We start from the raw sequence: 275,692 nt of genomic DNA on the forward strand, positions 1-275,692 counted from the left end.
TGACCCGCTTGTTCTTGAGCAGGCTCCTGGCTGCGCCGAGCAAAGCCTCTGGCGCCTGCTCCAGCGCCCCCGGCCCGGCCCGCAGCGCCCTTCGGCCGGGGAGCTGAGCATCACGCTGCGCCCCGGAAGGGAGGGGGCCTCCACCCTGCAAGGGGCGGAGCTTTGGCCAGAAGGGGCGGGGCCGGGGCAGGCAGCTCTCAGCACCCGCCCAGCCCGTGGTGCAGCTGGATGCACCGTGACAATTTAAAGGGCCCGGGGCTTCAGCCCCCCTGGGGCAATTGTCCCCCGCCCCCCCCCATCAGCAGGCCACAGGAGGAAGCTCACAGCCACGTCTTTTATTGGTCTGGGAGAAATCACAGCAGCAAACACAGGAGGCAGCTTGGAGAGACACGTCGGCTGAGCTCCAGGGCTCAACGGGAAGAGCAGCCCCGCCCCATGCTCCCAGGCGCCCGAGCCAGGCTGGGCTGGAGTAGCCCCACTGGGCTCCCAGGGGCCGAGCAGACGCTGGAGCTGAGTGGGTGACCAGGGCTGGGAGCATTGGGGGTTGGGAGCACAGAGGGGAAATACAGGCCCAAGTCGTCCCTGTCCACCCCAGCAGAGGGCAACATGTGCCAGGCAGTTCCCTCTCCCCCCAGCAGAGGGTGCGGGGGGGGGGGGGCGGGGCAGTCCCCTCTCCCCCCCAGCAGAGGGCAAGGCATGCGGGGGCGGGGCAGTTCCCTCTCCCCCCAGCAGAGGGCACGGCGTGCGGGGGCGGGGCAGTCCCCTCTCCCCCCAGCAGAGGGCAAGGCATGCGGGGGCGGGGCAGTTCCCTCTCCCCCCAGCAGAGGGCACAGCGTGTGGGGGGCAGGGCAGTTCCCTCTCCCCCCAGCAGAGGGCACGGCGTGCGGGGGCGGGGCAGTTCCCTCTCCCCCCAGCAGAGGGCAAGGCATGCGGGGGGCGGGGCAGTTCCCTCTCCCCCCAGCAGAGGGCACGGCGTGCGGGGGCGGGGCAGTCCCCTCTCCCCCCAGCAGAGGGCAAGGCATGCGGGGGCGGGGCAGTTCCCTCTCCCCCCAGCAGAGGGCACGGCGTGCGGGGCGGGGCAGTTCCCTCTCCCCCCAGCAGAGGGCACGGCGTGCGGGGCGGGGCAGTTCCCTCTCCCCCCAGCAGAGGGCACGGCGTGCGGGGGGCGGGGCAGTTCCCTCCCCCCCCAGCAGAGGGCACGGCGTGCGGGGGCGGGGCAGTTCCCTCTCCCCCCAGCAGAGGGCAACGGCGTGCGGGGGCGGGGCAGTTCCCTCTCCCCCCAGCAGAGGGCACGGCGTGCGGGGGCGGGGCAGTTCCCTCTCCCCCCAGCAGAGGGCACGGCGTGCGGGGGCGGGGCAGTTCCCTCTCCCCCCAGCAGAGGGCACGGCGTGCGGGGCGGGGCAGTTCCCTCTCCCCCCAGCAGAGGGCACGGCGTGCGGGGCGGGGCAGTTCCCTCTCCCCCCAGCAGAGGGCACGGCGTGTGGGGGCGGGGCAGTTCCCTCTCCCCCCAGCAGAGGGCACGGCGTGCGGGGCGGGGCAGTTCCCTCTCCCCCCAGCAGAGGGCACGGCGTGCGGGGGCGGGGCAGTTCCCTCTCCCCCCAGCAGAGGGCACGGCGTGCGGGGCGGGGCAGTTTCCCTCTCCCCCCAGCAGAGGGCACGGCGTGCGGGGGCGGGGCAGTTCCCTCTCCCCCCAGCAGAGGGCACGGCGTGCGGGGCGGGGCAGTTCCCTCTCCCCCCAGCAGAGGGCACGGCGTGCGGGGGCGGGGCAGTTCCCTCTCCCCCCAGCAGAGGGCACGGCGTGCGGGGCGGGGCAGTTCCCTCTCCCCCCAGCAGAGGGCACGGCGTGCGGGGGCGGGGCAGTTCCCTCTCCCCCCAGCAGAGGGCACGGCGTGTGGGGGGCGGGGCAGTTCCCTCTCCCCCCAGCAGAGGGCACGGCGTGCGGGGCGGGGCAGTTCCCTCTCCCCCCAGCAGAGGGCACGGCGTGCGGGGGCGGGGGCAGTTCCCTCTCCCCCCAGCAGGAGGGCACGGCGTGCGGGGGCGGGGCAGTTCCCTCTCCCCCCCAGCAGAGGGCACGGCGTGCGGGGCGGGGCAGTTCCTCTCCCCCCAGCAGAGGGCACGGCGTGCGGGGGCGGGGCAGTTCCCTCTCCCCCCAGCAGAGGGCACGGGCGTGCGGGGGCGGGGCAGTTCCCTCTCCCCCCAGCAGAGGGCACGGCGTGCGGGGGCGGGGCAGTTCCCTCTCCCCCCAGCAGAGGGCACGGCGTGCGGGGCGGGGCAGTTCCCTCTCCCCCCAGCAGAGGGCACGGCGTGCGGGGGCGGGGCAGTTCCCTCTCCCCCCCAGCAGAGGGCACGGCGTGCGGGGCGGGGCAGTTCCCTCTCCCCCCCAGCAGAGGGCACGGCGTGCGGGGGCGGGGCAGTTGCACACGGCCACACCCACGGCGCTGGAGCCCCCTTTGTAACGCTGCCCCCACCCCGGGTGCCAGGCTGGTGGTGCCCCCGGGGGGGCGGGGCCCTGCTGGCGGGTCGGGGGGGCAGCGGCGCCCTCAGGCCTCGTCGTCGCTGGGGGGCGCCCGCTCCTCGGCCAGGCTGCTCTCGTCGATGTTCTCCAGCGAGTCGGCGTGCTGCAGCGACAGCTCCGCCAGGCTCAGGCTGGGCAGCGAGCTCTGCTCCGGGAACACCCAGGGCTTCACGTGCGGCTCGTGCGTCCGCTTCCACTCGGGGTACCTCAGACCCGCCTTGTAGATCTTCCGCATGGCCTGGGGGCAGAGCGGCCCCGCCGTCAGCGAGCCCCCGGAGCGGGGCCACCCTCGCCAGCGGCCCAGAGCCTGCCGCAGGCCATGGCGCTGGCCCGAGCGACACCCTGGGACCCCCCCCAGCCTTCCCCGGGTCCGCATCCCCGCTGTCCCCTCCAGGGACCCCCCCCAGCCTTCCCCGGGTCCGCATCCCCGCTGTCCCCTCCAGGGACCCCCCCCAGCCTTCCCCGGGTCGGCATCCCCGCTGTCCCCTCCAGGGACCCCCCCCAGCCTTCCCCGGGTCCGCATCCCCGCTGTCCCCTCCAGGGACCCCCCCAGCCTTCCCCGGGTCCGCATCCCCGCTGTCCCCTCCAGGGACCCCCCCCCCCAGCCTTCCCCCGGTCCGCATCCCCGCTGTCCCCTCCAAGGACCCCCCCCCCCCAGCCTTCCCCCGGTCCGCATCCCCGCTGTCCCCTCCAGGGACCCCCCCCCCAGCCTTCCCCAGGTCCGCATCCCTGCTGTCCCCTCCAGGGACCCCCCCCCCAGCCTTCCCCAGGTCCGCATCCCTGCTGTCCCCTCCCAGGGACCCCCCCCCAGCCTTCCCCAGGTCCGCATCCCTGCTGTCCCCTCCAGGGGCCCCCCCAGCCTTCCCCCAGGTCCGCATCCCTGCTGTCCCCTCCAGGGGCCCCCCCCCCAGCCTTCCCCAGGTCCGCATCCCTGCTGTCCCCCTCCAGGGACCCCCCCCCCCAGCCTTCCCCAGGTCCGCATCCCTGCTTTCCCCTCCAGGGACCCCCCCCCAGCCTTCCCCAGGTCCGCATCCCATCCTAGCTGTCCCCTCCAGGGGCCCCCCCAGCCTTCCCCGGGTCTGCATCCCTGCTGTCCCCTCCAGGGGCCCCCCCCGCCTTCCCCAGGTCTGCACCAGGGCCCCCCCCAGCCTTCCCCGGGTCTGGATCCCCGCTGTCCCCTCCAGGACCCCCCCCCCCAGCCTTCCCCGGGTCTGCATCCCCGCTGTCCCCTCCAGGGACCCCCCCCCCCAGCCTTCCCGGGTCTGCATCCCCGCTGTCCCCTCCAGGGACCCCCCCCCCCCAGCCTTCCCCGGGTCTGCATCCCCGCTGTCCCCTCCAGGGACCCACCCCCCCCCAGCCTTCCCCGGGTCCGCATCCCCGCTGTCCCCTCCAGGGACCCCCCCAGCCTTCCCCGGGTCTGCATCCCCGCTATCCCCTCCAGGGACCCCCCCCCAGCCTTCCCCGGGTCTGCATCCCCGCTGTCCCCTCCAGGGCCCCCCCCCAGCCTTCCCCGGGTCTGCATCCCCGCTATCCCCTCCAGGGACCCCCCCCAGCCTTCCTGACGTGTGCGACGCGCCCTGACACCCCCTCCCAGCCTGGTCGTGAGGAGCCTCTCGACACTCGCGGGGCCCAGCCAGCTCTCGGGGGACCCAAGGTACAAACTGACCTGGGGCTGGGGGGGCCTGTTCGGAGTCAGAGAGATGGGTTAGAACCCCTCCCCTGTGTAAGGGGGGGCACAGGGAGCGCTGGGGTGTGTGTGTGGGGGTGGTTTATAACCCCTCCCCTGTGTAAGGGGGGGCACAGGGAGCGCTGGGGTGTGTGTGGGGGGGTGGTTTACAACCCCTCCCCTGTGTAAGGGGGGCACAGGGAGCGCTGGGGTGTGTGTGGGGGGGTGGGTTATAACCCCTCCCCTGTGTAAGGGGGGCACAGGGAGCGCTGGGGTGTGTGTGGGGGGGGTGGGTTATAACCCCTCCCCTGTGTAAGGGGGGGCACAGGGAGCGCTGGGGTGTGTGTGTGGGGGGGTGGGTTATAACCCCTCCCCTGTGTAAGGGGGGGCACAGGGAGCGCTGGGGTGTGTGTGGGGGGGGTTACAACCCCTCCCCTGTGTAAGGGGGGGCACAGGGAGCGCTGGGGTGTGTGTGTGTGGGGGGTTATAACCCCTCCCCTGTGTAAGGGGGCCACAGGGAGCACTGAGGTGTCTGAGGGGAGGTGGGGGATGGGTTATAACCCCTCCCCTGTTGTAAGGGGGGCACAGGGAGCACTGGGGGTGCCTGAGGGGAGGTGGGGGGTGGGTTATAACCCCTCCCCTGTGTAAGGGGGGCACAGGGAGCGCTGGGGTGTGTGTGGGGGGGTGGGTTATAACCCCTCCCCTGTGTAAGGGGGGCACAGGGAGCGCTGGGGTGCCTGAGGGGAGGTGGGGGGTGGGTTATAACCCCTCCCCTGTGTAAGGGGGGCACAGGGGAGCGCTGGGGTGCCTGAGGGGAGGTGGGGGGTGGGTTATAACCCCTCCCCTGTGTAAGGGGGGCACAGGGAGCGCTGGGGTGTGTGTGGGGGGGTGGGTTATAACCCCTCCCCTGTGTAAGGGGGGCACAGGGAGCGCTGGGGTGCCTGAGGGGAGGTGGGGGATGAGTTATAACCCCTCCCCTGTGTAAGGGGGGCACAGGGAGCGCTGGGGTGCCTGAGGGGAGGTGGGGGATGGGTTATAACCCCTCCCTGTGTAAGGGGGGCACAGGGAGCTGGGGTGCCTGAGGGGAGGTGGGGGGTGGGTTATAACCCCTCCCCTGTGTAAGGGGGGCACAGGGAGCGCTGGGGTGCCTGAGGGGAGGTGGGGGGGTGGGTTATAACCCCTCCCCTGTGTAAGGGGGGCACAGGGAGCGCTGGGGTGCCTGAGGGGAGGTGGGGGATGGGTTATAACCCCTCCCCTGTGTAAGGGGGGGCACAGGGAGCGCTGGGGTGCCTGAGGGGAGGTGGGGGATGGGTTAGAACCCCTCCCCTGTGTAAGGGGGGCACAGGGAGCGCTGGGGATTTGCTCGTGTGACTTCTGGCTGGCCCACGTAGCAAAGAGCCGTGCTCGGGGTGGCCGGGTGGCGCCTCACAGAGGCGGACCCCCCCTTAAGCAATTCACCCTGGCTTGAGCCGCTCAGGGTGCCCCAGACCACGCGGTTGGCCACGGCGCAGTCGGCAGAGGCTCCGGAGCGGGCTCCCCGGATGGGACCCGCCGGCGATTCCACGGTTCCCCATGTCAAGACACTTCTGCCAGCCCAGGGCAACGTGGCCGCCGCGCACCCCGCTCACCTTTGGAGCCACGAACTGGGACACTTTGTTCACCACCCACTTCGGTAAGGAGCCTGGAACAAAGCCGCGTTCCCGTTACTCCGGAGCTCCTCCGTCCGTCTGTCCCTCTCCGCCGTGTCTGCCGGCCCAACGGCGGGAGTACCGGAAAGGCGGCTGTGGCCCCGCACGGCGCAGCCTCCGTGAGCTCGGGCCCTCCAGACGCCTGGTGCCCGTGCCCCCTCCTGCCCCCCAGGGCTCTTGGCTCCGTGCCCTGTAAACCCTCCCGCGACAGCACGGCTCTGCGGGCTCCTAGCCTGTCGCCCAGTGCGCTGGCCACTCTCTCCGGCCCCTGGAGGCCTGGCGACCCCAAGGCGGGGGGGGAGCTGGTGGGCCGAGCGCACGGCCCCCCTCGTGCACTGTCCCCAAGGGAGCCCGGTGGAGAAGGGGGATGGGCGGGGGCAGCCCCGTCTGTCCGGCTCTCACATGGCCTGATGCCCCCGAGCCGCCCTGCCAAGGGAGGGGAAGGAACCAGGGGCAGGCCCCCCAGCAGCCGCTCCCCTTGGCGCGTGGGGTGCGGAGCCGGGCGCTCACCTCGCGGGTCCACCTGGGTGAGGTAGTACAGGGTGCAGCCGCTGGGGCCGTTGGCCTTGACCAGGTAGCCCGTCTGCAGGGACACGGCCCGCACGAAGTCCTTCCGGGGCGGGTACTTCTGTGGAGAGACGCCGCACAGCTCAGTGCCCGCCGCGCCCAGGCCTGGCTGGGCCTCTCCTGCCCGCATTGCCCAGAGCCTGCCCCAAGAGGCCAGTGACCGATGCCAGGCTGGGGAGACAAGCTGGGGGGGGACGGCAGAGGGCTGCCTCCTCGGGGCGGTGGGAGTGGGGGGGGGCAGAGGGGCCGTCTCCTCGGGGCGGCGGGAGTGGGGGGGGCAGAGGGTCGTCTCCTCGGGGCGGTGGGAGTGGGGGGGGCAGAGGGCCGTTTTCTCGGGGCGGTGGGAGCGGGGGGAGCAGAGGGTCGTCTCCTCGGGGCGGTGGGAGCGGGGGGAGCAGAGGGCCGTCTCCTCGGGGCGGTGGGAGCGGGGGGGGTCAGAGGGCCGTCTCCTCGGGGCGGCGGGAGTGGGGGGGGCAGAGGGTCGTCTCCTCGGGGCGGTGGGAGTGGGGGGGGCAGAGGGCCGTTTTCTCGGGGCGGTGGGAGCGGGGGAGCAGAGGGTCGTCTCCTCGGGGCGGTGGGAGCGGGGGGAGCAGAGGGTCGTCTCCTCGGGGCGGTGGGAGCGGGGGGAGCAGAGGGCCGTCTCCTCGGGGCGGTGGGAGCGGGGGGGTCAGAGGGCCGTCTCCTCGGGGCGGTGGGAGCGGGGGGGGCAGAGGGCCGTCTCCTCGGGGTGGCGGGGCGGGGCGGGGGAGGCAGAGGGCTGTCTCCTCGGGGCGGTGGGGGCGGGGGGAGCAGAGGGCCGTCTCCTCGGGGCGGTGGGAGCGGGGGGGTCAGAGGGCCGTCTTCTCGGGGCGGTGGGAGCGGGGGGAGCAGAGGGCCGTCTTCTCGGGGCGGTGGGAGCGGGGGGGTCAGAGGGCCGTCTTCTCGGGGCGGTGGGAGCGGGGGGAGCAGAGGGCCGTCTTCTCGGGGCGGTGGGAGCGGGGGGAGCAGAGGGCCGTCTTCTCGGGGCGGTGGGAGCGGGGGGAGCAGAGGGCCGTCTTCTCGGGGCGGTGGGGAGCAGGGGAGTCAGAGGGCCGTCTTCTCGGGGCGGTGGGAGTGGGGGGAGCAGAGGGCCGTCTTCTCGGGGCGGTGGGAGTGGGGGGAGCAGAGGGCCGTCTTCTCGGGGCGGTGGGAGTCAGAGGGCCGTCTTCTCGGGGTGGTGGGAGCGGGGGGGTCAGAGGGCCGTCTCCTCGGGGCGGTGGGAGCGGGAGGGGCAGAGGGCCGTCTCCTCGGGGTGGCGGGGCGGGGCGGGGGAGGCAGAGGGCTGTCTCCTCGGGGCGGTGGGGGTGGGGGGAGCAGAGGGCCGTCTCCTCGGGGCGGTGGGAGCGGGGGGGTCAGAGGGCCGTCTTCTCGGGGCGGTGGGAGCGGGGGGAGCAGAGGGCCATCTTCTCGGGGCGGTGGGAGCGGGGGGGTCAGAGGGCCGTCTCCTCGGGGCGGTGTCTCCTCGGGGCGGTGGGAGCGGGGGGGGCAGAGGGCCGTCTCCTCGGGGCGGTGGGAGCGGGGGGGGCAGAGGGCCGTCTCCTCGGGGTGGCGGGGCGGGGCGGGGGAGGCAGAGGGCTGTCTCCTCGGGGCGGTGGGGGCGGGGGGAGCAGAGGGCCGTCTCCTCGGGGCGGTGGGGTCAGAGGGCCGTCTTCTCGGGGTGGTGGGGGCGGGGGGGGGCAGAGGGCTGTCTCCTCGGGGCGGTGGGGGCGGGGGGGGCAGAGGGCCGTCTTCTCGGGGTGGTGGGGGCGGGGGGGGGCAGAGGGCTGTCTCCTCGGGGCGGTGGGAGCGGGGGGGTCAGAGGGCCGTCTTCTCGGGGCGGTGGGAGCGGGGGGAGCAGAGGGCCGTCTCCTCGGGGCGGTGGGGGCGGGGGGGTCAGAGGGCCGTCTCCTCGGGGCGGTGGGAGCGGGGGGGGCAGAGGGCCGTCTCCTCGGGGTGGCGGGGCGGGGCGGGGGAGGCAGAGGGCTGTCTCCTCGGGGCGGTGGGGGCGGGGGGGGCAGAGGGCCGTCTCCTCGGGGCGGTGGGGGCGGGGGGGGCAGAGGGCCGTCTCCTCGGGGTGGCGGGGCGGGGGGGCAGAAGGCCGTCTCCTCGGGGCGGTGGGGGCGGGGGGGGCAGAGGGCCGTCTCCTCGGGGTGGCGGGGCGGGGCGGGGGAGGCAGAGGGCTGTCTCCTCGGGGCGGTGGGGGCGGGGGGGGCAGAGGGCCGTCTCCTCGGGGCGGTGGGGGCGGGGGGGGCAGAGGGCCGTCTCCTCGGGGTGGCGGGGCGGGGGGGCAGAGGGCCGTCTCCTCGGGGCGGTGGGGGCGGGGGGGGCAGAGGGCCGTCTCCTCGGGGTGGCGGGGCGGGGCGGGGGAGGCAGAGGGCTGTCTCCTCGGGGCGGTGGGGGCGGGGGGGGCAGAGGGCCGTCTCCTCGGGGCGGTGGGGGCGGGGGGGGCAGAGGGCCGTCTCCTCGGGGTGGCGGGGCGGGGGGGCAGAGGGCCGTCTCCTCGGGGCGGTGGGGGCGGGGGGGGCAGAGGGCCGTCTCCTCGGGGCGGTGGGGGCGGGGGGGGCAGAGGGCCGTCTCCTCGGGGTGGCGGGGCGGGGCGGGGGAGGCAGAGGGCTGTCTCCTCGGGGCGGTGGGGGCGGGGGGGGCAGAGGGCCGTCTCCTCGGGGCGGTGGGGGCGGGGGGGGCAGAGGGCCGTCTCCTCGGGGTGGCGGGGCGGGGGGGCAGAGGGCCGTCTCCTCGGGGCGGTGGGGGCGGGGGGGGCAGAGGGCCGTCTCCTCGGGGTGGCGGGGCGGGGCGGGGGAGGCAGAGGGCTGTCTCCTCGGGGCGGTGGGGGCGGGGGGGGCAGAGGGCCGTCTCCTCGGGGCGGTGGGGGCGGGGGGGGCAGAGGGCCGTCTCCTCGGGGTGGCGGGGCGGGGGGGCAGAGGGCCGTCTCCTCGGGGCGGTGGGGGCGGGGGGGGCAGAGGGCCGTCTCCTCGGGGCGGTGGGGGCGGGGGGGGCAGAGGGCCGTCTCCTCGGGGTGGCGGGGCGGGGGGGCCCTGGCTGAGGGCTGCCCCCGGGGCGGGCGGGGGGCTCACCGGGTGCTTGACGCTGTAGTTGATGATCATGTAGTCGCTGCCGAGGGGCAGCCAGGAGCGCAGGGTGACAAAGTCCCTGTTCTTCAGGGGGCTCGGGCACTTCCCTGCAAGGGAGAGAGGCTGTTACCCCCCAGCGCCCCGGGCTGCCCCCCCGCGGTCACTCCCGCAGCCAGGGCCTCGTGCGCGCAGGCGTGGGGAGTGGGGCGTGGGGCCCCCTGGCCGGCCCCGCTCACAGGCGTAGTATCCCACGTCGGCGTTGGCCGTCAGGCGCCCGATGTCGTAGGTCTCAATGACGTTGGAGTCCCACTTCTTGCGGTAGTGGGTGTCGTGCAGCACGTCGTAGAGCGTGGCGGCCGGCACGTCCTTGCAGGCAATGCGCAGCTGCAGGGGAGCACGAGGGAGGGTGTGACGTAGTGGGGGTACCTGGCTGGTTTCTATGCTGCTGGCTCTGGGGGAACCCCCACTGGCTGCCGTGGGTACCACGACCCAGCAAAACAGGATGAGTCACTATGCAACCAGTGGCCAGACACCCCCCATGGAGAGGAACAAAGGAAGGTGGATGCTGCCCTGGCTGGGGGGCAGGGCTGGAAGTGAGGGAGTTGGTTGCTGGCTGTCGGAGGGCATGGAGGAGAGCCTAGGAGAAGGGGCTGGAGTTTAGGGGCCCAGTCTCCCCCATCTCAAGGGGGCCTGAGGCATCCTAGCCCAGTTCCTGTGACCAGATTACATCTGTGCTGTGCTGTGCTGGAGGAGCAATAAACCACCCTCAATTCCACTGGCTGGTACAGTCTGTTTGTGCCATTTCGGGGTGCAGGAGACGGGGAACCCCCAACGCGCCGTCACAGAGGGCGCTGACGGGCACCCAGCATGGCCGCGCAGGCCCCACGCTCGGGCTGGGCACGCCGGGGCATGGGCGTAGGACTGCCAATATTCTCACCCACAAAAGCCCCCTGCCCCGCCCTGCCCCTTCTGTGGCCCCGCCTGCTCCGTTCCCCAAGGCTCCGCCCCCACCCGCTCCGTTCCCTGAGGCTCTGCCCCGCCTGCTCCATTCCCCGAGGCTCTGCCCCGCCTGCTCCATTCCCCGAGGCTCCGCCCCCACCCGCTCCATTCCCTGAGGCTCCGCCCCCACCCGCTCCTTTCCCCGAGGCTCCGCCCCCACCCGCTCCATTCCCTGAGGCTCTGCCCCGCCTGCTCCGTTCCCCGAGGCTCCGCCCCCACCCGCTCCATTCCCTGAGGCTCTGCCCCGCCTGCTCCTTTCCCCGAGGCTCCGCCCCCACCCGCTCCATTCCCTGAGGCTCTGCCCCAGCCTGCGCCATTCCCCGAGGCTCCGCCTCTACCCGCTCCATTCCCTGAGGCTCTGCCCCGCCTGCTCCTTTCCCCGAGGCTCCGCCCCCACCCGCTCCGTTCCCTGAGGCTCTGCCCCGCCTGCTCCTTTCCCCGAGGCTCCGCCCCCACCCGCTCCGTTCCCTGAGGCTCCACCCCCGGCTGCTCCGTTCCCCGAGGCTCCGCCCCCACCTGCTCCGTTCCCTGAGGCTCCGCCCCCGCCTGCTCCGTTCCCCGAGACTCCGCCCGCACCTGCTTTGTTCCTACTCCCTTTCAGCAGGCTGGGCAGAAGGTTGGGATGCAGGAGAGCTCTGGCTGGGGGTGCAGGCTCTTGGGTGCTGAAAGAGGGGCTGGGGGAGGGGTGTGAGGTAGTGGGGGTACCTTGCTGCTGCTGGGCTGGGGCTGTGGGTGACCCCCACTGGCTGCTGTCAGTACCACGGCCCAGCCGAGTAGCTGATGGGACATGGAGGTGACCTGTCCGACCAGCTACCCCCCAGGGAGAGGAACAAAGTAAGGGGGATGCCGCCCCTGGCTGGGGGCAGGGCTGGAAGGGACGGTTTTTAGTTTCTGTCTGGGAGCATGGAGGAGACAGCCTAGGGAAAGGGGCTGGGATTTAGGGGCCCAGTCTCCCCCATCTCAAGGGGGGCTGAGGCATCCTAGGCCTGCCCTGGAACCAGATTCCATCTGTGCTGTGCTGTATCCTGGAGAAGCAATAAACTCCCCTGTTCTACTGGCTGGGGGAGTCTGTTCGTGCCACTACGGGGGTGCAGGAGGTGGGGGACCCCGACACGCCATCACAAGGGGTTCCGGCTGTGGGCTCCCAGCGCCTCAGCTGGGAGACGGCAGTGAAGCAGAGCAGGCAGCGTGTGGCTTGTGGGGAGACCGGGGCCCCCAGGCTGTCCTGGGCCCTGCGGATGCCGTTGGAGCGAACTCTGGCTCTGGCAATGGCCACACCCCCTCAGGCTCTGGCTCCTCCTCCCCAGCGCCAGCCCCCTAGGTGGGTTCCAGTCGACTCCAGGTCTGGCCACAAGGCCTCAGGCAGTGCTGGGCCTCTGGCCAGAGCCCCCGCATGCTCCTCAGCTGCTCACTGCACCTCGCGCCAGGGGCTCCCCTCTGCTGTGCGGCCTCCAGCCCCCTGGGGCTGCAGAGGGCTCCCGGACTGCTCTGCCCCCTGCACGGTGTCTCTGGCTGGCCCAGCCCTGCTCTCCCCTTAGCTCTGCCCCACTCTGCCCAGCCAGGCACCTCCAGCTCTCCCAGAGCAGGATGGGACCCCTTCCCCCAGCCCCTTGCAGGCCTGCCCGCCCTGTCTGTCAGCCTGGCCTCCCCCAGTGACCCTTCCCCTTCCTGTGGGCCTAGACAGTGCACTCAGCAGCCTCAGTCCGCTGGCTTCCTGCTCTGCTCTGCAGGCTGGCTCAGGCCCCTGGCCCCCCGGGGGCAGGAACATGCTGACACTTGGGTGCCAGGGCTGTGAACACGGCAGGCAGACCCCTCCCCCACCCCTCCCAAAACCTGCACCTCGGCCCTCCCCATTCATTACGCCGCACAAGTCACGGCCACGGGCAGCAGCCTCGGGCTCTCCCCGTGACGTAGTGGGGGTACCTGGCTGGTTGCTAGGCTGGGGCTGGGGGTGACCCCCAATGGCTGCTGTCTGTAGCATGGCCCAGCAGGGCAGGGGGTGAGTCACTAGGCCAGGGTCTCTCAACCTGTCCGACCAGCCACCCCCAGGGAGAGAAACAAAGGAAGGGGGATGCCGCCCCTGGCTGGGGGCAGGACTGGAAGGGAGTCAGTTAGGTTTCTGGCTGGTATCATGGAGGAAGCAGCCTAGGCAACGGGCTGGGATTTAGGGGCCCAGTCTCCCCCATCTCAAGGGGGGCTGAGGCATCCTAGGCCTGCCCTGGAACCAGATTACATCTGTGCTGGGCTGTATCCTGGAGAAGCAATAAACTCCCTCTGTTCTACTGGCTGGGGGAGTCTGTTCGTGCCACTACGGGGGTGCAGGAGACGGGAAAACCCAACGCGCCGTCACAGCCCCAGCTCCGGCGGTGCTAAGCTGGGCCTGGGAGAGCAGCCGGGAACCCGAGAGCGGGTGCATTATTGATGAGCCCCGGCCCGGCGCCGGCGCGCTCTGCCCCATTGGTGGCTGCGGTTTGATGAGGTGCCGAGCACCTGTCAGGTAACTGGAGCCGGCCCTTTGTGCAGCCGCCATTGTCCCTGCGGCTCGTCCGAGCCCCGTGGGCCCCTCGCATTGCAGAGCAGATACCCGGGCCTGCGCTGGTGACACAGGACCCTCGCCTCTCCTCCCGCGCCGGCGCTGGGCCTCGCAGCCTGACTGCCCCTGCACCGCCCCGCCTCTCCTCCCGCGCCGGCGCTGGGCCTCGCAGCCTGACTGCCCCTGCACCGCCCCGCCTCTCCTCCCGCGCCGGCGCTGGGCCTCGCAGCCTGACTGCCCCCGCACCGCCCCGCCTCTCCTCCCGCGCTGGCGCTGGGCCTCGCACCCTGCCGACTGCCCCTGCACCGCCCCGCCTCTCCTCCCGCGCCGGCGCTGGGCCTCGCACCCTGCCGACTGCCCCTGCACCGCCCCGCCTCTCCTCCCGCGCCGGCGCTGGGCCTCGCACCCTGCCGACTGCCCCTGCACCGCCCCGCCTCTCCTCCCGCGCCGGCGCTGGGCCTCGCACCCTGCCGACTGCCCCTGCACCGCCCCGCCTCTCCTCCCGCGCCGGCGCTGGGCCTCGCAGCCTGACTGCCCCTGCACCGCCCCGCCTCTCCTCCCGCGCCGGCGCTGGGCCTCGCACCCTGCCGACTGCCCCTGCACCGCCCCGCCTCTCCTCCCGCGCCGGCGCTGGGCCTCGCACCCTGCCGACTGCCCCTGCACCGCCCCGCCTCCCCTCCCGCGCCGGCGCTGGGCCTCGCAGCCTGACTGCCCCTGCACCGCCCCGCCTCTCCTCCTGCGCCGGCGCTGGGCCTCGCACCCTGCCGACTGCCCCCGCACCGCCCCGCCTCTCCTCCCGCGCCGGCGCTGGGCCTCGCAGCCTGACTGCCCCTGCACCGCCCCGCCTCTCCTCCCGCGCCGGCGCTGGGCCTCGCACCCTGCCGACTGCCCCTGCACCGCCCCGCCTCTCCTCCCGCGCCGGCGCTGGGCCTCGCACCCTGCCGACTGCCCCTGCACCGCCCCGCCTCTCCTCCCGCGCCGGCGCTGAGCCTCGCAGCCTGACTGCCCCTGCACCGCCCCGCCTCTCCTCCCGCGCCGGCGCTGGGCCTCGCACCCTGCCGACTGCCCCTGCACCGCCCCGCCTCTCCTCCCGCGCCGGCGCTGGGCCTCGCACCCTGCCGACTGCCCCTGCACCGCCCCGCCTCTCCTCCCGCGCCGGCGCTGGGCCTCGCACCCTGCCGACTGCCCCCGCACCGCCCCGCCTCTCCTCCCGCGCCGGCGCTGGGCCTCGCACCCTGCCGACTGCCCCCGCACCGCCCCGCCTCTCCTCCCGCGCCGGCGCTGGGCCTCGCACCCTGCCGACTGCCCCTGCACCGCCCCGCCTCTCCTCCCGCGCCGGCGCTGGGCCTCGCCGCCTGACTGCCCCCGCACCGCCCCGCCTCTCCTCCCGCGCCGGCGCTGGGCCTCGCACCCTGCCGACTGCCCCTGCACCGCCCCGCCTCTCCTCCCGCGCCGGCGCTGGGCCTCGCAGCCTGACTGCCCCCGCACCGCCCCGCCTCTCCTCCCGCGCCGGCGCTGGGCCTCGCAGCCTGACTGCCCCCGCACCGCCCCGCCTCTCCTCCCGCGCCGACGCTGGGCCTCGCAGCCTGACTGCCCCTGCACCGCCCCGCCTCTCCTCCCGCGCCGGCGCTGGGCCTCGCAGCCTGACTGCCCCTGCACCGCCCCGCCTCTCCTCCCGTGCCGGCGCTGGGCCTCGCAGCCTGCCGACTGCCCCTGCACCGCCCCGCCTCTCCTCCCGCGCCGGCGCTGGGCCTCGCAGCCTGCCGACTGCCCCTGCACCGCCCCGCCTCTCCTCCCGCGCCGGCGCTGGGCCTCGCAGCCTGCCGACTGCCCCTGCACCGCCCCGCCTCTCCTCCCGCACCGGCGCTGGGCCTCGCAGCCTAACTGCCCCTGCACCGCCCCGCCTCTCCTCCCGCGCCGGCGCTGGGCCTCGCAGCCTGACTGCCCCTGCACCGCCCCGCCTCTCCTCCCGCGCCGGCGCTGGGCCTCGCAGCCTGACTGCCCCTGCACCGCCCCGCCTCTCCTCCCGCGCCGGCGCTGGGCCTCGCAGCCTGCCGACTGCCCCTGCACCGCCCCGCCTCTCCTCCCGCGCCGGCGCTGGGCCTCGCAGCCTGACTGCCCCTGCACCGCCCCGCCTCTCCTCCCGCGCCGGCGCTGGGCCTCGCACCCTGCCGACTGCCCCTGCACCGCCCCGCCTCTCCTCCCGCGCCGGCGCTGGGCCTCGCAGCCTGACTGCCCCCGCACCGCCCCGCCTCTCCTCCCGCGCCGGCGCTGGGCCTCGCAGCCTGACTGCCCCTGCACCGCCCCGCCTCTCCTCCCGTGCCGGCGCTGGGCCTCGCAGCCTGCCGACTGCCCCTGCACCGCCCCGCCTCTCCTCCCGCGCCGGCGCTGGGCCTCGCAGCCTGCCGACTGCCCCTGCACCGCCCCGCCTCTCCTCCCGCGCCGGCGCTGGGCCTCGCAGCCTGCCGACTGCCCCTGCACCGCCCCGCCTCTCCTCCCGCACCGGCGCTGGGCCTCGCAGCCTGACTGCCCCTGCACCGCCCCGCCTCTCCTCCCGCGCCGGCGCTGGGCCTCGCAGCCTGACTGCCCCTGCACCGCCCCGCCTCTCCTCCCGCGCCGGCGCTGGGCCTCGCAGCCTGACTGCCCCTGCACCGCCCCGCCTCTCCTCCCGCGCCGGCGCTGGGCCTCGCACCCTGCCGACTGCCCCTGCACCGCCCCGCCTCTCCTCCCGCGCCGGCGCTGGGCCTCGCAGCCTGACTGCCCCTGCACCGCCCCGCCTCTCCTCCCGCGCCGGCGCTGGGCCTCGCAGCCTGCTGACTGCCCCTGCACCGCCCCGCCTCTCCTCCCGCGCCGGCGCTGGGCCTCGCAGCCTGCTGACTGCCCCTGCACCGCCCCGCCTCTCCTCCCGCGCCGGCGCTGGGCCTCGCAGCCTGCTGACTGCCCCTGCACCGCCCCGCCTCTCCTCCCGCGCCGGCGCTGGGCCTCGCAGCCTGCCGACTGCCCCTGCACCGCCCCGCCTCTCCTCCCGCGCCGGCGCTGGGCCTCGCAGCCTGACTGCCCCTGCACCGCCCCGCCTCTCCTCCCGCGCCGGCGCTGGGCCTCGCAGCCTGACTGCCCCTGCACCGCCCCGCCTCTCCTCCCGCGCCGGCGCTGGGCCTCGCAGCCTGACTGCCCCTGCACCGCCCCGCCTCTCCTCCCGCGCCGGCGCTGGGCCTCGCAGCCTGACTGCCCTTGCACCGCCCCGCCTCTCCTCCCGCGCCGGCGCTGGGCCTCGCAGCCTGACTGCCCCTGCACCGCCCCGCCTCTCCTCCCGCGCCGGCGCTGGGCCTCGCAGCCTGACTGCCCCTGCACCGCCCCGCCTCTCCTCCCGCGCCGGCGCTGGGCCTCGCACGCTGCCGACTGCCCCTGCACCGCCCCGCCTCTCCTCCCGCGCCGGCGCTGGGCCTCGCAGCCTGACTGCCCCTGCACCGCCCCGCCTCTCCTCCCGCGCCGGCGCTGGGCCTCGCACCCTGCCGACTGCCCCTGCACCGCCCCGCCTCTCCTCCCGCGCCGGCGCTGGGCCTCGCCGCCCGCTGACTGCCCCTGCACCGCCCCGCCTCTCCTCCCGCGCCGGCGCTGGGCCTCGCAGCCTGCTGACTGCCCCTGCACCGCCCCGCCTCTCCTCCCGCGCCGGCGCTGGGCCTCGCAGCCTCCTGACGGCCCCAGCACCGCCACCCTGGGCTCTGCTGGGCCCCCCCTCCGGCTGGCCTGCCTGCAGCAGGGGCCAGAGAGGCGCCCATGGTGCACTGGGCCACCCAAGCTGCGCTGTAGCACTGAGCAGCCAGCCCCGTTTTGCCCAGGCCCTTTGAGAACCGGCTCCCAGGCCGTGCCCTGCAGGTCCGGTGGTTCCCTTGCCCGGCCTCAGGCTGCTCAGCCAGAGTTCTAGGAGCAAGGACGTTCTGCTTTCAGCTGGTCCCCGCAGCTTCCGGGGGCGACGGGGCGGCCGAGTGCCCCTGCGGGCTCGGTGGAGCTAGCACCCCAGGCTGTCCCGTTCCGCAGGGCTCCAGTGGCAGCCCCTTTGCATCTGCGCCCAGAACTGTTTGACATCCCACAACCCCTGTCCAGACTGGGAACAGCACTGGGGGCTGGGTGAACCCCCAAGGCATCCAATTCCTCATGGGAGAAACCCACTGTGACGGCGCGTTGGGGGTCCCCCGTCTCCTGCACCCCGAAATGGCACAAACAGACTGCACCAGCCGGTGGAATTGAGGGTGGTTTATTGCTCCTCCAGCACAGCGCAGCACAGATGTAATCTGGTTACAGGAACTGGGGCTAAGAGGTCTCAGTGCCCCCTTGAGATAGGGGAGTCCCAGCCCCCTCCCCAGCTCCTTATTCCCTGCCTTCCAGACAGGAACTAACTAACCCTCTTCCAGCCCTGCCCCCCAGCCAGGGCAGCATCCACCTTCCTTTGTTCCTCTCCATGGGGGGTGTCTGGCCACTGGTTCAACAAGTTTGGCATTACCTCTGCCTAGTGAGGCTTTCCCTGCTGGGTCTTGCTCCAGACAGCAGGGGTCACCACATCCCAGCAAGTACCCCCACTACGTCACACCCACCACTTGGCCAACGATGTACCTGAGACACCAGCAGCATCTGCGTCCTCTGCATGGGTGCCCTCCACGCCCCACGGTCTCCTCCCCCATGCCAGCCACCACCAAACCTGCCAGCTCCCCAACATGCGCCTGCACCACATCCGTTCCCAGGACCCCACAACCAGCCTCAGCAAGGGAGCCCTGTGGCACCACAGATCACTGCTCGTACCTTCAGGACCGTTACCATCCTGCACGCGCCACAAAAGCAGCCACCTGCAGCCTGGCCGTTCCCGCAGACCATGTTCAGTGGCAGGAACCCTACTCTCAAGCCGCCCTCCCCGAGGGAAAGCAGGGTGTGCCACGGAACGGGCCACAGAGAACCTGCTGCAGCGTGGGAAAAAGGAAACCAGCCACGCCCATTCATCGATGGCCATCCCGCAACGGGCCCCAGGCTGGGCATCGCTGGGCAGTCGCAGCCACGCTCAGTGGCAATGCCAGGGTGGCACCTCCCGACGGGAGGGCTGCTGACTACTCCCTGCTTCTAAGAAAGGGGGGAAGCGCCATCCAGGAAGCTACAGGCCTGGTAGTTTGACCTCACCCGCATGCAAGGCCTTGGGGCACGTTTTGAAAGAGGGGCACTAAGGGCCAAACCAGGCCAGATCTCACGCCACATCCGCCGGCGCTCCTTGCCAAAGAGGATGGGTTTTAGACCTAGTCCACCTGGCCTTCAGCAGGGCCTGTGGTGCAGCTCCGCCCAGGACAGTGTAGTTACGCTGGAAGAGCTGGGGCGGATAGGAGAGGGGGCTAGAGATCTGGTGAAAGGGGAGACCTACAATGGGGCCTGCAGAGGGGGGGAGCGGCCAGGCCGGAGTCTAGTGGGGCTCCTCAGTCTTAGCACACTCGGATTGAAGTTTCACCGTGGCTGTGGCCCAAGGGGGGCGTGGGCCATGACGCTGTGGCTGACAATGTGCCGGAGATCTGGGCAGCCCCGTAAACTGGAGCTGCAGGGATGGGATGAGACCAGCCCAAGGCCCTGCAGGCAGGGACCCTCGGGGAGCCACTGGAAGGGACGGAGCAGGGCGACGGGGGCTCCTGGCGGGTCATGGGACGTCTGCGCTGCCCAAGTGACGCCACCGGGGACCGGCCAGCGCAGTCCTGGGGAGGCCCTGCCGGTTAGGACAGAGGAGCGCTAACACGAGGCTGGCGGAGCGTATCCGCACGGCTGGGTGCAGGAGCCAAAGCCGAGGCCAACGGGCAGGTGCAGAAACCGGCGGCTCGGCAATCAGAGGACTCAGGCCAGAAGGCACCGTCACGGCCATGTCATCATCACAGGCCCCAGTGACAGCTGCTGGCCGAGTTACGGGAGCCCACCGCTGACACCAGCGTGCACCCGCAAGTGGCCGCGGCGAGACCAGGCAAGCGCACTGCTCTCAAAGGGATACCCCCCCACCCAGGCTCTCCTCTCTGAGCGAGGAGGCCCCCGCGCCGGGCTCTTACCTTCATTTTCTGCACGGTCCGGCTCTCGCCCGGCACCTGGCTCCACACGGTCACCCCGCCCTTGCTGTACTGGCTGCACCAGCCCTCCTGGCTCTCACACTGGGCCCTGAAGGAGCTGAAGTCAGAGTCATCCGGGATATAAACCGTCTCCCCTCCTCTCGACATGGAGACGGGCTTTGCGGGCCCCGGGCCGTAGCCACCAGGGTCAGGACAGGACGGGTCTCGGCCTGGCTTGCGCCAAGATTGCCAGCGGCTGTCCTGGCTCTGCTCAGCTACGCTGTGCTGCCTCCCTGCCCTCCTCCCCCTGCTGCCCTGGCCCCCCGAAGCCCAGAGCCCACCTCTGCCCTGGCAGGAGCTGTGGGCTGGCCCGGCGCTGGGCAGAGGAGGTTCTGCTCAGCAGCTGTGGGGAGCTCAGATGCCGGCTCAGCTCTGCAGCCCGGTGTCCTGTTCCCCTGCTCCTCTATTATTCAGCAGGTAACTTCATCCCAGTGTCTCGGCCCCCCGCTCTGGGCTGGGCTGAGTCGCGGAAGGGCCGGGAACAGCAGCTCAGGCCAGGGCGGGGCAGGCAATGCCAGATGGGACCCAAGAGCCTTAGTCCACGAAGGCTTCAGCACCAGGTAGCAGCAGCACCCGCCGAGCCATAAGGCCAGAGCGTGGCTGTGAATGTGCACGCTGTCCGGGAGAGAACCATCAGCCGGGGCACCTGCCTGGACCGTCCCCAGCGGGGTGGGGAGAGCCAGGTCGGTGCCCCGGCCCAGGGACTGTCTCCGTCGGGCAGGGGAGAGCCAGGCTGGCGCCCCGGCCTGGGGACCGTCCCCGGCGGGCTGGGGAGAGCCAGGCCGGCGCCCCGGCCAAGGGACTGTCTCCAGTGGGCCAGGCAGAACCAGGCTGGCGCCCCAGCCTAAGGACTGTTCCCAGCGGGTAGGGGAGAGCCAGGCCAGTGTCCCAGCCCAGGAACTGTCCCCAGTGGGCTGGGGAGAACCAGGCTGGTGCCCCAGCCAAGAGGGTGGAGGGCTACCGCCCGAGCGAGGCCTGAGCACGGCCATGCCAAAGCTAACGGCTGGTTCGTTTGCACCGATGACGGATGGAGCCAGTAAACGAGCGTGTGGGGGGTGAAACTGGCCGGGGGCAGCAGCCTCAGAGCCCGGTTCCGCCTGGCCGACGGCAGAGACCTGGGGGCGGCTGCAGAGCAGCAAAGGGTCGCTTGGCGCCGGCGTGGAGCAGCATGGCGCTCTTGGCAGCCCGGTGCCGGGCTCCGCACCAGGCTGGGACACTCCAAATGGCTCCGGAATGCGAGGGCCAACATCCTATGGGCTTGCGCTGCCCGGGAGAGGGCGGGGCAGGGCTGGACTAAGGGGTCCCTGTCCTGAGTCCTTCGCGCTGTACCATGGCCACCGGAAGGCAAAGCCGAGGGTCGGTGGCTGCTGCCTACCCGATCAGGCAGCCAAGTCAGAGCCGGCTCCGCCTCGCTCACCAGCCAGAGCGTCTCCTGTGCAGCGCCGCAGCCATGACACAACGACCCAGCCTTCCCGCGCCAGCCCTGCCTTCCCAGGGGCGGGCGTTTGCTTCCAGCCAGTGCAGCGTCCTTGCCCCGGGACAGGCGCGCACCTGCCACTCTGCCGCCGCCCAGGCACCGGGCATCCCAGCCGAGCAGCCTCCACCGAGCCGGGCCTGATGCCGAGTGTCTCCGGGCCCTCCCTCCGCCGTCCCACTGCGGCCTGGGAGCGAGCGCAGGCCAAGCCCCCAGCCTGGTCCTGTCACAGGGAGCCTCCAGCTCCCCAGCTGCAAACAGCCTGGCTCTGCTCAGCCCTCCGGGAGCCTCCTTTCTACAGCCCAGCTGGAGTGTTACTGACAGGGTGCCAGGCTCCGGTTTGCTACCGCAGAGCCCGGTGTTTGCGCCCTCTGGCCGGCAGAAAAGCCCAGACAATACGGACACGTGCCACGTGCCACGTGGGTATCTTCTGAAGTCTGGCAGGGGCTGGGTGACTGGGGGGGGCCGCGATCGGTGCTGGGAGCCCTGTGGTCACGTGCAAAAGCTGGGGGGAGGAGTAGGGCGGGGGACCGGGAATCCCAGCCACTCCCCCCGCCCGACTTCTGCACCCAGCCAGAGGGTCCCAGCACCAATCACGGCCCCGCCGCCCAGCTGGGAGCCTCTGGTTGCTGCAGAAGCCGGGCGGGAGGAGTAGCTCCCAGCCCCTCACCCCTGACCCTTGCTCCAGTGCCCTCCACTCCCAGCCTGCTGCCCTGAGCCCCCTTCCTTACTCCAGAGCCCCCCAACTCCCAGCCCCCTACCCCTCACCCCCCCTTGCTCCAGTGCCCCCCCACTCCCAGCCACCTACCCCTCACCCCCCTTGCTCCAGTGCCCCCCCACTCCCAGCCACCTACCCCTCACCCCCCTTGCTCCAGTGCCCCCCCACTCCCACCCACCTACCCCTCACCCCCCTTGCTCCAGTGCCCTCCCACTCCCACCCACCTACCCCTCACCCCCCTTGCTCCAGTGCCCTCCACTCCCACCCACCTACCCCTCACCCCCCTTGCTCCAGTGCCCTCCCACTCCCAGCCCCCTACCCTTCACCCCCCTTGCTCCAGTGCCCCCCCACTCCCAGCCCCCTACCCCTCACCCCCCTTGCTCCAGTGCCCCCCCACTCCCAGCCACCTACCCCTCACCCCCCTTGCTCCAGTGCCCTCCCACTCCCAGCCACCTACCCCTCACCCCCCTTGCTCCAGTGCCCTCCACTCCCACCCACCTACCCCTCACCCCCCTTGCTCCAGTGCCCTCCCACTCCCAGCCCCCTACCCTTCACCCCCCCTTGCTCCAGTGCCCCCCCACTCCGAGCACGCTGCCCTGAGCCCCCCTCCCCCTGCGCTGAGGAAGCGGAGGGTGCAGGAAAAGCAGCCCCAGCATGTTCTGACCCCTTGTGGACACTGGTGAGCCTGCACGTGTGACTGTTCTCACCTCCTCCTCGCTGCGCACCGACGGACCCGCCTGGGGGCCCCTTTGGGCTGTCTCTGTCCAGGGCCTGGCTGGTTCTCTGGGGCGCAGATGACTTGTCCCTTGGGCTCGCCTCATAGTTGACTCCCTCCTTCGCTCAGCCAAGATCCAGTCTCTGCGCGGTTCCCTCTCTCTCCGGGACTCCCGTTCACACCCGGACTGGCTCTCCGTGAACTCATCCGCCAGCCTCCCGGCCTCCTGGGGGTTCTCTGGTCTTCTGTCCTTGAGCCACAGCCTCAGTTTGGGTGGGCACGCTTCATAGAACTGCTCCATCATGAACAGCTTGAGCAGCTCCTCTGCGGCCTGGGCTCCGACTCCAGACACCCACTTGCGGCAGTATTGCGCCAGGCGGGAGGCCAGGTCCACATAGGTCTCCCGTGGCCCTTTCTGTACCCCCCGGAACTTCTTCCTGTACATCTCGGGGGTCAGCCCGAACTTGTGCAGCAGGGCCTCCTTGACTCGGTTGTAATCCCCTGGCTGTAGGTCCTCCAGCTGACTGAGCACTCGGGCCGCCTCCTGGTTCAGTGCGGGGATGAGCTCCTGCAGCCAGTCAGCTGGGGGGACCCGTTGCAGTCCACAGGCCCTCTCAAAGGAGCTGAGGAACCCGTCAATGTCGCCCATGTCCTTCAATTGGGCCACCACGAGCCTCTCCAAGTGCCTGGCAGTCCCGGGACCCTGGGGCCCATCCACTCTTGGCACATGTAACGGCACGTTGGGGTCCTCCACCTCCTGCACCCCCGAAAGGGCATGAACAGATTCCACCAGCCGGTAGAATAGAGGGAGTTTATTGCCTCTCCAGGATACAGCACAGATGTCACCAGTTTACAGGGCAGGCCTAGGATGCCTCAGCCCCCCTTGATATGCGGGGGGGGGTCCAGCTTCTAAACCCCCCAGCCTGGTAGTGAGGCTGCTGTGACGTAGTGGGGGTACTTGCTGGGCTGTGGTGACCCCTGCTGTCTGGAGCAAGACCCAGCAGGGAAAACCTCGCTAGGCAGAGGTAATGCCAAACTTGTTGAACCAGTGGCCAGACACCCCCCATGGAGAGGAACAAAGGAAGGTGGATGCTGCCCTGACTGGGGGGCAGGGCTGCAAGGGAATTTAGTTAGTTACTGTGGAAGAGCATGGAGGAGAGCCTGGGAGAAGGGGCTGGAGTTTAGGGGCCCAGTCTCCCCCATCTCAAGGGGGCCTGAGGCATCCTAGCCCAGTTCCTGTGACCAGATTACATCTGTGCTGTGCTGTGCTGGAGGAGCAATAAACCACCCTCAATTCCACTGGCTGGTACAGTCTGTTTGTGCCATTTCGGGGTGCAGGAGACGGGGAACCCCCAACGCGCCGTCACACTGGTGTCAGAAGTGGGATGCACTGCACCCCGTGGATGGAGCTTCCAGCGGCAAGCGACAAGGCGCAGTAGAAGCAAGAGCCCTGGAGCCAGGCGTGCTGGAGACAGAGCGAAGCGGTTCCTGGGAATCGTGGGGCGCTGCAGCACTAGACTGGGGAGTCTGCACCGAGGGGCCCAGCGGGCAGATGGCCTACGCCCGACTCTTGAAGGCAGAGCTGGTGGGGCTGTGCAGAGAGAGGAGCTTGCCTGTGCAGAAAGCAACCAAGGCCCAGCGGATTACCCAGCTGGAAGATAATGACCAGCCACAGGGCCAGGATCTTGTCCCCAGGGGAAGCAGCCAGACCCCCCCTGAGAGTGTGTCAGGCTCAGAGAGGGGGAGGAGCGCTGGAACCCAACGGAGAGAGGAGACAGCGTCTCCCGGGAGGCCTGCAAGCCGTAGCCCATCTAGGGCAGGGGCCAGCCCAGCGGAGCTGCGGCGGCTGGAGATCCAGCTGCGGATCAGGGAATTGGAAGTAGAGGACCGAGAGAAGGAGCGCCAGGACCGAGAGAGGGAGCGCCAAGATCGAGAGAAGGAGCGCCAAGATCGAGAGAGGCAGCGACAGCATGAGCTGGCCATGGCAGAGCGGAGAACCGGCGGGGCACCGGCTGCGCCAAGTGCGGATGGGCCCCAGGGTCCCAGGACTGCCAGACGCTTGGAGAGGCTCGTGGTGGCCCAACTGAAGGACATGGGCGACATAGATGGGTTCCTCAGCTCCTTTGAGAGGGCCTGTGGACTGCAACGGGTCCCCCCAGCTGACTGGCTGCAGGAGCTCATCCCCGCACTGAACCAGGAGGCGGCCGGAGTGCTCAGTCAGCTGGAGGACCTACAGCCAGGGGATTACAACCGAGTCAAGGAGGCCCTGCTGCACAAGTTCGGGCTGACCCCCGAGATGTACAGGAAGAAGTTCCGGGGGGTACAGAAAGGGCCACGGGAGACCTATGTGGACCTGGCCTCCCGCCTGGCGCAATACTGCCGCAAGTGGGTGTCTGGAGTCGGAGCCCAGACCGCAAAGGAGCTGCTCAAGCTGGTCATGATGGAGCAGTTCTATGAAGCGTGCCCACCCAAACTGAGGCTGTGGCTCAAGGACCGGAGACCAGAGAACCCCCAGAAGGCCGGGAGACTGGCGGATGAGTTCACGGAGAGCTGGTCCGGGTGTGAACGGGAGTCCCGGAGAGAGAGGGAACCGCGCAGAGACCGGATCTCGGCTGAGCGACGGAGGGAGTCAACTACGGGGCGAGACCAAGGAACAGGTCGTCTGTGCCCCAGAGAACCAGCCAGGGCCTGGACAGAGACAGCCCAAAGCCTAACTTGCCATCGCTGTGGGCAAAAAGGCCACAAGAGGGCTCAGTGCACCAGGTCCCAGGACCGGGGACTTTCCAGGGTTAACTGGCTGGGGCAGGAGGAAGGGCAGGCTGCCCCAGAGGCAGGGGCTGGCTGGCAAACCTCAGCTCAGAGAGAGGGGAAGGATGCTCAGTGCACCTCCCCTGGGAGGTCTGATTCTCAGGAGGCGGATTTCTCCGTGTACCGGGTGGGGGCAGGACGGCCCCTGCGGAGCGAGTGCCTCATACCCCTGGAGGTGGATGGTAGGAAGGTGACAGGCTTCTGGGACACGGGGGCGGAGGTGACTCTGGCCCGATCCGACATAGTGGCCCCGGAGCGGATACTACCCCATGCGCAGCTGACCCTGAAGGGCATAGACGGGTCCCCGTTTAAGGTGCCTGCAGCCAGGGTTCATCTGAAATGGGGGGCCAAGGAGGGCCTCAAGGAAGTGGGGGTGCACCCGCACTTGCCCACCGAGGTGCTGATGGGGAATGACCTAGAGGAGTGGCCCCATGAATCCCAGAGGGCTCTAGTCACTACCCGGAGCCAGAGCCAGCGGGGGGCTGACAACGTGGGTCCAGGGAAGGACTCCTGGCAGCGTCCTTAGGGTCCCATCCCAGTGGACACGGGGTCCAGCCAGGCTGGGACTCCGGACCTAGGCAGAGGTGGGGAACAGGTCCCGATCCCTGCCTCAGCAGCTGAATTCCAGGCTGAGGTGCAGGCAGACCCCTCCTTGCAGAGGCTGAGGGACCAGGCTGGCCTCCATGCAGCTCAGCCCCGGGGGAGAGGTGGCCAGGAGAGATTCCTGCGGGAGCGTGGGCTCCTGTTCCGTGAGTGGCTCCCCCCCAGGAAGGCGAGGGCATGGGGGGTCCAGCGGCAGCTGGTCGTCCCCCGAAAGTATCGCCTCAAGCTGCTGTATTTGGCCCACGATGTCCCCGTTGGGGGCCACCGGGGGATCCGGAGCACCCGGCTGAGGCTGCTCCAGCACTTCTATTGGCCGGGAATCTTTACAGCCGTGCAGCGGTACTGCCGGTCCTGTGACTCCTGCCAGAGGGGCGGGCAGGCCCAAGACAGTAGGAAAGCGGCTTGGGGGTCTCTACCCCAGATAGACCCGCTGGGCTGGCTGAGAGAGTTATGGGAGGGGAAGACCTCCCTGGATGGAGCTTCGGGGGTGGAAGCCGCCCTGGTTGTCCAGAGAAGGCTCACTGGGCTCATGGCCCCGGCCCGAGAGACCCTGGCCAGAGATCAAGGCCAGCGGAAGGGTGGGTGTGACCCCCGAGGACAGGCCTGTGCCAGTCGCCCTGGAGCGGGGCGGCGAGTGGACAGAGGGAAGCCAGCTCATGTGGGGCCTTGCCACGGCCGGCCTGAGTCAAGGGGAGCACCCATGTCCCCGGGGCGGGTTCCCACGCAGAGGACCCGAACTTCCCTAGGTCACGAGCGGAGTGACCCTGCTCAGTTCGCTCTCGGAGGGGGGAGAACTGTGACGTAGTGGGGGTACTTGCTGGGCTGTGGTGACCCCTGCTGTCTGGAGCAAGACCCAGCAGGGAAAACCTCGCTAGGCAGAGGTAAGGCCAAACTTGTTGAACCAGTGGCCAGACACCCCCCATGGAGAGGAACAAAGGGAGGTGGATGCTGCCCTGACTGGGGGGCAGGGCTGCAAGGGAATTTAGTTAGTTACTGTGGGAGAGCATGGAGGAGAGCCTGGGAGAAGGGGCTGGAGTTTAGGGGCCCAGTCTCCCCCATCTCAAGGGGGCCTGAGGCATCCTAGCCCAGCTCTGTGACCAGACTACATCTGTGCTGTGCTGTATCCTGGAGAGGCAATAAACTTCCTCTATTCCACCGGTTGGTGAAGTCTGTTTGTGCCATTTCGGGGTGCAGGAGACGGGGAACCCCCAACGCGCCGTCACAGGCTGCTTCCTCCATGCTCCCAGACAGAAACTAACTCACTCTCCTCCAGCCCTGCCCCCCAGCCAGGGTAGCATCCACCTTCCTTTGTTCCTCTCCATGGGGGGTGGCTGGTCAGACAGGTTGAGACACCCTTTGCATAGTGACTCATCCTGTTTTGCTGGGTCGTGGTACCCACGGCAGCCAGTGGGGGTTACCCCAGAGCCAGCAGCATAGAAACCAGCCAGGTACCCCCACTACGTCACAGTTCTCCCCCCTCCGAGAGCGAACTGAGCAGGGTCACTCCGCTCGTGACCTAGGGAAGTTCGGGTCCTCTGCGTGGGAACCCGCCCTGGGGACATGGGTGCTCCCCTTGACTCGGGCCGGCCGTGGCGAGGCCCCACATGAGCTGGCTTCCCTCTGTCCACTCGCCGCCCCGCTCCAGGGCGACTGGCACAGGCCTGTCCTCGGGGGTCACACCCACCCTTCCGCTGGCCTTGATCTCTGGCCAGGGTCTCTCGGGCCGGGGCCATGAGCCCAGTGAGCCTTCTCTGGACAGCCAGGGCAACTTCCACCCCTGACGCTCCATCCAGGGGCGTCTTCCCCTCCCATAACTCTCAGCAAGCCCAGGGGGTCCTCTATATGGGGCAGGGGCCCCCAAGCCGCTTTCCTACTGTCTTGGGCCTGCCCGCCCCTCTGGCAGGAGTCACAGGACCGGCAGTACTGCTGCACGGCTGTAAAGGTTCCCGGCCAGTAGAAGTGTTGGAGCAGCCTCAGCCAGGTGCTCCGGATTCCCCAGTGGCCTGCAACGGGGACATCGTGGGCCAAATACAGCAGCTTGAGGCAATGCTTTTGGGGGACGACCAGCTGTCACTGGACCCCCCATGCCCTCACCTTCCTGGGGGGAAGCCATTCCCAGAACAGGAATCCCCACTCCCACAGGAATCTCTCCTGGCCACCTCTCCCCTGGGGCTGAGCTGCACGGAGGCCAGCCTGGTCCCTCAGCCTCTGCAAGGAGGGGTCTGCCTGCACCTCAGCCTGGAATTCAGCTGCTGAGGCAGGGATCGGGACCTGTTCCCCACCTTTGCCTAGGTCCGGAGTCCCAGCCTGGCTGGACCCCGTGTCCGCTGGGATGGGACCCTGAGGACTCTGCCGGGAGTCCTTCCTTGGACCCAGGTTGCCAGCCCCTCGCTGGCTCTGGTGCCGGGTGGTGACTAGAGCCCGCTGGGATTCATGGGGCCACTCCTCTAGGTCATTCCCCATCAGCACCTCGGTGGGCAAGTGCGGGTGCACCCCCACTTCCTTGAGGCCTTCCTTGGCCCCCCATTTCAGATGCACCCGGGCTACAGGCACCTTAAACGGGGACCCTACTATGCCCTTCAGGGTCAGCTGCGTGTGGGGTAGTATCCGCTCTGGGGCCAGTATGTCGGATCGGGCCAGAGTCACCTCCGCCCCCGTGTCCCAGAAGCCCATTACCTTCCTACCATCCACCTCCAGGGGCATGAGGCACTTGCTCCGCAGGGGCCGCCCTGCCCCCACCCAGTACACGGAGAAATCCGCCTCCTGAGAATCAGACCTCCCAGGGGAGGTGCACTGAGCATCCTTCCCCTCTCTCTGAGCTGAGGTTTGCCTGCCAGCCCCTGCCTCTGGGGCAGCCTGCCCTTCCCCCCGCCCCAGCCAGTTAACCCTGGAAAGTCCCCGGTCCTGGGACCTGGTGCACTGAGCCCTCTTGTGGCCTTTTTGCCCACAGTGATGGCAAGTTAGGCTTTGGGTTGTCTCTGTCCAGGGCCTGGCTGGTTCTCTGGGGCACAGACGACCTGTTCCTTGGGCTCGCCTCGTAGTTAGAATCATAGAATAATAGGACTGGAAGGGACCTCGAGAGGTCATCGAGTCCAGCCCCCCGCCCTCAAGGCAGGACCAAGCTCCGTCTACACCAACCCTGACAGATGTCTATCTAACCTGTTCTTAAATATCTCCAGAGAGGGAGATTCCACTACCTCCTTTGGCAATTTATTCCAATATTTGACCACCCTCACAGTTAGGAATTTTTTCCTAATGTCCAATCTAAACCTCCCCTGCTGCACTTTAAGCCCATTACTCCTTGTCCTGTCCTCAGAAACCAAAAGGAACAAATTTTCTCCTTCCTCCTTGTGACACCCTTTTAGATATTTGAAAACCGCTATCATGTCCCCCCTTAATCTTCTTTTTTCCAAACTAAACAAGCCCAGTTCATGAAGCCTGGCTTCATAGGTCATATTCTCTAAACCTTTAATCATTCTTGTCGCCCTTCTCTGCACCCTTTCCAATTTCTCCACATCTTTCTTGAAATGTGGCACCCAGAACTGGACACAGTACTCCAGCTGAGGCCTAACTAGTGCAGAGTAGAGCGGCAGAATGACTTCACGAGTTTTGCTTACAACACACCTGTTGATACAACCTAGAATCATATTTGCTTTTTTTGCAACAGCGTCACACTGTGGACTCATATTCAACTTGTGGTCCACTATGACCCCTAGATCCCTTTCTGCCATGCTCCTTCCTAGACAGTCGCTTCCCATCTTGTATGTATGGAACTGATTGTTCCTTCCTAAGTGGAGCACTTTGCATTTCTCTTTATTAAACCTCATCCTGTTTACCTCTGACCATTTCTCTAACTTGCTAAGGTCATTTTGAATTATGTCCCTATCCTCCAAAGAAGTCGCAACCCCACCCAGTTTGGTATCATCTGCAAACTTAATAAGCGTACTCTCTATCCCAATATCTACATCATTGATGAAGATATTGAACAGTACGGGTCCCAAAACAGACCCTTGAGGAACTCCACTTGTTATCCCTTTCCAGCAGGATTTAGAACCGTTAACAACAACTCTCTGACTACGGTTATCCAGCCAATTATGCACCCACCTTATCGTGGCCCTATCTAAGTTATATTTGCCTAGTTTATCAATAAGAATATCATGCGAGACCGTATCAAATGCCTTACTAAAGTCTAGGTATATGACATCCACCGCTTCTCCCTTATCCACAAGGCTCGTTATCTTATCAAAGAAAGCTATCAGATTAGTTTGGCATGACTTGTTCTTCACAAACCCATGCTGGCTATTCCCTATCACTTTATTACCTTCCAAGTGTTTGCATATGATTTCCTTAATTACCTGCTCCATTATCTTCCCTGGGACAGACATTAAACTGACCGGTCTGTAGTTTCCTGGGTTGTTCTTATTCCCCTTTTTATAGATGGGCACAATATTTGCCCTTTTCCAGTCTTCTGGAATCTCCCCTGTCTGCCATGATTTTTCAAAGATCATAGCTAAAGGCTCAGATACCTCCTCTATCAGCTCCTTGAGTATCCTGGGATGCATTTCATCAGGACCTGGTGACTTGCTGACATCTAACTTTCCTAAGTGATTTTTAACTTGTTCTTTGTGTATCCTATCTTCTAAACTTACCCTCTCTCTGCTTGTATTCACTACGTTAGGCTTGTATTCACTCCCTCCATCGCTCAGCCGAGATCCGGTCTCTGCGCGGTTCCCTTTCTCTCCAGGACTCCCGTTCACACCTGGACCGGCTCTCCGTGAACTCATCTGCCAGTCTCCCGGCCTCCTGGGGGTTCTCTGGTCTCCTGTCCTTGAGCCACAGCCTCAGTCTGGGTGTGCATGCTTCACAGAGCTGCTCCATCAGGACCAGCTTGAGCAGCTCCTCTGCGGCCTGGGCTCCGACTCCAGACACCCACTGGCGGCCGTATTGCGCCAGGCGGGAGGCCAGGTCCACATGGGTCTCCCGTGGTCCTTTCTGTACCCCCGGAACTTATTCCTGTACATATCGGGGGTCAGCCCGAACTTGTGCAGCAGGGCCTCCTTGACTCGGTTGTAATCCCCTGGCTGTAGGTCCTCCAGCTGACTGAGCACTCCGGCCGCCTCCTGGTTCAGTGCGGGGATGAGTTCCTGCAGCCAGTCAGCTGGGGGGACCCATTGCAGTCCACAGGCCCTCTCAAAGGAGCTGAGGAACCCGTCTATGTCGCCCACGTCCTTCAATTGGGCCACCACGAGCCTCTCCAAGCGTCTGGCAGTCCCGGGACCCTGGGGGCCATCCACTCTTGGCACATGTGACGGCACGTTGGGATCCCCCGCCTCCTGCACCCCCGAAAGGGCATGAACAGATTCCACCAGCCGGTAGAATAGAGGGAGTTTATTGCCTCTCCAGGATACAGCACAGATGTCACCAGTTTACAGGGCAGGCCTAGGATGCCTCAGCCCCCCTTGATATGCGGGGGGGGGGGTCCAGCTTCTAAACCCCCCAGCCTGGTAGTGAGGCTGCTTCCTCCATGCTCCCAGACAGAAACTAACTCACTCTCCTCCAGCCCTGCCCCCAGCCAGGGTAGCATCCACCTTCCTTTGCTCCTCTCCATGGGGGGTGGCTGGTCAGACAGGTTGAGACACCCTTTGCATAATGACTCATCCTGTTTTGCTGGGCTGTGGTACCAACTGAAGCCAGTGGGGGTTATCCCAGAGCCATCAGCATAGAAACCAGCCAGGAACCCCTGCCCACGTCACAGCACATCCGGGGCCCCGCCGGTTCTCCGCTCTGCCATGGCCAGCTCATGCTGTCGCTGCCTCTCTCGGTCCTGGCGCTCCCTCTCTCAGTCCTCTACTTCATCTGCAGCTGGATCTCCAGCCGCTGCAGCTCTGCGGGGCTGGCTCCTGCCCTAGATGGGCTACAGCTTGCAGGGCTTCCTGGGGAAGCTGTCCCACCCCTCTGGCGGGCTCCAGTGCCCCGCCCCCTCTCAGAGCCTGACACGCTCCCAGGGCAAGTCTGGCTGCTCCCCCCGGGCACAAGAGCCTGGCCCCATGACTGGTCATTCTCCTCCAGCCGGGCAATCAGCTGGGCCTTGGTTGCTTTCTGCACAGGCAAGCCCCTCTCTCTGCACAGCCCCACCAGCTCTGCCTTCAAGAGTCGGGCGTAGGCCATCTGCCCGCTGGGCCCCTCGGTGCAGACTCACCAGTCTAGTGCTGCAGCGCCCCACGATTCCCCGGAACCGCTTCGCTCTGTCTCCAGCACGCCTGGCTCCAGGGCTCTTGCTTCTACTGCACCTTGTCGCTCGCCGCTGGAAGCTCCATTCACGGGGTGCAGTGCATCCCACCCCTGACACCAGTGTGACGGCACGTTGGGGGTCCCCCGTCTCCTGAACCCCTGAAATGGCACGAATAGACTCCACCAGCCAGTAGAACAGGGGGAGTTTATTGCTTCCCGAGGATACAGCACAGCACAGATGTCATCTGGTTCCAGGGCAGGCCTAGGATGCCTCAGCCCCCCTTGAGATGGGGGAGACTGGGCCCCTAAATCCCAGCCCCTTTCCCTAGGCTGTCTCCTCCATGCTCCCAGACAGAAACTAACTAACTCTCTTCCAGTCCTGCCCCCCAGCCAGGGGCGGCATCCACCTTCCTTTGTTTCTCTCCCTGGGGGGTAGCTGGTCAGACAGGTTGAGAGACCCTTGCCTAGTGACTCACCCCCTGCCCTGCTGGGCCGTGCTACAGACAGCAGCCAGTGGGGGTCACCCCCAGCCCCAGCATAGCAAGCAGCAAGGTACCCCCACTACGTCACAAGAGGACACCCCCAGCCCTGGCAGCATCATGTCCCGCCCAGGATTTAGTGCACCCCAAAGGCAGGATCTGCGCTGGCCAACGGGGCCTCTTGCAATCCAGCATGTGACCACTAGGTGCCCCCCACACTCCACCAAGGAACCCACATGGCTCGGCTCCTGGAGTGGGGGCTGGCTCCGTGCTGCAGCCTGGCCCTGGAGCACTGGTCCGGCTCAGCGCTGCCCCCCAGGAGCAGGGGCTGTGGGCTGTGGGGGCATGAAGTGAGACAGCCCCAGGACACGGTCTAGAAGCCCCTCTCCCACACTGCGGGTGGCGGCTGAGCCTGCACTGGTTTGGCACCGGCTCTGGGCAGCCTCCGGCACAGTGCAGCCGACTCCACGGGAGTGTCTCCGTGCTACCGTCACAACGGTGCAGCATCTGTGTCCACAGCGGGGAAACTGAGGGCAGGGCAGCACCCTGACTGGCCATGCTCAGGGGCCCGGCCTGCGCCCGAGCGGGGAACAGAAGCCAATTGCGCCAGGCCCAGCCTTGCAGGGTGGCAGGGAGACTCGGCCAGCAGCGTGAGCGGACCGGCACGTCTGCAGGGACTTACCTGGGACAGCCCGGGCAGGGCGCACGGTCAGTGAGCCCACAGGCAGAGCCTTGCCCTCCAGGGGGCGCTGCTCCCTGCCCCTGCACCCCGCCACGGCCCTGGGACACGCGTGGGGGCTCTGCTCCTGTGACCTGAGGCTGCTCTGCAGGGTCTCAGGGTGGCTGCTGGGGGAGGGGGGGGGAGAGAAGGGGCCGGATGGGGGAGGAAGATGAGCTGGGCAGACTAAAGCCAGGAGGGGGTCAGGGCCCTTGAACCCCTCCCCCCAGGAGGGATAGGGCTATCCGCTCCCAGGGTATCCTGCTGCCATCGCCTGTGTCCCAGAGACCCAATAAGCCTCCCCCGCACTGGCCGGCTGACGCTCACAGCTGGCTGCGGATGGGGGTGCAGGGGTGGGGGACGCGCCGTCACAGGCCCCGCCCCCTTCCAGCCACGGCCCCACCCGTTACACACCTTCCCCCAGCTCTTGCCCCCTCCCGCGTCCCACCCGCACCCTGGGTGGGCTGTTGGGGGAGGGCAGGGGCTCGCTCCGCGGGGTCGGGGGGCCTTGCCCGATGGCACACTGCAGCCAGGACTAATCACTGCCAGGCTGGCCAGGGTGTCGCTGCCTCGCTGGGCCCGAGGGCCCCTGAGAACGGCGAGGGGCAGGCCAGGCAGGGCTCTGGAGCCAGCACAGGGCCACCACGTCCCACCCTCCCTGGGGGCAGCTGGCCACCCCCCGACTGCCCAGGGCTGGAGCAGCAGTGGGGCAGAGAGGCAGTCAGCCAAGGGCAGCACCCGCAAGGCCGGGCTGGACGCCCGCTGGCCAGTCATTGGCGGGGAGGGGCCTGGGGCGGGCTGAGGTTCTCGGGTGGGAGAGGCGGCTCCTGTCCCCACTCCCGTTGCTGCCCAGGCTCTGCCGGCTGCCACCTGCCCGGGATAGCGGGAGGGGAGACCCAGCCAGGCAGCCAGGTGCCGGCCCAGTGCCAGGTGTGCGCTGCAGGAGAGCGGGACGTGGGCGCAGCTGGGGGGCTCCCTGGCTCCCACGGGCCGGCAGAGCTGTCTGTCGCCCCAGGGCCTGAGCGGGGAGCCCTGGCGGGAGGTCTCGCGGGGCCCAGTGCCCGCCGACTTGTCTGGCTCCACAGAGCGGGGCAGCAGCTGGTGCCGGGCTGGCAAACCCTGCTCGGGGGCGGCTGCGGGGGAGAGGCTGGTGCTGGGGGGCTGCCTGGTGTCCAGCCGCACAGGGACGTGCCCACTAGCCCAGGCCTGGACTCTGCGGAAGCCTGAACCCTGGGGGGCTGGCAGGCCCCTGTCCCCGCCCCCCTCCCCCAGAGCCAGAGGGGCAGGGGCTCTGCAGCTGAGTGGCCAGAGCCAGGCCCGCGGGAGGGCTGCTTTGGGCAATCCAATGGGGATCTGCAGCCTCCCATGGTGCCCTGCCCCCCACACCCCCGGGAGCCATGCACCGGGGCAGGGAGCAGAGAGAGGCAGGCTGGCAGCCCAGCAGTCACCAGGGGGGTGGGGAACTCGCTCCCTGCCCGGGCTCCCTGGGGCTGCCCCACAGGGCAACTGGCAGGTCAGTCAGGCCCCAGCGCTGCCCCTCGGAGGGGCCCGAGACACCTGGTGGCTGTGGGCACCGCCCCAAGGGACTGTGGCAGACCGGACACCCGGATCCCCGGAACCAGGGGCAGGCCGCACACAGGGCAGGGCAGTGCTGGGGGGCAGGGTGGTGTGGGGGGAGCAGTGCTGTGTGGTGGGGGGAGGGGCAGGGCAGGGGGGCAGGGTGATATGGGGGGAGCAGTGCTGTGTGGTGGGGGGCGGGGCAGGGCACGGGGGCAGAGTGATGTGGGGGGAGCAGTGCTGTGTGGTGGGGGGGCGGGGCAGGGCACGGGGGCAGAGTGATGTGGGGGAGCAGTGCTGTGTGGTGGGGGGCGGGGCAGGGCAGGGGGGCAGGGTGATATGGGGGAGCAGTGCTGTGTGGTGGGGGCAGGGTGATATGGGGGAGCAGTGCTGTGTGGTGGGGGGCGGGGCAGGGCAGGGGGGCAGGGTGATATGGGGGAGCAGTGCTGTGTGGTGGGGGGCGGGGCAGGGCAGGGGGGCAGGGTGATATGGGGGAGCAGTGCTGTGTGGTGGGGGGCGGGGCAGGGCAGGGGGGCAGGGTGATATGGGGGAGCAGTGCTGTGTGGTGGGGGCAGGGCAGGGTGATATGGGGGAGCAGTGCTGTGTGGTGGGGGGGCGGGGCAGGGCAGGGCGGCAGGGTGATATGGGGGAGCACTGCTGTGTGGTGGGGGCAGGGCAGGGTGATATGGGGGAGCAGTGCTGTGTGGTGGGGCAGGGCAGGGTGATATGGGGGAGCAGTGCTGTGTGGTGGGGAGCGGGGCAGGGCAGGGCGGCAGGGTGATATGGGGGAGCACTGCTGTGTGGTGGGGGGCGGGGCAGGGCAGGGTGATATGGGGGAGCAGTGCTGTGTGGTGGGGGCGGGGCAGGGGGGCAGGGTGATATGGGGAACAGTGCTGTGTGGTGGGGGGCGGGGCAGGGGGGCAGGGTGATATGGGGGAGCAGTGCTGTGTGGTGGGGGGCAGGGCAGGGTGATAAGGGGGAGCAGTGCTGTGTGGTGGGTACAGGGCAGGGGGGCAGGGTGATATGGGGGAGCAGTGCTGTGTGGTGGGGGCAGGGCAGGGGGCAGGGTGATATGGGGGAGCAGTGCTGTGTGGTGGGGGGCGGGGCAGGGCAGGGGGCAGGGTGATATGGGGGAGCACTGCTGTGTGGTGGGGGCGGGGCAGGGGGGCAGGGTGATATGGGGGAGCAGTGCTGTGTGGTGGGGGGCGGGGCAGGGCAGGGTGATATGGGGGAGCAGTGCTGTGTGGTGGGGGCGGGGCAGGGGGGCAGGGTGATATGGGGGAGCAGTGCTGTGTGGTGGGGGGCGGGGCAGGGGGCAGGGTGATATGGGGGAGCAGTGCTGTGTGGTGGGGGCGGGGCTGGGCAGGTGGGCAGGGTGATTTGGGGGAGCAATGCTATGATGTGGTGGGCGGGGCAGGGTGATATGGGGGAGCAGTGTTGTGTGGTGGGGGCGGGGCAGGGGGGCAGGGTGGCGTGGGGGGAGGAGCTGTGCTGCGTGGTGGGGGGCGGGGCAGGGCAGGGGGGTGGTGGCGTGGGGGGAGGAGCAGTGCTGTGTGGTGGGGGGCGGGGCAGGGGGCAGGGTGGCGTGGGGGGAGGAGCAGTGCTGTGTGGTGGGGGGCGGGGCAGGGCAGGGGGCTGGTGGCGTGGGGGGAGGAGCAGTGCTGTGTGGTGGGGGGCGGGGCAGGGCAGGGGGTGGTGGCGTGGGGGGAGGAGCAGTGCTGTGTGGTGGGGGGCGGGGCAGGGCAGGGGGGTGGTGGCGTGGGGGGAGGAGCAGTGCTCTGTGGTGGGGGGCGGGGCAGGGTGGCAGGGTGGCGTGGGGGGAGGAACAGTGCTGTGTGGTGGGGGGCGGGGCAGGGCAGGGGGGCAGGGTGGCGTGGGGGGAGGAGCAGTGCTGTGTGGTGGGGGGCGGGGCAGGGGGGCTGGTGGCGTGGGGGGAGGAGCAGTACTTCCCTAAGCAGCAGCAGGCACCTGCCCCACCCCGGAAAGCAGCTGGCCCCACACCCCTTGCGCGGCGCTGGCCGGGCCAGTGAGCCGAGCAGAGATGACACACGGCGCCCCCCGGCCTGAGCCATGGGTGGGAGGGGCGGGGCTGTGGGCAGAAGAGGCGGAGCTTGGGACAGGGGGCGGGGCTAGCCTCCCCACAGAGGGGTGCATGCCCTGCCCGTAATCGGTGCCTGTATAAGAACCTGAAACACCGGCGCTGCACCGAGAAAACCGGGCGTCAGCTCTGGCCTCTGGCTCCCCCCCTGCTCCGCTGCTCTGGCCCGGAGGCACCGGGGCCTGGCCGGGCCAGTGCCGCCCCCCCCCGGGCAGGGGAGGGCGCCCCAAGGCTCTCGCCATGGACAGAGGGAGGGAGCCAGCAGCCAGCTCCCGGCCCTGGAACAGCACGGCGACTTGTCCGGGAGCAGAGCCGTTCAGCAGCCCGGCCGGCCGGGAGCCCCAGCGCCGAGCCAGGCTCGGTCCCCAGGAGGTTCCGTGCGGCCGGGCCAGCGAGACCGACTCCGACGAAGCAGGGTCATTCCCAGAGCCCGGCCCGAGTCAGGGCGGATACTCCAGCCCTGGCAGCGCGCAGAGAGCACGTTTGAAATGGGCACCACTGGACAGAGGGGCAGATCAGCAGGGCCCCCCCGGGCGGGTTCTGCGCCCCGATCCCAGCCCCCCCCCGGCGGGTTCTGCGCCCCGATCCCAGCCCCCCCCCGGCGGGTTCTGCGCCCCGATCCCAGGGCCCCCCCCCCGGGCGGGTTCTGCGCCCCGATCCCAGGGCCCCCCCCCCCCGGGCGGGTTCTGCGCCCCGATCCCAGGGCCCCCCCCCCCCGGGCGGGTTCTGCGCCCCGATCCCAGGGCCCCCCCCAGGCGGGATCTGCGCCCCGATCCCAGGGCCCCCCCCGGCGGGTTCTGCGCCCCGATCCCAGGGCCCCCCCCGGGCGGGTTCTGCGCCCCGATCCCAGCCCCCCCCCCCGGCGGGTTCTGCGCCCCGATCCCAGGGCCCCCCCCCCGGGCGAGTTCTGCGCCCCGATCCCAGGCCCCCCCCCCCCGGGCGAGTTCTGCGCCCCGATCCCAGGGCCCCCCCCCGGGCGAGTTCTGCGCCCCGATCCCAGGGCCCCCCGGCGGGTTCTGCGCCCCGATCCCAGGGCCCCCCCGGCGGGTTCTGCGCCCCGATCCCAGGGCCCCCCCCCCGGCGGGTTCTGCGCCCCGATCCCAGGGGCCCCTCCCCCGGGCGGGTTCTGCGCCCCGATCCCAGGGGCCCCTCCCCCGGGCGGGTTCTGCGCCCCGATCCCAGGGCCCCCCCCCCGGGCGGGTTCTGCGCCCCGATCCCAGGGCCCCGCCTCCCCGCCCTGGTTTGTTCCTTTGTCCTGGCCTGTGACCTGTCCCTGCCAACGCAGCCTCTGCCTCTGGGGTCTTACCTGTCCCGACCCGCGCGTCCGGGCCCAGGCCACCTCCCCGGTGATGCCTCCACTGGGCTCAGTGCGAGAGCGGCTGCAGGGCAGGCGGGGACGCGGCTCGGCTCGGCTCGGCTCGGCTGCAGGAAGCTTTCCATGGCCCTGCAGGCCCCGGGCCAGGGCTGCGCTGCCAGCCCCAGAGCCAGCCGCAGCTTGGTGCCCCGGCTCTGCCTGACCACAGCGCCTGCAACCAGCGCCTCCCGAATCAGCAGGGAACGCAGACTCGGGGCAGGAATGTATATCCCTCTGTGTCACACACACACACACACACACACACACACACACCGAGGTGGTTACACACACACACACACACACACACACACACACACACACACACACGAGGTGGTTACACACACACACACCCCCCCGAGGTGGTTACACACACACACACACACCCCGAGGTGGTTACACACACACACACACACACACACTCACACACAGACACCCCCCCCCCCCGAGGTGGTTACACACACGCACACACGCACACACACACCCCGAGGTGGTTACACACACACACCCACCCACCCCCTGAGGTGGTTACACACACACACCCACCCGAGGTGGTTACACACACACACACACACACACACACACACACACCCCGAGGTGGTTACACACACACACACACACACACACACCCCGAGGTGGTTACACACACACATCCACCCACCCACCCCCCGAGGTGGTTACACACACACACACCCCCCGAGGTGGTTACACACACACACACACACACTTACACACAGACACACACCCCCCGAGGTGGTTACACACCCACCCACCCACCCCCCGAGGTGGTTACACACACACACACACCCCAAGGTGGTTACACACACACCCACCCCCCCCCCCGAGGTGGTTACACACACACACCCCCCCCGAGGTGGTTACACACACACACACCCACCCCCGAAGTGGTTACACACACACGCACACACACGCACACACCCACCCCCGAGGTGGTTACACACACACACACACGCACACACCAACCCCCAAGGTGGTTACACGCACACACACACGCACACACCCACCCCCGAGGTGGTTACACACACACACACACGCACACACCCACCCCCGAGGTGGTTACACACCCCCCCGAGGTGGTTACACACACACGCACACACCCACCCCCCGAGGTGGTTACACACACACACGCACACGCACGCACACACCCACCCCTGAGGTGGTTACACACACACGCACACACGCACGCACACCCCCACCCCCGAGGTGGTTACACACACACGCGCACACGCACGCACACCCCCACCCCCGAGGTGGTTACACACACACACACACCGAGGTGGTTACACACACACGCACACACGCACGCACACCCCCACCCCCGAGGTGGTTACACACACACGCACACACGCACGCACACCCCCACCCCCGAGGTGGTTACACACACACGCACACACGCATGCACACCTCCACCCCCACCCCCGAGGTGGTTACACACACACGCACACACCCCCCCCCGAGGTGGTTACACACATGCACACACACTCACACACCCACCCCCCGAGGTGGTTACACACACGCACACCCCCCCCGAGGTGGTTACACACACGCGCACACCCCCCCCGAGGTGGTTACACACACGCGCACACACACCCCCCCCGAGGTGGTTACACACACGCGCACACCCCCCCCCCGAGGTGGTTACACACACGCGCACACCCCCCCCGAGGTGGTTACACACGCACCCCCCCGAGGTGGTTACACACACCCCCACCCCCACCCCTCCGAGGTGGTTACACACACACACACACACACACCCCCGAGGTGGTTACACACGCACCCCCCCCGAGGTGGTTACACACGCGCACACACACACACACACACACACACCCCGAGGTGGTTACACACACCCCGAGGTGGTTACACACACGCACACACCCCCCCCCCCCGAGGTGGTTACACACACACACACACACCCCCGAGGTGGTTACACACACACGCACACACGCACGCACACCTCCACCCCCACCCCCGAGGTGGTTACACACACACGCACACACCCCCCCCCCCCCCCGAGGTGGTTACACACACGCACCCCCCCCGAGGTGGTTACACACATGCACACACACTCACACACCACCCCCCGAGGTGGTTACACACACGCGCACACCCCCCCCGAGGTGGTTACACACACGCGCACACCCCCCCCCCGAGGTGGTTACACACGCATCCCCCCGAGGTGGTTACACACACCCCCACCCCCCACCCCTCCGAGGTGGTTACACGCACACACACACACACACACCCCCGAGGTGGTTACACACGCACCCCCCCCGAGGTGGTTACACACGCGCACACCCCCCCCCCCGAGGTGGTTACACACACCCCGAGGTGGTTACACACACGCACACCCCCCCCCCCGAGGTGGTTACACACACACACACACACCCCCGAGGTGGTTACACACACGCACACACACACACACACCCCCGAGGTGGTTACACACACGTACACACACGCACACACCCACCCCCCGAGGTGGTTACACACACACGCGCACCCCCCCGAGGTGGTTACGCACATGCACACACACACACACAGCCCCCCGAGGTGGTTACACACGCACCCCCCCCCGAGGTGGTTACACACACACACACACACCCCCCGAGGTGGTTACACACACACACACACCCACCCCCCGAGGTGGTTACACACCCGCTGTTTGACTGGACACAACGGTCAGAGCCAGCGACAGGGCAGCGAGCTAGAAAACCACATTTACAGTGACCGCTCCTGCCCGCACGACTGCCATGCGCCCCACGGCGCCCCCCTGCACCCGGCCGCGCCCCCCTGCCCCGCTGCGACCAGGGCCCTCCGCCCCCCCTGCCCCGCTGCGACCAGGGCCCTCCGCCCCCCTGCCCCCCCACCCTACAGCCCAGTGGCAGCGGGGGGAGTGGGGAGGACGAGTGGGGGGCGGGAGCGGCTGGGGCAGCCCTTGGCATCCCGCCCGGGGCGGGGGGGGGGGGGGTGAGGCAGCTCCCTGAAAGGGCTGTCCAGCCATAGCAACAGTTGCTAAGGCCCCTTCCCTGGGTTCTGCAGCTTCCCAGCTGGAGCCCTGTCTCCGTGCAATTAGCGCTCATTAATTAGAGCTCAGACGGGGGCCCTGGGGGCTGTGACCTCCCTGGGGGCCGTGGGGCTCGCTCAGCCCCCTCAGGGGCTCTCAAGAGCTGGGGCCAGCGGAGCAGAACCTGGGCCAGGGAGGTGGCTGCTGGGGCGTTCAGCACGAGCCAGGGTACCCCGCTTCCTTCTCCCTAGCTGGGGGGAGGCCGGGCGTGAGGGCAGCTGGGGGGGGCCGGGCCGGGCCGGGCGTGAGGGCAGGTGGGGGAGGGGGAGGGGGAGGGGCCGGGCGTGAGGGCAGGTGGGGGGGGGGCCGGGCGGGAGGGCAGGTGGGGGGGGGGACGGGCCGGGCCGGGCGGGAGAGCAGGTGGGGGGGGGGGACGGGCCGGGCCGGGCGGGAGAGCAGGTGGGGGGGGGGGGGACGGGCCAGGCCGGGCATGAGGGCAGGTGGGGTGGGGACGGGCCAGGCCGGGCATGAGGGCAGGTGGGGTGGGGACGGGTCAGGCCGGGCATGAGGGCAGGTGGGGTGGGGGACGGGCCAGGCCGGGCGTGAGGGCAGGTGGGGTGGGGGACGGGCCAGGCCGGGCGTGAGGGCAGGTGGGGGGGGGGGGGGACGGGCCAGGCCGGGCGTGAGGACGGGCCAGGCCGGGCGTGAGGGCAGGTGGGGGGGGGGGGGGGGGGACGGGCCAGGCCGGGCGTGAGGGCAGGTGGGGTGGGGGACGGGCCAGGCCGGGCGTGAGGGCAGGTGGGGGGGGGGGGGGACGGGCCAGGCCGGGCGTGAGGACGGGCCAGGCCGGGCGTGAGGGCAGGTGGGGGGGGGGGGGGATGGGCCAGGCCGGGCGTGAGGGCAGGTGGGGGGGGGGGGGACGGGCCAGGCGTGAGGGCAGGTGGGGGGGGGGGACGGGCCAGGCGTGAGGGCAGGTGGGGGGGGGGACGGGCCAGGCCGGGCGTGAGGGCAGGTGGGGGGGGGGGGACGGGCCAGGCCGGGCGTGAGGACGGGCCAGGCCGGGCGTTGAGGACGGGTGGGGGGGGGGGGGACGGGCCAGGCCGGGCGTGAGGACGGGCCAGGCCGGGCGTGAGGACGGGCCAGGCCGGGCGTGAGGGCAGGTGGGGGGGGGGGGACGGGCCAGGCGTGAGGGCAGGTGGGGGGGGGGGACGGGCCAGGCGAGAGGGCAGGTGGGGGGGGGGGACGGGCCGGGCGTGAGGGCAGGTGGGGGGGGGACGGGCCGGGCCGGGCGTGAGGGCAGGTGGGGGGGGACGGGCCGGGCCGGGCGTGAGGGCAGGTGGGGGGGGGACGGGACGGGCCGGGCGTGAGGGCAGGTGGGGGGGGGCCGGGACGGGCTGGGCGTGAGGGCAGGTGGTGGGGGACGGGCCGGGCCGGGCGTGAGGGCAGGTGGGGGGGGGGGACGGGCCAGGCGTGAGGGCAGGTGGGGGGGGCCGGGCGTGAGGGCAGTTGGGGGGGGGGGGGACGGGCCGGGCGTGAGGGCAGGTGGTGGGGGGGGGACGGGCCGGGCGTGAGGGCAGGTGGTGGGGGACGGGCCGGGCCGGGCGTGAGGGCAGGTGGTGGGGGACGGGCCGGGCCGGGCGTGAGGGCAGTTGGGGGGGGGGGGGACGGGCCGGGCGTGAGGGCAGTTGGGGGGGGGGGGCCGGGCCGGGCGTGAGGGCAGTTGGGGGGGGGGGGGACGGGCCGGGCGTGAGGGCAGGCCAGCAGGGGACAGCCTGGGGGGTGCCAAGGCAGCTGAGGCCACACAGCCGGGCTGTGCCCCATAGAGCCTCAAATCAGGCCCCCCCCAGCCGGGCCCTACTTGCCCCTCACTGTTCCCATGCTCCGGCTCAGCCAACAGCAGCTCCCGTCCCCCCTGTGAGCGGGGAGGCCTGCCCCCGCCAGGGCACCGCGGCAGCTTTGAGCTGGCTCAGGACAAGCCCAGCAGCAAGCCAGGGAGGGAAGGAGGCCCCCCCGCCGCGTCATTTCTTGGGGGAAGTCACCATGGTGCCTGCCAGGGGAAACCCGCCTCACTGACCTGCTGACTCTCTGGGGCCGGGGCTCCGGCGGGCAGAGGGCAGGGATCTCCAGAAGCCTTTGGCAGGGTCCCTCGGCGCAGGCTCCTCCGGCGAGCGCGTTGTCGTGGGCCCAGAACTGGTTAAAAGACCAGAGCCAGAGGGCAGGAGTTAACGGCCGGTTTTCCGAGTGCAGAGAGGTAACTCGCGGGGTCCCCCGGCTCTGTCCTGAGACCCGTCCTATTCAGCCTAGTTATCAATGATCTAGAGAAAGGGCTGTGGTGGTGCGTCGGGGACCCCCCGATCCTGCCCCCCGGAGCAGCCAGACCAGACTGCGCCAGTCGTAGAACGGGGGGTCATTGCTCCTCCAGGACACAGCCCCGCACAGGCGATGTGGGGCCAGGAGGCAGGGCCAGGAGCCTCAGCCCCCTTGGGGTGGGTCCATCGCCCCCCAGCACCCAGCTTAGTCTGTTCCCTTCATGTTTCCCAGCCGGAGTCGGCCCAGCTCCCAGCCCTGCCCCCAGCCAGGTGCCGTTTCTGCCCCCCCCCCCCCTTGTCTCTCCCTCTGGGAAGAGCCTTGTTCTCTGCTCAGGCTGGGCCCAGGTGTCTGGGCCAATCCCCATGTGGGTGAGTCCGTGGGAATCGCAGCCCAGCGCAGGGGACCCCGGTCACAGAGCAGACCCCCCCCCCACGGCACAAGGGGTAAACAGTGAGGTGGCAAAATTGCAGCGGATACTAAACCGCTCGGGTAGCTAAGCCCAAAGCGGACTGAAGAGCCTCAGGAAGCTCTCACCAAACTCAGCGATTGGCCAACAAAATGGCAAATGAACCGTGATGTGGCTAAATGCAAAGTGATTCCCATTGGAATGGCCCCAACTCTACGTACAGCAGGACGGGGGCTGACGTAGCTACAACTCCCGGAGAGATCTCGAGCCATTTGGAGAGTTCTCTGAAAGCATCCACGGGGCTGTGTCTACACTACAGTGTTTTCCAGGGTGCCAGAGCAATCCCGGAAAAACTCTACCGCATCCAGGGAACGCGGCCACTTCTTCGGGTCAGTTCGGACAAGGCGGGTGCGTTCTTTCAGAAGCCCTGAATTCCTCCAGACAGTGTTGCAGGGCCCGGGGTAGTGGGAGCCACACGACCCCCGCTGCGTCCCACCATGACTTTACAGAGACAAGACGATGCTGTCGGTCTGATCCGCCCTTCCCTGAGATTCCCAGCACTCGCTTTGCTTTTAGGCAGCCACCGCGCAGCAAGCGGATGTGTCCAGGGAACTTACCGGAGTGGCATCAGCTTTGTGTACGCGCAGGTGGGCGGACACGTTCCCCTGCGCATCACTCGGCATTTCTCAACCTGAGTTCCACCCGCCTTGTGCTGCCCGGCACCCAGCATGCGGGTCCCTCTGGACCGGTCAGCTGCAGCTCTGGCACCGCCGCCTGCCCCTTCTAGAGCCTTCAGCAATCAGCTGAACTGCCCCGCTCGCGAGTCCGACTCACGCCCCTGCCTTTTTGAGCAGAGGAGCCAGCAGCGTCTTCACGCCCAGCCACGGACCCTTCCTCGCCCAGCCCTGCACTGCGCTAGCTTATGAGCCAGCTCCCTGGCCCGGGCACAGTGGGGAGCAGCGCCCCCCCTTGCAGGGGAGCTGCCTCTGGGGCTGGGGCCCGCGCTTTTTGCACTCTCCAGCCTGAAATCCAGGGTTCGAACTTGGGGGCTACAGGCCCGACACGGCACCCTTGGTAACCACACGGAGCAACAGACCGAGTGCAGGCCCGGGGGCTACGGACAGAGGATCCCCAGAGCCACGCTGTGGGGTGCCAAGCACTGGGCACAGGGGCACAGGGCCAGTCCCAGGCTCACCTGGGATGCTCCTTAGCTGCAGTTTTCACACCCCTCAGGGCAGACCCAAGCCCAGTGCAGGTCCCGCTCCAGGAAACTCTGCCTGAGCCCTCTTCTGGCTCATACCCCTACTTCCGGCTACCCCTCAGGGGCTCAGAAAGGGGGAGACCAAGCACCCTCCTGCACCCACATTGCCTCAGTGACCCACGGCCAGGCCTCACCTAGCCCTGCCGCAGGGGCAGCCTGCAGTCTGCCCCGGCCACTCGGCATTGGCAGGGGGCGTGGGCCTGCTGCCTTCTCCTGCCCCGGCCACCCCCCTGCTGCCTTCTCCTGCCCCAGCCACCCCCCTGCTGCCTTCTCCTGCCCCAGCCACCCCGCTGCTGCCTTCTCCTGCCCTGGCCACCCCCCTGCTGCCTTCTCCTGCCCCGGCCACCCCGCTGCTGCCTTCTCCTGCCCCAGCCACCCCGCTGCTGCCTTCTCCTGCCCTGGCCACCCCCCTGCTGCCTTCTCCTGCCCCAGCCACCCCGCTGCTGCCTTCTCCTGCCCCGGCCACCCCGCTGCTGCCTCCGGCCTCGCTTCAGGCCCTGCAGCCCGGGCACAAGGGCCAGGCTACAGCTACCACTTCCCTGGCAGTCTGACCCCTCCTGCCCCCCAGCGCAGGGAGCCTCTATTTATATAGGCCAGCTGGGCCCTCATTGGCTGTGGCTGCCTCTGCTGTAGGCTCCACCCCTCAGCCTCCCCCCAGGGCTGGGGTTTAACCCTTAAAGGGCCAGTGCGGGACACGCCTATCACTGCTTTTACAGCTCTCCACAACCCCCCAGGCAATGTATCCCAGTGTTTAACTCCCCTGACGGGAAGGACGTTTTTCCTAACGCCAGACCTAGCCCTCCCTGGCTGCAGTCTAAGCCCATTGCTGCTTGCTCGGCCCTCAGAGGCCAAGGACAATTCTTGTCCCTCCCCTTGTAACAACCTTTTATGCACGTGAAAACTGCTCTCATGCCTGCTCTTCTCTAGAGTAAGGGAACCCTCTGTTCTTCAGCCGCCCTTCCATGCCTCCTGCTTTCTAGACCCTTCTCATGTCTGATCGTCTCTGAACTTCCTCCCATGTGTCTACATCCTTCCTGAAAGGGGGGCCCAGACCTGGAGCCTGTGATCGGCGCAGAGCACCACCCCCGCCAACGCAGCCAGAATGAGGTTTGCTATTTTGCAGCAGTGTCAGACTGTTGACTCCTGTGTAGCGTGTGGACCACTGTGACCCCAGTTCCCTTTCTGCAGGGCTCCTTCCTAGCCAGTCGCTGCCTGTTGTGTGTGTGCAAGGACAGCTCTGTCCTAGGGGAAGTACTTGGCATTGTCCTCACCGAATTTCATCCTCTTTCCCTCAGACCCTTGTTCCTGTTTGTCCAGCTCCTTTGAATTTTGACCCTTCCCTCCAAAGCACTCGCAACCCCTCCCAGCTTGGGATCTTCCGAACTCTCTGTGCTGTTATCTAAATCATTGATGAAGATATTGAAAGAACCAGACCCAGAGTTGTTCCCGCACAGCACACCGCATGACTGTGAGCCACTGATAACTGCTCTCTGGGAACGGTGTTCTGGACAGCTATGCACCCACTGGATAGTGGCTCCATCTAGGTTGTATTTCTCCGGTTTATGAGAAGATCACATGCGACTGTAGCAAAAGCCTTACTAATGCCAAGATACACCACGTTTCCCACATCTCCCCAGCACAAGGCTTGTTACCCAGTCAAAAAAGCTAGCAGGCTGGTTTGACACGATCTGGTTTTCGACAAATGCAGGTTCTTATTTATCACCTTGCCATTGTCTAGCTGCCTGCAAACTGATTGCTTAATTATTTGCTCCATTCTCTTTGCAGGTACTGAAGTTAAATGGACTAATCTTCAATTCCCTGGGTTGTCCTTATTTTAAGAGGGATAAGGGATCTTTCGGAAAAGGCTTTATTTTCCAAAAGATCCGCGTCTAGACTGGCGCTTTTCTCCGGCAAAGCTCCGTGCTGAAAAAAAGCGGCAGCCATTTTTATGCTAATGAAGTGGAGGAGATTTAAATCCCCGCTTCATTAGCAATTGAGATGTCTAATTTGCATCCCCTTTACGAAAAAGGGATGCAGTCTAGACGTAGCCTTATTGTTTCCCCCTCTCACTGAGTAACAGGCCTGTCCTTGGTTTTCCTCTTGCTTCTAATATAGTTGTAGAATGTTTTCTTGCTACTCTTTATGTCTCTAGCTAGTTTAATCTCATTTTGCATCTTGGCCTTTCTATGTAATTCTGTCCTGACACAGGAGTGTTATTTATTTACTAACCAATAGCCTGTCATAAGACGGGATTTTCAGGTCTCTCCTCTATGTTGGTCTTCTCTCCTGAGCCTCCGGTCTCTCACTCCATGTCTCGCTCTCTCTCCTCCTACTGCCTCTCCCCCCCTCAGCTCTCCTCCGTCTCCTGCCTCTCACTCTCTCTCCGCTCTCCTCTGTCTCTGTCGGGGATGCATGCTTGTCCAGGCCCCGTCCCATGGGTGTGTACGTCACTGCCTCGCCCCCCTTCGCCTCCCGCCATGGTGCTCTGACTTCTGCACCACTCAGCTGGGCCGCCACGCGGGAGCAAGCAGCACAAACAGCCTCTCTCTCTTCTCCTCCTCCTGTCTCACCCTCTCTCTCTCTCAGCTCTCGTCTGCCTCCTGCCGCTCTCTCTGTCTCTCTCTCTTTCTCTCCTCCCCCTCCTGTGTCTCACTCTGTGGGTATGTCTGCACTAGCCCCCTAGTTCGAACTAGGGAGGCTAATGTAGGCATTCAAAGTTGCAAATCAAGTCCGGGATTTAAATATCCTGTGCTTGATTTGCATCTTCCTGGCCGGTCGCCATTTTTGAAATTTACAAGCCCGGACTAACTTCCGCATCTACACGTGGCAGGGACCTGGTAGTTCGAATTAAAGCCCTAGTTCGAACTACCTGTTATTCCTCCTGCAATGAGGTTTAGCACCAGGGACCAAGGGCAGCCAGGGCAGCCCAGCCAGGGGAGAGGGGTCCCTAAGCCAGGGCCCTGTCCCCCATCTCCACACCTCAAGACACTGGAACATGCACCCAGCCAGAAGCCCACCCCAGCCCTGCCTCCCACCTTTGTCCTGTCACCTGCCTCCTCCCAGGCTCAGGTTACCTGTGTGCATGAGGGACACACTCCCACTGGAATTCCCACCACCATCTAGGCATGATGCAGAGCCCAGGGAAACTGAGGCACGCATACGTGCTACAACAGGAGCATAGAAATCACATGCAAGAGAACAGAGCGAATATAATCCCCACTTTGTCACAGCCAGGGGTCTCTTGCCTGACTGCTCTGCTTCCGTGAGCCGGGTGACCATCTGTGCTTGTCCCCTCTTGGAATAACCATAGAGCTGGGGCTCCCCAGGCCTGCCCCTCCGTGCCAAGGGAATCCCCAGGGGTCCTCCCCCTGATCCCTAGCCACAGCCTTGGGCCCCAGGGGTTTGCAGGCAGGGGCGATTGGGCCCTTCCAGGCGGCATGAGCACAGGCGCCAGGATGTGGGGCACCCCCCATTCCCCGCTCTGAGCAAGGGCAGAGAGAACGGAGCCAGCGGCTCACTGTCCCCAGGGCCGGCCCTACCAAGAGGCAAACAGGCAGCCGCCTAAGGTGCCAGATGGGGGGGGGGCGCTAGGACCCAGCTGTAGAACACTGTGTGCGCTGCCAGTGCGGATGGATTCTCTCTGCGCTGGATGCAGAGATGGGGCGGTGCTGGGGGGCGCTAGGACCCAGCTGTAGAACACTGTGTGCACTGCCAGTGCGGATGGATTCTCTCTGAGCTGGATGCAGAGATGGGGCGGTGCTGGGGGGCGCTAGGACCCAGCTGTAGAACACTGTGTGCGCTGCCAGTGCGGATGGATTCTCTCGGCGCTGGATACAGAGATGGGGCGGTGCTGGGGGGGGGTCGCTAGGACCCAGCTGTAGAACACTGTGTGCGCTGCCAGTGCGGATGGATTCTCTCTGCGCTGGATGCAGAGATGGGGCAGTGCTGGGGGGGGCGCTAGGACCCAGCTGTAGAACACTGTGTGCACTGCCAGTGCGGATGGATTCTCTCGGCGCTGGATGCAGAGATGGGGCAGTGCTGGGGGGGGCGCTAGGACCCAGCTGTAGAACACTGTGTGCACTGCCAGTGCGGATGGATTCTCTCTGAGCTGGATGCAGAGATGGGGCGGTGCTGGGGGGGGTGCTAGGACCCAGCTGTAGAACACTGTGTGCACTGCCAGTGCGGATGGATTCTCTCGGCGCAGGATGCAGAGATGGGGCAGTGCTGGGGGGGGCGCTAGGACCCAGCTGTAGAACACTGTGTGCGCTGCCAGTGCGGATGGATTCTCTCGGCGCTGGATGCAGAGATGGGGCAGTGCTGGGGGGGGCGCTAGGACCCAGCTGTAGAACACTGTGTGCACTGCCAGTGCGGATGGATTCTCTCGGCGCTGGATGCAGAGATGGGGTGGTGCTGGGGGGGGGCGCTAGGACCCAGCTGTAGAACACTGTGTGCGCTGCCAGTGCGGATGGATTCTCTCTGCGCTGGATGCAGAGATGGGGCGGTGCTGGGGGGGGGCGCTAGGACCCAGCTGTAGAACACTGTGTGCACTGCCAGTGCGGATGGATTCTCTCGGCGCTGGATGCAGAGATGGGGCGGTGCTGGGGGGGCGCTAGGACCCAGCTGTAGAACACTGTGTGCACTGCCAGTGCGGATGGATTCTCTCGGCGCTGGATGCAGAGATGGGGCGGTGCTGGGGGGGGCGCTAGGACCCAGCTGTAGAACACTGTGTGCACTGCCAGTGCGGATGGATTCTCTCTGCGCTGGATGCAGAGATGGGGCAGTGCTGGGGGGGGGGGGCGCTAGGACCCAGCTGTAGAACACTGTGTGCGCTGCCAGTGCGGATGGATTCTCTCTGAGCTGGATGCAGAGATGGGGCGGTGCTGGGGGGCGCTAGGACCCAGCTGTAGAACACTGTGTGCGCTGCCAGTGCGGATGGATTCTCTCGGCGCTGGATGCAGAGATGGGGCGGTGCTGGGGGGGCGCTAGGACCCAGCTGTAGAACACTGTGTGCACTGCCAGTGCGGATGGATTCTCTCGGCGCTGGATGCAGAGATGGGGCGGTGCTGGGGGGGGTGCTAGGACCCAGCTGTAGAACACTGTGTGCGCTGCCAGTGCGGATGGATTCTCTCTGCGCTGGATGCAGAGATGGGGCGGTGCTGGGGGGGGGCGCTAGGACCCAGCTGTAGAACACTGTGTGCACTGCCAGTGCGGATGGATTCTCTCGGCGCTGGATGCAGAGATGGGGCGGTGCTGGGGGGGGCGCTAGGACCCAGCTGTAGAACACTGTGTGCGCTGCCAGTGCGGATGGATTCTCTCGGCGCTGGATGCAGAGATGGGGCGGTGCTGGGGGGGCGCTAGGACCCAGCTGTAGAACACTGTGTGCACTGCCAGTGCGGATGGATTCTCTCGGCGCTGGATGCAGAGATGGGGCGGTGCTGGGGGGGCGCTAGGACCCAGCTGTAGAACACTGTGTGCACTGCCAGTGCGGATGGATTCTCTCGGCGCTGGATGCAGAGATGGGGCGGTGCTGGGGGGGGCGCTAGGACCCTACTGTAGAACACTGTGTGCGCTGCCAGTGCGGATGGATTCTCTCTGCGCTGGATGCAGAGATGGGGCGGTGCTGGGGGGGGGCGCTAGGACCCAGCTGTAGAACACTGTGTGCACTGCCAGTGCGGATGGATTCTCTCGGCGCTGGATGCAGAGATGGGGCGGTGCTGGGGGGGCGCTAGGACCCAGCTGTAGAACACTGTGTGCACTGCCAGTGCGGATGGATTCTCTCTGCGCTGGATGCAGAGATGGGGCGGTGCTGGGGGGGGCGCTAGGACCCAGCTGTAGAACACTGTGTGCGCTGCCAGTGCGGATGGATTCTCTGTGCGCTGGATGCAGAGATGGGGCGGTGCTGGGGGGGGCGCTAGGACCCAGGTGTAGAACACTGTGTGCGCTGCCAGTGCGGATGGATTCTCTCGGCGCTGGATGCAGAGATGGGGCGGTGCTGGGGGGGCGCTAGGACCCTGCTGTAGAACACTGTGTGCGCTGCCAGTGCGGATGGATTCTCTCGGCGCTGGATGCAGAGATGGGGCAGTGCTGGGGGGGCGCTAGGACCCAGCTGTAGAACACTGTGTGCGCTGCCAGTGCGGATGGATTCTCTCTGCGCTGGATGCAGAGATGGGGCGGTGCTGGGGGGGGCGCTAGGAACCAGCTGTAGAACACTGTGTGCGCTGCCAGTGCGGATGGATTCTCTCGGCGCTGGATGCAGAGATGGGGCGGTGCTGGGGGGGCGCTAGGACCCAGCTGTAGAACACTGTGTGCACTGCCAGTGTGGATGGATTCTCTCGGCGCTGGATGCAGAGATGGGGCGGTGCTGGGGGGGGTGCTAGGACCCAGCTGTAGAACACTGTGTGCACTGCCAGTGCTGATGGATTCTCTCTGCGCTGGATGCAGAGATGGGGCGGTGCTGGGGGGGCGCTAGGACCCAGCTGTCGAACACTGTGTGCACTGCCAGTGCGGATGGATTCTCTCGGCGCTGGATGCAGAGATGGGGCGGTGCTGGGGGGGCGCTAGGACCCAGCTGTAGAACACTGTGTGCACTGCCAGTGCGGATGGATTCTCTCTGCGCTGGATGCAGAGATGGGGCGGTGCTGGGGGGGCGCTAGGACCCAGCTGTAGAACACTGTGTGCACTGCCAGTGCGGATGGATTCTCTCTGCGCTGGATGCAGAGATGGGGCGGTGCTGGGGGGGCGCTAGGACCCAGCTGTAGAACACTGTGTGCGCTGCCAGTGCGGATGGATTCTCTCTGCGCTGGATGCACAGATGGGGCGGTGCTGGGGGGGGCGCTAGGACCCAGCTGTAGAACACTGTGTGCGCTGCCAGTGCGGATGGATTCTCTCTGCGCTGGATGCAGAGATGGGGCGGTGCTGGGGGGGCGCTAGGACCCAGCTGTAGAACACTGTGTGCGCTGCCAGTGCGGATGGATTCTCTCTGCGCTGGATGCAGAGATGGGGCAGTGCTGGGGGGGGGGGGGGCGCTAGGACCCAGCTGTAGAACACTGTGTGCACTGCCAGTGCGGATGGATTCTCTCGGCGCTGGATGCAGACATGGGGTGGTGCTGGGGGGGGGGCGCTAGGACCCAGCTGTAGAACACTGTGTGCGCTGCCAGTGCGGATGGATTCTCTCGGCGCTGGATGCAGAGATGGGGCGGTGCTGGGGGGGCGCTAGGACCCAGCTGTAGAACACTGTGTGCACTGCCAGTGCGGATGGATTCTCTGTGCGCTGGATGCAGAGATGGGGCGGTGCTGGGGGGGGCGCTAGGACCCAGCTGTAGAACACTGTGTGCACTGCCAGTGCGGATGGATTCTCTCGGCGCTGGATGCAGAGATGGGGGCGGTGCTGGGGGGGTGCTAGGACCCAGCTGTAGAACACTGTGTGCGCTGCCAGTGCGGATGGATTCTCTCGGCGCTGGATGCAGAGATGGGGGCGGTGCTGGGGGGGTGCTAGGACCCAGCTGTAGAACACTGTGTGCGCTGCCAGTGCGGATGGATTCTCTCTGCGCTGGATGCAGAGATGGGGCGGTGCTGGGGGGGCGCTAGGACCCAGCTGTAGAACACTGTGTGCACTGCCAGTGCGGATGGATTCTCTGTGCGCTGGATGCAGAGATGGGGCGGTGCTGGGGGGGGGCGCTAGGACCCAGCTGTAGAACACTGTGTGCACTGCCAGTGCGGATGGATTCTCTCTGCGCTGGATGCAGAGATGGGGCGGTGCTGGGGGGGGGGCGCTAGGACCCAGCTGTAGAACACTGTGTGCACTGCCAGTGCGGATGGATTCTCTCGGCGCTGGATGCAGAGATGGGGTGGTGCTGGGGGGGGGCGCTAGGACCCAGCTGTAGAACACTGTGTGCGCTGCCAGTGCGGATGGATTCTCTGTGCGCTGGATGCAGAGATGGGGCGGTGCTGGGGGGGGCGCTAGGACCCAGCTGTAGAACACTGTGTGCACTGCCAGTGCGGATGGATTCTCTCGGCGCTGGATGCAGAGATGGGGCGGTGCTGGGGGGGCGCTAGGACCCAGCTGTAGAACACTGTGTGCGCTGCCAGTGCGGATGGATTCTCTCTGCGCTGGATGCAGAGATGGGGCGGTGCTGGGGGGGGCGCTAGGACCCAGCTGTAGAACACTGTGTGCGCTGCCAGTGCGGATGGATTCTCTCTGTGCTGGATGCAGAGATGGGGCGGTGCTGGGGGGGGCGCTAGGACCCAGCTGTAGAACACTGTGTGCGCTGCCAGTGCGGATGGATTCTCTGGGCGCTGGATGCAGAGATGGGGCGGTGCTGGGGGGGCGCTAGGACCCAGCTGTAGAACACTGTGTGCGCTGCCAGTGCGGATGGATTCTCTCTGCGCTGGATGCAGAGATGGGGCGGTGCTGGGGGGGGGGGCGCTAGGACCCAGCTGTAGAACACTGTGTGCACTGCCAGTGCGGATGGATTCTCTCGGCGCTGGATGCAGAGATGGGGCGGTGCTGGGGGGGGGCGCTAGGACCCAGCTGTAGAACACTGTGTGCGCTGCCAGTGCGGATGGATTCTCTGGGCGCTGGATGCAGAGATGGGGCGGTGCTGGGGGGGGGGCGCTAGGACCCAGCTGTAGAACACTGTGTGCGCTGCCAGTGCGGATGGATTCTCTCGGCGCTGGATGCAGAGATGGGGCGGTGCTGGGGGGCGCTAGGACCCAGCTGTAGAACACTGTGTGCGCTGCCAGTGCGGATGGATTCTCTCTGCGCTGGATGCAGAGATGGGGCGGTGCTGGGGGGGGCGCTAGGACCCAGCTGTAGAACACTGTGTGCACTGCCAGTGCGGATGGATTCTCTCGGCGCTGGATGCAGAGATGGGGCGGTGCTGGGGGGGCGCTAGGACCCAGCTGTAGAACACTGTGTGCGCTGCCAGTGCGGATGGATTCTCTCTGCGCTGGATGCACAGATGGGGCGGTGCTGGGGGGGGCGCTAGGACCCAGCTGTAGAACACTGTGTGCACTGCCAGTGCGGATGGATTCTCTCGGCGCTGGATGCAGAGATGGGGCGGTGCTGGGGGGGGGGGCGCTAGGACCCAGCTGTAGAACACTGTGTGCGCTGCCAGTGAGGATGGATTCTCTCGGCGCTGGATGCAGAGATGGGGCGGTGCTGGGGGGGGGGCGCTAGGACCCAGCTGTAGAACACTGTGTGCGCTGCCAGTGCGGATGGATTCTCTCGGCGCTGGATGCAGAGATGGGGCGGTGCTGGGGGGGCGCTAGGACCCAGCTGTAGAACACTGTGTGCGCTGCCAGTGCGGATGGATTCTCTCGGCGCTGGATGCAGAGATGGGGCGGTGCTGGGGGGGGCGCTAGGACCCAGCTGTAGAACACTGTGTGCTCTGCCAGTGCGGATGGATTCTCTCTGCGCTGGATGCAGAGATGGGGGCGGTGCTGGGGGGGCGCTAGGACCCAGCTGTAGAACACTGTGTGCGCTGCCAGTGCGGATGGATTCTCTCGGCGCTGGATGCAGAGATGGGGCGGTGCTGGGGGGGGCGCTAGGACCCAGCTGTAGAACACTGTGTGCACTGCCAGTGCGGATGGATTCTCTCGGCGCTGGATGCAGAGATGGGGCGGTGCTGGGGGGGCGCTAGGACCCAGCTGTAGAACACTGTGTGCACTGCCAGTGCGGATGGATTCTCTCAGCGCTGGATGCAGAGATGGGGCGGTGCTGGGGGGGGCGCTAGGACCCAGCTGTAGAACACTGTGTGCGCTGCCAGTGCGGATGGATTCTCTCAGCGCTGGATGCAGAGATGGGGCGGTGCTGGGGGGGGCGCTAGGACCCAGCTGTAGAACACTGTGTGCGCTGCCAGTGCGGATGGATTCTCTCTGCGCTGGATGCAGAGATGGGGCGGTGCTGGGGGGGCGCTAGGACCCAGCTGTAGAACACTGTGTGCACTGCCAGTGCGGATGGATTCTCTCGGCGCTGGATGCAGAGATGGAGGGTGCTGGGGGGGGCGCTAGGACCCAGCTGTAGAACACTGTGTGCGCTGCCAGTGCGGATGGATTCTCTCTGCGCTGGATGCAGAGATGGGGCGGTGCTGGGGGGCGCTAGGACCCAGCTGTAGAACACTGTGTGCGCTGCCAGTGCGGATGGATTCTCTCTGCGCTGGATGCAGAGATGGGGCGGTGCTGGGGGGGCGCTAGGACCCAGCTGTAGAACACTGTGTGCACTGCCAGTGCGGATGGATTCTCTCGGCGCTGGATGCAGAGATGGGGGCGGTGCTGGGGGGGCGCTAGGACCCAGCTGTAGAACACTGTGTGCACTGCCAGTGCGGATGGATTCTCTCTGCGCTGGATGCAGAGATGGGGCGGTGCTGGGGGGGCGCTAGGACCCAGCTGTAGAACACTGTGTGCGCTGCCAGTGCGGATGGATTCTCTGGGCGCTGGATGCAGAGATGGGGCGGTGCTGGGGGGGCGCTAGGACCCAGCTGTAGAACACTGTGTGCGCTGCCAGTGCGGATGGATTCTCTCGGCGCTGGATGCAGAGATGGGGCAGTGCTGGGGGGGGGCGCTAGGACCCAGCTGTAGAACACTGTGTGCACTGCCAGTGCGGATGGATTCTCTCGGCGCTGGATGCAGAGATGGGGCAGTGCTGGGGGGGGGCGCTAGGACCCAGCTGTAGAACACTGTGTGCACTGCCAGTGCGGATGGATTCTCTCGGCGCTGGATGCAGAGATGGGGCAGTGCTGGGGGGGGGCGCTAGGACCCAGCTGTAGAACACTGTGTGCACTGCCAGTGCGGATGGATTCTCTCGGCGCTGGATGCAGAGATGGGGCGGTGCTGGGGGGCTCTAGGACCCAGCTGTAGAACACTGTGTGCACTGCCAGTGCGGATGGATTCTCTCTGCGCTGGATGCAGAGATGGGGCGGTGCTGGGGGGGGCGCTAGGACCCAGCTGTAGAACACTGTGTGCGCTGCCAGTGCGGATGGATTCTCTCGGCGCTGGATGCAGAGATGGGGCGGTGCTGGGGGGGGGGCGCTAGGACCCAGCTGTAGAACACTGTGTGCACTGCCAGTGCTGATGGATTCTCTCTGCGCTGGATGCAGAGATGGGGCGGTGCTGGGGGGGCGCTAGGACCCAGCTGTAGAACACTGTGTGCGCTGCCAGTGCGGATGGATTCTCTCTGCGCTGGATGCAGAGATGGGGCGGTGCTGGGGGGGGGGCGCTAGGACCCAGCTGTAGAACACTGTGTGCGCTGCCAGTGCGGATGGATTCTCTCTGCGCTGGATGCAGAGATGGGGCGGTGCTGGGGGGGCGCTAGGACCCAGCTGTAGAACACTGTGTGCACTGCCAGTGCGGATGGATTCTCTCGGCGCTGGATGCAGAGATGGGGCGGTGCTGGGGGGGGGTGCTAGGACCCAGCTGTAGAACACTGTGTGCGCTGCCAGTGCGGATGGATTCTCTCTGCGCTGGATGCAGAGATGGGGCGGTGCTGGGGGGGGTGCTAGGACCCAGCTGTAGAACACTGTGTGCGCTGCCAGTGCGGATGGATTCTCTCTGCGCTGGATGCAGAGATGGGGCGGTGCTGGGGGGGGCGCTAGGACCCAGCTGTAGAACACTGTGTGCGCTGCCAGTGCGGATGGATTCTCTCGGCGCTGGATGCAGAGATGGGGCGGTGCTGGGGGGGCGCTAGGACCCAGCTGTAGAACACTGTGTGCGCTGCCAGTGCGGATGGATTCTCTCGGCGCTGGATGCAGAGATGGGGCGGTGCTGGGGGGGGGCGCTAGGACCCAGCTGTAGAACACTGTGTGCACTGCCAGTGCGGATGGATTCTCTCGGCGCAGGATGCAGAGATGGGGCGGTGCTGGGGGGGTGCTAGGACCCAGCTGTAGAACACTGTGTGCGCTGCCAGTGCGGATGGATTCTCTCGGCGCTGGATGCAGAGATGGGGCGGTGCTGGGGGGGTGCTAGGACCCAGCTGTAGAACACTGTGTGCACTGCCAGTGCGGATGGATTCTCTCGGCGCTGGATGCAGAGATGGGGCGGTGCTGGGGGGGGTCGCTAGGACCCAGCTGTAGAACACTGTGTGCGCTGCCAGTGCGGATGGATTCTCTCGGCGCTGGATGCAGAGATGGGGCGGTGCTGGGGGGGCGCTAGGACCCAGCTGTAGAACACTGTGTGCGCTGCCAGTGCGGATGGATTCTCTCGGCGCTGGATGCAGAGATGGGGCGGTGCTGGGGGGGTGCTAGGACCCAGCTGTAGAACACTGTGTGCACTGCCAGTGCGGATGGATTCTCTCTGCGCTGGATGCAGAGATGGGGCGGTGCTGGGGGGCGCTAGGACCCAGCTGTAGAACACTGTGTGCGCTGCCAGTGCGGATGGATTCTCTCGGCGCTGGATGCACAGATGGGGCGTTGCTGGGGGGGGCGCTAGGACCCAGCTGTAGAACACTGTGTGCACTTCCAGTGCGGATGGATTCTCTCGGCGCTGGATGCAGAGATGGGGCGGTGCTGGGGGGGTGTTAGGACCCAGCTGTAGAACACTGTGTGCGCTGCCAGTGCGGATGGATTCTCTCTGCGCTGGATGCAGAGATGGGGCGGTGCTGGGGGGGGGTGCTAGGACCCAGCTGTAGAACACTGTGTGCACTGCCAGTGCGGATGGATTCTCTCGGCGCTGGATGCAGAGATGGGGCGGTGCTGGGGGGGGGGGTGCTAGGACCCAGCTGTAGAACACTGTGTGCGCTGCCAGTGCGGATGGATTCTCTCGGCGCTGGATGCAGAGATGGGGCGGTGCTGGGGGGGCGCTAGGACCCAGCTGTAGAACACTGTGTGCGCTGCCAGTGCGGATGGATTCTCTCGGCGCTGGATGCAGAGATGGGGCGGTGCTGGGGGGGTGCTAGGACCCAGCTGTAGAACACTGTGTGCACTGCCAGTGCGGATGGATTCTCTCGGCGCTGGATGCAGAGATGGGGCGGTGCTGGGGGGGGGGGGCGCTAGGACCCAGCTGTAGAACACTGTGTGCGCTGCCAGTGCGGATGGATTCTCTCGGCGCTGGATCCAGAGATGAGGGCGGTGCTGGGGGGGCGCTAGGACCCAGCTGTAGAACACTGTGTGCACTGCCAGTGCGGATGGATTCTCTCGGCGCTGGATGCAGAGATGGGGCGGTGCTGGGGGGGGCGCTAGGACCCAGCTGTAGAACACTGTGTGCGCTGCCAGTGCGGATGGATTCTCTCTGCGCTGGATGCAGAGATGGGGCGGTGCTGGGGGGCGCTAGGACCCAGCTGTAGAACACTGTGTGCGCTGCCAGTGAGGATGGATTCTCTCGGCGCTGGATACAGAGATGGGGCGGTGCTGGGGGGGCGCTAGGACCCAGCTGTAGAACACTGTGTGCGCTGCCAGTGCGGATGGATTCTCTCGGCGCTGGATACAGAGATGGGGCGGTGCTGGGGGGGGTGCTAGGACCCAGCTGTAGAACACTGTGTGCACTGCCAGTGCGGATGGATTCTCTCGGCGCTGGATACAGAGATGGGGCGGTGCTGGGGGGGGCGCTAGGACCCAGCTGTAGAACACTGTGTGCGCTGCCAGTGCGGATGGATTCTCTCGGCGCTGGATACAGAGATGGGGCGGTGCTGGGGGGGGCGCTAGGACCCAGCTGTAGAACACTGTGTGCGCTGCCAGTGCGGATGGATTCTCTCTGCGCTGGATACAGAGATGGGGCGGTGCTGGGGGGGGTGCTAGGACCCAGCTGTAGAACACTGTGTGCGCTGCCAGTGCGGATGGATTCTCTCTGCGCTGGATGCAGAGATGGGGCGGTGCTGGGGGGGGCGCTAGGACCCAGCTGTAGAACACTGTGTGCGCTGCCAGTGCGGATGGATTCTCTCGGCGCTGGATGCAGAGATGGGGCGGTGATGGGGGGCGCTAGGACCCAGCTGTAGAACACTGTGTGCGCTGCCAGTGCGGATGGATTCTCTCTGCGCTGGATGCAGAGATGGGGCGGTGCTGGGGGGGGGCGCTAGGACCCAGCTGTAGAACACTGTGTGCACTGCCAGTGCGGATGGATTCTCTCTGCGCTGGATGCAGAGATGGGGCGGTGCTGGGGGGGCGCTAGGACCCAGCTGTAGAACACTGTGTGCACTGCCAGTGCGGATGGATTCTCTCGGCGCTGGATGCAGAGATGGGGCGGTGCTGGGGGGGGGCGCTAGGATCCAGCTGTAGAACACTGTGTGCACTGCCAGTGCGGATGGATTCTCTCGGCGCTGGATGCAGAGATGGGGCGGTGCTGGGGGGGCGCTAGGACCCAGCTGTAGAACACTGTGTGCACTGCCAGTGCGGATGGATTCTCTCTGCGCTGGATGCAGAGATGGGGCGGTGCTGGGTGGGGGTGCTAGGACCCAGCTGTAGAACACTGTGTGCGCTGCCAGTGCGGATGGATTCTCTCTGCGCTGGATGCAGAGATGGGGCGGTGCTGGGGGGGGGGGGGCGCTAGGACCCAGCTGTAGAACACTGTGTGCGCTGCCAGTGCGGATGGATTCTCTCGGCGCTGGATGCAGAGATGGGGCGGTGCTGGGGGGGGTGCTAGGACCCAGCTGTAGAACACTGTGTGCACTGCCAGTGCGGATGGATTCTCTCGGCGCTGGATACAGAGATGGGGCGGTGCTGGGGGGGGCGCTAGGACCCAGCTGTAGAACACTGTGTGCACTGCCAGTGCGGATGGATTCTCTCGGCGCTGGATACAGAGATGGGGCGGTGCTGGGGGGGCGCTAGGACCCAGCTGTAGAACACTGTGTGCACTGCCAGTGCGGATGGATTCTCTCGGCGCTGGATACAGAGATGGGGCGGTGCTGGGGGGGGCGCTAGGACCCAGCTGTAGAACACTGTGTGCGCTGCCAGTGCGGATGGATTCTCTCGGCGCTGGATACAGAGATGGGGCGGTGCTGGGGGGCGCTAGGACCCAGCTGTAGAACACTGTGTGCACTGCCAGTGCGGATGGATTCTCTCGGCGCTGGATGCAGAGATGGGGCGGTGCTGGGGGGGGCGCTAGGACCCAGCTGTAGAACACTGTGTGCGCTGCCAGTGCGGATGGATTCTCTCTGCGCTGGATGCAGAGATGGGGCGGTGCTGGGGGGCGCTAGGACCCAGCTGTAGAACACTGTGTGCGCTGCCAGTGAGGATGGATTCTCTCGGCGCTGGATACAGAGATGGGGCGGTGCTGGGGGGGCGCTAGGACCCAGCTGTAGAACACTGTGTGCGCTGCCAGTGCGGATGGATTCTCTCGGCGCTGGATACAGAGATGGGGCGGTGCTGGGGGGGGTGCTAGGACCCAGCTGTAGAACACTGTGTGCACTGCCAGTGCGGATGGATTCTCTCGGCGCTGGATACAGAGATGGGGCGGTGCTGGGGGGGCGCTAGGACCCAGCTGTAGAACACTGTGTGCACTGCCAGTGCGGATGGATTCTCTCTGCGCTGGATGCAGAGATGGGGTGGTGCTGGGGGGGGGTGCTAGGACCCAGCTGTAGAACACTGTGTGCGCTGCCAGTGCGGATGGATTCTCTCGGCGCTGGATACAGAGATGGGGCGGTGCTGGGGGGGGCGCTAGGACCCAGCTGTAGAACACTGTGTGCGCTGCCAGTGCGGATGGATTCTCTCGGCGCTGGATACAGAGATGGGGCGGTGCTGGGGGGGCGCTAGGACCCAGCTGTAGAACACTGTGTGCACTGCCAGTGCGGATGGATTCTCTCGGCGCTGGATACAGAGATGGGGCGGTGCTGGGGGGGCGCTAGGACCCAGCTGTAGAACACTGTGTGCACTGCCAGTGAGGATGGATTCTCTCGGCGCTGGATACAGAGATGGGGCGGTGCTGGGGGGGCGCTAGGACCCAGCTGTAGAACACTGTGTGCGCTGCCAGTGCGGATGGATTCTCTCGGCGCTGGATACAGAGATGGGGCGGTGCTGGGGGGGGTGCTAGGACCCAGCTGTAGAACACTGTGTGCACTGCCAGTGCGGATGGATTCTCTCGGCGCTGGATACAGAGATGGGGCGGTGCTGGGGGGGCGCTAGGACCCAGCTGTAGAACACTGTGTGCACTGCCAGTGCGGATGGATTCTCTCTGCGCTGGATGCAGAGATGGGGTGGTGCTGGGGGGGGGTGCTAGGACCCAGCTGTAGAACGCTGTGTGCGCTGCCAGTGCGGATGGATTCTCTCGGCGCTGGATACAGAGATGGGGCGGTGCTGGGGGGGGCGCTAGGACCCAGCTGTAGAACACTGTGTGCGCTGCCAGTGCGGATGGATTCTCTCGGCGCTGGATACAGAGATGGGGCGGTGCTGGGGGGGCGCTAGGACCCAGCTGTAGAACACTGTGTGCACTGCCAGTGCGGATGGATTCTCTCGGCGCTGGATGCAGAGATGGGGCGGTGCTGGGGGGGGCACAAGACGCAAACAGGCAGGAGAAAGGGGGTCTGGGGCGTCATTCGAGCTCCCCCCGCAGGTGCCAAGGCGTTGTGGGTCTGCCCTGCCTGTCCCGCCCAGGCAGCCCCGGGCCCGGGCCCGGGCCCCCTCCCCGCGGAGCCGCAGGCAGAGGCGCCCGAGTGCTTTGTCATTGAAATGCAACCAGCCTCATTGTGCTGCAGCGAGGGGGCGGCGCCCCTCCCCCCCCCCGCCCGCGCCTCCGGGCGGCTGCCAATTGCGCTTGGCTGGGCACAGCTGGGGAGATGCTGCAGGAGGCAGGTACCTGCCCGGAGCCCGGTCCCCTCCCGCTGCAGCAGGGCCCAGGCCCCACAGCCCCGCGGGGCTCGCCCGGGCGCAGGGGGAGCAAAACCTGCCCGGCTCTGGGGGCATCGGCCGGGGTCTGGGGAGGCCTCTGCGCTGCCCGGCCCGGGGCTTCCCGGAGAGATCCCCACAGAGCCCCCCTCTGAGCCAGCAGCGCCCCTTTGGCCCGGCCGTGCGACGCGACACCCCTGGGGCCGGGCTCTGGCCCCCGCCGTGCAGCCTGCTCTGGGCAGGGGCCCGAACCCGCACCAGGCCGGGGGGAGCAGCCGCGTCCTGCCCGGCCAGTGGGAGGGAGGCAGGGCCACGGGTCGCGCCCACACTCGGCCTGTAGGACCCTGGGCGGATCCTCATTCCAGCGGCCCCGCCCCGCCCCGCCCCCCCGGCCCCTCCAGTGCCACCGCCCCGCCCCTCCCCCCGGGCCCCTCCAGCGCCACCGCCCCGCCCGGCCCCCGGGGCCCCTCCAGCGCCACCGCCCCGCCCCGCCCCCGGCCCCTCCAGTGCCATCGCCCCGCCCCTCCCCCCGGGCCTCTCCAGCGCCTCCGCCCCGCCCCGCCCCCCGGCCCCTCCAGTGCCACTGCCCCGCCCCTCCCCCGGGCCTCTCCAGTGCTACTGCCCCTCCCCCGGGGCTCCTCCGGCGCCACCGCCCCTCCCTGGGGATCTACCCCTGCACCTCTCAGGGCCTTCAGCCTGTCTCTGCTGTGAGCCGGGGGTCCCCTTCCTCTGGACCCCCTGGGCCTGCACTTGCGGGGGAGCAGCCCTGGGCCCCAGCCAGCCCCAAACAGGAGGGTCTGTGGAGCTTTGAACAGCAACGGATCCCTCCGGCCGGTCGGCCTGGGCCCCCCGCCCCCACGCCCGAGTCAGCCCTGCAGCCGGGGGGCTCCCTGCTCCCCCCGTCCCCTCCAGCAGCCCCTCCCCCGCCATTGTCTTCTGTCCAGGTATCCGGGTCACTGGGCCCCTCCCCTCCCCTCTGCCCAGGTACCCGCTGGGCAGGGCGCCCAGACCCGGCCGTGCCTCTGAGCTGGGCCTGCTGGGCACCGGGCACCAGCTGCAGGGGGCTCCAGTTCTGTGCCGGGCCCTGCCACCTCCCACTAGCAACCCCCCACAGGCCCCTCTGTGAGCCCCCCCGCCCAGCTCCTGCCAGCCCATGACTGGCACCTGCTAAATCCCCCGTCGCTGAGCATCTGCGCCAGCTACTGCCCCGGCCGTCGGCTGCCCCGCTGCCGAGCGCTCTGCTCCTAAGCAGCTTACCCGGCAGCCTGACATCACACAGGCCCTCGCAGCTCCCGCGCCAGGCTGGCCCGCGCCTGCCACAGCCCTCCCCCGTCCCGACGGGAAGCGTCTGCGCCCCCCGACGAGGCTGAGCAAGGGGAGAGCGAATGCGGGGAGCCGAGGTAACGCCCGGTGGCCCTGGCTCACGGCCCTGTGGCCCACACAGAGCAGCAGGGTCAGGACCCTCCTTCGTCCGGCACCAACTGCCCTCCCCCAGACACCACGGCTAGTCCCTGCCACGGGCATGGCCCTCGCCCAGAGACCATGGACAGTCCCTGCTACAGGCATATCCCTCGCCCAGAGACCACAGCCAGTCCCCACCACGGGCACGGCCCTCGCCCAGAGACCACAGCCAGTCCCCGCCACGGGCACGGCCCTCGCCCAGAGACCACGGCCAGTCCCCGCCACGGGCATGGCCCTCCCCCAGAGACCACAGCCAGTCCCCGCCACGGGCACGACCCTCCCCCAGAGACCACGGCCAGTCCCCGCCACGGGCACGACTCTCCCCCAGAGACCACGGCCAGTCCCCGCCACGGGCATGGCCCTCGCCCAGAGACCATGGCCAGTCCCCGCCACAGACGTGGAACAGGCTGGACAATGTGCTGTCCGGCGGGTTTCCTTGGTCCTGTCTCTGCGCCGGGGGCCGGATTTGGGGAAGGGTGGCCCTGGCAAAGTTTCTGAATGTGCTGACCTTTGGTCCCTGAGCCCTGCTGCTTGGCTGGGCCCCTCCGGGAGGCGGCGGATTGCTCCTTGCTGTGAGTTCAGTTGTTTGGGGTCCCGGGCACAGACCCCCCCGTCTCCACAGCGAGGCATGTCCCAGCCGTGAGCTCCCTGCGGCCGCAGCCCGTTGCCACGGTGGTGCCTGGGCCCGACGGAGCTGGGCAGAGCCAGGGGTTCTCGTGGGGATGGTCCTTGCTCCAGTGAGCTGGGGTGGGGGGCTACGTGGGCACCCTGCTCTCACTCGGCAGCTCCCTGTCCCCTCCAGCGCTGGGCTCTGGCTCAGGCGGCCGATGACCCTGCCAGAGCACCGTGCCAAGGCCTGGCCCCTGCCCATAGAAGAAGCCAGCTCCAATGAGGCAGCCCCTACGCCCTGCCGGCGGCCCACGGCCACAGACCCTGCGTGTCCTGGGGTGTGTCTGGATACGTATGGCAGGGCCCGCCCCATGTCTCCCGTTCCTCCTGAGGTCCTGGATCCCCAGTGCCTCTTGGGGGGCAGAGCTCACTGACTGGCCTTCTCTTGGTGCCCCCACGTCTCCCCGCTGAGCCCCCCTGCTCTAACCCGCCCGGCCCGTGGCCTCCCGGGTAGAGTTGCCTGTCGGCAGAGCGCAATGCAGGGCCCTGGGGCTCTGCCGCCCCTCAGCTCAGCTGTGTCCGTGTGCCCGGCTGCAGGGATCAAAGCTGCACTAATCCCCAGATCCCAGCCCCCAGCGCCTGTCCGGGACGGCAGCTCCAGCCCTGCCAGCCTGCAGCCCACGCGGCCACGCCCCAAGCAACGTGAGTGCGCTGGCCTGGGAGCCCCAGGGGGCTGTCCCCGCGCTGGGCATGGGGCAGATGCCACCTCCCTGGGGCGGGCCCTGGCCCTGGCTCGTGCCTGGCAGGGGGTGCCCTCCACAGGAATTTTCTCTGCTCTAATCCTCGCCTTGATCGCTGGGATTTAATCAGCCCTGCAATAAGCCGCTTTTCCTAAGGCAGAGAAGAGCTGAGGCTCAATCGGAATTAATTTGCCTAATTAGTGTCTTTGGGAAGGTCTGCTCGGGCGCGTGCCCCGCGGGAGAACTCCGTGCGCGGGACGCCGCCCACCGGGAGGCACGGCGAGAGCCCCTGCGCGGCTCAGTGCTGGGCCGTGCTGCCCTCCAGCGGGGCCCTTTCCTCGCCGTGCTCCTCCCACGCTCTGGGCAGTGACTCCCCGTGGGCCGTGGCACCAGAGCGCTTGTGCGAGGGCCGAGCGGGGGAGGGGCCCCGGTGCCGTGGCTGCTGAGGGCGGCGTGATCCAGCGGGCTCCCCAGTCCCCAGGCAGGGCCTGGCACGGAGCGGGTGGCTGACAGGGAAGATGAACGGCTTTAATCACCCTGCTTACGGGGCACCAGCTGAAGGTGCGTGTACGTTATGATAGCGCCAGTTTGCACCACAATTGTATCCCAGGCTTCATTGCCTGGCGTAATGAGAATCTGCGCGTCAGATCTTCAATTAAGAAACGAAAGAGCCGTTCAGTGCGGACAGGTGCCTCTGCGAAGGGGGGAGGGCTTGGCTTTTCTGCCACTGGGGCAGTGACTAACGCGGTTGGCACCCAAGCTGTGTTTTATGAAAAGGCATGAGATGTGGGCTGCCCTCCAGCTGGGGCACCCACAGGCGGGGCCAGCTGCCCCTGGGGGGCAAGACCCCAGGCAGCAGCCGAGCGCCAGGGGCTGGGCTGCTCCAGAGGGTCCCTGTCCCGGGGCAGAGGAGATGCTGTGGGAGCTCATCACAGTTCTGAGCAGGGACGTCCCTTTTCAGGCCGGGGGCCTGCCGTTCTGTGGCCCGGTGCTTTGTCCTGTGGGCTGTGGCTAGTGTGCCCTGTAAGCTGAGGGCCTGGGTGTCCACACAGGAGAAATTCAGGTGCACCCAGCTGATTGGCAGAGCTCCTACAGCCAGCAATATGTGTTTCTGCTGGTGGTGCACATGCCTCAGTGCACAGAACAAAATGCATTCCACACATGGCTGGAAAAGGTTAGGGAACACTGGTGCTGGCAGATACTGGCACAGATGGCTTCCAGCTTCCCTGGGGAGCCAGCAAGGCCAGTGCGCATGTTCAGAAAGCTGGGAGCTGGGCCAAGCAGGAGCAGCTGCTGGGAGACACCCCGGCCCGCTCATGATGCCCATGGCACAGCGGGCATGCCGCCTGCATCCATCCACCCGCCCACAGGGCAGACTGCTGGGGCAAAGCTGTAGCGGAGGGCGCTGCCCAGCTGGCGCCACCCATGCAGCTCACCCCGCCTGGCTCCAGACAACAGGCAGTCAGGCCTAGTGAGCGCAGCCTGGCTACACGCCCGCATGCTCAGGCCCTTCTCTGAGCTCGCCCAGCCAGGCCAGAGCCTCCCAGGAGCAGGGCCCCTGGGGCTGGAGCCGTGGAGGGGGACAGTCTCATCATGAACTTGCAGCCCCGTGGTTCGGTTCCTGCTGCCCCACCCACAGGGAGAGCACCTGGGCAGGGGAACCAGGATCTGCTGGCAGCCCTGCTGGGCCTGGGAAAGCTGCAGGCCAACTCGGCGTGTATCTGTGCAGCACAGTGGTGCTCAGCCTTTGTGCAGTCGCCACACCCCCCGCCGGGAACATTTTTGTTGAACAAAAAACTAAAAAACCAAATCTCATAACCACAGCGCACGGGGGTGTCTGTGCTTTTGTGCGGCGCACGGGGGTGTCTGTGCGTTTGTGCGGCGCACAGGGGTGTCTGTGCGTTTGTGCAGCACAGAGGGGAGCGCGCGTGTCTGTGTGTGTTTGTGCAGCGCACAGGGGAGCGCGCGTGTCTGTGTGTGTTTGTGCAGCGCACAGGGGAGCGCGCGTGTCTGTGTGTGTTTGTGCGGCACACGGGGGAGCGCGCGTGTCTGTGTGTGTTTGTGCGGCACACGGGGGAGCGCGCGTGTCTGTGTGTGTTTGTGCGGCACACGGGGGAGCACGCGTGTCTGTGTGTATTTGCGCGGCACACGGGGGAGCACGCGTGTCTGTGTATTTGCGCGGCACACGGGGAGCGCGCGTGTCTGTGTGTATTTGCGCGGCACACGGGGAGCGCACGTGTCTGTGTGTGTTTGTGCGGCACACGGGGGAGCGCGCGTGTCTGTGTGTGTTTGTGCGGCACACGGGGGAGCGCGCGTGTCTGTGTGTGTTTGTGCGGCACACGGGGGAGCGCGCGTGTCTGTGTGTGTTTGTGCGGCACACGGGGGAGCGCGCGTCTGTGTGTGTTTGTGCGGCACACGGGGGAGCGCATGTGTCTGTGTGTGTTTGTGCGGCACACGGGGGAGCGCGCGTGTCTGTGTGTGTTTGTGCGGCACACGGGGGAGCGCGCGTCTGTGTGTGTTTGTGCGGCACACGGGGGAGCGCGCGTGTCTGTGTGTGTTTGTGCGGCACACGGGGGAGCGCGCGTCTGTGTGTGTTTGTGCGGCACACGGGGGAGCGCGCGTGTCTGTGTGTGTTTGTGCGGCACACGGGGGAGCGCGCGTGTCTGTGTGTGTTTGTGCGGCACACGGGGGAGCGCGCGTCTGTGTGTGTTTGTGCGGCACACGGGGGAGCGCATGTGTCTGTGTGTGTTTGTGCGGCACACGCGGGAGCGCGCGTGTCTGTGTGTGTGTGTGCGGCACACGGGGGAGCGCGCGTGTCTGTGTGTGTGTTTGTGCGGCACACGGGGGAGCGCGCGTGTCTGTGTGTGTTTGTGCGGCACACGGGGGAGCGCGCGTGTCTGTGTATTTGTGTGGCACACACGGGAGCGCGCGTCTGTGTGTGTTTGTGCGGCACACACGGGAGCGCGCGTGTCTGTGTGTGTTTGTGCGGACACAGGGGAGCGCGCGTGTCTGTGTGTGTTTGTGCGGCACACGGGGGAGCGCGCGTGTCTGTGTGTGTGCGGCACACGGGGGAGCGCGCGTGTCTGTGTGTGTTTGCGCGGCACACACGGGAGCGCGCGTGTCGGTGTGTGTTTGCGCGGCACACAGGGGAGCACGCGTGTCTGTGTGTATTTGCGCGGCACACAGGGGAGTGCGCGTGTCTGTGTGTATTTGCGCGGCACACGGGGGAGCGCGCGTGTCTGTGTGTGTGTGTGCGGCACACACAGGAGCGCGCGTGTCTGTGTGTGTTTGTGCGGCACACACGGGAGCGCGCGTGTCTGTGTGTGTGCGGCACACACGGGAGCGCGCGTGTCTGTGTGTATTTGTGCGGACACGGGGGAGCGCGCGTGTCTGTGTGTGTTTTTGCGGACACGGGGGAGCGCGCGTGTCTGTGTGTGTGCGGCACACGGGGGAGCGCGCGTGTCTGTGTGTGTTTGCGCGGCACACGGGGGAGCGCGCGTGTCTGTGTGTATTTGCGCGGCACACGGGGGAGCACGCGTGTCTGTGTGTGTTTGCGCGGCACACGGGGGAGCGCGCGTGTCTGTGTGTGTTTGCGCGGCACACGGGGGAGCGCGCGTGTCTGTGTGTGTTTGCGCGGCACACGGGGGAGCGCGCGTGTCTGTGTGTGTTTGCGCGGCACACGGGGGAGCGCGCGTGTCTGTGTGTGTTTGTGCGGCACACGGGGGAGCGCGCGTCTGTGTGTGTTTGTGCGGCACACGGGGGAGCGCATGTGTCTGTGTGTGTTTGTGCGGCACACGCGGGAGCGCGCGTGTCTGTGTGTGTGTGTGCGGCACACGGGGGAGCGCGCGTGTCTGTGTGTGTGTTTGTGCGGCACACGGGGGAGCGCGCGTGTCTGTGTGTGTTTGTGCGGCACACGGGGGAGCGCGCGTGTCTGTGTATTTGTGTGGCACACACGGGAGCGCGCGTCTGTGTGTGTTTGTGCGGCACACACGGGAGCGCGCGTGTCTGTGTGTGTTTGTGCGGACACAGGGGAGCGCGCGTGTCTGTGTGTGTTTGTGCGGCACACGGGGGAGCGCGCGTGTCTGTGTGTGTGCGGCACACGGGGGAGCGCGCGTGTCTGTGTGTGTTTGCGCGGCACACACGGGAGCGCGCGTGTCGGTGTGTGTTTGCGCGGCACACAGGGGAGCACGCGTGTCTGTGTGTATTTGCGCGGCACACAGGGGAGCGCGCGTGTCTGTGTGTATTTGCGCGGCACACGGGGGAGCGCGCGTGTCTGTGTGTGTGTGTGCGGCACACACAGGAGCGCGCGTGTCTGTGTGTGTTTGTGCGGCACACACGGGAGCGCGCGTGTCTGTGTGTGTGCGGCACACACGGGAGCGCGCGTGTCTGTGTGTATTTGTGCGGACACGGGGGAGCGCGCGTGTCTGTGTGTGTTTTTGCGGACACGGGGGAGCGCGCGTGTCTGTGTGTGTGCGGCACACGGGGGAGCGCGCGTGTCTGTGTGTGTTTGCGCGGCACACGGGGGAGCGCGCGTGTCTGTGTGTATTTGCGCGGCACACGGGGGAGCACGCGTGTCTGTGTGTGTTTGCGCGGCACACGGGGGAGCGCGCGTGTCTGTGTGTGTTTGCGCGGCACACGGGGGAGCGCGCGTGTCTGTGTGTGTTTGCGCGGCACACGGGGGAGCGCGCGTGTCTGTGTGTGTTTGCGCGGCACACGGGGGAGCGCGCGTGTCTGTGTGTGTTTGCGCGGCACACGGGGGAGCGCGCGTGTCTGTGTGTGTTTGCGCGGCACACGGGGGAGCGCGCGTGTCTGTGTGTGTTTGTGCGGCACACGGGGGAGCGCGCGTGTCTGTGTGTGTTGTGCGGCACACGGGGGAGCGCGCGTGTCTGTGTGTGTTTGTGCGGCACACGGGGGAGCGCGCGTGTCTGTGTGTGTTTGTGCGGCACACGGGGGAGCGCGCGTGTCTGTGTGTGTTTGTGCGGCACACGGGGGAGCGCGCGTATCTGTGTGTGTTTGTGCGGCACACGGGGGAGCGCGCATGTCTGTGTGTGTTTGTGCGGCACACGGGGGAGCGCGCGTGTCTGTGTGTGTTTGTGCGGACACGGGGGAGCGCGCGTGTCTGTGTGTGTTTGTGCGGCACACAGGGGAGCGCGCGTGTCTGTGTGTGTTTGTGCGGCACACGGGAGCGCGCGTGTCTGTGTGTGTTTGTGCGGCACACGGGAGCGCGCGTGTCTGTGTGTGTTTGTGCGGCACAGAGGGGAGCGCGCGTGTCTGTGTGTGTTTGTGCGGCACAGAGGGGAGCGCGCGTGTCTGTGTGTATTTGTGCGGCACACAGGGGAGTGTGTGTATTTGTGTAGCACAGGGATACACACATGTCTCTTGGCAGGATGCTGCTCTGGACCGGGGCATGTGGGTGGGCGGGGTATTTGTGCAGTACATGGGGGTGTCGGGGTATCTGCACAGCACGCAGGATGTGCGTGTCTCTGTGTGTGTGTGCGCGGGGCACAGAGGTACACGCGTGTGCTGGCTCTCGGTGGGTGCCGCTCTGGACTACGCATGCGGGACGAGTCGACTGGTCCGTTCCCCTCCCTGCTGCCTCTATCAGACTGAGGCAGCAACGGGGGCAAGAGGGGGGACTTCAAAGCGGCAGCGCCCTGGCTCCATGGAGCACAGCCCCTTTGAAACGAGGCCGCCAGTGCCCCACAGCCCCACAGCTCCTTCCCCCGCTGATCCCCAGCCCCCCCGGCCAGCTCCCTGCCCCCCTCGATCCCTGGTGCGCCCTGCCCCCCCGGCCGGACACCCCAGCCCCCCCGCCCAGCTCCCTGCCCCCCTCGATCCCTGGTGCGCCCTTCCCCCCCGGCCGGACACCCCAGCCCCCCCGCCCAGCTCCCTGCCCCCCTCGATCCCTGGTGCGCCCTTCCCCCCGGCCGGACACCCCAGCCCCCCCGCCCAGCTCCCTGCCCCCCTCGATCCCTGGTGCGCCCTTCCCCCCCGGCCGGACACCCCAGCCCCCCCGGCCAGCTCCCTGCCCCCCCTCGATCCCTGGTGCGCCCTGCCCCCCCGGCCGGACACCCCAGCCCCCCCCGGCCAGCTCCCTGCCCCCCTCGATCCCTGGTGCGCCCTTCCCCCCCGGCCGGACACCCCTGCCCCCCTCGCTCCCTGGTGCGTCCTTCCCCCCGGCCGGACACCCCAGCCCCCCTGCCCAGCTCCCTGCCCCCCTCGATCCTGGTGCGCCTTCCCCCCGGCCGGACACCCCAGCGCCCCCGCCCAGCTCCCTGCCCCCCGCCTGGTTCCCGCGCGCCCTTCCCACAGCTCCCCCTTGACGTGCTTGCTCCCCAAGTTCATTTAAAAAGCCCATCGCCTCCAGCTGCCAGCAAGAGCCGCCTGAGCAGTTACAGGGGCAAAGGGCTCGACCCGGCCCTGCCCTGTGCACATGCAACTGGGAGACTCCAGTACAGCCCCCGCCCCTACAGCCTGTGCACACACTCGCACACGCACACCCTACAGGGGCACACACAGCGCACAGCGTGGTACACACAGCACACGCGCACACGTGCACACAGCGCACAGCGTGGTACACACAGCACACGTGCACACACAGCATGGTACACACAGCACACGCACACACACAGCACACAGCGTGGTACACACAGCACACGCACACACACAGCGCATAGCGTGGTACACACAGCACACGCACACACGCACAAACACAGCGCACAGCGTGGTACACACAGCAGACGCACACGCACACACACAGCGCACAGCATGGTACACACAGCACACGCACACACACAGCATACGCACACACAGCACATGCAAACACACAGCGCACAGCGTGGTACACACAGGACACGCACACACACAGCGCACAGCGTGGTACACACAGCACATGCTCACACACAGCGTGGTACACACAGCACACGCACACACACAGCGCACAGCATGGTACAAATTGCACACACAGCGCACAGCATGGTACACACAGCACACGCGCACACACAGCGTGGTACACACAACACGCGCACACAGCGCACAGCGTGGTACACACAGCACACGCGCACACACAGCGTGGTACACACAGCACACGCACACACACAGCATGGTACACACAGCACACGCACACACACAGTGCACAGCGTGGTACACACAGCACACGCGCACACACAGCGTGGTACACACAGCACACGCACACACACAGCATGGTACACACAGCACATGCACACACACAGTGCACAGCGTGGTACACACAGCACACGCACACATGCACACACACACAGCACACAGCGTGGTACACACAGCACATGCACACACACAGCGCACAGCGTGGTACACACAGCACACGCACACACACAGCGCACAGCGCGGTGCACACGCACACACACAGCGCACAGCGCGGTACACACAGCACACGCGCACACACAGCGTGGTACACACAGCACACGCGCACACACAGCGCACAGCGTGGTACGCACAGCACACGTGCACACACAGCGTGGTACACAGAGCACACGCGCACACACAGCGCACAGCGTGGTACACACAGCACACGTGCACACACAGCGCACAGCGTGGTACACACAGCACACGCACACACACAGCGTGGCATGTACAGCACATGCGCACACACAGCGAGGTACGCACAGCACACGCACACACAGCACACGCACACACACAGCGCACAGCGTGGTACACACAGCACACGCACACACACAGCGCACAGCGTGGTACGCACAGCACACGCATACACACAGCGCACAGCGTGGTACGCACAGCACATGCACACACAGTGCACAGCGTGGTACACACAGGACACGCACACACACAGCGCACAGCGCGGTACACACAGCACACGCACACACACAGCGCACAGCGTGGTACACACAGCACACAGCACACGCACACACACAGCGTGGTACACACAGGACACGCACACACACAGCGCACAGCGTGGTACACACAGCACACAGCACGGTACACACAGCACACAGCACACGCACACACACAGCGTGGTACACACAGGACACGCACACACACACACACAGCGTGGTACACACAGGACACGCACACACACAGCGCACAGCGTGGTACACACAGCACACGCACACACACAGCGTGGTACACACAGCACATGCACACACACAGCGCACAGCGCGGTACACACAGCACACGCACACACACAGCGCGGTACACACAGCACACACAGGATGGTGTCTCTGTCATTTATCGCTGGGAGGAACATGCCTACGGAGCCAGGCTCACAGTCTGGGACGGAGCTGAAGGCGAACGCAGCCCGTCCCCGGCGCTGCTCATGGGCACTGGCCCCCGGCAAGGGACGCAGACGCACGCGCCGATGGCATTGGCCAGCCCTGCTTCGTGCACACAGCCCAGGCTCCGCACGGTTTGCAGGCAGCTCAGGGCACTGCCCCTCCTGCAGCCCGCTCAGCTGGCCCTGGAGTGTGGAGTCAGGCGCCTGCCCCCGGCCAGCTGGGAGCCAGGTGGGACTGGGGCGTGCCCGGGGGCTGGCCCGGCCTGGCCCCGCTCGCTGCCTTCAGCTGCAGAAGCCCGTGGGCGCTGGAGCGCGGGGCGCGGGCAGCGGAGCAGGAAGCCCAAGCAACAGCACAAGCCGCAGGATCTGGAATTGCTCTTGCGGGGCCAGGAGGCCAAGGGAGGGAGACGCGGGCGCTTGTCAGCTGGGCTCCATGAGCAGGCAGCTGCCGCCCACGCACAGGCCAGGCAGGGCCCTTCTGACCCGCCGAGCTCCCTTCCCGGAGCCCCTGCTGCCGAGGGGCAGCTCAAGGGCACCTCAGCGCCTCTGCCGCCTGCGCCTGCCACGTGCCAAAGAGCCACGGGCCGGCACTCAGGCCCCTGAGCCCTGCAGCCGGCCCAGCCTGCCCTGGGCCACGCCTGGCAGCCGGCACAGGAGTAGGGCTAGCGGGGCTCCTGGGTTTCCCCCGCTGCAGGCCGAACGGGGCCCGGCGGCCTGGGGAGCCACACGGACGCCCCGGCCCTGGGGGAGCCGCTCAGAGCCGCCTCTAGAGCGCCCGGGGGGGGGGTCTCTGGGCACAAGGTGCCGGCCTGTGCAGGGAATGGCTGGGCCACCAGCCCGGCTGTGTGTGCGCCAGGCCCTGCCCCTGCGGAGCCGGGGTCCTTAGCACAGTCTGAGCACTCCCCACGGCACTGGGACCCGGCAGCGGGGACGCCGGGGAGGCAAATCACGCAGGAGATCTCGGCCTGCCCCTCCCGCCCTCCCGGCCTCGACAGGCGCCAGATTGACCCTGCTCCCCAGACACACACGCGCCAACACGCAGCCACGCAAACACACACCCTGCTGGCACACGCGCCAACACGCAGCCACGCAAACACACACCCTGCTGGCACACGCGCCAACACGCAGCCACGTAAACACACACCCTGCTGGCACACACGCGCCAACACGCAGCCACGCAAACACACACCCTGCTGGCACACACGCGCCAACACGCAGCCACGCAAACACACACCCTGCTGGCACACGCGCCAACACGCAGCCACGTAAACACACACCCTGCTGGCACACACGCGCCAACACGCAGCCACGCAAACACACACCCTGCTGGCACACACGCGCCAACACGCAGCCACGCAAACACACACCCTGCTGGCACACGCGCCAACACGCAGCCACGTAAACACACACCCTGCTGGCACACGCGCCAACACGCAAACACACACCCTGCTGGCATACGCGCCAACACGCATCCACGCAAACACACACCCTGCAGGCACACGCGCCAACACGCAGCCACGCAAACACACACCCTGCTGGCACACGCGCCAACACGCAGCCACGTAAACACACACCCTGCTGGCACACACGCGCCAACACGCAGCCACGCAAACACACACCCTGCTGGCACACACGCGCCAACACGCAGCCACGCAAACACACACCCTGCTGGCACACACGCGCCAACACGCAGCCACACAAACACATACCCTGCTGGCACACACACACATGCGCCAACACGCAGCCACGCAAACACACACCCTGCTGGCACACACACGCCAACACGCAGCCACGCAAACACACACCCTGCTGGCACACGCGCGCCAACACGCAGCCACGCAAACACACACCCTGCTGGCACACGCGCGCCAACACGCAGCCACGTAAACACACACCCTGCTGGCACACACGCGCCAACACGCAGCCACGCAAACATATACCCTGCTGGCACACACACACATGCGCCAACACGCAGCCACGCAAACACACACCCTGCTGGCACACGCGCGCCAACACGCAGCCACGCAAACACACACCCTGCTGGCACACGCGCGCCAACACGCAGCCACGCAAACACACACCCTGCTGGCACACGCGCGCCAACACGCAGCCACGCAAACACACACCCTGCTGGCACACGCACGCGCCAACACGCAGCCACGCAAACACACACCCTGCTGGCACACACGCGCCAACACGCAGCCACGCAAACACATACCCTGCTGGCACACGCACGCGCCAACACGCAGCCACGCAAACACATACCCTGCTGGCACACACACACACACACACACAGACGGGCGCGCCAACACGCAGCCACGCAAACACATACCCTGCTGGCACACACACGCGCCAACACGCAGCCACGCAAACACATACCCTGCTGGCGCACACACGCGCCAACACGCAGCCACGCAAACACATACCCTGCTGGCGCACACACGCGCCAACACGCAGCCACGCAAACACACACCCTGCTGGCGCACACACGCACGTGCCAACACGCAGCCACGCAAACACATACCCTGCTCACACGCACGCGCCAACACGCAGCCACGCAAACACATACCCCACTCCTTCCCGACACCCCTCCCCTCCCTCTTCTCTTCTCCTTTTCTCCCTTTCCTGCTTCACTCCCTGCCTCTCTTGGCAGTCTGACCCCCCCCATTTTATCTCCCTCCCCACTGCACCCCCTCCCGTTTGTCAAGGCTCGATTCCCCAGCACGCAGGGTTGCGAGGGCGGGGACACTGGCGTTGGACTCACGGCGCCCCGCTCCCAGTTTGCTCTAGGCCTCGCCCCAGGGCCGGGAGGGGCCCGTGCACTCCCCTCAGGTCCGCGGCACGGACCCCTCCGCTCCAGCCTCGCCAGTCTCTGCCCTGAGATAGAGTCCGCGCCCGTCGGACGCTCCTCCCGGCCCCCGGCCTACGTGCTCCCGCACTCCGCTCCCAGGACCCTCCCCCGAACGGCGAGTCGCAGGGTCTCGCGCTCACCACCCGCTCGGGGCTTTGCGGAGGGGCTCCCGGCCGCCCCGCCCACGTGGCCTACGCGCTCCGTCTCCGGGCTCTTCGCCCCCGGGATGGCGCAGCCGCTGCCCGAGTCTCTGTCCCGTGTCCTTCCCCGTGGGAGGGTCCCCCTGGTTGTCAGTGTTGTGAGGTCCCAGCCGGTCTGGTGGCTCGCGTCCCCCGCTGCCAGGTCCCCGTGTGCCTCCTGCCTGGGTCGCGGCTTCGGCGTCCTTTGGGGCCCTTGGCCACCCTCACGCCGGTCCTGGCGTCTGCACCCGGCTCGGAGCCCTCTGCCGCCTTCGCCGCCTCCTGCGTGCCGGTCAGGGTGTACGTTCCCTCCCCCGCACCGGCGCCGCCGTCCCCTTCCGGCCCTGCGCCGACGTCAGCGCCCCCCCGGTCCAGCTGTGCACCCCGTACGCACCCCAGCCCTCCCACACCCCAGCCCTCCCGCACCCCGTACACTCCCCAGCCCTCCCGCACCCCATACGCACCCCAGCCCTCTCCCGCACCCCGTACGCACCCCAGCCCTCTCCCGCACCCCAGCCCTCCCGCACCCCGTACACTCCCCAGCCCTCCCGCACCCCATACGCACCCCAGCCCTCTCCCGCACCCCAGCCCTCTCCCGCACCCCGTACACACCCCAGCCCTCCCGCACCCCGTACGCACCCCAGCCCTCTCCCGCACCCCAGCCCTCCCGCACCCCGTACGCACGCCAGCCCTCCCGCACCCCGTACGCATCCCAGCCCTCTCCCGCACCCCAGCCCTCCCGCACCCCGTACACACCCCAGCCCTCTCCCGCACCCCGTACACACCCCAGCCCTCTCCCGCACCCCAGCCCTCCCGCACCCCGTACGCATCCCAGCCCTCTCCCGCACCCCAGCCCTCTCCCGCACCCCGTACACACCCCAGCCCTCCCGCACCCCGTACGCACCCCAGCCCTCTCCCGCACCCCAGCCCTCCCGCACCCCGTACGCACCCCAGCCCTCCCGCACCCCGTACGCATCCCAGCCCTCTCCCGCACCCCAGCCCTCCCGCACCCCGTACACACCCCAGCCCTCTCCCGCACCCCGTACACACCCCAGCCCTCTCCCGCACCCCAGCCCTCCCGCACCCCGTACGCATCCCAGCCCTCTCCCGCACCCCAGCCCTCCCGCACCCCATACACACCCCAGCCCTCTCCCGCACCCCAGCCCTCCCGCACCCCGTACACACCCCAGCCCTCTCCCGCACCCCAGCCCTCCCGCACCCCGTACGCATCCCAGCCCTCCCGCACCCCGTACACACCCCAGCCCTCTCCCGCACCCCAGCCCTCTCCCGCACCCCGTACACACCCCAGCCCTCTCCCGCACCCCAGCCCTCCCACACCCCGTACACACCCCAGCCCTCTCCCGCACCCCGTACACACCCCAGCCCTCTCCCGCACCCCAGCCCTCTCCCGCACCCCGTACGCACCCCAGCCCTCTCCTGCACCCCAGCCCTCTCCCGCACCCCATACACACCCCAGCCCTCTCCCGCACCCCAGCCCTCTCCCGCACCCCGTACACACCCCAGCCCTCTCCCACACCCCGTACGCACCCCAGCCCTCTCCCGCACCCCAGCCCTCTCCCGCACCCCGTACGCTCCCCAGCCCTCCCGCACCCCATGAATCCTTGATCCGGACAAAGCGGGAAATGCTTCCCAGGCTCCCGGAGGCAGCAGCTCAGGGAGAGCCCCCCCCGCCGCCCACCTCTGCCCAAAGGGCCGAGCCGAGCGCTGCTGGGGGTCATGCCACCCCCCCATACTGCCACCCACTGCCCACCCCTACAACTCCACCTCCCCTGGGCATCACCAACCCCCCCAGGGCACCCCTACCCATCCCCCACAAACGTACATCGCCCCGGGTACCCCCACCCATCCCCCACAAACGTACATCCCCCCCAGGGCACCCCCTCCCACACCCCACTGGCTGGGCATGGGGGGGAGGGGCAGAGGTGTGCCCCCAACCCCCCTTATTCAGAGCCGGGCACAGAGGGTGGGCAGCTCCCGCCTGGCACCTAATCCCTGCCTACATGCCAAGGAAGCCCCGTGCCTCAGGTGCCAAGCACAGCCCGGCGGATTGGCCACCCTGCGGCTGAGCCTGAGCAGTGGCGCGACCCCTCCTGCCCGTTCCCACGGTGCTGGCGCTGCTCACCGGCCGGCGCCCAGGGCAGAGCAGCCGGCTGGCTGGGGGCTGAGGGCAGCCGCGTCTCCGGGCCATGCAAAGATGGGGCCTGGTGCCAGGAGGCGCCGAGTGGGCAGGGAGTGCAGGGTCAGACACCCAATGGGATCTGGCCCTTGCCCCCTGCTCCGGGTAGCCTAGAATCTCTCCACTTCCCTCGCCCCTGCTTTTTCCAGCTATGTGTCCTCGGCGGGAGCTCTGACTGCGCTCGGTGTGAGCTCTGACTGCGCTCGGTGTGAGCTCGGTGTGCGCTCGGCGTGAGCTCGGTGTGCGCTCGGCGTGCGCTCGGCGTGCGCTCTGATTGTGCTCGGTGTGCGCTCTGACTGCGCTCGGTGTGTCCTCGGCGTGAGCTCTGACTGTGCTCGGTGTGCACTCTGACTGCGCTCGGTGTGTCCTCGGCGTGAGCTCTCACTGCGCTCGGTGTGCACTCTGACTGCGCTCGGTGTGCGCTCGGTGTGTCCTCAGCCTGAGCTCTGACTGCGCTCGGTTTGCGCTCGGTGTGTCCTCGGTGTGAGCTCTGACTGCGCTCGGTGTGCGCTCGGTGTGTCCTCGGCGTGAGCTCTCACTGCGCTCGTGTGCGCTCGGTGTGTCCTCGGCGTGAGCTCTGACTGCGCTCGGTGTACGCTCTGACTGCGCTCGGTGTGCGCTCGGTGTGTCCTCGGCGTGAGCTCTCACTGCGCTCGGTGTGCACTCTGACTGCGCTCGGTGTGCGCTCGGTGTGTCCTCGGCGTGAGCTCTGACTGCGCTCGGTGTGCGCTCTGACTGCGCTCGGTGTGCGCTCGGTGTGTCCTCGGCGTGAGCTCTGACTGCGCTCGGTGTGCGCTCTGACTGCGCTCGGTGTGCGCTCGGTGTGTCCTCGGCGTGAGCTCTCACTGCGCTTGGTGTGCGCTCTGACTGCGCTCGGTGTGTCCTCGGCGTGAGCTGACTGTGCTCGGTGTGCGCTCGGTGTGTCCTCGGCGTGAGCTCTGACTGCGCTCGGTGTGCGCTCTGACTGCGCTCGGTGTGCGCTTGGTGTGTCCTCGGCATGAGCTCTGACTGCGCTTGGTGTGCGCTCGGTGTGTCCTCGGCGTGAGCTCTGACTGCGCTCGGTGTGCGCTCAGTGTGTCCTCGGCGTGAGCTCTGACTGCGCTCGGTGTGTCCTTGGCGGGAGCTCTGACTGCGCTCGGTGTATATTCAGTGTGCGCTCGGTGTGAGCTCTGACTGCGCTTGGTGTGCGCTCAGCGTCTGTTCGGTGTGCGCTCGGTGTGAGCTCTGACTGCGCTTGGTGTGTGCTCAGAGTCTGTTCGGTGTGCGCTCGGTGTGAGCTCTGACTGCACTCGGCGTGTGCTCGGTGTGCTCTTGGCGTGTGCTCAGGGTGTGCTCAGTGTGAGCTCTGAGTGCACTCAGCATTTACTCTGTGTGCGCTCTGTGTGTTCTTGGCGTGCGTTCAGTGGGAGCTCTGCATGAACTCAGTGTGAGCTCTGTGTGCGCTCTGACTGCACTCAGCATGAGCTCTGTGGGCGCTTAGCATGCATTTGGTGTGAGCTCTGCGTGCGCTTGGCGTGCGCTCGGCGTGTGCTCTGACTGTGCTCGGGGTGCGCTATGCGCCACAGCGAGCAGCCAGTGCCACGTCACACCCTGCGGAGACAGCCCTGCGGTTTGAAAAGGCAGGCGGTGCTGTGGCCGCTGGCAGGGCCTGGCAAGGGGGACTGGCATGCCCAGGCAGGGTGCCGCGTGGCCGACAGGGGGCAGCCGTGCCTCATTCTCTCCTGTGCGGAGGAGAAAACAACTTGGTGCCCAGAAGCTGGGAAGCCCCCGCTCCACCAGAGTGACAGTTAATAAAGAAAAGCCCGTTAGCTGGCATGGGAGCAGGCTTGCCGCACGCTAACAGCGCTGCCTGCGAGGCAGGGCTAATCACCGCGCGCTCGGCTCGCTGTGGGGGCCACATGCTCCAGCCCCCGGGGCAGCGGCGCACTAGCCCAGCGCTAACAAAGGGCCTTTGGCGCGGGAAGAGGCAGCCGAGGCAGCGTGAGCGGAGGAGCAGGCTGTGTTCTCCCGGCCGGAGTGGGGAGCCTGGCAGGCCCGCTGCTGGCATCGCTCCCCGCGCCTGGCCCTGCCTGCTCCGCCTGGTGCTATTCCAAGTGCCTCATCTTGTCTGCAGGCAGGGGCCTTGCTCCGGCTGCTCCCCTTTACCTCAGAGGCCCCGAGTTCCTCTCCAGCTGGGAGGGGGGCTGGGCCTCCATAGCGGGGCCCAGGGCAGTGGGAGGGGCTGTGTCCTGAGCCCAGAGCTCCTCCGATGCTCTCACACGTCTCCACACACAGGCCAGAGGGTGTGCATGGGTCTCTGCATCCGTGGCCGTGCATGCGAGTATCCGTGAGTATTTGCATGTGAGTATCTCTGAGTATCCACATGCGTGGTGGTACATGCAGGTATCTGTGAGTATCTGTATCCGTGGCTGTGCATGCAAGTATCCACGGGTCTCTGCATCTGTGGCCGTGCATGCGGATATCTGTGGGTCTCTTCCCCTGTGGCTGTGCATGTGGGTATTAGTGGGTCAGTGCACCCGTGACTGTGCATGTTGGTATCCATGGGTCTCTGAATCTGTGACTGTGCATGCGAGTGTCCATGGGTCTCTGTATCTGTGGCTGTGCATGCGGGAATCTGTGGGTCTCTGTATCTGTGGCTGTGCATGCGGGAATCTGTGGGTCTCTGCATCTGTGGCTGTGCATGCAGGAATCTGTGGGTCGCTGCATCCGTGGCTGTGCATGCGGGTATCTGTGGGTCTCTGCATCTGTGGCTGTGCATGTGGGTATCTGTGGGTCTCTGCATCTGTGGCTGTGCATGCGGGTATCCGTGGGTCGCTGCATCCGTGGCTGTGCATGCGGGTATCCGTGGGTCGCTGCATCCGTGGCTGTGCATGCGGGTATCCGTGGGTCGCTGCATCCGTGGCTGTGCATGCGGGTATCCGTGGGTCTCTGCATCTGTGGCTGTGCATGCGGGTATCCGTGGGTCGCTGCATCCGTGGCTGTGCATGCAGGTATCCGTGGCTCATTTTTGTGGCTGCAGATGGGGATACGGATACAAATTTTGTATCTGCGCAAGGCTGTGTGTGTTCTTTGGTTCAATGACAGTTTCATACAGCAGGCATCCGGCCCCGCTGGGTGTGGGGCAGAGTTCAGACCCTGGACGGGGAGGTTAACACATAATTCTTCAGGAGGTGAATGTCTGCTGGCCCAGGACTCGGTCCCGCGCAGATGGGGGCAATAAATGCTCTGGAAGCAGGGCCTGAAGGAGCTCTCCCGACATCCACTGCAGGGCTGGGAAGGGGACGTCAGGAGCTGATCTCGTGCGTGGACACACCCACCCTGCGTGGTGCTCGGCGTGACGGGATTGCATGCCCAGATGGTGACGTCTGGCTGGTGCAGGATCCCTGCCTCCTTGTCACTGGGGCTGGAGTAATAAAGGGCTGTTACCCTTGCTGTGTGAATCAGGGCAGCTGCGCTGTGCGTGGCCTGGCCTGGCTGCGGGACTCACCCTCCACGAAATAGCTCTTGCAGGGCAGCAGGGGACGTGGTTCCAGAGCGCGGGGGGCTCAGCCTGCTGGGGTAGGTGGGTGACGGCTGCAGAGCGGAATCATTGGGGTGTTCAGTGACCACAGGGCAGCTCATAGAGTAGCTGGGGAAGAAGTGAAGTGAGCAGCGGGTGGGTGGTTGGCAGAGAGCGGCTGCTGCTGGGTGGCACCGAGGGGTGGGGCGCCAGGCTGAGGGGGGGGAGCACAGATGGAGTCCTGCTGCTGCCTCCATGGGGGATTCTGCCCTGCACTGAGCCGGGAGAACACACCAGGGCTGTCCACACTGGCGGGTTCTTGCACAGGAACGGCCTTTCTTCCGCAGAGCGTCCGCACTGCCCGCTCTTAGGCAGGAAGATTTACAGTACGGCTGGGAAGAGAGGGCGTCTTGCCCGCGAGGGCGGCACGGACGGGCGCCAGGGCTCTCTCGCCCGCGAGGGCGGCACGGACGGGCGCCAGGGCTCTCTCGCCCGCGAGGGCGGCACGGACGGGCGCCAGGGCTCTCTCGCCCGCGAGGGCGGCGCGGACGGGCTCTCTTGCCCAGCCTGGCCGTGCCAAAGTGGATTGGAAGTGCAGCAGGGCCCAGCACATGGCGGGGGGGATGCTGGGCACTTGGACCCCCCCCTGCGGAGCTGGGCCTGGAGCACCATTCCCCTGCCCCAGGGAGAGCCCACGACCACCGGGCTGAGCCACGGACACAAGGGGGGAGGGGCAGTGTCTCCGCAGTGCCCGGCGACAGCTTGGCGAGGGCAGCATGTGCTGCGGGGGCTGGGCTGGGCTGGGCTGGTGGGCAGGGCCCTGCCGATGCCAGGCCGGCACGGGGGGCTGGTACCAGCCAGGCTGCTTGAGTGAGGACGAGAAGCAGAGGGCGTGTGGCCTGGCTCCCCTCCGGCCAGGGCTGCCCGAGTTGCGCGCAGGAACAGATGGTCTGTGGCAGACACCCAGCTCCATTACCCACCAATAGGGAACCTGCCACTGCCTCGCGCCAGCCAGTCCTGCCCTGCCCTGCCCAGCGTGGCCTCCCCTAGCCGGCCCGGAACGGCCCAGCCCGGCCCAGCGTGGCCTCCCCTAGCCGGCCCGGAACGGCCCAGCCCGGCCCAGCGTGGCCTCCCCTAGCCGGCCCGGCCCGGCCCAGCGTGGCCTCCCCTAGCCGGCCCGGAACGGCCCGGCCCGGCCCAGCGTGGCCTCCCCTAGCCGGCCCGGAACGGCCCGGCCCGGCCCAGCGTGGCCTCCCCTAGCTGGCTCGGCACGGCACGGCCCAGACTGGCCCATCGTGGCCTCCCCTAGCTGCCCTGGCCCAGCTCAGCTCAACGTGGCCTTCCCTAGCCAGCCCGGCCCACATGGGAGCCAAGCCGCCAGGGCAGGGCGGGTGGGCACATGCCTGGGGTGCGGAGGGAGAGTGGGGAGCTCATGTTGGCTGTGGGGTCCCGCAGCGGGCACCTGCCCATGCTCTTGTCATGCTGGGCCCCAGGCTCGGAGCAGCAGGGAGATGGGCGCGCGGAGCTGTGGCATGGGGCACACTCCCTGGGCCCGCCCAGGACCCTCCCAGCAGGCCAGCCCGGGGGTGGGGCTGCTGCAGAGGTAGGGCAGGGGCAGGCTCCTCCCTGGCTCCCCATCCATTCACAGGAACTGGGTCTGGGCCCTGCCGAGTCCCTGCCGAGCGTGGGCCCCGCGCAGCTCCCTGGTGTGCCGGCACAGCCCTGCCCCCACCAGCTGCCACGCTTAGCAGCCATTAAAATCATTTAACTCTTCAAATATTCAACGGGTTGCTTAAATATTTATCAGCAGTGTTATTCTGACTGTTAAACACACTCAGCCCAGGGTGGAACCCAGCCCCGCATGCACATATTGGCACCCTCGTGCCCACGTGCGGGCACACGCACCCCCTGACACGTGCACAAGCGTGTGCGCAAGCTGCCTGTGTGACGAAGGGGGTGAGTGTCCTCGTTCGCCCCGGCTGGCGGAGTCGGTAGGCAGAGAGCCCGGTGAGGGCCGTTAGCAGCCCGGGCCTGCCCTCCCTGCTCTGGAGAGGCAGCAGGAAGGACCGAGACCCCAATGGACCTGCCCCCCTCTATCGGTGGGCGGGGTTGGGCAGTCAGCTCCGCCCCTTCCCGGATGAAAATCGAGTGCTAGGCAGAGCTGAGCTGGGCAGTCAGGGGGGACCCAGGCTCCCACCCCTGGGATACTCCAGGCTGGCCTGGGGCGCCTCCGCTCTGTTAATGCAGCATCAAAAGCCAGCCCGCCCTGGTGCCTCTCTCTAGCATGTGGCTGGTGCATGGAGGAGCCAGCCCCCGCCCCTGCCTCGGGCACCCGCTGGCCCTGAGACCTCTCCATCAGACGGGGACTTGGCCACCCCACGTCCGACAGGACTGGCCTGGTGAGGCTGCAAGGGGGGAGGCCAAGCCCCTACTGTCCAGACTCTCCCTGCGGCCGGCCCTAGGGAATAGCTGCCTGGGCCAGTGTCTCCATGGTGAAGCTTTGGCCCAGAGAGGCCGAGCTGGGCGCCTGCGTCCCTCCAGCAGGCCGGGGAAGCGCCTCAGCGCAAACACGCAAAGGAGGGAGCAGCCGTCGACACCGCGGGCATGCGCCGTGCAATCGGCAGGCTGGGAGGCTGCAAGCGGGGAGCTGGGCATCCTTGCGCCGGGAGCGCGCCGGTCACTCGTGCCTGCCCACGCGACGGGCAGAATAAAGACTGATTCAGAAAAACACCATCAGCCAGCGAGCGGGCGCGAGACCGGCGCTGGCTGAGCACGCGGGCGGGGACACGCCGCTGGCAGGGGTCCTCTTGCTACAGAGCCGCCCAGCACAGCCTGGGAAACCAGCCACCTGGGCGCGAGTGCCTACCTGGTGCGCAACACGCCCGTCATGCCCAGGGCCGGTCCGAACCGATTGGTGGCCCCGGGCAGCCGCCCGGCTCGCCCGCCCCTAAGACCGGCTCTGGTCACTCCCGCTTGCCCCCTGTGGTCCGGTGACGCCGAGAGGGCGGGTCTGGCTCTGGGGCTGGGCCCCTCTCCCCGGGCTGACCAGCCTGTGCTGCGCGAACGCCAGCTCTCGCCCTGCCCTGCCCTGCCCTGCCCGGCCTGGCCGGCGGGGAGCCACCTCTGGCTGGGGGAGGGCCCGGTGACCCCGTGAGGGGGTCCACTAACCACCGTGGCACCCCCGGCAGTCCGTCCACGGAATCAGCTCCTTCCGGTGTCAGGGTACTTCCCTCCGGCAGTGCCCACAGCAGGCTCTGAGCCCCCTTCCGGGGGTGGTGGTTTCCTCAGCGGGCCGTTCTTCAGGCCCAGCAGTCTGGGGTTTTGTTTGGCCAGAGCGGCTGCGGCTCCGGCTCCGGCTCTCATTCTCATTGCCTCCCCGCACAGGAGCAGCAGCCCATCATTTTATATGGTTCCCAGCTGGGCCCCAATCATCTAACATGGCCTCAGCTGGGGCCAAACTCCCAGACCCTGCTTGGGGCCAGGGTTTGCTCTTAAAGGGCCAGTGCAGGGCGAACGCTCTGTCACCCCCCCCTTGGGGGCAGCAGATTGGCTGTTTCGGAGAGAGCTGCTCCGGGACGGTCTCTGGCCGGTGCTGTGCTGGGGGCCCAGTGGCCGGTCCCCGTGGGCCCTTCTGGCCTGGGCGGTAGAAGCGGAGCCCTGCCGGCCGCAGCCCCGGGGGCGGCCGAGGGAGGAAGGGCCAGTCGTGTCCAGGCCGTTCTCTTTAGGCAGAGCTGATGCCGAAAGCCTGGCCACAAGGCAGCTCTTGCGTTGCCTGGATCAGCCTGCCAGCCGCTGCGCTGACCAGACAAAGCACCCGGGCAGGGTCTCCAGCCGGGGGATGTTCCATTCCAGGCCTGGGGGCCCAGACGCCGAACGGGATCGAATTGGAGCCAGCCAATCCAGAGCCGAGCAGCCGGCAGAATAGGGGCCTGCCACTGGCAGCCGAGCCCGGCTGGGGCAGAGCCAGCAGCCGCGGCCACTGCAGAGCAGGCCAGGAAGCGGGGAGCCGAGCTTGGGGCCGGGGCTGGAGTCAATCCCTTGACCTGTGGGCTTCGCATCTTTCTCTGCTGGCAACTTTGGCCCAAGATCTGGAGGTGAGTGGTCACGGCTGTTTGTTTCTGAGGCAGGATCTGAGTGTGCGGGCCTGGGCCGAAGGGTTTCCACCATCTCTGGGGTGTCCAGCTTGGTCCAATGGCTCACGGCGCCTCCACTACTCAAACTGCTCCAGCGCCCAGAGTTGCTTTGTGTGGTCCGTATTGTCGCTGGGCAGGCCTAGGGTGGCCAGGGCCCGGTTTGGAACCGGACAGTCCAGTATTTGAGCTTTCTCTTCGGGAAACAAATGGGGAAAATAGAAATGAGACAATAGAAGTGTCCGGGATTTTCGAAATCGGATGGAATGTCGATTGTGGTGGAACGTCAGGTGTGTCCGGGATTTTTGTTGAAACCATCTGGCAGCCCTAGTCACACCCCACGTTCCTGTCCCCTCTCCGGATAGGTGTAGGTCACGCGTCTGCTGCGGCCTGGGTGGAGCGTGCCTTATGTTGTGTGTCTGCTCCTTTTCCCTGTGGGTGCTTGCTGGACTCAGTCACAAACCGGCAGCCTCCCTTGCCGACATGGGCACATGGCCCTGGTGCAGTTACCCGGCCGGCCAGGCACTATGCCCCCCGCTACCCCTGAAGCAGGGGAATTTCAGCCACGGGAACGCCTCCAGGGGCCCTTTGAGGGTCCCTGCCCAGCTAAGGGGTCCTGGCAGCTTGTGCCCTGCGGGCGAGAAATGGCTGCGGCCTCCCGGCGGGTCCAGTGCAACACGGCTCAAGGGCAAAGACAGGTGCTTGGGGCAGTCACTGAACCCATCCGGGCAGCACGCGGGGAAGCCAAGGGATACGGGCCCCTGGCGCTGGGGGACACTGCTGGGGCTAATCCCACGTTTCTCCCCATTTCTTCTCCAATCGGCACTGGCAGCGGAGGCAGGCTGGGCTCAGAGGCTGGGAATCAAAACAGCTGCCTGCCCCAGGGCTCTGAGTGCGAAATGCCCTTGCTCGAGAGCCACTGGTGGGGACGAGGTAGCTGGGTCTTGGGGAAGGAGCCCGGCGCCACGCTCCCTTGCTGGAGCCCGCCCCCACAGGGCCCCCCCAGCAGTGCAGCTGGAGCGCGGGCAGGCAGCGTGCCAGAGCGCCTGACTGCAGGCTTCCAAAATGCCAGTTCTTGCTCAAAATAGAGTGTTTGTTCCTGAGACACGAGCACCTGGGCGAGGGAGAACAACAGACGGGAAGAGGCAAAAGTCGAACAAAGCCAGTTGCCGAGAATAAAGGCGGCTCAGAACTGCATTGTCAGGAGCAGGGCCAGGCAGCACGTGGCGGGACATGCACCGGCGCCATGGGAGGCGCAGGCAGACGGGCTGGCCCGGAGAAGCAGAGCCCCACGAGGGCGGGCGGAGGAGGGAGAGACGTTTGTCTCGGAGGGCGTGAAAGCCTCGTCCGTGGCCTGGGCCGCTCCCAGCCACGCCGTGGAGAAGGCCGCGATGGAGGGAAGGGCTCAGGAGCTGCCCGCGTGGGTGGTGGCTCCCAACAGCCTGCGGCTTGGCTGCCTTGTGAAATGGCGAGTCGAGATCGTGCCTGGGCCTGAACCCGGACCCGGGCTGGCCAGAAAACCCCCGTTCTGTGTGGAGAACATTTTGAGGGGCCCAAGCCCTGCCTGCCTTCAGCCCCGTGACCAGGCTGCCTGCCTGCGGGGGGAGGCCTTGCGCTGCCCGATGTGGGGCAGTGGCCCCCAGGGCCTGGGCGGGGGTCTCTCCCAGGCTTGGGGCCAACGGCATCTCGATTAAAACGTCGTCCTTGAAAACGTCCCACTTTGCCCCCCCCCGAGCGGGGACGTCTCCGCTCCCTGCCGCCTGCCCCGGTCTGTGGGGTGGGGGCTTCCTGAGCCTGACGTTACAGGGACGGGGGCTCCTGAGCCGCGGCCCAGGCCTGCCGAGAGGTCGCTGGGCCTCACGCTTTCCAGGAGCCCAGGGTGGGAGCTGGCCGGGCCCAGCCCCTGGAGGAAAGGACGAAGCCCTGGGCTGCCATTCACAAGCGGAGGCGCATGCCCAAAACTCGGCTGTTCTGGGGGAGCCCTCCAGAGCCCAGCCTAGGCCTCCTGTTCCCTCCACCCCCCGAGTTCAGCCGCTGCCTGACGCTGGGAGGGAAATGCCCCATGGGAAGGGGAGCAGCCCTTTGCTGGGAGGGCCCCGGGGTGAAATGGGGGAGGCCCTGTCGCTATGGGAACTGCCCAGCGTGGGGTTGGGATTAAACACCCGGTTGCCATGAGAACTGCAGTGTGGGGATGGAATTAAACACCCTGTTGCCATGGGAACTACCTAGCTGGGGATGGGATTAAACACCCTGTCGTTATGGGAACTACCCCTAGCCTGGGGATGGTAGTAAGCCCCCTGTTGCCATGGGAACTACTCCCAGCCTGGGATAGTAGTAAGCCCCCTGTTGCCATGGCAACTGCCTAGCCTGGGGATGGTAGTAAGCCCCCTGTTGCCATGGGAACTACCCCCCAGCCTGGGGATAGGAGTAAGCCCCCTGTTGCCATGGGAATTACCCCCCAGCCTGGGGATAGGAGTACGCCCCCTGTTGCCATGGGAACTACGCCCGGCCTGGGGGTAGGAGTAAGCCCCCTGTTGCCATGGGAACTACTCCCAGCCTGGGGGTAGGAGTAAGCCCCCTGTTGCCATGGGAACTGCCCAGCGTGGGGAGGGAAAGTCCCAGGCCCGTGCCTGGGAGAGCGGCTTGGCAGTGGCAGGAAGCAGCGTGGCGAGCTGCAAGGCGCTGGGTGGCCTGGGTCCGGCCGCCCCTCGGCCCTGAGCTCCCGGCTCTGCAGATGCTTCGCTTTGCTCGGCTCTGGCAGGTTTGCTTTTGATGACTCTGCACAGGGAAGGGTGAATTGAGCTGCGTGGTCCCGCTGGCCCCTCGCAAGGCCGCCCCGCCCGCCCGCCCCAGCAGCGTTCTCTGGCCTGAGCAAGAAAGCGGTTTTGCCAGCAAAAAGCCTGATGGGCTTGTTGGGAATATCGAACAGATGGGCAGCAGAGTGCAATGCGGAGCCAGCGCCGCTCGCGTGGACTCAGCAAGATCTGTGCACGGAGAGGGGCTGCCCGACGCCCGGCCCGGCCGCCAGCGCGGCACGTGGCAGAGAACAGCTGTTGCTGATGGTTGCAGATGGGCGCGGGTTAGGCACGGCTCAGCGCCTCGGCTGCCTGCCCCGGGATTTTGCCCAGGAAAAGGCGTGTGAGGCCACAGAGGGGCCACGTGAGAGCGGCACGGCCAGAGCCGGCCTGCGAGGGGAAGCCAGCCGAGGGATGGGACGGGCTGGGAGCGGGGCTGTCGGGGGAGACGTCGTTAGATTCACACCCCGTTAGTGCCGTGGGTGGCAGCTCTAGGGAAGCGGGAGGTGACTGGGCAGGACACGGAGCCTCATGCCACAGCACCAGCTGGCCGTGGGATTCCCTGCTCCAGGTGGGCGCTCGCCCGCTCCCAGCGACCGGCACTGGAGTCTGTCCCTGATCGGAGCTAAGCTCAGCGGCTGGTGCTGGGGACCCCTCCCACCTGCTGGGTCACTGGGGAGGGGGGTTGCGGGGAGGCGATGGCTGCACGTGCCTGGGAGGCAGCTGTGGCTGCGTTCCCCCCAGGCCAGTGTGCGGCAGGGACACTGCCGGATTGAGACAGCTTCGCTGCACGACCCTGCCAGGCCGCCTGACAAGGCCACGTGCCACGTGCCACGGCAGGGGAAGGGCAGCTCCCCAGCCCGGCTGCAGGGCCCCTTCGCCGTGGGCCCTTCTCCAGCACGGCCGCCCCCACACGTCACCCCTGGACAAGGCCCTGCCCCCACAGCCTGGGCGGGCCCATTGCCTCCGTGCGGCACACCAGGCGTGGGGCGGGCTCCCCAGCACGCGCTCCCTCGCTGCACGGGAACACTCGGAATAATTAAAAGTGCTAATGAGCGAGAGGTACGGGCGGGGGAGGGGAGAGTCGCGACGTTGGAGGGAAACTTTTCTGGAGATGCCAATGTGAGAGCTCTTTGATGGGCAGCTCCTTTGATCAGCGCGCTGAATATAGCCCTCACGTTTCCCTGTGCGAGCCCGCTGCCTAATTACCAAGCAGCAGGGCTGCCTGCCGTCCTTGGCACGGTGCGGTAATAGATTTCACCGCGCTCCCAGGCCTGGAAGGACATCGATTCTCCGGCAGCCAGTGGCGCCGCGCAACATTGCGGCCCATTGATTTTTTTAAAGAAGAATTTTCTTTATTTTCATTAAATCATTAATCAGGGAGAAATCGACATCGGCCGCCTTTGCGTGGCTGGAGCGGAGGGAGGGACGTTCTATCGCCATAGAAACCAGGCGCTAGCATCCTCAGCCTGGGCTCGGTCCCTCTCTTGTCAAAAGGCCTAATTGTTGCCCCGATGGCTGCTGCTCAATTAGCAGCGATGGCTCCCTTCACGCTAATTGCTGGAGCCGGGAGGAAGTAGGACAAATGGAACCTTTGAGATGAAAGATTTTTTTCATTCCTTAGCTGGTTGTGCTCCGGCACCCTCGGCGCGTGTGGCTCTCTGCTGAGCCGGCACAGTGGGCGGGAGGGGAGTCACGGAGATGGCTCCGGGGGCATCGCTCCCCCTCCCCCGTGGGAGGGCCGGGAATCCCCTCTGGCCAGGGACCCGTCCCAGGGGCGCACACGCCCTTCCTCTCGCAGCTGCCCTGGACTGGCTCCGTAGTGCAGAGCCGGGAACTCCCCACGGCTCCGGAGTCTCGCGCCTTGTCTCCCAGATGGGCACGCCGAGAGTTCCAGAGGCACGAATGGCAGGAGGCTGCCTAATCCCATTGATTTGCAAGGCCTTGGACACCTGCCCAGCCCCTACGCCACAGCAGCTGGGAGCCAACCACGGACAAGCAGGAGCCCCCCGCCTCTGCCTCAGCCTGGCAGCCCCGCGCCCCCCCTGCCCCCCGCCTCAGCCTGGCAGCCCCGCGCCCCCCCTGCCCCCCGCCTCAGCCTGGCGGCCCCGCGCCCCCCCCTGCCCCCCGCCTCAGCCTCAGCCTGGCAGCCCCGCGCCCCCCCTGCCCCCCGCCTCAGCCTGGCGGCCCCGCGCCCCCCCTGCCCCCCGCCTCAGCCTCAGCCTGGCAGCCCCGCGCCCCCCCTGCCCCCCGCCTCAGCCTGGCGGCCCCGCGCCCCCCCCTGCCCCCCGCCTCAGCCTGGCGGCCCCGCGCCCCCCCCTGCCCTCTGCCTCAGCCTCAGCCTGGCGGCCCCGCGCCCCCCCTGCCCCCCGCCTCTGCCTCAGCCTGGCGGCCCCGCGCCCCCCCTGCCCCCCGCCTCTGCCTCAGCCTGGCAGCCCCGCGCCCCCCCTGCCCCCCGCCTCAGCCTCAGCCTGGCGGCCCCGCGCCCCCCCTGCCCTCTGCCTCAGCCTCAGCCTGGCGGCCCCGCGCCCCCCCCTGCCCCCCGCCTCAGCCTCAGCCTGGCGGCCCCGCGCCCCCCCTGCCCCCCGCCTCAGCCTCAGCCTGGCGGCCCCGCGCCCCCCCTGCCCTCTGCCTCAGCCTCAGCCTGGCGGCCCCCGCGCCCCCCCTGCCCCCCGCCTCAGCCTCAGCCTGGCGGCCCCGCGCGCCCCCTGCCCTCTGCCTCAGCCTCAGCCTGGCGGCCCCGCGCCCCCCTGCCCCCCGCCTCAGCCTCAGCCTGGCGGCCCTGCGCCCCCCCTACCCCCCCGCCTCAGCCTGGCGGCCCTGCGCCCCCCCTACCCCCCCCGCCTCAGCCTGGCGGCCCCGCGCCCCCCCTACCCCCCCCGCCTCAGCCTGGCGGCCCCGCGCCCCCCCTGCCCTCCGCCTCAGCCTGGCGGCCCCGCGCCCCCCCCACCCCCCCGCCTCAGCCTGGCGGCCCTGCGCCCCCCCTACCCCCCCGCCTCAGCCTGGCGGCCCCGCGCCCCCCCTGCCCCCCGCCTCTGCCTCAGCCTGGCGGCCCCGCGCCCCCCCTGTCCCCCGCCTCTGCCTCAGCCTGGCGGCCCCGTGCCCCCCCTGCCCCCCTGCCTCAGCCTGGCGGCCCCGCGCCCCCCCTCGCCCCCCTGCCTCAGCCTGGCGCCCCCGCGCCCCCCCTGCCCTCTGCCTCAGCCTCAGCCTGGCGGCCCCGCGCCCCCCCTGCCCCCCGCCTCTGCCTCAGCCTGGCGGCCCCGCGCCCCCCCTGCCCCCCGCCTCTGCCTCAGCCTGGCAGCCCCGCGCCCCCCCTGCCCCCCGCCTCAGCCTCAGCCTGGCGGCCCCGCGCCCCCCCTGCCCTCTGCCTCAGCCTCAGCCTGGCGGCCCCGCGCCCCCCCCTGCCCCCCGCCTCAGCCTCAGCCTGGCGGCCCCGCGCCCCCCCTGCCCCCCGCCTCAGCCTCAGCCTGGCGGCCCCGCGCCCCCCCTGCCCTCTGCCTCAGCCTCAGCCTGGCGGCCCCGCGCCCCCCCTGCCCCCCGCCTCAGCCTCAGCCTGGCGGCCCCCGCGCGCCCCCTGCCCTCTGCCTCAGCCTCAGCCTGGCGGCCCCGCGCCCCCCTGCCCCCCGCCTCAGCCTCAGCCTGGCGGCCCTGCGCCCCCCCTACCCCCCCGCCTCAGCCTGGCGGCCCTGCGCCCCCCCTACCCCCCCGCCTCAGCCTGGCGGCCCCGCGCCCCCCCTGCCCCCCGCCTCAGCCTCAGCCTGGCGGCCCTGCGCCCCCCCTACCCCCCCGCCTCAGCCTGGCGGCCCCGCGCCCCCCCTGCCCTCCGCCTCAGCCTGGCGGCCCCGCGCCCCCCCTACCCCCCCGCCTCAGCCTGGCGGCCCTGCGCCCCCCCTACCCCCCCGCCTCAGCCTGGCGGCCCCGCGCCTCCCCTGCCCCCCGCCTCTGCCTCAGCCTGGCGGCCCCGCGCCCCCCCTGTCCCCCGCCTCTGCCTCAGCCTGGCGGCCCCGTGCCCCCCCCGCCCCCCTGCCTCAGCCTGGCGGCCCCGCGCCCCCCCTCGCCCCCCTGCCTCAGCCTGGCGCCCCCGCGCCCCCCCTGCCCCCCGCCTCTGCCTCAGCCTGGCGGCCCCGCGCCCCCCCTACCCCCCTGCCTCAGCCTGGCGCCCCGCGCCCCTCCTGCCCCCCGTCTCAGATTCAACCTGGCGGCCCCGCGCCCCCCCCTGCCCCCCGCCTCTGCCTCAGCCTGGCGGCCCCGTGCCCCCCCTGCCCCTGCCTCAGCCTGGCGGCCCCGTGCCCCCCCTGCCCCTGCCTCAGCCTGGCGGCCCCGCGCCCCCCCCGCCCCCCGTCTCAGACTCAGCCTGGCGTCCCCGCGCCCCCCCTGCCCCCCGCCTCTGCCTCAGCCTGGCGGCCCCGTGCCCCCCCTGCCCCTGCCTCAGCCTGGCGGCCCCGCGCCCCCCCCTGCCCCTGCCTCAGCTTGGCGGCCCCGCACCCCCCCTGCCCCCTGCCTCTGCCTCAGCCTGGCGTCCCCACGCCCCCCCTGCCCCCCGCCTCAGCCTCAGCCTGGCGTCCCCGCGCCCCCCCTGCCCTCAGCCTCAGCCTGGTGGCCCCGCGCCCCCCTGCCCCTGCCCCTGCCTCAGCCTGGCGGCCCCGCGCCCCCCCCTGCCTCTGCCCCTGCCTCAGCCTGGCGGCCCCGCGCCCCCCCTGCCTCTGCCCCTGCCTCAGCCTGGCGGCCCCGCGCCCCCCCTGCCTCTGCCCCTGCCTCAGCCTGGCGGCCCTGCGCCCCCCTGCGCTGTTGGACACCTGCCGAGGCCGGGAAGCGCATGGCCAGCGGCGAGCGGCTGGCGGCCGAGGAGGCGCAGGCCTGTGCTGAGCAGCGAGCGCGGTCGTTACTCGTTCCGGGCCAGAGGCTGAGACCCCTGGGAACGAACGTTCGCTCTCAATGACCTGACTTGCCGGCCCTCGGCCTGCTGGCAAAGGGCTTTGCACAGCAAGAGGCTGTACTGCCTAGTGGTTACCGCTGGGGACTCCTGGGCTCCCTTGGCATGTCCCGAGCCGTGCGCCTGCCCCCGTGGAGCTGCCGGAATGCAGGCTGGCGGCCGGATGACACCAGTGCTCCGGTTGCTGCCGAGAGTTGGGGGCGCTTTCCAAGAGCCCTGGGAGAGGGCCACGGACCTGGGCCAGGCCGTGAGGCTCCCTAGCGAATGCGCCTGGCCGGGGGGGTGGTGGCATGCAGTCCTGGGCTGAGCCACGGCGGGCCTGAGGCCGTGGGAGCAGTCTGTGCCCAGCCTGCCCTGGCATAGCCCCTTGGGCCCAGCGGGGCCATCGGCAGGGTCCCCAGCATGGTGCAGAGCTTGCCACGGCCTGTGGCCCTGCCCTGGGGCTTCTGGCTCCTCCGTGACCCACTTGACTGGGCTGTGGCCGTGGAGATGGGTGGTGTAACCGCTGTCTCGTGGGTGCAGCTGGGCCGGTGAGAGGGCCGGGCCAAGCTCCGCTGGGCTCTCGGGGTGCACGCCCCGTTTTGGTATATGACAATCTGAGCCCGGGCCACATCCGTCTCCCGACGTCAGCCCCACAGACGGGGCGGCCCATGCTGCTGCGTGGACAGCGACGTGGGCCCAGTCGTTGGAGGCGCCAGCGGCAGGGAATGGCCTCTCCTGCACATGCATCCCTGGCGTCCGCTGCAGGGCCCGGGCCAGGCCTGGGCAGGGCACTGGCCGGTGGGACAGGCTCCCAGCTCCCACAGGGCCGAGGATGCCCCAAGGGCGCTGAAGGTTCCTCCCTTTGTCTTCAGTCCCGCGTCTCCCCTCTGCCTGTCCCAAGGGCGGGGGTGCTCCAGAGGCCTGCGTTACAGCTGCACTTCATTGCACCCTGGCTACAGCCTGCACCAAGGACTGTGCAGCTGGGGGTGAGGACGTGGGGTGCCGGGGGGTCGGGGAGCTGTGTGTGGGGGGGCTCAGTGCCCGGAGGTTACTGGGTAATGTGACAAGGGGGGAGCTTGGGGCTCACAGGGGGGTTGCACACAGGGGGCTCAGTGCCCAGTGGCTGTAATGTGACAAGGGGGGAGCTTGGGGCTCACGGGGGGGTTGCACACAGGGGGCTCAGTGCCCAGTGGCTGTAATGTGACAAGGGGGGAGCTTGGGGCTCACAGGGGGTTGCACGCAGGGGGCTCAGTGCCCAGTGGCTGTAATGTGACAAGGGGGGAGCTTGGGGCTCACAGGGGGGTTGCACGCAGGGGGCTCAGTGCCCAGTGGCTGTAATGTGACAAGGGGGGAGCTTGGGGCTCACAGGGGGGTTGCACGCAGGGGGCTCAGTGCCCAGTGGCTGTAATGTGACAAGGGGGGAGCTTGGGGCTCACGGGGGGGTTGCACACAGGGGGCTCAGTGCCCGCAGGTTACTGGGTAATGTGACAAGGGGGGAGCTTGGGGCTCACGGGGGGGTTGCACGCAGGGGGCTCAGTGCCCGGAGGTTACTGGGTAATGTGACAAGGGGGGAGCTTGGGGCTCACAGGGGGGTTGCACACAGGGGGCTCAGTGCCTGGAGGTTACTGGGTAATGTGACAAGGGGGGAGCTTGGGGCTCACAGGGGGTTGCACACAGGGGGCTCAGTGCCCGGAGGTTACTGGGTAATGTGACAAGGGGGGAGCTTGGGGGCTCACAGGGGGGTTGCACGCAGGGGGCTCAGTGCCCGGAGGTTACTGGGTAATGTGACAAGGGGGGAGCTTGGGGCTCACAGGGGGGTTGCACACAGGGGGCTCAGTGCCCAGTGGCTGTAATGTGACAAGGGGGGAGCTTGGGGCTCACAGGGGGGTTGCACGCAGGGGGCTCAGTGCCTGGAGGTTACTGGGTAATGTGACAAGGGGGGAGCTTGGGGCTCACAGGGGGGTTGCACGCAGGGGGCTCAGTGCCCGGAGGTTACTGGGTAATGTGACAAGGGGGGAGCTTGGGGCTCACAGGGGGTTGCACGCAGGGGGCTCAGTGCCTGGAGGTTACTGGGTAATGTGACAAGGGGGGAGCTTGGGGGCTCACAGGGGGGTTGCACACAGGGGGCTCAGTGCCCGGAGGTTACTGGGTAATGTGACAAGGGGGGAGCTTGGGGCTCACAGGGGGTTGCACACAGGGGGCTCAGTGCCCGGAGGTTACTGGGTAATGTGACAAGGGGGGAGCTTGGGGCTCACAGGGGGTTGCACGCAGGGGGCTCAGTGCCCGGAGGTTACTGGGTAATGTGACAAGGGGGGAGCTTGGGGCTCACAGGGGGTTGCACACAGGGGGCTCAGTGCCTGGAGGTTACTGGGTAATGTGACAAGGGGGGAGCTTGGGGCTCACAGGGGGGTTGCACGCAGGGGGCTCAGTGCCCAGTGGCTGTAATGTGACAAGGGGGGAGCTTGGGGCTCACAGGGGGGTTGCACACAGGGGGCTCAGTGCCCGGAGGTTACTGGGTAATGTGACAAGGGGGGAGCTTGGGGCTCACAGGGGGGTTGCACGCAGGGGGCTCAGTGCCTGGAGGTTACTGGGTAATGTGACAAGGGGGGAGCTTGGGGCTCACAGGGGGTTGCACACAGGGGGCTCAGTGCCCAGTGGCTGTAATGTGACAAGGGGGGAGCTTGGGGCTCACAGGGGGGTTGCACACAGGGGGCTCAGTGCCTGGAGGTTACTGGGTAATGTGACAAGGGGGGAGCTTGGGGCTCACAGGGGGGTTGCACACAGGGGGCTCAGTGCCTGGAGGTTACTGGGTAATGTGACAAGGGGGGAGCTTGGGGGCTCACAGGGGGGTTGCACACAGGGGGCTCAGTTCCTGGAGGTTACTGGGTAATGTGACAAGGGGGGAGCTTGGGGCTCACAGGGGGGTTGCACACAGGGGGCTCAGTGCCCGGAGGTTACTGGGTAATGTGACAAGGGGGGAGCTTGGGGCTCACAGGGGGGTTGCACACAGGGGGCTCAGTGCCCGCAGGTTACTGGGTAATGTGACAAGGGGGGAGCTTGGGGCTCACAGGGGGGGTTGCACACAGGGGGCTCAGTGCCCGGAGGTTACTGGGTAATGTGACAAGGGGGGAGCTTGGGGGCTCACAGGGGGTTGCACACAGGGGGCTCAGTGCCCAGTGGCTGTAATGTGACAAGGGGGGAGCTTGGGGCTCACAGGGGGTTGCACACAGGGGGCTCAGTGCCCAGTGGCTGTAATGTGACAAGGGGGGAGCTTGGGGCTCACAGGGGGTTGCACGCAGGGGGCTCAGTGCCCAGTGGCTGTAATGTGACAAGGGGGGAGCTTGGGGCTCACGGGGGGGGTTGCACACAGGGGGCTCAGTGCCCGGAGGTTACTGGGTAATGTGACAAGGGGGGAGCTTGGGGGCTCACAGGGGGTTGCACACAGGGGGCTCAGTGCCTGGAGGTTACTGGGTAATGTGACAAGGGGGGAGCTTGGGGCTCACAGGGGGTTGCACGCAGGGGGCTCAGTGCCCAGTGGCTGTAATGTGACAAGGGGGGAGCTTGGGGCTCACAGGGGGTTGCACGCAGGGGGCTCAGTGCCCAGTGGCTGTAATGTGACAAGGGGGGAGCTTGGGGCTCACGGGGGGGGTTGCACACAGGGGGCTCAGTGCCCGGAGGTTACTGGGTAATGTGACAAGGGGGGAGCTTGGGGGCTCACAGGGGGTTGCACACAGGGGGCTCAGTGCCTGGAGGTTACTGGGTAATGTGACAAGGGGGGAGCTTGGGGCTCACAGGGGGGTTGCACACAGGGGGCTCAGTGCCCGGAGGTTACTGGGTAATGTGACAAGGGGGGAGCTTGGGGCTCACAGGGGGTTGCACGCAGGGGGCTCAGTGCCCAGTGGCTGTAATGTGACAAGGGGGGAGCTTGGGGCTCACAGGGGGGTTGCACGCAGGGGGCTCAGTGCCCAGTGGCTGTAATGTGACAAGGGGGGAGCTTGGGGCTCACAGGGGGTTGCACACAGGGGGCTCAGTGCCCAGTGGCTGTAATGTGACAAGGGGGGAGCTTGGGGCTCACAGGGGGTTGCACACAGGGGGCTCAGTGCCCGGAGGTTACTGGGTAATGTGACAAGGGGGGAGCTTGGGGCTCACAGGGGGTTGCACGCAGGGGGCTCAGTGCCCAGTGGCTGTAATGTGACAAGGGCGGAGCTTGGGGCTCACAGGGGGGTTGCACACAGGGGGCTCAGTGCCCAGTGGCTGTAATGTGACAAGGGGGGAGCTTGGGGCTCACAGGGGGTTGCACACAGGGGGCTCAGTGCCCAGTGGCTGTAATGTGACAAGGGGGGAGCTTGGGGCTCACAGGGGGGTTGCACACAGGGGGCTCAGTGCCCAGTGGCTGTAATGTGACAAGGGGGGAGTTTGTCGGTGCAGGGAACAGCCCAGAACTGGTGCCCTGGTGCCCCCGGCCCTGCTCAGAGGACACGGCCGGCTCTGGCCAGACACAGACAAGGGGCTCAGAGGGGACCCAGCAACTGGCCCAGCTCGAGGGGGGAACATTGGACGGGGAGGGGGGAGAAGAGGGGCCCAGGCGACCCGGTTACCTGGGGAGAGACACTGGGCGGGGGAGGGGCTGTGGCTGGGGTATTGGAGGCTCTGCTGGGAGACGGGGGGACAGAGCAGGGCAGGCAGGACTCAGCCGGCTGCGGGGAGGCTGACGTGGGGCTGGGGCCCAGGCCGACTGGCCCGAGGGATCCGTTGCTGTTCAAAGCTCAACAGCCCCTCCCGTTGGGCGCTGGCTGGGAGTCGCTCTGGGCTGGGGCACAGGGGGGCGCTGTTCCCGCTGGGAGAGGAGGCCCCGGGGTCCAGAGGGAGACCCCCAAGGGGGCTCACGGCGGAGGAGAGGCGCTGTCCCGGAGGCGGAGGGGCGGACCCCCAGGGGAGAGGGGCCCCCCAGGAGAGGGTTGCCGCACTGGATTGGCCCCCTGAGGAAGGGCCGTGTCACTGCCGCTGGAGAGGAGGGGCTCCCCGAGAAGGGGCCGCCGCACGGGAGGGGGGTCCGAGTGTGGGCACCCCTGTGAGCCCTGACAGCGCGTATCTGATTCCTTCAACAATGTGACTGTAATGCAGCTCTCACCCTTCCGGCCTTCCTTTGCCGACGGGCCAGCCGGGGGCTTCCTGGGTCAGATCTGCCCTTTGGGATGGTAGAGCCTGTCCGGGTCTCGGAGCCTCTGCTCTGCGTGAGGAGCGGGGCTGGCGGCACAGGACGGGGTGACGCAGCAGGCCTCACAGAGCAGCAGCTCCAGCCGAGCTGAGCCTCCATCCCCAGAGCCTCTGCTCCTTCTGCACTGGGGGCTGCTAACTTCTCCTGGGGGGCGCCGGCAGCTCAGTCCATTAACCCCCTTGCCTGGGGGGAGGGGACGAGGAGGGGGTGTCCCGCCCGCCCTGGCCCCGCCAGCGGCGCTCGCTCACCGTGCCCAGCGCAGAACCCCACTGATGCCCGATGCGCGCCCGGGGCTGCTGAGGACACACGTCCCGGGCTCCCCTCAGGTGGCCCTGCTGGAGAGCGTGATGGTGCAGCAGGGGGGCTGAGCGCAGGGCGGACCCCAGGGTGACTGCCCCTGCCACAAGGCACAGCGGGAGGAGCCTGGTGCCGCATTGCCAGGGGCTGCCTGGCCACCGGGCGGGCGGGACGCGGCTGGATCCTGGGCACGTTGCAGGTTCCCCCCGTGATGAGTGACCTGGGGCTTGGCAGCCGTCAGCACCAGTCACGCGCCTCAGGGTGCAAAGCTCCCCCTGGCCAGGCCAGGCCAAACTCGGCCAGCCGGGAGCTGCAGCCAGGCGGCCGTGGGCCACTGGAGCAAAGGGCAGAGGTGGGGCTGGGCCGGCACACGGGCTCTGGGATGCGCTACCGAGTCCTTAGCACGTAGGGGGGCGGGCGCCTCCCAGCAGCGAGCAGGTGGCCACAGCAGGCGGGACAGGGAGTGGGGCAGAGCTCGGCTTGGAGAGGGAGCAGGGCGGGAAGCAAGAACCGAGGCACCTGCAGACAGCTCCAGCCGCACCCCCAGCCCGTCTGCCCTGCCCCCGCTCCCACGCCCGCGCCCACCCGCCGGGGGCAGCTGTCTGCACTGAAGTTTCTGGCACGTCTGCAATTAAAAGCTCCCCCCGAACGCTGCATTAATGTCAGGTTTGCATCTGCTCCAGCACGCGCCAGGTAAGGAGGGGCCGGCAGGCTGGGGGAGGGATCACACGTGGCAGCTTTTAATAGAAATGCACTCGCCTGTCAGTGGCTTCTCCTAATTTCGCTTGACGAGTTTGCTAATTGTCAGCGCTGGCGCTTGTGTTGCAGGCGAGAGGTTCCCCCTTCCAGCCTGTGACTTGGGGCGGCAGTGTCACCTAGTGGGTAGAGCAGCGGGCTGGGCTTTGTCCCCTACGCTGCCCAGACAAGCCACGCGCTACGCCCCGCCCCTGCCACGGGTACTTGCGCCGTTTCGGGGCCAGTGGGGAGAGCCCTGGAGGAAGGAGCAGTTGGGGTTTGGGTTGCTACAGCCATTCGCTCTCAGATCCCGGGGCAGTCGTCCGCCCTCGGGGGCCAGGCAAACGCCAGCCCACAGGCCCGGCTCTCGCGCCCAGCGACCAACCTTCACTCTGCCCTGGGCCTGTGGGAGCGCGAGGGGGGCTGAGCCCCTCCCTGGCAGCCGGGGGGACTAACCTGGGGCGCGCTGCGGGGTGGCCTGTGAGGCCGTCTCCCCGGGCCCCGAGCCGGCTTCCTTCCAGAGAGGAGCCGTGACAGACGCTGGCCTCCGAGGAGACGGGCTGAGACTCAAGCACTAACACCTGCAGTGGCTCGCCCGGAGCCAGACAGCATATGCTCAGCTCCCGTGGCTGCCTTGCTGCGCGGCTGCATGAGGCTGCTCTCGCCTGCAGTCCCTGGGGACAGAGGGACTTTCGCGCCTCCCCCTGCGCTCCCCGGATGGCAGGCGTCTGGGCAGGAGAGGGGCGAGAGGACGGCAGCGCTGTGCCCGCAGGGGGAGGGGGGCAGGGGGCACAAGGGGGAGTTTGGGGCTGTCACTCTTTCCCCCCGGCCAGGCATCCACGCCCGTCCCTGCTGGTTCCTGCAGCCTGGGATCCAGCTCCTGGGGAGGGGCACAGCCCTGCCATGCGGAGGGAGGGGAGAGAAGTGAGGTTTAGCTGAGCTGCCAGGACTCCATCCCAGGGACTGATGAGCAACCCGGCCCCGCCATGGTTAACCAGCCAGGCACCGCTCAAACCCGTCCGCCTGCCTGTCTGTTCTGTCTGTCTGCCTGTTCTGCCTGCCTGCCTGTTCTGTCTGTCTGCCTGTTCTGTCTGTCTGCCTGTTCTGCCTGCCTGCCTGTTCTGTCTGTCTGCCTCTTCTGCCTGCCTGTCTGCCTGTTCTGCCTGCCTGCCTGTTCTGTCTGCCTCTTCTGCCTGCCTGCCTGCCTGCCTGTTCTGTCTGCCTGCCTGTTCTGTCTGCCTGTTCTGCCTGCCTGTTCTGCCTGCCTGCCTGTTCTGTCTGCCTGCCTGTTCTGCCTGCCTGTTCTGTCTGCCTGCCTGTTCTGCCTGCCTGTTCTGTCTGTTCTGTCTGCCTCTTCTGCCTGCCTGCCTGCCTGCCTGTTCTGTCTGCCTGTTCTGCCTGCCTGCCTGTTCTGTCTGCCTGCCTGTTCTGCCTGCCTGTTCTGTCTGTCTGCCTCTTCTGCCTGCCTGTCTGCCTGTTCTGTCTGTCTGCCTGTTCTGCCTGCCTGCCTGTTCTGCCTGCCTGTTCTGTCTGTCTGCCTGTTCTGCCTGCCTGTTCTGCCTGCCTGCCTGCCTGCCTGTTCTGCCTGTCTGTTCTGCCTGCCTGTCTGCCTGTTCTGTCTGTCTGTTCTGCCTGCCTGTTCTGCCTGCCTGCCTGTTCTGCCTGTCTGTTCTGCCTGCCTGTCTGCCTGTTCTGTCTGTCTGTTCTGTCTGTCTGTTCTACCTGCCTGTCTGCCTGTTCTGTCTGTCTGCCTGTTCTGTCTGTCTGCCTGTTCTGCCTGCCTGTCTGCCTGTTCTACCTGCCTGTCTGCCTGTCTGTTCTGTCTGTCTGCCTGTTCTGCCTGCCTGTCTGTTCTGTCTGTCTGCCTGTTCTGCCTGCCTGCCTGTCTGTTTTGTCTGCCTGCCTGTTCTGCCTGCCTGCCTGCCTGCCTGTTCTGCCTGCCTGCCTGCCTGTTCTGCCTGCCTGCCTGTCTGTTCTGCCTGCCTGTCTGTTTTGTCTGTCTGCCTGTTCTGCCTGCCTGTCTGTCTGCCTGTCTTTGTCTGCCTGCCTACCCACCTGTCTGTGTGTCTGCCTGTCAGAAGCAGGCTCAGTGCATCTAGCCCCCAGGTCCAGCCCTGCTCAGGGTGCAGCTCCCTGCAGCAGGGTTTCCTAGGGCCAGTGATTATCTGCTGGGGCTGAGCCACTGGGGTGGGGTTGACCTGACCCGGCCTGTGCCCGTAGCACCCGCACAATGGCTGGGCTACAGGAATTCTCTGCTGGCCCCTGTGCCATGGGGGGGGGGGGGGCTGTCTGCCCTGTAACCCGGGCCCCCTGCACTGTGCTGTGATTCCCATGGACTTCCCCACACGGGGACAGCCCAGACCCCTGGGCCTAGCCTGAGCAGATAGCAGGGGATTCCCGGGAGAGACAAGGGAGCAGGGTGGAGACCAGCAGGCGGCTTCGGGGAAGGGTCAGTTGCTGGCTGGGAACAGGAGGGAGTGAGCCTAAAGTGGGGGCTGGAGGTCTAGGGGGGCGGTGGACCCCCCCCAAGGGGGCTGAGGCACCTGGCCCTGCCTCCTGCAGCCACGTCCTGTCTGTGCTGGGCTGTGCCCCGGAGAAGCAATAACCCCCTGTTCTCTGCTCGCAGAGACTATTCTTGCTGCTACGGGGCTGCAGGCTTTGGGGGAACCCCAACTCGGTGCCACCCCCCAGCTCCGCTGCCTCTTGCCCGGCCCTCCGCAGCCCTGCTACTCCCGAAAGCAACACGCAGCAGAGCTCTGAGTGACAGCCCCGCCGGGCCGAGCCCAGCTCCCCGGGGGACGATTTACGCTCGTCACTTGGCCCTGCCTAGCCCCACCCGGCACCAGCCCCCACAAAGCAAATCAGCCGGATATGAAAGGGAAAATTAAATTACCCCACTAAAGCGTTAGTGCTGCTTAGTGACATCACCAGGCTCAGGTGCTAATTAGCTGAGTACAAAGGAAACTAAATGTGAGAACGTGAATGCAGGCCCTGTTCTCCCCGCAGCACTGCGCTGGCGCACGGCCCGGCTCCGCTACACACACGGTTCGGCTCTGGGGCCCCTGCGTGCACACATGTGCACGTGCCCTCACACACGCGTGCATGTGCCCTCACACACGTGCACGTGCCCTCACACACACACGTGCACATGCCCTCACACACACGTGCACGTGCCCTCACGCACACGTGCACATGTCCTCACACACACATGTCCACACACACACACACACACACACACACAAAGGCTTGCATGCCCGCGCAGCGCTGTGGGTGGCAGGGCTGGCTCCCTGAGTGACTCAGCCTTTGCACTTTTCACTCAGGTGCCTGCACGTGGCAAGGAAGGTGGCTGCACAAGGGCTAGTGAAAAGCAGCATTTCAGGCTGTGAGGTAGGGGGGTTCCTGGCTGGTTTCTACGCTGCTGGCTCTGGGGTAACCCCCCCGGCTGCCGTGGGTACCGGCCCAGAAGGACAGGCCATGAGTCACTATGCAAAGAAGGTCTCAACATGTCTGACCAGCCACCCCCCGTGGAGAGGAACAAAGGGAGGTGGATGCTGCCCTGGCTGGGGGCAGGGCTGGAGGAGAGTGGGTTAGTTCCTGTCTGGAAAGCAGGGGAGAAGGAGCTGGGGAGGGGGCTGGGATCCCCCCATCTCAAGGGGGGCACTGAGGCCTCTTAGCCCCAGTTCCTGTAACCAGATTACATCTGTGCTGTGCTGTATCCTGGAGAGGCAATAAACTTCCTCTATTCCACCAGCTGGTGCAGTCTGTTCATGCCATTTCGGGGTGCAGGAGACGGGGGACCCCCAACGCGCCGTCACACAGGTGCTTGCAGTTCAGCTGGACTCTGGGAAGTGCCCCCTGCTGGCCAGGGAGGGAGCATGCAGCTGCCACCCCCACTCACTCCCTGGGGGTCCCCTCCCCCCGCGCACTCCTCTCCCTCAGCCCCACACAGGCCTGGCTCCTGCTCCACCCACCCACCCGGCTCGGGCCTCCACCTGCCCAGGAGGTGGCCGGTGCTTTGCCAGGGCTTTCAAGGACTTTGTGGGCTGCACTGCCCCTCCTGGGCGTTTCTGCTGCCCGAGCCCTGCTGCCAGCTGGGGTCTGTGCCTCTGTGACTGGGGGGTGTCTGCGCTGTGACCCGGGTCCCCTGGCTGGGCTGTGGGATTCCCACGGACTCCCCCACATGGGGATTGGCCCAGACCCCTCGTCCCAGCCTGGGCAGACAAGGCTCTTCCCCGGGGGAGAGACAAAGGGAGGGAGGCGGAGACGGCACCTGGCTGGGGGCAGGGCCTGGGGGCTGGGCAGTGTTTTGGGGAGAAAGCATGAAGAGAAGAGACCAAGCTGAGTACTGCGGGTTCGGGGCCTGTGGACCCGCCCCAAGGGCTCTGAGGCTGCCTGGCCCCTCACTCCGATGCCCACATAAGACCTGGGCTGGGCTGGACCTTGCAGAAGCAATAAACCCTCCATTCTACGGGCTGGTGGATCTCACCTTGCTGGGAACGGGGTGCAGGGTCGGGGGTACCCAATGCCCCGTCACGGTGGTGTCAGCGGTGGGATGCCCTGCACCCCATGGAGGGAGCTCCCAGCAGCGAGTGACGGGGCGCAGTAGAGGACGGGGCTCGCAAGAGCCAGGCGTGCGGGAGGCAGAGTGAAGCGATTCCTGGGAGCCGTGGGCGCTGCAGCACTCGGTCGGTGAATCTACGCCCTGGATCGGCGGGGCGACGGCCTGCGCCCGACTGCTGAGGGCAGAGCTGGGGGGGCTGTGCAGAGGGAAGGGCCTGCCCCTGGGGAAAGCAACCAAGGCCCAGCTGGTTGCCTGGCTGGAAGAGAGTGACCAGCCACGGGGCCGGGATCCTGTCTCCATGGGGAGCAGCCAGACCCCTTGGGAAACCCCAACGTGCCGCCGCAGCTTTATGCACCAGCACCCGCGGGACTGGGACAAGTACCTGCCCCTGCTGTTCGCATCCAGGGAGGTGCCCCCGGAGTCCACGGGGCTTTTCTCACTCAAAGGGATGTATGGGAGGCGGGTGAGGGGCCCCCTGGCTCCTCTGCAAATGGCGGCCCCCCTCCCACGCTCCCAGCAGTGCGCCCCGGAGCCGCGCGCTGCGCCCGAGCCCCCGGCCCCCCCAGCCGCCCCGTCGGGCCGAGCCCCCAGCGCTGCACCGCCGGCCTCGGCCGATCCTCGGGGGCTCCGCGCCTCCTGCAAGAGAGGTAGCTGGTCTCCATGGCAACCCCGTTCTGCCTTTGCCTCCGCCCAGCGCAGCGTCTGCCGGTGGTCCCTGCCGCCCCACGCGCCTGCCCTGCCCGGGGAGGGGCTGGGAGTCAGCCCCTCCCCCCGGGGCACAGTGGGGCAGGCTGCTGGCTCTGCCACGGGCTCTGGCAGCTTGTTCTCAGGCCAGCTATGCCCCTGCCCTAGGGGGCCCTCCCCTCACCCCCGAGCAGCCCCCCCGGCTGGGCTTGAGGGGGGCGGGGTGGGGGCACTCATCAGCCCAGGCAGTGTGGGGGCTGGGTGGGGCTGCTGTGGGGCAGGAGGGTGGTTGGGGTGAGCCCCACCCCACGCTGGCCTCCCCGCAGAGGAGCCTGCTGCCCCACACCAGCCCAGCGGGTCCTGCCCCTCTGCCAAAGCAGGCTGCCCGGCCCGCTCTGCAATCCCCGGAAAGCCTGGGAACCCCGGCAAAGCTCCTCACCCCGCTCCCAGCGCGGCGTGGCGGGCAGCCTGAGCCACGGAGCACGCCCATGGGCCACGCCGCGTGGGGAGCAGGGCACCAGGGGCATTATCCGCCCCCGGCCCCTCCTGGCCTGCGGGACCTGGGCCTGTCTCCCTGCCCCTGCAGGCGCCTGGAAGCCTCTCTCATTCCCGCGGGGCGGGGGATTAGACAGCTGGGGAAGGAGGATGCTGCGTCCCCGCCCTGCCTCCTGCTGCCTGCACCTCCAGCCCGGAGTGGGGGATGCTCAAGGGGGCAGGGGTCGGCCGGGAAGGAGCTTGTGTTCAGGTGCCCGTGGTGCATCCCCAGCACACCATGAGCAGGGCCAGCAAGGCTGTGTGAGCACACGCGTGTGCACTGGGAATCTGGGGAGAGGTGAGCGTGTGCGAGATCCATGAGAACGTGGCTGTGTGAGCACACACGTGTGCACGGAATCTGGGGAGAGGTGAGCGTGTGCGAGATCCATGAGAACGTGGCTGTGCACGTGTGCACGGAATCTGGGGAGAGGTGAGTGTGTGCGAGATCCATGAGAACGTGGCTGTGTGCACACACGTGTGCACTGGGAATCTGGGGAGAGGTGAGCGTGTGCGAGATCCATGAGAACGTGGCTGTGTGAGCACACGCGTGTGCACTGGGAATCTGGGGAGAGGTGAGCGTGTGCGAGATCCATGAGAACGTGGCTGTGTGCACACACGTGTGCACTGGGAATCTGGGGAGAGGTGAGCGTGTGCGAGATCCATGAGAACGTGGCTGTGTGAGCACACATGTGTGCACAGAATCTGGGGAGAGGTGAGCGTGTGCGAGATCCATGAGAACGTGGCTGTGTGAGCACACGCGTGTGCACTGGGAATCTGGGGAGAGGTGAGCGTGTGCGAGATCCATGAGAACGTGGCTGTGTGAGCACACATGTGTGCACGGAATCTGGGGAGAGGTGAGCGTGTGCGAGATCCATGAGAACGTGGCTGTGTGAGCACACGCGTGTGCACTGGGAATCTGGGGAGAGGTGAGCGTGTGCGAGATCCATGAGAACGTGGCTGTGTGCACACACGTGTGGACTGGGAATCTGGGGAGAGGTGAGCGTGTGCGAGATCCATGAGAACGTGGCTGTGTGAGTACACGCGTGTGCACTGGGAATCTGGGGAGAGGTGAGCGTGTGCGAGATCCATGAGAACGTGGCTGTGTGCACACACGTGTGCACTGGGAATCTGGGGAGAGGTGAGCGTGTGCGAGATCCATGAGAACGTGGCTGTGTGCACACGCGTGTGCACTGGGAATCTGGGGAGAGGTGAGCGTGTGCGAGATCCATGAGAACGTGGCTGTGTGCACACACGCCCGTGGACACACGCGCCCTCGGGGGCGGTGCCCCCAGTACCTGGCGCTGCCTAACGCCCCTCCCCTGGCAGCTCCGAGTGGTGCCCTGTGCGAGGCCGTGGCCGGCCCCAGTGACGGGCTCACACGGTGGCTCTGGTCTCCTCGAGCTGCCAGATTTCACGCCAGCCGGTGCCGCTGGCTCCGTTCCTGGAGCTCCCCGGGGGGTGAATTGCCTCCCCTGGAGGGCTGGCACATGCCGGGGAGGGTATTTCCAGGGCTGCCCTGCTGCTGGCAGGTTCTGCTGGTGCGTGGGCCCCTCCATGCAGCCTCCGGGTTTGGGTTTCCTGAGGCTCCTGCGTGGGAGCCGACAGCACAGCCTGGCACTCACAGGGCCAGGGGCTCCCCCAGGCCACTGGCTGAGAGGCCATCGCCCATCTGTCCGTACACGTCGTCCTGTTTGCCTCCAGCCATGCCCCAGTTTGCCAGAGCGCTCGGAGCAACGGGCTGTCGAGTGAGCCCAAGCGGGACCCTGCGGGGCCGCCAGAGAAAGAGCCGTGCTCCCCACCGCCCCAAGGGGCACAGGCTGGGGCACGATTTGAAAACCCAGGGCTGGGCTGACCCCGCCCACTTTAAAAGCCCCTCCCCCCGCCTGCGGGAGGGACGACTGGACCAGGGATCAACTGAGTCTGGGGGACAAATGATAAAGACCGGGCGGGGGCGGGTCAAAGGGCAGGACGGGGGAGCTCCGAGCAGAGAGCCCCGGGCAGCACCACGGCCCCTCGAAGCCCCCAGGAGCCGCCCCGAGGGATCTGCCGGGACACGTGACAGCAGGGGGAACGGAGGGGGCCCCAGTCGCAGGCCCCTCGTCCAGCATCCTCGGCCTGGCGCGGCACACGGGGCTGGGGCCGGGGCCAGGAGGGTGGCGAGGAGGTCCTGCGACTTTGTGGGGCACGGATGGGGTGTGACAAATAAAGAGGTGAGGGGAGAAGTGCAGCCAGAACCGCAGCAGGAGGTTCTGGAGGAGCCGGAAGAGGGGCTGCGACCTGGCACCTTCCAGACACGCGGGGCAGGCGTCGGGGAGGGGGGCTGAACCGCGCCACGTACACGCCCGAGCCGCCAACTGCTGTCCGCGATGGGCCGCGGGACGAAGGTGGAATAAACACTGGCCCGTTCCCCACCCCCCACGTCTGAAGGAGCCCAGCCACTTGGTGTCAGGGCGGGACGCGAGGGGGGGGGATGCCGCGTGTGGAGCGCGTACGGGTGGTCTGTGGGGCCCAAGGAGACGGGCTGGCGGGGGGCGGGGCGCGAGGGGGGGGGATGCCGCGTGTGGAGCGCGTACGGGTGGTCTCTGGGTCCAAGGAGACGGGCTGGTGGGGGGCGGGGCGCGAGGGGGGGGGGATGCCGCGTGTGGAGCGCGCGTACGGGTGGTCTCTGGGTCCAAGGAGACGGGCTGGTGGGGGGCGGGGCGCGAGGGGGGGGGATGCCGCGTGTGGAGCGCGCGTACGGGTGGTCTCTGGGCCCAAGGAGACGGGCTGGCGGGGGGGGGGCGCGAGGGGGGGGGATGCCGCGTGTGGAGCGCGCGTACGGGTGGTCTCTGGGTCCAAGGAGACGGGCTGGTGGGGGGCGGGGCGCGAGGGGGGGGGATGCCGCGTGTGGAGCGCGCGTACGGGTGGTCTCTGGGGCCCAAGGAGACGGGCTGGCGGGGGGCGGGGCGCGAGGGGGGGGGGATGCCGCGTGTGGAGCGCGCGTACGGGTGGTCTCTGGGTCCAAGGAGACGGGCTGGTGGGGGGCGGGGCGCGAGGGGGGGGGGATGCCGCGTGTGGAGCGCATACGGGTGGTCTCTGGGGCCCAAGGAGACGGGTTGGCGGGGGGCAGGATGCGAGGGGGGGGGATGCCGCGTGTGGAGCGCGTACGGGTGGTCTCTGGGTCCAAGGAGATGGGCTGGCGGGGGGCAGGATGCGAGGGGGGGGGATGCCGCGTGTGGAGCGCGCGTACGGGTGGTCTCTGGGGCCCAAGGAGACGGGCTGGCGGGGGGCGGGACGCGAGGGGGGGGGATGCCGCGTGTGGAGCGCGTACGGGTGGTCTCTGGGTCCAAGGAGACGGGCTGGCGGGGGGCGGGACGCGAGGGGGGGTATGCCGCGTGTGGAGCGCGCGTACGGGTGGTCTCTGGGGCCCAAGGAGACGGGCTGGCGGGGGGCGGGGCGCGAGGGGGGGGGATGCCGCGTGTGGAGCGCGTACGGGTGGTCTCTGGGTCCAAGGAGACGGGCTGGCGGGGGGCGGGGCGCGAGGGTGGGGGATGCCGCGTGTGGAGCGCGCGTACGGGTGGTCTCTGGGGCCCAAGGAGACGGGCTGGCGGGGGGCAGGATGCGAGGGGGGGGGGGATGCCGCGTGTGGAGCGCGCATACGGGTGGTCTCTGGGGCCCAAGGAGACGGGCTGGCGGGGGGGCGGGACGCGAGGGGGGGGGGATGCCGCGTGTGGAGCGCACGTACGGGTGGTCTCTGGGGCCCAAGGAGACGGGCTGGCGGGGGGCGGGACGCGAGGGGGGGGGATGCCGCGTGTGGAGCGCGTACGGGTGGTCTCTGGGTCCAAGGAGACGGGCTGGCGGGGGGCGGGGCGCGAGGGTGGGGGATGCCGCGTGTGGAGCGCGCGTACGGGTGGTCTCTGGGCCCAAGGAGACGGGCTGGCGGGGGGCGGGACGCGAGGGGGGGGGGATGCCGCGTGTGGAGCGCGTACGGGTGGTCTCTGGGGCCCGAGGAGACGGGCTGGCGGGGGGCGGGGCGCGAGGGGGGGGGATGCCGTGTGTGGAGCGCGTACGGGTGGTCTCTGGGGCCCGAGGAGACGGGCTGGCGGGGGGCGGGGCGCGAGGGGGGGGGATGCCGCGTGTGGAGCGCGTACGGGTGGTCTCTGGGCCCAAGGAGACGGGCTGGCGGGGTGTCTAGTTAGCCAGTGTGACTGTGCCTAACACCTGCGCGCCACCCCTCCCTGCCCTGGCCCTGGGAAACCGAGCGGCCGGACCTTGGCAGCTGCCGGCCCTGGTGCCGGGGAGCCTCATGCTCAGGAGCGGGGCAAGGTGCAGCCCTCGCCCAAGGGCACCGAACGCCTGGGCACGGGGCAGGGGACAGGAGGGCAGAGGCTGGGGGTGACTGGCCACGGTTGCCCTGTTCTGTGGCCTGCCAACCCCCACTGGCACTGACCACTCCTGGGCATGGGGCCCTGTTGCCACCACCACAGCCTCAGGGGGCCCCTGCAGCCACCCCCCCCCCCGGCTCTCCCACTGAGCGGCCATGTGGAAACACTGCCCGAGCACCGGCCTCTCCCCGCCCCCCCGCAGGGCACCCCGGGTTGTGGGGCAGCCATGGGGAGGCAGGACCCAATCCCTCCCCCTCGGAGGTGGGGTCCAGGGGACACAGGAGTCTGGTGAAGGGAGGCAGCCGAGGATTGGAGGGGCTTGGGCGGCAAGGGAGAGACGGAGGTACCTGGGGGAGAGTGCAAGGGGCTGGGGGGTGCAGGGGAATCCAGGGGCAGGGGATCTAGGGCTCTCGGGGTGCAGGGGCAGTGGGGGAGTGCGACATAGTGGGGGTACCGGGCTGCTTTCTATTCTGGCTCTGGGGTAACCCCACTGGCTGCCGCCGGTACCACGGCCCAGAAGGCCAGCGAGTGAGACATTATGCAAAGAGGGTCTCTCAACCTGTCCCCATGGAGAGGAACAAAGGGAGGGGGATGCTGCCCTGGCCGGGGGCAGGGCTGGAGGAGAGTTAGTTAGTTTCTGTCTGGGAGCATGGAGGAAGCAGCCTCAGCAACAGGCTGGGGGGTTTAGAAGCCGAGACCCCCCCCATCTCAAGGGGGGCTGAGGCATCCTAGGCCTGGCCTGGAACCTGGTGACATCTGTGCTGTGCTGTATCCTGGAGAAGCAATAAACTCCCCTGTTCTACCGGCTGGGGGAGTCTGTCCGTGCCCTTTCGGGGGCGCAGGAGGCGGGGGCGTAGGACGCACCGTCACAGGGAGGGGGCGTAGGACTCGCCTGCCTGGGAGCTGTGACCCTGGCACTGGCGCCCTTGCAAAGTGCTGACGGCTGCTGCGCCCGCGGCCCGGCTCCCGGGGGACTCGTGTGGTGACAGGCTCTGCGGGGCCGCCCGGCGCACGGCGGGAGTGTCTGCGCTCAGCGCGGCCGCCCATGCTGCAGGGACCCCTGTGCTGTCTGCATGCCCCCTGGGGGCCCAATGGACCCCCCAGCCGGGCCTCTCTCCCCCGGGGTCCCCTCAATCCTCCAGCCGGGCCTCTCCCCCCTGGGGCCCCCGAGACGCTCCAGCCAGGCCTCTCCCCCCCGGGGCCCGCAAGACCCCCCAGCCGGGCCTCTCCCCCCCCGGGGCCCGCAAGACCCCCAGCCGGGCCTCTCCCCCCCGGGGCCCGCAAGACCCCCCAGCCGGGCCTCTCTCCCCCGGGGCCCGCAAGACCCCCCAGCCGGGCCTCTCCCCCCCGGGGCCCGCAAGACCCCCCAGCCGGGCCTCTCTCCCCCGGGGTCCCCTCAATCCTCCAGCCGGGCCTCTCCCCCTCGGGGCCCGCAAGACCCCCAGCCGGGCCTCTCCCCCCCGGGGCCCGCGAGACCCCACCAGCTGGGCCTTCCCTGCCCCGGGGCCCACAAGACCCCCCAGCCAGGCCTCTCCCCTCCTGGGGCCTCCCCCCCCCGGGCTTCTCCTCTCCCGCCGGGGGCCTGCACTGGCCCTTTAAGGGCAAAGCCCTGAGTGAGGCAGTGGTGGCTAATGAGGGCCCAGCTGGGGGCTATATAAAGAAGGGATCCTAGCGGGCGGGGGAGAACTGATGGCTGCTGTAGACAGAGAGCAGTAGGGACCTGACTGCCAGGGAAGAGGCGGGCTGGGGAAGGCAGGAAGGGCTGGGGAGGCTCCGTCTAGCAAAGCTCCCAGGCTGCAGGGCCTGAAGCTCCTGGGATGCCCGGCCGTGGTAGGCAGGGGCTCAGGTCCACACCCCTTTGCCATTGCAGACTGCAGTTTGCCCTGAGGCAGGGGCGAGATGGAGACTGGCCGTGGGTCACTGAGGCAAGGTGGGGACAGGAACTGGGTGCCCCTGGGGAGGGGAGGACCCTGGAGTGCGCAGTGGAGTAACCCCCCCTGGAAGGGGGTGCAGAGAGACTGGCGTGGGCACTGCTGGGGGGCTGTGTCCTGAAGAGGGCGCCATGGTCAGAGAGGAACACGGGGAGACGCCAGCTAGAGGGAGGCGGCCGAGGAGCCCGACAAGCTAATTCCCAGGACTGCCAGCTGGGGGCGCCAGGGTGGGGCGTCTGCCCCGATCCCCAGGGGCCTGTGACCCCCACCCCCATGCCCCCCTCCTGTGGGCCCGGGCGCTTGGCAGCCCCAGTTACGGGGGGGAGCCTTTGCGAGCGGGGCCAGAGCGCCTAAGGGGCGCGCCGGGGGGCTGGTGGCTGCTCGGGGAACGGAATGAGCTCTCCAGGATGGAGCCCGAACCACAGGCCCATCCCCCGATGTCCCTGGTGTCCAGGCCCCAGGGACACGCGCCCGCCCATCGGACCCAGGGCGGGCAGAGCCCTCCGCAGGCACCGGGCCCAGCCCCGACTCAGTCCTCCCAGGCAGGGCTCTGTCCAGCCGGGCCTGAAACCCCTCCGGGGATGGAGACCCCTCCCCCTCCCCAGAACCCAGCCCAGCGCTTCCCACCCACCTCGGGAAATCGTTTTTCCTAATATCCAGCCTGGACCTGCCCCCCGCCACGGGAGCCCCTTGCTCCTCGTTCTGCCCCCCCCCCCCCCCGCGAACAGCCGCCAGCCTCTTCGGAGCCCCTGTAGGGCGCTGCAGGCTGCTCTCAACCCCCCTCCCTCGTCTCTTCTGCAGTGAACAGCCCCAGTCCCCCAGCCTCTCCTCGTAGGCCAGCGCTCCAGCCCCCGGGTTTCCCTCTGGACCCTCTCCAGTGCGTCCACATCCTCCCTGTAGCGGGGGCCCAGAACTGGGCGCAACACTCCAGACGTGGCCTCGCCCGGGCCGAATAAAGGGGAATAATCACTGCTCTGGATCTGCCGGCAACGCTCCTCCTAATGCCCCCCAACCTGCCGTTAGCCGGCTGGGCTACACGGGCGCCCTGGAGACATCTCCAGCGTCTCATCCCCTGCAATGCCCAGGGCTCTGCTGCCGAACTGCTACTTAGCCCGTCGGCCCCGCGGGCAGACGCTGCACGTGCCCTCGCTGGACCTCATCCGCTTTCCTTGGGCCCAGCCCTGCAGCGTGTCTAGGGCCCGTTCTCTCACCCACCCGCATGGGCCCTTCCCAGCGGAGTCTTGGGCCGGTGAGCGTTCGCCGAGCGCAGCCGCATGAGCTACAGCCCCCGAGTTGCTGTTGCCAGCGCTGAATGGGAGCGTTGGTGCCTGTGCAGCACCAGCCCTCAGCCGCTTGCCGGGGGCCAGCCGGGTACAGCAGAGTCCTGGCTCCAAGCCAGCGTGTACCCGCACCCTGGCTGCCCGGCCCATCACTGTTACCTGCGCTCCGAGGGCTCCGGCCCAACGCGCGCTCTGCGGGGACAGAGCCTCTCCCGGGACGGCAGAGCCACTCGCCTGGCTGGGCGGCCAGGCCCGCTGGGCGACTCCAGTGTCTGCGCGGTGCCGCTGGCAGGGGCAGGGGCTGGCAGCCCTGATCTCGGGGCTGTGCCCTGCAGTGCTCGCCAGCCACAGAGCTTCCTTGGGGACCCCGCTTTCTAGGGTGAAACTTGAGTCCTGCCTCGCTAGACCCGCACCAGCTGTTTTCCCAACACGTCCCTCAGCAGCCTGCCCCAGTCCGGCCCCGCCACCCGGACTGACCCCGCCCCGCAGCATTAATCCCACACCAGACAGAACCAGGCGGAAGTGGGGCCCATGAGGGCCGGACAAGACAGGAATGAGGGGTGCCCCCCCGCGATTGGAAGTAGTTTCTGGCTGGAGGAGCTGCTGTCAAACTCCCATGGGCTGGTCTGTGTCTGTGTCTGGTGCCCGCGGGGCCGTTGGCCCAGGCTCTGCCCCAGCAGCCGAGGGGCCGTGAGCGGGGCGAGGCTGCTGCTCTGCCAGGCAGGAAAGGCCTTGTCCTTACGCTGGCACAGCACCCGCCCGGAGGGGCCGGGAGCACATCCCCGGACCCCAGCACCCTTCCTGCAGGTTTCCCCGGGCTGGCCAGGATCCGGGCCCAGGTGGCCTATAGCTAGGCTGGGCTGGCAGAGCTGCACTCACGCCGGGCGAAGGGCACGGCCGGCTGGCGGACGAGCTGCTGCCCTTGCGGCAGTGCCCACGCAGCAGTTCTGGGCTGGCCGCGGGCACGGGCAGAGCAGGCTCAGGTGGCAGCAGCAGGTTCGCACTGGTCTGGGTATAAATCTCTCATTTCCCTTGTCATCACTTCTCCCCAGCAAAGCGCTGAGGAAGCAAAGGTCTGAGCCAGCAGTTCGCTCCTCATCACTCAGATCTCGGCAGCGCCTTCCCCGCAGCGAGCACGCGCCTCTGCCCCTCAGCAAGCTGCTGCGTCTTGCTAATGGCCTGCAGGTGCAAGGCGGAGAGCCAGCCCAGGACGGCCCCTGGGAGAGGCTGGGCGCCCTCTGAGGTGCCCCCGGCAGGCCGAGTGCTCAGCGCGCAGGCCACCGAGAGGCCTGACCCGACCCCCATTCCCCCGGCAGGCCGAGTGCTCAGCGTGGAGGCCACCGAGAGGCCCGACCCGACCCCCATTTCCCCGGCAGGCCGAGTGCTCGGCGTGGAGGCCACCGAGAGGCCTGACCCGACCCCCATTCCCCCGGCAGGCCAGGGTGAGTGGTCACTTCCAAGGCTGGGCCTCAGGACGTCCGAGTTCTACCTCCGGCCTTGGCCACAGGGACCGTGGACAAGCCCAGCCCCGGCGTGCCTCGGTTTCCCCTGCATGCAACGGGGCCAAAGGTTGTGACCTTCCTGCCATGCGACCACGAGGCTTAGTGCTCTGCTGCTGGCAGAGGGCTCAGGCCCCTCCCCGCTTAGTGGCTCCTCTCTGAATTACAGACGGGCAAAGCCCCTGTTTCCCCGGCATGGCCGTGCTGCTTTGCGCGTGTGGCTGCAGCACAGTGGGAAGCTGGGCCCGGCCTGCTCAGGACACCGGGTCCTCGCCGAGGGCCGGAGCCGTTCGCTGCAGGACAGCGGGTTGGCGTCCCGCCCTGTCGGATCGGCAAGGCCCAGCGGGCGTCAGAGCCAGGCAGGCTCAGGGAGAGACCCCGCACGCGCCCGGCTGCCCCTGAACTCACTCCCCTGCTCCCTTCGCCGGCCCCTTTCCTCCAGCCCCGCGCTGTTCTGCGGGACACGTCCGGAGACGTGAAATCTCCAGGGCAGATCCTGAGTGGGTGTGCACTGACCCCTCTCCCTCGCACGGAAACGCTCGCCCCTCCCCACGTGCGCACCACCACCGCACAGGGCTGCAAGCACGGCCGGCTGGGGGGCCCGGCCCATGGGACGGGGCAGGGGCAGCAAACCGGTCCCACTGTTCCGGCCCCACCTGCAGTGCAGGTCTGGCAACTAGGGCTGTCAAAACCGGCACCCTGGCCCTGCTCCCTCTGTCGCTCCATTCCACAGGGCTGGGGGTGCAGGCTCCAGGGTGGGGCCAGAAAGGGCTGCAGGGGGGCTCTGGCCGGCCGAGGGGTGGGGCTCCGTGTAGGGCAGCCGGGCGGCTCTGGCAGCAGGCGCAACCCCGGGCCAATGGAGCGCAGAGCGGCGCTCGGGCAGGGGCAGGGCGCGGACCCCCGGCCGTCCTAGGGCCCTGGCGCTGCGTGCGGGGGCCCCCAGAGCTGGGGCAGGAGCCTGGCGGCTTCGCCGACCCCGGAGTGGTGCTGCCTGAAGCCGCCAGGGCCCCGTTTCGCCGGGGTGGGGCGGCCCGGCTGCGAGGCGGGGGAGCTGGGCTGGGCGCGGGTTAGCGCTCCACTTGCAAGCGGCAGCCCGGGGCAGAGCGCGTCGCCCCGCCGGGTTTGCGTTGCCCGCGAGGGGAGCCGGGAAGGGTCCTGGGGGCCTGGCTCCAAGCCGGTGGCTCTGCAGCTCTGGGCCCCGGGAGCGGGAGGGCAGCAGGGCGGCTGATCCCTCTCGCCGCGCCGGGGCAGTTCCAGAGGCAGCATTGTGCGAGAGGCACATGGTGGAAGCGGCAGCTGCAGCGGGGGGCGGTGGGGCGGGCGGCGGGGAGGGGCTGCCAGCGGCTGTATTCTGAACAGCAGAACAGCTTGTTCTGTGACAGTGACATGACTCAGCCGCGGGGCCTGGGCGGGAGGGGGGAGCCGAGCCCCTCCCCGCCTCCCCCGGGCACCAGGAGCGCGGCTGGCAGGATCCCCCGCGGCAAAGGGGCTGCTGCCCCACAGGGCGCACGGGGGGGGCACCGTGACTGCTTCGTTCACTGGCCACTTCACTGTCACACCAGCCTTGAGGAAGGGCCGGGGACGTGGCAGCTCATTGGCGGCCCCACTTCTCAGCCCAGGGCCCCAGCGCTCCTCGGGCTGCACCCCAGCCGAGACCACAATGCAGAGGCTCCAGCAGGACCCCCCATCGCCCAGGCTTGTGGCAGAGATGGTGCCTGCAAGGGGGCGGGTGTGAGACAGAGCCTGGTTATGAGTGTGCAAAGGGGGGGTGAGACAGAGCCGGGCTATGAGCGTGCAAAGGGGGGGTCAGACAGAGCCGGGCTATGAGCGTGCAAAGGGGAGGGGTCAGACAGAGCCGGGCTATGAGCGTGCAAAGGGGGGGTCAGACAGAGCCGGGCTATGAGCGTGCAAAGGGGGGTCAGACAGACCCGGGCTATGAGCGTGCAAAGGGGGGGTCAGACAGAGCCGGGCTATGAGCGTGCAAAGGGGGGTCAGACAGAGCCGGGCTATGAGCGTGCAAAGGGGGGGTCAGACCGAGCCGGGCTATGAGCGTGCAAAGGGGAGGGGTCAGACAGCGCCGGGCTATGAGCGTGCAAAGGGGGGGTCAGAGAGAGCCGGGCTATGAGCGTGCAAAGGGGAGGGTCAGACAGACCCGGGCTATGAGCGTGCAAAGGGGGGGTCAGACAGAGCCGGGCTATGAGCGTGCAAAGGGGGGGTGAGACAGCCGGGCTATGAGTGTGCAAAGGGGGGATGAGACAGAGCCGGGCTATGAGAGTGCAAAGGGGAGGGGTGAGACAGAGCCGGGCTATGTGTGTGCAAAGGGGGGGTGAGACAGAGCCGGGCTATGAGTGTGCAAAGGGAGGGGTGAGACCGAGTCAGGCTATGAGCGTGCAAAGGGGAGGGGTCAGACAGAGCCGGGCTATGAGTGTGCAAAGGGGAGGGGTGAGACAGCCGGGCTATGAGCGTGCAAAGGGGGGGTGAGACCGAGTCAGGCTATGTGTGTGCAAAGGGGGGGTGAGACAGAGCCAGGCTATGAGCGTGCAAAGGGGGGGTGAGACAGCTGGGCTATGAGCATGCAAAGGGGAGGGGTGAGACCGAGTCGGGCTATGAGCGTGCAAAGGGGAGGGGTGAGACAGCCAGGCTATGAGCGGGCAAAGGGGGGTGAGACCGAGTCAGGCTATGAGTGTGCAAAGGGGGGGGGGAGACAGAGCCGGGCTATGAGAGTGCAAAGGGGGGGTGAGACAGAGCCGGGCTATGAGTGTGCAAAGGGGGGGTGAGACAGAGCCGGGCTATGAGAGTGCAAAGGGGAGGGGTGAGACAGAGCCGGGCTATGTGTGTGCAAAAGGGGGGTGAGACAGAGCCGGGCTATGAGTGTGCAAAGGGGAGGGGTGAGACAGCCAGGCTATGTGTGTGCAAAGGGGGGGTGAGACAGAGCCGGGCTATGAGCGTGCAAAGGGGGGGTGAGACAGAGCCGGGCTATGAGCGTGCAAAGGGGGGGTCAGACAGAGCTGGGCTATGAGCGTGCAGAGGGGAGGGGTGAGACAGAGCCGGGCTATGAGCGTGCAAGGGGGGGGTGAGACAGAGCTGGGCTATGAGCGTGCAAAGTGGGGTGAGACAGAGCTGGGCTATGAGCGTGCAAAGGAGGGGGTGAGACAGAGCCGGGCTATGAGTGTGCAAAGGGGAGGGGTGAGACAGCCAGGCTATGAGCGGGCAAAGGGGGGGTGAGACCGAGTCAGGCTATGAGTGTGCAAAGGGGGGGGGAGACAGAGCCGGGCTATGAGAGTGCAAAGGGGGGGTGAGACAGAGCCGGGCTATGTGTGTGCAAAGGGGGGGTGAGACAGAGCCGGGCTATGAGCGTGCAAAGGGGGGGTGAGACAGAGCCGGGCTATGAGCGTGCAAAGGGGGGGTCAGACAGAGCTGGGCTATGAGCGTGCAGAGGGGAGGGGTGAGACAGAGCCGGGCTATGAGCGTGCAAGGGGGGGGTGAGACAGAGCTGGGCTATGAGTGTGCAAAGTGGGGTGAGACAGAGCTGGGCTATGAGCGTGCAAAGGAGGGAGTGAGACAGAGCCGGGCTATGAGTGTGCAAAGGGAGGGGTGAGACCGAGTCAGGCTATGAGTGTGCAAAGGGGAGGGGTCAGACAGAGCCGGGCTATGAGCGTGCAAAAGGGGGGTCAGAGAGAGCCGGGCTATGAGTGTGCAAAGGGAGGGGTGAGACCGAGTCAGGCTATGAATGTGCAAAGGGGAGGGGTCAGACAGCGCCGGGCTATGAGCGTGCAAAGGGGAGGGGTGAGACAGAGCCGGGCTATCAGAGTGCAAAGGGGAGGGGTGAGACAGAGCCGGGCTATGAGTGTGCAAAGGGGGGGTGAGACAGAGCCGGGCTATGAGTGTGCAAAGGGGAGGGGTGAGACAGAGCTGGGCTATGAGTGTGCAAAGGGGGGGTGAGACAGAGCCGGGCTATGAGTGTGCAAAGGGGGGGTGAGACAGAGCCGGGCTATGAGTGTGCAAAGGGGAGGGGTGAGACAGCCAGGGTATGAGCGTGCAAAGGGGGGTGAGACCGAGTCAGGCTATGTGCGTGCAAAGGGGGGGTGAGACAGAGCCGAGCTATGAGCGTGCAAAGGGGGGTGAGACAGAGCCGAGCTATGAGCGTGCAAAGGGGGGGTTGAGACAGAGCCGGGCTATGAGTGTGCAAAGGGGAGGGGTGAGACAGAGCCGGGCTATGAGCGTGCAAAGGGGGGGTCAGACAGAGCTGGGCTATGAGTGTGCAAAGGGGAGGGGTGAGACAGCCAGGGTATGAGCGTGCAAAGGGGGGTGAGACCGAGTCAGGCTATGTGCGTGCAAAGGGGGGGTGAGACAGAGCCGAGCTATGAGCGTGCAAAGGGGGGGGTGAGACAGAGCCGGGCTATGAGTGTGCAAAGGGAGGGGTGAGACCGAGTCAGGCTATGAGTGTGCAAAGGGGAGGGGTCAGACAGAACCGGGCTATGAGCGTGCAAAGAAGGGGGTGAGACAGAGCCGGGCTATGAGTGTGCAAAGGGAGGGGTGAGACCGAGTCGGGCTATGAGTGTGCAAAGGGGAGGGGTCAGACAGAGCCGGGCTATGAGCGTGCAAAGGGGGGGTCAGACCGAGCCAGGCTATGAGTGTGCAAAGGGGAGGGGTCAGACAGAGCTGGGCTATGAGCATGCAAAGGGGGGGTCAGACAGAGCCGGGCTATGAGCGTGCAACTGGGGGGTCAGACAGAGCCGGGCTATGAGCGTGCAAAGGGGAGGGGTCAGACAGAGCCGGGCTATGAGCGTGCAAAGGGGGGGTCAGACAGAGCCGGTCTATGAGCGTGCAAAGGGGGGGTGAGACAGAGCCGGGCTATGAGCGTGCAAAGGGGAGGGGTCAGACAGACCCGGGCTATGAGCGTGCAAAGGGGGGGGTCAGACAGAGCCGGGCTATGAGCGTGCAAAGGGGGGGTGAGACAGAGCCGGGCTATGAGCGTGCAAAGGGGAGGGGTCAGACAGCGCCGGGCTATGAGCGTGCAAAGGGGGGGTCAGACAGAGCCGGGCTATGAGCGTGCAAAGGGGGGGTCAGACCGAGTCGGGCTATGAGCGTGCAAAGGGGAGGGGTCAGACAGCGCCGGGCTATGAGCGTGCAAAGGGGGGTCAGACAGAGCCGGGCTATGAGCGTGCAAAGGGGGGTCAGACAGAGCCGGGCTATGAGCGTGCAAAGGGGGGGTCAGACAGAGCCGGGCTATGAGCGTGCAAAGGGGGGTCAGACAGAGCCGGGCTATGAGCGTGCAAAGGGGGGGTCAGACAGAGCCGGGCTATGAGCGTGCAAAGGGGGGGGTCAGACAGCGCCGGGCTATGAGCGTGCAAGGGGGCCCCCCATCCCCTCAGCCAGTCCAGGCCAATCTGCTCCATTTTGGGGGATTCATTCCCCCTCCAGCCTGTGCCTCAGTCTCTCTTCTCCGGCAGGGCTCTGGGTCCTGGCTCGGGCCCCTGGGGGGTCCGTGCTGCTCGCTGCGCTCAGGGGCCAGGAGCCACAGCCGCGCGGGGAGCACCGGTGCACCACCAAGGGTCCGGTTGCCTGCCGAGACCAGGGAGCTGTTGTGCACGGGCGCCGCGGCCCCACGGAGCCTGAGTCAGGCTGGAATTCCACGGCCGGAGCTGGACGGGAGCCTCGTGCTGCAGGCTTTCAAGCAGACTCCGTGGGGGCAGGTGCCTGGCTCCCATGCGAGGCACCAGGCTGCTGTGCCCCCAAGGGCCGGGCTGGGCACGAGCCTCCCGAGGCTACGGGGAAGGGTGGAAAGGCCTGAGGGGGCAGGAGGGTCCTGAGCCCTTGGCCTGCTCGGAGGAGGCTGGAAGGGGGGCTCTCCGCTCTGCCCTGGAAGTGGGCGCAGCAGCGCGGGGGAGGGGCAGAGGACGCCGGCCGTGCGGGATTTTCCGGTTTCCTCGGCCGGCCGGGGCGAGGAGCGCAGGGATTGGAAGGCGCAGAGACTTGGGTTTGCTTTGGGGGGGTTTGCGTAACGAGTTTGGTCTCCCTCTTTTTTTTGCTCAGCCAATGTTTCCTGCCTGTTTGGGATTTCGTGTGACGGCGTCCGGCAGCCCTGGGCCCGGAGCATTTGGCCCGCGGCTTGGCAGGGCCGCGGGGAGGGACTCCTGGTGACAAAGCAGGTGCCTGTAGGTTTGGTGACACCAGACGAGGGGGTGGCCGCCCTGCCCAGTGGTTAGAGCCTGTAGGCAGCTTTCTGGTGAAAGTCCTGCTGAGCGCCCGGGCCTGGCGGCCCCAGCCAGGTTCACACCTCGCTCCTGGGGAGCTGGACATGGCCCCGGCCCTCGCTCCCTTCCCCCGGCAGCGCAGGTCCCAGTATTGAGGGGTCTGCTCTGATGCTCACAGCCATGCCCCCTGAAAAGAGCCCAGAGTTCTCACCCTTGCTCTCCCGTCCCCTTCCCCGCAGCTGGGAGCGCCCCAGAGCAGGGGCTGGGGATGGGAAGGAGGGAGGAATGGTTTGTGCTGCCCCTTGCTGGCCTGTCGCCCCACAGGCCTCCCCCGTTGCCCAGGGCACTCGCTCACTCATTGTCCCTCTCGCTCAGCCATTCACCCCCCCCCCCCCCGCGCCCCACGTTGCCCGCTGGGGAGCAACCGAGCGGCGTCTCCTCTCGCTCACGGCACGGCCGCTGCTCGCTGCCCCACCAAGCCGCCTGGGCTCCCCGGCTGGCTGGGAGCGCGGTTCCGGGGCTACAGCCTGGCAGAGGGAAGCGCCCGCTCCGCAGCCCCCGGGCACGTCCCTGCCCACTGGAGCCAGGGCCTGGGCTGGGCTGGTGTGGCTGAGCACCCTGCAGTCCCTGGACCCCAATCCCCTTCTGCACCCCAGTCCCTCCCTGTCCCCAGCCCCCTGCTGCCCCCCTGCCCCCTCTTGTACCCCACTCTTTACCCCATCCCAGACCCCCTTCTGCCCCCTGCCCCCCTCCTGCATCCGACCCCTGCCTAGTTCCATTGTGCACCCTGACCCCCTTCTGCACCCCAGCCCCCTGCCCCAGCCTGCTGCAAATGAGCGTGGGTGGGCCGAGCGAGCCACAGGAGGCTGGAGGGGCAGGGGCAGGGGAAGGTTTGGACCCCCCTAGTGTCGTGCTGACAGAGCCCGGCTGCACGGCTGATGCTAGCTCTGCTCCCGCCAGCCAGCCCCCGCTCAGTGCCCAGGCCAGGCAGGGGCAGCACCACTCCGCCCCCAAGACGCCCACAGCAGGCATGGCGGGGGTGGGGTGCGGGCGGGGCCCCCCTGCCTTACACACCGAACGCCCAGGAGCCCAGGGGCCACATGCCCTGGCAGGCCTGGCTCTGTCTGCCCCATAATCAGTGGGGCTCAGGCCAGCTCTGCCCCACCCTGCTAGCCCTGCCCACTCCTGGTCCTCGGGCCTCTTGCCCCACCTCCTGGGGCAAAGCAGCAGGGCGGGGCCAGGCGCTGTGCACCCCCTGGCTAAGGGAGAAGGGAGAGGGAGCAGTCACCATCAGTCTCATCTGAACCAGCCAATGGGAGCTGAGAGATTGTGCTGGGGGCGGGGCCAGCGCGGGAGGGGCCCTGGGCCCGCAGGGCGGATGAGCTAGATGGGGGCTGGGGGCCCTGGGAGTGGGACCAGACCTGCCTCCTGCCGCCATCTGCCTGCGAGAGCTGGGGGGGGGGGTTGGGGCCCACAGTCGGAGGCCTTGGGCCCCACTAACTCAGCTCCCCAGGTCCCTGGCTGCCCTTTCCCAGCCCGGCCGAGCGGGGCTGCCTGGGCCCTGACGCTGCTGCTGGAGCCGCGGTGACATTTCCAGAGCGCTGCAGAGGGGACATGCTCCCGGTGCGCGGCTGCCTGCACAGGCGTCCTCAGGCGCCGACAGCCGCCCCCGCCACCGGCTGAGCTCACTAGGGACCCGTCGCGTCCCGGCAGATCCCGCCTTGAGTCAGCTGCCGCTCCCCACTCACCAGGACCAAATCCCCTCTGGTTTCAGGTCTTTGTCTTCTCTTTGCTGCTGGCATTAGAGCAGCCAGACCCAGCCCAGGTCAGGGCTAAGCAACCAGAGCCTCTCTGCTCTCAGCCTCTCCCCCTGCTGCTCCATCACCAGGGTCCTCTCCCCACAGCCTCCGCCCTCCCGCTGGGTCTCCCTAGCACAGTCGCTGGGGTCTCCATTCGCCAGGCCACTTGCTTTCTCCCAGTAGCAACAAAGTCCCTCTCCCGCCTCCTTGTTAATCCAGTAACACCCAGGGAACCCGAGTCCCGCACCCTCTGCACGCAGAGCAGTGAAACAAACAAGAAAATCTCCCGGTTTGGCACCCCCAGCTATTCCAGTCCTTAGCCCCTCACCCCTCCTTTGGCTGTACACATGGCCTGCCTTGTCCCCATTGCTATCCCAGCTCTGGCGGCGCCCTGCAGTCCTGGCCTGCACGCAGGTCTCTGGCGGCAGGGAGGACACGCTAGCTGCAGCCTGCTGTTACGGAGGGAGACGTGGCTGCCCACATTCGAGTGGTGGGGTTGCAGACTGAAGTGCACCCTGGACAGCTGATGTGTGCAGGCCCCACAGCCCCTGCTCCCCCTGGTGTGTCACATGCAGGAGTGGCCTGTAAGGCTGAGCAATGATGCATCTGGCATGAGTACATTACGCAGACAAACGCTCGGGACAGGACGGAGGTGCCCAGGCTCCAAGTAGCCTTACTAGAGCAGGTGGCCTGCTTGCTGAAGCGATTGGCCCTTGCAGCCGCTTGCTCCCCTGGCCCATCAGAGGGAAGTGCCCTGTGCAGGCTCATGCTGCAGTAGTTGTGAGAGCCAGAGCAATGTCCATGTGTCAGACGTGCCAGGAGTTTCTGTGTGAGCAGGGTCAGGAAAGGGAGAGGCTGGGTAGCACCTAAAACCAGCAGCACTGCCTGACCCTGGGAGGGGCTGTGTGGAGGGACAAGCAGCAAGAAGAGAAGACGCAGCTGCCAGAAACTCAGCTGTGATCTAAAACCAGAGCAAGCAACCTGTCAGCAAGTCAAACTCTGAGACACAAGCCTCACTCAGCAGCCTATGAACACTGGCTCTGGCCCTGCATTTAATGTGCTTAGTTCTTAGCCATGCATCCTGGACCATAACACCGGCTGCAATGCTGCCTCCATCCCACAGGGGGCACAGATTGCTACAGCACTGCCATGCACACTGCAGTGCAGCCTCTGTCCTACAGGGGGCAGACATGCTATAGTGCGGCCACTCACACTGCAGTGCAGCCTCTGGCCCACAGGGGGCAGACATGCTATAGTGCGGCCACTCACACTGCAGTGCAGCCTCTGTCCTACAGGGGGCAGACATGCTATAGTGCGGCCACTCACACTGCAGTGCAGCCTCTGGCCCACAGGGGGCAGACATGCTATAGTGCGGCCACTCACACTGCAGTGCAGCCTCTGGCCCACAGGGGGAAGACATGCTATAGTGCGGCCACTCACACTGCAGTGCAGCCTCTGGCCCACAGGGGGCAGACATGCTATAGTGCGGCCACTCACACTGCAGTGCAACCTCTGTCCTACAGGGGGCAGACATGCTATAGTGCGGCCACTCACACTGCAGTGCAGCCTCTGGCCCACAGGGGGCAGACATGCTATAGTGCGGCCACTCACACTGCAGTGCAGCCTCTGTCCTACAGGGGGCAGACATGCTATAGTGCGGCCACTCACACTGCAGTGCAGCCTCTGGCCTACAGGGGGCAGACATGCTATAGTGCGGCCACTCACACTGCAGTGCAGCCTCTGTCCTACAGGGGGCAGACATGCTATAGTGCGGCCACTCACACTGCAGTGCATACGCTAGAGCTCACTCCGCCCCACAGGGGGCGTGTGGCCTCCCAGCTGTGCCACACACACTGCAATGCCGCCCCCGCCCCACAGGGGGCGTGTGGCCTCCCAGCTGTGCCACGCACACTGCAATGCCGCCCCCGCCCCACAGGGGGCGTGTGGACTCCCAGCTGTGCCACACACACTGCAATGCTGTCCTCAGTCCTGAGCACATGCTGCAATTTCTTTCCACCCTGCCTGCCCGCCCCGGGGCCCACACACCTCAGCTCTGCTGCGTTCACTGCCCTGCCCCCCAACTGCCCTGCTAGCGTGGAGCTGTAACTGCACGGTGCCCCCTTCCCTCCCCAGTGGAGCGGGGCTCGCTTTCGCGGCATGTACGCGTGGCCTGTGGGACTCCGGCGCGCGATGTCTGGAGAGATGAAACGCTGCAGGGCAGCTCAGCATTAGGTTCCTGCCTGTCAGAAGCGACTTCATTTATAAGCCTCAGACTCTGGTGCTGTCACTTTGCCATACGCCTGGTGTCCTTTCACAGCAGCATCACAGCAGGAGGATGGGCAGGCATGTCCCTGCTGCGCTTTGCCTGGCAGTGCCATTGGGGACCAGGCTGGGCATCTGAGCCGCCCCTCTGCCCAGGCCAGGGAGAGAGCAGAGACATGTATTTCCCTGCAGGGCCTGCTAGTAACAAGTGAACCGTTGCCAAGAGTTTGCACGTCCCTGGCACAGTGCCTCCCCGACCATTTCCTGTGCTAAGTGCAAAGAGATAGCTGCACCGGCTCCTGTCAGGAGCCATCATGGGCAGAAAGGGAGGCTGGGGAATGGCATCAATGGGGAGGGATGGATGTGCAGTGCTGAAGGATGGGCCATCAAGCAGTGTAGGGGAATGGCCATGCAGTGATGGGAGGGACATGTGCAAAGTGGGGTGGGCATGCGGTGAACTGGGGTGGGTGTGCAGTGCAGGGGATGGCCAGATAGTGGAGGAGGATGGGTGTACAGTGAAGGGGGATGGGTATACAGTGAAGTTGGATGTGTGTGCAGTGGTGGAGGATAAGAATACAGTGAAGGCAGAGAAGGCGGATGGGTGTGCAGTGCAGGGGGTGGGCGTGCAGTGAAGGTGGAGGGGTGTGCAGTGCAGAGGGTGGGCGTGCAGTGAAAGCGAAGGGGTGTGCAGTGCAGGGGGTGGATGTGCAGTGAAGGTGGAGGGGTGTGCAGTGCAGGGGGTGGGCGTGCAGTGAAGGCGGTGCAGGGGGTGTGCGTGCAGTGAAGAGGTGGGCGTGCAGGGGGTGGGCGTGCAGTGAAGGCGGAGGGGTGTGCAGTGCAGGGGGTGGGTGTGCAGTGCAGGGGGTGGGCGTGCAGTGAAGGTGGAGGGGTGTGCAGTGCAGGGGGTGGGCGTGCAGTGCAGGGGGTGGGCGTGCAGTGAAGGTGGAGGGGTGTGCAGTGCAGGGGGTGGGCGTGCAGTGAAGGCGGAGGGGTGTGCAGTGCAGGGGGTGGGCATGCAGTGAAGGCGGAGGGGTGTGCAGTGCAGCGGGTGGGCGTGCAGTGAAGGTGGAGGGGTGTGCAGTGCAGGGGGTGGGCGTGCAGTGCAGGGGGTGGGCGTGCAGTGAAGGCGGAGGGGTGTGCAGTGCATGGGGTGGGCATGCAGTGAAGGTGGAGGGATGTGCAGTGCAGGGGGTGGGCGTGCAGTGCAGGGGGTGGGCGTGCAGTGAAAGCGAAGGGGTGTGCAGTGCAGGGGGTGGACGTGCAGTGAAGGTGGAGGGTGTGCAGTGCAGGGGGTGGGCGTGCAGTGAAAGCGAAGGGGTGTGCAGTGCAGGGGGTGGACATGCAGTGAAGGTGGAGGGGTGTGCCGTGCAGGGGGTGGGCGTGCAGTGAAAGCGAAGGGGTGTGCAGTGCAGGGGGTGGACGTGCAGTGCAGGTGGAGGGGTGTGCAGTGCAGGGGGTGGGCGTGCAGTGAAAGCGAAGGGGTGTGCAGTGCAGGGCGTGGATGTGCAGTGAAAGTGAAGGGGCGTGCAGTGCAGGGGGTGGGCGTGCAGTGAAGGCGGAGGGGTGTGCAGTGCAGGGGGTGGACGTGCAGTGCAGGTGGAGGGGTGTGCAGTGCAGGGGGTGGGAGTGCAGTGAAGGCGGAGGGGTGTGCAGTGCAGGGGGTGGGCGTGCAGTGAAGGCGGAGGGGTGTGCAGTGCAGGGGGTGGACGTGCAGTGAAGGCGGAGGGGTGTGCAGTGCAGGGGGTGGGCGTGCAGTGAAGGTGGAGGGGTGTGCAGTGCAGGGGGTGGACGTGCAGTGAAGGCGGAGGGGTGTGCAGTGCAGGGGGTGGGCGTGCAGTGAAGGCGGAGGGGTGTGCAGTGCAGGGGGTGGACGTGCAGTGAAGGTGGAGGGGTGTGCAGTGCAGGGGGTGGGCGTGCAATGAAGGTGGAGGGGTGTGCAGTGCAGGGGGTGGGCATGCAGTGAAGGTGGATAGGTGTGTGTGACAGGGCGTTCGCCCTGCACTGGCCCTTTAAGGGCAAACCCCAGCCTGGAGCAGAGCCTGGGGAGTTTAGCCCCAGCTGAGGCTGCTTTAGGCGATTAGGGCCCAGCTGGGAGCTATATAAGAGGATGGGCTGCTACTCCCAGTGAGAGCCTGGTTGCTGGGGGAGTAGGAGGCTCCCTGGAGCTAGGGCAGGGCTGGGGGAGCTCTGGCCAAGCAAACCCCCAGACTGCAGGGCCTGAAGAACGGCCTGCTGGAGACAACGACCCCCGGAAGGGGGGGCTCAGAGACTGACGTGGGCACTGCTGGAGGGCAGTGTCCTGAAGAGAACGCTGCGGCCTGGAGGAACGAGGGGAAACACCACCTGAGGGAAGGTACCCTGCCAGCAGAAGGAGCTAATTTCTAGGACAGACAGCAGGGGGTGCTATGGTGGTGAGTGAACCCCCTCACAGTGTGCAGGGCAGAGGGGGGGGTGCAGTGTGGGTGGATGGGCGTGCAGGGCGGGGGGGGTGCAGTGTGGGTGGATGGGCGTGCAGGGCGGGGGGGGTGCAGTGTGGGTGGATGGGCGTGCAGGGCGGGGGGGGTGCAGTGTGGGTGGATGGGCGTGCAGGGCGGGGGGGGGCGTGCAGTGTGGGTGGATGGGTGTGCAGGGCGGAGGGGGGCGTGCAGTGAGGGTGGGGGGGGTGTGCAGCGCAGGGAATGGCTCTGCAGCTACAGAACAGCGCAGTGATCCGGCCAATGCCAGAGCCCGGAGCAAGGGGTGCAGGCCAGTGCTTGGAATGTGGGAATCCTGGGTAAGTTTTTCTGGTCTGCCACGCTGCCACGGAGCCAGCAAAGACCTGCGGAGGCCGTGGGCTTATGGGTTGGTGGCTCCTGCCAATGGGGATTCTGACCTCTAGGTCTGGCCAGGGCCGTGTGCCAGCTGGCGTAGCCTGGGGGACAGAGCGAGGGGACTCCCTAGGGAGCCCATGGCAGGGACAGGTGGGCCGGGGGGTTCAGAGGTGCCATCGCGGGGGCCTATGGCTTAGCCCCCATGAGGGAGTGGAGCCCCGAGAAGGGCTGTGGCCCTGGAGGGGCTCCCTCCCAGGGAGCATGCAGCTGCCAGAGAGCAAGTCCTGTGCGTCTGATAAAGGGGGCAGGCTGCAGGGGGTGGGGCGGAGGGGCTCTGCCACACGTGGCTGCTGCCCAAAAGACGAGGGAATTGAAGGGACCAGCCAGGGAATGGCCTGGAACCCGCCTGCCCAGCCAACGGGAGCTTGTGGGACTAAACACATTGGCCTAGTTCCATGCAATTCCCCTGCCAGGCGGGGCGGCCGGCTGGGGCGTCACCGGGGCGGGGCCAGGAGTCCTTCCAAGCTAGGCACCCTCTGGCCTCCGCGACCCCCTGCAAGGCCAGGAGAAGCACCGCGCTGCCTGCCCCCTGCTCTGCCAGCTGCCGTGGCTGGTGTGTGGCGGGGCAGGGAAGCCTGTAGTTACTGGAACTAACCGGCAGGGAGGATGGGGCCAGGCGGGGGGGGCCTCTCCCTGCCCTGGGTCTCACAGGCTGGTCCCAGCTGCCCAGTGCTGCTCTGAGGTCCCTGTGGGGCGCAGCTCCCCACCCTCTGCACCGGCGGGGCAGGGAGAGGCCAATAGCAGGAGCCGGCGTCTGTCCCCCTTGGCGTGGCCCAGGTGCACGTGGCCCTGGCTTGGGACACAGGAACGGCAGCGCTGTGGAAAGAGCCTCGCATCACGTCCAGGTGCGGGACACCAGGCAGGCCCTACAGGGTGACTTGAAAGCAGCTTCTCCGCTTGCCTCTGATTCTGGGGTCTCAGGGCTGCACCTGCCCCCCAAGCCCTGTGGGGGCTGTTGCCCCTTGGAGCAGGAGGCGGCTGCACTGAGTGTCTGTGGTGGGGAGGGGGGGGGGGGTACAAGCACAGCCTCCCCCCACAGGAGCTGGGATGGCTCCTTGGCAGCTCTCAGCTCACAGTCCCTGCATGTGAGTGCCTCAGGCAGGACAGCTCCCGGTGTCACAGAAATTATGCTCAACATGTGCACCGGCTGGCAGTGCCCGGCTGGCTGCCACCCGCAGACAGGGGCCCTGAGCGCTCTCCCGGGCACTGCCCGCGCAATGGGGCGGGGAGAGATGGCTGGTGTGGGAGCCACGCACTCAGCAGGTGGCAAAGCTCTGCTCCTACAAAATAAATGTGCAGGCGTGTGCATGGCTGGGTGTGACGTAGTGGGGGTACCTTGCTGGCTGCTATGCTGGGCAGTGGGTTGAGTGACCTCTGCTGGCTGCAGCACGGCCCAGCAGGGCAGGGGATGAGTCATTATGCAAGGGGGCTTCCAACCTGTCTGACCAGTGATCTCCCAGGGAGCAGAACAATGGGAAGAAGGGGAGTGGTGCCCTGGCTGGGGGCAGGCCTGGAAGTGGGTGAGTTAGGTTTCTGGCTGGTATCATGGAGGAAGCAGCCTATGCAACGGGCTGGGATTTAGGGGCCCAGTCTCCCCCATCTCAAGGGGGGCTGAGGCATCCTAGGCCTGCCCTGGAACCAGATAACATCTGTGCTGTATCCTGGAGAAGCAATAAACTTCCTCTATTCTACTGGCTGGTGGAGTCTGTCCGTGCCATTACAGGGGTGCAGGAGATGGGAAAACCCCAATGTGCCATCACAGTGTGCATGTGGGTGTGCATGTGTGTCTATATGAACATGAGTGTACGTGTGTGTGCACGCGCATGGGTATGCGTGCATATGGGTGTGCACACGAGTGTGTGCATGTCTGTTAGCTGCATACTCCACCCATCTTTACCCTTCCCTGGGTTCGAGGTGTAGCAAGATCGATTTAGGCAGCTCCTCCCACCCCCCGACCAGTTCCCAGGGCTCTGGCTTAAGGTTCTGAGGGCTTGTGGGGCCTTTGGTAATGAAGAGCCTCATGCGGCGAGATCCGTAGCCCCTCCCAGCAAACGGTACAAAGCACAATGTGCGCGCAGCGGCCAATGAAGGAGCTGTGCTGGGGGTGTCACTTGGATTCCTGGGGGGATGGGGAGGCCCCGGAGCAGGGCTGGGGGTGTCATTCAGTGCCGGGGGGATGGGGCGCAGGGCTGTGACGGACGGACGGCTGGACAGACCCCCTGCCCAGGGGCTCAGTAAAGCCCTGCTGGACTGTGGCCATGGGGCTGTTCCTGTGGCTTTTCTGCCCGTGAGTGTGCAAGCGGGTGTGGGGCTCCGGCGCTGGCTCCCCTCTGCCCGCCAGCCCCGGGGCTGAAGTCACGGAGCGGGCGCAGGAGCCGGGTGAGCTCCTGGCGAGAGTTACACGGCGCGAAAGTGCAAACAGCGCGGGGTTTTGTCTCCTCCGCTCCTGCTTTGCCATGGCAACGCTGGGCTGGCGAGCGCCTGGAAGGCCTGGCCTGGCGCTGGCGGCTCGGCAGAGCGGCGCGTTTCTCATCGCAGCCCCTCCGGCGCCCCGTGCCGCCCAGCGAGGGGCAGACGCGCCTGGGCCCGGCCCTGGGAAACACCGCCCGAGGCCCAGCTGTGCACTCCTGCCTCTGCCACCGGGGGGTGCTGTGGGGCAGGGCGCAGGCTGGGGGGAGCTCCCACCTTCTCCCACGGGGGGGGCGCGGGCTGGGGGGAGCTCCCACCTTCTCCCACGGGGGGTGGGGCACGGGCTGGGGAGAGCTCCCACCGGGGGGGGGGGGGGCGCTGTGGGGCGGGGCGCGGGCTGGGGGGAGCTCCCACGGGGGGGCGCTGTGGGGCGGGGCAGGGCGCGGGCTGGGGGGAGCTCCCACCTTCTCCCACCGGGGGGGGGGGCGCTGTGGGGCAGGGCAGGGTGCTGGTTGGGGGAGCTCCCACTTACTCCCACCCCCCTCTCCCACGGGGGGGCGCTGTGGGGTGGGGCAGGGCGTGGGCTGGGGGGAGCTCCCACCTTCTCCCACCTGGGGGGGCGCTGGCTGGGCGGAGCTCCCACCTTCTCCCACCCCCTCTCCCACGGGGGGGCGCTGTGGGGCGGGGCTGTGGGTGAGAGGCTCGGTAGCCCTCCTGCACACTGAGCCTGGCCATGGATGGGCCCTGGGCGATGTGTGGGCGTATTTTGGGAAGGGAGTGCATGGGCCCAAATGGTCCTATGGCACAGCAAGGCCCATGGGGCAGGGTGGACCGTGGATCCCTCATGGGGCAGCAGGATGGAGCCTGGGTGGAGATTAGCCCCGAGCAGGTAGCAGGGGTCTAGCCTCTGGCTGTGGGGCTGGACGGGCGCATGAGAAGCGGGAGGCCCTTGGCTGCATGGCCGGGGCTTTGTAGGGTTAATAGCTCAGCGCCCGCCCTGCGAAGCTGGGGAGCACTTCCAGCGCCGTGTTACTCACAGCCCACTTCCCTGCCCACCGCCTCCCTGCTTAATGAGTTTGCAGAATGATACATTTTTAAAGTCATTATTTCCAGACACATTCCAAGTTAGAGCATTTACTCTGCTCCAGTTCATAGGCAGCTCCCTGCAGGCTGCCTGCTCCTCTCAGCCCACTGCTTCCACCCCCCCCGTGTGTCCCTCCCAGGCGCCCTGATTCCCCCGGCCTGGTGGCTTCCCCGCACCCCCTTGCTCGCTGCCCTGCGCCAGCCTGCTCACCCCAGCTCCGTCTCCCCACTCCACGGGCACCGGGAGCTCACAGAACTGACACCACCCCCTTCCCGTGCTCCCTGGACCATCTCACCAGGCTGGGGCGGGGCAGTTCTGGGTATGAATTTTGGCTTTGGGGTGGGAATGAGGGGTGGGGAGAACATGGGGGCTCTGGGAGGAGGGTAGAGTACTGCGGAGTGTGGGGCAGGTACAGGCTGAGGCATGGGGTTCAGGGTGGAGGGGGTACAGGCTCTGGGCCAGGGTACAGGCTCTGGGGTGGAGCTAGAAATTAGTGTTGTGGGGGGGGCTCCAGGCTGAGGTAGGGGGTTGGGGTGCAAGGCAATGTGGGATGCAGGCTTTGGGGAGAGGGGAAGGGCCGGACGCGAGGCGGGGCCCTAGGAGCAGGGGGGGCCGGACGCGAGGCGGGGCCCTAGGAGCAGGGGGGGCCGGACGCGAGGCGGGGCCCTAGGAGAAGGGGGCTCACGGGGCCGTGGGGGGGGGGCCAGACGCGAGGCTGGGCCCTAGGAGCAGGGGGCGTACGGGGCCGTGGGGGGGGGCAGACGCGAGGCTGGGCCCTAGGAGCAGGGGGCGCACGGGGCCGTGGGGGGGGGCCAGACGCGAGGCTGGGCCCTAGGAGCAGGGGGCGCACGGGGCCGTGGGGGGGGGGCAGACGTGAGGCTGGGCCCTAGGAGCAGGGGGCGCACGGGGCCGTGGGGAGGGCCGGTGTGACGTAGTGGGGGTAACCTGCTAACTCTCTGGCTGCTGGCTGTAGCACCACCAAGCAGACAAGCGATGAGTCACTATAAAGAGGGGATCCCAACTGGTTTGGCCAGCTGACCCCCATGGGGAGAAACAAAGGAAGGTGGATGCTGCCCTGGCTGGGGGCAGGGCTGGAAGAGGAGAGTTAGTTCCTGGCTGGAAGGCAGGGAATAAGGAACTGGGGAGGGGGCTGGGATCCCCCCATCTCAAAGGGGGCACTGAGGCCTTGTAGCCCCAGTTCCTGTAACCAGATTCCATCTGTGCTGCGCTGTGCTGGAGGAGCAATAAACCACCCTCAATTCCACTGGCTGGTGCAGTCTGTGCCATTTCGGGGTGCAGGAGACAGGGGACCCCAATGCGCCGTCACAGCTGGTCCTGAGGCTGGGCCCTAGGAACGGGGGGCGCGGGGGGCCGGGGGGAGGGCCGGTCGTGAGGCTGGGCCCTAGGAGCGGGGGGTCGGGGGGGGCCGGTCGTGAGGCTGGGCCCTAGGAGCAGGGGGTGCAGGGGGCCGGGGGGGGCCGCGGGGGGGCCGGTCGTGAGGCTGGGCCCTAGGAGCAGGGGGCCGCGGGGGGGCCGGTCGTGAGACTGGGCCCTAGGAGCGGGGGGCGCGGGGGGTCGGGGGGGGCCGGTCGTGAGGCTGGGCCCTAGGAGCAGGGGGCCGCGGGGGGGCCGGTCGTGAGGCTGGGCCCTAGGAGCAGGGGGCCGGGGGGGGCCGCGGGGGGGCCGGTCGTGAGGCTGGGCCCTAGGAGTGGGGGGCGCGGGGGGTCGGGGGGGGCCGGTCGTGAGGCTGGGCCCTAGGAGCAGGGGGCCGGGGGGGGTCCTGAGGCTGGGCCCTAGGAGCAGGGGGCCGGGGGGGGGTCCTGAGGCTGGGCCCTAGGAGCAGGGGGCCGGGGGGGGTCCTGAGGCTGGGCCCTAGGAGCAGGGGGCCGGGGGGGGTCCTGAGGCTGGGCCCTAGGAGCAGGGGGCCGGGGGGGGGTCCTGAGGCTGGGCCCTAGGAGCGGGGGGCCGGGGGGGGTCCTGAGGCTGGGCCCTAGGAGCGGGGGGCCGGGGGGGGTCCTGAGGCTGGGCCCTAGGAGCGGGGGGTCGGGGGGGGCCGGTCGTGAGGCTGGGCCCTAGGAGTGGGGGGCGCGGGGGGTCGGGGGGGGGCCGGTCGTGAGGCTGGGCCCTAGGAGCAGGGGGCCGGGGGGGGTCCTGAGGCTGGGCCCTAGGAGCAGGGGGCCGGGGGGGGTCCTGAGGCTGGGCCCTAGGAGCGGGGGGTCGGGGGGGGCCGGTCGTGAGGCTGGGCCCTAGGAGTGGGGGGCGCGGGGGGTCGGGGGGGGCCGGTCGTGAGGCTGGGCCCTAGGAGCAGGGGGCCGGGGGGGGTCCTGAGGCTGGGCCCTAGGAGCAGGGGGCCGGGGGGGGTCCTGAGGCTGGGCCCTAGGAGCGGGGGGTCGGGGGGGGGCCGGTCGTGAGGCTGGGCCCTAGGAGCAGGGGGCCGGGGGGGGTCCTGAGGCTGGGCCCTAGGAGCAGGGGGCCGGGGGGGGTCCTGAGGCTGGGCCCTAGGAGCAGGGGGCCGGGGGGGGGTCCTGAGGCTGGGCCCTAGGAGCAGGGGGCCGGGGGGGGTCCTGAGGCTGGGCCCTAGGAGCGGGGGGCCGGGGGGGGTCCTGAGGCTGGGCCCTAGGAGCAGGGGGCCGGGGGGGGTCCTGAGGCTGGGCCCTAGGAGCAGGGGGCCGGGGGGGGTCCTGAGGCTGGGCCCTAGGAGCGGGGGGTCGGGGGGGGCCGGTCGTGAGGCTGGGCCCTAGGAGCAGGGGGCCGGGGGGGGTCCTGAGGCTGGGCCCTAGGAGCAGGGGGCCGGGGGGGGGGTCCTGAGGCTGGGCCCTAGGAGCAGGGGGCCGGGGGGGGTCCTGAGGCTGGGCCCTAGGAGCAGGGGGCCGGGGGGGGTCCTGAGGCTGGGCCCTAGCAGCGCAGCGTGTGCAGCCCACGGCCTGGCACTCTTGGGTGCTGCTCCAGAGGCAGCACCTAGCTACGGCATCCGGTGAGCCTTGGCCGTTCCGTGCACCTCCCATGGCAGAGACGCGGGACGCTCCCAGCTGTGCTGCGGCCTGGCCCCCGCCCCCCCCAAGTCCTCATGCAAGTGGCCCCCAGTCCAGCAGCATCGGGTGTTCGGGGGAGAAGCAGGTGGGGTGGGGCCGGGAGCGTTGCCGGACTCGGCGCCCCTGGCGGGAGCATGGAGCGTTGCAAAGCCACCTGCCTCTCCCCTCACCACCTTGTGTTTGGGAGGGGGAGGGGTGGACCAGGCCCTGAGGCCAGAGACGACCATAGAGAAGTCCGAGGAGGAGGCTAGAGTGGCCGTGGAGAACCCAGCCAATCAGAAGGCAGCAAGCCTATAAAAGCAGCTGCAACGCACAGCAGCAGTCAGCTGCCATGCGGCGGCCTGGGGGCTGGGGGGCTGAGCGAGCGGCAGCGCCCTGCAGACACTGGGGCCTGGCGCCAGAGCCCCGGGGCGGGGCGGGGCAAGGACGCTGGCGCTCTGTGCGAGTGGGGAATAGACCGGAGGGCACCGAGGTGGGCCGGGAGGCGTGTGCCCTGGCAGGGGCTGTGGTTCCCAGAGTGACTCGGCCAGGCAAGGCTGAAGAGGAGAGTGAGGGGGTGAGCGCCCCCCTGTTGCAGGGACAGAGGCCAGACTAGGGGCCTTTGTTTGGGGCACTCGTCCCAGGGCGCCTACGGCAGCGACTGGCTTAAAGGGTCACTCAGCGCAGTGTGGGCACCGGCCCCCGCTGTGCAGAGGACCCAGCCCACCAAGAGCCGTTGTGGCTGGCGGGCGCAAGCGTGCGATGCCGGCTGCGCCCGAGACCCTGGGGGGTAGCTGGGCAGCCAGCCGGCTCCCTGCGCTGTGGAGCGGCAGTGCCCAGGGTGGCTGGTCCGGCACGTGCGGGTTTCCCGTGGATTGAGCCCGGGCCGAGGGTCAGAGCCAGCTCATCTGGTAACTCGCAGCTGGCAAAGCCGGCCTGCCCCGGCGCCAGAGGCAGCTGCTGCAGCAGGGCCTGCTGCTGAGCTCACCCCGATGCCGAAGCCGGGGAGGGATCTGTCCCGCCCAGGGATGGGGCACGCCCTCGGCTCACTCAGCGTCCCGTGTCCGTCACCAGGGCCACTGAGAACCCCCTGAGGGCGCAGTGCGGAGCCTGAGCATGCGGCTGCAAGGAGCCACACGCAGGGCGTCCTGCCGGGGACATGGGCCCTGAGCCGAGTGGGCTTGGCGGGTGATGGGACCAGGCAGAAATACTTGAACTGAAGTCTGCAGCGGGTGGCGTTAATCCTAGGAGCCGAGGGCACGAGCTGGCAGGGCCCTCGCGAGGCCATGGGGACGAGGCTTACAGGAGCGGTCCACAAAGGCGTCCCCGTCGACCGATCCGCGTCTTGCCCGCCGCGCTGTGCGGACCAGCAGCTGGGCCGGCCCCACGTGGTGGCCATTTTTATTCTAATGAAGTGGGGGATATTTAAATCCCCGCTTCATTGACTGTCGGGTAATCTAATTTGCATGCCTCTGGCGACAGAGGCATGTAGTCTAGACATACCCAGGGAGTCAGCACCCTGGCAGCTGTGTGTCCAACCTGCTCCTACCCCCCTCGGCAGCTGATTCCAGTGTTTCAGATTAACAGCTCCTGAGTTTGTACCCTCACACGCACTGGGGAGGGGAGGGACAGCAGCTTGCCTGGCATCTTCCTGGATCCTGCTGGAGCGAGTGCCCTGCCAGGCACCAGGCGGGGACCCCAGACACTGCTCCCCCGGGCAAGGCAGGGCCATCTCCCCGCAGAGCGGCCTGGGGTGGACTCCGAGTAAAAGGCAGGCTGGCTCTGGAATCCGAATGCCCCAATTAACCATGGCCGTGTGCTCCGAGGCGGCTGGATTTCCCGTGGCTTCAGCGAAATGAGCCGGGAGACTGTACACATGCACGCGCTGTATTAATCCACCGCGATTGGAAAGATAAATGGGAAATTACCCGGCGCTGCGTGCAGATGGGTTATGGCAGAGTTTGCACAGCACAAATTAATGATTTCACAGGGGACGGGAACGCTCTTCAGGAAGTAATAGATCAAATCCAAACAAATCCGTCAGGTCCCCGCGACAAGCTGCCGTCCCGAGAGGGCTCTCCCCACCCCAGGGAGTAGTGGGGGACAGGCCCTGTTCACCCCACTGCCTGCAGACAGCCCACAGGACAGCCCGGGTTCTGCCAGGCCCCCTCCTCCGCTCTCCCCTTCTGTGATCTCGGAGCACGGGAATCGCTGGGTGCCTGGTGCTCGGGGGGGCCGTGGCAGGGCAGGCAGCTGGTGCCCCGACAACAGGCGCCAGCAGAAAGGGCAGGCACAGGCGTAACCGCTGTGCTCCAGGGCGGCTCCAGCAAACCCCAGCGGGCGAGCCCGGGGGCTGCCTCGCTTCCCTCCCACTCAGGATAAATCCCGGGGGAGGGAGAGCTCAGTGGCCTGCTAAACCCAGGGTTGTGAGTTCAATCCTTGTGGAGGCCATTTCGGGATTTGGGGCAAAAGATCATCAAGGCTGGTGCTTGGTCCTGCTGTGAAGGCAGGGGACTGGACTGGACTCGCTGACCTTCCAAGGTCTCTTCCAGTTCTAGGAGACAGGCAGCCTCCATTATGTGTCCGATGGTGCCTCAATCAACTGCTAAACCATGGGGGAGCCTGGAGCTGTGTCCAGCACGTTCCCTGCCCGCCCCTCTGCTCCTTGGGGGAGCCCAGCCAGCAGGGCGTGGGGTGTCCCTTACAGCTGCCGCCATGCGCCCGCAGTGCCAGCAGCGCCCTTCCCCGCGGGGCCCTGCACGGCCCGGTGTGCGCGCCAGCAGCGGTGGCCAGCTCAGGCTGGGCAGCGCATGCACCGCGTGCCCGGGGCACCAGAAGGGCTCGGGCTGGCCCTGCCTGCCGGCACCACTCGGTCATGCCTGCCCTGTTCTCTGGGGTGCTGGGTGGAGCTGGCGGGGGGTCCAGCCTCCTCACTCGTAACCACGTATCAACTGGCCCTTGGGCTGCAGGCAGGAGGCCCCAGGACACGCAGGTGCAGCTGCCGTCTCTGCAGGCGCGTGCCACGCGGGGTCTGTTTCCGGAGACGTCTCCAACGCCCGACACCGAGTCACCGCCTGGGTAAGAGGACAAACGCCTCTAGCAGTGCCTGGTCCTCACCAAGGCAGCCTGGTGTCAGAGCTGTGCCTGAGGGCGCCCCGTGGCCGGACAGGCAGAACTCCCCTTCCGCTCCAGGCGTCCCTGGGGGAAGAGTCACCCAGTGCTCCTCTGCGCTCCGCTGTCGTCTGCTGATGGCCACCCACTGACGGGCGCCTGTCTCCGAGGGTGCCGTGGACACAGAGCCGTTCCTGTGTCCCGTCTGACAGTCAATGAGGTGACCGGGCGTCACTGCTGTGGGGTTTGCTCCCAGGGTCTCACGTGCTGGTGTCCTGGGCCATCCTGGCTCGGCCTGAGCCCGGCTCAGCAGAGCAGCCGGGAGCCTGCACCAGGCCTCGTTGCGCCTGACTCGCTGCTGCTCCTCCCCGCGCCGCAGCAAGTCGCTCGCCTCCCAGCGCCTCCTGCACAACGTGAGCTGAGCGCAGGGGCTGCTGCGCGACTCCCCAGCCTGTCCTGGGCTGAGGCCTGGGCGGGGCTCGGCCTGTGGGCTACGACCGGGGCCCCTTGGCGTGGGTCTGCCGGGGGAGCCTCACGCCACATTGGCCTGTCGACATGTGAGCGACGTTCGCGCCCGGTCTTTGAAGTTCCCAGCTGCCTGGGCCGCCCCGCTCATTAGCTCTTATGCAAGTTCGTTAATCAGCTGCGCGGATGCAGCGCACAGACACAATCGTGACACCTTCTGCTTCCGGTCTCCTAGCAACAGCCCCCCTTTGAGGCTGATCCTGTCACTCGGGGGATGTGACTCAAGCTCCCGTCACCTTGCGAGAGCGATGCCAGAACCTTCCCACCATCGCCTCGTGGCTGGGAGCTGCTTCCCGCCCTGCTTTCCCGGCTCGTCCCCCGGGTCCTTTCCCACGCCTGGTCCAGCCGCGGCACTGGCCTGGCAGCCGTGTCTTCCCAGCACTCCCCTCTGGTGACGGCTGTGCAGGGTCAGGCTGTCGTCCACCGTAACAGCCGGGAGGATGCCTGGCTCGGTAGGGGCAGGAGAGTGCTGAGGGGACACGGGAAGGTGGCTAAGGAGGGGGCTGTCGGGGGCAGGTGTGACGACGCAGTCGGGGTTCCCCCGTCTCTGCACCCCTGTAATGGCACGAACAGACTCCCCCAGGGTCTGTCTACACTACCCCGCTAGTTCGAACTAGGAGGGTAATGTAGGCATACCGCACTTGCTAATGAAGCCCAGGATTTGAATTTCCCGGGCTTCATTTGCAATTGCGGTATGCCTATTTCGAAATAGGAGGGTAGTGTAGACATACCCCCAGCCAGTAGAACAGGGGGAGTTTATTGCTTCTCCAGGATACAGCACAGCACAGATGTCATCTGGTTCCAGGCCAGGCCTAGGATGCCTCAGCCCCCCTTGAGATGGGGGAGACTGGGCCCCTAAATCCCAGCCCCTTTCCCTACGCTGTCTCCTCCATGCTCCCAGACAGAAACTAACTAACTCACTTCCAGTCCTGCCCCCCAGCCAGGGGCGGCATCCCACCTTCCTTTGTTTCTCTCCCTGGGGGGTAGCTGGTCGGACAGGTTGAGAGACCCTTGCCTAGTGACTCATCCCCTGCCCTGCTGGGCCGTGCTACAGACAGCAGCCACCCACAGCCCACGTGCCCAGACATGCTACACCCACAGCCCACTGCCCAGCATAGCAAGCAGCAAGGTACCAACAGTACGTCACAGTGGGCTCCCCCCGAGTGCACACAGCACCCACGGGCTTGCTGGAGAGGGTAACTGCTGGGTGCTGGCGGATCGGCAGAGGTGACCCAAGCGAATGGCGCTGTGGGGGGAGGCTGTGATGGACCAGGGAGCCAGGGGAGAGGCATCACCACGGGCCCTGCCCATTCACCATTGGCCCGACCAGCTGCCCCATCCCTACCCCAGAGCATCCCTGGTGTCCCTGCAGCCGCCACTCTGGGTGGCAGAAGTGGGATGCCAGGCGGAGCCGGAGCCTCGTGACTGCCCTGTCCCCCAAGCACCAGCAGGAGGTGTCCTCGCCCTGTCCCGGCCGGCGGCCGAGCCGCTGGTGGAAGTGTGGGGTAGTATTGGCAGCAGGCGTCCCAGGGGTGGCGCTGGATACACCCTCCCCACCCACAGCGAACCGCTGCGCGCGGAGAGTGGTCTGTCGCCCCTCTGTGCACCAGCCTGCGGCCCTCTCCTCCGGGCCCGGGGCACTGCCAGCAGAGCGTGGCTAAGGCCTCCTCACGCCCAGGCATGTCCTGCTGCCAGCGAGGCCACTCCCGGGGGGGCCCACTGTCACCACTGGGGCTGAACAAACCAGTGGCAGGCCAGTGTGCGCCGGGTCCTTTCGGGGGCTGGGAGGGGCCGACTGGGTCCCTCATTTTCTCGTCTTAGAACATGAGAGCGGCCAGACGGGGTCAGCCCAACGGTCCGTCCAGCCCAGCGTCCTGTCCGCCGAGAGTGGCCAGTGCCGGGTGCCAGAGGGAGTGAACCGAACAGGGAATGATCCAGCGACCTCTCTCCTGATCCATCTCCACCCCGACACACAGAGGCCAGAGGCACCGTTCCCACCCCCTGGCTAATAGCCACTGATGGACCCAACCTCCAGGAATTATCTAGTTCTCTTTGTGTTGAAGGGCAAATCCGACCCGGGCCCTTCTCCAGGCCTTCGGGAGCTCCCAGGGAGAACCCTGGCAGCTCAGCCGGAAGGCTCCATTCCTGGCGCCTGGCGGACTCCCGGGGCACTTGAATACATCCTTCTCGCAGCGTCTGTAGCTTGTTCCGGGTCTGGCCCTTGCTCTTCCATGACTAGTTCTAACACCAGATGACAAGTTACTTTTTTTAGCAAAAGGTGAAGCAAAAAAGACATTAAATTCTTCAGCCTCCTGTGCCGTCTGCGCTTTGCTCTCCTTCCTTGCTGAGTGCTGGACCCACGCTTGCCTCCCGCAGCACGCTAGAGCCAGGAAGGGAATGGCTGGAAGGCCCCGTCAGGACAGGGCCGGGTGCCCGTCCACAGTACGAAATCCCATGGATCCCGCTGACGCGGCTCCGAGGCTGAGCTCAGCTGCTTGGCGCCATTGAAACGACCGTGGCTTTGCACAGGTGCAACTGACGTTAGAGCTTGATCCTCGTACTGTGAAACTATTCGCCAGGGCTCCTGCAGGCCTTGTCTCCTGGCCCCGGCGGCTGGGCTGGGCCGGGCCGGCAGCGCTTGGGCATGGACACTGGGTCGGACGTTCCAAGCCCGGCTCCGGTTCACGCGGCCCTACAGCCTCTGCAGTGCTGCTTCTCGGAGCAAAGGCCTCCTGTTGCAAGGTCGGTGCGTGAGCCGGGGCTTCCTGGGTCTCCCTGCCCCATGGCTCAAGGGCTCATTCCGCCCCTTTCCCGCAGGGGAGCTGGGCTGGGCCAGGCAGACCCCCCCCCCCAGTCGCACGCCCAGGCTGGGCCCACCTGCCGGGTGCCAGCACTGCCGTGGCCACAGCCTGCCCTGCCACTGAGCCGCCAGCCTGCCCATCCCCTTCCCGTTCCCCTGCACGGCAGGGCACGCCGAGGGCCAGGTGCCCTCTTCCAGGGAGCAGCTCGGGCCCCGGCTAGCTGGAGGTAAAGCCCTGGGCTCTGCCCTGCCCTGCCCGGGGGCAGCAGCAATGAGAAGAGCTGGGGGAGGCCGGCGGAGAGCGGCTGCAGCGAGTGCAGGGGAGACGCGGGAGCAGCTGGCAGTGCCAGTGTCCTGGTGCCGGGGGGAGGGACACAGCTGGCACCTCGTGGAGCAGGAGGAAGGAGGATGGAGCGTGGGCCACAGGGAAAGCTGGATGACAGCAGGAGGCAGAGCCGTTCCCACTGGCCACCTGCTGCGCATTGGGGCTGGGCACAGGGCAGCAGCCCCAGCAAGCCCCCAGGCCCGGGGGAGCCGCTGTGACCGTCACCAGCGCAGCCCCTGCGGCACCCAACAGGCTGGCTGCTTTTGCCAGGGAGCGGCCGCGTGTCTCCCCCCCCCCCCGGTCGGGGAGCGGCCGCGTGTCCTCCCCCGGTCGGGGAGCGGCTGCGTGTCCCTCCCCCCCGGTCGGGGAGCGGCCGCGTGTCCCCCCCCCCGGTCGGGGAGCGGCTGCGTGTCCCCCCCCCCGGTCGGGGAGCGGCCGCGTGTCCCCCCCCAGAGCACTGAGCTCTGAGGACCCTGCCCTGCTTCTGACCCTGCAACATGCGTCCGAGCCAGGCTGGCCCTGGGCCCAGGGCTCCTCTCCTGGCTGGGGTCCTGGGGATGCAGCACAGACTGGGGCAGGCCACGGAGGAGCCTGCTGCAGAGACTGGAGCAAGTGGCAGCCGTGCCCAGTGGCTGGGGCCGTGGCACCGAGACCCCATGCGCCTCGGAGCGCAGCTGGCCTCAGCCTGGCCAGAGACCAGTCTGTCCTCGGCACGGGCCCCAGGCCGCTGCACGACTGGCACCAGCGCCCCTGCTGAGCCGTGAGGCACTGGGGACCCGGCCCTGCCAGGGAGCCCGGGCAGTGTCCCCACCCGTCTTCTCCATCGGCGTGCGCGAGGCATGTGCCAATGTGCACCACCAGTTGAAACAAAGCCAGCTCTGAGCGCTCTGCCATCAGCCGGGCGGCACTGGGAGCTCTCCTGAGCGGCTGCCCACGCGCCCAGCTCCCAGGTCCTGGGCCAGGCAGACCCTGCCCTGCCCGAGCGTGGCCACCAGGCGCTGGGGCCGGGGGCGCTAGACACTGACCGGCCTCGCACGAGGACTCGTCAGTGTTTCATGGGCTCAGCCTCCCCAGGGGGCGTTTACAGGGCAGTAAATAAAAGCACTCAGCCAAGGGACATTTGTGTTCTGCAAATGCAATTTCTACGCATGATTAGCAGCCAAGCGCACTGGAAAAGCCACGACCAGCTCACGGGAGCCCAGCCCAGCTCCCCTGGCCCAGGCCATGCCTGCCTTGTGACCGGGCACATGCAAAGGGCCGAGACTAGGGTTACCAGGGAGACCCCCCCAAAATACCGGACCCACTTGATCGTGGGGGGGGGGACTGGCCGGGAGGGGGGTGGGGCTGGCTGGGAGGAAGGGGGACGGGAGGCAGCGGGGGCGGTGGGGTTGGGGGCCACGGGGCTGGTCAGGAGGAAGGGGGGCAGGAGGCGGCACTGGCGGGGCTGGCTGGGAGGAAGGGGGGCGGGAAGCTGAGCTTGGGGGAATCAGAGGTCGGGGGGGGCTGGATGGGTGGAGGGGGGGCTGGAGGAAGGGGGCGGGAAGCAGAGCTGGGGGGGAATCGGAGGTCGGGGGGCTGGATGGGTGGAGGGGGGGCCGGAGGAGGGGGGGCGAGAAGCAGAGCTGGGGGGAATCGGAGGTCGGGGGGCTGGATGGGTGGAGGGGGGGCCAGAGGAAGGGGGGCGGGAAGCAGAGCTGGGGGGGGAATCGGAGGTCGGGGGGCTGGATGGGTGGAGGGGGGGCCGGAGGAAGGGGGGCGGGAAGCAGAGCTGGGGGGGAATCGGAGGTCGGGGGGCTGGATGGGTGGAGGGGGGGCCAGAGGAAGGGGGGCGGGAAGCAGAGCTGGGGGGGGAATCGGAGGTTGGGGGGCTGGATGGGTGGAGGGGGGGCCGGAGGAAGGGGGGCAGGAAGCAGAGCTGGGGGGGGAATCAGAGGTCGGGGGGGGGCTGGATGGGTGGAGGGGGGGCCAGAGGAAGGGGGGCGGGAAGCAGAGCTGGGGGGGGAATCGGAGGTCGGGGGGCTGGATGGGTGGAGGGGGGGCCGGAGGAGGGGGGGCGGGAAGCAGAGCTGGGGGGGGAATCGGAGGTCGGGGGGCTGGATGGGTGGAGGGGGGGCCGGAGGAGGGGGGGCGGGAAGCAGAGCTGGGGGGGGAATCGGAGGTCGGGGGGCTGGATGGGTGGAGGGGGGGCCGGAGGAGGGGGGGCGGGAAGCAGAGCTGGGGGGAATCGGAGGTCGGGGGGCTGGATGGGTGGAGGGGGGGCCGGAGGAAGGGGGGCGGGAAGCAGAGCTGGCAGGGGGGTGCAGCCACTGGCTGCAGCCGGAGTCCAACAGGCCGCGCCCCCGGCAGGCGCTCCTTCTAGTTGCTAGTAGAAGCTGGGCGGGGGTGGGGGTGGGGGTGGGGGGGGTGAGGGGCTGGGAGTCACTCCCCCCCGCTCGGCTTCTGCAGCAGCCAGAGGCTCCCAGCTGGGGGGCGGGGCTGCGATCGGCGCTGGGACCCTCTGGCTGGGTGCAGAAGTCGGGCGGGGGGAGTGGCTGGGAGTCCTGGTCCCCCCCCGACTTTTGCACGTGACCACAAGGCTCCCAGCGCCGATCGCGGCCCCCCCCAGTCGCTCCCCCGCCCCCGCCGGGAATCCAGAAGATACCCACGTGGCACGTGGCACGTGTCCGTATTGTCTGGGCGTTTCTGCCGGCCAGAGGGTGCAAACACCGGGCTCTGCGGTAGCAAACCGGAGCCTGGCACCCTGGGCGAGACACAGCCCGGGCCCTGCTGCTGGCGGGCAGCCCCTTCTCCAGGTCCCAAGCCCTCTGCCTTCCCGGTGCCGCCCCTGCTCCTGGGCCTGGTGAGATGAGGAGCCGGGGACTCGGCCCACCGCGGCTGACCCTGCTTTCCAGCCAAACCTCCTCCTCAGCTTTAATTATTTATCTGTAACCAATGAAACGAGCGGGTGATGAATGGCCGGCTGATCCGCCGGCTCCCTCATTTCAATGTCTGCAGGATACACAGCACACGTCCTAGCTGCTTGGCCTGCTTGGCTGGGTCCCAGGGCCCCGGAGCTGGGCCGTGCGCCCGAGCCGCCTGGAGCCCACAGAGCCGCGGGGCTGGCGGGCTGGGGGCGCTGCCCACTGCCTCGGGATGCCAGCAGCGGGTTCCGCCATCCCTCGCCACGGCAGCCTCTTGCCAGCCCCCTGCGCCAGCACGGACCTGAGCGAGTGGGCCAGCGTGCAGATGGCCAGGGCCGTACGCAGGGGGACTTGGGGCCAAGGCAGCCCCCTGCTTCTGCTCTGACCCCTTACTCAGAGCCCCCTCCCCCAAGCAATGCAAGCTGGCATTACTGGGGGCCGGGCTGGGGGGGAGGCTGCAGGGGTCCCCAAGCACACACTGGGTTGGCAGGAGCTGGAGCGACCGGGCAGCCCCAGGCTACAGGGCCCTGCTCCAAGGCAGGGAGACAGGGCAGCGGCAGACTCTTCTCAGCGGTGCAAAAGCTCATTCCGACAAAGCTCCCAAACCAGATTTGGCCTGTGGAAAAGCTGGCAGGGGCTAACCAGGGCTGGGAAGGGTCAGTGGCCGTATCCGGAGGGTGTCAGTCCCTTGGGAATCCTGACACTGTTTGCCTCGGTGATGTCCTGTGGCAAGGAGTTCCGCAGGCTCATGGTCTGTGGCAGAGGCATCAGGTCTGGTGCCTCCTGGTCCATTTCCCTGGCCTGCTCGGTTTTGTGTTACACAGAGGGGGGAGTCCCCGGAACTGAGCCGGGTGAAGCTCCAGGCTGGCCAGGGTCTGCGCTTGCTGCTAACGGGTGTTCAGCTCTAGCTCAGCCCTCCCCTGCCAAGCCAAGCGGCTTGTTAGCGATGCCGAAAAGGCCACTCTGCCATGTGCCCGGCTTCCCGGCCCCCCTCGCGCCATTGGCACGCACAGGGTCTCCGGCTCGCGCTGCCCCCATCCCCCTCTGCCCCCTGCCCGCGCCGCCTGCCACTTGCTCCTGCGGGGGCTCCTAGCGCCCGCGACCTTCGCGCGCCTCCAATTAGCGGCCCTGACAGCCGCTCGGCGCCGGGAGCAGCACAGCCGGCCGGCCGCGGGGAGCAGGCGAGGGGGTGACAGCTCTGGCTCTAACGAGGCCGCCCGTCCCCCCGCAGGGCTCGCGAGTGCGGGCGGCCAGGCAGCCATCGCCCGGGACCGCGGGGCCGGCCCAACCCCGCACAGCCTGCAGCAGGGGGTGGTGTGTGTGTGTGTGTGTGTGCGTGTGTGTGTGCGCTCACCCTGCTCAGGCTGTGTGTGTGTGTGTGTGCGTGTGTGTGTGTGCGCTCACCCTGCTCAGGCTGTGTGTGTGTGTGTGTGTGCGCTCACCCTGCTCAGGCTGTGTGTGTGTGTGTGTGTGCGTGTGTGTGTGTGCGCTCACCCTGCTCAGGCTGTGTGTGTGTGTGTGTGTGTGTGCGCTCACCCTGCTCAGCCTGTGTGTGTGTGTGTGCGTGTGTGTGTGTGCGCTCACCCTGCTCAGGCTGTGTGTGTGTGTGTGTGTGCGCTCACCCTGCTCAGGCTGTGTGTGTGTGCGTGTGCGTGTGTGTGCGCTCACCCTGCTCAGGCTGTGTGTGTGTGTGTGTGTGTGTGTGTGTGCGCTCACCCTGCTCAGGCTGTGTGTGTGTGTGTGTGTGTGTGTGTGTGTGTGTGCGCTCACCCTGCTCAGGCTGTGTGTGTGTGTGTGTGTGTGTGTGTGTGTGTGTGCGCGCTCACCCTGCTCAGGCTGTGTGTGTGTGTGTGTGTGTGTGTGTGTGTGTGTGCTCACCCTGCTCAGGCTGTGTGTGTGTGTGTGTGTGTGTGTGCGCTCACCCTGCTCAGGCTGTGTGTGTGTGTGTGTGTGTGTGTGCGCTCACCCTGCTCAGGCTGTGTGTGTGTGTGTGTGTGTGTGTGTGTGCGCTCACCCTGCTCAGGCTGTGTGTGTGTGTGTGTGTGTGTGCGCGCTCACCCTGCTCAGGCTGTGTGTGTGTGTGTGTGTGTGTGTGCGCTCACCCTGCTCAGGCTGTGTGTGTGTGTGTGTGTGCGCTCACCCTGCTCAGGCTGTGTGTGTGTGTGTGTGTGTGTGTGTGCGCGTGTGTGTGCGCTCACCCTGCTCAGGCTGTGTGTGTGTGTGTGTGTGTGTGCGCTCACCCTGCTCAGGCTGTGTGTGTGTGTGTGTGTGTGTGTGTGCGCTCACCCTGCTCAGGCTGTGTGTGTGTGTGTGTGCGCGCTCACCCTGCTCAGGCTGTGTGTGTGTGTGTGTGTGTGTGTGCGCTCACCCTGCTCAGGCTGTGTGTGTGTGTGTGTGTGTGTGTGTGTGTGCGCTCACCCTGCTCAGGCTGTGTGTGTGTGTGTGTGTGTGTGTGTGTGTGCGCTCACCCTGCTCAGGCTGTGTGTGTGTGTGTGTGTGTGTGTGTGTGCGCGCTCACCCTGCTCAGGCTGTGTGTGTGTGTGTGTGTGTCTGTGCGCGCTCACCCTGCTCAGGCTGTGTGTGTGTGTGTGTGTGTGTGCGCGCTCACCCTGCTCAGGCTGTGTGTGTGTGTGTGTGTGCGCGCTCACCCTGCTCAGGCTGTGTGTGTGTGTGTGTGTGTGTGTGTGCGCTCACCCTACTCAGGCTGTGTGTGTGTGTGTGTGTGTGTGTGTGTGCGCTCACCCTGCTCAGGCTGTGTGTGTGTGTGTGTGTGTGTGTGCGCGCGTGTGTGTGCGCTCACCCTGCTCAGGCTGTGTGTGTGTGTGTGTGTGTGTGCGCTCACCCTGCTCAGGCTGTGTGTGTGTGTGTGTGTGTGCGCTCACCCTGCTCAGGCTGTGTGTGTGTGTGTGTGTGTGTGCGCTCACCCTGCTCAGGCTGTGTGTGTGTGTGTGTGTGTGCGCTCACCCTGCTCAGGCTGTGTGTGTGTGTGTGTGTGTGTGTGTGCGCTCACCCTGCTCAGGCTGTGTGTGTGTGTGTGTGTGTGTGTGCGCTCACCCTGCTCAGGCTGTGTGTGTGTGTGTGTGTGTGTGTGTGCGCGCTCACCCTGCTCAGGCTGTGTGTGTGTGTGTGTGTGTGTCTGTGCGCGCTCACCCTGCTCAGGCTGTGTGTGTGTGTGTGTGTGTGTGCGCGCTCACCCTGCTCAGGCTGTGTGTGTGTGTGTGTGCGCGCTCACCCTGCTCAGGCTGTGTGTGTGTGTGTGTGTGTGTGTGTGTGTGTGCGCTCACCCTGCTCAGGCTGTGTGTGTGTGTGTGTGTGTGTGCGCGCTCACCCTGCTCAGGCTGTGTGTGTGTGTGTGTGTGTGCGCTCACCCTGCTCAGGCTGTGTGTGTGTGTGTGTGTGTGTGTGTGTGTGTGTGTGCGCGCGCTCACCCTGCTCAGGCTGTGTGTGTGTGTGTGTGTGTGTGTGTGTGTGTGCGCTCACCCTGCTCAGGCTGTGTGTGTGTGTGTGTGTGTGTGTGTGTGTGTGTGTGCGCGCGCTCACCCTGCTCAGGCTGTGTGTGTGTGTGTGTGTGTGTGTGTGTGTGTGTGTGTGTGTGCGCTCACCCTGCTCAGGCTGTGTGTGTGTGTGTGTGTGTGTGCGCGCTCACCCTGCTCAGGCTGTGTGTGTGTGTGTGTGCGCGCTCACCCTGCTCAGGCTGTGTGTGTGTGTGTGTGTGTGTGTGTGTGTGTGTGTGTGCGCTCACCCTGCTCAGGCTGTGTGTGTGTGTGTGTGTGTGTGTGCGCTCACCCTGCTCAGGCTGTGTGTGTGTGTGTGTGTGTGCGCTCACCCTGCTCAGGCTGTGTGTGTGTGTGTGTGTGTGCGCGCTCACCCTGCTCAGGCTGTGTGTGTGTGTGTGTGTGTGTGTGTGTGCGCTCACCCTGCTCAGGCTGTGTGTGTGTGTGTGTGTGTGTGTGTGTGTGTGTGCGCGCTCACCCTGCTCAGGCTGTGTGTGTGTGTGTGTGTGTGTGCGCGCTCACCCTGCTCAGGCTGTGTGTGTGTGTGTGTGCGCGCTCACCCTGCTCAGGCTGTGTGTGTGTGTGTGTGTGTGTGTGTGTGTGTGTGCGCTCACCCTGCTCAGGCTGTGTGTGTGTGTGTGTGTGTGTGTCTGTGCGCGCTCACCCTGCTCAGGCTGTGTGTGTGTGTGTGTGTGTGCGCGCTCACCCTGCTCAGGCTGTGTGTGTGTGTGTGTGTGCGCGCTCACCCTGCTCAGGCTGTGTGTGTGTGTGTGTGTGCTCACCCTGCTCAGGCTGTGTGTGTGTGTGTGTGTGTGTGTGTGGGCTCACCCTGCTCAGGCTGTGTGTGTGTGTGTGTGTGTGTGTGTGTGGGCTCACCCTGCTCAGGCTGTGTGTGTGTGCGCGTGTGTGTGTGCTCACCCTGCTCAGGCTGTGTGTGTGTGTGTGCGCTCACCCTGCTCAGGCTGTGTGTGTGTGTGTGTGTGTGTGTGTGCTCACCCTGCTCAGGCTGTGTGTGTGTGTGTGTGTGTGTGTGCGCGCTCACCCTGCTCAGGCTGTGTGTGTGTGTGTGTGTGCTCACCCTGCTCAGGCTGTGTGTGTGTGTGTGTGTGTGTGCGCTCACCCTGCTCAGGCTGTGTGTGTGTGTGTGTGTGTGCGCTCACCCTGCTCAGGCTGTGTGTGTGTGTGTGTGTGTGTGTGTGTGTGTGTGCGCTCACCCTGCTCAGGCTGTGTGTGTGTGTGTGCGCTCACCCTGCTCAGGCTGTGTGTGTGTGTGTGTGCGCGCTCACCCTGCTCAGGCTGTGTGTGTGTGTGTGTGTGCTCACCCTGCTCAGGCTGTGTGTGTGTGTGTGTGTGTGTGTGTGTGTGGGCTCACCCTGCTCAGGCTGTGTGTGTGTGTGTGTGTGTGTGTGTGCTCACCCTGCTCAGGCTGTGTGTGTGTGCGCGTGTGTGCGCGCGCGTGTGTGTGTGTGCGCGTGTGTGTGTGCTCACCCTGCTCAGGCTGTGTGTGTGTGTGTGTGTGTGTGTGTGTGTGTGCTCACCCTGCTCAGGCTGTGTGTGTGTGTGTGTGTGTGTGTGTGCGCGCTCACCCTGCTCAGGCTGTGTGTGTGTGTGTGTGTGCTCACCCTGCTCAGGCTGTGTGTGTGTGTGTGTGTGTGTGCGCTCACCCTGCTCAGGCTGTGTGTGTGTGTGTGTGTGTGCGCTCACCCTGCTCAGGCTGTGTGTGTGTGTGTGTGTGTGTGTGTGCGCTCACCCTGCTCAGGCTGTGTGTGTGTGTGTGCGCTCACCCTGCTCAGGCTGTGTGTGTGTGTGTGTGCGCGCTCACCCTGCTCAGGCTGTGTGTGTGTGTGTGTGTGTGCTCACCCTGCTCAGGCTGTGTGTGTGTGTGTGTGTGTGTGTGGGCTCACCCTGCTCAGGCTGTGTGTGTGTGTGTGTGTGTGTGTGTGTGTGTGCTCACCCTGCTCAGGCTGTGTGTGTGTGCGCGTGTGTGCGCGCGCGTGTGTGTGTGTGCGCGTGTGTGTGTGCTCACCCTGCTCAGGCTGTGTGTGTGTGTGTGTGTGTGTGTGTGTGTGTGTGCGCTCACCCTGCTCAGGCTGTGTGTGTGTGTGTGTGTGTGTGTGTGTGTGCTCACCCTGCTCAGGCTGTGTGTGTGTGTGTGTGTGTGTGTGTGTGTGTGCGTGCGCTCACCCTGCTCAGGCTGTGTGTGTGTGTGTGCGCTCACCCTGCTCAGGCTGTGTGTGTGTGTGTGTGCTCACCCTGCTCAGGCTGTGTGTGTGTGTGTGTGTGTGTGCGTGTGTGTGTGTGCGCGCTCACCCTGCTCAGGCTGTGTGTGTGTGTGTGTGTGCTCACGCTGCTCAGGCTGTGTGTGTGTGTGTGCGCTCACCCTGCTCAGGCTGTGTGTGTGTGTGTGTGTGTGTGTGTGTGCTCACCCTGCTCAGGCTGTGTGTGTGTGTGTGTGTGTGTGTGCTCACCCTGCTCAGGCTGTGTGTGTGTGTGTGTGTGTGTGTGTGTGTGTGTGTGTGTGCTCACCCTGCTCAGGCTGTGTGTGTGTGTGTGTGTGTGTGTGTGTGCTCACCCTGCTCAGGCTGTGTGTGTGTGTGTGTGTGTGTGTGTGTGTGTGTGTGTGCTCACCCTGCTCAGGCTGTGTGTGTGGATTCTGCAGCTGCTGAGCCCTGGCCGTGTGTGGGGAGGGGAGGGGACCCTGTAGCTGCTCAGCCCCGCACCCCCCCACCACAGGGGGCCCCGTGGCAGGGAGGAGCGTGTGCCTTCCCCCTTCCTCCCGTGGCCGTGGCCGTGGCCGTGTGCCGGGGTGGGGGTCTCGGCTTTGGAGCTCTGAAGCTCTGCTCCGTGCTGCTCTTGGAGACACGACTTGCTGCGGCGTATGACCCCCTCCCGTGGCGCTGGAGGCTGGGGTGAGCGAGGGAGCGGTGCCGCGGGTGGAGTAACCACGTGCGGGCCCTGGGCCAGGCCTCTCGTGGCCCGGCCACATCCGAGCTGCGCAGCTGCGGACCTACCTGCGCTGGCTGCATTGGCCCCGCACAGCCTGAGGCCCCCCCGAGAGCCCAGCCATTTCCACAAGCAGACGCTGCCGGGGGGAGATGAGCTCAGTCCCTTCCACGGCGCGGGGGCCTGGGCCGTTTGCCGTGCGCTCTGCAGCCCCGTGCGTGTCAGCTGGCCGCTCCCGGGGGTGCAGCCGCGCCGTGCGGAGAGCCATGTGAAAAACGCTCTCGTTCCCGCGGAAGACGCTTGCAAGCAGCCCGGGGCTAGCGCTGCGCCGCTCTGGTTTAAGTTGCTCTAATGAGGTTTGCCTTCTATTACTGTCAGGGAACATTTCTCATTGTTGAAGCCACTGGAAATGCAAAGCCTTAAAAATGAGTTTCCATTTCAGATCTGACAGCTCAGCTGCTAATGTAAAATAGAGAAAAACCACAGATCAGGCTGCCTCTTAGTGCAATTAGCCCTCCAAATGGAGCAATTTCCATTGGCACGCTTGTGTCTCTACCCGCAGAACAAACTCCTGACTTAAGCGCAGCCCTTCAGGAGCAGGAATGAGGAAAAGAGCAAACACACGCCAGGGAGCAGGTCTCTGGGCTACACCCCTTGCAGGGCTGCTGGGGGCTGGGGATGGTTTGTGCACCCTGCCTGTGCTGACAAGTAGCGGGGTAGCCGTCTTAGTCTGAATTGCATAGACAACAAGAAGTCCTGTGCACCTGCCTCGCTGTGAGTGCAGGCGCATGTGTGCTGGGGTGGTTGTGGGCTGTGCGATTGTCGGGGGAGGGGGTTGCCAGTCTGCTGTGAGTTTGTCAGCGTGTGTCTAGCAATAGGTTGTGCATGTGTTGGGGGAGGGTATGTATTGTGCATTGGGGGTTGCTGGCATGCGTGTTGCTTAGCAGCACGGCTGTGCCATGTGGCGGGGCTGTTGGTGTGTGTCAGGGCCGGCTGTGCGCTGCTGTCTCGTCGGTGTGTGAGTTCCCGGGTTCCCAGGGCTAACTGTCCAGCCATTCGTCATCTGCCTCCAGGGCTCACTAATTACCGGGGCTCGCCCATTCTTTCTTTCCTGCTGCAAGCTGCAGGCAGGGCCCTGGAACTCCCAGCTCATTTTCCTCCTTCCCCGGCTGCAGCCGCCCCCAGGGGAACGGGAGCCGCGCCCTGGAAGAGCCGCTCTCGCCTGCCTTGGCAGCCTCCGCCACGGCGCCTGTCCACGCCTGCGCCTGCAGCAATGGCCAAGGCTGAGCGCCGGCCGGCTCCCTGGACGCGGGCGCTGGAGCTCTGATTCCCACCCCAGCTCTCCGGCTGTGAGGTCAGCACAGCCGAGTCCGGCCCTGGCCTGCCGGACATGTCGGGGCCTGGGGCCAGGCCCACACAGACCAGCCAGTCAGAGTCCCCGGGGGCGCCTCAGCTCTCACTGCCCCGGGCACGCACAAGGAGCCGGGAACAGGCCCCTGCCCTCCAGCAGGCCCGAGCAGCACCCCGCTGGGCCCTGGCAGGCCCCTGTCTCCCCTGCTCCACGGGCAGAGGCATGAAGCCAGGCCAGACCCCTCAGAGTGCCCTCAGCACCGGATACAGCCCCGGTCCCCGCCCCAGGCTGCCCGTGCCCTGCGCCCTGCCCCCTGCTCTCCTCCTGGGAGCCTGGCTGGGAGCTGCGGGGCCCTGGGCTGTCCTGGGGCGCAGCGGCATCCCAGGGCTGCTGTGACACTCTGGCGGGGGGCTGAGAGGGGCTCCAGGGGCCCCCGGCGTGCCCAGGCGATGGAACACGCCCCAGGGGAGCGAGGGCGCTGGGTGCTGGGGGGCGAGAGCAGCCTGGCAAGAGGCACATGGTGGTGTTTCCACAGCTCCCCCGGCGCCGGCCAGTGCCTGCTGCTGCAGGGCGGGTGGCACTGCCCCTTCTCCGAGACCTCTGCCCCGTAAAGCCGCCCTCAGCCTGCTGTCCCTCCCCCGCCCCGTCTCCCCTTGCCTCCCAGCTCTCTCCAAGGCCCCCGCGTGGCCCTCAGCGAGGTGGGACAGCCGCCACCCCCAACCTCCCGGACGCTGATTTCTAGCTCCAGGCTCTTGTCCATCAGGCTTGGTGCTGGCACAGCCCGTGACTTCTGTTGGGACTGGTTCATTCCATCGCTGGCTGTCCGTCTGTCTGACCGTCCATCCGGCTGTCCGTCCGGCTGGCTGGCTGGCTGGCTTGCCGTCTGTCCATGTGTCCGGCTGTCTGGCGGGGTCGCAGGCTGTCTGTCTGGCTCTCGGCTGTCCATGCGCCCGGCTGTCTGGCGGGGTCGCAGGCTGTCCGTCTGGCTCTCGGCTGTCCATGCGTCCAGCTGTCTGGCGGGGTCGCAGGCTGTCTGTCTGACTCTCCGGCTGTCCATGCGTCCGGCTGTCTGGCGGGGTCGCAGGCTGTCCGTCTGGCTCTCGGCTGTCCATGTGTCCGGCTGGCTGGCGGGGTCGCAGGCTGTCTGTCTGACTCTCCGGCTGTCCATGTGTCCGGCTGTCTGGCGGGGTCACAGGCTGTCCGTCTGGCTCTCGGCTGTCCATGCGTCCGGCTGTCTGGTGGGGTCGCAGGCTGTCCGTCTGGCTCTCGGCTGTCCATGTGTCCGGCTGTCTGGCGGGGTCGCAGGCTGTCCGTCTGGCTCTCGGCTGTCCATGCGTCCGGCTGTCTGGTGGGGTCGCAGGCTGTCCGTCTGGCTCTCGGCTGTCCATGCATCCGGCTGGGTCACAGGCTGTCCGTCTGGCTCTTGGCTGTCCATGCGTCCGGCTGTCTGGCGGGGTTGCAGGCTGTCCGTCTGGCTCTCGGCTGTCCATGTGTCCAGCTGGCTGGCGGGGTCGCAGGCTGTCTGTCTGACTCTCCGGCTGTCCATGTGTCCGGCTGTCTGGCGGGGTCACAGGCTGTCCGTCTGGCTCTCGGCTGTCCATGCGTCCGGCTGTCTGGTGGGGTCGCAGGCTGTCCGTCTGGCTCTCGGCTGTCCATGTGTCCGGCTGTCTGGCGGGGTCGCAGGCTGTCTGTCTGGCTCTCGGCTGTCCATGCGTCCGGCTGGGTCGCAGGCTGTCCGTCTGGCTCTTGGCTGTCCATGCGTCCGGCTGTCTGGCGGGGTTGCAGGCTGTCCGTCTGGCTCTCGGCTGTCCATGCGTCCGGCTGTCTGGCGGGGTCGCAGGCTGTCCGTCTGGCTCTCGGCTGTCCATGCGTCCGGCTGTCTGGCCGGGTCGCAGGCTGTCCGTCTGGCTCTTGGCTGTCCATGCGTCCGGCTGTCTGGCGGGGTCACAGGCTGTCCGTCTGGCTCTCGGCTGTCCATGCGTCCGGCTGTCTGGTGGGGTCGCAGGCTGTCCGTCTGGCTCTCGGCTGTCCATGTGTCCGGCTGTCTGGCGGGGTCGCAGGCTGTCCGTCTGGCTCTCGGCTGTCCATGCGTCCGGCTGGGTCGCAGGCTGTCCGTCTGGCTCTTGGCTGTCCATGCGTCCGGCTGTCTGGCGGGGTTGCAGGCTGTCCGTCTGGCTCTCGGCTGTCCATGCGTCCGGCTGTCTGGCGGGGTCGCAGGCTGTCCGTCTGGCTCTCGGCTGTCCATGCGTCCGGCTGTCTGGCCGGGTCGCAGGCTGTCCGTCTGGCTCTTGGCTGTCCATGCGTCCGGCTGTCTGGCGGGGTCGCAGGCTGTCCGTCTGGCTCTTGGCTGTCCATGCGTCCGGCTGTCTGGCGGGGTTGCAGGCTGTCCGTCTGGCTCTCCGGCTGTCCATGCGTCCGGCTGTCCATCTGGCTGTCTGGCGGGCTTGCCGGCTGTCCGTCCGGCTGTTCGGCTGGCCAGCTGGCTCACTGGCTGGCTTTTGCTCTTTTTCCCATTGACATTTGTTGCTGTTGGTTGCGACACTTCACAGCCCCGGAGCAGCTTTGCACAGCTGGGCTCTGGCATCACTGCAGGAGCCGGGCAGAGGGCGGAGCTGGAGGCAGCCCCAGGTCCCGGGCGTGCAGCAGGCAGGCGGGTAGGGCTGTCTCCCGTGAGCCTGAAGGGGGCCTGTCAGTGCCTGCGCTTGGCAGATGGGGACATGGTGACGCTGCACGCAGGAGAGACCCGCCCCCCCCAGTGCTCCGTGGCAGAGCCAGGAAGAGGCCAGGCCAGCCCCCTGGTCCCAAGGCAGCGCTCTGATCCCTGGGGCTCCCAGAGCACTGAGCAAAGTTCTGTGCTATAGCAGAGCAGTGGAGGGGAGGTCTCCTTAGTCCCCTGGTAAAGATGGGGAAACTGAGGCATGGGGAAGCAAAAGGGACTTTCCCTGGATGGCAAACTGAGATGGTAGCAGCATTGTGAGTGGACCCACGAGTCACTGCTCCCCAGTGAACGCCACATGTACGCACCCTCAGGGCCACAGGCTCTCACGCCAGGCCACGCATGGCCCTACATCCTGCCCTGCGGGGTGGGAGAGGGGCACAGGGCCTGTGGGCTGTGGCAACAGAACTGGGCATCATTACGTATTAACCAATTTCTATCTCTCCTATCGTGACACCCCTGGCAGGAGGAGAGTGGGGGCAGCAGGAAGGCTGGGTGTGATGGCGTGTTGGGGTTTCCCCGTCTCCTGCACCCTCGTAATGGCACGGACAGACTCCACCAGCCAGTAGAACAGAGGGAGTTTATTGCTTCTCCAGGACGCAGCCCAGCACAGATGGAATCTGGTTCCAGGGCAGGCCTAGGATGCCTCAGCCCCCCTTGAGATGGGGGAGCCTGGGCCCCTAAATCCCAGCCCGTTGCCTAGGCTGCTTCCTCGATGAAACCAGCCAGAAACCTAACTGACTCCCTTCCAGCCCTGCCCCCAGCCAGGGCTCCACTCTCCCTTCCCATTGTTCCGCTCCCTGGGAGATAACTCGTCAGACAGGTTCAAAGCCCCCTTACGTAATGACTCATCCCCTGCCCGGCTGGGCCGTGCTGCAGACAGCAGCCAGTGGAGCTCGCTCACAACCCACTGCCCAGCATAGCAACCAGCAAGGTACCCCCACTAGGTCATACTGGGTTAACTGGATGGGCCTCTTCGCACCCACAAAGACAAGGGCCCTGGGAGAGAGAAGGGGAATCACAAGGAGGGCAGGGGCTGGAGAAGGGGGCAGGGACCGGGTGGGGTGCGCCCACAGGAGGGCTGGGGCTGCAGAGGTTGGAGGGGGTGCACCCACAGGAGGGCTGAGGGTGCAGAGGATGGGTGGGGTGCAAAGGCTGGCAGGGGTGCAGAGGTCGGAGGGGGTGCACCCATGGGAGGGCTGGGGGTGCAGAGGATGGGTGGGGTGCAGAGGATGGGTGGGGTGCAAGGGCCGGCAGGGGTGCAGAGGTCGGAAGGGGTGCACCCACGGGAGGGCTGGGGGTGCAGAGGATGGGTGGGGTGCAAGGGCTGGCAGGGGTGCAGAGGTCGGAAGGGGTGCACCCACGGGAGGGCTGGGGGTGCAGAGGATGGGTGGGGTGCAAGGGCTGGCAGGGGTGCAGAGGTCGGAGGGGGTGCACCCATGGGAGGGCTGGGGGTGCAGAGGATGGGTGGGGTGCAAGGGCCGGCAGGGGTGCAGAGGTCGGAGGGGGTGCACCCACGGGAGGGCTGGGGGTGCAGAGGATGGGTGGGGTGCAAGGGCCGGCAGGGGTGCAGAGGTCGGAAGGGGTGCACCCACAGGAGGGCTGGGGGTGCAGAGGATGGGTGGGGCAGCTTGCGGCACCTGCTGTGGCTGGCTCTGTGCTGGTCCCCAGCATGACGCGTACAGAGTCAGGGCTAAAACCAAACCCGTGTAAAACTCAACGAGTGGCTGCATTTTTCATGAGCCTGATTTCTGCAACAAAACAAGCAGTTCCCGACCCGGGCCCTTGCCGCTGCCGGTTACGGTCACTAAGCAAGCCGGAGAGGAGCCGATTTGACAGGCCGTCATGTTCGTGTGATCCAGCGCCAGGCTCGCCTCACTCCCTGCGCCTGGCGCCAGCTTTTCACACCTTGCCTCCTGGGGAGCGGCGCGGTGCCAGGCTCTCTGGGGCACACGGCAGGGCCACTGATACCTACACGCTGTAAACAGCCGGAGACACGCTCGGCTCGGCTCCCCTCAGCCACCCGACGCCCGGGCCCCACACGGTGCGTTCACGCAGCTGGCTTCAAGTGCACGTGGCGCCCTGCACAGGCCTCAGCCTGCCCACCCCACGGGACCCCCGCTGCTCCTGCAGCCAGGGCTAGCTCCACCGCCCGAGCCCGGCCCGGCCAGCTCCTGCCGCCTGTGACCGCACGTACGGCCGAGTCAGCTCTGCCGCCCGAGCCCGGCCCGGCCAGCACCTGCCGCCTGTGACTGCACGTACGGCCGGGTCAGCTCCTCCGCCCGAGCCCGGCCCGGCCAGCACCTGCCGCCTGTGACCGCACGTACGGCCGGGTCAGCTCCTCCGCCCGAGCCCGGCCCGGCCAGCGCCTGCTGCCTGTGACCGCACGTACGGCCGGGTCAGCTCCTCCACCCGAGCCCGGCCCGGCCAGCGCCTGCCGCCTGTGACCGCACGTACGGCCAGGTCAGCTCCTCCGCCCGAGCCCAGCCCGGCCAGCACCTGCCGCCTGTGACCGCACGTACGGCCGAGTCAGCTCCTCCGCCCGAGCCCGGCCCGGCCAGCACCTGCCGCCTGTGACCGCACGTATGGCCAGGTCAGCTCCTCCGCCCGAGCCCGGCCCGGCCAGCGCCTGCCGCCTGTGACCGCACGTACGGCCAGGTCAGCTCCTCCGCCCGAGCCCGGCCCGGCCAGCTCCTGCCGCCTGTGACCGCACGTACGGCCAGGTCAGCTCCTCCGCCCGAGCCCGGCCCGGCCAGCTCCTGCCGCCTGTGACCGCACGTACGGCCGAGTCAGCTCCTCCGCCCGAGCCCGGCCCGGCCAGCACCTGCCGCCTGTGACCGCACGTATGGCCAGGTCAGCTCCTCCGCCCGAGCCCGGCCCGGCCAGCGCCTGCCGCCTGTGACCGCACGTACGGCCGGGTCAGCTCCATCACCCGAGCCCGGCCCAGCCAGCGCCTGCTGCCTGTGACCGCACGTACGGCCAGGTCAGCTCCTCCGCCCGAGCCCGGCCCAGCCAGCTCCTGCCGCCTGTGACCGCACGTACGGCCGGGTCAGCTCCTCCGCCCGAGCCCAGCCCGGCCAGCACCTGCCGCCTGTGACCGCACGTACGGCCGAGTCAGCTCCTCCGCCCGAGCCCGGCCCGGCCAGCACCTGCCGCCTGTGACCGCACGTATGGCCAGGTCAGCTCCTCCGCCCGAGCCCGGCCCGGCCAGCGCCTGCCGCCTGTGACCGCACGTACGGCCAGGTCAGCTCCTCCGCCCGAGCCCAGCCCGGCCAGCACCTGCCGCCTGTGACCGCACGTACGGCCGAGTCAGCTCCTCCGCCCGAGCCCGGCCCGGCCAGCACCTGCCGCCTGTGACCGCACGTATGGCCAGGTCAGCTCCACCGCCCGAGCCCGGCCCGGCCAGCGCCTGCCGCCTGTGACCGCACGTACGGCCAGGTCAGCTCCTCCGCCCGAGCCCGGCCCGGCCAGCTCCTGCCGCCTGTGACCGCACGTACGGCCAGGTCAGCTCCTCCGCCCGAGCCCGGCCCAGCCAGCTCCTGCCGCCTGTGACCGCACGTACGGCCGGGTCAGCTCCTCCGCCCGAGCCCGGCCCGGCCAGCGCCTGCTGCCTGTGACCGCACGTACGGCCGGGTCAGCTCCTCCACCCGAGCCCGGCCCGGCCAGCGCCTGCTGCCTGTGACCGCACGTATGGCCAGGTCAGCTCCTCCGCCCGAGCCCGGCCCGGCCAGCGCCTGCCGCCTGTGACCGCACGTACGGCCAGGTCAGCTCCTCCGCCCGAGCCCAGCCCGGCCAGCACCTGCCGCCTGTGACCGCACGTACGGCCGGGTCAGCTCCTCCACCCGAGCCCGGCCCGGCCAGCGCCTGCCGCCTGTGACCGCACGTATGGCCAGGTCAGCTCCTCCGCCCGAGCCCGGCCCGGCCAGCGCCTGCCGCCTGTGACCGCACGTACGGCCAGGTCAGCTCCTCCGCCCGAGCCCAGCCCGGCCAGCACCTGCCGCCTGTGACCGCACGTACGGCCGAGTCAGCTCCTCCGCCCGAGCCCGGCCCGGCCAGCACCTGCCGCCTGTGACCGCACGTATGGCCAGGTCAGCTCCACCGCCCGAGCCCGGCCCGGCCAGCGCCTGCCGCCTGTGACCGCACGTACGGCCAGGTCAGCTCCTCCGCCCGAGCCCGGCCCGGCCAGCTCCTGCCGCCTGTGACCGCACGTACGGCCAGGTCAGCTCCTCCGCCCGAGCCCGGCCCGGCCAGCGCCTGCTGCCTGTGACCGCACGTACGGCCGGGTCAGCTCCTCCGCCCGAGCCCAGCCAGCTCCTGCCGCCTGTGACCGCACGTACGGCCGGGTCAGCTCCTCCGCCCGAGCCCGGCCCGGCCAGCGCCTGCTGCCTGTGACCGCACGTACGGCCGGGTCAGCTCCTCCGCCCGAGCCCGGCCCAGCCAGCGCCTGCTGCCTGTGACCGCACGTACGGCGAGGTCAGCTCCTCCACCCGAGCCCGGCCCGGCCAGCGCCTGCCGCCTGTGACCGCACGTATGGCCAGGTCAGCTCCTCCGCCCGAGCCCGGCCCAGCCAGCTCCTGCCGCCTGTGACCGCACGTACGGCCGGGTCAGCTCCTCCGCCCGAGCCCGGCCCGGCCAGCGCCTGCTGCCTGTGACCGCACGTACGGCCGGGTCAGCTCCTCCGCCCGAGCCCGGCCCAGCCAGCGCCTGCTGCCTGTGACCGCACGTACGGCCGGGTCAGCTCCGCCGCCCGAGCCCGGCCCGGCCCGGCCTGGCCAGCACCTGCTGCTGGTGACCGCACGTACGGCTGGGGCAGGACGGATCAGGACACGCTGTACATGGGGTAGGATGCTGTGGGCAAGGCTTCCCGTCTGTGAAATGGGGCCGAGGCCGTCTGCAGGAGCTGTGGGGATTAATTAGCTGCCGTCCGTAAGGCGGAAGTGCCCTCGTGATAGAGTCAAGAGGGGGCCATGCTCTGCCAAACGCTCCAGGGGTGCGAAATCCCCGGTGAACGGACCCTGGCTGGTCTAATCCCGTCAGTCTCCGTGTGCACGGAGCAGGGCCGGCCCGCTCCTTCCCGCTGCTCCCTTTGTCGCGAGCGGCATTGTGAGCCAGTTACTAACCCAATAATTATTGTTTTAAAGTCTGGATTTGATGCGTGCCTGTAATATTTAATTTTTTACTCTAATTAATTAAAAGACTGCAATTATCTCTCCAATAACACTGGCATAAACATGGTGTTAAGTAAGCGTGTGAGCAGCCTCGCTCTCGGGCGGGGCGGGGGGTGCAGGCCCGGCTGCGCAGCAGATGGTGGGGGGAGGCTTCGGCACCGAGCAGAAATCCCCGTTTTGAGACAGCGCTGCAAAGTCTGAACATGACCCAGGGCTGCTCCCCAGCGTCCCTCTGGCTGGTGGAGCTGCCTCCTGCCGCAGGCCTGGCCCGCCGGGGAGAGCCAGGGGGAGGGTGTGATGGACCGGGCCGGGTCTGGGCACAGCTGAGGGCGTCCGCTCAGGGCAAATTGCTCAAATTCGGGGCTCTCTCTAGCCCCAGACTGGAGACCCTCCCAAACAGGCCACAAACCAGTCCCACAGAGCGCTTCAGCTGCCTGCCTGAAGCCTCCCGAGCAAAACCCCTCCGACACCCCAGCAATATCCGTGCCCCAGATGGCCCCGGGCCTATACACAGGTGGGGGGGGGTCCTAGCACCCAATCCCACCTACCCCGAACAAGTTCTGTCCGGTTCCAAGAAACCAGCCACAGATCCCTGGTCAATTTCCCCTCTGGATCTTACCCCCAAATCACGCTGAGCCAAACCTTTAGAATCTAAAACTAAAGGTTTATTACCACAAGAAAGAAAAGCATGAGAGTAAGGTTGTTAAAGGATCCTACGTTACATGCACCGAATCTCCCAGTTCTCGATGCAGGCTCTAGCAGAGATGTTACAGCTGCTGGCTTAAAAGTCCTTGTTGCGCATCCTATGCCAGGATGGGTCCACAGTTCTTCCCGGCTCGTGATTCCCTGTGAGGCTGCATCTGGGGTCAGGAGCAGATCTGGAGACCACATGGAGTCGCCACATGGCCTATTTATCCCTCCTTCCTGGTTTCTTCCAGTCTGGCTAGCGCCAGGTGGCCAGTGGCCAGGTGTGTCTTTGGCCTTCAGAGGCTCATTGTCCCCTGGAGACTTGCTTATTAGCATGTCCATAGGCAAACATTCCTGGCCCGTTACTCAAGCACATTCAGAGAGACACCCAGTCTCCATCCAGAGTACCGACCCCTAACTCCACACACAGGCCTATGAAGAGCAGATACAGAATCAGAAGACAGTAGCTTCACGGAGCCTCCCGCCTTCGCTTTCGCCGCCGTCTGGATGGGCGTGTTTGCAGGCCCCACGGCTTGGGAATTTGCTGGCGGGCTCTGAAATAAGGTTGCTGAAAAGCTCCTAACTGATTGGCTAGTGCCCTGGGGAACCGCACGCCAGGCTCCGGAGTTTGGGGCTGGGGTGCTGGGCCAAGCGGCTATAGGTGCAGGGCCCAACATGAGTCTAACAGTCAGACGCTGGGGCCTCCAGAGTGCAGCCTGTCACCTGCGCTGGGAGCCACCAGCGAGGCAGGCGCAAGAGAGAATTGCTGATCAAAGGTCAGCACGGCTGGGCGTGTGGACATAGGTGGGCATGGCAGCACGGCTGGGCATGGCAGCGTGGTCTAGTGGGAGACTGGCTGGGCGTGGCAGTGTGGTCTAGTGGGAGACTGGCTGGGCGTGGCAGCATGGTCTAGTGGGAGACTGGCTGGGCGTGGCAGCGTGGTCTAGTGGGAGACTGGCTGGGCGTGGCAGTGTGGCCGAGCGTGCGGATGTAGGTGGGCATGGCAGCATGGCTGGGCGTGGCAGCATGGTCTGGTGGGAGACTGGCTGGGCATGGCAGCGTGGTCTAGTGGGAGACTGGCTGGGCGTGGCAGCGTGGTCTAGTGGGAGACTGGCTGGGCGTGGCAGTGTGGCCGAGCGTGCGGATGTAGGTGGGCATGGCAGCATGGCTGGGCGTGGCAGCGTGGTCTGGTGGGAGACTGGCTGGGCATGGCAGAGTGGTCTGGTGGGAGACTGGCTGGGCGTGGCAGTGTGGCCGAGCGTGCGGATGTAGGTGGGCATGGCAGCACGGCTGGGCGTGGCATCGTGGTCTGGTGGGAGACTGGCTGGGCATGGTAGCGTGGTCTGGTGGGAGACTGGCTGGGCGTGGCAGCGTGGTCTAGTGGGAGACTGGCTGGGCGTGGCAGTGTGGTCTAGTAGGAGACTGGCTGGGCATGGTAGCGTGGTCTGGTGGGAGACTGGCTGGGCGTGGCAGCGTGGTCTAGTGGGAGACTGGCTGGGCGTGGCAGTGTGGTCTAGTGGGAGACTGCCTGGGTGTGGCAGTGTGGCCGAGCGTGCGGATGTAGGTGGGCATGGCAGCATGGCTGGGCGTGGCATCGTGGTCTGGTGGGAGACTGGCTGGGCGTGGCAGCGTGGTCTGGTGGGAGACTGGCTGGGCATGGCAGAGTGGTCTAGTGGGAGACTGGCTGGGCGTGGCAGTGTGGCCGAGCGTGCGGATGTAGGTGGGCATGGCAGCATGGCTGGGCGTGGCAGCGTGGTCTGGTGGGAGACTGGCTGGGCATGGCAGAGTGGTCTGGTGGGAGACTGGCTGGGCGTGGCAGTGTGGCCGAGCGTGCGGATGTAGGTGGGCATGGCAGCACGGCTGGGCGTGGCATCGTGGTCTGGTGGGAGACTGGCTGGGCATGGTAGCGTGGTCTGGTGGGAGACTGGCTGGGCGTGGCAGCGTGGTCTAGTGGGAGACTGGCTGGGCGTGGCAGTGTGGTCTAGTAGGAGACTGGCTGGGCATGGTAGCGTGGTCTGGTGGGAGACTGGCTGGGCGTGGCAGCGTGGTCTAGTGGGAGACTGGCTGGGCGTGGCAGTGTGGTCTAGTGGGAGACTGCCTGGGTGTGGCAGTGTGGCCGAGCGTGCGGATGTAGGTGGGCATGGCAGCATGGCTGGGCGTGGCATCGTGGTCTGGTGGGAGACTGGCTGGGCGTGGCAGCGTGGTCTGGTGGGAGACTGGCTGGGCATGGCAGAGTGGTCTAGTGGGAGACTGGCTGGGCGTGGCAGCGTGGTCTAGTGGGAGACTGGCTGGGCATGGCAGCGTGGTCTAGTGGGAGACTGGCTGGGCGTGGCAGCGTGGTCTAGTGGGAGACTGCCTGGGTGTGGCAGTGTGGCCGAGCGTGCGGATGTAGGTGGGCATGGCAGCACGGCCTGGTGTGGCAGCGTGGTCTGGTGGGAGACTGGCTGGGCGTGGCAGCGTGGTCTAGTGGGAGACTGGCTGGGCGTGGCAGTGTGGCCGAGCGTGCGGATGTAGGTGGGCATGGCAGCACGGCCTGGTGTGGCAGCGTGGTCTGGTGGGAGACTGGCTGGGCGTGGCAGCGTGGATGGATGTGATGATGTAGTTGGGCATGGGAAGGAGCCCTGCAGAAAGGAATCGAGGGCTCAGAGTGGACCACAAGCTAAATATGAGTCACATGACCTATGAGGGAAGGCTGAAAGAATTGGGCTTGTTTCTAAAAGGGTGTCACAAGAGGGAAGGAGAAGGATCGTTCTCCTTGGCCTCTGAGGACAGGACAAGAAGCAAGGGGCTTAAATTGCAGCCAGGGAGGTTTGCAGCTGCAGCCTTCTCCTCCGAGAGCACCCCACCTCCTTCGCCACCGCACAGGAGACATTGTCATGTCACTTACCTGCCTTCAGGAGCCCCCAAGTCTCCTGTGTTACTCCTGCCTGGCGGTGGCCAGCAGCTTCCATTGCAACACCTTGGCCCTTGCTTCTGTGGGGCTTGCTTTCACAGTCTGTGGTCAGTTGTTTTCTTTCTGCTTCACACCCCAGCATGTGTTTACACCCTCTAGTTCCCTGTCCATTCACAACCCTCTGCCCCCACAGCATGCATTCACACCCCATGTTCCTAGTGGGTGTGCATTCACACCCCTATGCTTCCCCCCGCCAGTGTGCAGTCACACCCCCATTCCCTCCCTGCATTCACACCCCTCTGCTTCTCACTGTTAACGAGCGTGTGTGCACAGACATGCCCCGGTTGTGCTTATCAAACAGAGAGGAAGTGTCTGAAGACTCCCAGCTCTCTGTCCTTGTGCTTGGCAGGCTCCGTGCCACCCGCGCCCCGAGCAGCGGCTCTCCGGTGCTGCAGCGACGCGGTGGCAGGCAGGCAGGCAGCGTGGCTCTGGGTGCACTTTGCTCTGCTTGGTTTTCCCCGGCGTCCTCGCACCATGCCTCCCCTTTGTGTGCGGTGTGTGAGAGCGCGGGCGAGGTCCCTCCCGGCAGCCTCTCTCCCGCGGCTCGCCCCGCGCCCTGCGTCACGCCGGCACGCGCGGCACAAAGAGGCCCACTGCCTATTGATTTGTCTTGTTTCGCCGCTCCCTCCTGTGCTTCATAAATGTCAACTCCCTTCTCTGCCAAAGCAATTGTGCGGTAACGACTCTTTGTGCTGCTTCGAAATCCCCGATTCCACGCGGAGCCGCGGTACAGAGCCATTTCCCTTTGGTGGAATCTCCGCGTAATCCCTTTGCCGGAGGAGCAGCCCGCCAGCGACACGCGTCTAACTCTGCGTTTGGTCCTTGGATCGCATCTCGCTGATTGCCGGGACTAATTCACTTTCCCTTTCTTCCGGCCTCTGTTGTCTTAATTCATTTCACAAACACTTCGTTCCGCGTGCTGCGCGCCCCATCTTGCACCAGCTGCCTGGGCCCCCGTCTGCCCGCTCGCCTGTCGCTCGCTACAGCCGCTGCTCCGGCCCTAGGCTACCTGCCCAGGCTGGGCTCTGCAGGACGAGCGTGCTCCGTGCGGCCCCCACCTTGCCCTGCCCCTGCAGGCAGCGTGGCACAGGCAGCGTGGCAGGCCAACACGGCTCCCCCACTGAGGCTTGAGCAGGAGGCTGCTGCTGCTCCGTGGCCGGAGGATTTGACAGAAACACTAATCAAGATAACGAAGAGCTCGTCTGGCCAGCGACCCGCCCGGTCAGCCGCCCGTCCCAGCGCGACCCGCGTCTGACGAGAGGGTCCGGGCTGGGACGTTCACAGCGATTAAATGGGAAATTCCGGGGGTGGGGCAGCGTGAGTGTGGAAAGAGAGCGGTGGGGGGGCCAGGGACCAGGCTAAGCCAGCAAAGAAACAAAGAGCCTGTGAGCACAGGGCCCATCGGCGTCACGGTGAGCCAACAGGGACCGGAGCCGTGGGGGGCACAAAGGAACCCGGCCCAGCGGCTGCTGCAAGGAGAGCCCCGTGTGACTGCAGACCGGGACCGATCCCCCCTCTGCCGGTGCTGAGCAGGCTGCCCGGAGACCGGCCTTGGAGGTTTGGGGGGCGGCTCACGGGAACGCTCAGCCTTTCACCTGAGTCTAGAAGGGGACCCAAGCTGCAGGGCCACAGCCGCTAAGTCCAGGGGGACGGAACAACTGCAGGGTTGCACAACCGGAGTCCCGCGAGTCAGCCGGACGCGGAGGGCAGCCTCCGACTTGGCAGACTGTCCGAAACAGCCGAAAAACCCCTTGGACAAATCTCTCCCGCCCCTCCTCCAGATGTGCTGAATGGCCACAGAGATAAGTCTTGGTTCTCCATCTCAGATCGGGGGGTTGCAGCCGAACAAGGCTCCATCCCAAACCCTCCGCTTCTCCATGGGGCCAGAATCCCGCCCGGGTGCACAATGCGCCGGTTGCTAGCCTGGCTAACACGTGGGGACTGGCGCCTCCCTGCCCCCGCCCGGCGGCCTCCCTTTGCTTCTGGCAAACTCCTCTGCAGTGTGCGGCCTGCTCTCCACGCCGCTGCGCCCTCCCACGGCCTGCCTAGGGCTCCGCTCATTTGCCCCCAAATGGACTGGCTGCCTTTCCCCGTCATCTCTGCAGGACTCGCCATCCTCATCCTCCTCGGCTCTGGGCTCTTCCCAGTGTAGTTTAGCTGTGAATGTCAGGCCGTGCTGGGCGCTGGAGCTGCGTGTCTCCCCCTCGTGAGGAATGGCTCTTGTGCTGCGCCTAGCTCTGTCCCAGCTCGGCACACGCCAGGCAGCCCTGCAACCTCCTCCTGCACCGCACGGCTCCCCGGGACAGGTCCTCCCCTCACGCGGCAGTGCGTCTGCTTTGTGAGCGGCTGGGGGCCCGCAAACTCCGTCCCTTGTGCTTCCCTCGGGGTCCCCAGCTCTCCAGCCACAGTGAATAGTGCAGGGAGGGAACGTGCTCACCGGCTCCAGCGGGCAGAGCCCAGCGGTGGCAGCCGGGACCGGCGGCCGGGAGAGGTCGCTGGCGAGCAGTGTCCGTGGGGAGATCCCTCGACACGTTCATCCCAGCAGCGGCTCTCACGTTGGTGCCGATTTACCATCAATAGGGGCGTTCGCTGCACTTCCTGGGGAGAGCGGGTAGAACCTGCACCAGCCACAGGCCCTGCGGGGGCGGTTGGCCGAGAGCGCCCTGGTGGCACCGCTGACTGGCAGACACTCTCCAGGGCAGCCTGGACTTCGACTGAGCCTGCACTAAGGGACGTGCAGGGACTCGGGGGGCCAGACGGGCACCCAGCCGCAGGCCCCGAGATCCTGCCCAAGGCGTGCACAGAGCTGTATGCTCGGGGGCCAGGGCACAGCAGCCAAAGGGCAGCTGCCCCCGGTTACAGAGCAGACAGCACCCCCACTGTCACACCTGGGCACTCAGCTGCTAGGCGGGGCCGCGAGCCCGGAGAAGGCAGGGCCCTTTGGTCCTACATGGGGCACAGCGCCCCTGCAGTCGGCTGCCTTTGGAGGCCGCTGCTAGTCACGGCTTCTGCTTATTCCGCTGTGCCCATCTCCTCCTCCCGCCCCCGCTCTGGGGCTGCTGGCTCTGGAGCTCATGAGAGGGCAGCTGCGTCTTCCTGGTGCAGGTGAGCCGCGCCGCCCCATATCGATCGGAGCCTCGAGGAGCCGGCCGTGGTATTTGCTGCCCTTTGGAGTGTTAAAATAACATTTTAGTGACAGATGAGCAGGTCAGAGCAGCGCTGCCCCTGGCATCTCCTCGCAAGGCGAGCTGGCCCCCGGGCAGGAGAGCTTGTGGGAGGAGAGAGCGTGCGAGCCGGGAGTGTGTGCATGCTGGGGGCTGCGTCGGCATGTGGCCGTGGCTCTGGGAACAGGGTCACGTGGCCGTGGGGGGGGGGAGGATTCCAAACCACATCCTGTTCTGTACAGCCTGGTCGGCCCTGCTGGGCTCTGCCAACAGAACATGGAGCCAACCCCCCGAGGGCTCCCCGCCCGCCCGGCTCCCCGCCCGCCCGGCTCCCCGCCCGCCCGGCTCCCTGCCCGTCCGGCTCCCTGCCGCCCAGCTCCCTGCCTGCCCTCTCAGCTCCCTGCCTGCCTGGCTCCCTGCCCGCCCAGCTCCCTGCCCGCCCGCCCACCCGGCTCCCCGCCCACCCAGCTCCCCGCCCGCCCGCCCGGCTCCCCGCCTGGCTGGCTCCCTGCCCGCCCGGCTCCCTGCCTGCCCTCTCAGCTCCCTGCCCGCCTGGCTCCCTGCCTGCCCAGCTCCCTGCCCACCCGCCCACCCGGCTCCCCGCCTGCCCAGCTCCCTGCCCTCTCAGCTCCCTGCCCTCTCAGCTCCTTGCCCACCCAGCTCCCTGCCCAGCTCCCTGCCCACCCACCCTCTCAGCTCCCTGCCCACCCGCAGAGCTCCCTGCCACCTCAGCAAGAGCAGCGGAGCAGAGCGCCGTGGCTAGTGGCAGCCATGTGCCCCCATCCCGACCCGGGTGAGCCACAGTGCAAATGCCATGGCCCGGCACCAAGTGACACAGGCATCCGCCCCCCCAGTCAAAGGCCCAGGCCTGTTTGCTCCCGGCGCCCCTGCCCGGCCGACCATGATGGCTCTAGCGGCGAACGCCCTCCCGCTCAGTGTGTGCCAGAGCTGTGGGATCTGCTGGCACCGTGGGGAGAGCAGGCTGAGCAGTCCCGGCTCTGCTCCCGCCTCAGGCCGTCAGATTGCTCCCGGCCTGCTGGACAAGGGCTGTGAGCGGGACCCGGTCCGTGCTGGGCAAAGATACGGGAGCTGAGGCAGAAGTACCAGAGGGCAAGGGAAGCAAATCGTGGTGCTGCTCCAAAGACCTGCCACAGCTTCAGGAACTGGACGCCTTCCGTGGGGCGAGCCCATCTCCGCGCCAAGGGGCCCTGGATGCTGTGGCAGGGCTGGAGGCAGCAGCCCATGGACTCAAGCCTGAGGAAAAAGCCCCGTGAACAGAGGCTGAGCTGGCGGCTGCTGTAGCACGCGTGGCAGAGGGGTCTGGTGACCCAGCACGGCAGCAGCACTGCTCCACTTCGCTCGTGCATGTGCTACAGGAAAGGAGAGCCCTGGTACGCGATCTCTTGGAGCTGCTGCTCCGGTGCATGCGGTACAGCTGGCTGTTGCTCTGTATTTTCTAGAAGCGGGTGAAGGGATAGAAATGTAAAAGACTAGCTGTGTTTGTGCGTGCTTCACGTCTCTTGTGCACTGGAGCAGTGCGACAGAAGGTGTGTTCACGCACACTGAGAGCTCACGGGAACCCTCCAGAGAGATTTCCTGGAGGTACCCACCCATCCTCGGCCGCAGTTTTCTTCTCCGAGCTGATTTATCCCTTCCTCCATTGTAGGAGACTTGCCTGTGCCAAATAGTAATCGCTTGTGCAGGGACCACAGCAGCACACAGGTGAGTAGCGCAGGGACCGCGGCTGAAGCCTCACACATTCGGGAGATGCACCCTGGCACCCTTGCTCACTCTCAGGGAGGAGATCAGTTTCAGTGATCCCAGCCTGTAGGCAATGGTGGCAGAATTTACACTATTGTCCCTAGTCCCCTTAAACACTAAGGCTGTGTCTACATTGGCAAGATTTTGCGCAAAAGCGGCTGCCTACACTGGCGGGGAGTTCTTGCGCAAGAACACTGACGTTCTAACGTATGAAACCAGGGCTTCTTGCGCAAATATTCTGATGCTCCCACTCAGGAATAAGCCCTCTTGTGCAACTGTTCTTGCGCAAGAGGCCAGTGTAGACAGGCAACGTTAATTTCTTGCGCAAGAAAGCCTGATGGCTAAAATGGCCATCGGAGCTTTCTTGCACAAGTGAGCATCTACACTGGCATGGATGCTTTTGGGTAAAAGCACATCTCTTGTGCAAAGGCACATGCCAGTGTAGACGCTCTCTTGTGGAAATACTTTAACGCAAAATCTCTTCCGTTAAAAGTATTTGTGCAAAATCTTGCCAGTGTAGACGTAGCTTAAGGGTATGTCTGCACTAGTTCGAACTAGGGGGCTAGTGTAGACATACTCTAAGATCCTTTGCCCCGTTTTCAATCCCTAGCCCCCACCTGAGGTCGAATGTGCCATGTTTAAGGTATTAGCTGAGATGTGGGCTTGGCCAGGCCTAGAGAGTAAGTCACTTGTATGTTAGGGATGCCTGTTCTCCGGTAGTGAGCCAATCCTGTGTGTGGAGTAACAACCGGGCTTCCATGTGCTGTTTCCTGTGGCCTTCGGGGGAACCTCCTCCGCACTGGTGGAGCGCTACCCCCGGGTATGAAAGCAACCCGGGCAGCTCAAGGAGCAGGTGTTCCAAGAGATGCCCCAGCCCTGAGAGCCTACAGCAAATAGCAGGGCACGGCGACGGCAGCAAAGGCCAGATGTGGGTGAGTCACGGAGGAGGAACCTGAGGTGGTGGCGTCCCTAATTGTACTTTAGGAAGACGCCCCCTTCCCCTCCCAGCAGCCAGTACAGAACCACTGGCCATGCCCCCTAAGCTCCTCCCAAACATTCCCAGCCCACCCCAGTGCTCTATGGACTCCTCCCTTTGGACAGCTTCCAGCAGGATACGCTCAGCAATAGGCTACTGTCCTGCATCCCTAGCTCCCTTCCCACCCACCCTCCTGTGGGTTCTGTTCATTGGTATTGAATTCAAGAGAGCTCTCTGGAACGCAGGCCAGCTCTGTTTGCCTCCTGCACACAATGTTTGGGTCACGTTTAATCAGTTGCTCACTATAAGTCACAATTTTCATGCAAGGGGGCAAGCATGAAAATGCAGCCTGGTCTAGTGCTGTACAGGAAACCTATCACTGGTGCTCCTTGTCAAAAGGTGGCCTCACAGCCTTCCTGATTCAAATAAGCCCTGCTCCGTCGCCCTGACAGCTCTTCTATCTGGCAGCTTAACTTTTGCAGCCAGGTGCTCTGATTCTGAGCGCCATCCCTGGGGGGACTTTTCACCCAAGCCTCACAGATATTATGCAGTGTGCGGCAGGCTGCTATGATCACTGGACTATTTTCCTCCTCTAGGTCGAACCTGTCACAAAGGCAGCATTGGTGTGCTTGTGACCCGCAAAGGCACGGTCTGCCGCCATTCTGTACCTGCTCGGCCTATTTTTGAAGCACTCCTTTCTGCTGCCCATGTTTCCTGCGCAAGGCCCACCGGGGGGACAGGGTTAAGGAAGGACCCTGCCCTCATTTGCACCAAAGATGGGACAGAGAGACATCCCCGTTAGCGCACAGACCAGAGATTCCCAGGTAAGTTCTGCACTGACCTCTGGGACACACAAACCAGGGACACACAGCCTGATGGGGACGCTCTAGTTCCAGGAAAGGGACTTTCTGTCTCCTAAAGTTCTGCAGCCCTGGCTCCTTGTCCCAGGCCTGCATAACAATGTGATCCCACCACTCAGTGCCCGCCCTGAGCCTCACACTGACAGCCCACTGGGCTCTGCTGCTCCATGGATACCAACAGCAGTCCGGGTGTTCCTTCCCAGGGCACAGCCAGTCAGGAAACCCCACTAACCTGCAGGTGTCAGGTGATGCCTGAGCCCCAGAAACGGGCGAGGGTGAGGGACCTGTGGCATAGTGGGGGGCTGTCTGCTCTGTGACCCGGGGTCCCCTGCGCTGTGATGAGAGATTCTCACTGACTCTCCCAAATGTGTATTAACCCAGACACCCAGGCTCAGCCTCCCAGGGAGGGAGACAAAGGGAGGAGGGTGGAGACCAGCACCTGGCTGGGGGGCAGGGCTGGAAGGGACGGTTTTTAGTTTCTGTCTGGGATCATGGAGGAAGCAGTCTAAGCAACGGGTTGGGATTTAGGAAGCAGCCTCCCCCATCTCAAGGGGGCTGAGGCATCCTAGGCCTGCCCTGGAACCAGATTCCATCTGTGCTGGGCTGTATCCTGGAGAAGCAATAAACTCCCTCTGTTCTACTGGCTGGGGGAGTCTGTTCGTGCCATTTCAGGGGTGCAGGAGTCGGGGGACCCCAACGTGCCATCACAGGAGCCTAGTGTCAGTGTATGCTCTGTGTGCGTGTGCACATGGTGTCAGAGCAGGGTGGGAGGAAGGTGTCTCTGTGTGCGCGGACCCTGGGCAGGCATTGTGCGTGTGTTTGTGCCTGCGCACTGTGGGGTTCCTTGGCTCCGTGTGTCTGCACATGCCAGCTCAGGCTGAGGCGAGGCAGGTTGGCAGTGCCTGCATCTTTGGCAGGCAGTGGCAGGAGGCACTGGCTGGTAGGAGGTGGGCAGCGCCGTCCTAGAGATCTGAGGCCGTGTCTAGACTACATGGCTCCATCGACGGAGCCATGTAGATGAGGGTTGTAGGCAAAGGGAAATGAAGCGGCGATTTAAATGTACATGGCTGCCACGCTGATCAGCTGTTTGTCGGCTCAGCGCGGCAGCCATGTAAATTTAAATGAAGCCGCGATCATTTAAATCGCCGCTTCATTTCCCTTTGCCCAATAAACAAATCGACATGGCTCCGTCAACGGAGCCATGTAGTGTAGACGTACCCTGAGAGACGAGGCGCGGGAGGGAATGGCTGTTGGTGGACGGGGCACTGGGGAGTCTGGGACCCACCTGGCTCCAGCCCCACTGCTGCCGAGAGCCCAGGGAGGTGCTGCCCGCTGGCGAACAGCCACCCCGCTGGGAGGAATGGGGGGAGGGGGGGGCTTTGACGTTTGTTTTCATTCTGCATCACCGGGGAAACAAAACCTTCCAGCTTTGCCCCCGGCAGGCAAGGTGGGGGGGGCCTGGACGGTGCAAGCCCTGTTCAGCCTGATACAAAGCCGGGAGTTGAGCCCAGGTCTCCCCCAGCCTTAGGGAGCACCCTGCCCACAGAGTCACCGTCTGCCGCCTGCACCACTCCATGCGACAAGCTGCAATGGGCCAGCCAGGGCCGGTTCCCAAAGCCTGTGGCTCCCACCCCCGGCTGAGTGCCGCCCGTGGGCTGCTGGCACCCCTGCAAGGCAGGAGAGGGGCTCATGCTCCGTGGCTGGGCAACGTGGCGTGTGCAGGCCCTGGGCAGCCCGTGCGCGGGTCGGTGCTTGGAGCATTGCTGAGCATGGGAGCCAGGGGACCCACAGATGCCCAGACTGGGGCTTTGCTAGGCAGGGGTTTGGGGCTGCCCTGGCACCTGCTCCCATGCTGCATTGAGGGGGATGGCCCCACGTGGCAGCTGGGCCTACTGCCTGCAATTTACCCTGGGGCCTGGTAGTGGGCCGCTCTGCTGAGCCACGGGGAGCCATGCCTGGCATGCCAGTCCTCAGGCACGCCTGCCCTACAGGCTGCCAGGTCTCCCCCTTGCTGCCCCCTCTCCGGGCCTGTTCCCTGAGCCCCCCTCGGCTTTCTGCCTCCTCCCACTCCGCAGTGGGCGGGGTTGCTTGCTTTTCGGTGCCCTTGTCCCAGCTGGTGGCACTTAGCCCAGCACGGGCCGACCCCCTGTCTCTCCCCCTCGCCGCGTCCCCCGGGACCACGATTGCGCCGCGCCTGGGGGGAGCGAGAGAACTGTGCTGAGATGACATTTCGGTTATACATGATGCCATTAAAATATGATAAGAACACTATTAACATTAATAACCCTTTTCAGTGTAGCATTTAGGGAGCACAACAAGCCATTAAATATTACGGAGCCATTGGCACTTTGATGGCTCAGGGAGGGGAACATTTGGCCTTATTTGTCTGCACGCTCCCTCGGAAACATGCTGTCATCGCCGGGAATGGCCCCTCGACCTGGCGCTGCCCCGGGCCGTCCCAGAGCACCCAGGCGTGGGCCGGGAGGGCAGGTCTGTCTGGACTGGCTCAGACGGGCGTTGAAACAGGCAAACACAGAGCCAGGAGGGAGCGACCGAGTGCCCAGGGCAGGGCTGTGCTGGGAGGACGTGTGTGCAGGGGAGACGGCCGGGGCACAGCAGGCTGGGAAGATTACGCGGGGACAGGCCTGTCTAGGGTGGGAAGCAGGAGGTCCCAGGTGAGCTCGGCAGCCCAGGGGCTTGTATAGAGAGGAGGGCCGGGAGCTGGAGCAGCTGGAGGATGGTGGTTGGGTGGCCAGGGAGGAACTGAGGAGTGCAAGGCTGGGGGCTCCTAGGGTGGATTTGCCCAGGGCGGGCTGTCTAGGGAGCAGGCCTTGGGCAGGGCATGTCTGGAGCGGCTGCCGAAAGGGGGGAAGGGCAGGGCTCTGGCTGGGGCTCCAGCATGAGGGGAGGAGCCGGAGGCCTTGGGGTGATGGAGAACCGGAGCAGGGGCTGTTATAGAAGGGCCCCAAAGGACTTGCCCAGGAAGGGGGGGCTGCGGTGTGGAGGGACCCAAGCAATGGCCAGGGTCCCTCCTCGGAGCCGCACTGAGCTCAGCACTCTCCTGGGCCCACTGCAGCGTCCCGGCTCCCCCGGCACCCGGCAGCTCCGACAAGTGGGGCTCCTGCACGGCGGGCACTTGGTGTGGGGAGGGTAACAGCCCCACAGGGAGCCTCCCAGGGACCTGCAGGGCTGCACTGGTGAGACAGCTGAGACGCTGGGCCATGCGGGGCTGCACTGGCGAGACAGCTGAGACGCCGGGCCATGCAGGGCTGCACTGGTGAGACAGCTGAGACGCCGGGCCATGCGGGGCTGCACTGGTGAGACAGCTGAGACACTGGGCCATGCGGGGATGCACTGGTGAGACAGCTGAGACGCTGCGCCATGCGGGGCTGCACTGGTGAGACAGCTGAGACGCCGGGCCATGCGGGGATGCACTGGTGAGACAGCTGAGACGCCAGGCCATGCAGGGATGCACTGGTGAGACAGCTGAGACGCCGGGCCATGCGGGGATGCACTGGTGAGACAGCTGAGACGCCGGGCCATGCGCGGATGCACTGGTGAGACAGCTGAGACGCCAGGCCATGCGGGGATGCACTGGTGAGACAGCTGAGACGCCGGGCCATGCGGGGATGCACTGGTGAGACAGCTGAGACGCCGGGCCATGCGGGGATGCACTGGTGAGACAGCTGAGACGCCGGGCCATGTGGGGCTGCACTGGTGAGACAGCTGAGACGTCGGGCCATGCGGGGCTGCACTGGTGAGACAGCTGAGACGCCGGGCCATGCGGGGCTGCACTGGTGAGACAGCTGAGACACTGGGCCATGCGGGGCTGCACTGGTGAGACAGCTGAGACGCTGGGCCATGCGGAGCTGCACTGGTGAGACAGCTGAGATGCTGGGCCATGAGGGGCTGCACTGGTGAGACAGCTGAGACGCCGGGCCATGCGGGGCTGCACTGGTGAGACAGCTGAGACGCTGGGCCATGCGGGGCTGCACTGGCGAGACAGCTGAGACGCCGGGCCATGCGGGGCTGCACTGGTGAGACAGCTGAGACACTGGGCCATGCGGGGCTGCACTGGTGAGACAGCTGAGACGCTGGGCCATGCGGAGCTGCACTGGTGAGACAGCTGAGATGCTGGGCCATGAGGGGCTGCACTGGTGAGACAGCTGAGACGCCGGGCCATGCGGGGCCGCACTGGTGAGACAGCTGAGACGCTGGGCCATGCGGGGCTGCACTGGCGAGACAGCTGAGACGCTGGGCCATGCGGGGATGCACTGGTGAGACAGCTGAGACGCCGGGCCATGCGGGGATGCACTGGTGAGACAGCTGAGACGCTGGGCCATGCGGGGCTGCACTGGTGAGACAGCTGAGACGCTGGGCCATGCGGGGCTGCACTGGTGAGACAGCTGAGACGCTGGGCCATGCGGGGATGCACTGGTGAGACAGCTGAGACGCTGGGCCATGCGGGGCTGCACTGGTGAGACAGCTGAGATGCCGGGCCATGCGGGGCTGCACTGGTGAGACAGCTGAGACGCTGGGCCATGCGGGGATGCACTGGTGAGACAGCTGAGACGTCGGGCCATGCGGGGATGCACTGGTGAGACAGCTGAGACGCCGGGCCATGCGGGGCTGCACTGGTGAGACAGCTGAGACGCCGGGCCATGCGGGGATGCACTGGTGAGACAGCTGAGACACTGGGCCATGCGGGGCTGCACTGGTGAGACAGCTGAGACGCCGGGCCATGCGGGGCTGCACTGGTGAGACAGCTGAGACGCTGGGCCATGCGGGGCTGCACTGGTGAGACAGCTGAGACATCGGGCCCGGCGGAGGGGCGGACCCCCAGGTGAGAGGTGCCCCCCAAGAGAGGGTCGCTGCACTGGAGTGGCCCCCTGAGAATGGGCCGCTGGAGAGGAGGGGTCCCTGAGAAGGGGCTGCTACCCTGGAGGGGGGGGGTCTGCCCAGGAGCCGAGGGGCCAAGGGTGGGCGCGACCTGGGAGGGAGACAAATGGCTCCTCGGCCTCTGAGAATGGGACAAGCAGCCAGGGACGCTCCGGTTGGACATTAGGAAACACTTGCTGCCTGTCGGGGGTTCAACTCTGGGATAAGTTGCAGAGGGAGGCTGTGGAGTCTCCATCTGTGACGGCGCGTTGGGGGTCCCCCGTCTCCTGCACCCCGAAATGGCACAAACAGACTGCACCAGCCGGTGGAATAGAGGAAGTTTATTGCCTCTCCAGGATACAGCACAGCACAGATGTAGTCTGGTCGCAGAGCTGGGTTAGGATGCCTCAGGCCCCCTTGAGTTGGGGGGAGACTGGGCCCCTAAACTCCAGCTCCTCTCCCTAGGCTGTCTCATCCATCCTCACAGACAGACAGCCACCAACCAACCAACTTCCAGCCCTGCCCCCCAGCCAGGGCAGCATTCCACCTTCCTTTGTTCCTCTCCATGGGGGGTGTCTGGCCACTGGTTCAACAAGTTTGGCATTACCTCTGCCTAGTGAGGTTTTCCCTGCTGGGTCTTGCTCCAGACAGCAGGGGTCACCACAGCCCAGCAAGTACCCCCACTACGTCACAGTTCTCCCCCCTCCGAGAGCGAACTGAGCAGGGTCACTCCGCTCGTGACCTAGGGAAGTTCGGGTCCTCTGCGTGGGAACCCGCCCCGGGGACATGGGTGCTCCCCTTGACTCGGGCCGGCCGTGGCGAGGCCCCACATGAGCTGGCTTCCCTCTGTCCACTCGCCGCCCCGCTCCAGGGCGACTGGCACAGGCCTGTCCTCGGGGGTCACACCCACCCTTCCGCTGGCCTTGATCTCTGGCCAGGGTCTCTCGGGCCGGGGCCATGAGCCCAGTGAGCCTTCTCTGGACAACCAGGGCGGCTTCCATCCCCGATGCTCCATCCAGGGAGGACTTCCCCTCCCATAACTCTCTCAGCAAACCCAGAGGGTCCTCTATCTGGGGTAGAGACCCCCAAGCCGCTTTCCTCCTGTCTTGGGCCTTCCCGCCCCTCTGGCAGGAGTCGCAGGACCGGCAGTACTGCTGCACGGCTGTAAAGATTCCCGGCCAATAGAAGTGCTGGAGCAGCCTCAGCCGGGTGCTCCGGATCCCCTGGTGGCCCCCAACGGGGACGTCATGGGCCAAATACAGCAGCTTGAGGCGATACTTTCGGGGGACGACAGCTGCCGCTGGACCCCCCATGCCCTCGCCTTCCTGGGGGGGAGCCATTCACGGAACAGGAGCCCACGCTCCCGCAGGAATCTCTCCTGGCCACCTCTCCCCCGGGGCCGAGCTGCACGGAGGCCAGCCTGGTCCCTCAGCCTCTGCAAGGAGGGGTCTGCCTGCACCTCAGCCTGGAATTCAGCTGCTGAGGCAGGGATCGGGACCTGTCCCCCACCTCTGCCTAGGTCTGGAGTCCCAGCCTGGCTGGACCCTGTGTCCACTGGGATGGGACCCTGAGGACGCTGCCCGGAGTCCTTCCCTGGACCCAGGTTGTCAGCCCCCCGCTGGCTCTGGCTCCGGGTAGGGACTAGAGCCCGCTGGGATTCATGGGGCCACTCCTCTAGGTCATTCCCCATCAGCACCTCGGTGGGCAAGTGCGGGTGCACCCCCACTTCCTTGAGGCCCTCCTTGGCCCCCCATTTCAGATGCACCCTGGCTACAGGCACCTTAAACGGGAACCCGTCTATGCCCTTCAGGGTCAGCTGCGCGTGGGGTAGTACCCGCTCTGGGGCCACTATGTCGGATCGGGCCAGAGTCACCTCCGCCCCCGTGTCCCAGAAGCCCGTCACCTTCCTACCATCCACCTCCAGGGGTATGAGGCACTCGCTCCGCAGGGCCGTCCTGCCCCCACCCGGTACACGGAGAAATCCGCCTCCTGAGAATCAGACCTCCCAGGGGAGGTGCACTGAGCATCCTTCCCCTCTCTCTGAGCTGAGGTTTGCCTGCCAGCCCCTGCCTCTGGGGCAGCCTGCCCTTCCTCCCGCCCCAGCCAGTTAACCCTGGAAAGTCCCCGGTCCTGGGACCTGGTGCACTGAGCCCTCTTGTGGCCTTTTTGCCCACAGCGCTGGCAAGTTAGGCTTTGGGCTGTCTCTGTCCAGGCCCTGGCTGGTTCTCTGGGGCACAGATGACCTGTTCCTTGGTCTCGCCCCGTAGTTGACTCCCTCCGTCGCTCAGCCGAGATCCGGTCTCTGCGCGATTCCCTTTCTCTCCGGGACTCCGGTTCACACCCGGACCGGCTCTCTGTGAACTCATCCGCCGGCCTCCTGGGGGTTCTCTGGTCTCCGGTCCTTGAGCCACAGCCTCAGTTTGGGTGGGCACACTTCATAGAACTGCTCCATCATGAACAGCCTGAGCAGCTCCTCTGCGGTCTGGGCTCCGACTCCAGACACCCACTTGCGGCCGTATTGTGCCAGGCGGGAGACCAGATCCACATAGGTCTCCCGTGGCCCTTTCTGTACCCCCCGGAACTTCTTCCTGTACATCTCGGGGGTCAGCCCGAACTTGTGCAGCAGGGCCTCCTTGACTCGGTTGTAATCCCCTGGCTGTAGGTCCTCCAGCTGACTGAGCACTCCGGCCGCCTCCTGGCTCAGTGCGGGGACGAGCTCCTGCAGCCAGTCAGCTGGGGGAACCCGTTGCAGTCCACAGGCCCTCTCAAAGGAGCTGAGGAACCCGTCTATGTCGCCCATGTCCTTCAATTGGGCCACCACAAGCCTCTGCAAGCGTCTGGCAGTCCCGGGACCCTGGGGCCCATCCGCACTTGGCGCAGCCGGTGCCCCGCCAGTTCTCCGCTCTGCCATGGCCAGCTCATGCTGCCGCTGCCTCTCTCGATCTTGGCGCTCCTTCTCTCGGTCCTCTACTTCCAATTCCTTGATCCGCAGCTGGATCTCCAGCCGCCGCAGCTCCGCTGGGCTGGCCTCTGCCCTAGATGGGCCGCAGCTTGCAGGCCTCCTGGGGGAAGCTGTCTCATCTCTCCGGTGCGTTCCAGCGCTCCTCCCCCTCTCAGAGCCTGACACACTCTCAGGGGGGGTCTGGCTGCTTCCCCTGGGGACAAGATCCTGGCCCTGTGGCTGGTCATTATCTTCCAGCTGGGCAATCAGCTGGGCCTTGGTTGCTTTCCACACGGGCAAGCCCCTCTCTCTGCACAGCCCCACCAGCTCTGCCTTCAAGAGTCGGGCGTAGGCCATCTGCCCGCTGGTCCCCTTGGTGCAGACTCACCAGTCTAGTGCTGCAGCGCCCCACGATTCCCAGGAACCGCTTCGCTCTGGCTCCAGCACGCCTGGCTCCAGGGCTCTTGCTTCTACTGTGCCTTGTCGCTTGCCGCTGGGAGCTTCATCCACGGGGTGCAGTGCATCCCCCTCCTGACACCAGTGTGACGGCGCGTTGGGGGTCCCCCATCTCCTGCACCCCGAAATGGCACAAACAGACTGCACCAGCCGGTGGAATAGAGGAAGTTTATTGCCTCTCCAGGATACAGCACAGCACAGATGTAGTCTGGTCGCAGAGCTGGGTTAGGATGCCTCAGGCCCCCTTGAGTTGGGGGGAGACTGGGCCCCTAAACTCCAGCTCCTCTCCCTAGGCTGTCTCATCCATCCTCACAGACAGACAGCCACCAACCAACCAACTTCCAGCCCTGCCCCCCAGCCAGGGCAGCATTCCACCTTCCTTTGTTCCTCTCCATGGGGGGTGTCTGGCCCCTGGCTCAACAAGTTTGGCCTTACCTCTGCCTAGCGAGGTTTTCCCTGCTGGGTCTTGCTCCAGACAGCAGGGGTCACAACAGCCCAGCAAGTACCCCCACTACGTCACACCATCCCTGGGGATATTGAAGAGCAGGTGGGACAGACCCTGCCAGGGATGGTCTGGACGGTGCTGGGTCCTGCCCTAGGGCTGGGACTGGACTCGCTGCCTCGCGAGGGCCCTGCCAGGTCCAGGGTTGTGTGATCCTATAGCAACACCGGCCCGGGCCACCGTCCTAAGGCAGACGGACCACTGTGATCGGCCCCCCGCCTCCCTGCGGTTCAGGGCCTGGTCCCCAAGCAGCTGCCTCCCCCTGCCTGCCACATGGAGCCGAGGGGTTCAGACTCCAGGTGGGGGTGGGGTGGGTGGCAGCTGCCCCAGCGCTCTGGCACTGAGCAGGGCCGTGCGCAGCTGCCAGTCCCGGCGGCCAAGGTGACCTGCCCCGCCCGGCGCTGCCAGCGCGCAGGGGATGAGCAGGCCAGCACGCAGAAGCTTTGACAGCCTGGCGCGGCACGGGGGCTGCAAGGCCAAGCGCGGCGCCTGGAACAAATCACTGTCATGCTGCGAGCAGGAGCCGGGCGCCGCGCCTCCCAGGAAAGGTTAATGCAGCCAAGCCGCAGCCCCGCGCTCAGGCCTGGGCTGCTCCTCTGCCCTTCCACCCCCAGGGCGAGCGCGGGTCGCTGGAGCTGGGGATCTGTTCCACGCCAGCCTGCGCCCCAGCACAGTGGGACGAGCGCGAGGGCCGGCCTGTCCCCTCACAGCCCCGGTGGAGACTGGCGGGGGCACTGGCAGCTGAGGTGGCTGCTGGTGCTATGTCCCTCCAGCTGGCCGGACACCGAGAGGACCACGCCCAGGCTGCAGGAGGCTTTGCGCCCTGGCTCCCCTGCGTGCTGGGACGGGCTGGCCAAGCCTGCCTGAGCCCCTGCTGGCACTCGGCAGCCCCTGGGGCTGGGCCGTGCACATGTCCCCGGCATGGGAAAGGGGGCTCCAGGGGTGGGGTGCTCTGGGGCTGCTCCCCGGTTCCTGTGCTAGCTGTTCCACGGGCTCTGCCCTCGCCCAGCCCCGCCCAGTCCCTTCCCCCGCCTGGCATGCTGACCCCGCGTTGTCTGTCCCTGGGCACTCGGGCGCCCGGCCAGCACAGGCCAGGTCCTCCCCCAGCCCCAGCCCCCCGGGAAGACCTGGCAGGTGGCTGCGTGGGGAAAGCAATCGGCTGGCGTGTCGGGAAAGTGGCTGCACGGAGGGCGAGGGGTGGCTGGAGCAGGGTCCTGGCCCAGGGCCCTTTCAGCGAGGAGCCAGCCTGGGCAGCTTGCTATCCGCTGGGGCCGCTGCGTGACCTCTCCAGGTCCCTAGGGGCTCCAGTCCAGGGGTGTCTGCGGGGGCCTGGCTGTCTGGCTTGCAGAGCGCCCGGGCCAGTCGGCACTGAGAGTCCTGCCTCTGGACCACCAGCCCCCTAGAGCTGATCTCTCCCTTCTGTGCCCCTGGCGCGTGCCCCCAGGTGAGGGGGCAAGAGCTCAGAGTTAACCCCGGCAGCGCCAGTGGGGCGGGAGCGCCCTGGCACCCTGATCCACGTGGGCGCCCGTGTGGCACGGCTACCAAGCAACGTGCCCGTGAGGCTGCATGTTCGGAGCGGGGGATGGCACCCGAGGGGTCCCACTCATGGCACCACGTAGCCAGGCAGGCAGCGGAGGGCGTGTGGCTGGGTCGGGCGGCCCCGGGGCACTGAGAGTGGCGCCGGAGCCAGGCCTGGGGAGCTTGCCAGGACCCGTGGGGCGGTGGCGAGATGCCACCTCGCTGATTGTGGCGACCCCGCGCCTTCCTGCCTGGCCAGGCCAGCATGGGCGTCTTGCTGCATGTCACCGCGCCCTCCGGGAGGGAGCAGCTTGGGGCTGGCAGGAGGCCTGAGGGGCTTTGTTAATTGTGCCCTGACCTTTCCCTGCGAAGGGTTCACCCTCTGGCTCTAGCTAGGGCCTGCGCGAGTCCAGCCGTGGGGCAGTCTGACGGCCAGGGCGAATGGGGAGAATTCGGGGGGACACGCCCAGAGCAGCTGCAGCCAGTGGTGTGGCCGGAGCCCCAGGGAGTGACACCTTAAATGAGGGGCCATGTTCGTGCCTCACGAGTTTAATGGCACTTGGGTCTGTGGCCACCGGCTGGAGCAGGGGCTCTGCAAAGGCCACGGGCCTGGAAAGATCCTGCCCTGACACGAGGCAGCCGAGTCCAGAAGTGCCACATTGGGCCCCTCCCAGCCTGCCCGCCCTGCTGGGTGCACGGCAGCCCGGAGCCCGCACTCACACAACGGCTCGTTTCCTCTGGCAGGGGCAGGTCATGCTGGAGCGGGACTGCTCCCCATAGCTCCGTCTGCGCCGCGTCACTGGAGCAAAGCACGTGGCAGAGTCGCGCTCACCCCGCCACAGTTCCCAGCCCTGCTCCCCCTCTCGGGCCCTGGTCCCACAGGGCAGGGCAGACGAGGGCGGAGGCCACGGATGTGCCCCTGGAGCCGTGGCGGCTGCTCGATGGGCACTGGCAGCCAGCTCCCCTTGCTCCATGTGAGACGGGAACTGGAGGGAAAGGCCTCCTGAACCCCGAGGCTACATCTAGACTGGCATGATTTTCCAGAAATGCTTTTAACGGAAAAGTTTTCCGTTAAAAGCATTTTCGGAACAGAGCGTCTAGATTGGCAGGATACTTTTCCACAAAAGCATTTTTGCGGAAAAGCGTCCGTGGCCAATCTAGACGCGCTATTCCGCAAAAAAGCCCTGAGCGTCATTTTCGCGATCGGAGCTTTTTTGCGGAAAACAAATCTCTGCTGTCTACACTGGCCCTTTTGCGCAAAAGGACTGTTGCCCGAACGGGAGCAGCACAGTATTTCTGCAAGAAGCACGGATTTCTTACAGGAGATCGTCAGTGCTTTTGCGGAAATTCAAGCGGCCAGTGTAGACAGCTGGCAAGTTTTTCTGGAAAAGCGGCTGATTTTCTGGAAAAACTGGCCAGTCTAGACACAGCCCATCAGTGAGAGCCGGGCTGCAGGGCCGGGCCTCGCTCCAGCCGTTCCTCTCCAGGGCAGGCGGGCTGGCTGTTGGCCTGTTTCAGATGGCGCTTCCTTCCCCCACCCCCTCATCAGGGAAAGAGGATGGGGCAGCTTCCCGGTTTGGTTCCTTCCGTGGAAATGGAGCCACTCTGGGAGCGTCTGCCTCTTCGGACACTTGCCCCCCGGCAGCGTCTCCGGCAGCGATTCCGCGCACCGTGCTTAGCAGACGGAGCCCGTTGGCTGAGATCTGCCTGTTCCTTGCACCTTGTTCCTCCGCGACGCATCCGCCAGACTCGCCTGGCCTCCAGGCAGCAGCATGCTGCGTGCTCAGGGACCTGGCTGCAGGGGGGCCGTGCACCCGGGCGCGTCTCTGCAGGGCTCGCCAATGAGCCACCGCGTGGCTTGTGGCGCTCTGCCCAGTGACGACCCCGCTCCAGGCCCAGCGGGAGCTGCTGGTGCTGCCTGAGGCCGTGTGGGGGGTGACATGGTCAGGGAGTGCTCTGCGGCCCATTGGGGAAGGGAGGTCCCAGCCCTGAGCATGCACACACACATGCTCACACCCGTGCACACGCAAACTCATACACACACATATGTGCACACGCTCACTCAGGTGAGCACACACACGTGCACCTGCGCACTCAGACGCGCACACACGTGCACACATGCACTCTCTCACACACGCTTGCCGGTGCGTACCTGTAGCAGATGCTGTTGGGGGCTCTGGGGACAGCTGTGCTGCTCAGCAGCAGGCTCGGCGGCTGCTCTTCCTCCGCGGGAGTGCGGCCTGGCACAGCCGGCAGGGCCCCCTGTGGCTGAGCGGCTGGTGCTGAGGCCGGTGCCTCCCTCCCTTGTTGCCCGCCTAGGACCAGTGGCGCGGTTGGCATGGTAACTCCTCCCATCACGGGGCTGATGAGTCTCTGCAGATCAGCGTTAATTGCCCCTTGGCAGGAGCCAGGCAGCGCCCTGCGGAGCACCACGCCCGCCCCAGGAGTCCGACGCACTCGCCGCCGTGCGCCAGCCCACGGTTTGTCCCCGCGCCAGCTGTGGCCCGCAGGCCTAGGGCTCCCTGCACCAGCCCCGCACAGCAGAGCCCCCAGGTTAGGGGGAAGGCCTTGGCCTCAGCCCAGCCCCCGGGGCAGCCGGACCTGCCCCCACCTGGCAATGGGCTGGAGCCCAGGTGAGCTGCGCCCGCGTGCTCCTGCAGACAGCAGCCCCCGCCCTGTGCACGGCCCGCCCGGGTGCCAGCTGCCTGTGTGGGGCACAGAAATCCTCAGGGGTCAGGGACTGAGGCTGGCTTAGAGCTGAGTCCTGGGAACCCTCTGCCCGGGCGCAGGCCCCATGCCGGCGAGCGAGGGGGGTGTGCAGAAGGGGGGAGCTTGGGGCTCACGGGGGGGTTGCACACAGGGGCTCAGTGCCTGGAGGTTACTGGGTAATGTGACAAGGGGGGAGCTTGGGGCTCACAGGGGGGTTGCACACAGGGGCTCAGTGCCTGGAGGTTACTGGGTAATGTGACAAGGGGGGAGCTTGGGGCTCACAGGGGGGTTGCGCACAGGGGGCTCAGTGCCCAGTGGCTGTAATGTGACAAGGGGGGAGCTTGGGGCTCACAGGGGGGTTGCACACAGGGGGCTCAGTGCCCAGTGGCTGTAATGTGACAAGGGGGGAGCTTGGGGCTCACAGGGGGGTTGCACACAGGGGGCTCAGTGCCCAGTGGCTGTAATGTGACAAGGGGGGAGCTTGGGGCTCACAGGGGGGTTGCACACAGGGGGCTCAGTGCCCAGTGGCTGTAATGTGACAAGGGGGGAGCTTGGGGCTCACAGGGGGTTGCACACAGGGGCTCAGTGCCCAGTGGCTGTAATGTGACAAGGGGGGAGCTTGGGGCTCACAGGGGGGTTGCACACAGGGGGCTCAGTGCCCAGTGGCTGTAATGTGACAAGGGGGGAGCTTGGGGGCTCACAGGGGGGTTGCACACAGGGGGCTCAGTGCCCGCAGGTTACTGGGTAATGTGACAAGGGGGGAGCTTGGGGCTCACAGGGGGGTTGCACACAGGGGGCTCAGTGCCCAGTGGCTGTAATGTGACAAGGGGGGAGCTTGGGGCTCACAGGGGGGTTGCACACAGGGGGCTCAGTGCCCAGTGGCTGTAATGTGACAAGGGGGGAGCTTGGGGGCTCACAGGGGGGTTGCACACAGGGGGCTCAGTGCCCAGTGGCTGTAATGTGACAAGGGGGGAGTTTGTCGGTGCAGGGAACAGCCCAGAACTGGTGCCCTGGTGCCCCCGGCCCTGCTCAGAGGACACGGCCGGCTCTGGCCAGACACAGACAAGGGGCTCAGAGGGGACCCAGCAACTGGCCCAGCTGCCCCCAGCGAGGGGGGAACATTGGACGGGGAGGGGGGAGAAGAGGGGCCCAGGCGACCCGGTTACCTGGGGAGAGACACTGGGCGGGGGAGGGGCTGTGGCTGGGGTATTGGAGGCTCTGCTGGGAGACGGGGGGTCAGGGCAGAGCAGGCAGGACTCAGCCGGCTGCGGGGAGGCTGACGTGGGGCTGGGGCCCAGGCCGACTGGCCCGAGGGATCCGTTGCTGTTCAAAGCTCAACAGCCCCTCCCGTTGGGCGCTGGCTGGGAGTCGCTCTGGGCTGGGGAGCAGGGGGGCTCTGTTCCCGCTGGGAGAGGAGGCCCCGGGGTCCAGAGGGAGGGGACCCCCAAGGGGGCTCACGGCGGAGGAGGCTGCAGGCCCTAAGAGGGGCTGTCCCGGAGGCAGGGGGCGGACCCCCAGGTGAGAGGGGCCCCCCAAGAGAGGGTCGCTGCACTGGAGTGGCCCCCTGAGAACGGGCCGTCTCGCTGCCGCTGGAGAGGAGGGGCTCCCCGAGAAGGGGCTGCCGCACGGGAGGGGGCTTCCGCCCAGGAGCCGAGGAGCCAAGGCACGACCTGTGAGCCGTGACGGTGTCTCAGCCGTTAGCACCGGGGGTCTGTGCCGTTGGCGTCACACTGGCGTGTCTCACGGGCTGTTGCAGCCCCGGAGCTGAGAGGCAGCGTTTGGCTGGTCAGCGTGTTGTTGCGTGGGCTGGTTCTGTCGGTGAGCGCAGCAGGGCACTGTGGGAATCCTGCGTCTGGCGCTGGTGTCCTCAGCTCAGGCAGGAAGTCGATCGCCTGGACGAGTTCAGAGACGGGCCCAAGGACTAGAGACCTGCCGGCAGTGCCAGGGAGCGCACTCCATCTAGGGTAAGGAAGAGAGGGGGAGGGGAGGGCTTGATTACAGTCAGTAATTGCCCACCGGGGGTCAAATATTGACTAATGGGTAGCGCAGAGGGGTAATGCAATCGAACGGCTGGGAAGGACGCTAGTGCATTCAGACTGCACGTAAGGGTGTGTCTAGACCACATGGCTCTGCCGACAGGGGCATGTAGACTAGGCTACCCCACATAGTCAGTGACGCGGGGATTTCAATATCCCCCGCTTCATTCAAATAAACATGGCCGCCGCGCGGGGCCGGCTCAGCTGCTGGTCCGCACAGCGCGAGTCAGGACGCGGATCGGTCGACGGGGACGCCCTTGTCAACTGCTCCGTTATGCTTTGTGAAACGAGGGTGTATGTGGGGTAGCCTAGTCTACATGCCCCGTCGGCAGAGCCAAGTGGTCTAGACACACCCAAGGTGTCATTGTTCAACCAGGAGCGTAATTAACGACTGCCGGGATGCCTAGGAGTTGTGGCGGGTTCCCCGGCTGACAGGCCTTTGGTCAGGGACTTGCTGAACTCCCTGCTGCGGGGGGTCCCGGCGGGTCCTGGCTGGGGCTATGCAGAGGGTCAGCCTAGGCAGCGTCTCTCAGCCTTCCCAGGTGGCGGGTCCCTGCCGGGAGTGGATTTGCCTGGTGACCCGCATTTCACCTCACTGGAAAATGACTCGCTGACAGAACCTCCGGACGGGTCCCAGCTGCTGCTGCGGAAATGTGGCTGGTGGGCTCGCTTCGCCCGAAGCCCCCAGTGAATCAGCTGGACTAGGACCAGTGTGCAGTGCAGCAGTCAGCTTGTGAACCGTTAGCTTGGACAGACTTTCCTCGTTCATTTCATGTAAATTATAAAAGCAGGTGAGTTGAGCACCCCTGGAGATCTCGGGGTACCCCCAGGGTACCAGTATGGCTGCGTGCTGCCCCAGTCCCGAACAGACAGCTGGCACAGCAGCCCTCAAGTAAACCGCCCAATGAGCACGAAATCTGTTAAGGGACGAATGTACCCGCGAGGTTTATTGTCAACTAGCCCATCATAAGACGGGATTTTCAGGTCTCTCCTCCACGTCGGTCTCCTCTCCTGAGCCTCCGGTCTCTTGCTCTGTCTCTCTCTCTCTCTCTCTCCCTCCTACTGCCTCCCCCCCCCCCAGCTCTCCTCCACCTCCTGCCTCTCGCTCGGGGGAGCGTGGAGCCCAAACGGCCGCTTGCGCCACTTGCTCCCCCACGGCGGCCCGGCTGAGCGGCGCAGAAGTCAGCAAGCGCCACGGCGGGAGGCAACAGCGCCGCCCAGAGGGCACAGCCAGCGTTACAGTCACAGACACTGGGCTGCTGTACACATGATGACGCACGGTGCCGTTGCCACCAATGTGCGTGCCCATCACCGTGTGCACCTGCAAGGAGCGGCAAAGAGGATGGAGCCAGGCAGAAGGTGACAGACACCCGCCAACAGGGGGGCAAAGGGGACAACTGCTGGAGCCCAACCACTCAAAGGGGCAACTGCTGAGGTGGCGGAGCAGCCGGAGCGCCAGGCCTTGCACTCCGTGTGGCTTTGAGAGCTGGGGGGGCAGATGCCAGGCAACGGGGGTCTGGCTACCCCCGGCACTGCCCCAAGAGCCCTCCCGGCCCACTGGGAACACGAGCCGCCCCCAGCCCTGGCTCGGGGCCTGCAGAGGCTGCTGGCTCCCCGATGGCAGAACGAGGAGCAGCGGTCTCGAGCTGAGGGGGGTCTAGGACACAGGAAGAAGGAAGTGCCGGGACGGGTTCCCTCGGGTCCCGGCTGGACATGGGGCTGGCTCCGCGTGGAGCAGGGGGCTCCTGAGGGTCTTCCTGCCCTAATCTCCTGTGTCTGGGAAGGAGCCGGCCTGCTGTTCTCACCGCTCCCCCCCGTCTCCCAGGGAAGGGGGCTGCCTGCAGGAGGGGTGGAAGGGCCCCACAAAACCTTTCTCCGCCCCTGCCCTGGGAGGCCGGAGGGGAAGCAGAGGGCACCAGGGGCCGTGGCTGCAGGGGAGCTCGCTCCTGGCACTCCCGGGGCGCTGCATTCCTTCCAGCCCAGGTCACCACGCCCAGGGCACAAGCCTGGCCTGAGCGTGGCAGATCAATGCCCCCCTGTCCGGCTTCTCCCGGCCGGCCGGCTCCCAGGCCGTGCAGACGGGCGCCCGGGGCTGGGCTGCGCGGGGGCCGCCGCTCGTCACTGCAGCTCATTCTCCTCACAGAAAGGGGCTCTTGTTTCCCCCTCGACTGCTGCCCGGGGCAAGGGCGCCAGGCCTGGCAGCTGCCAGCCGCCAGCCCATTGGAGACGGGGGCTCCAGTCCCAGGGGGGGCTGCAGAGCCCAGGGAGCACGGCGCTCGCATGCAAGGAGCTGGCTGCTGCTGCGGCCCCCACACCAGACTGCAGGCCAGCCAGGACCCATCTGTCCGCCCCGGGCCCCCGCCAGGAGCAGGGAGAGCTGCACAGCCATGCGCAAGCCACGCCTGCACCGACAGGTCGTCTGCAGTCTGGGAGGGGGCAGAGGTTGAGGAGCAGGAAGGGAGGAGGGGGTCAGCGCGTATCTCAGGTGGTGCCGGGGCCACGTTCTCGCCTGCTGGCTCCGGTGGGGCCTGGGCCGCGTTCTCGCCTGCCGGCTCCGGTGGGGCCTGGGCCGCGTTCTCGCCTGCCGGCTCCGGTGGGGCCTGGGCCGCGTTCTCGCCTGCCGGCTCCGGTGGGGCCTGGGCCGCGTTCTCGCCTGCCGGCTCCGGTGGGGCCTGGGCCGCGTTCTCGCCTGCCGGCTCCGGTGGGGCCCTGGGCCGCGTTCTCGCCTGCCGGCTCCGGTGGGGCCTGGGCCGCGTTCTCGCCTGCCGGCTCCGGTGGGGCCCTGGGCCGCGTTCTCGCCTGCCGGCTCCGGTGGGGCCTGGGCCGCGTTCTCGCCTGCCGGCTCCGGTGGGGCCTGGGCCGCGTTCTCGCCTGCCGGCTCCGGTGGGGCCTGGGCCGCGTTCTCGCCTGCCGGCTCCGGTGGGGCCCTGGGCCGCGTTCTCGCCTGCCGGCTCCGGTGGGGCCTGGGCCGCGTTCTCGCCCGCCGGCTCCGGTGGGGCCTGGGCCGCGTTCTCGCCTGCCGGCTCCGGTGGGGCCTGCGCCGCGTTCTCGCCCGCCGGCTCCGGTGGGGCCTGGGCCGCGTTCTCGCCCGCCGGCTCCGGTGGGGCCTGGGCCGCGTTCTCGCCTGCCGGCTCCGGTGGGGCCTGGGCCGTGTTCTCGCCCGCCGGCTCCGGTGGGGCCTGGGCCGCGTTCTCGCCCGCCGGCTCCGGTGGGGCCTGGGCCGCGTTCTCGCCTGCCGGCTCCGGTGGGGCCTGGGCCGTGTTCTCGCCTGCCGGCTCCGGTGGGGCCTGGGCCGCGTTCTCGCCTGCCGGCTCCGGGGGGCCACGGCAGCCAGGGAGAGTTCACTGCCCCGGCGCCAGCCGACTAGACCCGCCCTTGCGGGAAGAAGCCCAGGCGGCGGGCAGAGCAGCCCCAGGCAGTGTGGCTGTATCAGAGCCTCAGCCCCAGGCCTCTGTGCTCCCAGCCGGCAGGCAGGGCGGAGTGGGATGCAGGGGCTGGTGGCCTGGCCGGGCCCCAGGAGCCTGCTGCGGGCTCCACCCTGAGTCACACCCCAGGGGCGCGAGTCCTGGGCCAAGGGGTTCCTGCCGCACGAGCCCCGACCTGACGGGGGCCCTGCCCGGACCCTAGTGATCCCTGCAGCCAGGCCCGGCTGGGGGGGCTCGAGAGGCAGGGGGCTCGTCTGCCTGGGCTGCAGAATCCCTCTGGCTCCCCTCCATCTGCTCTCCTGTCACATCCCTCTCCCTGATTGCAGTAATGAGGATAATGATCCGCACCTGGGCAATTCAAACCCGCCAACAATAACCATTTTAATTAGGTTCCACCACAGACCCGCAATGGCGTCAGTCGTTCCACAGGCCTGCGGCTGGCAGCTCCCTGCCAGGCCGAGGGGAGCTGGCCGGTGGGGTCGCGCTGGGGCAGGGGAGATTGGGCAAAGCCCGGGGCGGGCAGAGGGGCCAGCAGGGAAGAGAGCCCCACACCCCATTCCGTGCCACGGCTTTGCCAGCGCCGCGTGCGCCGCCTTCCTGCCCCTTTCAAAGCGCCCAGCGGGAGGGGCTGCAGGCGGCTGGCTCCCCAGCGAGGGACAGGCAGGAGCTGTCCCAGGGCGAGCGACCGGGGCGGCTGGGGCTGCCCAGCTCCATCGCTCGCTGCAGGAGCAGGGGCCATGCGAGCCCTACGCTCGGCGCTGCCAGCAGGGGGCGCTGCAAGCGCCTGGGTACCCGGGTTAGCGAAAGAGCGCACAGACCGGTGGGTTAGAGGCTGGTTCTGGTTTCACACAACTGCCCCCGGGGCCTTTCGCTGCTGGGCAGGGCAGGAGGCAAGAAGCAGGCTGCAGCCTGCGAACCAGGGCCATCGGGCATGCTGCAGACACACACACGGGCGCACTCACTGCAGACACACACACACGCGCACTCACTGCAGACACACACACGGGCACAGTCACTGCAGACACACACACGGGCACAGTCACTGCAGACACACACACGGGCGCACTCACTGCAGACACACACACGGGCGCACTCACTGCAGACACACACACGGGCACAGTCACTGCAGACACACACACGGGCGCACTCACTGCAGACACACACACGGGCACAGTCACTGCAGACACACACACGGGCGCACTCACTGCAGACACACACACGGGCGCACTCACTGCAGACACACACACACGGGCGCACTCACTGCAGACACACACACGGGCGCACTCACTGCAGACACACACACGTGCACTCACTGCAGACACACACACGGGCGCACTCACTGCAGACACACACAAACGGGCGCACTCACTGCAGACACACACAAACGGGCGCACTCACTGCAGACACACACACGTGCACTCACTGCAGACACACACACGGGCGCACTCACTGCAGACACACACATGGGCGCACTCACTGCAGACACACACACACGGGCGCACTCACTGCAGACACACACACACGGGCGCACTCACTGCAGACACACACACGGGCACAGTCACTGCAGACACACACACGGGCGCACTCACCACAGACACACACACACGGGCGCACTCACTGCAGACACACACACGGGCGCACACACTGCAGACACACACACGCGCACTCACTGCAGACGCACACACGGGCGCACTCACTGCAGACGCACACACACAGGCGCACTCACTGCAGACGCACACACGGGCGCACTCACTGAAGATGCACACACGAGCGCACTCACTGCAGACACACACGCGCACTCACTGCAGACACACATACGGGCGCACTCACTGCAGACACACATACGGGCGCACTCACCGCAGACACACACACAGGCGCACTCACCGCAGACACACACACACGGGCGCACTCACCGCAGACACACACACACGGGCGCACTCACTGCAGACACACAAACGGGCGCACTCACTGCAGACACACACACACACGCGCACTCACTGCAGTCGCACACACGGGCGCACACACTGCAGACGCACACACGGGCGCACTCACTGCAGACACACACACGGGCGCACAACCTGCAGACACAGACACACGGGCACACTCACTGCAGACACACACAGGGCGCACTCACTGCAGACACACACAGGCGCACTCACTGCAGACACACACGGGCGCACTCACTGCAGACGCACACACGGGCGCACAACCTGCAGACACAGACACACGGGCGCACTCACTGCAGACACACACAGGGCGCACTCACTGCAGACACACACACACGGGCGCACTCACTGCAGACACACACACGGGCGCACTCACTGCAGACACACACGGGCGCACTCACTGCAGACGCACACACGGGCGCACAACCTGCAGACACAGACACACGGGCGCACTCACTGCAGACACACACAGGGCGCACTCACTGCAGACACACACACACGGGCGCACTCACTGCAGACACACACACGGGCGCACTCACTGCAGACACACACAGGGCGCACTCACTGCAGACACACACAGGGCGCACTCACTGCAGACACACACAGGGGTGCACTCACTGCAGACACACACACACGGGTGCACTCACTGCAGACACACACACGGGCGCACTCACTGCAGACACACACAGGGGTGCACTCACTGCAGACACACACACACGGGCGCACTCACTGCAGACACACACACGGGCGCACTCACTGCAGACACACACAGGGCGCACTCACTGCAGACACACACACACGGGTGCACTCACTGCAGACACACACACGGGCGCACTCACTGCAGACACACACAGGGCGCACTCACTGCAGACACACACAGGGGTGCACTCACTGCAGACACACACACACGGGTGCACTCACTGCAGACACACACACGGGCGCACTCACTGCAGACACACACAGGGGTGCACTCACTGCAGACACACACACACGGGCGCACTCACTGCAGACACACACACGGGCGCACTCACTGCAGACACACACAGGGCGCACTCACTGCAGACACACACACACAGGCACACTCACTGCAGACACACACATGGGCACACTCACTGCAGACACACACACGGGCGCACTCACAGCAGACACACACACACACGCGCACTCACTGCAGTCGCACACACGGGCGCACTCACTGCAGACACACACACGGGCGCACTCACTGCAGACACACACACGGGCGCACTCACTGCAGACACAGACACACGGGCACACTCACTGCAGACACACACAGGGCGCACTCACTGCAGACACACACACGGGCGCACTCACTGCAGACACACACGGGCGCACTCACTGCAGACACACACACGGGCGCACTCACTGCAGACACACACATGGGCACACTCACTGCAGACACACACACGGGCGCACTCACTGCAGACACACACGGGCGCACTCACTGCAGACACACACACGGGCGCACTCACTGCAGACACAGACACACGGGCGCACTCACTGCAGACACAGACACACGGGCACACTCACTGCAGACACACACAGGGCGCACTCACTGCAGACACACACACACGCGCACTCACTGCAGACACACACAGGGGTGCACTCACCGCAGACACACACACAGGGCGCACTCACTGCAGACACACACACACACGCGCACTCACTGCAGACACACACACAGGGCGCACTCACTGCAGACACACACACGGGCGCACACACTGCAGACACACACACGGGCGCACTCACTGCAGACACACACAGGGCGCACTCACTGCAGACACACACACACGGGCGCACTCACTGCAGACACACACACAGGCGCACTCACTGCAGACACACACAGGGCGCACTCACTGCAGACACACACACACGGGCGCACTCACTGCAGACACACACGGGCGCACTCACTGCAGACACACACACGGGCGCACTCACTGCAGACACACACAGGGCGCACTCACTGCAGACACACACACGGGCGCACTCACTGCAGACACAGACACACGGGCACACTCACTGCAGACGCACACAGGCGCACTCACTGCAGACACACACAGGGCGCACTCACTGCAGACACACACAGGGCGCTTTGCTGCAGACCCACACACAGAGGCGCAGACTCACACGCGCACACCCTGCCCCCCAAACTCTTCTGCCTCCTCCTCACGGGAAGCCCTCGTGGCCAATGCCAAGGCACCTGGAGCCAGGGAAAGGGTTTGCGACGCCTTCCCCCAGGCCCACCCAGAGCGCTTCCGTCTCCGAGCCTCGCCGGGGGGGCATTTGGGGCCAGCTCTGAGCGTGGGGAGAGCCCCCCAGAGAGCCCCGCCCTGCCTGCGGAGGTTCCCGGGCGAGCGCTGGGCCTGCTCCCGCCGCTGCGTTCAGGACCGGGCACTGCGGGACCAGCCCCGAGCAGGGCAGGACGCGGGGGGGGGGGGTTGCAGAGTGGTGCGCGATGGTGCTTTCATGGGGCGGGGGGAGGGGGCTGGGCGTGGAAGCAGAGGCCGTGCCGGGAGGGGCTGGCTCTCTGGCGCTCGGCAGATGGCATCGGCGTGGGGTCCCGGCCTGCGGGCGCTCGGCTCTCCCCGCGGGGTTTCTCCTCCTCTTCGGGAGAGCGCGGGGGCGAACTGGCGTCCGGTTTGCCGGTTCCGCCGCGCTCCTGGCCAGGCCTGGGAGTCCTCTGCAGACCCAGCCACGGCCACATGGAACACGCAGGGCGGCCAGGAGGCCAGTGGCATGGGGACAGGCTACCAGGGGCGGGATTAGGGCTGCGGTGGTGCGTCGGGGACCCCCCGATCCTGCCCCCCGGAGCAGCCAGACCAGACCCCGCCAGTCGTAGAACGGGGGGTCATTGCTCCTCCAGGACACAGCCCCGCACAGGCGATGTGGGGCCAGGAGGCAGGGCCAGGAGCCTCAGCCCCCTTGGGGTGGGTCCATCGCCCCCCAGCACCCAGCTTAGTCTGTTCCCTTCATGTTTCCCAGCCGGAGACGGCCCAGCTCCCAGCCCTGCCCCCAGCCAGGTGTCAGTCTCCCCCCCCCTTTGTCTCTGCCCCCCATGGGGACTGGGAAGAGCCTTGTTCTCCGCCCAGGCTGGGCCCAGGGGTCTGGCCAATGCACGTGGGGGAGTCCGTGGGAATTGCAGCGCGGGGGCCCCGGGTGACAGCGCAGGCCCCCCACGGCATGGGCGTGTCGGCAGAGTCTGGCGCAGAGGGTCAGGCTGGCCCCTTCCGCCCCGGCCTGGGAATCAAAGTGCCCCGGGCGGGAAGCGCCAGGTCCCAAGTCTGTCGAGCGTGCGGCTCTCTGGTGCCCGAGGGGCGGGGGCTCTGCGCTCTGGGGACAGGGCCTGGCCCTTCCCGCGGGGCCGACCCGCCTGGCTCCAGCCCTTCCCAAATGCAAACCCAGCAGGTTGGGCTGGTTCCGGGCTGGGAACTGCAGGGGCAGGGAGCCATGTAGGACGCCGCATCCTCCACCTCCCCTCGGAGCAGCACCGGCTGTTGGCTGAGTGTAAACAAGGTATTTAATATGCAGACGAGCTCATTAGCATCTCCTGGTTTCAGCAGCGCGGTGTCTGCAGCTGGACTCGCGGGACGTGTCACAGGAAATCTCTACACGCAACTTGTAATTGCAGACAAATGGGTGGACATGCTGGCGTTCGTTAGCGGCTCCGGGTGCTTCCTGCCAGCCCCACCTGGCTGGGCAAAGGCCTCAGCTCACCCCCAGGCCCCTGCCTGAGCCCAGGCTGCTGGACAGCCAAAGCGAGAGCAAGGCCGGGGTGACGCCCTGGGGCCCCTGGGCAGGGCAGGGCAGGGCAGGGGATGAGTCGCGCTGGAGGCCAGTGGCAGAAGGGCTGGAGGGGAAGCGCTGCCGGGCCCCTGCCAGGCAGGAGAGGGAGCTCAGGCCCTGGCTCCGGGGCCAGGGGCCGGGCCCTGCTGCCTTTGGCTCCAGGGCAGTGCAGCAGGGAGGGGCCATGGCTGGGCCAGGCAGGGCTCCGTGGCACGGGGGCTGGTGCCACGGAGCCGGTGCTGCAATCCCAGCGTGAGGCCGAGTGACGGCACTGCACCGGGCACGGCTGGAGCTCAGCAGGCGTCTGTGGCCGTGAGCCCAGGCCAGCCGGCTGCCTGCTCGGGCTGGAGACGAGACGCGTTCCCTGGAGCTGAGCTCAATGCGCCAGCCCCAGCACAGTCACCCCGGGGCCCAGGGAGGCTGCTCAGCTCTCACCACGCCGCAGCGGGCTCTGCCCAGCGTCCCGGAGCTGCTCCCAGTGCCGAGCCCAGTACGGTGTGCTGGGCCCAGTACGGGGCAGGGCCGGGCTGCCTGTGCCGGTCGGGTGTGCTGGGCCCAGTACGGGGCAGGGCCGGGCTGCCTGTGCCGGTCGGGTGTGCTGGGCCCAGTACGGGGCAGGGCCGGGCTGCCTGTGCCGGTCGGGTGTGCTGGGCCAAGAACGGGGCAGGGCCGGGCTGCCTGTGCCGGTCGGGTGTGCTGGGCCCAGTACGGGGCAGGGCCGGGCTGCCTGTGCCGGTCGGGTGTGCTGGGCCCAGTACGGGGCAGGGCCGGGCTGCCTGTGCCGGTCGGGTGTGCTGGGCCCAGTACGGGGCAGGGCCGGGCTGCCTGTGCCGGTCGGGTGTGCTGGGCCAAGAACGGGGCAGGGCCGGGCTGCCTGTGCCGGTCGGGTGTGCTGGGCCAAGAACGGGGCAGGGCCAGGCTGCCTGTGCCGGTCGGGTGTGCTGAGCCCAGTACGGGGCAGGGCCGGGCTGCCTGTGCCGGTCGGGTGTGCTGGGCCCAGTACGGGGCAGGGCCGGGCTGCCTGTGCCGGTCGGGTGTGCTGAGCCCAGTACGGGGCAGGGCCGGGCTGCCTGTGTCGGTCGGGTGTGCTGAGCCCAGTACGGGGCAGGGCCGGGCTGCCTGTGCCGGTCGGGTGTGCTGGGCCCAGAACGGGGCAGGGCCGGGCTGCCTGTGCCGGTCGGGTGTGCTGGGCCCAGTATGGGGCAGGGCCGGGCTGCCTGTGCCGGTCGGGTGTGCTGGGCCCAGAAAGGGGCAGGGCCGGGCTGCCTGTGCCGGTCGGGTGTGCTGGGCCCAGAACGGGGCAGGGCCGGGCTGCCTGTGCCGGTCGGGTGTGCTGGGCCCAGTACGGGGCAGGGCCTGGCTTCCTGTGCCGGTCGGGTGTGCTGGGCCCAGTACGGGGCAGGGCCGGGCTGCCTGTGCCGGTCGGGTGTGCTGGGCCCAGAACGGGGCAGGGCCGGGCTGCCTGTGCCGGTCGGGTGTGCTGGGCCCAGAACGGGGCAGGGCCGGGCTGCCTGTGCCGGTCGGGTGTGCTGGGCCCAGTACGGGGCAGGGCCGGGCTGCCTGTGCCGGTCGGGTGTGCTGGGCCCAGTACGGGGCAGGGCCGGGCTGCCTGTGCCGGTCGGGTGTGCTGGGCCCAGTACGGGGCAGGGCCGGGCTGCCTGTGCCGGTCGGGTGTGCTGGGCCCAGTACGGGGCAGGGCCGGGCTGCCTGTGCCGGTCGGGTGTGCTGGGCCCAGTACGGGGCAGGGCCGGGCTGCCTGTGCCGGTCGGGTGTGCTGGGCCCAGTACGGGGCAGGGCCTGGCTGCCTGTGCCGGTCGGGTGTGCTGGGCCCAGTACGGGGCAGGGCCGGGCTGCCTGTGCCGGTCGGGTGTGCTGGGCCCAGTACGGGGCAGGGCCGGGCTGCCTGTGCCGGTCGGGTGTGCTGGGCCCAGTACGGGGCAGGGCCGGGCTGCCTGTGCCGGTCGGGTGTGCTGGGCCCAGTACGGGGCAGGGCCGGGCTGCCTGTGCCGGTCGGGTGTGCTGGGCCCAGAACGGGGTCTGAGGGGTAGTGGTAGGGGGGTGCTTCCAGGGGCTGAGAGCTCCTGCTGCCCAGGGGGTATCGGTGGGTGTGATTGGGTGCCCCCTTCTCCTTCTCTCCGTCAGGCTAGGGAGCCAGTGCTCCGTAAGTCCAGCCCTGCAGGGCACGTTGTCTACCCTTGCGCCAGCTGTGTGGCTCCTCTCTGACCCCCCGTCTACTGAGCCCCTCCTGAAGCTGGCAGGACCCTGGCAGTGCTCACCCCACCCTGCCGTAGAGTCCCCTCTGTGTGACCCCTGGACTGACAGCCTCACACTGACAGCTCCTGTTCGGCTGCCCTTTCCGTGTGACCCCTAATTCAATCGTTTTCTTCAGCCACTGTCTCCTAGGCCAGTGCCCCGCCTGTAGCTCTGACCCACCCGTGTGGCTCCAGCTGGGGACGGTTATATTTAGCTGGAGCAGAACTCACATTGTTTGCTTGTGCGCAGTTGAGCCAGGCTCCACCTGCTCAGTTGTCAGACGCTGGCCTCTTCCCTATTTCCCACTCCCCGTTTTTGTGTCACCTGCAGACATTCTCGGTGACGATTTAACTTTCTTCCAGGTCACCGATAAAACTGTCCAGGAGCGGGGCTGAGAGCCCGTCTTTGAGGCACCTGTTTCAGCCAAGATGCAGTGCTCCTAGGCACATTTTGGCCTCTGCCAGTGAGCCAGCTGGTAACCCTTTCACGTTGCTGGATTAGTATTAGATGTTTCTCATCTTCTGATCAGAATGATGTGTCACCTCACGTCCAGCATCTTTCAGAAGTTTAAGTCTGTCACCTTAACACCATTGCCTTTAGCAACCAAACGTGGAATCTGACCAAATACAAATATTGACTGTAGCTTGACAGATCTATTGCCCAGAAGCCCATGTTGACTAGAAGTAATTCTATTCATAGACTCATAAAGAAACCTCAGGAGGCCATCAGGTCCACCCCTTGCTTGAAGCAGGACCAATCCCAACTCAACCCTCCCGGCCAGGGCTTGGTCAAGCTGGAACGTACAAACCTCTAGGGATGGAGACTCCACCCCCTCCCTAGGTAACCCAACCCAGGGCTTCCCCACCCGCCTAGGGAAATAGTTTTTCCTAATATCCAACCTAGACCTCTCCCACCGCAACTTGAGCCCATTGCTCCTTGTTCTGCATCTGTCACTACTGAGAACAGCCTCTCGCCAGCCTCTTTGGAACCCCCTTCAGGAAGTTGAAGGCTGCTCTCAAATCCCCCCTCACTCTTCTCTTCTGCAGACTGAACAGACCCAAGTCCCTCAGCCTCTCCTCGGAGGTCATGTGCTCCAGCCCCTCATCATTTTCATTGTCCTCTGCTGGACTCTCTCCAATTTGTCCACATCCTTTCTGTAGTGGGGGCCCTAAAACTGGACATTAGGAGAGTTCTATGCAAGACACAAGATGTCATTCTTCTGCTCTACTCTCTGCTGATTGGGCCTTATTTGGAGTATTGTGTCCAGTTCCGGGTGTCACATTTCAGGAAAGATGGGGACAAATTGGAGAATGTCCAGAGAAGAGCAACAGAAATGATTAGAGGTCCAAAAAACATGAGCTATGCGGGAAGATTGAAAGAATTGGGTTTGTTTGTTGTGGAAAAGGGAAGACTGAGAGGAGACATGAGAACAGCTTTCGAGGACTTAAAATATTGTTACAAGGAGGAGGGAGAAAAGTTGTTTTCTTGGCCTCTGAGGATAGAACAAGAAGCAAGGGGCTTAAACTGCAGCAAGGGAGATTTAGGTTGGACAGTAGGAAAAATTTCCTAACTGTCAGGGTAGTTAAACACTGGGGCTGTGTCTAGACTGGCCAGTTTTTCCGGAAAATCAGCCACTTTTCTGGAAAAACTTGCCAGCTGTCTACACTGGCCGCTTGAATTTCCGCAAAAGCACTGAGGGTATGTCTACACTACCATCCTAGTTCGAACTAGGGTGGTAATGTAGTCAACCGGAGTTGCAAATGAAGCCCGGGATTTGAATTTCCTGGGCTTCATTTGCATGTTGCCGGGCGCCGCCATTTTTAAATGTCCGCTAGTTCGGACTCCGTGCCCGCGGCTACACGCGGCACGAACTAGGTAGTTCGGACTAGGCTTCCTATTCTGAACTACCGTTACTCCTCGTTCCTCGTTAAAAGCATTTGCGGAAAATCATGCCAGTCTAGACGTAGCCAACTACAAAGGCATTTGACACTTTGCCCCGGCAGTGTTTTCTGCTGCTGTCTTTCTCTCCTCGCTGAGTAACGGGTTTGCCCTTTTCCTGGTCTTCCTCAAGAGGCGAATGAGTCTGTAGGATGCTTTCTTGTCCCCCCTTATGTCCCTAGCTAATTCAATCTCCTTTTGTGCCTTCACCTTTCAAATTGTGTCCCTACCTGCTTGTGTGTTTCTTCACATCCGTCCCTTGCAACGCGACCTGGTTCCAGCTCTGTGCCTGAGGCTGATTCCTTCTGGAGTTTCAGGGCCTTGACGCTCTCTGGTGCAGCCGGCCTGCTCTGCTGCCAGGCTCCGGGGGTGGATCTGTGAAAAGCAGGGTGAGAATGAACAGCACACAAACCGGCCAGACGGGGGAGAACAGGGACACAGCCTGCGCCGGGGCCTGCCAGCCCTGCTGGAACAAGTCCAGCCCGGACGGTAGGGATCCATGCTCCTTAGTGCTGAGCCTCTTGAACTCAGTGGGTGGGGAGCGCCCTGAGGGGCGTGCTCAGCTCCCTGCAGGGTTGAGCCCAAAGTCCCTGCTGTGCACAGCTCATCTGGTCTGTCACTCCCAGCTGATGGTCTCCAGGAAGCTCCTGCACAACTGCATGAGCCCTAAATGTCAGCCTGAAACCAGTCAGGGAAAGCCCCCCTCCTCCCCAGTGCTGTGACCCCTTGGAGGCCCGGGGCCCTGCCAGCGTTTCCCCCCGGGGCGGCGAGCCTGTGTGGGGTGGAGCATCACAATCGACGGGCCGGCCAGGACGGTGGCGAGGCCTTGCTGCGCCCAGCAGTGCCTGAGATAAGGCCTGGGGCTCGTTGCCACAGGGAATGGGCCCTGAAAAGCCAAGACCCCACCCGCTGGCGCTGGGACACTGGCTCCTACGGGCCTCAGTCATGGCTGGAAATGAGAGTGGGCCCGTGAGCCGCGGTGGCCCCGTGCTCCATACGCAGGTCCCTGGGCCCCAGAGCTCTGCCCTGGGCTGACGCCTCCAAGAGAGGCGGATTAGGGACGCCCATCGGCACGGCAGCCCAGCGAGGCTGGATACCCCCAATTCCAGCCCTCTGGCTCCGTGGCTCTGGAGAGACAGCACAGAGCCTGCACCGGGAGCCCTGTGGGGCTGGACATAAGCCGCAGGGAATGTAGAAACCTCCCTGCTGTAGCCAGGGCCACGCAGCACACACCGGTCAGGTCCCCATGGCAGCCCAGCCCCCGCACCAGGGCCACGCAGCACACACCGGTCAGGTCCCCATGGCAGCCCAGCCCCCGCACCAGGGCCTGAGCAGCAGCGAGGGGAAAGCCCCAGTCGGATGGAACATGTACCCTTGTGTGCGCGCGCACACACACTCGCACACACACACGTCCAGGCGTGGACACTCACATGAGCTCACACACGTGTGCACACACTCATACACATGTACTCACTCATACACACCCAAGTGTGCACTCACTCTCACCCATGCGTGCACACTCACATGCGCTCGCACACACACGTGTGTGCACACACATCTACCCATGTGCGCGCACTCACACACATGCACACCCCTCTGCAGCTCCTCTCTCTCTGCTCTCCCCTGCACGCTGGGCGAGGTGGGAGGTGCCCCACCCGGAGAGGGGGCGGGGCCTGCCCGGGGCTGCTGCTGGCCGTGCTGGGCTAGTGCCTGGGAGGAAGGGCCGGGGAGCAATGGCTGCAGAGCCGCGGGGATTAGCGGGGCTTGTTCTGGGATTAGAGTGTTGTGTAGCAGGCGCAGTGCTGGAGGAACCCCGCTCCCCCAATCCCCAGGGGATTAGCCCTTGGTTCCAGGGGATTATGGCCATTCCCGCTGGCAGGACGCAGGCTCTGCTCAGGCAGCACAGATCACAGCTCGCTGCTGACCCCAGCCAGGCCCCACAGCTGGGGCCACAGGCTTAGGGGTCTGGATCCTGCCCCAAGGGCAGCTGCCCAGCCCCCTTGTGACATGGGGGGATCCGAGTGCACAGCTGGGTTCTGGTGCAGCTCTGCTGCCGTTCTTACGCACTCCCCTGTCTGGGGAATCTGCCCTGTCGGCCCCCCGCGGGGAGGGACAAGGGGAGGGTGGGGAGCCCACTGTGCCTAGGCGGGGGGGGGCAGAGCCCACTGTGCCTAGGCGGGGGGGGGGGCAGAGCCCACTGTGCATAGGCGGGGGGGGGGCAGAGCCCACTGTGCCTAGGCGGGGGGGGGCAGAGCCCACTGTGCCTAGGCGGGGGGGGGGCAGAGCCCACTGTGCGTAGGCGGGGGGGGCAGAGCCCACTGTGCATAGGCGGGGGGGGACCCCACAGAGCCAGCTCTCCCACCCCTTGGTGAGGGACAAGGGGCGGGTGGGGGAGACCACTGTGCATAGGCGGGGGGACCCCACAGAGCCAGCTCTCCCCACCCCGCGGTGAGGGACAAGGGGCGGGTGGGGGAGACCACTGTGCATAGGCGGGGGGGGACCCCACAGAGCCAGCTCTCCCACCCCTTGGTGAGGGACAAGGGGCGGGTGGGGGAGACCACTGTGCATAGGCGGGGGGGGACCCCACAGAGCCAGCTCTCCCCACCCCGCGGTGAGGGACAAGGGGCGGGTGGGGGAGACCACTGTGCGTAGGCGGGGGGATCCCACAGAGCCAGCTCTCCCACCCCTTGGTGAGGGACAAGGGGCGGGTGGGGGAGACCACTGTGCGTAGGCGGGGGGGGGGGACCCCACAGAGCCAGCTCTCCCCACCCCGCAGTGAGGGACAAGGGGCGGGTGGGGGAGACCACTGTGCGTAGGCGGGGGGACCCCACAGAGCCAGCTCTCCCACCCCTTGGTGAGGGACAAGGGGCGGGTGGGGGAGACCACTGTGCGTAGGCGGGGGGGGGGACCCCACAGAGCCAGCTCTCCCCACCCCGCGGTGAGGGACAAGGGGCGGGTGGGGGAGACCACTGTGCGTAGGCGGGGGGACCCCACAGAGCCAGCTCTCCCACCCCTTGGTGAGGGACAAGGGGCGGGTGGGGGAGACCACTGTGCGTAGGCGGGGGGGGACCCCACAGAGCCGGCTCTCCCCACCCCGCGGTGAGGGACAAGGGGCGGGTGGGGGAGCCCACTGTGCGTAGGCGGGGGGACCCCACAGAGCCCCCCCATGCAGAGAGCAAGGAGCCAGGTGTTGAGGCGCGTCGGGGTGGCCGGGCTGGTCCGCGCAGGATACACTCAAAGCCGCGCCTGGCCGGGCAGCGCTTCGCACGCTCACAAAGCCGAGGTGTCCGGGGGCTCCCGGGAGGGGTTTTCTGCCACTGGCTCCGCGTAGACGGGCCAAAGATCGGAAAATCCTCTTCTGGAAAAATAATCGGAAGAAGATATGCAAATGCAAGCGTCATTTGCATCCCTTCTGCGAACGCCCCCCAGTGTAGCTGCACCCTGGCCCCGCCCGGCCTAGGGAGCCGCACAGCGCGGAGGGGCAGGGCTCGGCCGCAGGCGCGGGAGCCTGGCTCTCTGCACGCGGGGGGAAGTAACAGCCCCTCTGGCTTGCCAATGGCATGGGCCCCGGCCCCCCGCTCTCTGCCCCCCGTTCGCCGCGGGACCTGCGGGCCAGCGCTCGAGAGCGAGCCAGACTGGGACGTGCCCCTCTCCCCCGGGGATCAGCGGGGTGTAGTTAAGGGGACCCAGCGGTGCCCCCCGTCCGCACCTTTCCCCAGCCAGTTCCCTGCTGCAGCTGGAGGTGAGCTACCTGCAAGCCAAGTGCCTGTTCCTCACCCAAGGGGGCTTCCAAGTAATCAGCCACAGGGAGTCAAGCGTGGTCGCGCCTGGGCCTTGCGGCAGTCCTTCCCCCGCCAGCGCACGCCCCTGTGCTCTGGGCGTTTTGAGAGCACCCCCCCCCCCCCCGGGATAAGAACCCGTCGGGTTTCGGGCTCGTGGCCCGATTCCATCTGCAGAGGAGCCGCGAGTCTCTCGCCCTGCACGCAGGCTGGGAGCAGAGGGCAGAGGCTGGTTTCTCCTGCCTCCTTTGGGCCAGCGCCAGGGGTCTGGGCAGGCGTTGCCTCACTTGCCTGGCCGGGGCAGTTACCCACTGTGCTGAATGGTCCGTCACTGCCCGCCTGCAGTCAGGCTCGGCCGGCCCCAGTTCAAACCAGGCGGCCACCAGCGCTCTCCGGGCAGCCAGCCCAGGTGGTCACGGGGCCCTGCTGCCTTGCAGTCCGCCAGGCGTCGAGTGCGGAGCCGTAGCGGGCGGGAGGAAACGTCTCCCCGTGGGAGGCCGGGGAAGCAGCCCCCTGGCGCCCCACTGCCTGACGGCCCGAGCTCCCGGCTGCCTGCCCCGGTGTGGCGCTGGGGTGCGCAGTCCAAGGTCCTCGCCAGCACTACAGTGAAATCGGCTGGCACTTTGCACTGCACGGCTGCTGGCACGTCTCAGGCCTCTCGTGTTCTGTCCTCGTAGTGTCAGGGCTGGGGGGCGAGTGCTCGGATGTCCCACGGGCGAGCACAGGCCTTGTCCTGCAGGGTCTTGTAAGGACCTGCTGACTGGGGGGAGGCGGAGGGGGAGGGGAAGGGTCTGGGGCCCCGCCGAGGCTGGCCAGTTCTGTTTGCTGGGCTGCTCAAGAGCCCAAGGGGGTGATGTGAGGGTCTGTTTACCCAGAGCAAGGAGCTTGCAAAGGGTGTGAGAGGGAAAAGCAAAGGGGTGTGGACAAACACTCCCTGGGTCACTGCTCCTGGCAGGCCCGAGTCCTGCCCCCTGCCCCCTGCCCGGCTCCATGCAGGCCCGAGTCCTGCCCCCTGCCCCCTGCCCGGCTCCATGCAGGCCCGAGTCCTGCCCCCTGCCCCGGCTCCATGCAGGCCCGAGTTCTGCCCCCTGCCCCGGCTCCATGCAGGCCCGGGTTCTGCCCCCTGCCCGGCTCCATGCAGGCCCGGGTTCTGCCCCCTGCCCGGCTCCATGCAGGCCCGGGTTCTGCCTCCTGCCCGGCTCCATGCAGGCCCGAGTTCTGCCCCCTGCCCGGCTCCATGCAGGCCCGGGTTCTGCCCCCTGCCCGGCTCCATGCAGGCCCGGGTCCTGCCCCCTGCCCGGCTCCATGCAGGCCTGAGTTCTGCCCCCTGCCCGGCTCCATGCAGGCCCGGGTTCTGCCCCCTGCCCCGGCTCCATGCAGGCCCGGGTCCTGCCCCCTGCCCGGCTCCATGCAGGCCCGAGTTCTGCCCCTTGCCCGGCTCCATGCAGGCCCGGGTCCTGCCCCCTGCCCGGCTCCATGCAGGCCTGAGTTCTGCCCCCTGCCCGGCTCCATGCAGGCCTGAGTTCTGCCCCCTGCCCGGCTCCATGCAGGCCCGAGTTCTGCCCCCTGCCCGGCTCCATGCAGGCCCGGGTTCTGCCCCCTGCCCGGCTCCATGCAGGCCTGAGTTCTGCCCCCTGCCCGGCTCCATGCAGGCCTGAGTTCTGCCCCCTGCCCCGGCTCCATGCAGGCCTGAGTTCTGCCCCCTGCCCGGCTCCATGCAGGCCTGAGTTCTGCCCCCTGCCCTGGCTCCATGCAGGCCCGGGTTCTGCCCCCTGCCCCGGCTCCATGCAGGCCTGAGTTCTGCCCCCTGCCCGGCCCAGCCTGGCGCGGGTTCTTCCCTCCTCCGGCCCGGGCTCCCTCGGGATACAGGGGGTCGCCCTGCCCTCGCCTGCATTGTGACCCAGCGGCTGGGCTGTGGGGCTCGTCTACACAGCGAAGTGACGTCACTAGTCAGGGCGGCGTCAGGCCCTGTCTGCACCCCCGTGTTCTGGGGGGGCTTGTCCTGGGTCCGCTCTCGCTGCTCAGACGGTGGCGTGAGGCGACTACGTGCTGGGTCTGAGCTCCCCCAGGGACCCCCCCATGAGCAGAGCCGGATCCCGCCAGGAAATGCCCCGGTGAGGCGCTCTGGGGGAGACACCCGCCCGGACACAGGGCCCCAGGGGAGCGGCACTTGAAAGGCCACAGCAGCCGAGGGAGCAGGGGTCACCCCCGAGCAGGCCACGGCCCTGCACCCGGCTGCCGCCGGCGGGGCCCACTTGGGTCTTTCCCTTTTCTGGTTTGCTTCCTTCGGAGTCTGAGCAGGTTTGCAGCTTGTTGCCATGTGAACGGGAGCCCGATAAGCACCTTCCATTCCCCGGGAGAGACGCCCGCTGGATCGGCCGCCCAGCACGGCAGCAGGGACGCCAGGGCGCTCTTGGAGCGCCTGGTCCCCGGCCGCAGCGTCAGCATCTGTGCGCTGCCCGCCCTGCCCTGCGACGGACGGACCGGGGACACCCCTCGCAGTGCCCGTGTTCCACTAGCCGGCAGCAGGGACGCCAGGGCGCTCTGAGCTCTGCCCGCCCTGCCCTGCGACGGACGGACCGGGGACACCCCTCGCAGTGCCCGTGTTCCACTAGCCGGCAGCAGGGACGCCAGGGCGCTCTGAGCTCTGCCCGCCCTGCCCTGCGACGGACGGACCGGGGACTCCCCTCGCAGTGCCCGCGTTCCACTAGCCGGCAGCAGGGACGCCAGGGCTCTCTGAGCGCTGCCCGCCCTGCCCTGCGACGGACGGACCGGGGACTCCCCTCGCAGTGCCCGCGTTCCACTAGCCGGCAGCAGGGACGCCAGGGCGCTCTGAGCTCTGCCCGCCCTGCCCTGCGACGGACGGACCGGGGACACCCCTCGCAGTGCCCGCGTTCCACTAGCCGGCAGCAGGGACGCCAGGGCGCTCTGAGCTCTGCCCGCCCTGCCCTGCGACGGACGGACCGGGGACTCCCCTCGCAGTGCCCGCGTTCCACTAGCCGGCAGCAGGGACGCCAGGGCGCTCTGAGCTCTGCCCGCCCTGCCCTGCGACAGACGGACCGGGGACTCCCCTCGCAGTGCCCGCGTTCCACTAGCCGGCAGCAGGGACGCCAGGGCGCTCTGAGCGCTGCCCGCCCTGCCCTGCGAGGGACGGACCGGGGACACCCCTCGCAGTGCCCGCGTTCCACTAGCCGGCAGCAGGGACGCCAGGGCGCTCTGAGCGCTGCCCGCCCTGCCCTGCGACGGACGGACCGGGGACACCCCTCGCAGTGCCCGCTTTCCACTAGCCGGCAGCAGGGACGCCAGGGTGCTCTGAGCTCTGCCCGCCCTGCCCTGCGACAGACGGACCAGGGACTCCCCTCGCAGTGCCCGCGTTCCACTAGCCGGCAGCAGGGACGCCAGGGCGCTCTGAGCTCTGCCCGCCCTGCCCTGCGACAGACGGACCGGGGACTCCCCTCGCAGTGCCCGCGTTCCACTAGCCGGCAGCAGGGACGCCAGGGCGCTCTGAGCTCTGCCCGCCCTGCCCTGCGACGGACGGACCGGGGACACCCTCGCAGTGCCCGCGTTCCACTAGCCGGCAGCAGGGACGCCAGGGCGCTCTGACCTCTGCCCGCCCTGCCCTGCGAGGGACGGACCGGGGACACCCCTCGCAGTGCCCGCGTTCCACTAGCCGGCAGCAGGGACGCCAGGGCGCTCTGAGCTCTGCCCGCCCTGCCCTGCGAGGGACGGACCGGGGACTCCCCTCGCAGTGCCCGCTTTCCACTAGCCGGCAGCAGGGACGCCAGGGCGCTCTGAGCTCTGCCCGCCCTGCCCTGCGACGGACGGACCGGGGACTCCCCTCGCAGTGCCCGCGTTCCACTAGCCGGCAGCAGGGACGCCAGGGCGCTCTGAGCTCTGCCCGCCCTGCCCTGCGACGGACGGACCGGGGACACCCCTCGCAGTGCCCGCGTTCCACTAGCCGGCAGCAGGGACGCCAGGGCGCTCTGAGCTCTGCCCGCCCTGCCCTGCGACGGACGGACCGGGGACTCCCCTCGCAGTGCCCGCGTTCCACTAGCCGGCAGCAGGGACGCCAGGGCGCTCTGAGCTCTGCCCGCCCTGCCCTGCGACGGACGGACCGGGGACTCCCCTCGCAGTGCCCGCGTTCCACTAGCCGGCAGCAGGGACGCCAGGGCGCTCTGAGCTCTGCCCGCCCTGCCCTGCGAGGGACGGACCGGGGACTCCCCTCGCAGTGCCCGCGTTCCACTAGCCGGCAGCAGGGACGCCAGGGCGCTCTGAGCGCTGCCCGCCCTGCCCTGCGACGGACGGACCGGGGACACCCTCGCAGTGCCCGCGTTCCACTAGCCGGCAGCAGGGACGCCAGGGCGCTCTGACCTCTGCCCGCCCTGCCCTGCGAGGGACGGACCGGGGACACCCCTCGCAGTGCCCGCTTTCCACTAGCCGGCAGCAGGGACGCCAGGGCGCTCTGAGCTCTGCCCGCCCTGCCCTGCGACGGACGGACCGGGGACTCCCCTCGCAGTGCCCGCGTTCCACTAGCCGGCAGCAGGGACGCCAGGGCGCTCTGAGCTCTGCCCGCCCTGCCCTGCGACGGACGGACCGGGGACTCCCCTCGCAGTGCCCGCGTTCCACTAGCCGGCAGCAGGGACGCCAGGGCGCTCTGAGCTCTGCCCGCCCTGCCCTGCGACAGACGGACCGGGGACTCCCCTCGCAGTGCCCGCGTTCCACTAGCCGGCAGCAGGGACGCCAGGGCGCTCTGAGCTCTGCCCGCCCTGCCCTGCGACGGACGGACCGGGGACTCCCCTCGCAGTGCCCGCTTTCCACTAGCCGGCAGCAGGGACGCCAGGGCGCTCTGAGCTCTGCCCGCCCTGCCCTGCGACGGACGGACCGGGGACACCCCTCGCAGTGCCCGCGTTCCACTAGCCGGCAGCAGGGACGCCAGGGCGCTCTGAGCTCTGCCCGCCCTGCCCTGCGAGGGACGGACCGGGGACTCCCCTCGCAGTGCCCGCTTTCCACTAGCCGGCAGCAGGGACGCCAGGGCGCTCTGAGCTCTGCCCGCCCTGCCCTGCGACGGACGGACCGGGGACACCCCTCGCAGTGCCCGCGTTCCACTAGCCGGCAGCAGGGACGCCAGGGCGCTCTGAGCTCTGCCCGCCCTGCCCTGCGAGGGACGGACCGGGGACACCCCTCGCAGTGCCCGCGTTCCACTAGCCGGCAGCAGGGACGCCAGGGCGCTCTGAGCTCTGCCCGCCCTGCCCTGCGACGGACGGACCGGGGACTCCCCTCGCAGTGCCCGCGTTCCACTAGCCGGCAGCAGGGACGCCAGGGCGCTCTGAGCTCTGCCCGCCCTGCCCTGCGACGGACGGACCGGGGACTCCCCTCGCAGTGCCCGCGTTCCACTAGCCGGCAGCAGGGACGCCAGGGCGCTCTGAGCTCTGCCCGCCCTGCCCTGCGACGGACGGACCGGGGACACCCCTCGCAGTGCCCGCTTTCCACTAGCCGGCAGCAGGGACGCCAGGGCGCTCTGAGCTCTGCCCGCCCTGCCCTGCGACAGACGGACCGGGGACTCCCCTCGCAGTGCCCGCGTTCCACTAGCCGGCAGCAGGGACGCCAGGGCGCTCTGAGCTCTGCCCGCCCTGCCCTGCGACGGACGGACCGGGGACACCCCTCGCAGTGCCCGCGTTCCACTAGCCGGCAGCAGGGACGCCAGGGCGCTCTGAGCTCTGCCCGCCCTGCCCTGCGACGGACGGACCGGGGACACCCCTCGCAGTGCCCGCTTTCCACTAGCCGGCAGCAGGGACGCCAGGGCGCTCTGAGCTCTGCCCGCCCTGCCCTGCGACGGACGGACCGGGGACACCCCTCGCAGTGCCCGCGTTCCACTAGCCGGCAGCAGGGACGCCAGGGCGCTCTGAGCTCTGCCCGCCCTGCCCTGCGACGGACGGACCGGGGACACCCCTCGCAGTGCCCGCTTTCCACTAGCCGGCAGCAGGGACGCCAGGGCGCTCTGAGCTCTGCCCGCCCTGCCCTGCGACGGACGGACCGGGGACTCCCCTCGCAGTGCCCGCGTTCCACTAGCCGGCAGCAGGGACGCCAGGGCGCTCTGAGCTCTGCCCGCCCTGCCCTGCGACGGACGGACCGGGGACTCCCCTCGCAGTGCCCGCGTTCCACTAGCCGGCAGCAGGGACGCCAGGGCGCTCTGAGCGCTGCCCGCCCTGCCCTGCGACGGACGGACCGGGGACTCCCCTCGCAGTGCCCGCTTTCCACTAGCCGGCAGCAGGGACGCCAGGGCGCTCTGAGCTCTGCCCGCCCTGCCCTGCGACAGACGGACCGGGGACACCCCTCGCAGTGCCCGCTTTCCACTAGCCGGCAGCAGGGACGCCAGGGCGCTCTGAGCTCTGCCCGCCCTGCCCTGCGACAGACGGACCGGGGACTCCCCTCGCAGTGCCCGCGTTCCACTAGCCGGCAGCAGGGACGCCAGGGCGCTCTGAGCTCTGCCCGCCCTGCCCTGCGACGGACGGACCGGGGACACCCCTCGCAGTGCCCGCTTTCCACTAGCCGGCAGCAGGGACGCCAGGGCGCTCTGAGCTCTGCCCGCCCTGCCCTGCGACGGACGGACCGGGGACTCCCCTCGCAGTGCCCGCGTTCCACTAGCCGGCAGCAGGGACGCCAGGGCGCTCTGAGCTCTGCCCGCCCTGCCCTGCGACAGACGGACCGGGGACTCCCCTCGCAGTGCCCGCGTTCCACTAGCCGGCAGCAGGGACGCCAGGGCGCTCTGAGCTCTGCCCGCCCTGCCCTGCGACGGACGGACCGGGGACTCCCCTCGCAGTGCCCGCGTTCCACTAGCCGGCAGCAGGGACGCCAGGGCGCTCTGAGCTCTGCCCGCCCTGCCCTGCGACGGACGGACCGGGGACTCCCCTCGCAGTGCCCGCTTTCCACTAGCCGGCAGCAGGGACGCCAGGGCGCTCTGAGCTCTGCCCGCCCTGCCCTGCGACAGACGGACCGGGGACACCCCTCGCAGTGCCCGCGTTCCACTAGCCGGCAGCAGGGACGCCAGGGCGCTCTGAGCTCTGCCCGCCCTGCCCTGCGACAGACGGACCGGGGACTCCCCTCGCAGTGCCCGCGTTCCACTAGCCGGCAGCAGGGACGCCAGGGCGCTCTGAGCTCTGCCCGCCCTGCCCTGCGACGGACGGACCGGGGACTCCCCTCGCAGTGCCCGCGTTCCACTAGCCGGCAGCAGGGACGCCAGGGCGCTCTGAGCTCTGCCCGCCCTGCCCTGCGACAGACGGACCGGGGACACCCCTCGCAGTGCCCGCGTTCCACTAGCCGGCAGCAGGGACGCCAGGGCGCTCTGAGCTCTGCCCGCCCTGCCCTGCGACGGACGGACCGGGGACTCCCCTTGCAGTGCCCGCGTTCCACTAGCCGGCAGCAGGGACGCCAGGGCGCTCTGAGCTCTGCCCGCCCTGCCCTGCGAGGGACGGACCGGGGACTCCCCTCGCAGTGCCCGCGTTCCACTAGCCGGCAGCAGGGACGCCAGGGCTCTCTGAGCGCTGCCTGCCCTGCCCTGCGACGGACGGACCGGGGACACCCCTCGCAGTGCCCGCGTTCCACTAGCCGGCAGCAGGGACGCCAGGGCGCTCTGAGCTCTGCCCGCCCTGCCCTGCGAGGGACGGACCGGGGACACCCCTCGCAGTGCCCGCGTTCCACTAGCCGGCAGCATGGACGCCAGGGCGCTCTGAGCTCTGCCCGCCCTGCCCTGCGACGGACGGACCGGGGACACCCCTCGCAGTGCCCGCGTTCCACTAGCCGGCAGCAGGGACGCCAGGGCGCTCTGAGCTCTGCCCGCCCTGCCCTGCGACAGACGGACCGGGGACTCCCCTCGCAGTGCCCGCGTTCCACTAGCCGGCAGCAGGGACGCCAGGGCGCTCTGAGCTCTGCCCGCCCTGCCCTGCGAGGGACGGACTGGGGACTCCCCTCGCAGTGCCCGCGTTCCACTAGCCGGCAGCAGGGACGCCAGGGCTCTCTGAGCTCTGCCCGCCCTGCCCTGCGACGGACGGACCGGGGACTCCCCTCGCAGTGCCCGCGTTCCACTAGCCGGCAGCAGGGACGCCAGGGCGCTCTGAGCTCTGCCCGCCCTGCCCTGCGACAGACGGACTGGGGACACCCCTCGCAGTGCCCGCTTTCCACTAGCCGGCAGCAGGGACGCCAGGGCGCTCTGAGCTCTGCCCGCCCTGCCCTGCGACAGACGGACCGGGGACTCCCCTCGCAGTGCCCGCGTTCCACTAGCCGGCAGCAGGGACGCCAGGGCGCTCTGAGCTCTGCCCGCCCTGCCCTGCGACAGACGGACCGGGGACTCCCCTCGCAGTGCCCGCTTTCCACTAGCCGGCAGCAGGGACGCCAGGGCGCTCTGAGCTCTGCCCGCCCTGCCCTGCGACAGACGGACCGGGGACTCCCCTCGCAGTGCCCGCGTTCCACTAGCCGGCAGCAGGGACGCCAGGGCGCTCTGAGCTCTGCCCGCCCTGCCCTGCGACAGACGGACCGGGGACTCCCCTCGCAGTGCCCGCTTTCCACTAGCCGGCAGCAGGGACGCCAGGGCGCTCTGAGCTCTGCCCGCCCTGCCCTGCGACGGACGGACCGGGGACTCCCCTCGCAGTGCCCGCGTTCCACTAGCCGGCAGCAGGGACGCCAGGGTGCTCTGAGCTCTGCCCGCCCTGCCCTGCGACGGACAGACCGGGGACACCCCTCGCAGTGCCCGCGTTCCACTAGCCGGCAGCAGGGACGCCAGGGCGCTCTGAGCTCTGCCCGCCCTGCCCTGCGACGGACGGACCGGGGACTCCCCTCGCAGTGCCCGCGTTCCACTAGCCGGCAGCAGGGACGCCAGGGCGCTCTGAGCTCTGCCCGCCCTGCCCTGCGACGGACGGACCGGGGACTCCCCTCGCAGTGCCCGCTTTCCACTAGCCGGCAGCAGGGACGCCAGGGCGCTCTGAGCTCTGCCCGCCCTGCCCTGCGACAGACGGACCGGGGACTCCCCTCGCAGTGCCCGCGTTCCACTAGCCGGCAGCAGGGACGCCAGGGCGCTCTGAGCTCTGCCCGCCCTGCCCTGCGACGGACGGACCGGGGACACCCCTCGCAGTGCCCGCGTTCCACTAGCCGGCAGCAGGGACGCCAGGGCTCTCTGAGCTCTGCCCGCCCTGCCCTGCGACAGACGGACCGGGGACTCCCCTCGCAGTGCCCGCGTTCCACTAGCCGGCAGCAGGGACGCCAGGGCGCTCTGAGCTCTGCCCGCCCTGCCCTGCGACAGACGGACCGGGGACACCCCTCGCAGTGCCCGCGTTCCACTAGCCGGCAGCAGGGACGCCAGGGCGCTCTGAGCTCTGCCCGCCCTGCCCTGCGACGGACGGACCGGGGACTCCCCTCACAGTGCCCGCGTTCCACTAGCCGGCAGCAGGGACGCCAGGGCGCTCTGAGCTCTGCCCGCCCTGCCCTGCGACAGACGGACCGGGGACTCCCCTCGCAGTGCCCGCGTTCCACTAGCCGGCAGCAGGGACGCCAGGGCGCTCTGAGCTCTGCCCGCCCTGCCCTGCGAGGGACGGACTGGGGACTCCCCTCGCAGTGCCCGCGTTCCACTAGCCGGCAGCAGGGACGCCAGGGCTCTCTGAGCTCTGCCCGCCCTGCCCTGCGACGGACGGACCGGGGACTCCCCTCGCAGTGCCCGCGTTCCACTAGCCGGCAGCATGGCCAGCTCGAGCCATTCCTGCCCCTGGGCAGCGGGCGCACGACGCATGCGCTGCTCCGCCCCGGCCGTGCGGCACCCCTTACAGCTGCCGTCAGGCGCCCCCCATAGGTTGCCCGGCTAGCCGCCCCCTAATCCGGCCCTGGCCGGCTGGCCCGTCCCATGGCAACGGGCAGTTCAATCACATGGGCCTGCTGGAAGGAGGAATCAGCTTGCCTCCTCTCTGCTCTGCGGGGGGGGATGCACTCGGCGCCTTGGTTTTTCTGTAACAACCTCCCTTCCGTTTGCCCACTCCTCTCGGGCGGGCCTGGTCTCTGGTCCCAGCGATGGGCCGCCGGCCACCGAGCAGCGACTGGCAGATGAGACAAGGGTTCATTTCCTTCTGGGAGACCATTTCCACAGGGCTCGGGCCCTGCTGTGAGCCGGCAGCAGCTGTGTGTCCGGCGTGGCCCCCTCACGGCCAGCGACGGCCTCTTCTCCCGCCACGTGCCGTGTCCTGGCCCATTCGCTGGGGGATGGAGGTGAGGGGCTGATGTGATCTGCAGGGGGGTCCAGAGCTCGTCCCTGCAGGCCAGCCCCCAGGGGAAGCTGAGCCGGAGCCCGGCTCTCCCGGCTGGGGCGGACGCGCACTGGCCCCCGCGCCAACGAGCAAGCCCAGCCCTGCGTGACACAGTGCACGCTGCCATGCAAATCACAGGCACAGACAGGTCTGGAATCCCAGCGCCCCGCCCTCCAGCTCCCCAGATGCCTGGAGCCAGGCGGCGGGCTCATCCCCGAGCCGCTGCTGTGCAAAGGAGAGCAACCAAGAGCAGGCTGGGCCGGCTGGCCAGGCCTCTCCTGCCGCCCACATTCGCAGCCTGCCTGGGATCTGTGAATTAATGTCCTGCCGAGACTGGGAACCTGGATCAGGCTGGGATTAAAGAGGCATTACCCCTTTGTTACAGCTGATGTTTTGGGGATAATCTGCAAGCTTTAGCTAATCCATTATTACAGAAACGTCTTCAATCACAGCGGCAGACAGTAAGCAGATTGGGCTATTACTGCCTAGCTGTGTGCAGGGCCTGCTGCTCCTGGGGGAGGCTTTCCAGCCCAGCGAGCATGCTGCGGCTCCCTCCGGCTCTCTGGAGAGGCAGCAGGGGGTAAAGGAACCAGGGAAGCTCAGCCCACCCAGCCAGGGAACAGGCTGGGAGAGGGCCCCAGGGAGAGACCATACGTCCTGTCCCGTTTTGGCCAGGACCGTCCCTTTTGGCAAAAGTGTTCCGTGTCCCGTTTGCACTGGCCCCCTCCGTCGGTCCGCGCGAGCAAACGGGCACAGGCCCACTTCTGATCAAAAAGAGGGTGCAGCGGAGCAACGGGACCTCTGATATTTTCCATCCATGTGCAGATTTTCTAGTGTGTGTGGAATACATTTTGTTGTGTGCGCGGAGGCATGTGCGGAGGGGCACCGCCAGTAGAAATACATGCTGCTGGCGTTTGTTGTCTGTGGGTGCCCTGCTAATCAGCTTAGTGGCATTTGAATCTCTCCTGGGCGGCCACGCAAGCACAAGCTTACAGGGACCACTGGCGCGGAGGTGATGGGGCACAGGGGGTTAACCCAGCCCTGAGGCTGAGAAAGCCACGCCCCCTTGCCTTACTGGGCATGCCCCAGCTGCACAGCTATAAAAGGGAGCAGCTCCGCCCAGCTGGGGCTGGTGGGGACATGCACTGCCTGCTCCAGGCAAGGGCAGCGAGGCCCCAAAGGCTGGAGGCCAGATGCTCCCGGAGCCGGCAGGAGATGGCAATTCAGGACAGAGCTGAGGTGCCTGTACCTGGAAGCAGCCCATGGGAGCAGGTGAGTGAGCCCATGCCCAGTGTGTTTCAGATGGTGCCTTTCCTCCTGGGCTAGAGAAAGCAACCAACAGGGCCCTGGGCCTGGTTCTGGGGGGCCTGGGCCCCTGGCTGGGGGTGTAACCCTTCCCCCAGCTCCTGTCCCTTGAGAGGGGACTGCCCACAAGTGGGGTGAGTTATTGCTTCTGACCATTGGCCTGCCCTGTGAATGGGGCAAGCTGTAGCCATTAGGCTGCATTACCCTGAGAGTTGGGGTGAGCGATGGGCTCTGGCCATTGGGTCACCCTGCCCTGTGGACTAAAAGGGCTAAGTGGCCCACCCACTTAGAACTGTGGGGAGCTGTCGCCGGCCTGGGAGCAGAGCGGTGCATGAGCTGGGCGCCTGCGCTGGGCGGGCGCGTCTCCCCACCCGTGCCATGGGGAGCAATGTCAGCCCCACGCAGCGTTGGGGGCTTGAAAGAGCAGCTCAGTCAGCCCCGTGTGGAGGAGGGGGCCACAGGTTACCCCCGCCCAAGTGTGCTCCAGCCCCGTTCCTCCCCCTCCCGCTGGGAGCCCCCTGCTTGCTGCTGAACAGCTGTCTGGCTGTGGGTGGTGCTGTGTGTGCTGGGGGCAGAGGGGAGCTGTGGGTGCTAAACGCCTGCTGTGTTCTCCGGTTGCTCCAGCCCTAGAGCCGTCGCAACGTGGCACCCTGCTTGCCGTTCCCTTTGGGGAATACGGTCTCCCTCGGCCCAGGGGGTGCGAGACGCCTGGCCTGGCCCGGCCCAGGGAGACCTCTGCTCCGTCCTGCCTCCCTCCTTCTCCCCACTGGCGACTGGCTCCCTCCAGTAGCCCTGGAGGGCTCCTCCCCCTCCCCTAGGCTCCTCCCCCATGCCACCTCTTCCCTTCCCCTCCTCTTGTCCCTGACCCCACCAGCCCCTCCTCTTCTCCACCTCTTCCCTGGGGCTGCAGCAGGGGAGCGGCTCGTGGCGCACTAGAGAGCTGGGGGTGCAAATGGCTTGTCTGCTAGGCGCGCTGCTAGCAGCTCTCAGCCTGGCGGGCTGGGGCGGCAGGAGAGCAGCCCTGGCAGAGGTCTCTGCACGGCCAGTCCACGCGTGGGCAAGCCAGGGACCCGCCGTGCCCGGAGGCGAAGATGACGTGCGGCGGCGAGGGGTGGGCACGGAGGTGCGTGGACAAGGGGAGACTCTCAGCAGGAGGGCTGGGCTCCACCTTGGCCCGGCAGAGCCAGGCCCCTGGCACAGCCTGTGCAGCCAGGCCCCGGGGCGTGCGGCTCCCAGCAGGTGTCTCGGCGGTCGCTAAGGCTGCTGTGAGCCGTGCCCAGAGGCTGGACGGATCCAACCAGGAGAGGAGCAGGGTTGCCAGGCCCCTGGTGAGACAGTCCCGTGGTGCCGGCCACCGACTAGGTGAACCGGAATGTTTGGGCCTGCTGAGCCCTGGGGGGCAGCCCTGGGGGGCAGCCACGGGCTGAGAGCTGGCCCTGAACGGCACCGGGAGGGAGACGTGGCTCGGAGGTGAGGAGGGGGCAGTGACATCAGGTATCTGCTGGGCCAACTAGCAGCGCGATTGGTTCTTAAACCGGCTCAGTTAAACGGGTGAAGTTTGGGAGCGGAGACGCCAAATCGGTTCTAACCCAGCCGCTCGAGCCGAGGGAAGCCGCCGCGAGCTGCAGTCAGATGGTCCCTGCAGGGCTCGCACCACGGCCGCTAAACTCTTGTGATGGGTCACTCGTGAGCAGACGGCGCCTGCAGCACACCCTACCGCGGGCGGCAGCCTTCAGAAGTAGCGTGCCAAGATTAACGTACCCCTGTGCCGGGGAGCGGGCAAGGGGGGGCCGCGATCGGTTTCGGAACCAGCTGCAGCGAGGGAGAAGGGTTTAATTGAAGCATTAACGGCCTCATGTTTATCAAGGTTCACTGTAAATAAAGTGAAATCTTCTGTCCAACGTGCAAGGTTTGGATGTTTCCTTTCTTTATGGCAGAGGTGGGGGAACCTTCTCTGGGTCTGGTCACTGACCCACAGGTGAGAGGCAAAACTCACTGGTGGCCCCCAGCTGAGACCTCCCTCCTCTGGTGCTCCAGCCTCATAGGGTGAGAGGCCAGGGAGGGGTGAGGTTCAGGGTTTCCCATAGGCCAGATTAACTTTCCTGGGTGCTGGAGTTACGGGATTTGTATGGACCCCCTTAGGCTCCAGGGTGGGGGGTCAGTGTGAGGCAGGGCTGCCAGCGAGTGGGATGGGGGCTGGGTGCAGGATCTGGGGGGCAGAAAGGGGAGAGGCTGACAGGTGGGGGTGCAGGAGCAGGCTTGGGGGTAGGTGTCTGGCCAGCCGGGGGGAAGGTGCAGGGCCAGGATGGGGGTGGAGTGCCTGGCCGGGGTGGAGGGCGTCGGAGGAAGCTGGGGGGATGGGCGTGTGGGCACGAGGCGGGATGCTTACCTGGCGTTGTGCCCTTTGCAGCAGCCGCCGTGGTCTGGGGCCGGACCTGGGGGTGCTGCTGAGGAGCCTGCCCTGCGGCAGGGCGCGCGCTGCTGAATTGGCTGGCACGTGGTAGACGGCGGCCCCTGCCCTCAAGCCACCAGCCGCTAGCCCACGGGCACTGACAGGGCCTTTGACTCTTGGCCCCAGCGCCACGGTGAGAAGTGCAGAGCCCCGCGGCTCCTGGCGCTGGTGGGGGTGGAGGCTGCCTGGAGCAGCGAGTCCCAGGTCAGCCGCAGGGGTTCCTACGTGGGTCCTTGGCGCTGCCAGGCCAAGCGCCGGGGGGAGGGGAGAACCCAGGCCGGCTGCCCTCGGGCCAGGCTCTATTCAGGGCGCAGAAGCCTGCAGGCTTCCAGGCCAGGCTCGGGGCTCTCTGCTCCCCACAGGGACCTGCCCTCAGGACCGGCCTGTTTTTGGGGAAACCCTTTGCCCTACAGCTCCTGGCTGCGCTTGCTGCTTTCAAGCAGCCCCCGAGCCAGGAGGAAGGGATGCTGGGGGGGGGGTGCGTAGCAGGCCCCCCGAGCCAGGAGGAGGGGATGCTGCGGGGGGGGGTGGTGCGTGGCAGGCCCCCTGAGCCAGGAGGAGGGGATGCTGCGGGGGGGGGGGGTGCGTGGCAGGCCCCCCGAGCCAGGAGGAAGGGATGCTGCGGGGGGGGGGGGGGTGCGTAGCAGGCCCCCCGAGCCAGGGGGAGGGGATGCTGGGAGTGGTGCTTAGCAGGCCCCGGGACAGGCCGCAGCAGCTCGGTTGCCTGGTCCAAGCTGCGTTGCCCGTGCCAAGGCCCTCGCAGCTGGAGGCAGCGCGGCGGCAGGTCACTGCTCCGACCTTCCTGAAACGCTGGGAGCTCGCCCCGCGCAAGGTGCCCACCAGACTCGGTAGCTGCGCGGGGCCAGTGACGTGTGGTTAGACCCCCCGCCCGGCGTGCAGCAGCCGCGCTCAGCGTCTCGAGGGCCCCTCGCCGCCAATAGCCCAGAGCCCTGGGAACCGGGACCTGCTCCTGGGGCCCCGAGTCAACGTCTGGCGGGCCAGGGCGGCGCTGCACACGGACCAGGGCACCTGCACGGGGGATCTGTCAGACCTGGGCCACCAGCCTGACGCTTGCTTTGTGCCTCCACTAATCCTGCTTCCAGCCCCCCTCCGCCCCCATTCGTGAGTGTCCCGAGGTGTGAGCCTGGGAAAGGAGGCTGGGGGGATACCCGCGGTCTAGGACATCACGGCGGGGGCGGGGAAAGGGAGCGAGGAAAAGCTATTGACTTGTTCCTGGAACACCAGAGCTGGAGCCGTTCGCGTAGTCAGGCCCAGCGGGGCGGGGCGGGGGGCTCTGGCCGGTTTGCCGGAGGCTGGGAATGGGCGACGGGAGGGATGGCGTGAGGATTCCCGGGTCTGCTCTCCCCCCGCCCCCGGGCACCCGGCATTGGCCGCTGTGGGCAGACTGGCCACTGGGCCGGATGGACCTTGCTCTGACCCAGCCTGGCTGCTCAGTTAGCCCCGGGGCTCCTCTCCTCGCTGCTCTGTGCCCACTCACAGCTGGGCTCTGCAGTGTCTGGGGCTGCTGGACCTGCCTGGAGGGGCCATTGCCTGCCCCAAGTGATTCAGCCTGATGGAAGTTTGGGGGCCTCCTTGGAGGCTCTGCAGGGAAAGCAGCAGAGCTCGGAGCATCCAAGGCCTCCGTCTGCACCGCCTCTCCCTGGGAGGTCTGCTCGGGGGGGCCCAAGAGCACAGCCAGCCTTGAGCAGAGCCCTGGGTGCTTCGAAATAGGCCCTGCGCCTCCCCGCTGGGCGCTCCCAAGCCTATTGGGCGAGGCCCGGGCTGGTGAGGAGAGCCAGTGTCGACACGCAAAGGAACGCAGCGGAGGGACCACACAGACCCCAGTTCTAAGGAAGCAGGAGCACTCGGGCGCCGGGCAGACACCTGCTCCGTGGGCGCTGGTCCTCAGGTCTCCATGCCCCCGGCCGCCCGAGGAGCGGGACAGAAACGAGGCGGCAGGTGGAGAACGCTCTCAGCTGGGCTCATGGGCAGCTCAGCCCCCATGCCCTAGCTCAGGCAGGGCCCAGAAGGAGAGGTGCTGGAGCCAGGCCGTGTCCAGGGCTCCTGCCGTGCGAAAGCGGAGAAATCCGGGTCTGCAGCCGGCCGTACTCGGGCCTGATTGGCCTGTGTGCGCTGGGGGGTGTGCTGTTTGGGCTCCACGGGAGGGTGGGATGTCCCCCGAAGCATTGGCTGGGGCTGTGTATTGTGGGCCTGGCTGGGTGCACCGAGGTGAGCGTTAGCGGTAGTTTGTGTATGGAGAGGGTGCAAGTGTCTTCCTCCTGTGGGAGCTGCGCTGCCGAGCCTCTAACGCAGGGGGCGAGGTGGAACAGGGCTTGGAGGTGAAACCCTCAAACTGAACGACATGCTTAATGCAAGGCCTCGAACGTCACCTCCGCTCGGCAAATCTTGAGCAAAACCACTCCAGGTTAGACTGGTCGGGGACAGAATCGGGCGTTTCACTCAAACCCTGTCGCCTTCCAGTGGTGGTGCGACACGTGGTTGTGGTGCCGTTGAAGGGCTGGAGGGCATGTCCAAAGGGAAGTAGGTTGCCCTGTAACATACTTGCACTTAGGTTACGATTTGTCACAACGAGAGAGTTGAGCCGCCTGTTCCTCTAACGTGGGCGCCCAACCCTGGTGCTTGTGCAAGAGGAAAAAAGGCTGTCGGGGGCATCTGGACCATTGCAAAGCAGCCCCCGAATCCCTCTTAAATCCTACCATCTTCTGCTTTGGCTGCACATCTTCAAACCCCAGCCCTCTGCATGACTCCTGATTTCCGCAAGGTCTCCGGGCTCTTGTCTGCCGGCTCCTATGACGTAATGCTGTACAGCTTGGAGGGTTACAGCGTGATACAAACTGTCTGTAGGAGCTTCCACCTGACCAGGAGGAACCCCGTTGCTACAGTCGCTTTGTCGCTGTGCTTGCTGTGGTTTGTTCTGATAAGCCCGGGGATGAAGGTGAGACTGCCTCTGAGCAGGAGTGTTCCCAATGGCAAGCGCACAGCACGTGCAGAAGGGCTGCCCCACACGCCTGTTCATTCAGTTACCCTCATCCCCCTACAGCTCCGCCGACTCCCTTACGCCATGGCCTGGCCTCTGAGGCTGTGACTCCTAACAGTTTGTCCTCAGTTTTGATTTTAAAGAAAGGGGCCATGGGTGTGTGGGAAGGGAGTCCCCTTATCTTAGCGCAAAAAGCTGACTTGTTCACATCCCTTTTTCCTGTGGTGGTGGTTGGTATAAATCTGACCTTTAACCAGCGTTCTTGTGTATCTTGGGGTTTTTTAAATTCAAACATTTCAAGTCCCCTCAATTGCTATTTTTCATATGCTAACCCAGGTGCTGTTTTGGTACTTCGTCCTTCTAAAATTGTTTTTAATCTACTGTATCATCCTGAGCCTTTTTAGCTCTCTAAACTGCTACAAAATATCCCTATGAGTTGCCTTGTTTCGTTACAGCTCCATCGATGCTGCTTTTTCATGTTGAACCTTAAATGCTCAAATGGCCCTCACTGCATACGGTACAAAACATTAACTCATGCTGTTACAGCTCAGCCAATGCTGTATTTTCATGGTGGGTGTTTAAAAAAAACTTTAAAAACGAAACTGCATGTTTAGCAAGTTAGACATGGGGGCCTATCCACGCTTTAACCGTTACAGTGTGATTGTCTCTTACAATCAGTTGGACTAAAACACTTGTTATAACTTTCGGTAACCGGGTTTGGTTCTTTAAAGGATTTGAAACCACAGACAGAGGAATACCTCTTTTTAGGGTCAAACAAAGATTTTTTATTTTTTCTATTTACTTTATAATTTTCCATTTAAATCAATTCACTATTTTTGATTCTTTTAAGACAATATAATATACAAAGAAAGTAGAAAAACAGTACAGTTAAAAAAAAAAAAAGAGAACTTCTCCTAGGGTACGTCCAGACTACATGCCTCCATCGACGGAGGCATGTAGATTAGCCAGATAGGCAGAGGGAAATGAAGCTGCGATTAAAATAATCGCGGCTTCATTTAAATTTAAATGGCTGCCCCGCTCTGCCGATCAGCTGTTTGTCGGCAGATCGGGGCAGTCTGGACGTTCCCCTGTCGCCAGAAAACCCTTTTGTCGACCGCCCCGTTATGCCTCGTGGGATGAGGCATAACGGGGCGGTCGACAAAAGGGTTTTCTGGCGACAGGGGAACCTCCAGACTGCCCCGATCTGCCGACAAACAGCTGATCGGCAGAGCGGGGCAGCCATTTAAATTTAAATGAAGCCGCGATTATTTTAATCGCGGCTTCATTTCCCTCTGCCTATCTGGCTAATCTACATGCCTCCGTCGACGGATGCATGTAGTCTGGACGTACCCCTACAGATATACCCTCCTGATTTACCTTTAAACAATGTATGGAGTTAACAGTTATATAATACTCACGTTAAGGAAGATAGAAGCATTGCTTAGATTCAGGAGAGATTCTTTTCTTTATGTTTTTCCTTTCTTTGGATCTTTTCGTTGCAACTTACGACCGGTATTCGTTCCCCTGTCGGAGCTTATGTGCGGCAGCGAGATTCAGCACCGGGAGGGAGCCCTGGTGGATCAGACCTGGCTTTTTGGATTCGCAACCCGTCCGCTCTTGGTCTGTTTCAGCCAACCTTATATACCCTGTGTCGGTATTTTGGTATCCTCCACTCGCCTGACAATTGCTGACGTTAGATTTTTGTTCTCATTCTGCCCCTACAAAAAACTTTTGTCCGCTCCATTTGGGGTAATCAGCACTTTGTTGCATACTGCTGTCTGAGTTACTTACTTCCCTAAAAGCGGGGTTATTGTTGGTCAACCAATCAAATTTTGTTTTATCTCCTGTATCTGACAATGCTGCCTTTCCTTTCCACTTACAATTAAACTGGTGCTCATTTGACATATTCTGGGTAGGCCTCAACACCTCCCTTTCACAATAACTTTCACAAAGTGCCTTTCAGTGTAATCTTACCATTTGTTAAAACTAACAGTTAGGACAGGAGTCTGTGTTTAAAGAAACTCCCCACCTCCCCACGAGCACACCGAGGGGGGACCCCGGAGCATTGCAAGACAGGATCACTGGCTGGCCTAATTGTTCGTACCGGGGATTTAAAGTGGCGAGAGCCACAGCTCCAGCCTGTGATGTATCATTTTAATAAATCTATGAACCGACAACAAAGGTGGGACCCTAGATCCGCGCATAGCGCAGCCTTTCCGCCAGGGCGACAGGCTGCCCCGACCCGCCGCCGAGAGCGAGCTCCACACGGCTTCCACAGGGCTCCGTAAAAAGGGAGGGAGACCAACTTCTGACTCGCTGCATTGCCCAGCAAGGGGAATGTAAATTACAGGCCCAGCACCCTTGGGACCTGGCCAGTCCCGAAGGAGAGAACTTGCAGGACCGCGGGGGCCCCTGCCACCATCCTGCAGGCTATGGCCCAAGCAGGCACCCTGCCTCCAACCACCCCCCACCAGCCTGGCTGGGCTCCTCACCCAGCTACTGCTGGTTCCCTGGCTAGCCCAGGCTGCCGCAGGCTCCGGCTCCGGCTCCAGCCCCGCTTGCTGTGGGAGGCCCTGGCCCATGGGCTCCTGAGGGCTGCTCATTAGCCCTGGCTGGGCCTCCTGCGCTCTGTTCTGGTCACCTGTGGTCCGTTGCAACCTGTAGCACGGCGGGGCCGTGACGGGGCAGGCCGGAGCCATGGCAGCCGAGGGGGGCGGGGCAGAACCGATCCCGAGCCCGGCAGGCTCAGCTGCCCCCTGCCCACCGAGATCCCGGCTCTGTTGCCGGGTCAGCGCCAGGCGGGGGGGCGAGCAGGAGCCTGGTGTGGCGCGGCCTGGGCCCCGGGGGGAGCAGGGGTACCTGGCACTGGGTGTGACTGCCTGGGGCTAGGGGAGGCAGGGAGCCCCCTTTGCCTGGCTCCCCCAGGGCACAGCCGGGGCCTGGTGCCAGCACAGTTTGGGTCGCCCTGGCAGAGCCCTGGTGGGGGGAGGGGAGGCTCATTTGGGATGGGCCCAGGGTGACTTCATGGCAACCGCTGGCAGGGGGAATGGAGCCCCAGGGAGCCAGGCCCGGTGCGGCGCGGGGAGCCCAGTACAGCCCGGCCTTGGCAGGGGCGCCCGGCACAGGGAACCCCCGTGTCCAGGGACCCTAGCACATGCCTGCCCCGAGGTGGGCGCCTGGCAGCTCCCGGCCGTGCCACGGAGCGACGCAGAGAGAGGGGAGCCTGCGAGCCCAAGGCCTGGGCGCTGTGGGGAGGGGCTCAGCACAATGTGATTCTTGGGGGGATCGGGGATCTTAGCGACGGCTCACGGGGATCTTAGCGACGGCCCGTCGGCTCACGGCGAGGCCGGGGTTTGGGGCCTGGCACAGCCCACCAGGCTTGTGCGTGTGCCCCGCCATCTCCTGCTGCAGTGCAGGGTGGCCGTGGCTCCCCGGGCCCTCACAATGCCAAGCCTTGTGTCAGACTCGCAGGACTCGTGCCCTCTGGCGGCTCCGGGCGGTGCCTGGGCGAACCCCTCCAGTGCGACAGCCCTTCTCGGGGCCACCTCTCTGCCAGGCCCCGCTGCTCCTAGAGCCGCACCTCCCTGAGCCTTCAGCAGGGCTGGCTCGGCCCAGCCTCTCCGCACAGCCACAGGCCCCCTCGATCTCCAGACGGTCTCAGCCGGCACATGCAGGAGGGCTCATGGACCCTCTGAAGCCAGCACAGGAATCTCCCTGGGCCTCAGGTCCAGCTGGGGCGGCCAGGTGAACCGGACCATCCAGTGTTTGCGCTTCCTGGTCGGGGAACAAATGGAGACGATAGAACTGGCCGGGATCTTCGAACTCGACGGAATGTCGATTGTGATGGCACGGTAAATGTGTCCGGGAGTTTTGTTGGAACCAGCTGGCAGCCCTAGGTCCAGCCCGTCCAGGCCTGTCCTGCACCCAGGGGCCTCTGGCTTCCCTCCCTCCCGGCTAGTGGCACCCTCCTCCTCCCGGGCATCCGATTTCCCTGGGCCCTAGTGCTCCTCCCCGGCCTTTCTCTTCAGTCCCAGGTGAGCAAGCCCCTCTCCTCAGCCCATTTCCTCCACTGGCTGGATCTGGCTGACTGACAAGCTGGGCCGGGCCTGGGTCCCCATATCTCCAGGAAGGTCACACCCGGTCCTCTGTAGCAACCCTCCCCGGTCCTCTGCAGCGCGTTGGGGTTTTCTCGTCTCCTGCACCCCCGTAGTGGCACGAACAGACTCCCCCAGCCAGTAGAACAGAGGAGTTTATCGCTTCTCCAGGATACAGCACAGATGTCATCTGGTTACAGGAACTTGGGCTAAGAGGCCTCAGTGCCCCCCCTTGCGATGGGGGGTGGCTGGGCCCTACAATCCCAGGCCCCTCCCCAGCTCCTTCTCCCCTGCTTCCCAGACCGAAAACTAACTCCCCTCCAGCCCTGCTCCCCAGCCAGGGGCGGCATCCCCCTTCCTTTGTTTCTCTCCCTGGGGGTGGCTGGTCGGACAGGTTGAGGGACCCTGGCCTAGTGACTCCCCCCTGCCCTGCTGGGCCGTGCTACAGACAGCAGCCAGTGGGGTTACCACAGCCCCAGCATAGAACCAGCCAGGTACCCCCACTACCTCACAAGCTGCCAACAGCACCGCTTCCCCTCCCCCGCTAGCCGAGGAGTCCGCTGGCAGGGAGGGAGGGCCGGGACCCCCGAGAGCTGGAGGAACTGGAGGGGGAGGAGCCACGGTGCAAGTGGGTCCCCCTGGCAGGCCGCGTTCCAGCTCCCACTGGCCGATGGGGTGCGAGGAGCATCAGCTTCGTGGGTCGCTCCGTGGCTCAGTGGAGCCGGGCTCTGCCCTTGCAGCTTGGTCCAAGGCCTTGTGCTCAGCAGGGGTTGGAGGTTCCTCCCCTCCCCCTCGCCGATGCTGGTGCCGGGATGTTCTCAAGCAGGCCCACGCCCTGACGCCTGAGGGGAGAGGCCCCGGCTGGCCGGCGTCGGACAGAGACGTGGCGTGTGCGCTTGGGAACCCTCTGCCGGCAACGCCTGGCCTGAGTGCCGGGAGCCGAGCGGCATCATCAAGCGAGGTGCCTCAGCTGCCCCCGGGTGGCCTTCCTCTCTCCCAGGAGGGAGACAGCAAGTGCATGGGCTGGTTGAGGGGGAAGGCAGAGAATCCCAGGCGGCCGCCGGGCCCTTGCTGGCCGTGGTGCCGGAGGGGGCGCAGCTTGCTAGCCACCTCGCCAAGGTGCCGGGGCCTGGACAGGCCACTTGGGCATGAGACGGTGCAAAGGGCAAGTCCGGAGCCAGGCCCCTGACAGGAGTGTTAACAGTTCCAGGCCATTGAGGAAGCTGGAGGCCGGGGGGTGGCTGCTGGTTGCCTCCGAGGACAAGCCAATGATGGAGCAGAATAACCAGCCAGACTGGTCAAGGACTTTTGGAATCGGAGGCTGGGCCGGGCCGGGCTGCCCACGCTGAGAAGCTGATTGCAAGCCGGCCCCATCTCAGCTGTTTTCCTGCCTGGTGCGCAGGAGCCGTCGCCAGCCCTGGCACTCAGCAAGCTGCCAGGCCGGCGTCCGGTGCAGCGCGCCTGGCTCCAGAGGCAGGAGCTGGCTGGGCAGCTGGAGGAGGTGCCAGGCTAGACAGGCGCTACGAGGGGGGGCCGGCTCTGCCTTGTCTGGTTAGGCGCTGTGCCAGGGAGCGAGGGGGGTGTGCAGGAGGCCTCGGCTCGGCAGTCCCAGACTCATGCCCTCATTGGAGCAAACGTTCCCAGAGTCCAAGGCCAGAAGGTACCACGGTGCCCATCTCGTCTGAGCCCCAGGCTGGGCCACAGGCTGCCCCAGACTCCTTGCTGGAGCAGAGCAGAGCTGTGGGGAAAGAGCCAGTCTCCACCGAGCACTGGCCCGTGATGCGGAATCCGCCGCGATCCTGGTAGGTGTTCTAGGGGCTCGTTGCCCGCCACAGGTTCACCGCAGCCCCGGGGAGCGGCTCCCATCCGCTGGCCCTGCCCGCTCGCAGGACTCGGTGCCATCGGGTCACGACTCTGCCCTCCACCGAGGTCACTCCATGGGGTTCTCCCCCTGGGTGCACCGCTTCCCCGCTGGCTGGCAGGAGGAGCCAGCCCAGGGCGCCTAGTGCCAGCTGTTTCTGCCCAAGCTGCTCCTTCCCGGGGCATCTCCCTCAGGTGCCCCCCTGCGCCATGTCGGGGGGGGGTCCCAGCGCCTGAGCCTTCTCAAAGCCCCCGTCTGCACTAGCAGCCTCTCCCCGTGCACCCCCTCCTGCTTGCAGCCGCCTGAGGTCCCTCCATGGGGTTCTCCTACCCGCCCAGCTGGGTGTTTATCAGCCGAGCCGAGCTCTCTCCGAGGGGCACTCCTCTGGTGAGCCTTGTCCAGCTGGAGCCTTCGCAGCAGCTCGGCGAGGCTGGGGAGCCCGGCCGTGCCTGGGCTTCGCCTTCCCTTTGTAACACTAAGGCTACGTCTACATTGGCAGGAGTTTGCGCAAGAGCACTGCGCAATCAGCGCCTCTTGCACAAGAGCTCTGCCGCTCCGCTCAGGGATCAGGCCTCTTGTGCAACTCTTCTTGTGCCAGAGGCCAGTGTAGACAGGCAACATGAATTCCTTGCGCAAGAAAGCCCGATGGTTAAAATGCCATCAGAGCTTTCTGGGGCAAGAGAGCGTCTGCGCTGGCACGGATCCCTTTGTGCAAAAGCAGGTGCCAGTGTAGACGCTCTCCTGCGCAAATACGGGCGTTAAGAGTATTTGCGCAAAATCTTGCCAATGTAGACGTAGCCTGAGGGCTGCACTCCCTGCGTCTCTCCGGAGGGCAGAGGGTTTCTAACCCCTAGGCAGTGCTGGGCCCTGCCCCTGTCAGTCAGCCTCCTCCTGCCGCGCTCGCACCAGGGTCCGAGCCAGAGCGAAATCCCCTGCGTGCTCCTACCCGAGATCCCCCCAGGCCTCCGGGAGCGCTGTGGCCACAGCCTCAGGCTGGGCCATGCTCCTTGGCTGACAGAGCCATTGCCGTGTGAGATGCCCACGCTCTGCTCCCAGAGGCATGTGCTACGCTGGGTGTATTAAAACACTCGTCGTCCCCTGGCACCCAGCTCTCCAACCCGTCTGGCTCTGTGGCCACGGCCTGCCCACGTGGCTTCCCACGGCCCCACGTTTGTGTCACCTGCTGGCTTTGCCAGCGACAGTTTTATCTCTTCTCCTGAATCTGGTCCAGGACCCTCTGCTCCGGCAGCATCTGTGCTCCAGCAAAGCCACGGTGGTGGCTGGACCTAAGCGTCCTGGTGTGCAGCCAGCATCCACCGGGGACCCAGTCCCGGGATTCCTGGCTGGCCGGCAGTGGGCGAGAAGCTGGGCAACAGGGGACCTCCCTGCTCCGGCAACACCCTTTGCCTGTGACCCGTCAGGGAGGCTCAGCCTGCGGACAAGTTTTAAAGGGCAGGGCGCCAAGCCAATCCCCGTGGGAAGGCGCTTGCTGGCCCACAGCCACTCTGGGGAGACCGGTCGTGAGCCGGCTGGTAACCGGCCTGGTGCCATGCTGGTGGCCACGCCCCCAGGCGGTGAGTGTCTGGTACACGCGCGCTGAGGCCTGCTGTGGGATTTGCCACGGGCTGAACGCCGGCTCCCACGGGACCTTGCCTGTGGCTGTCTGCTGGCCGGGGCGGTGGGATTGCCTGCCGGCAGAGCGGTGAGGGGCGGGCAGCCTGGGGTCCTGGGAACCGTGCGGGTCGGGGCCCCGGGAACCGTGCGGGTCAGGTTCCCATGGGTGGTGCGCGGCAGGTCGCGGGGACAGGGATCCAGCAGCGGCCTCCAGAGAACAAGGGCCAGCTGGCCCCTGCAATTGCCCAGCACTTTGCTCCCTAGCAACTAATGGCCGTGGACTGGCCCCGGGGAAGGTGCAGGGTGTGACCAGGTGCTAATGTCTCTCCTCCCCAGGCCCTGACAAAGGGGTTACTGCTGGGCTGCTGGAGGGGACTGGGGGGGGCCTAACTGGGCTTTGCTGCAGGTTTTCCATTCTCCCCCGTAGCTAAGGACTCTGCCAGACAGCTGATGCCCCTCTTGCTTTGGCAAGGGGGGGACGCTCCCCTGGGGCCCCTGGCAGGCAGCAGGGGGGAGCACTCGGGGGCTGGGGCCCAGGAGACGGGGGCCCGGCCCAGAGAGGCAGCGAGTGACCCTGGGGGAGGCTGTTCCAGCCAGCCCCTTGGGCGGGTGCTGCCTGTCACTCGGCTGGGGCAGTGCAGGGGCAGGCAGGAGCACTGGGCGGGCTGCCCGAGGCCACGTCGGCCATGGACCTGCGCTCTGCGTTTGGATACGGCCCGGCGGGCTCCCCCGGCAGACGTGTCCAGTGTCCGCCATTGCCCACGGGGGGGCCGCCCTCCAGCCAGCTTCGAGAGGACGTGAGCTGGGACGGGACTTTCTGCAGGGGCCAGCGGTGGAATGTGGCGGTGCCAGGCAGTCAGGGCCCAGCGTGGGGCAAAGCCGGGCGTGTGCGTGGGGCGGGTTGTGCTCCTCCAGGGCCCTGGTGGGACGGGAGGGTGGGGGCAGGTCTTGTATTGGGGAGAGAGGAGCGTGCTCGCCACACAGGGCTCTGGACCCGAGCATCGCCCTCCCCGGAAGCGTCTCTCTCAGCAGCGGAGGCTGGTCCAGTACCAGAGACCCCTCCCCACCCAGTCTCTCTCGCCCTGCGGCTGACGGCTCGGCAGCCAGGGCGTGGGGGCCAGGGTGGCTGCTAACTGGTCACTGCGCAGCCGGGCTCTGCCTCGCCGGTGCCCAGGACCATCCCTTGTGAGAGGGAGGCGTGGCCTGCGTCTGGCTCGGGCACGGCCAGCAGGTGAATTGACGCGCAGAGGAGCAAGGCCGCCTCTGCCGTGAGAGCTGGCAGGGAGCTGCGCCACCCTGCAGTGAAGGGGCGGGGCCGGAGGGCTGTCATGGGGGTAGGTGGGACTGCTAGTCCCGCCCTGTGGCCTGAGGCCACGCCCGCTCCCCACGGGGCATGCCCGAAGTCCACCACCAGTATAAGAAGGAGCAGCGCTGTGGGGAAGGAGGCAGGCTGTGGCTTCTGGCCAGCTGACAAGGACCCTTGACCTCCAGGCTCCAGCTGCTGTTGCGGGAGAAGGAAGCGGGGAAAGTAAGATGCCACAAGCGGTGGAGAATGGGGTAGGAAGGAAGCCAGGGCGTGTCTGTGGGTTGCTGGCTGGGAAACCAGAGGCTAACTCCTAGAGTTGCCAGATACTGTCACACAAAATCCCAAACAGGCAGGGAAAAATAGGTTGAGCAAAAAAAAAGGGAGACCAAATTTGTTAAGCCTTTAAATGACCTCGCTCCCCCCACCGCTGGCTGTCTTTTTGAGGGGAAAAAAGGCTGCTGCGCCTTTAAATTACGCCCTTGCAGATGCCGCCGGCTGGCCGGCCGAGGAAAAGAGAAAATACTGAACATTTTACACGGCCGGCATTCTCGGGGGTTTTACCGGCTGGAGCCGGACACCTGGCAACCCTGCTAGCTCCCTGTGCTGTGGCTGGGTCCGCACTGGCTAGTGCTAAGCACCCTGGGCTGAGACCGGGCGGAGAGGGAGGGCCTGCCCCCCTCCGGCTGCTGTCGCCTGTGCCCCCTCTGGACAATGACGGAGCTGGCCTTGAGGCGGAGGCAGATGCTGGGGCGGAGGCTGCCCGTGCTGGGTTCCAGTGCCAGCGTCCTCAGCAGCTTTCTCTCATCCCAGAGTGTGGGCGTCTGCGAGGAGGGGCCCTGGGGGAAGGGGCCCTGGCTCTGGTTCGGGCGCGGCTGCACTGGCTGCTCAGGAAGGCCCCTCCCAGCGAGGAGCCCCGGGTATTTGGGTAGCGGCTTTCGGGGCTTGGCGCCCTTGTCAATCCCTGTCTGAGCTATGTCTACGCTCGTGGCTTCTTGCGCAAGTAATATGCAAATGAGGCTGTGTGGAATATCACCGAGCCTCATTTGCATACCTAATGAGCCACTATTTTTTTCAGAAGAGGCTCTTGCGCCAGAAGGAGCGTCTACACGGCCCCCTCTCGCGCAAGGCCGCTACACCTGGCACCTTTCAGGAAGAACGGCCTTGCGCAGGAGGGCCTTTCCGAGGGGCTGGGCTGGCTGCCACACCTCCAGCTCCAGCCCGTTTCCATCCCCTACGGGCCTTGCCGTTTGTTCAGCGCCTGGGGCTCAGGCCTGCTCGGTATTTGCCAGGGAGGAGGCGGGGCCTGGGCCGAGGCGAAGGAGGAGGAGCATGTAACACACCAGGAAGCTGGGGAAAGGCTGGAGAGACCCTCGCCAGGCCAGCGGCCCGGTCGCAGCCAGCCAGCCGTTCTGGGCATCTCCAGCCGCGGCGCCCGGCTACCCTGGCGGGGGGGGTATGCTCCCAGAGACGGGGAGCAGCGCTGGGTAGGGAGAGCCGCAGCCCTCGGCTCCAGGACCAGGAGTGGGGGCGATGGCAGCCTGGCAGACTGGGGCTGGGCTAGCAGGAGGACCGGGGCTTCCCCAGCCTGCAGCCGCTTGGCCAGAGCTGCCTTTGCCGCGGCCGACACAAGCTGCCTCTGTTTTCCCATTTGTGTTATTTTTGAGAGGATATTTTAGCACTGAGCACATTCCCTCCTGTTGCCATGGCAGCCGTGACAGGGGTTATACACCGTGAGAAAAATACCAAAATTAATGAGTGAGTGAAAGTGCAGCAGAGAGAAAAACAAGGTTAAAAAAAGAGTTAAAACAGCAATAAAAACAATCGCTCAGTAAGTCGGCAGCAGGCGTCCTGCCGGCAGGAGCGAGGGGGACAGAGACCGTCCTGGAGCGCCCGCCGCCAAACCCACCACAGGGGAGTCAGGCCTGTGCATGCGCCCCCCGCCCGGCTGCACCCCACGGTCAGCGCAGCCCCCCGCCCGGCTGCACCCCACGGTCAGCGCAGCCCCCCGCACCCCGCCCCCCGCCCGGCTGCACCCCACGGTCAGCGCAGCCCCCCGCACCCCGCCCGGCTGCACCCCACGGTCAGCGCAGCCCCCCGCCCGGCTGCACCCCACGGTCAGCGCAGCCCCCCCGCCCGGCTGCACCCCACAGTCAGCGCAGCGCCCCGCCCGGCTGCACCCCACAGTCAGCGCAGCGCCCCGCCCGGCTGCACCCCACGGTCAGTGCAGCCCCCCCGCCCGGCTGCACCCCACGGTCAGCGCAGCCCCCCGCCCCCTGCCCGGCTGCACCCCACGGTCAGCACAGCCCCCCCGCCCGGCTGCACCCCACGGTCAGCGCAGCGCCCCTGCCCCCCGCCCGGCTGCACCCCATGGTCAGCGCAGCCCCCCGCCCGGCTGCACCCCACGGTCAGCGCCCCTGCCCCCCGCCCGGCTGCACCCCACGGTCAGTGCAGCCCCCCCGCCCGGCTGCACCCCACGGTCAGCGCAGCCCCCCGCCCCCTGCCCGGCTGCACCCCACGGTCAGCGCAGCCCCCCCGCCCGGCTGCACCCCACGGTCAGCGCAGCGCCCCTGCCCCCCGCCCGGCTGCACCCCATGGTCAGCGCAGCCCCCCGCCCGGCTGCACCCCACGGTCAGCGCCCCTGCCCCCCGCCCGGCTGCACCCCATGGTCAGCGCAGCCCCCCGCCCGGCTGCACCCCACAGTCAGCGCAAGATCTTTGCTCCACCCCAGGCACTGACTCTTTCCCATGGGATGCCGGTAACGGTGCGGATCCCGGCTCGGAGGGGCGGAGGGAGACGTGGTTCCGTGTTGCTCATTTCCTTGTGTCTAATTTTTGGGCTCTTTTGTTTTTCATTGCAGGAAGCGGGGACTTGTCGGCACATCTGGGCTATTAGCATTTGCCGTCCAAATCCAGGCGCTGCCTCTCCTGCGGAGCCCAGAGCTGCTGAGAACAGAGAGGCTTTGAACTGCTCCCAGGTTTGCGTGCGTCTCGGGGAAGGTTCGTTTGCTTCCCGCGCGTCCCTTTCTTCTCGCTCTCCCCGAGACGTGGCTGGATGCTCCTCGCTCGCAGGCTTTGTTCTTCTGACAAGGCCCCAGGGGCTCGGAGGGGCGGCTGTGTCTGCGTGATGCCAGCGCAGTGGGCAACAGGCAGCCCCGGGGCCCTGGCCAGGGGCCCAGCTGGGAGTCTGGATGCCCGGGAGGGGCCCAGCAATGGAGATGGAAACCCAGTGCTGGGCCAGGACTTGGGGGACTCCCTCATGCTGCTTCAGCTTGGCAGTTCAGGGAAGCCAAGAGAGCAGCGATGCCAGGCCCAAAGCCCTCGGCTTGGCACCACCCGGCCATTCCCCTTCCGACAGGGCATCAGCTTGTTGGCTGGTGTTGCCCAGGTGGCAGCCACCTGATGAGTCTCAGTGGACAGGCCACATACCCAGCCAGTGCAATGCACAATAGACCCCTGCCCGGCCTGGCGCCTGTGCTCGGTGCCGTGTCGCTGTAACCCAGCGTAGATCCTGCCCGGCCTGGCGCCTGTGCTCGGTGCCATGTCCCTGTAACCCAGCGTAGATCCTGCCCGGCCTGGCGCCTGTGCTCGGTGCCGTGTCGCTGTAACCCAGCGTAGATCCTGCCCGGCCTGGCGCCTGTGCTCGGTGCCGTGTCCCTGTAACCCAGCGTAGATCCTGCCCGGCCTGGCGCCTGTGCTCGGTGCCGTGTCCCTGTAACCCAGCGTAGATCCTGCCCGGCCTGGCGCCTGTGCTTGGTGCCATGTCCCTGTAACCCAGCGTAGATCCTGCCCGGCCTGGCGCCTGTGCTCGGTGCCATGTCCCTGTAACCCAGCGTAGATCCTGCCCGGCCTGGGGCCTGTGCTCGGTGCCGTGTCCCTGTAACCCAGCGTAGATCCTGCCCGGCCTGGCTCCTGTGCTCGGTGCCGTGTCGCTGTAACCCAGCGTAGATCCTGCCCGGCCTGGCGCCTGTGCTCGGTGCCGTGTCGCTGTAACCCAGCGTAGATCCTGCCCGGCCTGGCGCCTGTGCTCGGTGCCGTGTCCCTGTAACCCAGCGTAGATCCTGCCCGGCCTGGCGCCTGTGCTCGGTGCCGTGTCCCTGTAACCCAGCGTAGATCCTGCCCGGCCTGGTGCCTGTGCTCGGTGCCGTGTCCCTGTAACCCAGCGTAGATCCTGCCCGGCCTGGCGCCTGTGCTTGGTGCCATGCCGCTGTAACCCAGCGTAGATCCTGCCCGGCCTGGCGCCTGTGCTCGGTGCCGTGTCCCTGTAACCCAGCGTAGATCCTGCCCGGCCTGGCGCCTGTGCTTGGTGCCATGTCCCTGTAACCCAGCGTAGATCCTGCCCGGCCTGGCGCCTGTGCTTGGTGCCATGTCCCTGTAACCCAGTGTAGATCCTGCCCGGCCTGGCGCCTGTGCTCGGTGCCGTGCTGCTGTAACCCAGCGTAGATCCTGCCCAGCCTGGCGCCTGTGCTCGGTGCCGTGTCCCTGTAACCCAGCGTAGATCCTGCCCGGCCTGGCGCCTGTGCTTGGTGCCATGTCCCTGTAACCCAGCGTAGATCCTGCCCGGCCTGGCGCCTGTGCTTGGTGCCATGTCCCTGTAACCCAGTGTAGATCCTGCCCGGCCTGGCGCCTGTGCTCGGTGCCGTGCTGCTGTAACCCAGCGTAGATCCTGCCCAGCCTGGCGCCTGTGCTCGGTGCCGTGTCCCTGTAACCCAGTGTAGATCCTGTCCGGCCTGGCGCCTGTGCTCGGTGCCGTGCTGCTGTAACCCAGCGTAGATCCTGCCCGGCCTGGTGCCTGTGCTCGGTGCCGTGTCCCTGTAACCCACCGTAGATCCTGCCCAGCCTGGTGCCTGTGCTCCGTGCCGTGCCGCTGTAACCCAGTGTAGATCCTGCCCAGCCTGGCGCCTGTGCTCGGTGCCGTGTCCCTGTAACCCAGCGTAGATCCTGCTCGGCCTGGCGCCTGTGCTCGGTGCCGTGTCCCTGTAACCCACCGTAGATCCTGCCCAGCCTGGTGCCTGTGCTCGGTGCCGTGTTGCTGTAACCCAGCGTAGATCCTGCCCGGCCTGGCGCCTGTGCTCGGTGCCATGTCCCTGTAACCCAGCGTAGATCCTGCCCAGCCTTGCGCCTGTGCTTGGTGCCATGTCCCTGTAACCCAGCGTAGATCCTGTCCGGCCTAGCGCCTGTGCTCGGTGCCGTGCTGCTGTAACCCACAGTAGATCCTGCCCGGCCTGGCGCCTGTGCTCGGTGCCGTGTCCCTGTAACCCAGGGTACATCCTGCCCGGCCTGGCGCCTGTGCTCGGTGCCGTGTTGCTGTAATCCACCGTAGATCCTGCCCGGCCTGGCGCCTGTGCTCGGTGCCGTGCCGCTGTAACCCAGCGTAGATCGTGCCCGGCCTGGCGCCTGTGCTCGGTGCCACGTCCCTGTAACCCAGCGTAGATCCTGCCCGGCCTGGCGCCTGTGCTTGGTGCCATGCCGCTGTAACCCAGCGTAGATCCTGCCCGGCCGGGCGCCTGTGCTCGGTGCCGTGTTGCTGTAACCCAGGGTACATCCTGCCCGGCCTGGCGCTTGTGCTCGGTGCCGTGTTGCTGTAATCCACCGTAGATCCTGCCCGGCCTGGCGCCTGTGCTCAGTGCCGTGTCCCTGTAACCCACTGTAGATCCTGCCCGGCCTGGCGCCTGTGCTCGGTGCCGTGCCGCTGTAACCCAGCGTAGATCCTGCCCGGCCTGGCGCCTGTGCTCGGTGCCGTGCCGCTGTAACCCAGCGTAGATACTGCCTGGCCTGGCGCCTGTGCTCGGTGCCGTGCCGCTGTAACCCAGTGTAGATCCTGCCCGGCCTGGCGCCTGTGCTCGGTGCCGTGCCGCAGTAATCGAGCGTAGATCCTGCCCGGCCTGGCGCCTGTGCTCGGTGCCGTGCCGCTGCAACCCAGCGCAGATCCTGCCCGGCCTGGCGCCTGTGCTCGGTGCCGTGTCCCTGTAACCCAGCGTAGATCCTGCCCGGCCTGGCGCCTGTGCTCGGTGCCGTGCCGCTGTAACCCAGCGTAGATCCTGCCCGGCCTGTGCTCGGTGCCGTGTTGCTGTAACCAAGCGTAGATCCTGCCCGGCCTGGCGCCTGTGCTCGGTGCTGTGCCGCTGTAACCCAGCGTAGATCCTGCCCGGCCTGTGCTCGGTGCCGTGTTGCTGTAACCAAGCGTAGATCCTGCCTGGCCTGGCGCCTGTGCTCGGTGCCGTGTTGCTGTAACCCAGCATAGATCCTGCCCGGCCTGGCTCCTGTGCTCGGTGCCGTGTCCCTGTAACCCAGCATAGATCCTGCCCGGCCTGGTGCCTGTGCTTGGTGCCGTGTCCCTGTAACCCAGCGTAGATCCTGCCCGGCCTGGCTCCTGTGCTCGGTGCCGTGTCCCTGTAACCCAGTGTAGATCCTGCCCGGCCTGGTGCCTGTGCTTGGTGCCGTGTCCCTGTAACCCAGCGTAGATCCTGCCCGGCCTGTGCTCGGTGCCGTGTTGCTGTAACCAAGCGTAGATCCTGCCTGGCCTGGCGCCTGTGCTCGGTGCCGTGTTGCTGTAACCCAGCGTAGATCCTGCCCGGCCTGGCTCCTGTGCTCGGTGCCATGTCCCTGTAACCCAGCGTAGATCCTGCCCGGCCTGGCGCCTGTGCTCGGTGCCGTGTTGCTGTATCCCAGCGTAGATCCTGCCCGGCCTGGTGCCTGTGCTCGGTGCCATGTCCCTGTAACCCAGCGTAGATCCTGCCCGGCCTGGCGCCTGTGCTCGGTGCCGTGTTGCTGTAACCCAGCGTAGATCCTGCCCGGCCTGGCGCCTGTGCTCGGTGCCGTGTCCCTGTAACTCACCGTAGACCATGCCCGGCCTCGTGCCTGAGCTCGGTATCGTGCCGCTGTAACCCAATGTAGACCCCGCCCGGCCTGGCGCCTGTGCTCGGTGCCATGCCGCTGTAACCCAGCGTAGACCTTTCCAGGCGCCTGTGCTCGGTGCCGTGTTGCTGTAACCCAGCGTAGATCCTGCCCGGCCTGGCGCCTGTGCTCGGTGCCGTGTCCCTGTAACCCAGTGTAGATCCTGCCCGGCCTGGTGCCTGTGCTCGGTGCTGTGCCGCTGTAACCCAGCGTAGATCCTGCCTGGCCTGGCGCCTGTGCTCGGTGCCGTGTTGCTGTAACCCAGCGTAGATCCTGCCCGGCCTGGTGCCTGTGCTCGGTGCCATGCCGCTGTAACCCAGTGTAGATCCTGCCTGGCCTGGCGCCTGTGCTCGGTGCCGTGTTGCTGTAACCCAGGGTAGATCCTGCCCGGCCTAGCGCCTGTGCTCGGTGCCGTGTCCCTGTAACCCAGCATAGATCCTGCCCGGCCTGGTGCCTGTGCTTGGTGCCGTGTCCCTGTAACCCAGCGTAGATCCTGCCCGGCCTGGCTCCTGTGCTCGGTGCCGTGTCCCTGTAACCCAGTGTAGATCCTGCCCGGCCTGGTGCCTGTGCTTGGTGCCGTGTCCCTGTAACCCAGCGTAGATCCTGCCCGGCCTGGTGCCTGTGCTCGGTGCCATGCCGCTGTAACCCAGCGTAGATCCTGCCCGGCCTGGTGCCTGTGCTCGGTGCCATGCCGCTGTAACCCAGCGTAGATCCTGCCCGGCCTGGCGCCTGTGCTCGGTGCCGTGTCCCTGTAACCCAGCGTAGATCCTGCCCGGCCTGGCGCCTGTGCTCGGTGCCGTGCCGCTGTAACCCAGCGTAGATCCTGCCCGGCCTGGCGCCTGTGCTCGGTGCCATGCCGCTGTAACCCAGCGTAGATCCTGCCCGGCCTGGCGCCTGTGCTCGGTGCCGTGTTGCTGTAACCCAGCATAGATCCTGCCCGGCCTGGTGCCTGTGCTTGGTGCCATGTCCCTGTAACCCAGCGTAGATCCTGGCTGGCCTGGTGCCTGTGCTCGGTGCCGTGTTGCTGTAACCCAGCATAGATCCTGCCCGGCCTGGCGCCTGTGCTCGGTGCCGTGTCCCTGTAACCCAGTGTAGCTCCTGCCCGGCCTGGTGCCTGTGCTCGGTGCCGTGTCCCTGTAACCCAGCGTAGATCCTGCCCGGCCTGGCGCCTGTGCTCGGTGCCGTGTCCCTGTAACCCAGCGTAGATCCTGCCCGGCCTGGCGCCTGTGCTCGGTGCCGTGTCCCTGTAACCCAGAGTAGATCCTGGCTGGCCTGGTGCCTGTGCTCGGTGCCGTGTCCCTGTAACCCAGCGTAGATCCTGCCCGGCCTGGCTCCTGTGCTCGGTGCTATGCCGCTGTAACCCAGTGTAGATCCTGCCCGGCCTAGCGCCTGATTTCGGTGCCGTGCCGCTGTAACCCAGCGGAGATCCTGCCCGGCCTGGCGCCTGTGCTCGGTGCCGTGTCCCTGTAACCCAGCGTAGATCCTGCCCGGCCTAGCGCCTGATTTCGGTGCCGTGTCCCTGTAACCCATAGTAGATCCTGCCCGGCCTGGCGCCTGTGCTCGGTGCCGTGTCCCTGTAACTCAGCGGAGATCCTGCCCGGCCTGGCGCCTGTGCTCGGTGCCGTGTCCCTGTAACCCAGCGTAGATCCTGCCCGGCCTGGCGCCTGTGCTCGGTGCCGTGCCGCTGTAACCCAGCGTAGATCCTGCCCGACCTGGCGCCTGTGCTCGGTGCCGTGTCCCTGTAACCCAGCGTAGATCTTGCCCGGCATAGCGCCTGATTTCGGTGCCGTGTCGCTGTAACCCAGCGTAGATCCTGCCCGGCCTATCGCCTGATTTCGGTGCCGTGCCGCTGTAACCCAGTGTAGATCCTGCCCGGCCTAGCGCCTGATTTCGGTGCCGTGCCGCTGTAACCCAGAGTAGATCCTGCCTGGCCTAGCGCCTGATTTCGGTGCCGTGCCGCTGTAACCCAGTGTAGATCCTGCCCGGCCTAGCGCCTGATTTCGGTGCCGTGCCGCTGTAACCCAGTGTAGATCCTGCCCGGCCTGGCGCCTGTGCTCGGTGCCGTGTCCCTGTAACCCAGTGTAGATCCTGCCCGGCCTGGCGCCTGTGCTCGGTGCCGTGTCCCTGTAACCCAGTGTAGATCCTGCCCGGCCTAGCGCCTGATTTCGGTGCCGTGCCGCTGTAACCCAGAGTAGATCCTGCCCGGCCTGGCGCCTGATTTCGGTGCCGTGTCCCTGTAACCCAGCGTAGATCCTGCCCGGCCTGGCGCCTGTGCTTGGTGCCGTGCTGCTGTAACCCACAGTAGATCCTGCCCGGCCTGGCGCCTGTGCTCGGTGCCGTGCCGCTGTAACCCAGCGTAGATCCTGCCCGGCCTGGCGCCTGATTTCGGTGCCGTGCCGCTGTAACCCAGTGTAGATCCTGCCCGGCCTAGCGCCTGATTTCGGTGCCGTGCCGCTGTAACCCAGTGTAGATCCTGCCCGGCCTGGCGCCTGTGCTCGGTGCCGTGTCCCTGTAACCCAGCGTAGATCCTGCCCGGCCTGGCGCCTGTGCTCGGTGCCGTGTCCCTGTAACCCAGTGTAGATCCTGCCCGGCCTAGCGCCTGATTTTGGTGCCGTGCCGCTGTAACCCAGAGTAGATCCTGCCCGGCCTGGCGCCTGATTTCGGTGCCGTGTCCCTGTAACCCAGCGTAGATCCTGCCCGGCCTGGCGCCTGTGCTTGGTGCCGTGCTGCTGTAACCCACAGTAGATCCTGCCCGGCCTGGCGCCTGTGCTCGGTGCCGTGTCCCTGTAACCCAGCGTAGATCCTGCCCGGCCTGGCGCCTGATTTCGGTGCCGTGTCCCTGTAACCCAGCGTAGATCCTGCCCGGCCTGGCGCCTGTGCTCGGTGCCATGTCCCTGTAACCCAGCGGAGATCCTGCCCGGCCTGGCGCCTGTGCTCGGTGCCGTGTCCCTGTAACCCAGAGTAGATCCTGCCCGGCCTGGCGCCTGTGCTCGGTGCCGTGTCCCTGTAACCCAGCGTAGATCCTGCCCGGCCTGGCGCCTGTGCTCGGTGCCGTGTCCCTGTAACCCAGTGTAGATCCTGCCCGGCCTGGCGCCTGTGCTCGGTGCCGTGTCCCTGTAACCCAGTGTAGATCCTGCCCGGCCTGGCGCCTGATTTCGGTGCCGTGCCGCTGTAACCCAGTGTAGATCCTGCCCGGCCTAGCGCCTGATTTCGGTGCCGTGCCGCTGTAACCCAGTGTAGATCCTGCCCGGCCTGGCGCCTGTGCTCGGTGCCGTGTCCCTGTAACCCAGCGTAGATCCTGCCCGGCCTGGCGCCTGTGCTCGGTGCCGTGTCCCTGTAACCCAGTGTAGATCCTGCCCGGCCTAGCGCCTGATTTTGGTGCCGTGCCGCTGTAACCCAGAGTAGATCCTGCCCGGCCTGGCGCCTGATTTCGGTGCCGTGTCCCTGTAACCCAGCGTAGATCCTGCCCGGCCTGGCGCCTGTGCTTGGTGCCGTGCTGCTGTAACCCACAGTAGATCCTGCCCGGCCTGGCGCCTGTGCTCGGTGCCGTGTCCCTGTAACCCAGCGTAGATCCTGCCCGGCCTGGCGCCTGATTTCGGTGCCGTGTCCCTGTAACCCAGCGTAGATCCTGCCCGGCCTGGCGCCTGTGCTCGGTGCCATGTCCCTGTAACCCAGCGGAGATCCTGCCCGGCCTGGCGCCTGTGCTCGGTGCCGTGTCCCTGTAACCCAGAGTAGATCCTGCCCGGCCTGGCGCCTGTGCTCGGTGCCGTGTCCCTGTAACCCAGCGTAGATCCTGCCCGGCCTGGCGCCTGTGCTCGGTGCCGTGTCCCTGTAACCCAGCGTAGATCCTGCCCGGCCTGGCGCCTGTGCTCGGTGCCGTGTCCCTGTAACCCAGTGTAGATCCTGCCCGGCCTGGCGCCTGTGCTCGGTGCCGTGTCCCTGTAACCCAGTGTAGATCCTGCCCGGCCTGGCGCCTGAGCTCGGTGCCGTGTCCCTGTAACCCAGCGTAGATCCTGCCCGGCTTGGGTGTCCCTGTGGTGAGCATGCCTGATATGTGCAGCCCACCCCCATGTGGGTCCAGGGCCCCATGTGCCAGGGTGGGACACAGGGGAAGCTCGGCTGGGGACGGCACATACACAGCTGGCCTGGGAAGCAGTGCTGGGAAGAACGGCCACATGTGCTCTGGCACAGCTCCATGGAGCCAGGGCTGGTGCTTGGGGGGTGCCCAGCGGACGCGGCCGTCGGCCATTCCCGGGGCAGCTTGGCCTGGGCTGCTCTCACTCTAGCTGGCTCCGGGGTTGCTGGGATCTGCCTTGCGCAGACTGGAGAGGAGGAAACTGGAGCCCACCCCTTCGCTTTCCAGTGCTTCCAGCTGGGCCCAGTTCACCAGCTTCCAGCCCTCCCCCGCAGCCACGGGACCAGGCACGCAGCTTGGCCACCCTAAGCAAACCAAGGCCTCTCCTTGCAGGGGCTGGAGTCTGTGGGGACCCTGCTGGCTCCTGGCCCCTGCACGTGGGTGGGAACCTGCCGGTGACTGGGCACCAAAGACAAAGCGGGAGGGGCCTTGTGGTGTGCGCTGGGGGCGAGAGGCCCCACGAGGAGCCGGCTCCGGACAAGTCCCTGGCCCCTTGCCGGAGCCGGTCCTGGCAGGACCGAGCAGCCTCTAGATGGTGCAGCGAGTCCTGCAGGAGCCGGCAGCCGGGGCTCGGGTGGGCGCAACAGGCTCCTGCCGCCGCAGGAGGCAGGCCCGGCCCGAGCCGCTGGCTCCCGGGCAGGGCGGGGACCTGGCCCGGCGCACCTCCCAGAGCCGGATTCGCGGCGCTCGGAGCCGGCCTGCCCAGGCCCGCCCGCGCTGCAGAGACCGACTCCGGCTGCAAAAGCAGCAGATCTGGGGCAGGGCCGGAGCGGGCCCTAGAGCCCCGCGGGGAGATTCCGAGGGGCCGGGCCGGCCCAGCCTGGGGGGAGGCTCCCGGCGGGGACAGGTGGGGAGGGCTCGACCGACCCAGCTCCCGGCGGGGAGGGGTTCGGGGCAACCCGGGAGCGCAGCTCCGCCCTGGAGTCATGGGCCCAGGTTCCGCCAGCTGGGGAGGGAGCGGCGGGACGGGGGCAGACAGCGGCCGCGCCGGGGCTCTGCGGGCCGGGGGTGATGGGGACGCTGGCGCCGCTGCCCAGCCAGGCTTTCGGGGGCGCGTTGCCGGGTCCCGGGGCTCTGCCCCGCGCCGCCGCGGGATGCGCTCGGGCTGGATCCCCCAGGTGCGCCCGGCAGCGGAGCGCAGGTGGCGGCGTCCCGGGCGGGCAGCTCCGGCTCCGACCCACCGAGACGCGAGCCAGAGGCGCCAAGTGCCTGAGTCGCAGCGCTCGGCAGCTCCGCGGAGCCCCCGCCCCGCCGGGCTCCACCTCCCGGTGCTGGCGGCGGCGAGAGGCGGAGCAGCGAGGGGGAGGGGGCTGGGCCGGCTCGGTGCGTCCCTGGCTCAGCCTCACACACGCCGAGAGCCGGACACTGCGACGGACACGCCGCGCCGCGGAGCCGCAGCCCCGAGCGGCCGCCCCGAGCCTCGCAGCTCTGCGGGAAGCGCCGCGCCGCGCCGGTGCCGGCGGGGCAGGGGATGGAGGAGCCGCGCGCCCGGCGCTCTCCGCAGCCCAGTAAGAGCCGCAGCCGGAGCCCGCGTGTCGGAATGCGGGGAGCGGGGAGCGGGCGATGCCCGGGGCGGGAGAGGGGGCACCGCGGGCGGAAGGAGCCGCCGCCGGGCTCTGCGGGCTCAGAGCTGCCGGGCTGGGAGCGTCCTGGACGCGCCAGCGCTGGGCTGCGGGTGCGGCCACCGGTGCCCGGGAGCTCGGGGGCTGCGCCGGGGGCTCTACCGGCTGCTCGGAGCCGGAGCCGGGGCCGGGCCGCGCGCGGCTCCTGCCACTTGTTGTGCTGCTGCCTCCATCCCCCGGGAGGCTGCTCGGAGCCCGCCCGGGGACCAGCGGCTGCGAGGGCGGCTTGCGCCCGGCGCCTCGCTCCCCACCGACCCCGCAGCTTCCCCGGGAAACCCAGCCTGCCCCAGGCTCTGCGGGCAAGCGGGGCTGGAAGTGCGAAAAAAGGACCAGAACGCGCGCCGCGAGCACGGGTGTGGGTGTGCGCGCGTGCCGCGGGCACGGGTGTGTGCCTGCGTGTGTGAGTGCGCGCGCCGCGGGCACGGGGGGGAGAGTGTGCGCGCGCCGCGGGCACGGGTATGTGTGTGTGCAAGTGCGCGGGCCGCCGGCACGGGTGGGTGTGGGTGAGTGCGCGCGCCGCGGGCACGGGAGTGTGTGGGTGTGTGTCCGTGCCGCTGGCGCTGCTTGTGTGTGTGTGGGAACGGGGGTGCTGTGGGAGCGGCGCCCTTTCCCAGTGGCCCAATTCCTCTGCCCCCCCAGGGCTCCGAGCTGGCAGCCTGGGATTCGGCCCGTGTGTGATGGGGAGGGGGAATCGCCTGGGATCGCTGCCCTGCGGCCGGGCCGGGCTGCTGTGGTGGAGACGGCTCCTGCCCCCAGCTCCGGGCCAGGCGGGGCAGGTGCCACCTCCTGGTGTGGGTGCCAGGCTGGTGCCTCCTGCCCCCTCTCGCTCCCTGTGCCCAGTAGCCGTGATGGGGCCGGCCAGCCGGGTGGGCTCTCCCTTGCCCTGCCTGCCCCCACTGCCCAGGCTGGGGCTGGCGTGTCCCTGCCCCGGCTGCGTGGCCGGAAGGGCTCAGCGTTGCAGAGAGCAGGGTCGGACTGAGCAGCCCTGACACCGCCAGGCTGGCACCTGGCAAGGGGACCCCGGCGACGCTGGGGAGGTGCCATTTGCTGGTCCTGAGCAAATCCACCCACGCTGGGTCAAGTGAGGCGCGTGTGCACAAGCTCTGCAGGCAGCCTCCGAGGTCTCCTCGGTGGGGGCCGACAGGCGCCAGCCCCGGCAGCGGAGAATGAATGCGAGGGTCCCTGCTGTTGCCCCCGCAAAGGCCAGGGGCTGCTGTGGAACAGGGGAGCTGCCTGTGCCCTCAGTGGCCCCTGCTGTGTCCAGGGACTTGGGAGGGGGATGGGTAGGAGCAGAATGGGGGCAGAAGGACAGTGGACTAGGATAAGGGTGTGGTCATGGCAGGAAATGAGGGCATGGGGGTAGGGCCAGGAACTGGATGGGGGAGACTAGGAGCAGAGGGGAGATTAAGTAGGGGCAGGGAGTAGTGAGGTGGCAGCAGGGGCGGGACAAGGTGAAATGGGGCAGAGAGATCTGTAACCACTAGACAACACTTCCCTCCAGAACCTGGGCCTGAATCCAGGATTCCAAAGTATGTCTCCACCCCCCTCTAGTGGTAGGTCCACACTGAGGCTGCCAGCCTACTAGAGCTACCAGCGCCTGAGCTCCTGTGGCAGAGGTCTGCGTGCTATGGATCCCAGCACCACGGATGACCCACGCTAGCGGCCATGCACTTGTGCACGATGTTTTCTTCAATGACGGTTTCAAAAGTAGAACATGAGATCTATAAAGGAGCAGGAAGGCTGCAAAGCGGAGTGCTCAGAAACCGGGGAAAGCCTTAGTTCAGCCCTTGTACCTCGGCGTTCTGACCTGCCTGTGCTCACGGGCTCGCCGGCTGTGTTGTGCATGGCCCCTGCGCCCTTCAGCACAGGGCTGGGCCTGCTCTAGGGAGGAGTTGGGGCTGTGGAGAAAAGGAAGCTGCTTTCTGGGGAGCCCCTGCCTCTTGCTGCAGCAGCTGGAAAGCGGGGGCGCTGCAGGAAGAGAAAAGGTGTCGCGGGGCTGGGGCCGGGGCCAGGGCCGGGGTCTCCCTGCGGAACAGGGTCCGGAGCCAGCAGGAGAGGCTGGTAAAGCTGAATGAGCCCAGGTGGCCACGTGTGTCTTTCTCGTTGCGGGGTGTCTAGTCTGGCACGTCAGGCCGAAGGCTCAGAGGTGCCGAGGGCTGCCGGCTGCGGCTGCAGGCTTGGCATGTTCCCGGTGCTAGTGGGGGCCTCGGATTGGGCTGTCGCAGACGCGGCACCCAAAATGCGTTAGACACCTGGGGCAGTTTGGGCCTTAATTTCTGTCTTGCTTCCCCTCCCCCGACTGCCCCTCTGCCGCATGGGCCTGTGACGAGACACTGGTGAACGTGTGGCACACTCGTGTGCTGTGGTGATGAATGATTGATTGGTACTCGGCCCGTGTGGCTGAGCAGTAGCTCAGAGCTGGGGCCACCCAGCGAATGAGGAGGATAAACAGCAGGATGGAGGCAGGGTCCCGGGTGGCTATCGAGGGTCCCCCGGACACCTCGGGTTCTGGGGTTTCCCAGCCGCTGAATTCTGGCCTGGGCCGCGCTGCTGTTCTGTGCCCCGCCCCGCCCTCACAGGGCCGCAGCCGAAGGCCTTTGCTGGCCCATGCGCTGCCACGGTGGCTCGTGCTGTCGCTCCCCCTCTCCCGGGGACCGGGGTGTGCAGGGAGCTCCGGGCTGTCAGTGGCCACGGCCCTGGGTGCCCCGTGGTGCAGGCGGGTGGGAGGAGTGGAACTGGTTTGCTCAGGTACCGTCCTTGGCTCCTGGGGCACTGGCCTCCTGGCGGGCAGCACGGGGACCGTTCAGAGCCACCCGGCGAGGGGGAGCTGCCCGCGCACCCTCTGGGGCGAACGTGCTGAGCCAGCCTGGCCATGGGAGATGGCCCTGGGCCCCTGCTTCGGGAAGGGAAGGGCTGACTCAGGCTGCCTGGAGGCACAGGCTCTGTTTACCCTGCGACTTGCACCTTTGCCCCAGCCCGCGCTGGCTCAGGGACGGGAAGGCAGTGGGCCCACGCCTAGAACAAACAGAGAGAATAAACAAACCCTGATCTGCGGGCGAACCCTGGGCAGCGCTCCCCGGGCCGGGCTGGCTGGTCCACGTCCCCAAGGGCGGCCGCGGGGGGCACACAGGGCTGCACCAGCTTTTGCTCCCCCCGCCGCAGGGATCCCCAGTGCGCATGGTTGCTCAGGGTCCCTGATGACCAGCAGGGGCTTGTTTAGCTGCCCCAGGCCTGGCCCGATGGGCCTGCCCCACACAGGGCTGCTGCCTGCCGTGCCAGAGCCCCCGGCCCGGCCCAGAAGGTGCATTTCTTAGCGCCTCGGGAGCCCGGCTGGGAAGGGCCCTTGCCCCACTGTCACTGGGGCTGTGCTGGGAGCTGGCGGCTCCGGGGTCAGGGTGGGGGAGGGGAGGGGAGGAGCCGTGGGGGCTCTCAGTGGATGGGCAGGGGTAGTGCAAGGTGGGTGCACTTGGGGGGGGCTTAGTTCTCGGGAGGTGGCCATATGGGGGAGGGGTAGCTTGGGGGCTGGCTCTGCTGGGGGCAGCTGGCTGAGTGTGGGGCCGCCCCCTGCCTGGCTGGGGGGATCCTTGTGCCGGGGTCCCATGCCCAGGCGGCGCCTGCAGTGTCTCCAGGGGCCGGGCAGCTGCAGCCCCCAGGCCTCCACTCCTGAGAGCACCGAGTGGAAGCGGGAGCAGGGCTCTGCCCATGGGGGGCGAGCCAGGCCTGCCCCCTTGCAGATCTGCCTCTTCAGGGGGCGCGGCTTAGAGCTGAGGGCAGCCGCCGGCCAGGGGCTGGGTGGTGTGGGGGCGGCGCGAGGGGCACGGGGCTCGTGCCTGCAGTGGGGTGACTGAGGCAGGAAGAACTGGAGGGGCGCTGTGTGTTCGGGGGCTGAGAAGGGAGATGTGGGGGGGGTGTTGTGGTAGGGGAGGGAGGAAGGGTTTCTGGGGGGCTGATGGGCTGGGGGGAGCAGCTCGGATCAGTGAGTTGTGTGGAGCCCCGGAGGGTTCCTGAGCTGCGTATTGGCTCCGTTCTGGCACTTGAGCCCTTTGTCTCTTGGGGTGTGTTGGTGGGGGTCAGACTGTGTGTTGGGGGGGAGGTTAATGTGTGTTGGGGGGGAGGTTATGTGTGTGGGGGGGAGGTTAGTGTGTGTGTGTTGGAGGGGATCAGAGTGTGTGTGCCTGTGTGTGTGCTGGGGAGGTTAGTATGTGTGTGTATATGTGAGGAGGTAAGTGTGTGTGTGGGGGGGAGGTTTGTGTGTGTGGGGGGGAGGTTAGTGTGTGTGTGTGTGTGTGTTTGTGTTGGGGGAGGTGACTGCGTGGGAAGATTAGTGTGCATGTGTGTGTTGGGGAAGTTACTGTGTGCGCGTGCGTGTTGGGGGGTTAGTGTGTGTGCGGAGGGGCTCTGACTCTGTGTGCATGTGTATGTGTGTGTGGGCAGGGACTAAACAGTGACTGCACCTGTGTGGTAGGAGGGAGGTGACTGCATGTACCTTGGGGGGGGGGTCTCACGCAATGAGGAGGGGAGGGGGTCTCACTTGGCCTCTGCCCCCCCTCCTCGCCGGTGTATGGCCACAGCTGGTACCAGTGTGAGCAGGGGTGGAGCCCCATCTACTCTGTGGGGCCAGAGAGCCAGCTCTGGGGCAGTGTTGGTGGGGAGGGGAAGCACTCAAAGTAGGAGTCACAAGTTTATGGGGTGGCCCCAATGTCCTGGGAGCCTCTTCTCCTGTCATATGTACTGAGCTGTAGGGCCGGGGCAGGTCTCAGTGCTTGGTTCACTGCAGTCCTAGGGCCGGGGCGGGTCTCAGTGCTCGGTGCACTGCATGTCACTGCAGTTCTAGGGCTGGGGTGGGTCTCTGTGTTCAGTGCAGTGCATGTCACTGCAGTTCTAGGGCCAGGGCGGGTCTCAGTGCTCGGTGCAGTGCATGTCACTGCAGCCCTAGGGCCGGGGTGGGTCTCTGTGTTCAGTGCAGTGCATGTCACTGCAGTGCTAGGGCCGGGGCGGGTCTCTGTGCTCGGTGCAGTGCATGTCACTGCAGTCCTAGGGCCGGGACGGGTCTCTGTGTTCAGTGCAGTGCATGTCACTGCAGTTCTAGGGCCAGGGCGGGTCTCAGTGCTCGGTGCAGTGCATGTAACTGCAGTGCTAAGGCTGGGGCGGGTCTCAGTGCACTGCATGTCACTGCAGTCCTAGGGCTGGGGTGGGTCTCTGTGTTCAGTGCAGTGCATGTCACTGCAGTTCTAGGGCCAGGACGGGTCTCAGTGCTCGGTGCAGTGCATGTCACTGAAGTCCTAGGGCTGGGGTGGGTCTCTGTGTTCAGTGCAGTGCATATCACTGCAGTTCTAGGGCCAGGGTGGGTCTCAGTGCTCGGTGCAGTGCATGTCACTGCAGTGCTAGGGCCGGGGCGGGTCTCTGTGTTCAGTGCAGTGCATGTCACTGCAGTCCTAGGGCCGGGGCGGGTCTCAGTGCTCAGTGCACTGCATGCCACTGCAGTGCACTGCATGCCACTGCAGTGCTAGGGCCGGGGCGGGTCTCTGTATTCAGTGCAGTGCATGTCACTGCAGTTCTAGGGCCGGGGCAGGTCTCAGTGCTCGGTGCAGTGCATGTCACTGCAGTGCTAGGGCCGGGGCGGGTCTCAGTGCTCGGTGCAGTGCATGTCACTGCAGTTCTAGGGCCGGGGCGGGTCTCAGTGCTCGGTGCAGTGCATGTCACTGCAGTGCTAGGGCCGGGGCGGGTCTCTGTGTTCAGTGCAGTGCATGTCACTGCAGTCCTAGGGCCGGGGCGGGTCTCAGTGCTCAGTGCACTGCATGTCACTGCAGTGTTAGGGCTGGGGTGGGTCTCTGTGTTCAGTGCAGTGCATGTCACTGCAGTTCTAGGGCCAGGGCAGGTCTCAGTGCTTGGTGCAGTGCATGTTACTGCAGTGCTAGGGCCGGGGTGGGTCTCTGTGTTCAGTGCAGTGCATGTCACTGCAGTTCTAGGGCCGGGGCGGGTCTCAGTGCTCGGTGCAGTGCATGTCACTGCAGTGCTAGGGCCGGGGCGGGTCTCAGTGTTCAGTACAGTGCATGTCACTGCAGTCCTAGGGCCGGGGCGGGTCTCAGTGCTCAGTGCACTGCATGTCACTGCAGTGCTAGGGCTGGGGTGGGTCTCTGTGTTCAGTGCAGTGCATGTCACTGCAGTTCTAGGGCCAGGGCAGGTCTCAGTGCTTGGTGCAGTGCATGTTACTGCAGTGCTAGGGCCGGGGTGGGTCTCTGTGTTCAGTGCAGTGCATGTCACTGCAGTTCTAGGGCCGGGGCGGGTCTCAGTGCTCGGTGCAGTGCATGTCACTGCAGTGCTAGGGCCGGGGCGGGTCTCAGTGTTCAGTGCAGTGCATGTCACTGCAGTGCTAGGGCCGGGGTGGGTCTCAGTGCTTGGTGCAGTGCATGTCACTGCAGTCCTAGGTCCGGGGTGGATCTCTGTGCTCGGTGCAGTACATGTCACTGCAGTGCTAGGGCCAGGGTGGGTCTCTGTGCTCGGTGCAGTGCATGTCACTGCAGTTCTAGGGCCGGGGCGGGTCTCAGTGCTCGGTGCAGTGCATGTCACTGCAGTGCTAGGGCCGGGGCGGGTCTCTGTGTTCAGTGCAGTGCATGTCACTGCAGTCCTAGGGCCGGGGCGGGTCTCAGTGCTCGGTGCAGTGCATGTCACTGCAGTGCTAGGGCCGGGGCGGGTCTCAGTGTTCAGTGCAGTGCATGTCACTGCAGTGCTAGGGCCGGGGTGGGTCTCAGTGCTTGGTGCAGTGCATGTCACTGCAGTCCTAGGTCCGGGGTGGATCTCTGTGCTCGGTGCAGTACATGTCACTGCAGTGCTAGGGCCAGGGTGGGTCTCTGTGCTCGGTGCAGTGCATGTCACTGCAGTTCTAGGGCCGGGGCGGGTCTCAGTGCTCGGTGCAGTGCATGTCACTGCAGTGCTAGGGCCGGGGCGGGTCTCTGTGTTCAGTGCAGTGCATGTCACTGCAGTCCTAGGGCCGGGGCGGGTCTCAGTGCTCAGTGCACTGCATGTCACTGCAGTGTTAGGGCTGGGGTGGGTCTCTGTGTTCAGTGCAGTGCATGTCACTGCAGTTCTAGGGCCAGGGCAGGTCTCAGTGCTTGGTGCAGTGCATGTTACTGCAGTGCTAGGGCCGGGGTAGGTCTCTGTGTTCAGTGCAGTGCATGTCACTGCAGTTCTAGGGCCGGGGCGGGTCTCAGTGCTCGGTGCAGTGCATGTCACTGCAGTGCTAGGGCCGGGGCGGGTCTCAGTGTTCAGTACAGTGCATGTCACTGCAGTCCTAGGGCCGGGGCGGGTCTCAGTGCTCAGTGCACTGCATGTCACTGCAGTGCTAGGGCTGGGGTGGGTCTCTGTGTTCAGTGCAGTGCATGTCACTGCAGTTCTAGGGCCAGGGCAGGTCTCAGTGCTTGGTGCAGTGCATGTTACTGCAGTGCTAGGGCCGGGGTGGGTCTCTGTGTTCAGTGCAGTGCATGTCACTGCAGTTCTAGGGCCGGGGCGGGTCTCAGTGCTCGGTGCAGTGCATGTCACTGCAGTGCTAGGGCCGGGGCGGGTCTCAGTGTTCAGTGCAGTGCATGTCACTGCAGTGCTAGGGCCGGGGTGGGTCTCAGTGCTTGGTGCAGTGCATGTCACTGCAGTCCTAGGGCCGGGGTGGATCTCTGTGCTCGGTGCAGTACATGTCACTGCAGTGCTAGGGCCAGGGTGGGTCTCTGTGCTCGGTGCAGTGCATGTCACTGCAGTCCTAGGGCCAGGGTGGGTCTCTGTGCTCGGTGCAGTGCATGTAACTGCAGTTCTAGGGCTGGGATGGGTCTCAGTGCTTGGTGCAGTGCATGTTACTGCTGTCCTAGAGCCGGGGTGGGTCTCTGTGTTCAGTGCAGTGCATGTCGCTGCAGCACTGGGGTGGGGTGTGTGCTTGCAGCATGTGTCACTGTAGAGGCAGGATGGGCAGTGTGGGTGGGGCAGGACACTTGCAACGTGTCACTGCAGCACAAGGTGGAGTAGGGGCTGCACCCGCAGAGCGGTATCAGGCATGCACTTATAGCATGTGTCACTGCAGCACTGGGGCTGTGAGATAGGGCACTCGTGGCGTGTTGCAGTGTGTGGTGGTGAGATGGGATGCTGGTGGCGTGTTGCAGTGTGGGGGGGGTGAGATGGGGTGCTGGTGGCGTGTCGCAGTGTGGGGGGTTGGGATGGGGCGCTGGTGGCGTGTTGCAGTGTGGGGGGTGAGATGGGGCGCTGGTGGCGTGTCGCAGTGTGGGGGGGTGAGATGGGGCGCTGGTGGCGTGTCACAGTGGGGGGGGGTGAGATGGGGCGCTGGTGGCGTGTCGCAGTGGGGGTGTGAGATGGGGCGCTGGTGGCATGTTGCAGTGTGGGGGGGTGAGATGGGGCACTCGTGGCATGTTGCAGTGTGGGGGGTGAGATGGGGCGCTGGTGGCGTGTTGCAGTATGTGCTGGGGTGAGATGGGGCGCTGGTGGCGTGTCGCAGTGTAGGGGGGTTGGGATGGGACGCTGGTGGAGTGTTGCAGTGTGGGGGGTGAGATGGGGCGCTGGTGGTGTGTCGCAGTGTGGGGGGTGAGATGGGGCGCTGGTGGAGTGTTGCAGTGTGGGGGGTGAGATGGGGCGCTGGTGGCGTGTCGCAGTGTGGGGGGTGAGATGGGGCGCTGGTGGCGTGTTGCAGTGTGGGGGGTGAGATGGGGCTCTGGTGGCGTGTTGCAGTGTGGGCGGTGAGAGGGCGCGCTGGTGGCGTGTTGCAGTGTGAGGGGTGAGATGGGGCGCTGGTGGCGTGTTGCAGTATGTGCTGGGGTGAGATGGGGCGCTGGTGGCGTGTCGCAGTGTAGGGGGGTTGGGATGGGGCGCTGTTGGCTTGTCGCAGTGGGGGGGTGAGATGGGGCGCTGGTGGCGTGTTGCAGTGTGGGGGGTGAGATGGGGCGCTGGTGGCGTGTCACAGTGTGGGGGGGTGAGATGGGGCGCTGGTGGAGTGTTGCAGTGTGGGGGGTGAGATGGGGCACTCGTGGCATGTTGCAGTGTGGGGGTGAGATGGGGCGCTGGTGGCGTGTTGCAGTGTGTGGGGTGAGATGGGGCGCTGGTGGTGTGTTGCAGTGTGGGGGGTGAGATGGGGCGCTGGTGGAGTGTTGCAGTGTGGGGGGTGAGATGGGGCGCTGGTGGCTTGTCGCAGTGTGGGGGGTGAGATGGGGCGCTGGTGGCGTGTCGCAGTGTGGGGGGTGAGATGGGGTGCTGGTGGCGTGTCGCAGTGTAGGGGGGTTGGAATGGGGCGCTGGTGGCGTGTTGCAGTGTGGGGGGTGAGATGGGGCGCTGGTGGCGTGTCGCAGTGTGGGGGGTGAGATGGGGCGCTGGTGGCGTGTTGCAGTGTGGGGGGTGAGATGGGGCACTGGTGGCGTGTTGCAGTGTGGGCGGTGAGATGGGGCGCTGGTGGCGTGTCGCAGTGTGGGGGGTGAGATGGGGCGCTGGTGGCGTGTTGCAGTGTGGGGGGGTGAGATGGGGCGCTGGTGGCGTGTCGCAGTGTGGGGGGTGAGATGGGGCGCTGGTGGCGTGTCGCAGTGTGGGGGGTGAGATGGGGCGCTGGTGGCGTGTTGCAGTGTGGGGGGTGAGATGGGGCGCTGGTGGCGTGTTGCTGCAGTGCTGGGCTGGGGTGCAGTGTCTCTGGTCTGCGCTGCGAGGCTGGCTCTGGCTCTGGCTCTGGCTCTGGCCCACTGTGCAGTGCAGGTGGGAACCCTTTGCAGTGCGTGCTGCAGCATCTGCCCGGGTGTGGTGGCTATTTGCATTGGGCCTGGCTGGTGGGCAGGGGCAGGCGTCATGCTGTGTCCGTACGCAGGCAGGGCTTTCCCTAGCAGTGGCAGGCTGCTGGGAATCGGCTCTTCCTCGTGTGTGTGTGTGTGTGTGTGTGCATGTGCGTGCTTGGCACCGGGCGAGGGGCGCTGCCCCTCGGAGCCAGGCTGGCCGTGCAGTGACCGGGCCGGGGCGCTGCCCCTCGGAGCCAGGCTGGCCGTGCAGTGGCCGGGCCGGGGCGCTGCCCCTCGGAGCCAGGCTGGCCGTGCAGTGGCCGGGCCGGGGCGCTGCCCCTCGGAGCCGGGCTGGCCGTGCAGTGACCGGGCCGGGGCGCTGCCCCTCGGAGCCGGGCTGGCCGTGCAGTGACCGGGCCGGGGCGCTGCCCCTCGGAGCCAGGCTGGCCGTGCAGTGGCCGGGCCGGGGCGCTGCCCCTCGGAGCCAGGCTGGCCGTGCAGTGGCCGGGCCGGGGCGCTGCCCCTCGGAGCCAGGCTGGCCGTGCAGTGGCCGGGCCGGGGCGCTGCCCCTCGGAGCCAGGCTGGCCGTGCAGTGACCGGGCCGGGGCGCTGCCTCTCGGAGCCGGGCTGGCCGTGCAGTGACCGGGCCGGGGCGCTGCCCCTCGGAGCCGGGCTGGCCGTGCAGTGACCGGGCCGGGGCGCTGCCCCTCGGAGCCAGGCTGGCCGTGCAGTGACCGGGCCGGGGCGCTGCCCCTCGGAGCCGGGCTGGCCGTGCAGTGACCGGGCCGGGGCGCTGCCCCTCGGAGCCAGGCTGGCCGTGCAGTGACCGGGCCGGGGCGCTGCCCCTCGGAGCCAGGCTGGCCGTGCAGTGGCCGGGCCGGGGCGCTGCCCCTCGGAGCCAGGCTGGCCGTGCAGTGGCCGGGCCGGGGCGCTGCCCCTCGGAGCCAGGCTGGCCGTGCAGTGGCCGGGCCGGGGCGCTGCCCCTCGGAGCCGGGCTGGCCGTGCAGTGACCGGGCCGGGGCGCTGCCCCTCGGAGCCGGGCTGGCCGTGCAGTGACCGGGCCGGGGCGCTGCCTCTCGGAGCCGGGCTGGCCGTGCAGTGGCCGGGCCGGGGCGCTGCCCCTCGGAGCCGGGCTGGCCGTGCAGTGGCCAAGCCGGGGCGCTGCCCCTCGGAGCCGGGCTGGCCGTGCAGTGACCGGGCCGGGGCGCTGCTCCTCGGAGCCGGGCTGGCCGTGCAGTGGCCGGGCCGGGGCGCTGCCCCTCGGAGCCGGGCTGGCCGTGCACTGACCGGGCCGGGGCGCTGCCTCTCGGAGCCGGGCTGGCCGTGCAGTGGCCGGGCCGGGGCGCTGCCTCTCGGAGCCGGGCTGGCCGTGCAGTGGCCGGGCCGGGGCGCTGCCTCTCGGAGCCGGGCTGGCCGTGCAGTGGCCGGGCCGGGGCGCTGCCTCTCGGAGCCGGGCTGGCCGTGCAGTGGCCGGGCCGGGGCGCTGCCTCTCGGAGCCGGGCTGGCCGTGCAGTGGCCGGGCCGGGGCGCTGCCCCTCGGAGCCGGGCTGGCCGTGCAGTGGCCGGGCCGGGGCGCTGCCCCTCGGAGCCAGGCTGGCCGTGCAGTGACCGGGCGAGGGGCGCTGCTCCTCGGAGCCGGGCTGGCCGTGCAGTGGCCGGCCCGGGGCGCTGCTCCTCGGAGCCAGGCTGGCCGTGCAGTGACCGGGCCGGGGCGCTGCCTCTCGGAGCCGGGCTGGCCGTGCAGTGGCCGGGCCGGGGCGCTGCCCCTCGGAGCCGGGCTGGCCGTGCAGTGGCCGGGCCGGGCAGTACTGAGGGATGGCGTGGGCTGTCCCTAATCTGCGGTTTCTGTGCTTCCTTGCAGCCCCCCTCCAGTTCAGGATGAGGTGGCTGGCAGCCTGCATGGGCCTGGGGCTCTTCTTGCAGCTGCCCACCCTGGGTGCCGGGACACGGGTGCTCTACAAGGTGCAGGAGGAGCAGCCGCCCAACACGCTCATTGGGAGCCTGGCTGCCGACTACGGCTTTCCCGACGTGGGGCACCTCTATAAGCTGGAGGTGGGGGCCCCCTACCTGCGCGTGGACGGCAAGACGGGAGACATCTACACCACGGAGACCTCCATCGACCGGGAGAGCCTGCGCGAGTGCCTGAGCCAGCTGCCCGGGGACCCCTGCTTCCTGGAGTTTGAGGTGTCCATCACGGACCTGCTGATGAACAACAGCCCGCGCCTGCTGGAGGGGCAGATCGAGGTGCTGGACATCAACGACAACACGCCCAACTTCGCCACGCCCGTCATCACGCTGGCCATCCCCGAGAACACCAACCTGGGGATGCTCTTCCCCATCCCCCTGGCCACGGACCGCGACGCGGGCGCCAACGGCGTGGCCTCCTACGAGCTGCTGGCCGGGCCCGAGGCGCAGGAGCTGTTCGGCCTGCAGGTGGCTGAGGACCAGGACGAGAAGCAGCCGCAGCTGATCGTCATGGGGAACCTGGACCGGGAGCAGTGGGACTCCTATGACCTGACCATCAAGGTGCAGGACGGAGGCAGCCCCCCGCGGGCCAGCAGCGCCCTGCTGCGCATCACCATCCTGGACATGAACGACAACGCCCCCAAGTTTGAGAAGGCCCTGTACGAGGCGGAGCTCTCGGAGAACAGCCCCGTGGGGCACTCCGTCCTGCAGGTGAGCGCAGCAGGCCCTGGGCCACGGCCCCGCCAGGCCAGTCCTACTCAGCCCCCAAGGGCATCCTGTGAGCCTCAGGCGCGTGGCAGCAGAGCAGGCTGCATGGTGGCGGGAGGGGCACCGCAGAGCTGTGCCAGGGAAGCCCAGGGCGGGGCTGGCGGGGGCTGTGGGTCGGGCGTGAGGGGCACCGCAGAGCTGTGAGTGGGAAGCCCAGGGCGGGGCTGGCGGGGCTGTGGGTCGGGCGTGAGGGGCACCGCAGAGCTGTGAGTGGGAAGCCCAGGGTGGGACTGGCAGGGCTGTGGGTCGGGCGTGAGGGGCACTGGCAGAGCTGTGAGTGGGAAGCCCAGGGTGGGGCACTGGCAGAGCTGTATGGAGCTGGTAGGGGCTGTGGGTCGGGCATGAGGGGCACACAGGGCCGGACAGGGATGGCGGGAGCTGCAGGTCGGGCATGAGGGGCACTGGCAGGGCCGTACGGGGCTGGCGGGAGGGGCACTGGCAGGGCCGTACGATGCTGGCGGGAGGGGCACTGGCAGGGCTGTACGGGGCTGGCGTGAGGGGCACTGGCAGGGCCGTACGGGGCTGGCGGGAGGGGCACTGGCAGGGCCGTACGATGCTGGCGGGAGGGGCACTGGCAGGGCGGTACGGGGCTGGCGGGAGGGGCACTGGCAGGGCCGTACGATGCTGGCGGGAGGGGCACTGGCAGGGCGGTACGGGGCTGGCGGGAGGGGCACTGGCAGGGCCGTACGGGGCTGTCGGGAGGGGCACTGGCAGGGCGGTACGGGGCTGGCGGGAGGGGCACTGGCAGGGCGGTACGGGGCTGGCGGGAGGGGCACTGGCAGGGCCGTACGGGGCTGGCGGGAGGGGCACTGGCAGGGCCGTACGGGGCTGGCGGGAGGGGCACTGGCAGGGCCGTACGGGGCTGTCGGGAGGGGCACTGGCAGGGCCGTACGGGGCTGGCGGGAGGGGCACTGGCAGGGCCGTACGGTGCTGGCGGGAGGGGCACTGGCAGGGCCGTACGGAGCTAGCGGGAGGGGCACTGGCAGGGCGGTACGGGGCTGGCGGGAGGGGCACTGGCAGGGCGGTACGGAGCTAGCGGGAGGGGCACTGGCAGGGCGGTACGGGGCTGGCGGGAGGGGCACTGGCAGGGCGGTACGGGGCTGGCGGGAGGGGCACTGGCAGGGCGGTACGGGGCTGGCGGGAGGGGCACTGGCAGGGCCGTACGGGGCTGGCGGGAGGGGCACTGGCAGGGCGGTACGGGGCTGGCGGGAGGGGCACTGGCAGGGCGGTACGGGGCTGGCGGGAGGGGCACTGGCAGGGCCGTACGGGGCTGGCGGGAGGGGCACTGGCAGGGCCGTACGGGGCTGGCGGGAGGGGCACTGGCAGGGCCGTACGGGGCTGGCGGGAGGGGCACTGGCAGGGCCGTACGGTGCTGGCGGGAGGGGCACTGGCAGGGCGGTACGGGGCTGGCGGGAGGGGCACTGGCAGGGCCGTACGGGGCTGGCGGGAGGGGCACTGGCGGGGCCGTACGGGGCTGGCGGGAGGGGCACTGGCAGGGCGGTACGGGGCTGGCGGGAGGGGCACTGGCAGGGCGGTACGGGGCTGGCGGGAGGGGCACTGGCAGGGCCGTACGGGGCTGGCGGGAGGGGCACTGGCAGGGCCGTACGGGGCTGGCGGGAGGGGCACTGGCAGGGCCGTACGGGGCTGGCGGGAGGGGCACTGGCAGGGCCGTACGGTGCTGGCGGGAGGGGCACTGGCAGGGCGGTACGGGGTTGGCGGGAGGGGCACTGGCAGGGCCGTACGGGGCTGGCGGGAGGGGCACTGGCAGGGCCGTACGGGGCTGGCGGGGCGGCTGGGGCAGAGACGCGCTGGGAACCCGCCCGGCTGCGCTAAACACTGGCTGTGCACTGGGACCGTCTCTCCCTTTCGGCCGCGCCAGACATCTCTGGGGGCAAAGCGGCTCCTTGGGCCTGGCTGCTCGGGCAGCGCCTGCTCGGCCGTGCTGGGGTTGAGCAGCCGCCGGACGTGCCCAGCCCCTGCCAGCCCCGGCTGCTCGCGTGGTACAGCCTCCGCAGACAGTTTTGAGCCCAAGCGTGGCATCCCAGTGCCCATCCTGATTGGCTGGGGGCCCTGCGGGGCGGGTCTCGGTGGATTTGGTGGAAGGGGCCCCGGGCCAATGGGAGCGGACGTCTGTTTATCTGCTGCTGCCATCTTAATAAGCGGCGCGAGGCCAGCCTGGCGGCTTGGCACACTGGTCTTGCTAGGGATCGGGGGGTTCCATTGCTCGTGCGGGGGGGGAGGGATCAAAGGATGAGATCGGGAGGGTTCATTGCTCGTGCGGGGCAGGGGATCGAAGGGTGGAAGTGGGAGGGTTCATTGCTCCTGCGGGGGGATCGAAGGGTTGGATCGGGAGGGTTCATTGCTCCTGCGGGGGGATCGAAGGGTGGGATCGGGAGGGTTCATTGCTCCCGCGGGGGGATCGAAGGGTGGAAGTGGGAGGGTTCATTGCCCCCGCGGGGGGATCGAAGGGTGGGATTGGGAGGGTTCATTGCTCCCGCGGGGGGATCGAAGGGTGGGATTGGGAGGGTTCATTGCTCCCGTGGGGGGATCGAAGTGTGGAAGTGGGAGGGTTCATTGCCCCCGCGGGGGGATTGAAGGGTGGAATTGGGAGGGTTCATTGCTCCCGCGGGGGGATCGAAGGGTGGGATCGGGAGGGTTCATTGTTCCCGCGGGGGGATCGAAGGGTGGGATCGGGAGGGTTCATTGTTCCCGCGGGGGGATCGAAGGGTGGGATCGGGAGGGTTCATTGCTCCCGCGGGGGGATCGAAGGGTGGGATCGGGAGGGTTCATTGCTCCCGCGGGGGGATCGAAGGGTGGAAGTGGGAGGGTTCATTGCCCCCGCGGGGGGATTGAAGGGTGGAATTGGGAGGGTTCATTGCTCCCGCGGGGGGATCGAAGGGTGGGATCGGGAGGGTTCATTGTTCCCGCGGGGGGATCGAAGGGTGGGATCGGGAGGGTTCATTGTTCCCGCGGGGGGATCGAAGGGTGGGATCGGGAGGGTTCATTGCTCCCGCGGGGGGATCGAAGGGTGGGATCGGGAGGGTTCATTGCTCCCGCGGGGGGATCCAAGGGTGGGATTGGGAGGGTTCATTGCTCCCGTGGGGGGATCGAAGGGTGGAAGTGGGAGGGTTCATTGCCCCCGCGGGGGGATTGAAGGGTGGAATCGGGAGAGTTCATTGCTCCCGTGGGGGGATCGAAGGGTGGAAGTGGGGGGGTTCATTGCCCCCGCGGGGGGATTGAAGGGTGGAATCGGGAGGGTTCATTGCTCCCGCGGGGGGATTGAAGGGTGGGATCGGGAGGGTTCATTGCCCCCGCGGGGGGATTGAAGGGTGGAATCGGGAGGGTTCATTGCTCCCGCGGGGGGATCGAAGGGTGGGATCGGGAGGGTTCATTGCTCCCGTGGGGGGATTGAAGGGTGGGATCGGGAGGGTTTATTGCTCCCGTGGGGGGATCGAAGAGTGGGATTGGGAGGGTTCATTGCTCATGCGGGGGGAGCAAAGGGTGGGATCGGGAGGGTTCATTGCTCCCGTGGGGGGATCGAAGGGTGGGATCGGCAAGGTTCATTGCTCTTGCGGGGGGATCAAAGGGTGGGATTGGGAGGGTTCATTGCTCCCGTGGGGGGATCGAAGAGTGGGATCGGGAGGGTTCATTGCTCATGCGGGGGGAGCAAAGGGTGGGATCGGGAGGGTTCATTGCTCCCGCGGGGGGATTGAAGGGTGGGATCGGGAGGGTTCATTGCTCCCGCGGGGGGATCGAAGGGTGGGATTGGGAGGGTTCATTGCTCCCGCGGGGGGATTGAAGGGTGGGATCGGGAGGGTTCATTGTTCCCGCGGGGGGATCGAAGGGTGGGATCGGGAGGGTTCATTGTTCCCGCGGGGGGATCGAAGGGTGGGATCGGGAGGGTTCATTGTTCCCGCGGGGGGATTGAAGGGTGGGATCGGGAGGGTTCATTGCTCCCGCGGGGGGATTGAAGGGTGGGATCGGGAGGGTTCATTGCTCCCGCGGGGAGATGGAAGGGTGGGATCGGGAGGGTTCATTGTTCCCGCGGGGGGATTGAAGGGTGGGATCGGGAGGGTTCATTGTTCCCGCGGGGGGATTGAAGGGTGGGATCGGGAGGGTTCATTGTTCCCGCGGGGGGGTTGAAGGGTGGGATCGGGAGGGTTCATTGCTCCCGCGGGGGGAACAAAGGTTGGAGGCAGATAAGGTGGCAGAGCTGAGAGCAGCTTTCGTCTTTGCGGGGAGAGTGACTCCTCCGCTGGTGCGGGGAGCGGGGGAAGGTGGAATTGGCAGCGAACAACGTTTGTTCTCCCTCCAAATGTACTGAGCCCGAGAGCGGCCGTCGGCGAGGGCAGAGCCAGTCACCACAGGGCAGACAGGCTTGTGTTACAGAAATGCTGCTGGGGAAGCCGTGCAGGGTATGGGCAGTCCCCCCTGCAGTTCTGCTGTTGCCCCTCGATCCCAGCCTGCCCCCCACCTGCTCTTCCTGTCCTGGCTCCCCCCCTCATTCTCCAGCTAGGCTGCTCCCCTCAGAACTGACCCACGCCTCCTGCCACTGCCCAGCCCCATCAGGCACCTCCCCAGCTCTGCCACTGCCCCACAGGCCTGAAGTCAGTCCCCCCCCCATTCCAGTCCCAAGATTCCCCCATGCTCCTGCTCCTCAATCTCCACATGCAGCCTCCTGCTGTCCCAGCCCGGGGTCTCACCCAGTCCTCCAGGCAGCACTCAACATGGCTGCCCCTGGGGATCCTGCTCAGCAGAGGGTGTGCCCGGCCCGGCTGCTGCCAGGGCTCCGCCTGGCCCACCCGGCCAAGCCACTGCTGGCTGGCTGGTTCCCATGGAGAATTCCTCGCATGCCAGAGCTGCAGAGCAGGGAGTGGGGCTGACTAACCGGTCAGGCCGGTTTCGCTGGAGCAGCTTCTCAGGTGCTCTGGTCCCCAGTGGGCGGGGAGTTGGCCTCCCGGCTCCTGTTCACCGTGTCCCCCTCGCTCCTCCCACAGGTGAAAGCCAACGACTCGGATCAGGGCGCCAATGCGGAGATCGACTACTCCTTCCACCAGGCCTCGGACGTGGTGCGTCGCCTGCTGCGTCTGGACAGGGCCACGGGCCTCATCACCGTGCAGGGGCCCATTGACCGGGAGGATGTCAACATCCTCAAGTTCTCCGTCTTGGCCAAGGACAAGGGGGCCAACCCCAAGAGCGCCCGCACCCAGGTGGTGGTGACCATCAAGGACATGAATGACAATGCCCCCTCCATCGAGATCCGGGGCATTGGCCTGGTCACCCATCAGGATGGCATGGCCAACATCTCCGAGGACGTGCCCGTGGAGACGGCTGTGGCGCTGGTTCAGGTGTCTGACCGGGACGAGGGCGAAAATGCGGTGGTCACCTGTGTGGTGGCTGGCGACGTCCCGTTCCAGCTGAGGCAGGCCAGCGAAACGGGCAGCGATAGCAAGAAGAAGTACTTCCTGCAGACCACCACGCCGCTGGACTACGAGGCGGTGAAGGAGTACACCATTGAGATTGTGGCCGTGGACTCGGGGAACCCGCCCCTCTCCAGCACCAACTCCCTCAAGGTGCAGGTGGTGGATGTGAACGACAACGCCCCGGTCTTCAGCCAGAGCCTCACCGAGGTGGCCTTCCCTGAGAACAACGCTCCCGATGACCTGGTGGTGGAGGTGAGCGCCAGTGACGCGGACAGCGGCTCCAATGCCAAGCTGGTTTACTCCCTGGTGGTGGACCCCTCCTCCAAGGGCTTCTTCTCCATCGACCCCGAGTCGGGCGAGATCCGCGTGAAGACGGTGCTGGACCGGGAGCAGAGGGAGCGCTACGAGTTCCTGGTGGTGGCGGCTGACAAGGGCAGCCCAAGTCTCAAGGGCACCGCCTCTGTGGCCATCAACGTCATGGACAGGAACGACAACGACCCCAAGTTTATGCTGAGCAGCTACAACTTCTCGGTGATGGAGAACATGCCGCCTCTGAGCCCGGTGGGCATGGTGACGGTGATTGACGCCGACAAGGGGGACAACGCCCGCATTCAGCTGTCGGTGGAGCAGGACAACGGGGACTTTGTCATCCAGAATGGCACCGGCACCATCCTCTCCAGCATCTCCTTTGACCGGGAGCAGCAGAGCACCTACACCTTTCGGCTCAAGGCGGTGGATGGCGGGGACCCTCCCAGATCCGCCTACGTGGGGGTGACTATCAACGTGCTGGATGAGAATGACAACGCCCCCTTCATCACCTCCCCTTCCAATGCCTCCTACAAGCACCTTCTGCCCCACACCAGCCCTGGGCAGCAGGTCAGCAAGGTCAAGGCTGAGGACATCGACTCGGGGGTGAATGCCGAGCTGTCCTACAGCATCACGGGGGGCAACCCCTTCGAGCTGTTCCAGATCTCGCCGCAGAGCGGGGACATCACGCTGGAGAAGGAGATCCTGCGCAAGCACCACGGTCTGCCACCGCTTGGTGGTGCGAGTCAACGACCGGGGCAAGCCCTCGCGCCACGGCACCGCGCTGGTGCACTTCTACGTCAACGAGACCCTGGCCAATCGCACGCTGCTGGAGACCCTGCTGGGGGCACAGCCTGGACACGCCCTTGGACATTGACATCGCCGGCGACCCCGAGTACGAGCGCAGCAAGCAGCGCAGCAACATCCTCTTCGGCGTCATCGCCGGCATCGTGGCCGTCACCCTGGTCATCGTGCTGGTGGGTGCTGGTGCGCTACTGCCGGCAGCGGGAGGCCAAGAGCGGCTACCAGGCCGGAAAGAAGGAGACCAAGGACCTGTATGCCCCAAGCAGGGCAGCAAAGGCGGCAAGGGCAAGGGCAAGGGCAAGAAGAGCAAGTCCCCCAAGCCGCCCAAGCCGGCTGAGGACGAGGAGGAGACGGGGCTGCAGAAATCCCTCAAGTTCAACCTGATGAACGACTCGGTCAGCGACAGCCCCCGTATCCACCTGCCTCTCAACTACCCGCCCGGGAGCCCGGACCTGGGGCGCCACTACCGCTCCAACTCCCCGCTGCCCTCCATTCAGCTGCAGCCCCAGTCGCCCTCCGCCTCCAAGAAGCACCAGGTGGTGCAGGACCTGCCTGCTGCTAACACCTTTGTGGGCACGGGGGACAGCAACTCCACGGGCTCGGAGCAGTACTCGGACTACAGCTACCGCACCAACCCCCCGAAATACACCAACAAGCAGGTAGGAGAGCTCGTCCTGAGCCCGCCGGACGCCCCCCATCTGCACCGGGGCGCCATCTGGACAGAGGTGTGGGAGTGAGCATGGACCCAGCCGGGCCTGGGGGGCTGGCCGAGGACTCATGGAGCAGCTAGCCTGGCTGGATCCTGGGCAGGGTGGCCGAGGGGGGGAGCCGCTGGCGGCATTGCTGGGGGTTGCCCTGCTGGAAGGAGCCGTGCATGCGCCGGGCGAGAGGGTGGGTGGCCTGGCTCCACGGCCCCAGGGGCAGCCGACACTGCCCACCCCTCCCTGCCCCTGGCTGCCCTCCACGGGCTGAGTTCCAGCCCTGCCTGGGGCCGGGTGCTGTGCCCGGTCCCAGCTCTGCAGTGCCAGGTGGGGCTCTGGGGAGGGGCTGAGCCCGGATGTGCCGTTGTGCAAGGCAGAGGTGGGAGAGACGCTTCTGCTGCTGGTGCGGCTGGCTGGCTGGGGAGCTTGGCCGGGGCCCGGGACCAGGGACCAGCCCTCGCTCTCTGGGGCGCTTGGTCCTTTGCTCCAGCCTGTCATTGGAGCTGTTGATGCGGCAGCCGCTGCCAAGCCACAGGAGAGACTGTGGGATGGCTCCTCATCCGGGCTGTCTGTGTGTCAGGGTGGGGGTCTCTGCAGGGAGCGGGGGCTGTGCTGGGTATGGGGGTCTCTGCAGGAAGCGGGGGCTGTGCTGGGTATGGGGGGTCTCTGCAGGAAGCGGGGGCTGTGCTGGGTATGGGGGTCTCTGCAGGGAGCAGGGGCTGTGCTGGGTATGGGGGTCTCTGCAGGGAGCAGGGGCTGTGCTGGGTATGGGGGTCTCTGCAGGGAGCGGGAGCTGTGCTGGGGGTCTCTGCTGGGAGCAGGGGGGCTGTGCTTGGTATGGGGGGGTCTCTGCAGGGAGCGGGGGCTGTGCTGGGTATGGGGGTCTCTGCAGGGAGCGGGGAGCTGTGCTGGGGGTCTCTGCTGGAGCAGGGGGGCTGTGCTTGGTATGGGGGGGTCTCTGCAGGGAGCGGGGGCTGTGCTGGGTATGGGGGTCTCTGCAGGGAGCGGAGGGCTGTGCTGGGTATGGGGGTCACTGCAGGGAGCGGGGGCTTGTGCTGGGTATGGGGTCACTGCAGGGAGCGGGGGCTGTGCTGGGTATGGGGGTCACTGCAGGGAGCGGGGGCTGTGCTGGGTATGGGGGGTCTCTGCAGAGGAGCGGGGGCTGTGCTGGGTATGGGGGTCACTGCAGGGAGCGGGGGCTGTGCTGGGTATGGGGGTCTCTGCAGGGAGCGGGGGCTGTGCTAGGTATGGGGGGTCACTGCAGGGAGCGGGGGCTGTGCTGGGTATGGGGTCACTGCAGGAGCAGGGGGGTTGTACCAGGGCTTGGTCACTTTCTTGCCACATGGGGAGGCAGAGCAAAGGTCCTGGCTGCATCTTGAGGGACTTGGGCAGTCGGGGCAGGGAGCTGGGAGCCCGGCTGCTTCATCCCCCTGGGTCCTGTTGGGATCTGCCAGTGGGTGGGTGTGCGCAGGATTGACCTTGTATCCTGTACCCCCTCCCCCACTGCATTGTCCTGTACCCCCTCCCCCACTGCACTGTGTCCTGTACCCCCTCCCCCATTTGCATTGTGTCCTGTACCCCCTCCCCCATTGCATTGTGTCCCATGGGGCTGGATCTGCCATGGGCCTGGGCTGCCTCGATTTATTTGGCCTCAATAAAGTTGTCTATTTTTGTCAATGCTGTGTCTTGTTTTCCATAAGGCTGGCTGTGCCAGTCCCATTCCATGGCGCTGCCTGTCCACCCCCGTTCCATGGCGCTGCCTGTCCCACCCTCGTTCCATGGCGCTGCCTGTCCCACCCTCGTTCCATGGCGCTGCCTGTCCCACCCCCGTTCCATGGCGCTGCCTGTCCCACCCCCGTTCCATGGCGCTGCCTGTCCCACCCTCGTTCCATGGCGCTGCCTGTCCCACCCCCGTTCCATGGCGCTGCCTGTCCCACCCCCGTTCCATGGCGCTGCCTGTCCCACCCCCGTTCCATGGTGCTGCCTGTCCCACCCCGTTCCATGGCGCTGCCTGTCCCACCCCCGTTCCATGGCGCTGCCTGTCCCACCCCCGTTCCATGGTGCTGCCTGTCCACCCCCGTTCCATGGCGCTGCCTGTCCCACTCTCGTTCCATGGTGCTGCCTGTCCCACCCCCGTTCCATGGTGCTGCCTGTCCCACCCCCGTTCCATGGCGCTGCCTGTCTCACCCCCGTTCCATGGCGCTGCCTGTCTCACCCCCTTCCATGGCGCTGCCTGTCTCACCCCCGTTCCATGGCGCTGCCTGTCCCACCCCCGTTCCATGGCGCTGCCTGTCCCACCCTCGTTCCATGGCGCTGCCTGTCCCACCCCCGTTCCATGGCGCTGCCTGTCCCACCCCCGTTCCATGGCGCTGCCTGTCCCCACCCCCGTTCTCATGGCGCTGCCTGTCCCACCCTCGTTCCATGGCGCTGCCTGTCCACCCCCGTTCCATGGCGCTGCCTGTCCACCCCCGTTCCATGGTGCTGCCTGTCCCACCCCCGTTCCATGGCGCTGCCTGTCCCACTCTCGTTCCATGGCGCTGCCTGTCTCACCCCCGTTCCATGGTGCTGCCTGTCCCACCCCCGTTCCATGGCGCTGCCTGTCCCACCCTCGTTCCATGGCGCTGCCTGTCTCACCCCCGTTCCATGGCGCTGCCTGTCTCACCCCCGTTCCATGGTGCTGCCTGTCTCACCCCCGTTCCGTGGCGCTGCCTGTCCCACCCCCGTTCCGTGGCGCTGCCTGTCCCACCCCCGTTCCGTGGCGCTGCCTGTCTCACCCCCGTTCCGTGGCGCTGCCTGTCTCACCCCCGTTCCGTGGCGCTGCCTGTCCCACCCCCGTTCCGTGGCGCTGCCTGTTCCATCCCTCCTGACCGTACTGGCCCTGTTCCATGATACTGCCTGTCCCACCCCTCCTGGCTATGCTGGCTTCATTCCATGGTTCTGCCTGTCCCACCCTCGTTCCATGGTGCTGCCTGTCTCACCCCCGTTCCGTGGCGCTGCCTGTCCCACCCCCGTTCCGTGGCGCTGCCTGTTCCATCCCTCCTGACCGTACTGGCCCTGTTCCATGATACTGCCTGTCCCACCCCTCCTGGCTATGCTGGCTTCATTCCATGGCGCTGCCTGTCCCACCCTCGTTCCATGGTGCTGCCTGTCTCACCCCCGTTCCATGGCGCTGCCTGTCTCACCCCCGTTCCATGGCGCTGCCTGTCCCACCCCCGTTCCATGGTGCTGCCTGTCCCACCCCCGTTCCATGGCGCTGCCTGTCTCACCCCCGTTCCATGGCGCTGCCTGTCTCACCCCCGTTCCGTGGCGCTGCCTGTCCCACCCCCGTTCCGTGGCGCTGCCTGTTCCATCCCTCCTGACCGTACTGGCCCTGTTCCATGATACTGCCTGTCCCACCCCTCCTGGCTATGCTGGCTTCATTCCATGGTTCTGCCTGTCCTGCCCCTACTGGCCTTGCTAGATTCAGGCCTTAATCGGTACCCAGGCCAGGCTGGTACCCAGAATTTCCAGCGGTGCGCTGCAATCTTCCTGCCTTGCCTGTTCCCCTTTCCCCACTGCTGAGGTCCCACCCAGCCCCTCCTATTCCCCCAAAGCCCTGCCCATGCACTGTGTCTTCCCCTGCAGGCTTGCCCCCATCCACTCCTCTCCCTCCCCACTGTTGCTGCTCCCCCATACCCCACACGGGAGGAGGTAGCCCCCGCTGAGGAGAGGCTGGAGTGGGCATCCAGGCCCAAGCCGGGCACCTGGCCATGCGACTTGCCACGTGGGAGCCCTTGCCTGCCAGGCTGGCCCCCGGTGCCCACATACGCTGAGTGCAGCAGGGTCAGCGTGGGCTGCATGTTGCACGTGGAGGGGGCTGCCTGTGGCAGGGAGCAGGGGGCTCTGAGTGGGCCGGGCAGGGAGCAAGGAGCTATGCTCCAGCAGGCAGGAGGTTATGCACGAGCCACTCCACCAGAATGCTCAGGGCCTCCTCCCCTGCCCAGAGCTGCCCCTTTGCTTGGGTCCCCACCTGCGGGATCCACCGTCTCCCTCCTCCTTTCTCCGAGGGCTGGTTCTTTGTGCTTGTGCCCACTGCAGGCAGGTGCCCATGGGGGTGTTTGGTGCAGGAGGGGTGAGCGTCCTGCTCTTTGGGCTCACGGAGGCAGCCTTCTGAGCCCTGCTGCACGTGGAGCTGACGAACGCCCACAAAGGCCTGCGCTTGGGTGGCAGCAGCTAGCGCCAGCCCTGCCCTTGTAGCTCTGCAGCTGGGAGGGTTCTGTCCAGTGCACACGACTTTGCATTTATTGCCATTGGATCAACTGCAGGGTGCTGCCCAGTCACCCATAGGTGGGAGATCCCTGTGGAGCTCTGCACACTCAGCTTTGGACTTCCCTGGCTTGAATAATGTCTCTGCAAACTTTGCGCCTTCCTTTCTCCAGCCCAGCCGCGGGGCCCCTTCCTGTTGGCCTCTCTGTGGAGACCTGGCCCTTCGCTCCATCCTGTGGCTAGTCCCCGATCCGGGAGAGGATCTTACTTTGCTCAAGAGCCTGGGGGGCCTTGTCAAAGGCTTTCTGAAAGGCCAAGTCTACCCTAGCCACCGACTCGCTGGTCTACCTGCTTGTGCCACTTCCGAGAGTCCTCAGAGGTGGGGGAGGCACGAGTCCCGTCCATAAAGCTGCGCTGGCTCTTCCTCCACCAGTCGGGTCTCTCTCTCCGGGTCTGTCTACACTACCCCGCTAGTTCGAACAGGGAGGGTAATGTAGGCATACCGCACTTGCAAATGAAGCCCGGGATTTGAATTTCCCGGGCTTCATTTGCATAAGCCGGGCGCCGCCATTTTTAAATCCCGACTCGTTCGAACCCCGTGCCGCGCGGCTACACGGGGCTCGAACTAGGTAGTTTGAACTAGGCTTCCTATTCCGAACTACCGGTACACCTCGTTCCATGAGGTGCATGCCCTGGTGGGGGAGGGGCTGCAGGGGCCATGCCCAGTGCATACCCTGGTGGGGGAGGGGCTGTGCCTGGTGCGTACCCTGGTGCATACTAGGAAGCCTAGTCCGAACTACCTAGTTCGAGCCCCGTGTAGCCGCGCTGCACGGGGTTCGAACCAGCGGGGATTTAAAAATGGCGCCGGCCGGCTTATGCAAATGAAGCCCGGGAAATTCAAATCCCAGGCTTCATTTGCAAGTGCGGTATGCCTACATTACCCTCCTACTTCGAACTAGCGGGGTAGTGTAGACAGACCCTCCCTGATCAGTCGGTTCTCTGCTGCGTTTCCTGTCCTGAGGGTCGGCTCGCTGCCCTGTAAGTGCATGGTCACCCCGGGAGTCCTCGGTACAACCGGCACCACGGCCGCTGCCTTTCAGTCCCCTGGGCCAAGGTGCGATTCGGGGACACATTCCCTGCCACAGTTCGTGGGCAAGAGCCCTGGGCCCAGGGCCTGGCTGCTGGTGGCTTGTGCTGCCATAGCCATGGAGGGGCATAGATGTACCGTCTACAGCACCCTCCCTCTCGCCACATGTCAAAGGGCGCCTCTGGCCTCCCTCCCTCTGCTCTTTAGCCAGGGCGGTCTCTTCCTGTCACCTCTTCTGTGTAGGGCTGGACATTTAAAGTGAGCCTCCCCATGGTGCCTGAAATAGCATTTACCTCTTGTGACTGTCCCTTCTAATTTCTGTCTGACAAGGGACCTCAGCTTTGTGTGGTTCCCCATTTAATGAGAAATGTTTCCTGGAAGCTGGGCACTCGTGCGGCGGCTCAGAAGATATTCAAATGCCACCCAGCTGATTAGCCAGGCACCTTTGTGTTTCCACGGGTGGTGCACATTCGTACGTGCTTCGGTGCACAGAAAAATGAAGTCTACACATGGGTGGAAAAAATCCCCCACACGGCTGAACAAGAGTAGAGGGGGCATTGTTGCCAGGGTGGGGATATTGAGGGATGGGAGGGTGAAGTGACATTGGCCCTATGTGCCACCTGTACTTGAGGGAGGTGACATGGGCTCTGCACCATAAGCAACCTGTAGCCCAGGGGAAGGCGACATGGACAACTGGTGCTACTTGTACTCTGGGGGAGGTGACATTGATCCTATGTGCCACCTGTACCCTTGGGATGTGTGTGACAGGGGTGCCACATGCCACTTGTACTATGAGGGAGGGGACACAGTGCGGTGTGCCACCTGCAATGTGGAGGAGGTGATATGGTACGGTGTGCTGTCTGTACTTGGGGGAAGTGACATGGTGTGGTGTGCTGCCTGTAATGTGGAGGAGGTGATATGGTGCGGTATGCTGCCTGTACTCTGAGGGAGGTGACATGGTGCAATATGCTGCCTATACTCTGGAGGAAGTGACATGGTGCAGTTTGCCGCCTATACTGTGGAGGAGTTGACATGGTGCAGTGTGCCGCCTGTACTGTGGAAAAAGTGACATGGTGCAGTTTGCTGCCTATAATGTGGAGGAGGTGACGTGATGCAGTATGCTGCCTGTACTGTGGGAAAAGTGACATGATGTAGTGTGCTGCCTGTACTGTGGAGGAGGTGATATGGTGCAGTGTGCCACCTGCACTGTGAGGGAGGTGACATGGTGCGGTATGCTGCCTGTACTCTGGGGGAAGTGATATGGTGCAGTGTGCTGCCTGTACTGTGGGAAAAGTGACATGGCGGTATGCTGCCTGTATTCCGGGGGAGGTGACGGTGCGGTGTGCCACCTGTATTCTGAGAGATTATATCAGGGTTGGTAATGGTCCATATCCATGGTGAAAGGTGACAAGGGGTTGTGAACAGCCTGTACACATGTGTAGGGTGTGTGTGTGTTATAACATGGGAATTGTCTGTAGTACTTGGAATTTATGCCTCAGTTTCCCTTACATGGATAGTGGTGCCCATGGAGTGGAAAGGGTGCCATGCCGGGTTCGTACCCTGGGCAGGGGAGGCGCTCTGGGGATATGCCCGGTGCATACCCTGTTGGGGCCGTGCCCGCTGCATACCCAGGTGGGGGAGGGACTGTGCCCGGGGCATACCCTGTCGGGGGAGGGGCGGGCTGCAGGGGCCAGGCCCGGTGCGTACCCTGGTGGGGGAGGGGCAGTGCCTGGTGCATACCCTGTCGGAGGACGGGCTGCAGGGACCGTGCCTGGCGTGTACCCTGGTGGGGGAGGGGCTGTACCCGGTGCATACCCTGTCGGGGGAGGGGCTGTGCCCGGTGCGTACCCTGGCGGGGGAGGGGCTGTGCCCGGTGCGTACCCTGGCGGGGGAGGGGCTGTGCCCGGTGTGTACCCTGGCGGGGGAGGGGCTGTGCCCAGTGCGTACCCTGGCGGGGGAGGGGCTGCGGGGGCCGTGCCCGGTGTGTACCCTGGCGGGGGAGGGGCTGTGCCCAGTGCGTACCCTGGCGGGGGAGGGGCTGCGGGGGCTGTGCCCGGTGCGTACCCTGGCGGGGGAGGGACTGTGGGAGCTGTGCCCGGTGCCTACCCTGGTGGGGGAGGGGCTGTGCCCGGTGCCTACCCTGGTGGGGGAGGGGCTGTGCCCGGTGCCTACCCTGGCGGGGGAGGGGCTGTGCCCGGTGCCTACCCTGGTGGGGGAGGGGCTGTGCCCGGTGCGTACCCTGGCGGGGGAGGGGTTGTGCCCGGTGCCTACCCTGGCGGGGGAGGGGTTGTGCCCGGTGCGTACCCTGGCGGGGGAAGGGCTGTGCCCGGTGCGTACCCTGGCGGGGGGGGGCTGTGCCCGGTGCGTACCCTGGCGGGGCAGTGCCCGGTACGTACCCTGGCGGGGGAGGGGCTGTGCCCGGTGCGTACCCTGGCGGGGGGGGCTGTGCCCGGTGCCTACCCTGGCGGGGGGGGGCTGTGCCCGGTGCCTACCCTGGCGGGGGGGCTGCGGGGGCCATGCTCGGTCGCTGCTGCCTGCGCTCCGGCTCACCGTGGTCGAATGGCAGCTCCTTGGCACAGAGCCCGCCGGCGAGCCCCGTGGGGAGTGAGGTCATGGGGAATTGGTCCGTCGTGGAGTCCTGTGATCACGCAGTTGTTCCAGTCACTGGTTGCTTTGCTGTGTGCGATTCCCACTGCCCTGCGCTGCTCTGCAGTGACTGTGTACGTGCCTCAGTTTCCCCGGGCCCAGCATGAGGATGGGAGGCCGGACACGACTTGCTGGGGAAGCGTGTTCCATCTCTCCGTGGGCCGGGAGCAGGGGCGGCCGGGGGCTGGGGCAGCGGCTGGGAGTGGGAGATGGTGTCCAGCTGGCCCTGGGGGCTGGAGCTCTGGGTCCCCTGTCCCCAGGCTGGGCTGCGCTGGCGGCTCCTGGCTCCCGTAGCAACGCTGGGGACCGACAGACCGTCTGCTCGCTGACCTCAGAGTCTGCCTGGCTGCGGACGGGGCTGCAGGGCCCGGGGGCTCCCCCCCTGCCCGGTGCCCCGGTGGCCCCGCCTCGGCCTGCATGGGGTGGGGTGAGCTGCCCGTGCTGGTTGTTTGCCAAGGCCCTGCCGGGCTCAGTGCCAGTCTGGAGCCAGGCCAAGCACTGGGCCCGGTTAATCAGCCCCATGTTCTGCGTGGGGGTGTTCATGGCCCTGCTGTCACTGGCCAGGCTGCTGTGTGTGTCAGTGCCCCAGGTGCCGTGGGGGAGTGCTCAGTGGAGTGGGGGGGAGGAATGGTATGATGGGGTGTGCGGGAGTGGAGGGAGGGGTGCTGTGGGGCTGTGTGGGTGGGATAGGGTGCTATGGGGCGGGGCTGTGGGCTGGGTGGAGGGTAGGGAGCTGTGGGGTGGGTGGAGGGCAGGGTGCCATGGGGCGGGGCTGTGGGGTGGGCAGAGGTGTCATGGGATGGGGCAGGTGAAGGGAGGAGGCCGTGGAGCGGGTGGAGGGCAGGGTGCTGTGGGGCAGGGCCATGGGGCGGGCGGAGGGCAGGGTGCTGTGGGGCAGGGACATGGGGCGGGTGGAGGGCAGGGTGCTGTGGGGCAGGGCCATGGGGCGGGCAGAGGGCAGGGTGCTGTGGGGGGTGCACATGGGTGATGCGCCAGCTGTGCGCAGCTGGGCTGTCAGCGTGGGGTTGATGAGCGCCGGCCCCCCGGGGCTGGAGGCAGAGCGCACCGAGAGCTGCTCCCGGCTGTGGGGCCTGGGGCCTGTGGGTCACTGGTTGCTGTAGGGGCCAGATCCGACCCCCCAGAGCAGCTGGGGCGAGTGGCAGTCTCCGTGGCGGGAGGGGCCGTTGGGGGGCTGTGAGCGGTGCCCTGGAGCGGGGCTGCCCAGGGACACGGTGCGGGGCCTGGCGCACTGGCGCAGCCCTGCCCCTCTGGGCCCGGCGCCGCGTGCTGGAGTGGGCGGAGCCGCCCGCCCCGCCGGGCTGTGGGGCGCTAGGGCAGTGAGGAGCCATTGAGCCCCCCCCTCGGCATCCCCCTCGGCTGTTTGCTGTCTCACAGTCTCTGCCCTTCCACTGACTGCGCTCAGCGCTGGGGCACCCTCCCAGCCGGCCCAGTGCCCCCGAGGGAAGGAATCACCAAGTGAGCCATCCCCTCTCACTTCTGACACCGTCCCTGCCCACGCTGGCTAACAGCCACTGATGGACCTGCCCCCCACGACTCTCTCGCTCTCTTGAACCCTGTGATCGTCTTGTCCTTCACAGCTTCCTCTGGCGAGGAGTTCCACAGGTCGACTGCGCTGCAGGAGGAAAACCTTCCTTTGGTTTGTTTAAACCTGCTGCCTATTCATTCATTGGGTGGCCCCTGGGGAAGGGATAACTAACTCCTTTTTGTTCACTTTCTCCTGGTTTTACAGCCCTTTATCATACCCCCCTCAGGCTCCTCTTTCCTAAGCTGGAAGTCCCCGTCCTATTAATCTCTCCTCATGGCAGCTGTTCTATACCCTTCATTAGTTTTGTTGCCCTTTTCTGAACCTTTTCCAATGCCAAGAGATCTTCTTGGAAACGAGGTGCCCACCTCTGCAGGCAGTGTTCAAGGGGCGGGCATCTCCTGGATGGATGCAGAGGCAAGAAGAAGTTCCCTGTCTCGTTCCCTAGCCCTCTCGTAACGATCCCCAGCATTCTCTTTGCTTGTCTTGACGACTGCTGCACGCTGAGCGGACGTTTTCAGAGAACTCTCCAAATGGCTCAAGATCTCTCCGGTAGTTGTAGCTACGTCAGCCCCCGTCCTGCTGTACGTAGAGTTGGGGTGATGTGTTCCAATGGGCATTACTTTACATTTAGCCACATCACGTTTCATTTGCCATTTTGTTCCCCAGTCACCTAGGGTGTGTCTAGACTACAGGGCTTTCTCGACAAAACGATACCCGCGTCTACACTGCCGCTGAGTTCTGTCGACACAACGGCGATAGAACTCGGCAGTTTTGTCGACGGCTGGAAACCTCATTCTACGAGGGATAACACCGTTTGTCGACAGTTCCTGGGCAGACCCCCACTTCATCAGATGCATCTGGCAACGTGGTTCCTTGCCACAGAAGCTGATGCAACAGACTGTGGAAAATACCCTGCACCTTTGGCAGGAGAGCCAGGTAACCCTGCACCTTGAAGATGGGCTCATTCGAGGGAGATCGCCACGGCAGGTGATCGACCCTTCTTCCCGGGCCCCCTCTAGGATCCGCGAGGAGAAGGCTTCCCTGGTGCTGCCCAGAAAATGGAGCTAGTAGGGACAATGCTGGACTGCACCTCCACAAGAGAGAGCTTCAGGACCATGGCCACCCTCCTCAGCCAGCTGTGGACTCCAGGGAATAGCTCAGATGTCTGGGTTACAGGCTCTTCTGTCCTTGCATCACCCAGCGTGCCAGGCTGCAGCCATGCGGCATGCCAGGATGGTTGAGATCTGTGCAGCTGCCCAGCGCAGGACGCATGGACACGAGAGGGCAGGCCCCCTAGGAACGCCAGGGATGCAGAGAACTCTCCTCTCCAGCTCTGCCGCCCACGCCGGTGATCCTGGCTACGTTCCCACTGGATGGGGGACAGACCTGCAGTGCACCGCCAGACCAGGCCTCCACGGCAGCGTTCAGAGCTCAGAGCCATCCCTCTCCCAGGCCTGGCGTTTCTTCCTGTGCCGTGCAGGGCCACGTCCACAGAACGCAGGCGGCGGCGCTGGGCCCGGGATGTGGGAGGGACAAAGTGGGCGAGGTAACAGCTGTTACTGGACCCACTTCTGCCCATGGGACACAAGCTTCAGGCCAGGGAAACAAGGCCGCGTCTGGTTTTGTAACTGATCGACTCTAAGCAGCTGGCCACAGAGTCCCTGCGACTGCAGGGTACCTGATAAATCCCTCCAGGGCGACCTGTCCCTGTGCCAAGCGGCTGCCTGAGCACTTTCTGATAAATAATTCCTGAGAAGTGCACTCAGCAGTCCCGCTGCCTGCCGGGGCGTGAGCATGGGTTTCATGACGTCAGCGGGTCAGCGGCTACGTGGGGGGCAGCAGTCGACGCCTCGCGCTGCTGGGTCTGATACAGTGGCAGCGGTGCAGGGATGCACCGGCTCCCCACGTGAAGGTTAGCGGATGAACCTAGGCCCCTCGGCTACGCACATACATGGCTACACTCTCACCCCTAGTCCCTACTGCCCAGGGCTCTCCCGGGGACACTGCACCGGCACTAACTCAGCCACCTCCCGTCCCTACAGTTGCCAGATTCCTCAGGGATCTTATTTCTGTGCTTCCTCAGCCCAGGAACCTCTCCCGTGTGAGACTTAGGGCGTCTCTCTGGCCCACCTGTCTCTTTAGAGCTGTACAATCAGCTGGAAGGGGACCTGGGGGCCCACTTACCCCTTGGCTGTTCCATCAAAATAAAGTGACCATCCCCTTCAATTGTTACCAGGTTGTTTCAGATCCTCACCGGGGACGAGGCTTTCGCTTGCCAGCTGAGCATCCTACCGGCTGGAATGAGCCTCGGAAGGAACCCTGCAGGCCCTTGACTTGCTAGGGCCATTCATGTTGCCTGCATTAAACAAGCCTGGTTAGAAGCCACCTCAGGCTTCGGCGTTCAGGCCAAGCGCTAACTAGCAGAGCTCGGGGTGAGGCCTAGTGGAGGGGGCGGGGCGGTACCCACTGAGGGGGTTGGTGCTGCCCACTGGCCTGGGTGGAGTTAGGGTCTGATCCAGTCGGGCAGTTCCTGGGTTCCCAGGAATCACTGAACTGCAGGGGTAGTTCTGCTCCTGTGTGCATCGGGGTGGTTGGAGCCCGGTGGCTCCAGGAAATCCTGCTGCTCCCTGTTCTGCCCCAGGTGACACAGCGTCAGGGATCTGCAGCTGTGGGCTGGGCTTGTATTCACCCTGGACTCTTGCAGTAGCTTGTATCTCCGAGGAACCGGGGCCGGCAGGCGCTCCAGGCTTGGTGGGGCTGAGGAGAGAGGCCAGATCTCCAGATGGCAATCAAAGGAGGCACAGGAGTATCTGGGGGCAGGCCCCTGGAGGCGCTCAGCGTCACTGACTACCCGTGCAAGCAGGCTGTGCACTGGCCATGTCGGTCCCAGGATACTGGAGGGCCAGGGGAAGTAATAGCTGTTACTGGGCCCTTTGACCTTCGTTTGCAAGCGCAGCCTCGATAGTGACGGTGCTGGGTACAGCTAGCACACTGTGCTGTGCCCTGCCTGCGCCTGCAGGGTGTGTCTGCAGGGTGTGCTGTCTGGAGTGACTCACCAGGGAATGCTGTTCCCCTGAGTCAGTGCTAGTCCTGTGCTGCAGGGAGTGGGTGATGTGACAGGGCTGTGTGTCTGCTCTGAGTCAGTGCTAACCCCAGGGACTAAGGCAAACAGGCCCTTCTTGGTTGTCAAGGTCTAAATGTCTTGGTCAAGGTTTAATAAAGAGAAATGCAAAGTGCTCCACTTAGGAAGGAACAATCAGTTCCATACATACAAGATGGGAAGTGACTGTCTAGGAAGGAGCATGGCGGAAAGGGATCTAGGGGTCATAGTGGACCACAAGTTGAATATGAGTCAACAGTGTGATGCTGTTGCAAAAAAAGCAAATATGATTCTAGGTTGTATCAACAGGTGTGTTGTAAGCAAAACTCGTGAAGTCATTCTGCCGCTCTACTCTGCGCTAGTTATGCCTCAGCTGGAGTACTGTGTCCAGTTCTGGGCGCCACATTTCAAGAAAGATGTGGAGAAATTGGAAAGGGTGCAGAGAAGAGCGACAAGAATGATTAAAGGTTTAGAGAACATGACCTATGAAGCCAGGCTTCATGAACTGGGCTTGTTTAGTTTGGAAAAAAGATTAAGGGGGGACATGATAGCGGTTTTCAAATATCTAAAAGGGTGTCACAAGGAGGAAGGAGAAAATTTGTTCCTCTTGGTTACTGTGGACAGGACAAGGAGTAATGGGCTTAAAGTGCAGCAGGGGAGGTTTAGATTGGACATTAGGAAAAAATTCCTAACTGTCAGGGTGGTCAAATATTGGAATAAATTGCCAAGGGAGGTGGTGGAATCTCCCTCTCTGGAGATATTTAAGAACAGGTTGGATAGACATCTGTCAGGGATGGTGTAGATGGAGCTTGGTCCTGCCTTGAGGGCGGGGGGCTGGACTCGATGCCTCTCGAGGTCCCTTCCAGTCCTATTATTCTATGATTCTATGATTCTATTAGGTCTGGACTGCAGAGAAGCATCTGGCATGTCACAGTATCAGTAACCACAATAACCTTCCCGATAACACCATCCTTGCCACCATGGACGTAGAAGCTCTAGACATCAACACCCCACATGAAGACGGATTACAAGCAATTAGAAACACTATCCCAGAGGACACCACTGCCAACCTGATAGCAGACCTATGTAACTTTGTTCTCACCCACAATTATTTCCAGTTTGAGAACAACTTATACCTCCAGATCAGCGGCACAGCCATGGGTACACGCATGGCCCCACAGTACACTAATATCTTTATGGCTGACCTAGAACAATGTTTCCTCAACTCCCGTCCCCTTTTACCCCTTCTCTCCTTACGCTACATCGATGACATCTTTATGATCTGGACGCATGGCCAAGAAGCACTGGAGACATTCCAGAGATTTTAACAACCTACACCCCACCATCAGTCTCAGCCTGGACCATTCTATACGAGAGATCCATTTCCTGGACACCACAGTACAAATCAGCAATGGAAAATTAGACACCACTCTCTACAGAAAACCCACTGACTCATACAGTTACCTACATGCCTCCAGTTCCCATCCAGAACACACCACACGATCCATCGTCTATAGCCAAGCCCTTCGATACAACCGCATCTGCTCTAATCCCACTGGCAGAGACCAGAAACTTCAGCATCTCTACCAAGCATTTATAAACCTCAACTACCCACCCGGAGAAATAAAAATGCAAATTGAAAGAGCCAAACGAATACCTAGAAACCATCTACTTGAAGACAGACCCAAGAAAACCAACAATAGAACACCACTTGTCATCACCTACAGCCCCCAACTTAAACCTGTCCAACACATTATCAATAAACTACAGCCTATACTGGAACAGGATACTAAACTCCAAGAAGCTCTGGGAGACAGACCCATAGTCTCCTATAGACAACCACCTAACCTCAAGATGATTCTTACCAACCACCACAGGACATACCACACTAATACCAACCCTGGTACCTTCCCTTGCAACAAACCCCGTTGCCAGCTTTGTCCACATATTCACTCTGCTGATACCATTATAGGACCTAACCAAGTGAGTTATAAGATCAAGAACACATATTCCTGCTCATCCAGAAATATAATTTATGCTATCATGTGCCGAAAGTGTCCGTCTGCTATGTACATTGGACAAACGTCTCAGACACTTCGCCAAAGGATCAATGCCCACAAAACAGATATTAGGATCACAAAGAAAAAACAGTTTCTTGCCATTTCAACCAGAAAGGACATTGTCTCAACAACTTGATTACCTGCATCCTGCTTCAAAGGCCTTTTCAGACCACACTTGAAAGAGAATCCTCTGAACTGTTATTCATGCTTAAATTCGACACTTTACGCCTAAGTTTAAACAAAGACATTAATTATCTTACCCATTACAAAGATAGCTTCCCCAATTATCACCTCTAATATCATTAGCTCACAGACATTTACCTCCTACCCCCCCCCACTCCGCATCCCCCTTCAGTTCTGAAATGTGATTTGTCCTTTTCATGTGTGTTCATTTTTTTAATTGTATCCTTTGGTATATATGGTTGTGACTATTTTCTTCCACTATTTGATCTGAGGAAGTGGGTCTGGCCCACGAAAGCTCATCACCTAATAAACCATCTTGTTAGTCTTTAAAGTGCTACATAGTCCATTTTTTTGTTTCCCAATGCCAAGTGCATCCAACGATTGCCGGCTTGTTCAGAAGTGGGTGGTGGTCCCGTTTGCCTCCACTACCCTGTGCTGAGGGCTGGAGCGTAAGTGCTTTGCCCTGGACAATTCAGAACTCAGGTAACTGAAGTCCAAACTCTGCTTCCGTAAATCCCTGCAAGTGGTTTCCATCAGACATGAGGCTTCCTTTGTCCTTAGACAATGTGACAGTTGTGTGTGCCTGTGTTCTCCAG

The 275,692-nt window shown here is 66.6% G+C and overlaps 2 protein-coding genes across 6 annotated transcripts in view; one reads left to right on the forward strand and one right to left on the reverse strand.

The window, feature by feature from the left end:
• Nucleotides 1-2,151: 2,151 nt before the first annotated feature.
• Nucleotides 2,152-178,004, reverse strand: LOC142818686 (START domain-containing protein 10-like). Of its 5 annotated transcripts, XM_075900005.1 has the most exons (8): nt 44,266-45,579; nt 43,007-43,122; nt 31,676-31,866; nt 9,741-9,888; nt 9,508-9,611; nt 6,380-6,497; nt 5,810-5,862; nt 2,152-2,753 (listed from the first exon to the last, which is right to left on the reverse strand). In XM_075900005.1, exons 1-8 carry the CDS (start codon nt 44,376-44,378, stop codon nt 2,541-2,543), a joined length of 1,056 nt encoding a protein of 351 aa, XP_075756120.1. In that variant the 5' UTR covers nt 44,379-45,579; the 3' UTR covers nt 2,152-2,540. The 5 variants fall into 5 exon arrangements, with proteins under 5 accessions (XP_075756120.1, XP_075756121.1, XP_075756124.1 ...); XM_075900009.1 differs by lacking the exons at nt 31,676-31,866; nt 43,007-43,122; nt 44,266-45,579 and adding exons at nt 19,102-19,207; nt 177,976-178,004 and having other exon boundaries at nt 2,156-2,753; XM_075900007.1 differs by lacking the exons at nt 31,676-31,866; nt 43,007-43,122; nt 44,266-45,579 and adding exons at nt 19,102-19,207; nt 22,058-23,219 and having other exon boundaries at nt 2,156-2,753.
• Nucleotides 178,005-213,390: 35,386 nt separating this feature from the next.
• The window catches only part of LOC112544729 (protocadherin-1), a 118,836-nt gene continuing 56,534 nt past the window's right edge, over nt 213,391-275,692 (forward strand). Inside the window, 8 exon segments of the mRNA XM_075900010.1 lie at nt 213,391-213,505; nt 230,721-230,859; nt 252,124-252,938; nt 257,993-259,450; nt 259,452-259,568; nt 259,570-259,704; nt 259,706-259,781; nt 259,784-260,187. Of these exon segments, the coding sequence (XP_075756125.1) occupies nt 213,449-213,505; nt 230,721-230,859; nt 252,124-252,938; nt 257,993-259,450; nt 259,452-259,568; nt 259,570-259,704; nt 259,706-259,781; nt 259,784-260,187 (3,201 nt within the window). The 5' untranslated portion in view covers nt 213,391-213,448.

The sequence above is a fragment of the Pelodiscus sinensis genome, chromosome 17, assembly GCF_049634645.1.
Source record: "Pelodiscus sinensis isolate JC-2024 chromosome 17, ASM4963464v1, whole genome shotgun sequence".
Classification (NCBI taxonomy): Eukaryota; Metazoa; Chordata; order Testudines; family Trionychidae; genus Pelodiscus; species Pelodiscus sinensis.

Excerpts from the sequence above, each read along its gene's own strand:
- LOC142818686 (XM_075900005.1), bottom strand. The coding sequence starts at position 44,378 with ATGCTGGGTGCCGGGCAGCACAAGGCGGGTGGAACTCAGGTTGAGAAA. Across the intron at positions 6,498-9,507 it reads ACTACAGCGTCAAGCACCCG|AAGTACCCGCCCCGGAAGGA; the intron begins GTGAGCCCCCCG and ends GTCTCTCCACAG. Across the intron at positions 2,754-5,809 it reads CCCAGTTCGTGGCTCCAAAG|GCCATGCGGAAGATCTACAA; the intron begins GTGAGCGGGGTG and ends CTCTGCCCCCAG.